Here is a 234,213-nt window from a genome sequence, read left to right as displayed (position 1 = left end):
TGGCTGCCGACAGGATGTGGCACCATTCACTGCCACTCTCTGGGCTCAGTTCTCCAGCCAGTTCCTGACCCATATCAGGGTGAATCTGTCCAAGCCATGAGCTGCCAGCTTTGCCAGGAGCTTCTTGTATCATCTGCTCCCAGCAGATTATGAATTTCCTCTAAAAAAATAGGAAAAAAAGGCAGTCACACCACTCTCTCCTTAAGCTAAAGCACTGAACCAAGCACCGCATTTTATGTGGCAATGAAACCCTGTCCTCCCACCCTGCCCATGGTCATGTGCCTCCGTGTGACAGGCAGCACAGCATTCTCCTCACCATCCCTTTCCCCAAGGCACCAAACAGAACTTGCTAAGGATCAGAGGCATTCCCCCAACTGTGCTAAGCGCTCTGCTAACAGCCCAGCGCTGCTCATGCCTGGTGTCATCCCCCAGGAATGCAGTGACTCCCAGAACAGACCAGCGAAGGCTCGATAGGGAGGTTTTTTCCTTAGTTACAGGGAATTTTCTGGTCTGGAAGCTGGTATAGCCAGATTCCTTCAAAATAATGTTGAAATTTTAAACAAATTTTAAAAAATCGTGTCTCCATTAAGAAAATAATTTTAACTGAAGACAAAAGACTTCATAATATATATCTTTAAATGTCATAGAGGGCTTTCTCTCTTGCTTGATGAGGTCTGACACTAGGGAGCTCCATAGCTTCTAGGAGGTGGTGGAGGCACCATCCCTGGAGGGGATGAGGCACTTAGTGCCATGGTCTAGTTGACTGGCTAGGGCTGGGTGCTAGGTTGGACTGGATGAGCTTGGAGGTCTCTTCCAACCTGCTTGATTCTATGATTCTACAGCAACGAGGCTGATCTAAAGTAACTGGAAACCTGTGAAAGTCATGAGTGGGTGAGCTAAAGACAGCCTTAAGGGCCTGAGAATTGTTTCTCTCTTCTAAATGCTTTTACCCCTCCATCAGGAGCAGGGTAGTGGGACGTGCAAGCGCTTGTACTGTTGCTGCTGTCCCTGCCACCGTGTTAGTCTTGCTCCTGCCTCTCGGATCCTCTTCACTGCGTTCATTAAATTAGTCCTTAACCGGACTAAGAGGAGGGAAGAAATGCAGGTGGTGCTGACCTTGCTTAGGAGACTGCTTGCTCCGGTTCCTAACCATTCGTTTTCACCTTGTGCTAGTTTGAAGCAAGCTGGAATGTTTTGGTAAAAGAACTAGATAACAGGCAGTGAAATGAAAAACAATTGTGTCTACTTCTCTCACAGTCACGCTGAGAACTCTGGGAAGAAGAAAGACTTTTTCTCCATTTTGTCTCACTCTTGCTTTTGCCTTGGACCTGGTCACATCTCATTAACCCTGCTCCTACTAACCTTGCTCCCTAACCTCTTGGCTGCACCTCTTTTCTTCCTGAGAACTGGGGTAAGGTTAAGAGGGCCGGGGGGAGGTGTTGGGGTGGTTTAAAAGCCCCTCCTGGGGACTTAGGTTTCTGGGAGGGGAGTTGTGCTTTTGTATTGTTTATCCTTTGTATATTTCTGTATATAATTGTATATAACTGTATATATTGTAAATAGCTGCTTGTAAATTCTGCTAGCTGTAAATAAATTGCTTCATCTATATTCCCAGGGTCCGTCTGAGTTAGCTGGGGCAAATTCAAAAGTGTGGGAGGGGCGGGGTAACCCCCAAACCATCACATTTTTTATTGGCTTTCCCAACGTGGGGCTAGATATTTCAGTGAGTGGAAATTAGCTCTGGGAATTAAGATGAAGCTAATCAAGCAGCTATTGTACTTGGTGGGGATTGCTGTGTGGCCTGTTTTCTGGTTTTTTGTGTACAACTGGATCAAAGATCAAATTGGTTATTTCTTGCTTCATGTAGTTTTTAAGAAGGCTAAAGTTAAGCTTTCAAACATGTTCTGGAGCTGGGGTGATTTTATTCTTGGTTATGCTGGTTTTAGTGTCACTGAGAATATTACTAGTGATATTACAAGAGTTTTTGTCAATAATGTTACAATCAATCGAGAGTCTGCTTTATCTACTGCTCTCATGAGGGTCATCCAGCCCCAAACTGAAATGCCAAATCCCTGCAAGGATTTCTACTCGAAACAGAGCATGGCAGGGATGCTGGGCATTATACTGGCTCTTGTAGTTTTAAATTTCATATTAATTTTGGCATTATTGGTAAAAAATTCAAAACCAGCTTCTGTAAGAGCTAGGAAAAATTCTGTGTCTCAGAAATAAAAAATGTGATGGTTTGGGGGTTACCCCGCCCCTCCCACACTTTTGAATTTGCCCCAGCTAACTCAGACGGACCCTGGGAATATAGATGAAGCAATTTATTTACAGCTAGCAGAATTTACAAGCAGCTATTTACAATATATACAGTTATATACAATTATATACAGAAATATACAAAGGATAAACAATACAAAAGCACAACTCCCCTCCCAGAAACCTAAGTCCCCAGGAGGGGCTTTTAAACCACCCCAACACCTCCCCCCGGCCCTCTTAACCTTACCCCAGTTCTCAGGAAGAAAAGAGGTGCAGCCAAGAGGTTAGGGAGCAAGGTTAGTAGGAGCAGGGTTAATGAGATGTGACCAGGTCCAAGGCAAAAGCAAGAGTGAGACAAAATGGAGAAAAAGTCTTTCTTCTTCCCAGAGTTCTCAGCGTGACTGTGAGAGAAGTAGACACAATTGTTTTTCATTTCACTGCCTGTTATCTAGTTCTTTTACCAAAACATTCCAGCTTGCTTCAAACTAGCACACACCTGTGGAGCCCAGGGCCTCCCACTGGGCCTGTGAGGAGCAGCCTGGCTGCGTCTGCCCCGTTATTGGTATCTGACGGCAGAGCTGCCTGAGCACCACCCTGTTGGCTATGGGGCTGTAAAACCTCTTAAAAAAGAATATATTTTGCTTTCACGGCATCTGTTCCAGGTGTTAGTTTTACTGATACATTACTGGGAGACAAAAATTGTGTGTATTGTTGTAGTTTAGTTCATGAAGATAACACTCTGTAGCTATCCAGTTAATGGGTTCGTTTTATGCCGCGTGAGATTCCAAACATGACCTGTTACACCCTGGGGCTGCCTCTTGTCCTGCTCTTGTAGACTCTGGTGAGGAGAACTGATAAATTATCAGGCACAACCAACCAGTATGTCCGTGTGCACATCCTTAGCAACAGACACAGAGGCAGAAACACTCTTTAACACTGTAACTTCACAGTTTCTGGTGGTGGGAAAACAAAAACAAATGTTTTTTGGTTTCACAGGCTCACAGAACGTTAGGGGCTGGAAGGCATCACGAAATTCCAAGCCCCCTGCCAGAGCAGCATCACCCGTGCCAGATCACACATGCCAAACTTCTTCACAGAGAGTGATTGGCATTGGAATGTGCTGCCCAGGGAGGTGGTGGAGTCACCGTCCCTAGAAGCGTTTGAAAAGAAGACTGGATGGGGCACTTAGCGCCATGTTTTGGCTGATTAGATGGTGTTAGGTAAGAGGTTGGACTCGATGATCGAGGTGGTCTTTTCCAGCCTGGTTAATTCTGTGATCATCTGCGGGAACCTCCTGGACTGTGGCTGGCTGAGGAAGCCTTCCAGCAAATATCTGGGTAGATAAAACCCCTCCGTGAGACGCAGGGTCTGCGAGTGTGAGGCTGCCGGCAGCTGCCCTCATCAACTTCCTGATCAGGTGGCCTGGAACAAACGCCCACAGCTGAACCACCCATGCTGGCCTGCCCCTTAATTGGCGCTCGACTTGCACCCCCTTACCCACCCCTGGAGAGAACCTGACACCTTCTGGGTGCTTGTTTGCTTTTGTCTTGCTTGTTTAGAACTTCTCGTGTGGTTCTGCCCGAGCAGCAGGCTCCTCAGGAGACACTACTGAAATGAGAAACAAACATTCTGTTCACCCATAACTGAAGTGTCCAGTGAAATAAAATGCAGCATTCAGCTCACTGCTGCGCCCAAACATAGAATCACAGAATCAACCAGGCTGGAAGAGACCTCCAAGATCATCCAGTCCAACCTAGCACCCAGCCCTAGCCAGTCAACTAGACCATGGCACTAAGTGCCTCATCCAGGCTTTTCTTGAAGACCCCCAGGGACGGTGACACCACCACCTCCCTGGGCAGCCCATTCCAATGGGAAATCACTCTCTCTGTGAAGAACTTCTTCCTAACATCCAGCCTATACCTACCCTGGCACAACTTGAGACTGTGTCCCCTTGTTCTATTGCTGGTAGCCTGGGAGAAGAGGCCACCCCCCACCTGGCTACAATGCCCCTTCAGGTAGTTGTAGACAGTAATAAGATCACCCCTGAGCCTCCTCTTCTCCAGGCTAAACAGGCCCAGCTCCCTCAGCCTCTCCTCATAGGATTTATGCTCCAGGCCCCTCACCGCTCCTGGACTCTTGCTATCCCTTTCTGGAAGACCTTAAGGAACTTTATGGCTTTCTGAAAGCCATAAGCCTCAACCCATGACACCAACTTAAGCAATAATTTATTACATTGACCTCCAAGAGGCTACTGTACTTTCCCATACAAACACCTTCCAGTTTCCAGTTCTGCATCTGGAAAACTATACCCGAACCTATTGATCTTTTTCAGACTCTGGCACAGTCCACAGTGGTTTTGCCTTTTTTTTTTTTGGTAATACATTTTAAAACCTCTTTACCTTGGAGATGTGTTAAAAGCTGATGTTTCTTTTCTGCAAGAAGTTTTTTTTTTTTTAAAGAGATTTTAATTGAAGAATCATAGAATGGTTTGGGTTGGAAAAGACCTTAAAGGTTATCTAGTTTCAACCCCCCTGCCATGGGCAGAGACACCTCCTACTAGACCAGGTTGCTCAAGGTGCCATCCAGCCTGGCTTCGAACACTTACAGGGTTGAGGCCTCCACAGTTTCTCTGGGCAACCTGCTCCAGTGCCTCACTGCTCCCATCATTGCAACCTTTTCCCAACATCTAATCTAAATCTAGGTTCTAGTTCAAAGCTATTTCCCCTTGTCTTGCCCCTGTGTGCCTTGTTAAAATCTTACTGCAGTCTTCAGCAGCGCCTCTGTCCTGGGGGCAGCTCAAGTAGAAACGCCAAGCTGAAAATCTGTAAGTTAGAAAAGTGGGTTTAAAATTTTTTAAAACTATTTTTAAAAATTATTTTTTCATTTGCTTTGATCTGTTTTCTTTGATCAAGTCATGAGACCTGGACCTTTAATGCAGATACCAGAAAGAGAAAGTGCGTCTGTGTAGGCTGCCTGAACCGCAGGCACTCTGCCAGCACCATCCCTGGTGGAGGGAGGTTGGTGAAAGATTAGACAAGGTCATCTCATTGCACAGGAATTTCTTACCATCTACCTCAAAGTAGCTGCTGGTAAAGAAGCTGACAAGTGGCTGTTGTGCAGGACTTAAAAGATAGCAACATCGTGCTACGGGCTGTTCTCATCAGATTTCTGCTGCTCTTAGGAGTCTATGATCCTGTCTACCCTAGGTATCCTCACTGATGGTGCTCTCTGCAGGTATTCAACACCTTTCAGTCCAGGCAGGATGCTAGGGCAGTAGGATTGCAGAAAGTCCTAAGAACCCTTGTAAGGGTTTGACCTTTCTGGCTTTCCCTCAAGGGAAATAGTGTTTTTCAGGAACTGCACCATGGCCTGTTGGGCCATGATGTTCAGTTGACACCACTGGCTTCCAATGGCCTAGAGAGCTAAGGCCCAGTTTAAGGAACTGCAAAATGGCAGCACCTCACAACTAAACCCCCCCTTGCTTGTGCATCTGTTACTGTACCGAATTACTCAAGCTATGAACAAGGTTGCCAACTTTGTCCCAGTATCTAATGGGAAGGATTTGCAAAGAGATGAATGGAATCTTTTCTTGATCCTTTGTACTGAGATGGGTATTAATGATTTATATACTCCTTTTGTGACTGTAGAAAATGTTAGACCTTGAAGCAGGAAAAGAGGATATAGTTGCTTTCCTGTGGTTATTAGAGTTTGTATTCTTTTGAGTTTGTGAATATGTTCAAAAGGAAATAGAATAAAATATCTCTAAGGAAGCAAAGATCTTCCTGTTGGGAAGGAGTCAGGAAGGATGATAAATTACTTGCCAAATGAGCCATTTCTTCACTTAAAGAGACTTCAAAGCTTAAAAAATTACTTTATGTACTGTGGAGCTCGGATATGAAATTGCATGCACTCTTAACAGGCAAAGCTGATCTGTCCTGGCTGGGAAATGAGACACAGAAAGATGTCAGGGAAAGAAGTGCGTTTGAGTTGGATGCTGCAATCGCATCTTCCCGGAGCGGCTGTAACAAATACCCTTTGTTACACTGACAGAAGCGAGATGCAAGTGTTTAGGATTGCTCGGTGCTTCCAGTGTTGGTTGTCAAATAGTTTACAGGCTGAGTAAATATTTATAGGATAAATAAAGGAAAAGTAAACTACAATTTTAGTTTGACAGCCACTCATTTTCTTGAAACATGCCTGGAAATGATGTGACTAAAAATAGGACCATCACACAGCGCTTGTTGAAGGGAGAGCTTTGACACAGTGCTACCTGTTACAGCTCCAGCCCCGCTGCCGCTCCCTCTTTAGCTCTCACCTTCTTTATTTAGAGAAACTGTTACAGAGACTGCTGGTGGTTCCTGGTCCTTCGGGGGAGCTGAACAGATGTATTTTTCCTACTGCTTTCAGCTTGTACTGTTACAGGAAGTTAATTGCACATTAGTGCTATGCAAATTTCAGAGTAAGAACTAAGACAAGCGGCATGAAAGGATATTACATTCTCTTGAGTGTGTGATGACATGGTAAGGTCATCCTAAATGCTGTGTATGTCGTAACTTAATGCTCTAGGTGCTTAAGCAACTGAAAACTAAATGCTGTGACACCTAAGACTGTGTTTGATCCGAGTGCTAGTTCCTTCTGAAGGCTTTTGGCAGCCTTGCAGCCTTGGCTTAGGTGAGTGGTCAGCCTGTGACATGGTCACAAAGCAAAAATCCAGCATTTCACGTTGAATTTCCCACTAAGTACCACGGGTACCATGTTGTGGAATAAACCCCAGCTAAAAGCCACACAACACTCATCCTATTACAGCTAACACCCCTCATGATGCCTATGGGAGCCTCTGTATCCTTAGGTAGTACAAAATCTTATCAACCTACAGCCATGATCTTTACACACTTGTGGGCCAGGTGACCCTTTAGGTCATCACACCACATTACAACTGAAATCACCCAACCCCAGCTCTTAAATGCAGGATGCAAAACAGCCATAAAAGAAGAAGAAACAACACGCACAGAATTCTCTAATATCAAAATATAGCAATTTATTCAAGACACTGAATATGATCTGTTGATTCTCTCCTTAAAACAAATGAGCTACAATACACAAGGTGAATCTGAAGAAAGTGTGGGTTGAGGAGAAACAAAATAAGGGTTGATGTTGTTTCAACAGAACCTTGGAAATGCTGAAATGAGAACCAAGTCTGGCTGCAAGTCTGACACAGACAATAAAAACTGCAGAAGCCAGAATTCAGAATTTCAGTGAGTGGCTGAAAGAATATTTCTGCAATAGACAAAGAACCACATCTTTTGAAAAGGCAAAAGGAAAAAAAAAGGAGGAAAAATTGAAAAGGGGAAAAGAAAAAGAAACCCAAAAACAAAGCAGACCCTTAGACAAAGTGCACTTCACTTGGCTCTAAAATTACCTATTTTTTATTTTATTTTTTTTCTTTTTCTTCTTTTTTTTTTTTTTAAACAAATTAAAAGGAAATTTCTAAGATGTAGCATGGGGTTAATGTGTGTATAACCCTGTAAATCAGGCCTTTTAGTGCCCCATAAGGGACCCAGTGTTTCCTACATAAAAGATTCAGTATCCTTCTAACCCAGAGAGTCGAGTGGTTTTTCAGCAACTACTTACCCCCCCCTACACACACTTCCAGGCAGCCAGCAATGAGAGAAATCCAGTAAGTCTCTCAACGGTTTCACAATCCTGCTTGGTCACTTAGGCTTTTCAATTTCTCTCCTATTACAGAGCATTGTAATGAAAACAAGAAAAAAAATATTGTATGAAAAAATGAAGTCCACCAGCCCATTGCTTCACACTGTTCTGTTGCAGGGGAGCTGCAGAAAGGCAGCACTACCCAGGGAATGCCACTGCAACACAGTGGGAAAGTGAGAGCTCCCAGGAGGGCAGCTCTGTGGGTCTAGGCTAGACATGTAGTTCATGTCGAACTACAGCCTGGGAATCTCTCTTCCCACTGCCCACTTTCTAAAGAAACCAGCTCCTTAGGCTAGGATTAATCTTCATGACTACATCTTCTGCCTTCCTTAATAGCTGCCCTTATTATAGCTGAAGACTGTCTACTACAGTATCTCTAACGATTGTCCAAGTCATTAAGAGTCTTGGGAAAGGGAGTAAAGGTGGATTTTCTTAGCTACTCACGTGCACTGCTTTCAAATCTGATGGTCTGTATAGAAGCCTCTCTGACCAGCAACCTCTTTCACACATAAGCTTTGGGAACTAACTGATTTTCAAATTTTGTTTCTTTTGGCTTCCTACCTCCATGTAGATGGGCAGAGGAAGGATGGTGTTCTGACAATCCAAAAAGAGGGGAAAAGGAAAAACAAACAGGCATCACGGACACTGTTGAGCTACCTATAGCTGCTATCCTGGAAATAACCACAAAACACAGGCTAAGTAGCCAGCCAGGCACATGGCATTGCTGAACCTGGCCTGAGCAACCTGAGCTCTTCAAATCCTGAGATCTGGCCTGTTCAGGGATCACTCAAGGGACAGAGGAAAGGCCCGGGTCCCATTAAGGCTGCCCTCCAGTGCCTGCAGCCAGGGAGCTTCCCTGTGTTATTCTCAGGAACTCCACCCAAAAGCAGCCTGAGAAGTTAACTGTGTACATGCAATGACTGGAATCAAATCATCGACCCAACTGTGCTCTATAAAACCACACTAAAGGTCTGAGCTTTGCATTCAAATTCAAGTCTCTTTTTGAACAAGTACTCTTTTTTTAAGTAGTGACTTTAAACTAGTAGGTACACGTGGTTATTATGGAACAGTTCGAAACTACCATGTGCTATCTGCAGTCCATGCACTTGGAGCAGAACACTAACTCAAATACATAAAAGCAGTTGACACCAAAAATAATCCCCTATATTGGTGTAAATTCCAAACAAGCCTAACTGTCAGTAATAACCCAAAGCCACGTAACTGTTTTTACCTTAGGACTGGGTAGCTCTTTTAGCAGTTATTCATTTTCATCCTTCTCAAATGTTCAGCTTCAAGAAAGCAGCTGAAGCAGGCAGTAGTGAGTTGTGCTGGAAGGATTAAGATACTGTACAGGAGGGCAAGCATAAAAAGAGGAAAATACAGGAGAAAAAAAATGATGCACAGATTCCACAATGCCATGATGATGCCATAATGCTTGGCAGACCTTACATTGCCACTTGAGTGCTAGGGCTCTGTTTTTAGTTTTGGCCAGATCAAATCACCATTTTAGCAGCTGTGCTGAGATCAAAGGGATGAGCTTGTGTTGCAGAAATAGCAGCTTTGGGTGGGAAGGTACACGATGTTGAGGGAATTCCCTTGTCACTGCCTTTTCTCTCTCTTAGAAAGAGCAGTCTAGCTGAGCCTCTGGGCTAGAAAAGACTCAGCCAGTTCTAAGGATTTGTCTAAGTAACAGCTGCCACTATCCCAACGTTGCTTTACAGTTTACAGCACTTCCAGTAAACTCTGCCTATGCATCCTTTGCATCCTTCCTTTGCTCTTAGAATAATAGAATCTTCAGTAGGTATCCTGGCAGATGTCTAGTTTGTACTAAGGAAATCTCCTCTGGAAGCACTCATTCCACACACCATACAGTTGTATAGTGGTATATATATATATATGCTGAGTTATAATTTATACATCCCTTACCAAGTCCCCACCTAACAGAGAGTTCTACATTATCTTTTGAGCACTGCACTGAGGATATCCATAAGGCTAAACCAGTCTGGGCTGACAGTGAGCCACCAGCTGCAGACTTAGATCTTTCTTTGCAGCAGGCAGCACACACAGAGCTGAGGGTGACAGCAGCATGACATACTTGCCAGACGCAGTGGAAAAGCCTCCTTACAGGAGTGTGCTGTGCTTGACAAGAGTCCACTCTTCAACAGTGACATGTGCAGTCAATATATCTTGGTTCAGCTGCTCTTAATAAGTCAGTAGTGAAATCCCACTGACTTAATGGAATAGAAACAGCTGAGTGGAGTGAATAGCAGAGGACAGAGCACTGCTCAGTGAGGCTGTGGGCAGCCAAACCCATGTTCTGCATGAAATCTGAAGTATTTCTAGAGGAAAGAAGATACAGCAATGTTTTCCCCTGGTTATTGAGGATAAACAAAAATAAGGACTTAAGAAAATTAATGCTATACGTATATATAGTCTCAATCTTACAAACCCCTTTTAATAAGTGTACCTCATCAAACAGTCACAAAAATGAAAGGGCACTACAAATGGCTGGCTGCTGGAAGAGGACTCTTAGTAAGTGACTGGCATTTATTTATCAAATGGCATTTTTTCTTACAGCACTTTCTGAGAGAGAAGAGAAAAAAGGATACTGCACCTTTCATGTTCCTTGCACTCTGTGTCATACTTTTTGCTTGAATTACACAACTGATCTACATTTGGTGGCCATTTTAGGCTTTTAAAACTGTTTAACATAAAAAATATTTTTTTCCAAAAATACACTGGGTTCTTTCTGTTAAAAGTCATCTTTCTCCTGTAAAAATCTTCCCCAGCACTGCACTCTTATATAAAGCACTTATTACATAATTTGCTGAAAGTGCCCTTGAGACGCTAAGATCTGAAGCATGGAGGATTTTTTTTTCTTTTAAACGGAGAGAAAGAAAAGAAAAGGAAGAGAGAGGAGAGAGGAGAAGCAGTCTGTCAAAAATTTTCATGTCATGTCCACCTGGCTGCATCTACTATGGGCATAGAGGGGAAAAAAAAAGGTAAGAAGGAAGGAGAAAAGAACAGGAAGGAGAAGTTGGGAGTGGAAGGGAGAAATAAAAGGAAAATAGAAGTTTCATCCTAAGCCTGGGATCCTCCAGACTGTAATATTCCAGCTGATAGAAAAAACACTGAACAAAAAAAGTAGTCTAGAAAATAGAAAGTGTTGTGATTACAAAGTTGAGCATTTCATCAGTACAAACTGGTCTTTGAACGTCCTTTGGGAGAGCAACTGTAGTGTCCAAATTGGAAGGAAAAAATACAACACCACATGGAGGAGGATTTTTTTTTTCCCTTTTGGTTTATCACAGCATTTTTCTTTCTTTCCTTTTTTTTTTTAATTCTTTTTTTTTTGGCACAGCTTTTTTTCCCCAGCCATCAGAGCAAGTTCTCAGATGCAAACCAAACAGTGCAATGCCTAGCTGGTGGCTTCATGCTTCCAAGACTGAATGTTTCAGGTGGAAACCATTCCCTCCCCCTCTGAAGTGACTGTGTTTTTACTCCTTGATGAAGGTTATGAACAAAATACTAGACACCTGTGGCCAGGGAGAGTTGGTTTCGTGGTACACTCTAACTTTGTTCAAGTTTGTACAGTTCTGGAGCTGTTAAGAATAGTTTTGAAGAGTGCTTCTCCCCACACATTCACTGCTGGTCCATTTGAATTTTCTTCTAAAACACTTCACTTTTACTTCCGCAGATCTAGGACACAAACCTGGTGAGAAAAGACTCAGCATTAAGAAACATTTCTGAAGGCAATGTTGAAATCCTGCCTGCACATAGGTTTGTCCACAGGCTGATTAGCCACCTGTATGCGACCCTCCCCAGTTTCTAATCAGCCAGTCCTAAGTACCTCCTTATGTGTGCATAAATAAGGGAGCAAACCCAGGTGAAAACCATAAGGGAGCAAACCCAGGTGAAAAGCAGACACTTAATATTTTGCTGGGCTTTCACTGGATTACAAGCAAATGCTTTGGTGGCACATCCAAGATAAGATTGTGGACTCTATTTAGTTGTCTGCATACAGTGTCCACTTCCATTCCTGAAACATATCCAAAGTAGTTGAAGGCTTGGCAGGCATGACATGGGACCTACAGCAGACATATGCCCATCTGGAGCAGCTGTTGGAAGCCAAGCACAGCACCATCTCAAACGGCACAACTAAGCTCAAACGACTGAACCATGCCATAGGTGTCCTCTTTGTTAAAACCAGTTGAAAAATACTGCTCTGAAGAAGTTATGCAGCCAGCCACGTAGAAGAGCTACTTTAAAGTCTGTAGAGTGTGTTATAACATCTCTGTCCTTCACAGTCCTGCTACAACCAATTTTTTTTAACAGCTATATCAACAGCAAAAATAGTAATGAATAATCAGTATGTCTATGGCAATGTTTCTTCTCTACCACATGATGACATTTTTGGGCATCATGCTGAAAAGTTCGTCCCTTATGTACACTACACAAGGGTAAACTTCTGTGGGCTAAAACTCAGCCCCGGGACAACTGTTTGTTAAGAGAGCTGACTGCTGTGATCTGACCTTCATTAAAAACCTACAGATGATATAAATGATGACAGAAAGAACACTACTGATGTACTTACCGAATATGTATTAAAAAAGCCATTCCCATTCTCAACAGCATACACCGAGTCCACAAGTGCTCTTTGTTTCCAACAGGAACACCACCTCCTAGCATTCTAAACCTTTCAAAGCAGGACTGTTTTTAATTAACTACACAGAGCTACTTCTTTATGTCTTGAGGTGCCCACACCTTCAGCTCTGTCCGCAGGAGGCGATATGGCATGGCTTTTGTTGACACTCTCCAGAAGAGCCATCTCCACTCAACATTTACAATGTGTAAAGCTCCTTACCGATCCGTCTGATGCGCTTGCTCCCACTTTGTCTCCTCTAGCATTCCAGCAGACTTCAAAGATGCCCCCGGTGCCTCGGTAGCTATGTACTAGAGTTCCACTCTGCAAAGCAAAAGAGCACACAAATATCTGATACAGAAGCTCCCCTTCTTTTTCTCTGTCATGTGGCACCACATTACAGAGAGTGGTGGCAAGGGGTAGCTATTCCCATCACTCATCTATGGGCATCTCCATAGCGTGGTGAAGTCAGGAAACTGGTCTTTGATAATGAAGAGAAATAGGCTCCTCCAGAGAGCAAATTAGAGTAGAAGTCTTAAGCATCTGTTCTTGTCAGCTCAGAGGCCTGAAGAATGGTCTTCTCTAAAGTTTGTTGTTAATTCAGGCTGTGAGGCATCAGTATCCAGAATGAAATCCATAGAACTATGGTGTCCCTTTCCTCCAACCTGTACACCCTTTATTGTAAAATATAAACCAGATGCAGCAAACTCAAAAGTGAACTCAGTTTGCCATTAAATAAGAATATCTCTTATTTCTTAGAATTAATCCACATCTTTTACTTCAACAAAATGATGTCACAACACACCTAGTTTCATGGTTTAGCATAGGAAGGAGCCTGAACAGAAAGGTTCTATGTTCTGGACAGTCCCCTTACTCCACATGAGTGACTCAACTGTTGTGCTGAGCCAATACAATTAGGTTCACCTTGACTAGCAGGTGCATCTATTTCCCATTTAACCTTTAGCTATTAATATGCCATCTACACCAGATGTATCTCACATGAAGCAAAACAGTACCTGAGTATTCCATATATGGACACATTTGTCAAAGGACCCACTGGCTAGATACTTTCCATCAGGACTAAAAGCTACACTGTAGACAGGCTCTTGATGTTTTGTTAACGTGTGGATGCAGACTCCTCGGTCGACGTCCCACAGCCGAACAGTGGAATCAAATGAAGCACTGCAAGAAGTAGTCAAACAAGCACACCTTAATCGGGCTGTTAATAAATTTGTAGCCTGACACTGTAAATGCTTTAAGAGAATGCCACAAGTTGTTTTTTTTTGTCTTGGTTACGCAAGAAATAATGTATCAAACAGAAAAGCCAGTGTGCACTACAGCCTTTATGGGTTTTGCAACAAGACTCAGATCTACAGAACCAAATCCTGTATTAGGCCCCTTTGAGTTTATCTAGGTTTGCTGTATATAGGGTAAGAACACCAGGCCCAGCTCCCTCCTTTTGAGATTCTACTATCCATTATTCAGGAAGGTCAAATATATATAATCACTAACAGAAGAAGAAGTTCCAGAGAGATCTTAATCCTAATGGTTTGCATAATCTAATGAACTAGCATTCTGTAGTTTCCTGTGACTGTGTCCTTTTCACTTTGTTTCAGTGCTGATTTTTGCTACACTCCATCTGAATTCCAAATGGTGGGCTTAGAGAAAAGCAAAGGAAATAACTGGCATTAAAAATAGTATTAAAAGAACAGCTCAAAGTGAAGTTTTTCCCTGTCAACTTCCAGGGTAAGGAGTAAAATAAATAAAATTGCTTTCACACAAGTCCTCTCCAAACTGAATACTTACAAACTGATTTGATAATCCCATGGTGCTACCATAAATTGCCATTCTACAAGTGAACATATATCCTGACTTCAAAGAAGAATTTGAACAGATTTTTGAGTGGAGTTTTAAAGATTATCCAAGCTTTTCACTGTTAGCCAACAGGGCCATAAAAATTGTCAATATCTGCCCTGATGAGTTGCATGAACCTTGTTAGAACTGGCTGAACAGGCTGCCATCTGCCTCATTAAGTACTTTCATTCACAGCATCTGGACGCTGGATGTGAAGGTGAAATGCCAAATTTAAAATCCATTTTTTTGAGGCAGCTGAAGAGTTAAATATCACATAACTCTATTTTTCTTCCTTTTTCAAGTACCCTTTGTTTCCATACCCCTGATTTATGAACACAGGTGTACCTTTCACTGAGATTGTCTAAAGAAAGACTGATGGCAATATGACAGCAGTTACATGTCAGAAAAATGATCCTTCTGCTTGGCAGGCAACAGAAAGAGGTTTATTTTTTACCTTGCTAACATGATGTTGGAGTTCGGATTGCTGGTGCCTGGTCCTGTAGGACTCCATTTGATAGTATATATCTCTTTGCTGTGAGCCTGAAGATCATGTACACAGGTATCTTGCTTCATACTCCAAATCTAAGTCAGAATAATTATGAAAGGGAAAGATGTCAAGGTTACCGATCTGTTCTCTTTAGAGAGTGATTTACCATTGGAATGGGCTGCCCAGGGAGGTGGTGGAGTTGCCATCCCTGGAGGTGTTCAAGAAAAGCCTGGATGAGACATTTAGTGCCATGGTTTAGTTGACTGGATAGGGCTCGGTGCTAGGTTGGACTGGATCATCTTGGAGGTCTCTCCCAACCTGCTTGATTCTATGATTCTCAGCTGTATTAATTCAGTTCTATGCTATTCTTAACCATTTCTTTAAGATCTTGACACACATGCATACACATTAACATGCTTTGTTAACACAGCAATCTGGCACACATGTTGGAATAAGCCTGCTAGGGAAAAGAGCTACACCTTTTCTAGTATTTATTTTGAAAGCTAAGAAAAACTAAATGGTTGCTGTACTGCCCACAGCCTGTAACTCTACTTTGATATAGAAGCTTAGTTACAGATGTACTCTATTTATATAAGTTTAACATGAGTTTCAGTTACATGTTGCAGCAGGAGTTGTTTTAGAGAATGAAAATAAAGTTTCAATAACTGCTTAAAACCGTGTGATTTTCTCTTATGTCAACAGAATGTTCCTTTTCCTCCTCAACATAATTTGTCTTCCTCATGTTTTTAACAGTGCAGACAGTGTAAGATGATTGGTTAGCCATGCAGTGTTACACGGACGAGTACTTCTGTGTGAGATGAAGAATATGCCTCACAGAGATGACAGGTAATTTATCTTTTCTTCAGTTAACAGAAAGTAATATTAAATTAATTCATGGCAGGGAAAACACCTTAGATTTAGTCTGTCAGTTTCAGGGAGAGATATAAAAAATGTCCTTATGATTTAACTCACTTGTTACAAAACTGCACTGTGAGGGAAGTGATGCATTCTTCTGCTGACTTTTCCTCAACATACCTGAGTCTGCTTTTGGAAATGTTACACAGGGCTTAGCCATGTTCTACAACTAATGGGCAACATGACCCAGGAGGGTGTAGGAAAGAATCAAGAACTCAAAACAAAAGGAAAGAGAAGGAACCAGAGAGGAGTGATTTCCAAAGGAAAAGGAAGAAAAGTCTCAATTGCCTGAAAAGGATTTGCAGTCTCCATCACTGCAGGTTTTCAAAACCAAACAAGACCAGGGATAGCAAATGATTAACTCCTGTGCCAAAGGCAGTGGTCAGAAATTTGAACTGGCACCCACATCAGTGAGCCAGAGTGCTTTTAAAACTCAGCTCAAAACTGGACACAAAAATAATGTGCTAGCACTCGGTCAGCATGTTTTTGCACAGCAATAATCATTACTACAACACTGCTTTGCGGCAGCATAACAGACAGCATTTCAGTCTCTTCTAGCCTTGTTTTCTGTAGATTTCCAGTTCTGTGGAAATACCTCACAAAAATGTGCAGTAATACACCTAGAATCCAGAATGTAAGAATGACAGTGAGTACTGGCAAAGACAGAGTAGGAACTGAGCAGAAATCAGGCTACCTGTGTAGAGGAAACATTCATAATGCTGAAGTTCACTTAGACTCTCATCTGAGAGTGCTGCTGCTCTCTGTTTCAGTTCTTACATGTAGGCTGTATGCATGCTATAAATGTTTCTTACTTCATCTGTGGCAATTAGCAGTGGAAAGAGGTATAAGCTTTAATGAACACAGCTATACCATGTGTGAATAGCATTACTAATACAATTCTATCCAAAAAAGCAATTATTTCCTGGGATGCTCAAGGAACCAACATAAACCAACAGTCCTGCAGGAAGACTTTGTTGTTACAACATACAGCTATTCCTACACAGACATCCAGTGTGGCTGAGAAAGGACAAGAGTGAGATGGAGTGGGGGGCTGGAAAAGCTCTAGAGTGAGAAGTATTTTGCTGAGCTCAGACTCCTCCTCTATTACTGATATTGTGCTGGTACAGCACAATGGCCCAGGTGCCCTGATAAAGCAGCCTATGCTGCCTGTGAGCCAGAATCCAGATTCATCCCACCTAACTTCAGGTACCTGACAGAGGAATCAGCACAGCTGCCTTAAGCTTCCTATGCAGTGAGTGAATAAAGACAGGCATCTTCAGAGAGCAAGTCAGATTCTTGGCAGGCTCTGGATATATATATATATATATCCTATCCCACTACTTAGCCCAAGACTGTTAAAAAATCAAACAGCTCCAGTGAAATTATTTTCAGAAGAAAGATCCCAAAAGGAAAGAAAATTCTTTACTTTCATACTCTTTTAAAAGAGTAAGCAACAGACTGCTTCTTAGCACAGCGATTGTGTTTCTGCTGGCAGGCAAGCTGGTGCATATATGTATGTGCATATTTAAACTGCGACTATCCTGGGATGGTAACATGTTAGTAACAATCCTTTGGATAGGATATCAGCAGTGTGCCCAGGTGGCCAAGAGAGCCAGTGGCATCCTGGCCTGCATCAGGAGTGGTGTGGTCAGCAGGAGCAGGGAGGTCATTCTGCCCCTGTACTCTGCATTGGTTAGACCACACCTTGAGTACTGTGTTCAGTTCTGGGCCCCCCACTTTAGGAGGGACATTGAGATGCTTGAGCGTGTCCAGAGAAGGGCAACGAGGCTGGGGAGAGGCCTCGAGCACAGCCCTACGAGGAGAGGCTGAGGGAGCTGGGATTGGTTAGCCTGGAGAAGAGGAGGCTCAGGGGAGACCTTATTGCTGTCTACAACTACCTGAGGGGTGGTTGTGGCCAGGAGGAGGTTGCTCTCTTCTCTCAGGTGGCCAGCACCAGAACAAGAGGGGACAGCCTCAGGCTGCGCCAGGGGAAATTTAGACTCGAGGTGAGGAGAAAGCTCTTCACTGAGAGAGTCATTGGACACTGGAATGGGCTGCCCGGGGAGGTGGTGGAGTCGCCATCCCTGGAGCTGTTCAAGGCAAGGTTGGACGTGGCACTTGGTGCCATGGTCTGGCCTTGAGCTCTGTGGTAAAGGGTTGGACTTGATGATCTGTGAGGTCTCTTCCAACCTTGATGATACTGTGATACTGTGATCTCAGTTTTCTCAGTGGCTGCCTCTCTGTGTTCAGTCTTTTAGATTTGCTTTAAGAAATAGTCCATAAAATGAAACTCTTGTTCATGCAACATTTCAAGTGAAACAGTGTCACCGTTCTGCAGAAGATTTAAAAATACACATACTAGTTGTCTTTACTTTTTGAACAGTAGGAATGGAAATGAGATTACCTTTAATGTCATATCATCGGAGCAAGATGCAAGTAGCATGCCAGAGGGGTCCCATTTGATTGCATTAACCTCATTCTGGAATTAAGAAAGAATTTAATTACATATTCCGGTTAGCTGCACTGCATCGAGCTCCCAGCAGAGGGCAGTCGAGGCTTATGCGTGCAACGAATTGAGCCACAAATTGGAGCCCTAGGTGCTTTACGGGTGAATAAAAGCAGGGCTGCTTCTGTAATATGCTATTTAAGTGCCATTTAGGAATGGCAACCATTTTCTGTTTGCGAACAATACACATAATCAGTCTTCTGATACACAGTCTTCTGGTTCTGGCACAAAGTCTCTCACAGCCTTTCTTCATATGCTAGGATTTAAATAAACCCTCTAATCAGCATTAGCTCCTTTTTAAAATTAAGACATTTCTTTAGTTAATTGAGACATTTCTTTGGTTAATATTCTTGGAGATAGAAATTTTCAGCAGAAAATACTGATGGATTATAAAGTTCTGTGAAGATTACATTTCTTAGCATTGCATCTATGCAGTGATACTAGTCTCCCTAGTCTTCCTAAAGAGAATGTAAATGAAATCCAGGATGGAATATTGATGAGTTTACAATACTTGCTCGATCAGTCTTTCTAGCACTGTGCAAATAATTAAGCCCAGTGTATCCCGTTTGGAATCAATACAATGTCTGGGTTGGTTTTTCTTTTTTGAGTGCCATATATATGGAGAAAATAAAAACCTATTTCCTTAAAAGGGAAAGGTGATTTTTTAAAACCATCAAATGGCTCAGAGTCTCAGTGAAAAGAAACCTGGAACAGTATTTAGATTTTGCTTTACACATTTTACATGTTTCAGTCACAATTAGTGGGAACTCTACAGGTATTTGAAGCAAAATAAATGCATCATGTGCAAAATAATGCATTTCACAGACTGATGAAAAAACACAGGGTCTCTTCCAATATGGTTGATTCTATGATTCTATGAAGTCTGGAGGTAGCAATGTATAACCTGTCATGAAATACCAGTTTAGCTACAGGCTAGGTGCAAGTCCCCAAATGCATGATTTGTCTTCACTGGTAAGACAGCAAGTTCTGTAAGCTAATATAGATATTACATGTCAGTACACAACAGAAATGCCACAAAAACTAGCCTCTGATGGTCATTAAATATCACCAGGAAAATAAATACATCTTAAATAGATCCTATTATTGATAGGATCTATATCCTATTTATAGGTTAGACTGGGTGATCTTGGAGGTCTCTTCCAACCTGCTTGATTCTATGATTCTATTAGATTAAATTGATTCTAATACTAAAAAAATGGCTGAAGGTAAATTGTTCTTATTTGTACTTCTCATTTACTAAAGGAAATTAAACCACTGGAAAACGAAATCTGATTTCTCAATGTATGCCTAGTCTGCAGCTCATGCTATACACACAGTCTCGTTGTTTAAGCTGCAGGTTTTGCCTCCTTTGGTGGTTTAGAACAATCTGTCCCTTTTCACAGGCAGTGAGAATCAATCCCAAGGAACAGGGTCTTAGGGAAGCCACGGGATGTAACACAACCTGCAAACATCATGTACCATCTTCGTAACATGCTGCTGCGTCTTCATCCCTCATACTTTGGCTTTTGTAAACTTACTGTATGTCCTTGAAAGGTTTTAACAGGACGATCAGAGCCAAGTCTGCATACGTGAATGCACATGTCAGTGCTGCAGGAGGCGAAAGTATTGTTGCTCTGCCAGTCTACATCCAGAGCAGGAGCTGTGAAGTACAAACAGTAGAAGGAACATTAGGGAACATAGCGAAAAAACAGCTATCCCAAATAATTTCGGTGCTGTTGCCTATCTGGATTAAACAGATTAAAAGCTTGATCATAGAATCATAGAATCAACCAGGTTGGAAGAGACCTCCAAGATCAGCCAGTCCAACCTAGCACCCAGCCCTAGCCAGTCAACCAGACCATGGCACTAAGTGCCTCAGCCAGGCTTTGCTTGAACACCTCCAGGGACGGTGCCTCCACCACCTCCCTGGGCAGCCCATTCCAATGCCAATCACTCTCTCTGGCAACAACTTCCTCCTAACATCCACCCTGTAACTCCCCCAGCACAACTTGAGACTGTGTCCCCTTGTTCTGTTGCTGGTTGCCTGGGAGAAGAGACCAACCCCCACCTGGCTACAGCCTCCCTTCAGGCAGCTGTAGACAGCAATGGGATCTCCCCCTGAGCCTCCTCTTCTCCAGGCTGCACAACCCCAGCTCCCTCAGCCTCTCCTCATAGCGTTTGTGTTCCAGGCCCCTCACCAGCTTTGTCGCCCTCCTGTGGACACCTTCCTGTATCTCAACATCTCTCTAGAATTGAGGAGCCCAGAACTGGACACAGCACTCAAGGTGTGGCCTGACCAGTGCTGAGTACAGGGGAAGAATAACCTCCTTGTTGTTAGCCTGTCACTTAGTACCAGTTACAGGGATAACAGGGACTGTCTGAAGGGCACAAATTATTTTTTTCTCTTGTGGTGGATAATCTGCATGCTTTGCATGACATCAATTTATATAATCTTTTGGGTTAAGTTACAAAAGAGGGCAGCAGAACAATCCAATTCCACCCTCCCTGCCCCCAGCTGCACACATCTCTTGTCTGACATTAATTCCTCTGAAACAAAGGTTCAGTGAAGAACCTGGAAGAAAACTAATCCATTATAAATGTGGATCATTTCATCTAGGTTAGAAAAAAAATGTTCCTGTGAATGCCAGATGCAACACATGGGAGGAACAAAATGCAGGTGGTCATCTTCCTTTGCACTAGCTTTCTGCAACCATCAATACAAACCTATTATACTGTGCAGGTGTTTATTAGTAACATCTACATTGATCTTAATTTGGTTGGAGATAGACTTAAGATAGGTACATTGAACATGCTGACCTGAAATGAGAGGAAGAGTTTCTGCAGAGGGTTTGGCATTAACTCGGAGTGAACTGATGAAGCTTTGCACAAAGATAGCGCATGAACATGTAACTAGTGCCTGTGCACTGCAAAAAGTATGGCAAAAGGCAGAAAAAAAAATTCCCCTTTTACAGCATGTCAGCACAGACTAAAAGTGTGCAAAGGAGTAGGAGTGAACTCCTACCACAGCTTGCTTCTGTTTCTGCAACTCCTGCTTGTTTTTTTTTTGCTCAGGAAAGAGTTTAGCTGCCCTCCAGAGGGTGACATAAGACTTGCTAAAATATAGAAATCTTCTTTATCAGCACACTCCTGTAAGGAGGAAGTGTGCCAGAAGGAAACTAGCACACAGGAAGCAAAGCTGAATCTCCTTCTGACAATAACACAAGCAGGCTTACCATTAAAATTAAAACAAGAAATGCCTTATGCAAATATGTTTTGTAATAAAGAGGTGAAAGGATATCTCTTCTGCCAAGCCTGTCACAATTTTTATGAACTGCAAAATGAGATCATGTCACCTTCTGAATCATCAGGAAGCTCTTTAAATGAGCGTGGAGGGCTGAACTTGTTTCATATACAAGTATTTTCTAGAACTCTGGTGAAAAAGCTCAACAATTCTGTGTGACAAGTGTGGAATTTCGAGACTGAAGAAATGTGAAGGAAATTAGTATGAGGAAGGCACGTTACTTCTGAGTTTTCCCATGAACATGAATGGGAAGCAGTAAATGATTTTGTTTCTTTAACAGCCTGCTATGTCTTTCATACTGCAAGCTTTGTATTATTGTTTCAGGGCAAACAAAAATCTGTCTTTGTTAATAGCAGTAAGCCTTTGGGCCTAATATCTAGCATGATACACATGAGCTGAAATGCAATCTCAGAGCTATTGGCACCTAAAGCAATGAATTTGCATTGCAGCCTAATTTAAAATATAGAGTGTGGACAATTAATACTGATTCATTTATTTGTGTGTTTAATCATATGTTTTCTCAATAAGTAGCTACAGTGGTCTGGAAAAAAAAAGCAAATGTGTTTTTAGATGCAGGTAATTGAATTGCTGAAGTGTCTCCAAAACCAGTAGCCAATTGTATACAACCAATCAGAATCTTATCTAATAACAGCAATAAATCCTTAAGAAATGCACCTAAAAAAAAAAGTGTCAAAATAATTAACAGTTTAAGCTTTTTCTGAAAAAAAGCATCAGTGATTCACAGTTAGAAGCTCAGAAGAGAATAGAGTTTAGTGTCTGCAAGGAGGGATTCAGAGCACTTAGATGTCTGAAACTGGGTCATATCAATTCCTCTTACACTACCACTTAATCAATGGGTTTCCACGTGCATAAACATCAGCTCACATCTATTAGCAATGTGAAAATTGGATTATTTCACTCCATTTTAAAGAAATAAGCTTTGTGAATCCTTATTTTGATCAAATTCCATATGATGACTCATAGTTTTGCAAACAATGAAACCCTTCAAGTTACTTATCCATATACGTATTTTGACCACAAATCCTTAAAGTTACACAGAAACATCAATGATATAGAGGCCTTCAAGATCCAGACAAAAGAGTCTTCCTTATCTATTTAAAGATGCCCATATGGGTGTAAACAAAGTAAGCTGTTGTAAAGTAGCAGAATAAAAGATGCATTCCCAAGTTAACTATCTCCAGACTTCAAAGAAGTATGCAAAGAAGTACACCACACAAGTGTTGTGTTTAAGGAACTGTACTCTGTCCAGATGAGACTTTTAGGTGTTAAATTGACATCCTTCATCCTTGTGTAGACAAAGTTTTCCAATTACAGATGTGGAAAGTAGTTTGCTGTGTTTGTTTGCTCTGGTGAATAAATGATGCAAAGAGGACAAGGTAAGGTGTCTTTGTAGCTTTAGGCTTGTGAGAACAAAGACTCCAGCTGATTTTAAGAGGCATAAGCTTTTACCCTATCAACAATATCCTTAATAACTATCTGCTTTACCTCTCGATGAAAACTAATTTGAAATAATGGAAAAAAATATCCAATTAGCCTGCTCACATCTCCACTTCAGTTGTGTCTTATGGTTCAAAGAGCACAGGTAATAAGAATTAAAACAAAAAAAATCTATTAATGTAGGTGGGTATTGACGTACTGCATTGGAAGATGTAGTTAAACTTTCAAGTTGCTAAAAACTGAAGGGTTTATCCTTGATGCACACCACTGCTAAAATCCTACATGTCAGTGCACATGACTCTGCAATTTCTAGATCAATAGTTAAGGATCAGAAGGTTTAAGAGTTTCATAACTACATCACTATACAGTGCAAAGTTTGCCTTTGTGGAACAGTTATGACAGACAGATAAAAGCCACAGTGAGAAAATCTGTCAGCAGACACTGACTCCACCAAGCTGACAGTTGCATTAATAAGTGAGAAGATGAGTGACAAAAATGCAGAGTATGGATCTGCTGTGCATACTTTATAGCTTCTATTGACTAATCATTTCAATTGCTACTGCAGATTAGTAACATCTGTGAAAATGTGAGAACAAGAGCAACTGAAAATTGAGTTTGAGAGAAGCATGTACAGATCAGTGGTTTAAAACTAGTAGTAAAAATGTCTTTTTAAGCACCACTAAGAACCTTGTGGAAGCCTGCTGTATTTAAAAATAGGATTTTTGTGGTGAACAAAAGGAAGATGAACATTTCTAGCATCAGAATCTGGAATGTTTTGGTGGTTTTAAACTCGCTTTGACTATGCCTCTTAAAAATTCTTCACTACAACAAGTTATCCAGTTTGAATCACGAATTCACTCATCGCCTCACAACTCTGGTCTCAGGTGGGTTTAAGATTACATCAATGACTGCCTGTTACTTAGTATTTGTGACATCTCCTGTCTTCTGGAAGCAGATTAAATTTACAAATGATGATCCAAGTATGAGGTTTTGAAACTAAAGGCTGGCAATTGTCTTCTGATAATTAGAGGAAGCAAATACTGAAGAACTTTCACTTCAAGTGAAAATTAAAAGCTAAGAAATTCCTGAGCACCTCCATGCTTGCAATGGAAAGTGCAAGGTGCATGAGTGATCCACCTGGTTCTCTCTTAAGTCAGCTTCACTGCAACAGGAGGAAAAAAGGAGTGGAATAGATCCCAGATACCTCCATAAATCACCACTTGGTATTATTCAAACATACAGGTAACTACAGAATCAGTCAGCATGGTAGAAATGGCTCTAGTATAAATCCTCTCTGATAATCAGTCTGACTTTCAAAGCTAATTCTCACAGAGCTCTATCTTTCTGAAAAGCAGGATAAACCCACAAGTCATGATACTCAGGATAGATACAGCACAAAAATCTTGGCTCATACTTCTGTCAGACAGGCTTTCAAAAAAGTAAAAATTACACTGACAAAATAAAGAACATTTAATTTTACTAACAAGAGTTATGCAGAAATTACCTGAATGGAAAGGAAATTGCTGTTTAGCTTCTCCTGTGTGAGCATCCCAAATTATTGTTGTCTGCATCCAAAGAAAGGGGGGGGGGGGGAAAGATTAGTGACTGTTCAGCTCAGAAAAACCAAACAAAGAGCATCCTCACTGAGAAGCAATTCTGAAAGATGGGCTGATAAAATTATTGAGTGCAGAGAGCCTTGTGTGCTGAAATGAAAAAACAGAAATCACTTTGAAATATGACAGAATAATAATGTAAGTGTGGGTAAAGAAGTATCACACCCACGGAGGAAGTAGTACAATGCTAAGAATGGGCATGTTCTCTCTGAATAATGATAGAAGACAGCACCACACATCTTTAATAAACATGTTTTACAGCTGTTTCAGTTATCCTCTTGAAAGAAGACTTCTTCCCCTTTTTGAAGATGGAAGTTGAATTCTATTCCAAAACTATGCTATACTACATTTCTAACAATTAAGTCACCAAGTGAAATATTTATCTAGCAGCAGAGTTCATATTGCTTTTTGCCACTGTGGTGGGACAGACTGAACTGTAATTTGCTTACCACAGGTTTAATCCATACTCACAGCACACATAAGCAACTCCCCTGTGGAGCTCAATACCACCTTCTGAGTGAACTGTCAATTTCTTGGGAGCATATGCTTCCAGAAAATAAATTAAGGATGCCTCATCTTGCTGATACTGGATCATGTAAAGAAGCACTGCTGTTACTTGGAACAGAAGTTTGCCAGAATAATGGGACTACCATTGGGAGACAAGTGTAGATGAATACAAGTTAGTAGGAAGAAGAATAAAACTAACTTTCCATTTTCACAAGTATGTGAAAATACTGGGATTCATCTAGCCTACAAATCAGACATACAAGTCTGAGCTAGTTTCCCCAGGCTCTCTCTGTCAGTTGCTGGAGCAGCACTGTCAGTGTGTCTCGCTGTAATGCAGGACATACAACCCACCACCGGCAAGCACTGTTTTTCTCTCTGGATTTTATAAAGGCAGGCAAAGATGACAGGTACATCTAGTTTTTAGACACTGGAAGTCACACAAGATGTATTGTGTATTTGCAGTTGCAGTTTTAATGGATTTGTGTTCCATCATCATCAGACATCTGTTCAATCTCCAACAAGCACTCAGCTACAAATACTATCTTTTGCTTGATTCTGATTTCAGAACTATCATTTTTTGTGCATAACTGTACAGGAACTCATGCATATTTTACTCAAATAATAAGTGTTTCAGTAACTAGACAAGCTAAAAGGTGCAGTGTCTTTAAGATCACTTCCTACCTGCAAACAGTTGATAAAACTACAATCAGAAGTACTCAAAGCCATTCTTTCCTTAACTGAGACACTTTTAAGATGCAATTTTATGTAGGGAGCAAATGGGGTTTGTTTTTCACATAAAATTAGTACAGATTCAAGCAGCCTCAAAAAAGCAATCAATGTGCACTAAAACATATTAAAAAAAAAGTAATCTCTCCAAGATGCTTGAAAGAGAAGAAAATTATCTTAAGGAACAGAGCAGCACAAGCTCACTGAATCAACACATTGGTATGTTAGAATGATGCATTTTAAAAACTCACTTTATCAACACCAGCACTTAAAATATAATTCCCCTTTTTGTTCCACTTCAGGGCAAATATTGGACCTTTATGTTGACCTAAGGTGCTTGCAAGGTTACCTGGAATAAAGAGAAGGTTAATATTACAATTTGCTTACAAATCAGCCAAATAGCAGTTCACAAATTAGCCAAGTAACACTTCATTGCTGTTTGATGCTTAAGAATGATAAACATCATTTGACTTACCATCTTCTGTCCATATTCTTGCAAAACCATCATATGAGCCTGTAGCCAATAGTGTTCCATCACTCTATTTGGATACATAGAAAAGACAGAAATGACATTTGTTTCAGCCAAGTTTTCCCCTTTCATTTCATAAAGTTTGTGCATCTATGGGAAATCTGACTCCACACATTGACACAGATCATACTATGCTTTAAACTTAAGGTTATTACTGCAGATAGCAAAGAGGAGTCGGGAGTCAGTTTAAGAGAGTGACCTAGTCTCCCTCTGCAACTAACAGCATCTCCCACCTCTGGAGTGTAATTCATAATCCCATTTCGTTAGGGTTTGTTCAGACCAGCATGAGGGCACACGTCTGTATTTCTGCCAACTTAGAAGAAATCTGATTACTAGTATAGATGGTTGAATCTAAGGGTGACAAAATATTATCCTTGGCACCAAAAGACATGATCTGAATAATTCAGTTTTCCCCAGCTAGCTTTCTTCACAGGAAACAAGAAATTAACGTTCTTGGGGTTTATCTGTATTTGATTTGTTAATCTACCTCTGCTTTTTGTACTATTGAACTTCTTCTGTTGTGTCAAACATAAAACACATAAGTGAAGCTTAGGCAGTGGCCTTATCTTTTACTTTTGTGAAGCATCTAATTCACCTAAAGGACAGAAACATTGCAGTAAAGATTAACTGAATCCTGGTCTCTGGCTAACAACTGAAACTGCACGTAACTGCTTAGAATCCTTTCTAGTACTTAATTTCTAATCTGTTTTCCTATGAAAACAAGACAAATGTATCATTCTGTCTGTACTGATATCAGTAAAACAGACAGAGCACAAGTGATCTCAAAACTAATTAAGGTTCCTCCAAAGTCTTTTAAGTACTTTTAAAATGCTTGGTGGCAGAAAGGATACATAAAGCAGTTTCAAAGCTGCCCAAAGACACTGCCCAGGCACTAGGGATTCTTAATAACACCCATTCTCTCTGCTCACTTCAGTCTTCTCTCTGTAGGACCATAATACCTGAGATAGGTTTTGCTGGATTAAAGTCAAAAAGTGATGAGGCAAGACAGTTTCACCCAGAAAGTGAAAGGTAAAGACAGAATGACTACACATGCTCCTACCAGGATAAGGACAATAATGTGTATATGTTTTGCTATGCACAGCAGAATTCAAATGTGACAGGGATAGTCCAACCTCAGAAAAAGCATCTCTGGTACTCATAACTCCTTAAATGCTAAAATAAACACACAAATGCATTATTAATCAGGCATCATTACTACCCAGATTGCTTGTTTAATCTTCATCTGTTAAGCCATCTAAGTTTATTTTTACCCATGCTTCTAAAAGAGATACAAATACATCATTATTAAGCTTGAAGATGGCCACAGTCCTGGAAAATTATAGCATATAAGGGAAAGGTCAGCCTATTATTAGTATTTGAAACAAGAGGTCAGTAGGTTAGGACAGAGCTGGTCACCTCAGATACAAAAGATACAGAGCAGCAGCTGTAATTGCCTCTGAATTAAATTTAGTCGACTAAAAACCATGCACACAGTCTTAGAAGTTGGCTTACATTCCAGTCCAATGAAGTCACATCCTTATTGCTGGGGACATCGTGTCCTCCTTCTCTTATACAGTGCCTCAAAACTAGCTGAGTGGAACCGCTGTTGCTGTTTTCATTGAGATTCCATATTCTGGCTGTTGAGTCTCCGGATCTATAAAAGCAATTGTACAGAGATGAAAACTCCCCTTGGTGTTGATCCAGCAAACAAAGTAAAAACCTCTAATCCTGTTTTCATTGAGACAACATCACAGCCTTGAAGAAGTGACTTTTCTTTCCAGTGCTTCCTGCACTCCATATACTTTTGAAACAATGCTAAGATACTTAAATCATACATATCGGCCAGATCCACATCACCATTTGCTGTGTTCAGAAAAGTTTTACCTAATATGCGGTGGTTTGCCATCTACATTTTGCACTTCATACCTAAGGTTGGTATCACCAGAACTGGGATAGCCTCAGGGAAGCCTACATCACAAACATAACACTGTGGAGAACACGATAAAAACAGAAACACAAAATCTGTCCACGTGCCTCCTGCAAAAAGTGTGTGTGGTCCCATTATCTCCCAACACAGCCACAGCATCTGAAGGGTCACTGCCTGCAGGGGCGTGGAGTACCACATTCGGGACAGCCGAAGGCAGTGTGAAAAACTGGGTGGGGTGCGGCTCCCTGGTCCTGCCCAGGTTCCTCTGACAGCTACTTAAGGCTGCTGTTAGTTTGGTGATGTCCCTTTCATAAGATACTTAGAACCATACAGCGTCTTACAGAAGCTGTTTGCAAAATGGCATCTTGGCATTAAATCAAACCACAAAACCTAAATAATATGACAGTAGGAAGGTAATTTAAAAACATTCTTAAAATTAGTCTTAGTTTTCAAGATTCACATCTACAGGGTCTGTTCCTGTCTGTAGCTTAACTCACGTTGTCTAAAGAAGTTGGACAATAACTATTGACATAATAGAGCAGGACAGGGACAGCATCAGGATTTGAATCTGTTTTATAGATTGAATATTTTCTAGGGAGATGTTTCTACTGCAGGCTGAAACTCTGGTTTAGACTAGAGAAAGTTGTGAGGAGGGAGTGAAGACTTTATTATAGTCTACTTGTGAACACCATATTTATTTTCACTTTGCATAAATCTTTTTCCCAATGAAAAACATCTCTGAGGTCACAAATCGATTTGCAAGGAGCTAGAAGATATTACACTTTATGGGGATTTGTCTCTCGCTCCTCCCTTTTGTTTTGTTTTCTTCCCCAAACAATCAATACCAGCAGCAAGCAAAACAATCACAGGAGCCTGGATTACTTGTTTTGTCCAGAGGGTAATTTCAATTTACATGCAGTAAGTAGAATCTGGGAGCAGAACTGAGATCTCTCTTTTATTTCCAAGAATTCATACAGTCTAGATAAACTTTCATTGTTGATATACCTGAAGAGTTAGCTTAGCTTGTCCTTTTTTTTGAAGTATTAACTAAAACTTCCTTTTCTACATACTAATAAGGGAAAAAAGTCTTTGAAGACTGAAAACCTGAGATCTACTTTTGTTTTACTGAAAAGGAACACCAACAGAAGAGAATATTAAATTTTGAACTACTGGTAAAACATTTCAAGTATTCATACTAAAAGTACCAGGCAAATCTCAAACCCTTGACACATCTTTAAGTGAGCACAGAATCACAGAATCACTTCACTTGGAAAAGACCCTTAGGATCATGTCCCATCATTATGTCTGTGTATTGTTTTATTAATAATTTAACCAAATTTTATATAAACAACAATTCAACTGTAAAAGCAAAAATGCCTCTGCCTGTATTGCTGGCTCTGAGCTCTGCTGTATCATGGCATGTCTAGAGAATGTGCCCCCATCTCTTCCGAACCCTTTGTGTCAAGCTGCGACGTGACGGCTGGCCAGGGCTTTGCCAGCCTAACCACAAGCTACTGCTGTGCAGTTGTTCTTTAATTTCTGGCACTTATCCTTTATGTATTGATTAAGAAATAATTTGATTCAAGACATTTTTTTGCCACTATAGAGAGCTCTGACTGTAATATAACTCCTTATTTCTTCAGAGGCCTGGAAAACTGAATAGTTTTGCACTTGTTGGCTAGAAAAGTAATGAAGTTAATCATGAGATGAACAACATTTTTAGTTGTGATAATTGACAATAATGTGAACAAAAGTCTTTCACAGGCTTGGGTTATTGGTTACCATGCTAAGTGGGAAATTCCTTTACTGTTGGCTTCTCTGCTGTAAAAGACTCCAGGACAGTTCTGCCTTCATTGTAATAATCCAGTTTGTTATTGGACACTGTGAATAAGGTACTCAGTCACTTGGCTATCAAACACTATCTCCTATTTGCTAGTTCTAAAAAGGTTATGTTTTGTTTTTCAACACTTTTATTTAGTCAGCTTTCTGGCAATGCTTGGGCAATCTTATTTTCCAGTGTTTTAATTTTGTTTTTCCATTTTCTTCTTCCTAAGGCTACACAAGTTATTATATGCCACTGCAGAGAGGGAGGCTTTAAAAGCCTACCAGTGTGCAGCAAGAGTGCTTGTTTGTCTTCCCTCTTGTTGCTGGGAGGAAAAAAAAATGTATTCTCTGCTCTGGAAAGTATTCTGATTTCTGTTGAATGATTCAGTGAACCCTGACTTATTAGAGGACAAGCACAATTCAGAAAGATATTTAATCTCCTTAGCCCACTGAAGCATTTCTATCTGCATGATAAAGCAGCTCATTCCAATACTCAAGTCATGAACACTTGAGTAATAGGTAGAAGTTCTGCACTGTGGTAGAGCACTGCCAAGTTTTAGGAAGGCTAGTTCTGAAAGCATTTTATTTCATGCTCTCCAGCATCAGTATCATCATGAATCAAGGTGGACAAACGTTCACAGAATTTTCTTTGTGACACAAAATGTCCATTCCCTAACTGTCAGCACAGAGGTTAAAACAGTTGCAGCTGTGTAAAAAAAACCCTTTGTAAGACAGTTATTGAACCTTTGAGTTTCTAATCTTAAACTCCAACTCTCACAGTCACTGATATTTTGATATTCAATATTGTTAATATGTACTTAACACTTCTAGCTCAAACAGGTGAATTAAAAAAATTCTACTCAGGACAAGTGATAGTGGGTTTAAACTGGCAGAGGGGAGATCCAAACTAGATGTTAGGAAAGGGCTCTTTGCAGTGAGGGTGGTGAGACACTGGAACAGGTTGCCCAGGGAAGTTGTGGATGCTCTCTCCCTGGAGGGGTTCAAGGCCTGATTGGATGAGGCCTTGAGTGACCTGTTCTAGTGTCCCTGCCTATGGTGGGGGTGTTGGAACTGGATGATCTTTGAGGTCATGTCCAACCTAAACCAATCTATGAAAAAGAGCTTATTGAAAGTATAAAGGGAAGGTAAATCCTCCTCATACTTTACACACCTAACTTCTCCTCAATAAAGCAGGTCTCTTAAAGTAACTGCTTATGCTTCCTGGGCAGTCAGTAAAGGGAAGCGCCTCAGAGGCATCCAGCGAAAGGTCTCTCTCTCCTTCATTCTACACCACCACTCCCTGCAATGGCAGACTTCACCTCAGAGCTGGCTGCTTTGCACTAGTGGACTTGAAGCAATGAGGAAATTAGCTCAAAGCCACCTGCTAATGAAGCAGCACTCACATTTAGCAGAATGAATGCCTGGCACTAAGAGGGTGGTGCATGAAATCACCTCCCTCAATCTGGGAATTCCAAAAGATTATTCAGAAAGGTAATTCATTGTAGATCCTAAACCACTGATATAATGAATGCAGCAACTCGATTATATAAAGCCCAGAGATGACAACAGGAGGTGGCCTAGGAACACCCTTTCTTGCTTCTGAGAGACACAGCCATGCCTGAAAGATCCTGGACACCAGCTCTCATGGCAAATTACTTCTCTGACTAAGGTGAGGGAAGGTGCATGGAAACAAAGTTCCCCTGTGTGAAAGAAGCTGATGTAGATGAGCAGGGATAAGCTGCTAGGTTTTGGGAATGAAGCTTAGGTCCCTGTGCTTCACAGCTATGAGAATTACTTGAGTGGCTTGGCTGGATGTAACAGAACAGAGCACACTCCTGGAAGCAGCAGTTTAACGTGCTGATGGAAACGCCCTAAATTTAACTGGAATAGTTTCTGGAATCAAGGGCTCTAGCAGCCATAACATTCATAGTCCATTCACTGCCACACTGGGGAATTCAAACATGTTCAGGAACACTCTGGGTCACCAGAGCACGATAACTTATGCTAGTGAAATGACAGGTTACTCCTTAGCCAGACTTCGGCCTCTTTTAATTAACACTCTTGCTTGGGGTCCTGGTGTTCTCTCGGAGTAACTCCTGGGCATGGCACGGTGGTAACATGGTCCAGAGACGATTCCCAATGTGCAGTTTATTTGGCAGCTGGGACAGTTTGCTAGCACAGGCATCAGTCATTCTGTGCCAGCTGGCCTCAGTGCCTAGGAATATTCCCTGGCACGGTTAGCTGAGCCAATGGACATAGCTGTAATGAGTTTTAGGTACATAACTATCTGTAATAATTTACACATGCCATAAAATTAAAAGTTAGACACTGAAAAATATCTCATGGAAGAAATCAGTCTTTGAAAAGGAAGGCAACAAGCTTTTGAGAGCAAACATTGGAATTGTGGCTAGCAATGACCAAAATCTGAGAATTATCCAGGCACCACTGAAAAAAGACAAAACCAAACCAACCAACCCTCCCAAAAAAACCCCAACCCTGTCCAAAACAGATGTTTTGAAACATTATTTGGCTTCCAAAAGGATAATTAATCCTCTCACATGGCTGTATGTATGTACTTCACTGTACTACTATGTTTCTGTTCATAAATGTCAGCGTTCCTCTCACAGGCATCTGGTGACAGTCATGCTTTTGATAGCCTCTACTGACATCCTCCACTTTAAGGGTTATGGGTGTGGTGCAAGAGGAAGAGCAGCTGCAGAATATATTTTTTCTGGCTATTTGATCAGAGAAATTCCTGTCTCCACTGTTGTTTTAAACAGCCCTTTGCAAAGTCCAGAATATATATTCCTGTGCTTGCCTTCACACCCTAAAGAATTATAGCAACTGCGTAGATGGGACATCAAATACCAGAACTCCTTTCTATTACTGGGACACCTCTGGAAACCTCTAGTTTGGGGTAATCCATTCTACAAGTTCCTTTATACAGCTTGCTTCATGCTTCAGATCAGGTTGTGAACCTGCATTACTCTTGCAGTGCTTAAGATTACATCAGGTTGCTGTCTGAACTGGTGCTCATTGTTAAAGAAATTTGCTGCTTGTGTAACAAAGACTGAAGAAAATATTTTGCCACCAATTAAGATTCAGTTGTGCCAGGCAGTTTATAAGCAGAACAGTTAAGTTTTTAAAAGTATTTTTGAAGGAGACAACAGATACAATTCGGCAGATGGGAAACCAGAAGACAGCTAAGTACTGGGCAGCATAATGTGGCTGTTACAGAATCTAACAATTTGGTGTTCCCGCATCAGCCTCACTGCAGTTTTCTTTCCTGAAGGATTACTTTGTAAAGGACAAACAGGACTGCAGTATACTGTAGATCTCAGGGAATTTCTCCCCCTTGTTTAATTGGTGCTGTCACGCAGAGTTTACTTGTAGGTGACAGCTTGCTCTATTATTATACCACACATCTCAAAAGCTTCTTTGTGCAGGGGCATGTGTCATTCAGCTGTCTTCCTTCAGTTTCAGTCTTCTGTGCATTCTATGCCCTTTCTGTCATGGAAGCTTCACCAGACATCACCTGAAGACTAACTGCATCACATCCTTTGTTTTATATGAGCTGGCTAAAATCTGATGAAGGGGCACATGGTCCTAAATGATTTTCATTTTTTGTTGCCTAAGACATAGCACATGACAGTACTTTATAACCATGCATGTTATTTATGTTTCCAACATCAGTAGCAAAGCTCAAGGAGAAACTGTTTCACTGAAGGTAAAGCTTAATTCAGGGGAATAGCAAGAGGGTACTCCTGTTTCAGACATCTGACTAATGGTTCTGATTAGCACCCTCCAGGTCTACCTGAAGCTGTGTAAGATATCGCTGTTCAAGGGATCCACCAGTGCTTAGCACCCTGCAGCAAAGTTAAACACTTGCTGTTTCCTAAGTCACTGCAGGACATCTTAGAGTTCACTAAACGCTCTGCCATTCAAACCATACACACTAGGAATGTGAACCACAGATCCTAGGGATGCATCTCAGTATGGCAAACAATGGGAGAGAGGTGAGTCGGATACTGGGAAGTAGTTGCCAATGCTAGAGCAAACGGTTGAAGTCTGAGCACCAATACCTAGGAATCTTATCTCCCTGTGTAATGAGTTGAGAGATGTAGGTACCTGCAGAGGGACAGAGCACTTGAGTAGATGCCTAATTTCAGCTGTGCAGATATTCTCCAGAATAAAGCAGCGTCTTCACTTCATCTCAGGCGCCACCAGGTGTCCCTAAAGAATAATTCTGTATGGTATCCTTTCCCATCACCAATTCTCCTTTAGATAGTAATGTGGGTGTGCTAACTGATCACCTACTGACTGTTAGCCATAAAATTAGAACAAATACCACCATGGATAAATCTACTATTAAAAATTACATTGTTTAAGATGACAGATCTAAAGGAAATCTATTGTATAAATAAATACACTCCCTTCAGCTGGGTGATCTTAAATATGAGAGCTAATGATCTCAAGACAGCCAAGAAAAATCTAATTATTTGTCCCCACTAAGAGAAAGCTCTTCCAGATTTTATAGATTACATTTTCATCTTTAATAAGAAAACCCCATGGCAACCATTTAATGAGGTTAACACAATTCTTAGGCTTTGAGGTTGCTTTGCTGTTAGGACATAATTTAACATCTGTGGGTAGTCAAAGCATTTGGCTACGCATTGAAAAGTCAGACAAGTGGTACAGGAGTTTGCTTGTTCAGGATAATTTGATACTGATTTACAAATCTTTACATTTTCTGTATACACATTCTTGGCCTTTCCTTGATTGACTTATTTTTCCTTGAAAATGTTCTCTCAGATGTGGGCCTGGGTGATTAAGAAATATCACATGCTAGAGTTCTACATTTGTCAATTTTCATTTCTATATATGTATTGAATAAATCTCTCTTCATAGCTCACTCAACTGTATGCTGGGAAGAGAACAATCTGTGTGAAATAACCATTTTGCATTTGCCTATTTTAAGTGGTGACTGCCCTTCATGATCAGGACTTCCCTTCTTAGTAATCATTTGCTAATGATATCTAATACTGCAAAGCTACACTGCCTGAGACACTAGAAAATTGAGTGGGTAGAGCAGTATGATTGGCAGAAAATACATGCATGGCGCAGGAGCTACTACTGCTTTTGTCTGTATCATGGCATCACTCAGGGTCACTATCACACATGAGACCTGCTAAGCCTATAGAAAAAAAAAAAAGAGGTGAGAACCACAGATTTTCATCCAAAACCCCTACGTAGAACTTTCACAAATGATACCATTACCTCACTTTAGCATTAATAAGTTAATATACATAACACTGAGATGCTGTAAATACTATCAGGCCTGGACATTTCAGAAATGAAGCATATCCAGGAATAAAATCTGTCTAAAATTCCTCCTTGTTATGGGAAATTACTCTCTGAAAACATGTCTTCACCCTCTCAGAGATCTTGTGCTGTGCATCCAACCTGCTGACTGTTTTTCCTATTTATTCTTTCCTCTTTGCAATCTAATTCCTTGTTTTCATGTACAAAATCAACAGAGATTAGAAGACTACTCTGATGATTTTGCAAAAATTAATAAATGAAGTAAGGACTCTCCTCTTCCTTGTAAGAAATGTGTTCTGACACTGCTAAGCAACTTCATTTGATGAAGAAACATTTATCTCCTCCAACATATGTCAGATTTCCTCCATGCTCTCAGGCAGACTTCTTAAATTTAGCTTTCATTTTAAGTTTTAACTTTAAGCATGAACAGCCTCTAGCAGTGCCTCTACAGACCCTCATGGTATAGTTAAATCAGCATTTTTGTTTGGATCAAAAGTCAGTTTGCTGATTTTCCCACTTACCATGGTTTAGTTGCCATTGCTGAGCACTCTTGCAGACCACTGGAAACCAGACACCTTTCCAATGGCACTAAACCAAAACATGCCCTCAAGCCATTCCTTAATGTTCACACAAATCCACCCTGAAACTCACCTATCCCACACAAACAGTGGAGACAGAAGGTACTCACACAGTAGTTTTGCTCTACAGATCAGCTCCTGTTTGTACACCATAATAATGCAGATACAGCCAAAGAGATCTCTGGTTTAGAGTCTCCACATTTCTGAAGGGAAAACGTGGATGCCACAGACTTTCTAGAGATCCCACTGTGAACCACTAAGAGCAGCAGATGACATAAACTTCGAATGCTCTTGAGAATTATCCACAGTAATTTAAAAAACCTTCAAAAAATTACATGTATTCAGAGCTGCAGATTGCACATTTCAAATGTGCAAATGCTTTGTATTCTGTGTTACATTATACTTAACTGCTACAGAGGTGAAATACTGCTGAAAAAGCAGTTGGGGACTTGAAAACAGTGAGGAGAGAATACTCATTTATCTTTAGTATACACTTGCAAGTTCTTGCATCTCTAAACACACTCTAATTGTAGCAGATGGTTTCAGTCATGGTCTTACCCAGAAGCTAGCAGGTCACTGACAGGGTTCCAGGCACAGATGAACACCTCTGATTCATGGCCTCGAAGGACTGTTGCTTTGTTAGGAGGAATTTCAACATCCCCATCAATTTCCATTGGCTTTGAGTGATTATCTGTAAGAATATATATCAGAATAAGTAGTTGGCAAGATTCTAATTAGGTCTGCTTCAAAAACAAGCTACCCATGGCCTGTAGCTTACACCCACATATACATTGTAAAGAATAATTTCTATTGTGTTAATGACCATATCACTCTGGTTTTTTTCCCCCATGATGATTCAAATTTATGATATGTAGAGCTTTCCAAAACATTCTGTATAAATGCAAGTAGCTTAAAACAAAAACCCCAGCATTACTTTCAGGAGATATATATATATATATATATATATATATATATATATATTTATAGATAATCATAGAACCAACCAGGTCGGAAGAGACCTCCAAGATCAGCCAGTCCAACCTATCACCCAGCCCTGTCCAATCAACTATGCCACGGCACTAAGTGCCTCATCCAGGCTTTTTTTGAGCACTTCTACACTTCCAGGGATGGTGACTCCACCACCTCCCTGGGCAGCCCATTCCAATGCAAATCACTCTCTCTGGGAGGAACAGGAACATTCTCCTAACACCCACCTTATAACTCCCCCAGCACAACTTGAGACTGTGTCCCCTTGTTCTGCTGCTGGTTGTCTGGAAGAAGAGACCAACCCCCACCTGGCTACAGCCTCCCTTCAGGTAGTTGTAGACAGCAATGAGGTCACCCCTGAGCCTCCTTTTCTCCAGGCTGCACACCCCCAGCTCCCTCAGCCTCTCCTCATACGGTTTGTGTTCCAGGCCCCTCACCAGCCTTGTTGCCCTTCTCTGGACACCTTCCAGCACCTCAACATCTCTCTTGAACTGAGGAGCTCAGAACTGGACACAGGACTCAGGGTGTAGCCTGACCAGTGCTGAGCACAGGGGCAGAATAACCTCCCTTGTCCTACTGGCCACACTGTTCCTGATGCAGGCCAGGATGCCATTGGCTCTCTTGGCCACCTGGGCACACTGCTGGCTCATCTTCAGCCTATTATCTACCAGTACCCCCAGGTCCCTTTCTTCCTGGCTGCTCTCCAGCCACTCTGTCCCCAGCCTGTAGCACTGCTTGGGGTTGTTGTAGCCAAAGCTTGCTTCATTGAAAATAACACGTAGGTTTATTAAAATAGCAGATTGCCACATTTGAGAAAAGCAAGATACAGCACATACATTTTCTTCCCCTGTGCCTGGAAGTAATGTGTGCTCATTACAGATAATGAATATACTGAAGAAGCACTTAATTCCCTGAGTATGGCAGGGAAACAGTGAGCCATCACCATCTTGAAGACTGTGTACTATATACAAAGGCACCAACTGACACAAAGATACACTTAATTTGCACATTGTAATTCTGGAGTTCTTTAGACTGCAATCTAAGTAAATTTGTTTTTATAAAGGTATTTTATTTCCCTAAGGAAAAAAAGTGCATTTAAAAATATTAATTTCTCTTAGTGGCAGCAATTCAAATTTGCAACATGAATAATGTTTACACTCCAGATTTTCATTGCTTCAATATACATCTTTGTCCTTCAGCTAAAACTACACTTTCTGTCAGCAATGAGAATAAGACAGCAACCAAGGACAGGTAACACACTGAAGCCACAGACAGCAGATGCTACACACTGAAGCATGGCTCATTTCACAGAAAGCACATCTAAAGTGGAGGGCTGGCAGGCTGGAGGAAAGAAAGCCTGGTGTGATCTGATTGATGCCTTGGCTAGCTGATCTGCTCTGATCAGAACACAAGCTCTCTTTCTGGGTTAAGTCTTTTATTCAGCCACTCCTTAATCACACAGAACCACAGCATTAGCCAGGTTGGAAGAGACCTCTAGGATCATCACATAAGGTGATCTGTAGGTTCACAAGTGCAATGATTATGCTCCTTCACTGCCACATGCTTATGGCACTTAAAATCAGCCATCTGTCTTGATACTTAGGCTCTGTGACCAGCAAAACAGACTGTGGCATTGCACAACTGACATCAGACTTCTACCCTTGCTCATGCTTTCAAATATGCAGCTTTGCTCTAATTTGTGCTGAGTCACACAAGTAGCACTTCTCATTGCCTATTCGGTTAGGTACCCTATGAACTGTGCCTGTGCCACAGATGGAAAGGAATGGAATCCACATGCAATTCAATGAGTTGGCATAGCACTGAGTATCAAAATTAGAAAACAGAAAACTAACAAGTTTCACAGCTCACATTTCTAATTGCTTATATCTCTTTTAAAAACTACATTTATTATTACCTATGGACTTATTGAAAAAGACTAAAGTTATTACAAATACCTAGTTGAAAAGCAATACCTATGCTGAGTCTCTATTTTATGTATTTTCCTTGATAATTCTCTCTGTGTATAACCACTAAACTTAATATTGCCAAGACATATCAGTACTTAAGATTTAGTCTGACACTGGCAGCTGGGGACTTTGATATGATATTCTGAGCAATCAGGACAATGAAGTGCAAAGCACTATTAAAAACCCATCAGAAGATAAAAGTCTAGAACACACTTTTCTCAGCACAGCACTATCATAGAATCATAGAATCAAGCAGGTTGGAAGAGACCTCCAAGATCACCCAGGCCAACCTAGCACCCAGCCCTAGCCAGTCAACTAGACCATGGCACTAAGTGCCTCATCCAGGCTTTGCTTGAACACCTCCAGGGATGGTGACTCCACCACCTCCCTGGGCAGCCCATTCCAATGCACATCACTCTCTCTGCCAACAACTTCCTCCTAACATCCAGCCTAGACTTTCCCTGGCACAACTTGAGACTGTGTCCCTTTGTTCTGTTGCTGGTTGCCTGGCAGAAGAGACTGACCCCCACCCAGCTACAGTGTCCCTTCAGGTAGTTATAGACAGCAATGAGCTCTGCCCTGAGCCTCCTCTGCTGCAGGCTGCACCCCCCCAGCTCCCTCAGCCTCTCCTCATAGGGTTTGTGTTCCAGGCCCCTCACCAGCTTTGTTGCCCTTCTCTGGACATGTTCCAGCACCTCAACATCTCTCTTGAATTGAGGGGCCCAGAACTGGACACAGCACTCAAGGTGTGGCCTGACCAGTGTTGAGTACAGGGGAAGAATAGCCTCCCTTGTCCTACTGGCCACACTGTTCCTGATGCAGGCCAGGATGAAGAGCAAGGCCATCTGAAACTCAGAAGTCTTTTTTGTTTGTACATGGCCAGATGCAGGAACCTGGATGCACACTATAAATGTTATCCAACGGCTGTGAGAAAAAACACAGTCACGCTGTGAAAAAGAAACCCTGATCAGCTGATACTTGCATCAGTACATGCAAGACTGACTGGCCCCTGGGGGCAATCAAATACTTGCAGGATTATTTCCTACTGTCTTCCAGTAATGATTTTGACACTACAGCTTTGGTGGTTCAGAAAAGAGAGGGCAGGATGAGGAGTCTTTCAGAAATTGTTCACATTATATGCACTTTCTTCCTACATTCATCATCAGTCAGGAATGTTCATATTTAGACCGCTACTGACAAGTACAAAACTTCAAATGCCTCACTGAACAAACAGTTCATGCTTCTGCAGCACTGCTTCAGGTGCTTCACAGATTCAAACAGACACTAGCAATATAAAATGAGTATGATTAGAAGAACAAAAAAATGCAGAAACCACTGAGCATAAGATGGCATCCTTGTGAAAATGCTGAGCTCCTTACACAGCATGAGCTCTTGTAAGCCCCAGCCTCATCTGGAAATTTGTCTTTCCTATGGCTGCAGCTGTAATGTGTGCATGGGGAATGAGAACAAATATCTAAGCTGCAGTAATCATCAAGAACAGGCTGCTTTCTTTTTTTTTAAGTAAGTATCTTCAGAGCATAAAACTCTCTGTTAAGATCTCATTTGCACAAAGAATACCTCTGAGAGGCTCACTGAAACAGAGTGCAGTTCTGTCAAATGCAACAGGCTCCCATAGGTGAAAAGGAATTTGGTCAAGCACTGGATCAGGCTGCCCAAGGAAATGGTATCTCATTCCTTGACATGTATCCTACCTCTGAAATTTTACTGGACAGCACAGTGTCATGTCCTTGCATCTGGCCCCAGACAGCACTAGCGGATGACATTAAGTCACACAGGACTTGTCCACCTCACATTCCAAGTGAAGTTCACAACTGTTTGCAAAAATCCATCTATTAGAAATAGCTGTGAGAATTAGCAATCCACAGTCTAAAAACAGGTTAGTATTTTCAGACTTTTCATTAGGTTTTTTTTAACAACTGCTCTCTCCCATGAAAACTGTCATTTAAATCATTGCAGTTTTACTGGGGAGAAACTATCCTGTCTAATTGGAATTCTCTGAAGAAAAAATCTGGTTTGAAAGCATTTTTCTCACTAACTCAGATCAAAGAGGAAATAGAGACTGATAAAGATATTTATATCACAAAAGAAATAAAATGTGTTACAGGACTACAGTCCTGACCTGTTACTTGCCTAAGCCCAAGAGCTGTTGGGGCTTCCTACAAAACCTGCCACGCACGTTCCTCTAGAATTACCCCAGAAGGCAATCAGGCACTAAGGTCTCATTTCAGAATCACAGAATTAATCAGGCTGGAAAAGACCTCTAAGATCACTGAGTCCAACCTATCACCTAACCCTTCTAATTGGAAGTTAACCAGTGCTCTAACACGGCTTGTGCACAGAAAGCAGGGCCATTAATCTTCTCTGCCCAACAACGTTAACTCCGTTGTAAAAATGTAGTCAGATTCCTCGTTTTGTATGTCTGTCCTCAGACGTCTAAGATACAAGCACAGTCTCCTGCTGTCACCAAGAAACAGAGATGAATTCAGAGCTCTTGACAACTGACTGTTCCCACAGCTAAAGGAAATATTGGGAAGGTAGGACCTTGAATTAAATACCTGCAGTGGACTGTATGGCTAAGCATGTGCTACTGGAACAAAGAGGTGAGGAACTCTTTCCTCTGTGCCTTCCAGACAGGCTGACTACATTCAGACTGTCTGCCCTTGGCACATACAACTCCTTAGCCATACTGTATGAGAATTGATAGCTGCTGTAGGACAAACTGACAAGGACCATGCCAAGGTCATGGAACATCAAAGCTAGCACTCAGTGATGTGCTCTGGCCATACTTCATTTACACAGATACAGCTTGTAGGTTCCAGCCTCTCAACCCATCTCTCTCCTAGGTTGGTCAAAATGACCAACTGTGGCTACAGCTTGTCCCAACTTTGATCAAATATCTAAAAGCCCCTGTAAAGCTGATAATACTACCGAAGTCTGGGTAGCTGACTCCAAGCAGAGAAAGACAGTGTCTTTAACTTGCAACTCTAGAGATATCTTCAGTTTTTGGAGAGGACGCCAGTAAGACACAGCGCTCTGAAGTGAAACACGACTTTCACTCAGCAGCCTTTCTAGAAATAACCTTGCCCTGCTGAAACGATTCCTCTGAGTTCTGCAGCCGTGCAGACAGCAACTAAGTACACGAGCGTAACTGAAACTCAAACTGCCCAGCACTGGCAAGCAGACGCACGGATCGGCTTACTTATTGCATGTGCCCCATTCTCCTCTCCGTTCACAGTGGCTTCTCCGTTCTTTGGTGTGTTCTGCTGGGAAACAGCAGTCGTCGTTGCTCCCGCCGTTGCTGCCGTTGCTGCCGCTGCTGCCGCTGCGCTGGCTTGCTGCTGAGCTAGTTTCTCTCTGAAAGCTTGCTGCCGGGTCTGAACAACATCAGGCATCACCGCATCGATCAGAGACAGGGACTCTATTGGCCTGCCGTCAAACACTGTACCATCCTGTGGGGAAACGAGAAGAAGAGAAACTGCAAATTTAGGATCTTCACCTTTGAAGTTGGCAAAGAGGTAGTAATATAAAGAAGCAAAACTGGGTTGTGTGAAGATACTGTGCTTGGATTTAACTGACAGTGCTGTGTTACTATGGCTCTCTCACAGGCTCATGATGGTTCCACTTCAAAATCTGTTCCACTTCAAAATCAGTTCCCCTTAGAAATCTGCATGGTAAATAAGTCATTTACCAGAATTGTACAGAAAATGCAGGCATGTAGACTCTTCAGAGAGTAAAAGAATACATGTTGTGTAAAAACAACTAAAAAAGTCTTATGACAGGAAGGTTCTCTGCCGTTTTGTGTTTGGAAAAAAGAGTCATGGCTGAAGCCATGACAAGAGCAAACAGACTTTGGCTGAATTGTTTGTCTTCCTGCACTTGCAAGGGCGTAGGAATGGAAGGAGCTGATGAATCATAGAATCAACCAGGTTGGAAGAGACCTCCAAGATCATCCAGTCCAACCTAGCACTCAGCCCTAGCCAATCAACTAGACCATGGCACTAAGTGCCTCATCCAGGCTTTTCTTGAAGACCCCCAGGGATGGTGCCTCCACCACCTCCCTGGGCAGCCCATTCCAATGGCAAATCACTCTCTCTGTGAAGAACTTCTTCCTAATATCCAGCCTATACCTACCCTGGCACAACTTGAGACTGTGTCCCCTTGTTCTATTGCTGGTTGCCTGGCAGAAGAGGCCACCCCCCACCTGGCTACAACCTCCCTTCAGATCACCCCTGAGCCTCCTCTTCTGCAGGCTGCACACCCCCAGCTCCCTCAACCTCTCCTCATAGGATTTGTGCTCCAGGCCCCTCACCAGCTTTGTTGCCCTTCTCTGGACATGTTCCAGCACCTCAACATCTTTCTTGAATTGAGGGGCCCAGTAATGAGCCTCAGCCAAAATGAGATGTATGCACACACATACTCAGTGGTTTCATGCGTGGTGCTGGTCAGCCCAGCACCATCAATTGGAGCTGACTGCACAGGATTATTTTATTGGCATTTTTCTTTTATTCCACTAGTTTTATTCACAACAGTTACGACTTTCAGTTTGTTTTCTGAAAATCAGGCTGCAGGTTTAATAACCTATTAAGTTTAAGAGCTGTTTTTTAAGACTTAATACAGACTCAGGTCCTCAGCTGCCCTATCTATTTAGCTTTGTCTCGCTTTCAGCTTTCTATCGTCTTAAACATAGGAAAAAGGCTTCAGCAGCCTCCATAAAGTGCCATATTACTCAACTTTTGCAATCTCCCTTTAATTCATTGAAACAACCAAGAGCTAGCAGCGAAAGATTGGTGTCTGAGGAACAGCAGATAAGATTAGGATATGGACAGATGAAGAGAGAAACAATATAAGTTTCAATAGATAACACTAACTAATGAAGAAAAATAATAATTTGGCTGGCTAGTATGCTTGTGCTGGACTAGTCCTTGAATTCTCCCTCACAACAGCAATATTAAGATAATACATATTTGTTTCCTCATGGGGAGGGAAAAAGGAGGAGAAAATCATTAGAGAAGAAAAAGATAAGCTCTCTTTCTCAGCAGCATTTGTTATGTAAATATTTCTGCCGACATTTATTTGAATCCTGGCTCAAATCCTTCATACATGGTGGAAAAAAATGTTTGCCAATGGATTTTGGCATCTTACATTTTAACTGTAACATTGCTTACTGGACTATTTCCATGACTGCTCTTTAACAGGTCACAAACAATACTTAAATTTTATATAAGTTAGTTTATGGACTGACTGGTTACTCACCACTCTAGTAGTATACACACAGAGAAATAAGACACAAAGAAGCATATACGGAGACCTTGTTGGTGTTCAGATGTAGCAAAAATGGCTTTTGCTTTGCTGTAAGACACTTAACATTCTGCCTCTGAACAGAATCAAATCATAACGAGAACACCACAAATCCTAATTGTGAAAATAAACATGTTTTCAGATTATTCCCTCATCTGAGGCCAATTCTGAAGCTGAGTGCACAGGAACAGACCCCTACAGCCACCATACAACCTGAACTAATAGGTACTCTTCATGGCTCAAAGTCTGAGAACTTCAGGCACAGGGCAAAATGTTAAGTAGCAGCAAACTGGGACAGACTCCTAACACTGGTTTGCTATTACAACTGCATCAAAGAGTAGCTTGGCATGAATGTCAAATGCTGTTGCCCCATTTAAAAAAACAACACAGACACAACTCTTAAATATACTATTGAGTCATAAAAAGGAAAGCAAACATAATGTTAGTGATCAAAACAAACGAGTATCCAAACTACACACTGCAAGGAACATCACCTTTTCTCTATTTAATATTCCTTTGTTCTCATCCATGCTGTTCAGATGCCACATTCAGCAGCAGCAATAGCTTTTTGTGTATGAATATTTATTACAAATTGCAGTCACTTACAAATATCTGTGGTAAATATTTTGTAATGCAGTGCTTGCTTATCTGTCATGCTTCACTCCCTCTCAAACCATCATGCCTTTAAGGCTGGCAGGGCAAAAATGCTGCCTTTTCCCACATGCCCTCTTTGTTTTGCCTGGCAGTTCAAGGGCAACAGAGGCACTCTGTGGCTGCTTGTGGAATTCCCAAAGAAAACCAGTGCCCCAGACAGGGTTAGAATTTACACACAACCAGTCTGCCATCTACATGAGAGGGCAATGCCTGGTTGTATGATCTGAGCAAAAGTCAGGAAAGCAGACAGTAAAATCTCTCCAGTGACCCCTGTGGATTTTTGATCAGGCTTCTCCTGGTTTGCAGGCAGTGCTGCTGGCTAGCAGGTGACACAGAGTGAAGTTTTAACCTACACTGCAGGATTTTCCTGCCCAATTCTGCTGTGACCTTGAAAATGTAAGACTGCAAACATCACTGCTTTTGCTTGTTTGCTGCAAGAATCTGTGCAGCTTGGATTAGCTGACTAGGAGAGTGCAAACACAACAAAATCTATGCAAAAAGGCCTCAATGCCCCAGCTAAAATCTGAAATTCTTTTCTGCCTCAGAGCTCTACAGCTCTTTACTGCGGGTGGAGCAAACTATGAGGACTAAAATGAAAATAGTCCAGCAGAAATTGCAGAGTGGTGGCTTGTGTCTCTGGGTTGTTGGGACATGTGGCTTGGCAAGCTCCTGGTGAGCTGGTGATCAGTGTGAGGGGTGCTGGGGGTACTTACTTCGTTGATGCTGATCTCAGCCTCCACATACTGGAGCCCTTTCTGGAGGATGGAGATGAGTGCAGCAGGTGGCACTAGTGTTCCATTGATGTTGGACTGGCTGATGTGGCTCTCAATACCGAAGGTGAAGGCCGAGTGCGAGAAACCTGAGAGCAGGAAAAGGAAGCCATGACATGAAATCTAAATGCACCAACCAGCTACACCTTCATGGTCTAAAAATAATTCAGCTCCAAGATCAGAGAGACATGCTGCCATGTAAGCAGAAGGAGGCGGGCAGGCTGCAAGGAGCCAGGGAGGTTAATCAGAGCCATCCTGACCACCCTGCCGCCACCCATCCCCCTCTCCTACATACTGAACATACAGGGAATGCTGTCTAGAAATGGAAATGCATGCAGAGAGAAATAACCAGAACTGCACTCACTGAAAACAAAAAGAAACACATGAAAAATAGGACCCGAGCCCAGCTGAACAATGGTGCCTCAAATCCTCATTTCCCTTGCGGTACTTCAGTGCTGGCATTCGCTGAAACTAAACACTTAGATCCCTATCTGTGTGCAAGTCGTATAAAATCAAGGCGTGGATGCAGCTGACACAAGGGAGCCATTCTCTTATACTAGGGAAGAGATTTCAGATCCTCTGCTCCTTTATTGCTGAGTACAATATGACAAGCAGAGCATTGCCATTAAAATGTGAAACAACAGAGAGGCCTCTCCTGTAAACCTATTTTCTGAAAGTGAAGAGTAATATCAAAAGCAATTAACTGGGATCTGCCAAGCAGCAGACAGCAAGCCAGCCCACCTTTTAACCAGAAGTATTTCTGTTCCCTCTTTCATTTGTGTCACTGTCTGAGAAATGAGGGGCAATGAAGGTGACAGCACTGAAAATGAAAGAATTTCGATGGACAAATTCTACAGATGCCTTCAATGCTGGCTGAAGCTGCTCAAAACTGTTGCTGGGTATGAAGTCAAGTGCTGCAGAAGGACTGTAGGTAAGGGCAGATGCAGGAGGGGGAAGGGCGAGCAGGATGTAGATCTAACTGTAGGAACTCATTTATCATCACACAGTCTCCAGAGCATTAATCTACCATTAAAAGCCTTGGGGAAACCACCATGCATGGTCTGAAACAGGAAGAGCCCCTGCAGTCTCTACCAACTAGACAAGACAAAAAGAACAAAAAAGGAAAAGAAAAAGAAAGCATTTCTCAAATGAAAATACTTCTGTTAAATATAGCTGTGCCTCTTCCCCTTGTCAACAGCAGCTTCATTTATAGTTATGTCCGTTGAGGGATTTCCCCTGGATCACTGCAATGTCCAATTGTGTGTGGGCTGGAGGATGGAATTTTAGGCTCATTCCACAGTAATGCTTTCTCTCTCATTTTGTTTTCAAGACCCTTTTTGCAGCTAGCTCAATTATATGATCATAGATAGATAGCAAAAACAAACTGAGAAAGAGATCATCTCACATTTGAAACAGAGGTATATATTCCTCTGTGATACTCTCCCCCACCCCCATTTTTATTTTGCCCCTGCTTCTCTCCTTTTCCTGGTAACAGCCTCCATCCTCTCCATTCCTGATCCTATCTTCCCTTCCTGGGGCTCCTTCGGTTTTGGGGGATACTTGGGGCACCTTTTGGGAAGTGGTAAGTCAAACTATGAGCAGAATTATGTAGAATTACAAGACATAAAAATAAAGCATGGGGGAAAAAAATCCAAACACCTGAAAACTAGAGTATCATTTATCTAATCCCTGATTCAATTCTTATCCTGTATTGCTCTTCATGTCCTAGGCTGGTTTAAGAGCTGCTGTACCCAAGCCAGACTGTAAAATCTGCAGCACGGTGCTTTTCCTTTTAGGTTTGTAGGACAACTAAGCACATTACTGGGCACCACGATGAGGAAGAAATCAAGCACTGAGCATACACCGCCTGCATCTGAGATCCAGGGCTTGACTGAACACTGAAATCTCTGTGTATATAGAAATACATGGTATGCAATTAACCAGAATTAAAGATTTAGACCCACTTAATTTGTATTTATGTGTATTTGAATTAATCAAGAACAACAGTAACAATTCCTTCTTACAAAAGGAATGGACTTTAAAATGCATGCCAGATAAATCATCCAATTTACTTAAGAATGGAGAAGAATGGGAAAATTAAGCTGTTGTCCAGCACCTCAGAAGTTGACTGCTAAAAAAACAGTAGCTAGCTTGTGAGTCAGCAGCTCAGAAAACTGTAACATGGTCTCTGATTCAATGAAAAGGAGGATGGCATAAAAATGGCAACCAACAAGCATCGACAGAAAAGGAAGAAAAGTGGAAAATCACTATTACCTTGTGTATGCTTAATTTTAACCATGACTTCGTGCCTCTCATTACCGTGTTTGGTACCTGGCAGATGTTTCAGTTGGCTGCTGGCATGTATCATGCCCCATCTTTGCCAGAAGGCAGATTAACAGCGCCACACAGCTAACCTCTTTGTCCGGTGCTGAGTTGCTACATCCGCAAAGAGCAACACATCTCACCTCACTGCACATGTGAGAAGTGACTTCTCAGCACTAAATCCAGTTGCGTTACTGCAATGAATCTTGTTATTTTACTGTTTCTCTTGGTGCTAAGAAACTATTACCAGAGCACCTGCTAGACAAGGAAACACAAAACTTCTGGCTATGCTACTACCCAAGTGCAATCTCATACACCTCCAGCAGTTGTGACTAAAATCTGTTTTGCTAAGATCCAAATACTGAAATTCAAAGGTGTGAAACTGCTCAAATGGGTGCTCCTGGGCACCTCACCCCTCTCACAAAAATCCTCCCATAAAAGTGTAATTGAAAGAAAACCAAGCACAACAGAAACAAGTCAAGCAGCCCATGAACTGATAGCTAATTACTGCCTGATTTCCTGCGCTACCACAGCATTTCTCTAAGGCTTACATGAAGGCAGACAGGTTTTAGAAGTCACACACACAGTTAACAAAATCCCAAATGAAGCTGAACACATGTCAAGTTTCTGACAGTGCTGAAGAAGCACTTAAGCTCTGCTTTTATAGTTATCAGATGTCAGTGGTTCTCTTTGGGGCTCTCTGTGTCAGTGCACTGAATTACACAGCAATGTTGCAACTCTAAGTTCAGTGTTAGGAAAAGGTGACTTCTCCTAAAGGAAGGCAAGACTTTTTAAACGTTGGCTTGTGTTACGAATGTTAACTTGGCCCTCCTCCAAAATTCATCTAACCACACTGGACAACACAAAGCCAAGACACAAGCACACCTCCTCCAGCGTGCAGGCTGACAGGGCAGCTGAATGAGAGCAGAGATAGGAGGTGCTCTGCTAGAAAGTATCTAAAGAAAGGACGTAGCAGAGACTGACATAAAATGACAACAAATCCAAGCTCAAAATGCTGTAGTAGCAATGAAATGAACAGAAGTTGCTAATCTATGTCCACATGTATTATTTTTCATAAGTTCTGTCATTTTCCTGGCTGTGATAATCACTCCATAAACCAGCAATTTTTATTCAAATAGCATCAGTAAAAATATCTTAATGTAGTAAATTCTTCAAGGACACATGCAATAAGACCATGAGCTTTTAAGGCTGGACATGAACACACAGGGCCAAAGGGGGAGAGACCATGGCCATACACTGAACTGGTTTTGTACCAGTGAACTGGACAGTCACCTGTGCCACGACATGGCCAGTACCCTGACCAGCATCTTTCAATAGGCTTGAGAGAATGGCTTCCAGTTTTGGGGTTTTTTAACCTCAAAAAAAAGATGGAAAGTACAAAGCATTTAACTGTACATAATCTGTAAAAACATTATCCTACATGACAAAAAAAAATCAAGATGAACAGTGCAGATCTTGGTAAGGTCACCTTAAAGGGATGTGACCTATCAACTGTGGAATAGTTGGTCCAGAAATAGTTTACAGAACATAGAGGAAATAATAAATGCAGAAAAAAAGAGTTAAATGACACACCCCCCACACTCCCCCCTCCAAATTGTTATGTGTTTTTCACTTGAAAACTGAGTGAAATTCCACCCTGAGATATTCTTGCATTTCTTTGCACTGACAGTGGTAACAGGTCCTGGTTCTGTGCTATATCTTTTCCCACACTGAGGTGTCTGTATATACTCTCGAGTGGTATACACAGCCATTTGGGAATTCTTGCCCCAGGCAGTGCCAGAAATGCATATGGAGGGCTGCGTTTTGCAAAATTTCATGGATGGATTTCGCTGTAACTGCAAAAACTGAGATGATCAGGATTTTTTTTTCCCCCTTGGCTGCTCCTTTTTCAGTTAAAAATGGCTTCCACTTAAAAAAAATTGCCATTGATCATAAAATGACTAGGTTTTATTTAACAAACTTAATGCTGCTCTTCGTGTGTGTTTGAGCTGCAGAGGCTATGTAGTTTTAATTGTTTACAATTTGCCTGGCTCACACAGAAATGTCTGTCAAATGTAGGCCTAGGAAAGGGCACTGGGCAGTCATGTAGCCCGAGGAATGCCTTCCTCTCTCCAGAAATGTGTCTCACCTCTTCCAGGAGTGAAGGACTCTTCCTTTTAGGCATGCAGCTGGGCTGCTGCCAAGTATTCCCTGGACTAGCTCATCTGGCAATCACAGATCCAGCTGACATTCACTAAGTGCTCCCTTCATTTTCCCATCCCTTTAGCACTGTAAAAAGCACTCTTGTTTAAACTGCAATCTTAAACTGTAACAGCTACAAAACCTCCTGCTGCACTTGTACAGGTAGGGGAATGACATAGAGGGATTTTGTGGAGGTATTAACTTCTAAAGTGTTTCACTCTTCGCTCCTTACTCAGCTGTTACCTCAAGGACACCACAGTTAGCAACAGCCACACGATCTGTTGCATACTACTAAAGATTCCTGTTGTGAACTAACTGGACACAGTTTTCTCTGGTAAGTCCAACTACTACACTATTTAATTTATATATATCTATATCTATATCTTTTAAACCCCAGATGTATCTGAGTTATTTGCAAATTACTCAGTTCAATTACTCATACTCTAGGATTCTTTACTGAAACACCTTTTACTGTAGAAAAAAACCCAGAGAATACAGAATTATGGACATGACATTGCCTTTCTCGCATCATCTCAGGCATCCTCTATCCCCACACTAAGTACAAGTATCAACCTGCCCCTATAAACCCTTGTACAACTAATGCCCAGTGTGTCCCTCTGGCTTGCAAAGTAGAGAGACTTCATATGGAGGTCTGTGCTATTGCCTTCAATTATTTTTCCTGCTTTAACTCAAGCAGTCCAGACTGAGATTTTTAAATCCAGAGATCGTAGGTTCTGTTTCCAGAAATCACAAAATTAGTGATTTTATTATCTCAGTAGAAAGAGGGGGGGAAAAAAAGTAATAAACGAGGAGACAAATTATGTGATAAGCCCTTCTTTTTCAGTAACAATGTAACTATCTCCAAGTGGAAATAATCAGCACTTTTCTTTTATTGATTTCTCTGCTATTGTCTTGTCTTTCTTTTTGGAAACTCCTAATAGCAGCTCTTCCAATCCTTGTCTCTGAAATAACATGCTGGTTTCTCCTCAAGCATTTGGCAGGTATGGATAAAACAATGGCCAAGGTTTTAGAACTGATTAAAACTTCTGGCTCAGTAGAACCAACCTGCAACTGCTATAACGAGATCCACTGGCAATCTTGAGTTTTCTGGCTGCATGAGTGCCTGTTTTCTTAAGGTAGCCTCGTACCTGGCACTATTGCTGAGCCTTTCACTGATGCAAAATTCATGCATGAGTGGAAGGCACGTAAGAGCTGATTGCATCTGTACAGGCTCCAGGGGAAAAAATGGTTTGAGAGAGGAAAGTAAAGTCATCTTTATGACCATAGATAGGTATATAGGCAAAAGTCCCGGGAGATTTAGACACATGAAGCAGAAACATTCCATAGTGCAATGAATCAAAAGAAAATCATATACAGGAGGAAAAGATGTCCATGCACAGTTCCATCATCTGCTTTACCATGTTCCCAAACCCAAGTAACTCCAAAGCTGCCTGCACAACTGCTTGCCAAAGAAATCACATGCAACCAGTGGAAAAACAGCTTTCCATATTTGGTGTCTGGGTCGTGGGAGTGCCACCTAAGCAAGAAGGCAAGAAGGAAAGAGTAGTGCAACCGGGTGTTCTGAAGTAAATTAAGAGCTCCACCACAACAGCTTAGAACAGCTCCACTAAAGGGTGAAAAGTGACCATTAACAAAATAATTTCCTCCAAATGGTACTGATGTACAAACAGCACAGTAAACACTAAGTTAAGAGCTCTGTAGGTCTAGATGTACCACCGTAGAGAAGCAAAGGACATGGTTCACTAAGGGTATATTTGAATGCAATTTTCCTGCACAACCAGAATCAAACAGCTCAATTAGAGCAACTCTATTTTCTTAATCCTGGGCCTAACACTCACTAAAATAGTTTCTGAAGTAAATTATGTAATTTCTTGCCCTTTGCTCAAGAGAACACAGTGATTTTCTTCACTGTACTTGATAGCAGCTGCCATTTTACAGTGTAGTATTTCTCCTTCTACATGACACACTGAGTGAGAACTGAGAATGTAACATGGATCCCTACCCTTGCTTCTCCTTAGTTTCCTGTCTAAATGTAATAATGTATGCATGGTCATAAAATCCTAATGTAACAATGCAGAGGCTTCACAAAAAGGACACCAAAATACTTCCAGTTGCAGTTAGTGAGTGTCTGGTGTCTCAAGCCACTGATAAGATTCTACAAAGAGTTAAAACCAAAACAGAAGTAGGTAAAAGTCCTAAACCACATCTTGTTTGTTATTCACAACAGACTGAGATTCTTCTTCTAACTGAGCTTTTTCATTCTCAGTAATACATCCTAGAGTGCCTCTCTGTTTTTGGCAGTGCCTGCTTATTTCTGAAGATTTACCTTTGCAATTACATAAAGGGCTTAGTAAGGACACACATTAGCAATGTAAAACAGAGAACTGCAGATGAAATATATTTTTAGAAGAATCAGCTGAACAATAGAGCTTGTACATTTGTTTCAAGATTAGAATTGCTGAATGATTAAAATGATTTCCAGAACGCTGGGAAATGTGTCCTGTGTTACAGGCTCTTTCACAGGCCCTGAGAAATATGAAGAAAGTATCCCTAGCTGTGGCTAGTGCCTGTTGCCAGAATTATATTGTGCCTCATTACCCAAAGTTTTGTAGAAGTGATTATTCACTAAAATTAAACGTTACACCCTTTTTTCTTGGATACCTGACCTGCCGACCTTCTGCCAAGAATTCAGAGTAAATGAATTGTTTTATTATGAGCCAAATAATGTCTTTGGCTTTTCCCTTTTTCATGCTGGAAAATATGTTGGAAAACAACTTGAAAATGATCTTTTGATGAGTGGCACTTGGCACTTGCTGTTTAAGCCTTTCTGAGGGATGCACATTAACAGAAAGAGAAATATGACACGGAAAGAAAACAACGTGAGCAATGGAAAGAGAAACTTAAACTCTCTTGAAAACAAGGCCTGAAATAATCCCCTTTTTCACTCACTCTGTGTAAATTAGACTGACAATTGTGAATAAATGTCAAGGCAGATCAAGGAGTTTAATGCAAGTGTGTGCAAGATTTGAAATAACATACGAAGGCCACAGCAAGAGAAAAGCATAATCTTTTCCTTCTACATTAATGGGATATACTTATCTTTGAGCCCTGTCTGTGGAACCAAACATCCAAAGAGACATGCATCATTTACAGAAGAGACAATTTATTTCTGTGAGCTATGTTCTTCTGTCAGTTCTAATATACACCTCTAAGCGGTGGCAAGTAGAGCACCACCGCTGACAGTCATTGGGCATTCAGAAACTTCAGCATTAGGACTGTTTCTGCTGATGGTGACTACAAAAGGAGTCCTAATACAGCCCTGCTGGTTGGGTGTGAGGAGGGGTGATTTGTAACTCCCCACTTTAGGAAAAATACAGAAAGTAGGGGAGAGATTAAAAAAACAGAGCAGTAGTTTATTAAAACCCCTTACATATCCCTTTGACAATACACCATTTTTTACTACATGCATATTATGTTGCATTGTGTGTGTGTTATACATATTATGCTGCATTACATGCAATCCATCTAAGTACAGATGGTTTCTCATTAGATAGGAATGTTCATCCTGGAGTGACTACTAGGAAATGCTTTTACTTAAACCAAAAGATTTTGTTGGGTTAAGTGTTCTTAACCAAGAGTCACTAATACATACCCTGGTTCCTAGGACAACAAAATGGCTTTATCTTTATCTCAAATAGTTCCTGAAAAGTCACAAAAGTTGGTTCTATATCCAGTTTCCAATGTATCAGAGATTTGGATCATAGAATCATAGAATCAACCAGGTTGGAAGAGATCTACAAGATCATCCAGTCCAACCTAGCACCCAGCCCTAGTCAGGCAACTAGACCATGGCACTAAGTGTCTCATCCAGGCTTTGCTTGAACACCTCCAGGGACGGTGACTCCACCACCTCCCTGGGCAGCCCATTCCAATGCCAATCACTCTCTCTGGCAACAACTTCCTCCTAACATTCAGCCTAGACTTCCCCTGGCACAACTTGAGACTGTGTCCCCTTGTTCTATTGCTGGTTGCCTGGCAGAAGAGACTAACTCCCACCTGGCTCCAACCTCCCTTCAGGTAGTTGTAGACAGCAATGAGGTCACTCCTGAGCCTCCTCTTCTCCAGGCTGCACAACCCCAGCTCCCTCAGCCTCTCCTCATAGGGTTTGTGCTCCAGGCCCCTCACCAGCCTTGTCGCCCTTCTCTGGACACATTCCAGCACCTCAACATCTCTCTTGATTTGAGCTTAAGCAATTTATTTTGATTGAGTAGGCTGGTCCTAAAGAGGATAACAGATCATATAAACAGGGTTGCATGCCCACAAATCAGATCTCTGCTAAACCATGAGAACCAAAAAAGGGAGTGTGTATTGCTCCAAAGCCTCACCATAGTACAGCTGAAAAGATGGAAGAATCCTTACCTTCAGTCTTAACCCTGCTCCTGAATAATAAACATCTCATTCATTTAGAAATATGAACTCGTCTACAAATCATACACAGTACTTTGAAATAACAACCCAAACAATTAAGTATTGTTCCAGCACAGTTGTAGTAGTCTTTCCTCAGAGTTTCAACGCATTTTACAACTATAACCTTTTAACATGTGCTGTCAGGTACTGTACATAATACTTCCCTTTCAAACAAGAAAATTAAAGCATAAGAACACTAAGGTTAGGTTTAGACACCCAGTTTAAAAATATTTCCTTAAACAAAGGTATTATTTACTCAGTAACACCTGTTTAGCACCCAGTTACAGTACCTGAGTGAAGAGAAACTAAGCAAACAAACAATTGTCTTGGTACCAGGGCAGCTGAGTTTCGTCTCTACTCTATACTGCAGGCAGAATACATGAGAACCAAGTGACAGTGATGAGACCTATGTAGACACAAATAATGCAGACAAAGATTGTGGCTGAAATGACACTATAGAGTGTTTTATCTTTGGCTGGCAGGGTGCCATTTCAAGGATGTATTTTTCCTTTGGTTAACAGAAGTATCTATTCTGTTATCAGAGCACAACTACGTAAAGAGCTTCAAGAGCATTCCAGTAACTATCACATTCAACATCACCTTTATGTAAGTTCTTTAAAAGATCTTTGAAGCTCTCCAGCATTGAGCAAGAGGCTGGACTAGTTGAATGAGAAGCTCACTGGAGTGGATCCTTGTCCTCTTCTCCACCCTAGTGAGACACATTTGGAGTAGTGTCCAGTTTTGGGCACAGACATATTCTGGATATAGTCCAACAAAAAGACCACAAAAATTATTAACAGACTGCAGCATCTGGTATACAAATGTGAGGCTGAGAGTGTTGAGACTGCTCAGTTTGGAGAATGGGAAGATCACAGGGGACTGTACCCATGCGTATAAACACCTGAGGAGGGTGCAAAGAGGATAGAGCCAGGCTATACTCAGTGGTGTCCAGCAACAGAGCAAGAGGCAAGGGGCACAGACTGAAACACACATGACTATTCCACTGAAACAAAATAAACCACTTTTTTACCATGAGGGTGCTTGAGTATTAGCTGCCTAGGGAGGCTGTGGACTATGCATCTTTCAAAACGCAGATGGACACAGCTGTTGTGGTAGGTCAAAAATGGGCTCATCCATGCCCTGGATTGCCCCAGCATGTTCTTCTGCTCTCCCCTCCTTCTGCTGTGGGGAGAAGCAACCATGGGAAAGAGGACAAAGGGCCTGGAGTCACTGAGTCTAAGGACCTTGGCTTGTCCAGACATGTTCCTCTGCTTCCCCCTCCTTCTGTGCTGGGGGAAGCAATCACAGGAAAGGAAAATGAAAGCCCTGGCTCCACCTAATATGGTCAAGTTTGGCAAAGTGCCATTCTGAGTGGCTAATCTATGTCCAAAGGCCCATTAGTCTCAGGCTGGTATTGATAAGGAGGGATGAGGAGGTAGCATGGTGTGCTAATACAAGCACAGACTGGTGAATAAGGCACAATTTCAAAAGAAAGGAGTACTGACTTACTATTGCCTAAGACCTTACCCAAGCCAAGTGCAATATTTCAATTTTGCATAATCTTTCTTTGTTAAAAAAAAGAATGAGTCAAATTCAAGATATCTTAAAATGTTGTTGCTTTCTTTAAAATAAAAATGCAAATGGCCAATGGAAAAATTGTAATTTATCACAGTGCCAACTGCTAGGATCTATTTGGACAACACAAAGGTGAAATTCCAGAAGATTCAAAATATCCCTGTTTTGGATTTTCTCAGAATTCCCAAAGGCAGAATGAGAGTAAGATGTCCTGGATGTGGTTAACAGGAAAGCCCAAAGTTTGCCTTACTCTATAAAGGATTTTGTGCTGTGACTCGCAGAAACATTTTGTGCTCTGCGTGTCCTTGAGCCTAAGTTTAAAACCTGAGAGAAAAAATTATCTTTTGGAAAACCAAGAAAAATCTGTCAACTGTCAACCAAACAGACCAACCAAACCAAACACTGTTATGATCCTGAATCTACAGAAGGAAAACAGCTACGTTATTAGCTGCCTTCATTTTTATGGCTGGGAAGAAAACAAATGACAATTCTAAAACATAATGGTAAATTGTTCCAAGTTAGCAGCTAAAAATTCCATTGACATCTTTTCAGCACAAGCATTCAGCTAGTGCTTTTATTATCTTGGACATTGTACAGACTGTACACTAAGGAACAGCTTATCAAGTCATGTCATAAAACATGGAAAAAGCAAACTGAACAGTAAAAGTATGAGCAAGAATGGAAACTGTTACACAACCTTAACTCTAGCAAGTCATTGCCAGATATCCACTACAATAAATGCCCTACTAGGGAGCAGTATAAGCTGCTGACAGCTGGGGGCCTGATGTTCAGATAAGGATTCCATACTGCAACATGCATGTAAGTGCTAGAAAAGGAACACAATTACATCGATCAATGCATCAGAAATACCAAATCTGAAAAAGCTTTAACGACTGAATTGACATGTTGGGCTGGGTAGGGAAGGTAATTTCTCGTAGCATGTGGACCTATGATAGGTTTTGTCATCTACAACAGATGGCAGCACATTTAAATTAAAAGGTATGTGAGAGATTTGATTTTCCCTGGTTTCGTTATCCCCTTCTCACCTCCTTTCAGTTTCCCTTGGAGTCCTTATTACTCTCAGTGCACTGTACTGCTCTGGCCTTTATTCCAAAAACCAAATAATTATCTGTTTCTCCTTTGGGCAGGCAAAGAGGAAGGAAAAAACTCTATATTCTGAATTCTATGCAGCTGTTTTAGAAACACAGTTCTTCACTATGAAGAAAGCCAAGAGAAGGACTATGTCAGCCGTGAAGGTGGCTGCTAGCACAAACATGCTTCTCAGGAGTCTGAGGAGGTGCAGATTTTAATCAACATAATTTGACGCCAGAACTGTGGCTCGTTTGGTATAGCTTGTTTGGTATAGCTTGTTCACTCTTCTCAGTGAACCTGATTTGCTGCTGTAATCACAGACAGATTTTGTGCACTCCTACTTCCACATTTAGAATTTAGAGATAACCTAGGTCTGATTTCAAAAGCCAAGGCAAGCATTTTCACCAAGACACCTGAAAATCAGCAAAACCTGACTTTTAAACATTAGACTCCCGAGATAATGCTTGGAAGGACTCACCACTTTTAGGAATTGTGCCACTTTAAATTGTACACCAAAAAGCTCATATTCAAAAAGAAGCAAACTGAATATTTCAGGACTTGACTTTTGGATAGGAAACAAAAAGCTTAAACTGAAATTAGACGCTCAATTTCTTCACACCTCAAAAAGGGGAGCATTCATAGTCTTGCAGTGGAAGTGACCACACGTAGCCACTTTAGTAGTGGAACTCCTCTGCCATCATCCCAAGGAGCCTAAATGGAAATTATGCCTGACTGCTTTGCTTTTCTAGGCATAGATAAACCCTGAGACAGTCACTTACATGAAGAGGCAATTATTTGCTTATTTATTTTCATACAGCTGGGCAATTACATACAGCCTTAGCCTGTCCAAGACTTCTCCTGTACTCAAGGGATTGTACTGCACTGCTTCTGGACCAGGCATCATCTCAATCAGCAGCAATTCAAAGCATCCTCTCTGTCTGTAATTTTTTCTACTTAAACCACACAATCAGTCAATATAACTCACTCATTCCATCTGCAAATGTACTTGAGAATCACTTTATATTTCCTTCCAGGTAACTGATAAAGCTATTGAGCATTATGCCAAGAACAGATACCTGTGCCTTCCCACTAGGAGCAACCTTAGAGGTTAACATTCCCCATCTCTAATTGCTTTTCAAGATAGTTCTGTTAGCCTATTTTTAATACATTTGATAACCCTGATTTTACATACTGTTTTTGAATTTTGGTTTTAAAACCACAGTGTCAACAAGACTAAGTACATGTTGTAAAGTAGTCTAAGTGTGTTATTATCAGCATGGATATCTCATTGTTGTCTACAACTACCTGAAGGGAGGTTGTAGCCAGGTGGGGGGTGGCCTCTTCTCCCAGGCAACCAGCAATAGAACAAGGGGACACAGTCTCAAGTTGTGCTAGGGGAAGTCTAGGCTGGATGTTAGGAGGAAGTTCCTGGTAGAGGGAGTGATTGGCATTGGAATGGGCTGCCCAGGGTGGTGGTGGAGTCACTGTCACTGGGGGTGTTCAAGCAAAGCCTGGATGAGGCACTTTTTGCCATGGTCTAGTTGACTGGCTAGGGCTGAGTGCTAGGTTGGCCTGGATGATCCTGGAGGTCTCTTCCAACCTGGTTGATTCTATGATTCTCTGTCAACTTCATTTGTGATCTTGGAAAAAGCAGTATCAAGTTTGTTCAACAAGATCTATCCATAAAAACATGCTGGCTGGCATCAGGGATTATGTCATCTCTTCATTTTTTTTTTTGTTGGAGGTAGTTAGTTGCAACCTTCCAATGATTTTGCTTGACCTACAGTTACCTGGATCATTTTGTTTAACCTTTAAAAGTTTTGGCACAATGTTTGCTGTTTCCAGTTCACTGAAACCCCTCTTGGTATGCCAAGATTGATGAAAAAACAACAATAATGGTTTAGAGAGTTCAGCTCTGTTAATACTCTCCTGTGCAAGCTTCCTAATCTTTTCTAGGGAATTAAGGAGGAAATATAATTCTTGAATTTAAACTGCAACTTCAGTTTTAGAAGAACTGAACTGGACTAGAATGACCTGCCAGCATTTTCATAAGGAAGCGTAAAGGACTCCTCAGTATCTTTGCTAATGTTTTAAACAATCTCAAATGCCTCTGCACATTGTGGCCACAAAATAACTTGAAATGTTACAGGGACAGTTTGCTTTTCATATAGTTGTTCCACCATATGCATTTCTTTCTGTTATTTACCTCTTTCTCTTACCATTTGCCTACATTTTACAGGAAATCCTGGAAATTTTACATGATAAGATTAAAGGACAGGTGTCTGGAAAAAAAAACCCAGTAAACTTTGGCACAGTCCTGTAAGCAACTTCTGCGGTCGTGTTTGACATAATTTTTAGAAGCTCTGGGTCCAGCTAATGTTAATAAATAATTAGCATCAATAACTTCAATTTTGGCAAACTCCAAAGTGGTTGAACTTAAATTATATTTAAACATTAGTCCTCTAAATTTGGCGTGCATTAGTTCCGCAGTTATTGATTACACATCTTTCATCTGCTCTCACATCCTCTGGCATTCACACTAGCAAGTGGGAAGGCAAGAAGCTGTCTAACAGCTTATTCTGTCTTATTATCCTACTTTATCTGAAAATACAGATACAAAATCTTCTTTGAAAAAAAACAATGATGGTATGAGAGAAGATTCAAATCAAATGTAAGAAACTTCTTAGATTAGTGGATTCATCACCGGTTGTAGCACTTGTCTATTGGGAAATGGCTGCAAAATAGGGGACACGAGCCCCTAGAAGCTTGTCCAATCAAGCCCTTGATGTGAGGTCTAAGTAGCAGTAAGCCACAGCAGTGTATGTGAGGGAGCTCAAAAGGAATTTGTCCTTGAGCCTTCTGATAAACAGCTTCTGTGGGACTGTGTCCAGATTAGGAGGGAAATAGGAGGAACATGCAAATGACAATCTTTAGATGTACTGCATTGCATGCTGGGTTCATGCTCACTTTGCTCACCCTAACCAATAAGTCTGTGCTCTGTAACTTGAAGCCTGATGCTCTCAATAAACCTTGGACTGCCTGGCAAGCTAGCTCCTATTGAGTTGTCTCTTGGCTTTCTCTTTCCCATCTGCACTTGTCGAACGGAATTACTAGTGAACTATCAAGTACTAAACCAATACTTACCATCTAGATTTCAATATGCTCAGTTGGAAGCATATTTGAATGTATCCTCAAATATTTAACTTCAAATTCTGCTCTTCTTAAATTGGTAAAATACAACAGAACACTGGGAATACAGTGTTTCATGAATATTTTCAGTAGGTGTGAATTAAGTAAGACAAATATTGTGTGCTTTGCGTAAGAAGGTACCTTGCAATCAGTATGAACACTTGTATGTGAAGCCCTCCCTAAAATGGCAAGTGATTGCTTGCTTATGGGAGACAGGCTGCCTGGAAGAACATTGTCCTGATATTTGGATGATACCATCACTCTTGACTGAATTTCTAAAGCCTACTTCTGAATCACCACACAACACTAATCCACCTACTTATCAATCACGAGGGATAAAAAAGACTGTCTCTTACTTTCACATCAGGGAAGATTACTGTATCAATACAATCTTATATAGAATTACTGACAGTACCAATAGGACAATGTAAACCAAATTCAGGATTCTTTAGGCTTTGGTTATGTGTACTTGTGCACTGCTTCCATGTCCAAAAGCCCTTTCTGGTGTGGTACTCAATAGATTATTTAAAAGACAAAAGTTTTGTCAGAATGAAATTTTAGTTTTTCGTTAGTTCCTGTCTTTGTTCCATTTCACTGCCTGCCAGAACTAGACAATTTTTAATAAGCTTTGTTATCAGAGAGAAGAATACAATGTGAGAAAAGAGCCACATGGGACACAGTTGGACTCTCAAAGAACTGTTTTAAAAGACTGAATTCTGAAAAAGTATTACAGAACTCCTCAGTTTCAGGAGATTCCTTGGAATGAAATAGTCTGGCATGTAGAAGGAACAAATCAAAAGATCTTGTCTAATAAATGCCAGTTATAACAACCAACAGCAGCAGGCTAGACCACTGCAGTTCACCTGCTGGGATTCTGGTCCCCTGTCTGAGACACCTCAGGTCTGGAGAAGCCAGCTTTAGGGTAAGCTCAAGTGTTCTGGCAGGACATGTATTTTCACAGAATTTTGTGTTTGTTTGTTTCAGCATATTTTTATAGTCCATCCTGCTGTAGACAACCCAGAACATAGGCTCAGTACCAAGTAAACTGGGATCCTGGCTATAAATGCTTTGTCAGAGGTACCATCTTTGTCATCACTGGCTAAGATGGTACCTCCTCTACCATCTCTGCATGAACAGAACTTTTTCTATTAGTAAAGAGAACCTATTCTTGCAGTCAAAGTGATGAACTAAGGTTAAAAGATCAAAAAAGACCCCAAAACAAAGTTTCTGTTCCAGTTTTTTTTTTTGACTAAAAGATGAAGCTTTCATCCTAAACCAAAAAGCCTTCTATAGACTTTATTTTCCGATACAAAAACAGATAGAGGTGAAAGTGACAAAGACCTGCATTGACACTCGCACAGCCCAGTTTACACACGTAATTACTCTCATTACAGTCTTACACTCATATTCCCATTCACAGACAATATAAAACCAGTTTGGACAATCCCTCTTTACTTAAGTATCTGACAGAACTATTTCAAGTAGTTAAGCAAAAAGCTACAAAATCCATGTGCTTTCTGCCTGTGTTGCTAAAAATTACTTTGGCTGAGATGATATAACTCTGCAAAAAGATTTAACACAAATTTAATTCCTTGTTTGGCCTCAGTGCAGTGTTTACTGTATACCTGGGTATGTTTGCACTTATGTTATGTTTGAGACCATGATTTCCAAGAAATGTGGCTTTGTGCAAGAGCTACCTCGTCTGCTCATAGAATAGAATAGAATAATAGAATCAACCAGGTTGGAAGAGCCCTCCAAGATCATCCAGTCCAACCTAGCACCCAGCCCTAACCAATCAACTAGACCATGGCACTAAGTGCCTCAGCCAGTCTTTTCTTGCAGACTGAATCATCAATCTGAAACACCTGATGCAACAGTCCTAAAGCAACACTGTGCAAAAAGCCAATTTTCCCATTTCAGCTATGACCTGAAGTTGGGAGTGAAGACAGGAAATGTACCTGATTCCTGGAGATAGCGATACACCAAGAAATTCACTTCGTCACTGGTTATGCTCATCTTAGCCCAACCTCAATATGATGAGGTTTACGAGAAGTGTGATCCACGCTCTGTTCAAAGAGAAAAGAAAAGAATAGGTTTTGGATTATCCTGATTTATTATTAAATTTGTTATCAAAGCAGAGGTGGAAATTGTTAAGGTATATAAAGACTTCACATAGTTATTAGAACTGTTATGTCTTGACAAGGGGCACACATTAAAAGGAAGCAAGTACTCAAGTTGTTCTGTACCCTGTATTAAAGACCAGTACTTAACATACATGAAGGAATCGGAGGGGGGAAGCATTTTAAGTCTTGAGAGCTTTTGCAAATGTCAACTCCTTTACTTCTGTGGGTTTGCTACAGGCTCCTCAGATACTCCTTTCTACTGTGTGAGCATTTTGTTTTCAGAATTGCTGTCAATCACAGTCATGTATAACACACCAAACAAACCTTCTTGCACTCTGAAATGTGTCACTGTTTTCTGACCAGTACTTCACCCACTGAAAAGACAGATTCTTCCCTTAACAAACCATGTTATGCAGTGAACTTAAATTTCTCATAAAACAGAAATAAATTTGTATTTAAGATGAGATTACAAATATTATTACGGTGTGGGTGGGGGCAAAGAGAGAGACAGAAATAAGGAGAGGAACATCACATACCTTGTGTCAACAAGGAATGCAAATATCATGGTATTATATAAAGTTATAATGTCTCTGCTGATTAATGCTGAACAAGAACTAAACTTCCATTATTCACTTAAGTAATCACAACCTGTAGGATGGCAGTTTTGCCTTACTATTTTGGGCATATACCTTGGTAATGAAAACGGTGTTTTTTAGATGATAAATTGGGTTTGAATATTTTCCATTAAATCACGATGATTCATTTCTCTGCGTGAATTGGACCGAAGTAGTTTGGTTTTAAAAGCCTAAGTATTTCTCAGACATAAACTTTGAATCTTAGTCAGACATACCATACCTGTAAGTAATCACATAAAGGTCTGGACACAGAAGCACACTCGACGCTCTCCTGTACTACAAACGAAAGACCGTAGGCGTGTGCCATTTGTTTCAATTTCCCTTATGTCTCTTCTTGGCAAGTGGAAAGGTCTTTGTTCATAGAAAAACTCTTCAGTAATTCCTGTTGCCTAAAGCAGCACCTGCTACTGCAGGCGATGCTGATTGCCTACAAGTTTCCCCTGCTGATGATTTAAACCAGCAGGTCACTCATGACTGTAACAGATGTCTTTGCATATTTATGTAAATGGAGGTCTTTCAAACCCTGGTAAGCCTTTTATTCTCCTGGGCTGCTATATTTCATCAATGGCTTGGATGCTGGTTTTCCGTAAGAAACCAGAGCCTGCTAATTTGGGAAACATCTTCCTCCAGTATTTTAGTCTTTATTATTACAGTTTGTACTTCACAGGGAACAAGAAGAAACAAGATACTGACAGTCGTGCAGTCTTGGTGAGGAAAATTTCATCTGCTTTGGAAAGGATGATCACTTTCTGCCAAGATTCTGGCTGAGGACAACATCAGCTGTATCCAGCATCCAGCCCTGCCACACATGCCACGTATTGCCCTGGGAAGCCATTCAGTCTCTTTTCTCCTCAATCCCTCATCTGAAAAATGGACTCAGACTTCTCTCCCACAGGATCAGGGGAACGGTAGCACTGGTAGGTGTCAGATCTTTAGTTAGCAGCGTTGGCAACTGCAGGCAATGAAAGCACCACTTTCAATATAACTTTAGACTAATTTCTTCCAGGGAAACAGACTTAGTTCTGAATAATTAATGAATCCCTGTGCTCCTTTTTGTATAACCACCACCATTCAATGAATAACAAGACAGATATTCATGGCAACAGTGAAGACCATTTTCATCCCTGAGTACTTAAAATGTATCTGTATTGCTGCTATGGCCAAGGTAACAACAAATCAAGAAACCCTAATAGCCAGCACCTAACATACCACTTCTAAAAACATTTTTAAAAGAGCAGTTTCAGAATTTGGTGGCAGGAAAGTTGGTAAAGATGAGACCTCTTGCAAAAACTGAGTTTCAGCAGTGACGTATTTTGTGGCAAAATGAACTTCAGTAAGAAAAAAAAAGATCAAGTAACCACGAATGGTGTTTCTGGATGCATCCTGCTAATTTAAGACACTAGCATGGTATTTCTCACATACAGAGGGTTCCTTTGGGAAAAGGAAGGGAAAGGAGGAGTGTTGCTTTTTGCTTGCTTTTTCTAAAGACTACTTTAAAAACAATAATTGAAACCAGATAAATGAGAAACTAGAGAAAACCATTTTGCCTGACTGAAAAATAAGTAGTCTGACAGCCCCAGAAAATACTCTACAGAAGCTACCTTTGTAGCAGAACCCCAAGCACACCAAGGAGTTGGATTTGCAATGCATTTTCCCTGAAGTCAGTCAACAGAAATTACTTTGACATATGTGTCGGATCATATCTTTATACATGTTGTTACTGTGCCATAAATAACCAGATGAGCCCCACTCGTACATTTAAGATTTCTTCCCGCCCACAGATGCCAGTGCAGCAATTAGGTACACAACTGTAAAGCTTTTACCCATCCAAAGCAACACACTGATCTTGGCTTAAACCCAGAGAAATCTATTCAATAGAAATTTGGCTGAGCGATGAAAGACTGTGCTCAATTTCATTAATGCTGTTTTTGATTTCCTCCTTCTCTGCAGATAAATAACCCAAATAAAAGAGGCTACAATAAACACGGTGGGGAGGAGAGGAACATACTTATCTTCTGTCTATCTCCAATTCCAAACAAAAAAAAAATAGCCTCCCCCTCAGTATGGCTTATTTAAAAGTAGAAAGGAAAACTTTGTAGAAAAATCACAGAAAGCTTTAGTTATTGTTGTGATAATTTCTGCTAATTGATGGTCTCCTTTTGTGACTGGGGACAAGTATTACTTATATTGATAGCTTTTAAAAATAAATACATTATCAACAACACCAACCTGCCTTTGTAGATGTTTCACATTTAAACCAGCAATAACATCTTAATTCTTCACAACGTCAGGAGGATCTACCAAAAAAGCTTCAGATGAGTCTGAAATGTCTTTACTTTTTCCTGCACCCAATTACATGTAACAGGAAGTTCCATTTACTTCCATCTCATCTTAAAAAAAATTGTGTTCTGACTCTGCAGGTATTTGATAACATCCAAATATGTCATCTCAGCCCATCGTGGCTTCCCAAAGCATAATGGATTCCAAGCATTGTCAAGATCACATAAAATTAAATTTAACACTTATTTTAAACAAACATTCAACTCTCAGTTCTGCTTGGACAGGTTTGCCAAAACATTTCCTATACAGAGGTGAAAAGATGGATTATGAGCTCAGCCATGCTAACACTGTGCTTCTAGAGCTGCTTGGTTTTTGCTGAACCAAGTCATCCATCTGGAGTTGGGCAGAATCCAGCAAAGCTCACTACCCTGTGCTCCGGGCATCAGTGCATCTCACTGGACCAAATTAAACCCTCTTGGAGCACAGGGAATCTTCATAATAGACCATGCAAGTGGCTTCGGTGAAGGCAGTCTTGTGTATAGCTATAGTCCAGCACAGTGGTAGCCAGGTCAACTAAGAATAGTTTATTTATATCCCATCCTCTTACTCAAGGATTGCACTTCCTTTATCCCATGTGTTTTTGTAGAATCAAGCAGGTTGGAAGAGACCTCCAAGATCATCCAGTCCAACCTAGCACCCAGCCCTAGCCAGTCAACTAGACCATGGCACTAAGTGCCTCAGCCAGGCTTTGCTTCAACACCTCCAGGGACGGTGACTCCACCACCTCCCTGGGCAGCCCATTCCAATGCCAATCACTCTCTCTGCCAACAGCTTCCTCCTAACATCCAGCCTAGACTTCCCCCAGCACAACTTGAGACTGCGTCTCCTTGTTCTATTGCTGGTTGCGTGCGAGAAGAGACCAACCCCCACCTGGCTACAGCCTCCCTTCAGGTAGTTGTAGACAGCAATGAGGTCACCCCTGAGCCTCCTCTTCTCCAGGCTGAGTAATGAATGCTAATGTATGTGCTCAAAATCAGGTGCCAATGGAAGAGGAGGTAGAAGGAATCACAACTGTAATTGTGTGGCAGTGAACAATGAATCTGCGAGGCTGTCTTGAAGAAGTCACTTGAATGAATCAAGCACTGTGTCAGTAAATCTGACAAAAATGGGGTTTTCATTTAAATGAAAAAAAAAAAGAACTTTGTTCAGGTACAAAGTCCTGTACTTTTAGAAATCTGTGGTGAACTATCAAAATAGTTCTCCTGTATTGTAGAAAATGTTAATGAAATAATACTTCATCCTGTGAAATATGAAAATAATTTAAAAAACTCAACTTAATACAAAAATATTTATGAAAATAACTTGATCAGTTAAAGACTTTGGGGTCATCATTGCAGAAAACTTTATTTCTGCACGAGTGCTGCTTTTCTTTGAATGATATATTTAACTTCAAACTGAAAAGCCATCTGTAACCAAAACCATATATATTTATTTTAAATGAGTAATTTCTGAGTGCTATTCAAACATTTTTCAATTAATCACCAATTGCCAGCACAAAATAACTAATTGCCAACAAGAGACAAGCCTTTCATCACTAAATTCACAGCAAACCCTACTTCATCTGCTCTTTCATGCTTAGAATCTCATTGTTTGATCAGGTTACTTTTTGGTTCTCAGCTGGTTTACTTAATTACATCAGCCTCCAGCATTCCAGTTCTAAAAGTTCAGCTGGATCTTTTCCAGCTCCCTTTGGTGCAAAGTGTTGGGTTTTCCTGTATTGATCTTTCTTTTTGGCACTTTGCTAAGGGAATAAAAAAGCAAACAAAACCAACTGCTCTTCTTAATTAGTGCTATTGTGCCATACCTTTTTATAGCTTAGTTCTAAGAAGATGTAACTTCATTTTTTTTTCTCTGTAAAAAAACATTAAAAGAATTGTTTGCTCTAGAATATTACATGAAAAGCTCCAGGAAGCCAAAGGTAAGTTTGAAGGGAGAGTAAAGGTTGACAGTAGTTCTGTATTTTGCAAATTAAATGAAAACAGGGGAAGGAATTATTGAGACTTGAGAAATCAGAACAGATGATTTGATTTAGCCTGGGAATGAAGATAGCTCATCTCAGTCTTGAAACAACTGGACAGAGCTGGGAATGTAGCCACTAAACAGAACCAGGATTTTCTTCCTGACATGAGCACAAATGGCTGTCAGGACAAACTGGGGGACAATGGTATATACCCACTCATTTAAAACCAATTAGGCTAAAATACATGATCTTCTGATTGTGCAGTTACAGGTTTCTGTGAGCATGCATTTAATGCACGTAATGCAACAAGAAAGGTGCTTTAAATCTTAGAAACAGCTCTCCACAAAACAGTTAAGGAAGATTGCAACAATAAAAAGGTGATGCAACTGCTCTATCAAGATGTGCTTTTAAAAAACTTTGGCAGGAGGACCAGTGTGTTAACACTATTTAACACAGCAATAGAACAAGGGGGGACAGTCTCAAGTTGTGCCAGGGTAGGTATAGGCTGGATATTGGGAAGAAGTTCTTCACAGAGAGAGTGATTTCCCATTGGAATGGGCTGCCCAGGGAGGTGGTGGAGGCACCGTCCCTGGAGGTCTTCAAGAAAAGCCTGGCTGAGGCACTTGGTGCCATGGTCTAGTTGATTGGATAGGGCTGGGTGCTAGGTTGGACTGGCTGATCTTGGAGGTCTCTTCCAACCTGGTTGATTCTATGATTCTATGATTTCACTTCGTATACGTGGATTCTTACTAAAACCTCAACAAACCCAAAAGCAGCAAACACTAAGTTTTACAGTTTTAATCTGTGCTTCACATTTGCAGGCCATCGAGGTGAATGGAATATGATGAGATTCTACTAGAACTAGTTATACCTGTTTCATTTTCTTTATTTCATAGCAGATGTGAGTGAAACAACACAGCTCAACCTTTAGAAATAAACATCCCAAAATATTCAGAATAAAGCTCTCCATAATTTCTCTGACACCTAACACTAAAGATCCACTAAAACTTCATCTAGAGCTGGGCTACAAAAATGGACATAGACACTTGACTGTGATGAAATAGGCCATGGTTCATCCAGTATATAAAACATTTGCCTCTGAAGTGGTGCTATGTGGCTGGGACAGAAGAGAAGCTTCCAGAAACCTCTGGATGTCCCTGAGCCACCCATTGCATGGGCAGCGGGGGTTAGCGTCCGTGATACCAATGTAAATGAGGCAATGACAGAGCAAGGAACACAAGACTGATGATCTTGGAAGAGCAAGAGAGAGAGCCTGAAGGCCTTGCTCCAAAGAGAAAGTACCTGAACAAGGCCTTTTTATCAAATTTTACTTTTATCCTGCAGCTTTGCTGTTTAAAATGGTGCAACTCTGGTAGTGGGGGGTGGGGGTGGGAAATGCTGAGTTTTTCCAACACATCAGAGCATTTCACTAGGTTGCATAATCTAGTTATGTTTTGCTTGTGCACCTTACTGTTGAAGAGTAAGATAAGGATAAAACATCCATGTATGGCATTTACCATGTTCCTTATGTAAACCACTTCCTATACCACCCTAAGGGTAAATACTTGTTTAAAAACCAGATCACTATCATCTTTCTGGTTGCAGCTGCAGGTATCTGTGTCAGCAACAGATATAGTAGGTATCTCTGCCACACAACATGGTATGGACAGGCATGGCAGGTGCATGGCTGTGCAAGATCTGTGAGGTGATGCCACTGATGGAAGCATAAAGCTGTTTGAGATCTCTGAACAGCCATAATCTCATATTTCAATTCTTTGTCCTGGAGGTGCAGGGCACGGGAAATGCTATGCAGGCAAGAGGCAGCAGTACAGTCAGAGCAGCAATGCTATGCAGAAGGACCTGTTTGTCCACATACCTGTAAGGTTGTGGTTGTTACTTCTTTCCCACAAGCCCCAAGTATTTAGTGAAACTTGTCTTTCAATTTCATGTACATATGAATTTCATGTATTTTAGGATGGCTTGATGCTGGTGCAGTTAGTGAATGACCAAACATGAAAGTCATCCTGTCTCAAGACAACACCTAAAAGTTACCTGACAAAACCAACACGTGAATTTGGCAAAGCTCTATGTACAAGATGATATAGAAGAACATCATCCTTCCTTGAGCTAAAAACTACATTGTTTTAGCCTTGCAGGTTGGCCCTACACAGGGCCCTAGAAGTAGAGGACAGGAGAAACACCAGCACTGTCCACTACACCTGGGAAAAGGATGGGCACATCCCTGACCCCTCCTAAGTAGGGGCTGCATGGCTGTCCAGGGAGTGAAAGCCACGTTAAACATTTGCAGAGGTCCAGAGGGCAGCCAGGAGCTGCAGCAGCCTGGTTAGTTGCTATCTGGATGGCCTCAGGCAAAGGCAATGTGCAGCAACATCACTAAGGGGGTGCGTTTTTATTAGTTCCTGCTAATAAGCTAAGCAGATGTTGCTGGGAACAGTTTGATGTTATTTTTCTGTCATCTATAACTTCATTTTAATTTTTTCCCTCAGAACAAGCAAATGCAGTAGATCTTACCACATATTTCAACCCTAACTTGCTTTCCCTGCAGTACTGTTAAAAGTGTAGATGAGCATTTTATTTATTTATTAATTATTATCATGATTGCACAAAGGAAAAACATCTTTCCCATTTGCCTATAATTCCAAAACAGCTTAAAGGATTATGTTCTGAATTGAGGAAAAAAAATACTTCTCAGACTCAAAATAGGGAATGTTTCCCTCCCTAGAAGAAGTATTTTGCAAATTTTAGACTCTATAAAACCAAAGAATTGTAATGGAAACTATTTAAAACTTTTATTATGGCAGATCTTGTTATAAACTATTAATAAAGATATTAACTAAAGCTATAAATACTTAAATGTTTTCTCTCACTGATTTTAAGAGAATGTTACTGGTAAATGCCGTAAGGACAAGGATTATATAGGACAGCACCAAGGGAACAATAGAAAAAGAAATACACAAATTCAGTATATTTCCCTGCTGTCTCCACCTCCAACATTTGATTCTTTGTGGAAATCTGTTGACTTTCCTTTCCTTTTAAAAGTTTTTAAGGCACCAGCTTCACTAGCTTTACTCCTGGTTTATATTTGGTCTGAGAACAGTCACTAAATGCCTCCATTTCTATGGAAAGAGAATACTATTTCCCTTGTTAGAAGGTGAAAAGAGAAAAGATAGACATAACTTGCCTTCAAAGGATGCTTGCAGAAGTGTCTGAGCAACCATCAGAGTAGAAGTTTATTTCGAAGTCACTTTTCTGCATTCACATTGCTAAACATTTTATAGAGAAGCTTTCTGTAAAAACCAACACAAAGAATCAAGGCTGAGAAATCTCCATCGTATGGAAATCACCTCAAGTGCCACCTTTAGACACTGTTCTTTCTTTCTTTAAGCTTTTTGTCTGTATGCTCTATATCTAGACTGCAGGGCTGGAGCACCTCTCCTGTGAGGGCAGGCTGAGAGAGTTGGGGTTGTTCAGTCTGGAGAGAAGACTCCAAGAAGTGGCCTTATTGTGACCTTCCAACATCTGAAAGGGGTCTAAAGGGGGTCTAGAAGAAAGCTGGTGAGGGACTTGTTAGGGTGTCAGGTAATAACAGGATTAGAGAGAATGGATCCAAGCTAGAGGAGGGGAGATTTGGATTAGACCTTAGAAGTTCTTCAACATAAGGATGGAGAGACACTGGAACAGGTTGCCCAGGGAGCTGGTGGAAGCCCCATCCATGGAAGTTTTTAAGGCCAGGCTGGATGGGGCTCTGAGCAACCTGATCTACTGTGAGGTGTCCCTGCCCATGGCAGGGGCATTGGAACTAGATGATCCTTGATGTCCCTTCCAACCATGACACTTCTGTGATTCTGTAAACAGTAGAGAAAAATTCATGCACAGATCCCAGTTGTACAACACTATCTCACATAGTATGTGACTTTTCATCCATCCTTCTTCCTTTGCATGCTTGAATTGGGCATCAGGGCTGGGGCAATCTCTCTGACATTTTAAGTCTTCCTGGCTTTCTGTCTTACTGGTAAGAGTAGTGCAATGCTTTGTGATTATCTTCAGAGGGTGAGTGATAGTCTCATTAAACTGTTTTCACAAAAACATCACCTGTATATGAGGTACCAAATGTAGGAAGGTTTCTACAACTACCTGAAGGGGGGTTGTAGCCAGGTGGGGCTGGTCTCTTCTCCCAGACAACCACCAACAGAACAAGGGGACACAGTCTTGAGTTGGAGTTGTGCTGGAGGAAGTATAGGCTGGATGTTAGGAGGAAGTTCTTCACAGAGAGAGTGATTGGCATTGGAGCGGACTGCCCAGGGAGGTGGTGGAGTCACCATCCCTGGAGCTGTTCAAGAAAAGCCTGGATGAGGCACTTAGTGGCTAGGGCTGGGTGCTAGGTTGGCCTGGATGATCTTGGAGGTCTCTTCCAACCTGGCTGATTCTATGATTCTATGTGGTCTAACTAGCACCACACAGAGAGAGGCTATCCCGTCCCTTGATCGACCACCTATGCTCCCTCTCATATAGCCCAGACTGTTCCTTCTAGGTCACACAGAAAGAAAACACACTAGTGCTACAAAACCTCCATAAAGCTTTAGAATGAACATGAGTTATTTGCATTAATTGAAAGGAAGCATTTTTTTCCACACTGGAACAGTCTCCCTGTGCTCTCATTATATCTGGAAAAGGAATTTTTATTTGGAAAAAGACATGCAGGAAGATAGATAGATAGATAGATAGATAGATAGATAGATAGGGTAATGCTCCACACTGTCATGCCTACTCAATCTTTGAAGGATGCTGTAACCAAGCGAGTATTTCAATCACCCAGCTCCTGGAACGTAACTCTCAAAGGCTAGATACAAAATTCCCTCTACATGGAATAGGGAAAAGTTATGCACTTGTTTCAAAGATTTATGTGTTTTCCTGCAGCTGTGGATTAGACACATGTCTCAGACTAGGATTCATTGCTTTGAATTTCCCCTCCAAATCTAGGTTCCAAATTGTATCTTGGGCTGTAGAGAACCGACTCAGTATTTTCATTTGAAAAAAAGAATAATAGGAGAAAGGTGGCAGGGGAAGTGCTGTAAGAGATCTAAGAGACCGAAGATAAAAGTATTCACTGGAGAATTAGCAGGCTCAAACTTGCGTTTTCAAGCTTCTAGGAGAGCACACTTCACACCTGTTTGCAGGTGGTTGAAACAAAAACTCTGTAGAGCAAAGAATGTGTGACTCACAAGCCAGGACCGGGGAAAGGAGAGATCTGTAACCCCTCTTAATGATCTCTTGCTTATTGCAGGTATCTTGCAGCAGAATCTTAAGCCATATACATTTCATTTTTTTTTCATCATCAATGAAATAAAGGTATTCAATATGAGCATCTGTGTATTGTCCAAAGATAAATTTTCATGCACTTTTTCACTCTTTGCCACTATTTTTACCACATGTTTTACATTTCCTTATTGAGGACTTGTGTCTCTTATTTCTAGAGAAACGAGAGTCCTTGCAGCATAATGCAAGGAGCAGACATCAACAGCTATATTTAACTATGACACATTATAAGCTCATGTTATCAGTTATAATTTGACTGTAGTTTGACTGTTTGGACTGTAAAGCTTCATGGTCAGTGTTTGCCTCAGGCAATTTTTTTTTTCCTGGAAGGCATAAGCAAAAATAATTCAGTAATTTGAGAGTGAAGGTGGGGAATAACCATTTTTGCTGATATTTATACAGCTGTTTCAATGAGAATCTCTAGCACTTCCCACACTTGGGAGCAGGGACTTGACATCTGGCAGAGAGGCTGCCCTCACGGCAAAGTGCCTTTTCTGCTGCAGTGAAAATCCACACAAATCTGACTGAAATAAAGCCACCTGAAAATACTACTTGTAGAATCATAGAACCCACCAGGTTGGAAGAGACCTCCAAGATCAGCCAGGCCAACCTAGCACCCAGCCCTAGCCAATCAACTAGACCATGGCACTAAGTGCCTCAGCCAGGCCTTTCTTGAACACCTCCAGGGATGGTGACTCCACCACCTCCCTGGGCAGCCCATTCCAATGCCAATCACTCTCTCTGCCAACAACTTCCTCCTCACATCCAGCCTAGACTTCCCCCAGCACAACTCGAGACTGTGTTTCCTTGTTCTGTTGCTGGTTGCCTGGCAGAAGAGACCAACCCCCACCTGGCTACAACCTCCCTTCAGGTAGTTGTAGACAGCAATGAGGTCCCCCCTGAGCCTCCTCTTCTGCAGGCTGCACACCCACAGCTCCCTCAGCCTCTCCTCACAGGCTTTCTGTTCCAGGCCCCTCACCAGCTTCGTTACCCTTCTCTGGACACCTTCCAGCACCTCAGCATCTACTCTGCACAGGTTTACTCGAGGCCTGTAATTGAGTTATCAAAATATTTTCCTTGCATTAACTTTACAGAATCACAGAAATATCCAGTTTGGCAAAGCCCCTCAGGATCACCAAGTCCAACCTAGAACCCTACTCTACAAGATTTATCTTAAATTATATCCCTAAGCACCACATCCAAACCACCCTTAAACACATCCAAGGTTGGTGACTCAGCTATCTCCCTGGATAGCTCATTTCAGTCTCTGACCATTCCCTCTGTGAAAAACTTTTTCCTCATGTCCAATGAAAACCTGCCCAGTCTCAGCTTGAGGCCATTGCCCCTTGTTCTGTCTCCAATTACCTGTGAGAAGAGACCAGCAGCAGCACCTCCACAACGTCCCTTCAGCTAGCTGTCGCCAGCAATGAGGTCTGCCCTCAGCCTCCTCTCTTTCAGACTAACCAGGCCCCAGCTCCCTCAGTCGCTCCTCATAGGGTTTGTGTTCCAGGCCCCTCACCAGCCTCATCACCCTCATCTGGACCTGCTCCCGCACCCCCACATCTCTCTGGGATCAGGCCTGCAAATCCATCTTTGCTTTCTATTCAGAGAATAGGAGCTCAGAGTCTTTTCCAGAGGGAAAGCAGACAATGCTGATGGTAGCAGGAAAGGTAAGGGATGGGACATGGGCTGGGAAAAGCAAAGGGTATCATGGCTACAGGCTGATGGGCCATCCTGTTGGTATCCTGAGGTGTCTCATCTCTCCAGAGGGCAGAGTATACTCTTTCTTCCCAACAGGTATTTCAGAGGAAAATGAGGATAGTGAAAATACAACACTGGTTTTGAAATTTCTCTGCTGTCTTTCATGCTAATTTTTATCAGTTGTCTATTCCTGCACCTTCAAAGATTCCCCCACAAAAAGCATTTCACTGTAAGACTTAGCCAGCTTGGGGAGCTTTAAAATAGGTGAAAAAAAAACCCTATGACCTTTTTTTTTTCTTCAAAAGAAAGTAGATTTGTTTTTCACTCTCTCATTTAGTTTTTCTGAGTTAAGAACAGGCTTAATCAGCACCTACCAAATACAATGATGTGGATGCCTCTTGTTCTAATTAAATACATTGCAACAGTACACATAAAGAGAGGAAAATGTTTGACCATTTCTACATTTCATATTAATACATCAGCATTCCCTGACATGGTAATAGCATTTTCTTATGTTTAAAAACCAGGGGGAAAGTGCTATGAAAGATGTTTTGTAAATAAATTTTACCTTTTAACTGCTGATTCTTTAAATCCAGACCTATGTGTAAGCCTCCTATGGTTATATAACATTGAAAGACTCTGAAAGACATGTAGTCACCCAGATGCAATGTGTACCTATCTATATTAAATGAAAAGAATGTGGTTTGCTTGATGTGAGCTAGCCAGTAGGAGGATTAAGGCATATCCCTTCTTTTTTTTTTAACTTCAAACTCTCAGCTTCTTTATTTTAAGACCTGATCATACAATCAGTCAGAGTTGGAAGGGACACAAGAATCATCTAGTTCCTGCAGGGACACCCTACCCTAAAGCAGCCTGGCCAGAGCCCCATCCAGCCTGGCCTTAAACACCTCCAGGGATGGGGCCTCAACCACCTCCCTGGGCAACCCATTCCAGGCTCTCACCACTCTCATGCTGAACAGCTTCCTCCTCACGTCCAGCCTGAACCTACCCATCTCCAGCTTTGCTCCATTCCCTCTAGTGCTGCCAGTCCCTGATAGCCTGAAAAGTCTTTCCCCAGCTGCTTTGTAGGCCCCATACAGAACTCACACAGAACTGATGTAAACCATACAGACCTGATACCCACGCAGAATTCAGCGTACACCTAGAATCAAGAAATTTAAGACTTGTTTCTTTTTGGTGGGTGGAGTGTATATGTTAATAATTAGGCACATCTCACTGACAAAAAAAACCCCAACAGTTATTATTAGTAATAAAAATGTAATCCTTTTGGATTACAATATAAAAAGTGGGAAAACAGAACACAACACCATGTTTTCATACAATCAATAATGAATCAATAGACTAAGAAAAGCATCATTTTATGCACACACAAATGCCAATTTCACATAAGAAGATGGATATCCTACCTCAGGGGTTAACAGTGTCACCATTAACAACTTTTCATTGCTCTGTATTTTCAAAGTGCTCCTTCTCTGGAGACATTCAAAACCTGCCTGGATGCATTCCTGTGCAGACTAGCCTAGATGATCCTGCTTTGGCAGGGGGGTTGGAATCAATAATCTTTGAAGGTCTCTTCCAACCTCTAATGTTCTTTGAATCTATGTAAGACATCTCAGATGTTTCTGTGTAGGTTTTGGTGTTACACAGAGCTCAGGCTCTCATTATGTGTCAGCAACAGATTAACCATTATGCTTCTAAGTTACCACATCCACTGTTTTCCAAAATGAGGGACCACAGTGCATCTGTGATGAAAATAAATGCAAAGCATGCTTTGCAGATTACATTTCTCTAATCTCTTTGACCATTTCAACTGTTAACAACAAGCACAAAATCATTTATGTTTCTCAAAAAGCAAAATTAAGCTCAATCTTTCTCCACCTCAAGTTATACCATAACCTGCCAATAATGTTACTATGTAAAAATGGCTCTAAGGAGACTTTGAGTAATCCTTCTGACATAATGTATTAAAAAAAGATGAGAAACAATCACCCACATGTGTCAGTCCTTCACTTAACCCCCCAGGTCCTGCTTTAAGCCAGCTTTCAGCTCCTATTTATTCTGTCTGCCACTACAGCAGCAGCAACCAGAAGAGCTACATCCATCCTCACCAGTGAACTTCCACAAACCACCTCTAAATTAGCGCAAGAAGGTGGCTGACATGGTCTGGGTGAAGGTTCAAGTGCTAGATCACCTCCAGATGACTGATCTCTCTCAGCTAAGCTGCATATTTTTGACTATAAAAATCAAGGAGACATGGAGGAAAGAGAAGCCTAGGGACAAGAAATCAAATCTATTTATACCACCATGGAGGCAGAAGTAAACAAACAAATAAATCACCGACTTAAAAACTATTGTAATGAATCAAGCAGCCCTGCGAATGCACACACAGTGTTATTGCTTCATCACTTAACATGGTCCAGTTCCTTCTATTATTGTTTTTTAAACATTCTGTAAAAGATAGAGTCACTAAGATGCAATGGATATCTTTCAATATTAAATGAAACCCTCAAATTATTTTACTTCACATGAGTTAACTGGCAAGAGAATAACAGCATGTCTCAACACACCAACTCTTATAATCACTTTCTAAATAAACACTTCATTGCAGGACCATTATTTTTAAATAAGGGCAATTGCTTTATCTAAAGTGAAATGCAAAACTTCTACTTAATTTTTTTTTTCAGAAGTATGCTTTTTGCATACTTGGACACCTTTATTTCCATTTTGTGTTCACAAGAAGTCATTTAAAACCAAGTTGCTACAACGCCTGTGAGATGAAGCTGAAGGGGTAAGCCGTTCACACTTGAGGTCTACAATTACTAACCCACAGGACATTAAACCCTGAGAAACACAAATAACCACAGAGCCTTCGCTGCTCATCAGTTGCCTTACAATGGGTGATTGTTAAAATTCATGTCACAAAAGCTACTAAGCCGTACAGCCTCTCTTGCCACCAGCTGCTGAAGCAGTCACCTTTTCTTCTGCAAAGGCGAATCCACTCCCTTCACTTCTCTCTGAAACCAGCCAGTTGAACCAGAGAACAGGCATCGTGATTTCACAAGGTCTAAGCAGAGTTTGAACTGTGGGGGGGTTAAATTCAGGGTACTGGTGGCAAATTGCATGGTGAGAGAGTAGATGGGCAGGTGTGCTTACATGGAAGAGAAGCTTTAATGAGAGGTTAAAACAGCAAAAAGAGGAGTCTGTCAAGTTGTCGGAAGCAGCCTGGTGAGAGCTGTGATAGGTGAGAGTGCTAGATGAAGTGAGGCTTCATTCTGAGATCAAAGAAATGGTTTCTTCTTTAATTCCTGCTGTTTAATTTCACCCTCTAATGGCATTTAGGAAATGCCATTTATTTTGATTACAGGTAAGGCTATAAACCAGGAAAGTTACACAACTGCTTCTGCCTCAAGTCTGTACTCCAAAGATTTCACAACTCCTGAAACACCCACACCACAATCCCTGACTGAAACCACTCAGCCGTGCTCAGAAACACCTGGAAAAAACTCCAACCTTAATTTCCCTCTCCACCAGATCTCACACTTGAAAAAAAAGACTTGTTTTCAGCAAGTGAAATAAATGGGTTCCATAGTAGCAGCATTGGTGCCTCTGTTACTCTACTTCTAATGTAATGTGACATTCTCATGATTTCAAGAGTTCACACAGTATCACAGTATCATCAGGGTTGGAAGAGACCTCATAGATCATCAAGTCCAACCCTTTACCACAGAGCTCAAGGCTAGACCATGGCACCAAGTGCCACGTCCAACCTTGCCTTGAACAGCTCCAGGGATGGCGACTCCACCACCTCCCCGGGCAGCCCATTCCAGTGCCCAATGACTCTCTCAGTGAAGAACTTTCTCCTCACCTCCAGCCTAAATTTCCCCTGGCGCAGCCTGAGGCTGTGTCCTCTCGTTCTGTATCTTTTTTAGGTATACAAGCAGGATACTCATGCCACTTTCAGGAGTAAGAGAGAAACTACACATAGAAGAATGGAAAATTATATTGTCAGTAAATATTCCCAAGACAAGATCTGAAATACTATTACTATTAGATGTAAATCACTATTCTGAAGACTGTCTTTAGATACAAGATCAAACTATCTGCATGAAAGAAGAACACAGTCTTACACACTGAATACTCTTGCACTTTTAGAAAAATAGGGAAAGAGGTGAGAACCAAGTGTATAACCTCTATGTTCTTCCATGTGTGAATGAAGTGTAACATTTCCCTCATACAATTATAATATTAAAACAAACACAGAGGAGACCAAAGAATAAACAGTATCACAGTATCATCAGGGTTGGAAGAGACCTCACAGATCATCAAGTCCAACCCTTTACCACAGAGCTCAAGGCTAGACCATGGCACCAAGTGCCACGTCCAACCTTGCCTTGAACAAACCACTAACCTTGTGTTAAGAACTCAAACTTCCTCTAAAGTCTAAACTCCCCAGCTGTTCTTATTTCCTGTACATCAGCTTTAATTTTGGCTGACTCTAGAGTAAGCTAACTGGATGACCAGCTTAGGTGGCAATGGTAGGAAACAATTTATGGATTAAATTTGTTACTGCAGGCACTGGGGATACTATGGCATGACCCTGTTGCATCTCTAATCTCAATTCAAGTTCACTGCGTGAAAGATTTGCTTCAGTTTTAACTTAATTAACATTGCACACCAAACTCTCTTACCTGCACAGACCAGTTTTCTGGTATATAATATATACAAGACTGAATGAGCCATCAGAGAGCTCACAAAATATTCAATAGCATCCAAGTCCTTAAGGCAAATACTTTTTCTTCAGTACAAAATTGCAGTTTTGTAGTCACAAATGCATGACAATAATTAGCTGATGAGTATTAAACAAACCAGATTAGAGAGCTGGTTTACAACTGTTCTTAACAGCATCTCTTAGGCTTTCTGGTAGCATCAAAAACAGCACTAGAGAATTTCATCAGGTTTATCTAGCATATCCATTAACAATAAGAACTGGGACATGGACTTGTCACAGGTTAGAGTGTACTGGTTAAGGACTTCAACAGAAGTCACTTAGGTATGGCACCTCACTAAAATTGTGCTCAAAGGCTGCTGTTGTGTCACCTGTGACACAGAAATACTTGTCAGAAAAGCAGTCATTAATAGAATGGGTTTGATTGCTTATGGCTATTTCTATTGGTTTATAATCATTCTTCCTGGTCTTTTTTTTTTCTTTGTAGTAGTCTGGCCAATGCCTGTCCTGTATACCTGTAGGTCGATTTAAAAAGTCAGTCATAGCTTAGTAACAATCTTCATATGACATTGTAATGTAAACCATTTGCAAGACAGCTGAATGAAGCTGACTGGTATGTCGCAGAACGTAGTAACTTGCATGACCAATTTGGCATCATTTCATTTAACAACTTTAAAACCCCAACTTTTACAACTTCAAAAACTTTAAACAAAAATCTTCAGACGTGACTTAAGCTCTACTATTGCTCTTACTAAGTTTCAGAAGTACCAAATCTGAAATCTCAAAATATTAAGAAGAATCTTAATATTTGCACTGCCTGCAGTGACCCACTTCAGCTCACACATACTCCTTCAGGACATTCTGAAACTGTGTGGTCCAAAGTCTCTTTGTGGATTTTATTCCACGAGATATTAGGCCATTCCCAAGGATGAAAAGGAGCCTGGTTATTTCCCAACAAGCTTGACATTGTTTTGCTGTTTCCTGAATGAGCATATCAGTCTTTGGTCACCACACAAATCATCTAGTCAGGACAGGCTATTTTTATAGCTCCCAGATGGTCTTTATGTACTCTCATGCATGACATGAGCTTAGCAGAATATGATCACTCTGGTGACCTTGGTACATGTGAAACTATTCTCTTCAAGCAACGAAAGGAAGGTAGGAGCTGTTTTGTGACACGGGTACAGCTATTCATAGTTATGTCATGCTCTCTAACTAGCACCGCATCATTTTATTTTCACAATGTACTTTGGCATTTGTCACTGGCAAGGGTTCAATTTGTGTAAAAAAATGAAATGTCTCCAGTTCCAGTTCATTCTAGTTATCTGCTGCTTCCAAAGGGAAATGCGACAAGCCATTTGCATTCAGGAGTTGACTGGTACTTTTGACCCCAGCTCCTTGTTTTGACAGTGAACACTCAGTAATATTACCCATTTCCAAAATTACTTTGGAGATAGCACTGGTATTTCGTGTTGCTGAACGAGCTCTTCTAAAGAATTCCCTTGAAACTGTCTTCACACAGGCTTGGAAGCAGTAAGAAAAAAAAAATATCCAGATTCAAATATTTTGACCTCACCATTATTAAGACTACATGGTTGCAACATAACAACCAACCACCTCTAGGAAACCCAATGGAAACCATGCCACAAACTATATTGCTTTCTGAGGACAACCAGTTATTCACAGACATTGCTGCTTAACAAAGTGGGTATTTTACCACCTGCCAGCAATTCACATAAATGGACACAAATGCTGTCAGTCCATGCAATAATAAAACAACTACTTTGGTGTGGTCAAGATGCTCATGGTCTCAGAAGGCTCCTTTCACGCTGGTGAGATTCTAAAGAGCAAAGTGGTTTGGGAGACCACAAAGGTGGAGTCTGTTGCACAAAAGCAGAGAGGACTGCTTATCTGCCAAGACTAGCAGTTATGAGGGAAGAATCTGAAAAGTGTCCCTTTGTGCTTCAACTGCCCTTTTGGACTCATTACTGTGTAGCTCCAGGCCCTAACTGAGACCAAACCATGCATCAGCAAAGGATATTGACATATGACAGAAAAGGCTTGCGGACTTGGACTCATAATTAAGACAGTAAATAACAACTTTTGTATGACAGCTATTCCAGGCACTTGCTAGACTGGTTTCAATATTTTGCTCTGCTTTTGGTCATGACATCAACTTACAGCAACTTAAAGAGAAGTTGTTGACCATGATGATGAATGGCATGTTGTTTCAAATTGGTTTATATACAGGAGATGAGAAACATTTTATGGAGCTGCAAATACAACAAAAAAGTGACAGTAGCCATAAAGCCACAGGACACATAACCGAAAAGATGCAACATGCCCTTTTGCTATCACTTGCAGTGAATTCATCATTTTAGTACAGCATTACAGCAAAATTTGCCAAGCAACTTTGCTTTCTCTCACTGTTAAGGACTCCAGGGAAAACTCTGCTCTGAGTGTCTGAAGTTAAAATTACACCTTCCAGTACTGAACTCCTTGGTCTATACTTTGACAGAGAATTGACATTTTCCTTCCTTGTGTTCAAAACTTTCTACAGTTTTAAAAGCAAGTCTGGTACTCAACAGAGTCACATATTAACCTCTTTGACCTCAAAACTAAGGAAAAGAAATGCCTCTGAACAAAATAAAAGAAGAAATGTCACTCTTGGAGAGCTAAACTGTGCCTGTAAACATGGCAAAAGATTATTGCAGGAACTATAGATACATTTTGGCTTGTTTGCCTTAGCTACAGAAACCACAGCTAAAAGTGCAATGGATTCCTTAGATGTGTGCTGTAGTTGCACCCTCACTTGCAGCCTAGAAGGAGATGTGTTTTTTGCTCCAGAGTTTTACTCCTTCTCCTGATCAAGATCTCACCTGCTTTTGTCTTCAGCGCGGGCAAGGAAGGACCCCAGTGTGCAGGTTTCCCCTCAGCTCAGAAACTATGAGAGCTGGCTGTGCCAGAGCTGTACCTGCTGTGCAGTCAGGGTAAGGTGCTGGGACAAACATTTAGTCCACACTAGCAGGGGATCAGCATCCTGGGCACCAGCACCACTCCCCTCTTCTCCCCTTCCCTTCTATATCTGTAGCTAAAAGGGGATGTTTTGTCAGCTTTAGCCAGTCAGAGGCTAGGCAAATGTCAAAATCGAGGTATCACCTGGGAGCAGTGAAGACTCCTGCCATGGCCTTCTCCACAATGGGGAAGCAATGCAGGTGTAATTCCTATCTTACAATTGAAGTACAAAGTCTTATCACATATTAAGAGGTCTATGCACACAATGGATTATTTTTCTTTGCTTAACTGAAGTGGAACACCTCATTTTAGAAAGAACTTAGCTAGCTTACAATCTCTCTTTAGCTACCAGTGTAAATAGTGTAGTTTGAGTTGGACAGCAAATGGAGTCCATGGCAAATCCAGCGATTAATTACAAATTGCTAAAGTCTGTTTGTATTAGCTTAAAAACATGTGTGAAAAACACACACATTAGTTTTCATAGCCTACAAAATCCCCTAGCCTTAAAGTCTCAGTACTATCCCAAAATTCAGTAACTGTCACCTGCACCCATGAAGGAAAACAGTATTATCTAGAGATAAAATCCTTTGCTATGAAGTCTTATGTTTTGTCTTGTATAATCCTGAAGCCATTTCTGAGCCAAAGAGAAACGCCTGTGGTATTGAAAATTACTCTATTCATTTGGAACAAGATGTTTGTGAATAAACCCATCATTTGAACATTGAAATTAAAATATTTCAAGCTTGCTCCATACTGCCCTAATAAAGTATGCTTTATAATTCAACAGAATAAGAGAAACAAAGCAGTTTAAGCTCAAGACTGATCCCTGGAGCTTATATTTGATTTCCAAGTCCAGCTCTGTAACCTTTGGAAGTAAAACTTCATACTTTTACTTGCAGCCCACTGTAAAGTTCAGTCAGGATTCACCCACCTCACCAGTGTTTTGTGGTAATTAGCTGCACCAAACTTAGAGAAAAACCATAAGGAAAACCAAGACAATAATGCAGATTTGTCATCCTCACCTGAAAAATTCTTTTCAAGATATGTCATTGCTATGATTAAAAAAACCCCACCAACTCTGACTTCGAATTCAAGGTTGATTGCATTTCATCACACTCCCAACCTTCCAACTTCCTCTTAAATTATTAATTGGCAGATATCCAGAAAAAGCAGGGAGGGAAAATTATTTTGTGTATGCACTTAAGAAAACCAAAAACTCCCTTTACAATTGCCTATATCCATACTGTCTATGTTTATTTTCCAGCCAAACAAAAGCAGAAGCACTTCTTAGTGGAGGAGAATGAAGAGCTAGAAGTATAATGTACTTCTCAGCAACTGAAGAAACACACATCCTTGCCTTTGTGCCTCCCTTGTTTTCGTCTCTAGCAGCAGCTGTCTTTTAACCACTGCACAATGTGGCAAGTCCCTCTGACAGGAGACACAAAAGTAAAGCCTCTTTCCCAAACTTGCAGTTAAAGCTCAAAACTAAACCCACTGGAGTTACTGAAGTAAAAGATGAGACTTTATGACTCCCACATGGAGCAGAGTCATAACTGTGATCCTGTGGTACTTACACAACCTCACTGCTTGCAGGTCTTACGAAGGAACAGTTTATGAGGAAGAAGAGCAGGAATGCAAGGGTTGGTTGGCATGTAAGTACAGGAAAGGACAGACTTCTCCACTGTCTCAACTTGCACTTTCTTATGTCACCTTCCACAATTATTTTTGTCTTTTATAGTTTCTTTGTTACACTTCAAGAATTTCCCTATTTCCCCTCAGGGTTTGAGGCATTCAGAACATAGGTTATCTTTACGCTATCAGTCACTTTTACTGCTACCATTAAAAGAGTGAATGGTTAAATCTGGAAATACTTGTAGCATGAAAAATACAAAAGAATTCAAACTCAATTGTGCCAGGTTATGTAGGCAGTAGAAGCACTGGAGTTAAAAGTAGCACCCAGAATCAATTAATTATTTAGTTTGGAAAAGATGTTTAAGATCACTGAGCCCAACTGTACAACAATTGCATTCATGTGCTCTGAAACTTTTTCCTCACTCAAGCCCCTATTAACATCTGATGACCAGAAGTGGAAAGCCTGGGGTGTTCAAGCTGCCAGCAGCTGGTGACCCCAGAAGGCTGCAGACCACTTACAGAGTGGGACAGCTGTGCTGCAGGGATCTCAGCTGTGGTTGGGCCAATTTAATAGAGCACCATGGCCCCCGCTGGCGTGGCTCTGCAATTCTTGCTGTGTGGCCTGCAATGTCATTTAAACAAATGGCACCAGGGAGCTGCTTTTCATGATATTGCTCCCACAGTTAATGGGAATTAAATTGACTCTGGGAAACCAAAAGTCAACCTGTAGAATATTTTTATCTTGCACATCACTACGAGTAAGATGCCTCAAAGTGCAATTAGCTCAGATCTTTAGAAGCAATAACTCAATATTCTTTTTCGCAGTGTTGCTGCCATAGGCAGCTATGAACAACTATATTTGACCAAACCTTACTTCATCATAAGACTGTTGCACAGGGAAGGTGAGTTACAACTCACTGTCTTTCATCAGTATGGCCTCTGCTAATAGTAAAAAAGGCAGTACACATCACTTGTTAGCATGTGCAATGGCATTAGCTCTCAGTATTTGGCAAACATAGTCATACATGAAAGACATCCAAGCTACAAGCTGTGCTATTATTTTCCAGAATCTGTAAGTAAGAAGACATATTTTAGCCTTTAACATAAACAAAACACCCCTTAAACATAGGGGGAGCACCAGATTATTTCAATAGGTTCAACAGTCAGTTTAAACATTTCAAGAGATGGTGCACCATTTAGCACACCACACAGAGACTTCTTTTTCTTCTCTCTCCCAAATCTTTACGTATTTGGAAACATTTCAGCTGTTCTACCACTTCCAAGAGGTAAATAATTGCAGCTATTTTTAAAACTCCTTTAGAAAAAAGATGAACTTTGCCATCCCTTCCCCAAGCCCTGGGGTTCTGCAAAATCCAGTCATACCTGTACTATGTACAGTAAGTAACTACATCTTATTTTTAAATCTTGACCACATCCTCTATCTCCCTTTCAGCTTGGTGTCCCTAATTTAAGTAGTGGCTTACAAATTAGGTGAAAAAACATTAAAGATGCCTGCAAAACCAATCAGGAATCAAGTCACATTGGATAGCTTGCCTTCAACAGACTAATTTCCTTAGTTGTCAGATTAAAGGTATTACAAATGGCACAGAAGTAAAGAGCAGAATTCAAACCTGATGTTTACAGACAATCAAACACCACTGTTGAGCAAACCAAAATTAGGAAGCATAGCTTTTATAAAACGTGTAGCAACTATAAGGTTCCACTACTGCACTGAAAGAAGTACTACTTATATGCGACTGCACATCATTCACAAGGAAATCACTGTTGTTTTCAACAGTTAAACTGAAAGTACTAGTTAAAAAAAGTCACTGTGCTTTTAAAGGAATGACCAAGTAACTTTTTTATATATTGCCTATGAAAGAGGTAATTTCTAAGGGCAGAATGCTAATTTTTGTGTGCTTTATCAGTTAAATTTCCCATTGGAATGGGCTGCCCAGGGAGGTGGTGGAGTCGCTGTCCCTGGAGCTGTTCAAGGCAGGATTGGACGTGGCACTTGGTGCCATGGTCTAGCCTTGAGCTCTGTGGTAAAGGGTTGGACTTGATGATCTATGAGGTCTCTTCCAGCCTTGGTGATACTGTGATGGTCTGGTTGACTGGATAGGGCTGGGGGATATGTTGGACTGGATGATCTTTGAGGTCTCTTCCAACCTGGTTGATTCTATGATTCTAAAAACTCTACATGCCAATGAAAAGCTATTCTGCATTGTTCAAAACAAAACTGACTGGCTATGTTAATAGAACTATTCAGATCAGAAGGTATAGTAGTACAATAAATCATCAATGGTTTCAGAGTTTTCATTACCAGTTTTAAGATCAGATGATACAACACAGGAAAATGTGATTGCAGATGCATGAATTTATCTCTTCTGTAAGTTTGGTTCTAATTTAAAGCAGCTGAAATGAGTTTTGTTAATAAAAGGTGACAGAACCAGATCAAATGGTTCAAGTGATTTGATTAGCTCCATGCTAGCCAACATGGGTAGATTTAATTTAGAATGGAGCGATCACGTCCGACTGTGGTAAACAGCTCAGCACCTGGCTTCCAAGGCAACATCTTCAGAGAAGAGAGACTGAGATCTGCTGTCTTTGTGAAGCTTTAGCTAAATCCTGCCTTCTGAGCACCTGGTACTTGTTCAGGACAAAAAGAACTACAATAAAGAGAAGGATGCATGTTTCTAGAACATCGAGAAAACACTTGATTAATAAAATCTTCTATGTGAACTCCCTCTAAATCTACTGAAAAGTACAAGTAAAATGATATAAAAAAGCTCTGGGGCTTATCAACTAGAACATTTTGGGACAAAGATGCAGCAAAATCCATATACCTAGAAGATTTCATCACCATACCAACTCCAGTAGTATTGAACATGCTGCAGTACCAAAAAAAAAATATTTTCTCCACCCCTGTAAAAAAAAGAACCAAACAAGGCCCCTTCTACTTCAGACTCTCTTTCAAAGGAATATGCTTTTCTTTCACTGCATTGCAACAATCAATTTAAATCAAAACAGGTGCAATCTCATTTCTCTCCAATATATTTCTGTCAAATTTTCAGGAACACGAAACATAATCTAATGGTGCAGACCATTACTTAGCAATGAATTCTTAACATTCACTCTCCTGTGAAATTCCCAACCAAAACGATCTGAAGAGTCAAAAGAAGAACATGTGCATAGAGGCTAGATCAAAAAAAGAATTCCAGCAAACTTATAATACTCTTTACTCACAGGAGTATATGCAAAATGTGAGCAGACACTGACTACAGGATGGGCTACCATAGTAAGAGGAACTCCGAGAGGCATGGCCGCATGAAAGCTTTGGGGAACAACTGAAATAAGCACCACAAGAAAAAGATCTTGCAGAGTCTTAAAACACTGATGTTGATGGAAAAGTTAAGACAAATGAAAGATGGTTACTTTAAATAAAAGAAAAAGAAAGCCCCCTTTTTTTTTGAGCACAGCAGCAGTGTCTACAGCCACCCTTTTGCCAACCAGATGCCCACAGATGCAACTGGTTTTAAACCTTTTCAGGGGCTTACCCTTAGGCAGAAAATTTACAAAGATCTATAAGCATCCAGAAAGAAATATGCATACAAAAAAGGGGGAAAACAGTTTCTCTGATTTACTACCATATAGAGATTCATCAGTTCAGATTCTTTTAAGCAGAATCATCCCACTATCATTACTAGTTTGACATAAAGCTAGAGTTATTTAAAAGAAGGAAATGAACAAAAATATCAGAATGATATTATATAATCTTGAAAGGTTTGAAGGAGGTTTTTTTGGGAAAACATGGCTGGAAAGACTTCCTGTCATATCAGACACCAAGTTTAGCCTTAGTCATATTTTATCACAGCTGAACTTTTGGCTCAAAACCTAAAGAATGTGGGGGGGGAAAAAAAAGGCGAAGCTGACAGCGTAAAATGAGGTTAATGTGCCGAGCCCTAAAGTAATGCAATCTTAAAACATGGGATTAATTTACATATGAGGTCAAATTTTGAAGCAAATTATCTAGCCTGAAATGTTTGAAGATGTTTAATATCTGTACTCGTGGAATGGAATCACAGAGGGAACAAGGAGACATTGTTTCATTTAAGGCCAAATTAGAATGTTGATTCAAAGAAGTGCACTACAATCTTCTTTTGTGGCAGTAAAAGAATTATTGCTTCTGCATGGTGATGCTCAAATTTTAATACAGAGGAAAAGATTAATATCAATGTCAAAATGTATTTGTGTCAAATCTGGTTTTGGAACAAAGTTCATAACTTGAAAGCTCAAAGGACAAACAAGCATATTTTCTGCATTTTATTTCTCTACAGAGAAAGTCTAATATTAAGCAAGTGCTTAACATTGAAGTTATTAACAATAAGGCAAGATGATTAACATGTTTTATGTCTAGCTTTTAGATGTTCAATTTATGCATAAAATCCAGCAGCTACACTTGAATTATGCCAAGATGTCACAGAATCATAGAATCAACCAGGTTGGAAGAGACCTCCAAGATCATCCAGTCCAACCTAGCACCCAGCCCTATCCAGTCAACCAGACCATGGCACTAAATGCCTCAGCCAGGCTTCTCTTGATTTCTCCAAACAAGCTGGTTTGCTATCAGTGTTGAGGCAAAAGAGGTAGAAACATCAGCAGCATCTTTAAGCTAAAATACCAAATGCAGCATTTGACTGCTCAGGATGCATTTTCATACCATTCTGAAACAACTCCTCACTACACCTTGATCAGCAACAGTATTTCTGAACTAGCAGCCCAGAGTTATCATTAAGTAGTATGCTAGGAATGCTTCTAAGACAGACTGCTGGTTTTCTGATCTTGTCAGCTACACTTTATCTGACATATTCTGAATACATATTTCTAGATAAACAAGCCTGAATGCAAGTTTGCCTTATGGCCTGATACAAGAGGAAGTATTGGTTGGTAAAGGCAAAAGCACACTAAGAAGCTATAACCAAATTGTACAATATACACTTTCACACAATATACATTTTTCATAGCTGCCTTTCTAGGAAAAAGATATTAAATGTGTGACATACTACATATGTATATAATTTAAAGATCATAGACAATTAACATATAGTAAAAATAGTTCAACACAGTACAAGTATTAATTAACTCGCAGGCCATTGGAATGGGCTGCCCAGGGAGGTGGTGGAGTCACCATCCCTGGAGGTGTTCAAGCAAAGCCTGGATGAGGCACTTAGTGCCATGGTCTAGCTGACTGGCTAGGGCTGGGGGATAGGTTGGCCTGGATGATCTTGGAGTTCTCTTCCAACCTGCTTGATTCTATGATTCCATGGCCTATGCAAGCTCCATGTGGGAATAAGATATGTGATGCAGCTAACTTATTAAGAAGGCTCTCTAACAGTAACCCAAAGGGAATTTTCAATTGTGGATTTTTTTTCTTCTAACATCTTTCTTGAAGCTAACCTCAGGTTTTCTGTGGCACTTCATACTTCAAGGAGGAGAAAAGACATCTAGCTAGAGTCTTGGCCTCTCTGTAATCAGTAAGAGCTGTGCCAGTGGCCTCAGATCAGCTATTACTAATAAGGACAAGTACAGACCACTACACCACAAACCATTCAAAATACTGTATTCATTGTCTTTTAATGAAGAATTCTTTGGGTCAGACTGGCACCTTTTCTGTGTTGTGAAGAATCAAAAATACTTTACATCTGCATACAAAAAAAAACCCCAATTCTATAAACTAGAGCAAAAATTATTAAGATGAATCATTATTTTCAGAGATCTTGATTATAGGTGGAAACTGAGCAGGGACAGGAGAGAAATGATTTTTACATTTCCTTGATCAGAGATATACAATCATGTTATAGAAGATGGCTCCTATGATTGATTATTCTGTTTATTAGGACTGGAAGCAGGTTAGATAAAAGGGAAATTAAACTGTGCATGCATCAGTTGAACTGAGCTTATTTAAATAGATTTCAGTTGATGATAAACACAACTCATGTTTCAGAGATTTGGGATGCTTGTTAATTTATGCTGTTGCTCACAGACTAACAAACAAAAAGAGTTAGCTATCTTGGACATAACAAATATTACAAACCCACTTTGTTTTGTTACAATGGATACAGAATTACAGAATGTTAGGGGTTGGAAGGGACCTTGAAATATCATCCAGTCCAACACCCCTGCCAGAGGCAGGATCATCTAAGAATAGTCACACAGGAACATGTTCAGCTGAGTGTTGAATGTCTCCAGGGAAGAAGACTCCGGGGAGCCTGTACCTGCCCAACTCTCCAGCTTTTCTAGGTCCCACTGAATGGCAAAAGAACCTTTAAGTGTGCCAGCCACTCCAGCCAGCTTTGTACCATCAGCAATCCTACTGGCAGGGTACTCTGTTCCCTTTTCCAGGTCGCTGATGAATACATTGAATAGCCATGGTCCCACTTCTGACCCTGAAGGACTCCACTATATACAGGCCTCCAACTAGACTCTGTGCCATTGATCACAACTTTGACTGCTTTCCTTTAACCAGTTCACAATTCACCTCACTACTTGACCATCCAGACCACACTGCCTCAGTTTAGCTGCAAGGATGCTGTGGGAGACAGTGTCAAATGCTTTACTGACATCAACATAAACCACATCCACTGCTCTACCATCATCTGCCCACCTGGTTATGTCCTCACAACAGCTATCATTTTGGTTAAACAGGACTTCCCTTTGGTAAAATCATACTGACTCCTCTCAAAGACCTTATCCTTGATATGTCTATATAAGTTGTTCCATCATCTTTCCTTTGTTTGGAAAAGTGTCTTTCCTGTTCCAAATATTTTTTTAATGAGTAGTAACAGCCATACTAACCATTTATTAGATGATACAGCATGGTAACAACCCTGAAAAGCCAACTCACATGTGAAGATATGAATGCAACATGGATTACTTACTTTGCCCAAGTGAAAATAAAGACTATTTTAAGACATACCACACAAGTTTTTGCACTGATGTAAAATTGGCTGCACTGCAGCTGTTTGTCTCTGCTGCTTAAATGGAATTTATTGTCCCTCATAGCCAGGCAAGAGCAAAGACTGTCTGATCTCTTCTTGCAGTCTTTAAAGCAAGAACATCCTGGTACATTTTAATAGACTTCAGCAAGAGCTGACTGGAAATGGACTTTGCACTGAAATAGTCGGGGACACTCAAGCATGCTGCTTTTTATGTTCAAAACCCCTCTGGGACACCATCCTCTGCAACCTGCTCTAGATGAACCTACTCTTGTAGGGGCATTGGACTAGATGATCTCCAGAGGTGCAGTCCAATTCCCATCATTGTGTGACTGGGGTGCAGGCTCTGCAATAGCTTAAATCACCAAAGCTTTTCCTGTGCTGATCATTTACTCTACAACTATGACATTCATGAGAGAATGTACTCCACATTTATGGGACAACGTACTCCATTACAAAGCCAAGTGTGAACTTGTGACCACAGTACCTAAGTAAAAATGTAATTCCATTTTGATTCCTTACACCTGAAATCTCACCAGCTCAAACTGAAGAACTAAATCCTAACTCTTACCACTATAAATAAATAAACAAGTAGGCACAGGTATACTCTAAGGCACTTCAAACTCCTGCACTTGAAAGTCAACTCTTTGATGATAGTTTCTTTCATTTTCCCTGTATAAAACACAATGTTCTTAGGTAAACAAAAGATGCACATTTCATAAAGCCCAATCATCTTAATGCTCATCTATATGTAATGAAACATTCAGCTCAATCACACCAATGACAACAGACACCTTTTCAGTGTATCAGCTGATATGTTTGAAATAGCTTCCATTGACATAGTATCCACTTAGCTCTTAAGTATAAATCAACTTTTTCATGCAATAAATGACAATCTAGTATGGGGTGACCTGTTTCTGCCTAGGTATCACGTTCATACTGCTGCTGTTCATAACTGAATTCTCCCAGCTCTTCATGTTTCCACATCTAGTTTTGGCTTTATCTCTGTTTCACCTTGCTTTTTACAGTGCAAGGTTTTCCAGTCAAGATAGTAGAGTTCCCTAAGAACTCATAAACACATCAGACATTATCTTGTTAGAGCCAGCCTCTTGTCATTGTTATCCCCATCTTATCAGTAATAAACAATCATAACAGTTAGAATGCATTGAACAAAATTATGTTTTAATCATAGATGGTCATCTTATTTTTATTAGTCTTGATAGTGATTTTGGCCATAATTTTCAAAAGCCATTTCTAGCTGGGGAAACAATTTTGGTGCCTACCTAGTAAAAAGTACTAAAGTGGTCTGACACTCAGCATGTAAAAATCGTTGCCCTACCTCAGGCAACTAAATAATAAAACATGAGACTGAAGAAATTTCTGTCATTCATTCCCAGACACAAGGAAAGATCCACTATAAAACATCAGTAACTTCTGAAAACCCTAATGGTTTTCTCTGCTTTTGTATTTCTTCTGACTGCCTCCAGTATGTGATGGTATAGAACTGCCTGCACAGATATGTACCACTGCTCCTAAAAACACTCAAAAATCTGACAAGGAATGTCTACATCTAACATTTAATTCCAAGAAGTTACATGAAATTTTCATAGAACTTCTTTCTTTGAAGTCTGACATTTTTCTATCTGTATTGGCTCTGTCTTCACCCTAGACTGGTTAGAGACATTCTCTTGTGGAAAGGAAAAGTCTTGGTGTTACTGTGAGATGGAAAAGTGCTGAAGCATGTACTACAGTCCCCTGTTAAAAAAACTATGGCTACTGTATGGCTGGATATCTGTCTGATAGCTTTCTGACTGACAGAAAGTAAAGAGATTAATTATTGGCTCTGCATCTGCTGAAAAGCTGTGAGATTTTGGAACAGCAACTCACATCCATGGTGAGAAGGAGTCCTATTTAGAGAATAAGCTTCATGTCATTAACATGTGGATATTACCTCTGGCTAAGGACAAAAAAAAGCTTCTCAAGTAAACTGGAAGGTGTTACCCAAACAGATGCAATACAAACTCAGCCCTACATATGAGTGGAGAGAAAAATCAGAGGCCAAGGAAACAGGTAAGCGAGGCCATTAAGACTCGTTTAAGGAGATGTTTTGCATAGTTGCTATCACTTTAAACTGCTGGGCAGACTGCCACTGTTAAAACATTAAAATCAGTACTTGTAACTTCTCAGGGAAAGAAAGCCAGCACCATTATCTCTCAGAATTACTGATAAGCTGGTGGAACGAATCTTGAGTTCGTATAGATAATACGCTAGAAGATCCCAGGAGGATATACAGCTGCTAATAGGAGACAAAGTAAACCAGCAAACTATCAGAGAACTGGATGATCTGCTTCTTACATAAGCATTTGTAAAACACAAGATGAGCTACAAAGGATGTCCATCTGAGAGACGGCTACATATGCCACGTGGTCGGTACTAACGCAGCAGGCACTCCCAGTTCTTACTGCTAGAATGTGCTTTCAAATATCACCTGTGCAGCCAATATGTTAAACTCAGTTAATCACAAGCATGCAGGTTCACAGGCTAAGTAAACTAGAAGAGAATTCTGCATTTTGGAGAAAGTACAAGAGATGAAAATGTGGGAGGACTCTCTCTACCCCACTGCCATCAGAGATCAAAGGTCCTGGATTAAATAGTCCAAAAAAGGTAACCTGTGGAAAACACTGGTCAGGCCACACCTTGAGTGCTGTGTCCAGTTCTGGGCCCCTCAATTCAAGAGAGATGTTGAGGTGCTGGAATGTGACCAGAGAAGGGCGACAAAGCTGGTGAAAGGCCTGGAACACAAACCCTATGAGGAGAGGCTGAGGGAGCTGGGGGTGTGCAGCCTGGAGAAGAGGAGGCTCAGAGGGGACCTCATTGCTGTCTACAACTACCTGAAGGGAGGCTGTAGCCAGGTGGGGGGTGGCCTCTTCTCCCAGGCAACCAGCAATAGAACAAGGGGACACAGTCTCAAGTTGTGCTGGGGGTAGGCTGGATGTTAGGAGGAAGTTGTTGGCAGAGAGAGTGATTGGCATTGGAATGGGCTGCCCAGGGAGGTGGTGGAGTCACTGTGCCTGGAGGTGTTCAAGAAAAGCCTGGATGAGGCACTTAGTGCCATGGTCTGGTTGACTGGCTAGGGCTGGGTGCTGGTTGGCCTGGATGACCTTGGAGGTCTCTTCCAACCTGCTTGATTCTATGATTCTATGAAAAAACCCAGCTAATCACACAGATTCTGTTTGAAAGACAAATTACAAATAAAATCCAAAACAAACCCAAACCTTGGCTTGTAATTAATTGAAAGAGGAAATCTTTGGTTAAAGAAAACAGACAAGAAAGCAAAAGGCCTCCAACTCTTGATTCATGTCTTAGAAGAACACCAACATGCTATGCAAAAACCACAACAAACCAACCAATATTTTCTTCTCTGTAAGTTGAAAAAAAAAAATTTTACATTTAAAGAGGCCATTAGTAACTAAACTGAATATTAAAAGATAACTCTAAATTAGCACACCAAGATAATTTGTGCCTTAGAGTCCTAAGTGTTTGTGAGAGTATCATTTCAATGATGCTAATTTTCAATACATTTGAGAGCATGAGAGAAATGCAGTACAACTGCATAGTGGCATTTTCTGCCACTATTTGAAGATAGAAAGTGGTATGATCCCAGTAATTATAGAGCTCTAATCCATTATTAATCTCAAGCAAAACAAGAAAACACACAAACAAAAATGATAAGGAATCCATTCATTGGGAAGAATAAAATTGGTGGCAGTCAACACCATTTAATAGAAACCTGGTTTGTAAAAGAGAAAGTTTGACTTAATCTTCTAATAATATTACAAACTGTGGTCAAGAGAAGTTATTCTGTAAATGAAACACGTAGACCTTTGAACAGCATTGATCTTACAGCCACACAATGTTTAGGTTAAAAAAACATAATCAGTAGCACCACATTAAGATTAATATATAGATATAAAATAGTAGTTGTTAACAGGAAATAATCATCCAAGAAGAGTGCTCTGTGTTGCTCCAGAAAAATCATCCAGTAGCAGCAGAACATTATCTAAGAGTGTCATCAATGACATAGTAGTAAATATTTTTGATGGCAGTTATAGCATAAAAAATATCAGGCTGGTTATTCAAAGTAGAAGAGTGGTTACTCAGAGCAGTGAGAATTGCTTTGTAAGATGGGGATAGTGCACCACACTCCAGTGCATAGAAACCAAGGATGTCCACAATAAATACCATCTTCATAGCACAGAGACAATTCATTACAAATGCCAGTGAAATCTTATGACAGAAAGCAGCAGTAACTCCCCCATACCCACATAAGTGCATAAGATAAGAGATAACACTTTTGTTCACAGTATTAGTGATACTGGAACAGTGAATACAGCTTTATATCCCTGCACTGTTTTCCCAAAGTGGCAAAGATATTGGTTTCTCATGGTATTTGCTCTGTAATTCAACAAAGGGGCATCATTCTGTTACCTCCTCAAGATGTTAACCGCAATGCCCCATGTGCCGTTACTATTACAGCAAGGAATTTAGGACTTTGTGTGACAAGAGCACAGCAGCAATTTGAAAAAGCTGCAGAGAAACAATGAATGTTAGACAAACACACAAACATCCTCTGGTGTACTGCAGGAGGGTGAGAGCTCAGGTACAGTGGTAAGACAGATCTTACCACTGATGTGTTTGGGGGTTATTTCCTACCATAGGATTTACTTAACACCAAAGCTGTTTAAAAAACTGTACAGTACTTCTTTGCTTTGCTACACTGTGATTCTATAATTCAATGTGGAGCTTAAAAAACAATCCTGAATAAATGTAGACTTTCAGCAGAAATTCTCTATTTGAGCCTTAAGTAACAGCACTGTTATGCACAGGAACCATCTGCATGTGTGGCTTCATCAGGGAAGAACCAGAAGTGCATATGGACAGGAAACCACATACCCAAGGTAAGCTCATCTGACAATTACTTCTGGCTTACCTGGTCGTGAGACCCTTGAGCTGCTGAATGCTGCTCCTCGCAGGCTGCTGTCAAGAGTCTGGGGGTTTGAGTTACCATGGAGATCACCGCATCTGACAGTTGAGAGGGCTGGAATGAGAGACAGAGGTACCTGTCAAGCTGGTTTCCGTCACCTCATCAAAACAGAAGCATTTGACTCCCTTTACTTTTGGCACTCACCAAGGTAATACCCCCCCAACTTAGAAGCTTTGGCAGAACCATAAAGGGGAAAACCTAGCATCCATCACAGAAAGAATCAGAGGTAAGGGCAAGTCCCACCCACTCACATCACTCAAGTGCTTTTCAAAGCCATGCAGTGTTTCAGGAATCTGGAAGAATGCCAATGTACCCTGAGCTTGGCTCAACAATTTTCAGCTTCTTTGGTCAACTATAACGTCAGCAAGCAATTAATCCAGAACCACTGCTGAGCACAGAACTGAAACGTCAGCATGCTGCCTCAGAACTGCAGGAGGGGACACAGAAACGTTCTCTGAGAAAGCTTCCAGTGGGAATTGATTTGAGTGTCACTTCTGTGCAATAAGTAGCACACAGGCCAAAGAAACTACCCTCCTCTGTGTTTTGGGGAGAAAGTCTAAAGGAAAGCATTTAGGAAAATGAACCATGAAACACAGCCTGGTATTCTGCACTAATAAACCTATTTCCAGACTTTTCCACACCTGCCACAAAAACTGATGAGTAATGCCTTATTTTGTATTTCCTCCACATTCAGCTGCCACATATATTAACTAGTTTTCTATTTCTGCATTTCAAGTCTTAAGACTTATGGCTCAGGTGTTGTCTGTACAATATAGTAATTAAATTCTATAAAGTAAAATGAGATATTCACTGGGGGCTTTTAAAGTTAATGATACTGTTCCACGCAAGTGTCTAATAGCTTCTAAGACTATACATTAAGGATCATTTTATGATACAATCAACTTAATAAATATTTAAACACATCAGCAGGACAAGCTTTCATAAATCCAGTTCAAATTCTCAGTCTCCAGTACTAATGCTCTCATTTACATCATTGAGAGACATGTAGTTTGTTACAATGAGGATGGTAAAATGCTGGAAGAGGTTGCCTAGGGATGTGGTTGAGGCCCTGTCCCTGGAGACATTCAGGATCAGACCTGATGTGGCCCTGGGCAGACTGATCTTGTTGGAGGTGTCTCTGCTCACTGCAGCAGAGGTTGGTCAAGATAACCTTTCAGGGTCACTTCCAACCCAATACAGTCTGTGAATGTCCACTATCTAACCAAACACAACTACTCACATAAGAAGGAGTTGTACCTATTCAATTCAGAGGTGAATGAACACACAAGAGTCAAGAAATTGAAGTATTAAAAAGTATTAACAATACATCAGGTATAAGCCAATAGTTTTTCTGAGTTTGTCCACTGAATGTGTATGAACCTCCACTTACCTGGCTACCTCTCTAATTATCTGAGGTCATTCTGAGATGACTGTTGTCACCTCTCTCCATTTGATTTCCAATTTTTCTCCCACCTCAATTTTCTGGGGTGTTGTGTTTATGCAAAACATAATCTACTCAAGAAGCATAACTGTGTAAATAGAAAAGCTGAAATCCAAACAGCGATTAGAGGATTTTTCTCTTAATTACAACTTCTCTGTGTCTCATGGGAAAATTGTTAAGAGTATTATATTAAAACAATCTCTATTCAATACTCTGCCATGATGCTACACAATGCTAACACATACTGTGGCTGCTCTGATGACAAATACTAGGGAAAGAACTGGCTCATCTGTGTAGAAAGCTTCTTCAAGATTAAAGGACACTGTAGAAAGAGATAGTCATACTGTAGAGCATACTTCACTGTGAAGTATTTTCAGAGTTCAAGCTTGTGCAGTTTGTTTTAAAAAATTACAGATCACTTATTACACAACCTAAGTAATTTTTCATGGAGAGAAAATGTAGGAGAAGAAATAATGACTGGTAGTCCCAGAACAATCAAAAAAGACTTCAGGGCCTTGGGATGAGTGGTATGAGATTCAGGGACACATATCATCTGATATCACAGTATCACCAAGGTTGGAAGAGACCTCACAGATCATCAAGTCCAACCCTTTACCACAGAGCTCAAGGCTAGACCATGGCACCAAGTGCCACATCCAATCCTGCCTTGAACAGCTCCAGGGATGGCGACTCCACCACCTCCCCGGGCAGCCCATTCCAGTGTCCAATGACTCTCTCAGGGAAGAACTTTCTCCTCACCTCATGCCTAAATTTCCCCTGGTGCAGCCTGAGGCTGTGTCCTCTTGTTCTGGTGCTGGCCACCTGAGAGAAGAGAGCAACCTCCTCCTGGCCACAACCACCCCTCAGGTAGTTGTAGACAGCAATAGGGTCACCCCTGAGCCTCCTCTTCTCCAGGCTAACCAATCCCAGCTCCCTCAGCCTCTCCTCGTAGGGCTGTGCTCAAGGCCTCTCACCAGCCTCGTTGCCCTTCTCTGGACATGCTCAAGCATCTCAATATCCTTCTTAAATTGAGTGGCCCAGAACTGGACACAGTACTCAAGGTGTGGTCTAACCAGTGCAGAGTACAGGGGCAGAATGACCTCCCTGCTCCTGCTGGCCACACCATTCTTGATGCAGGCCAGGATGCCACTGGCTTTCTTGGCCACCTGGGCACACTGCTGGCTCATGTTCAGGTGGGTATCGATCAGCACCCCCAGATCCCTTTCTGTGACTTCAGGAAACTGAAAATGAGGACCAGATTGACAGTTTGAAACTATTAGCTCTGCAGGTGGCTAGGAGTAAGAGTACCTGAACTTAAAGTAATCAGTCATATCACTTAGGAATATGCTTGTAAATCCTACTAAATTCCCTTGAATAGAGATTTAAAAATGCTTTTCCAATCTGATTTATCTCTGAATACCATTTCTATCATTTATATACCACAGTTTTGACTAAGTAATTTTATTTCTTTTTACTAAACAACACAGATGAGGAGAAACCTAAGCTGTGATGTTACAATTCACATTTATCTTAATGTTGTTCCACAATAAAACCCCATTAATTGGATTGTTAATTTATTATCCCTTTCCTTTCTGGCTTTTAAAGGCACAGGAGAGTTTAAATGATAAACAAGCTATCATCAACAAGCAGAGAACTACAAAAGCATTCTCTGTCACATTTTACTCCATGGGAAAGAAACGCAGGATATCAAGTACACAACATGAATGTTTTGCTCTGTTTCAAGTTGATAAACAGTTTTAATATTTTCAAACAAGCCCTGGGGGATTATACTTGGAGTAAATCATGACTATATGGAAGATTCCAACAGGACATCAATATTTATGCCACCCTCACGCAGAAGTAACCTAAAACATATTTTTAAAAGCAATTCCTATACAGTAGATGAATTAGTGAAGAGAACATTCCAACACTTGCAAAAGTTCCATTGATGTGCTCTGATTTTAGTGTTTTTAATGGATTTAACATTTTAAGCATAATCAGGGGTTTAACTACAGCTGTGACTATCCCTGAGGCACAGCCAGCAATTAGTGTGTACAAGGATCATAGAATCATAGAATCAAGCAGGTTGGAAGAGACCTCCAAGATCATCCAGTCCAACATAGCACCCAGCCTTAGCCAGTCATCTAGACCATGGCACTAAGTGCCTCAGCCAGTCTGCTCTTGAACACTTCCAGCAACAGCAACTCCACCACCTCCCTGGGCAGCCCATTCCAATGCCAATCACTCTCTCTGCCAACAACTTCCTCCTAACATCCAGCCTAGACTTCCCCCCAGCACAACTTGAGACTGTGTCCCCTTGTTCTATTGCTGGTTGCCTGGGAGAAGAGACCAACCCCACCTGGCTACAGCCTCCCTTCAGGTAGTTGCAGACAGCAATGAGGTCTGCCCTGAGCCTGCTCTTCTCCAGGCTAAACAACCCCAGCTCCCTCAGCCTCTCCTCATAGGGTTTGTGTTCCAGGCCCCTCACCAGTGTTGTCGCCCTTCTCTGGACACCTTCCAGCACCTCAACATCTCTCTTGAATTGAGGGGCCCAGAACTGGACACAGCACTCAAGGTGTGGCCTGACCAGTGCTGAGTACAGGGGAAGAATCACCTCCCTCATGGATAACACTGCAGTCACGTGGAGCCAAAACTCAGGACCACCATTTCCAAGAGGACACAATGCAACATGCTGGGTTTCTCTATCATATTTCCACAGAGCACCTATACACTGGAACTGCAATTTCTGTTCAGAAAAACCCATACAGTGCTTGCATATATCTGTATTTTCCCTAAGGTCTTACAGAATAAATAAATTGTACTTAACGCCTTGCTATGATAAAAAAAGTCCCCTCTAGACATTCATCTTTCCCCCCACAGTCACCTCCTCCAAGAAGTTAGGAGAGGGTTTTTTTTTTTTTTAATTTTAGATGTACCATAAATGAAAGCTCAGGTTTGACAAAGGAGACAAAAGTCTTGAGTCAGTTAGAAATTGAAGAGTCAACTCTGAAATAAATATTCATCATAGTACTACTGCAAAAAGTTTTCTCAGGGCAAACCCTGAGCAGCCAAATAAATGAAAAAAACTGTCTTTCCTTAAAAACTTTACATCTTTAGACTTAAGAACCTTTCCCAAGAACGTGGCAGTCCTTCAGGCGCAGCTCACGTAGTCTGGGCAGTCATTGCAACCAGCAACAGAACAAGGGGACACAGTCTCAAGTTGTGCCAGGGGAGGTCTAGGCTGGATGTTAGGAGGAAGTTGTTGGCAGAGAGAGTGATTGGCATTGGAATGGGCTGCCCAGGGAGGTGGTGGAGGCACCATCCCTTGAGGTCTTCAAGAAAAGGCTGGCTCAGGCACTCGGTGCCATGGTCTAGTTGACTGGCTAGGGCTGGGTGCTAGGTTGGACTGGATGATCTTGGAGGTCTCTTCCAACCTGGTTGATTCTATGATTCTATGATCAACCACGTGGCTTTCGCTATATATATATATGTATATATATGTATATTTTGGGGACCACAGATACCGAGACGTCCAATTAGTGAGTATTTCAACTCTCTTGATTCAAGTTGCTAGGGCATTTTACTAACTTTACCAGTGGCACTTTATGCCACAAGACTCTCTGACCAGGACATTTCTAACTCCCTACCAAGTTGCTTCATTTGGCTGTAAATAGACATTCTGCAAAACAGTTTCACCAACCACATACAAAGAATTTGTGTGGGATAGCTGTAGATAAGTTTGGGGGAAATCCTCTTTGTATATATTAATAAATTATTTAATAACCTTCAAATGGGCCTTATCTCTCACCCCAAATGCAGACTCAAACCCCTCTGTAACATACCTTTACGAACTCTGAAAGTCAGTGGGAATAGTGAATTAAAAAAATTCAGAAGCATATTAATTTGGCTGTATTCTGCTACCCTTCTTAAAAAGGCTCCTCCAGAGGCAAACGAACTCTCCAGCATGCCAAACAGCAACTCAACACAACCAGCCTTAAAACCTGACTGGAGGCTGCAGGCACAGCATCGACTCAAAATCATTTCCCACAGTCAACGCTTTAACTGCACAGATGCTTTGAATGTTTCAGCTTTGTCCTGCTTCAGCTGTGTCTTTCAGCATAGTGAATATTCTCTATCAGCCCTAACAGTTCTGGAGACAGGAGACACACGATCTAGCTGCCATTATTTGATAGGCCAGGACTTTCAGCAGTGATAATGGATTTATGGGAAGCTTAGCTCTTGGTAACCATGGCAAGGAACCACCACTGAAAATGCTTTGTACTCTAAGAGGGTGTTTTTTTAAGCACATGGATTCACGGGTGCTGTGCCCTACATGCACATCAGAAAGATAAACATGGATCAAATAGCACGACATTGATTTTAGCAACCTTCAGGCAAATCAAATGCTACTTTTCCTAAGTTATGAGTCCAGATCTAAACCAATACTTCTCTCTTGACAGTAGCACATGAGATTTCTGCTGAACATTACAAAAACATAAAACAAAAAGCACAGCGTGTCTCGGACTGTTGTGATGGAAACATAAAGGGAAGGGCTTAATTGTGAAATCCATGATACTGAAGGTCAGTGAGAAAGAATTATCCCCCTCAGCAGCATTGAACTGTGAAACATCCTGTCTGTCTGTTTAGCTCTACCTCAGGCAAAAGCATACAAGAAGGAACAGAAAAGAAGACATGCAGTCTCCTCTGTGTTGCCCTTACTTTTAAAACAGTTAATAGTGATGGTAAGTGCAGGCTTAAAAAGAAACCCACTCAGTTTAATTCATGTAACTTTTGCCCTGAGTAGATCTGTCATTCTGACCTAAGAAATTAACTTCCAAGACTTTGGTCCCCAGCTGTGCAAATACCACATTGCTTTCAGCATGCACACCTTGGAGGTATCCAACTGCAGGGGATTACGTGGAAGTATCTGTTGTTTTTCACATCGAGAGAACGCAAAGTGTGTGCAGCTTTCTCTAGATGGGTCAATAAAGTGAACTGCAGTCCACAGCAAAGACAGAGCTAGCACAATTGTCTTAAGGTAAAATACATGTAGCCAAAACCATCAGCTTCATTTTGGATTAGCTGTAGCTTCCGAGAAATTTTGTAGGTAGGACAGGATGGGCACTGTAGTAATGCAATCTTGATGTGGCAAAGGCATAAATAAACATTGTGAGGTCAGGCTTTAGGAGAAACAACTACAATCAACTTACTAGGAATAGAGGTGGCAGGCACTTTGGACATGCCACAGGGAATGCAGGGAAAGGCTTGTCCCCAGAGAACATTTCGCAACTTCATCTTGAGTGGAACTACAGCTACACATGGCCATAACCAGATGTGTACATATGGCAATTAATGCATTTAAATCCTACTCTCCCCCTACATTACAGCAGCTATTATGAAACACACTAGGGAAGAAGCTGCTGAATCAGGAAATGGATCAGAAGATAACTAAAATGCCTTTCTAGTTATTGATTCCTGCTCTGTGTTTCATGTCAGCTTCCTAGAATTCATCCAACACAAGCATGAAAGGGTAATGAGTTTCTGAACACACTCTAATAGTGCACACTGCATCAAAGCTTTCAGTAATTGCCTAGATGCTGCTTCCCAGCAGTACTAAACAACTTAAATATAATTAGCTGGAAGCCCTATGGGCTACATTTCCCCACTGGAACACCTCTTACACTAATCCATTTATCAGGTTGACAGATGACTGAATCATTGCTATAAGGACCCGTTCTACTACTACTATTTCTCAAACCAACACGTTGGTTCATTCCTAATCAGGTCCATTTTTGCAAACAAAAACCCCTTGCATTATTTTGAGTGAGGAGAGAAGCAGGTATGTAACATTCACCTCTTAACCAGTACTGAACAATGCTATTTGTTTGATTAGCCCTCTAAGTATAGGACAAGTGTAGAGTCTTGCATCTGGGAAAGAACAACCCCATGGGTCAGTATAGGTTAGAGATGGACCTGTTGGAGAGCAGATCTGGGAAAAAGGACCTGGGATTTGCTGGTGGCCAACAGGCTGACCATGAGCCAGCAATGTGCCCTTGTGGTCAACAAGGCCAATGGCACGTTGGAGTGTATTAGGCTAGTAGGTCAAGAGAGGTTCTCCTCCTCTACTCTGCCCTGATGAGGCTCCACCTGGAATATTGCATCCAGTTCTGGGCTCCTCAGTTCAAGAAGGGAACTGCTGGAAAGAGTCCAGCACAGAGCCACAAAGATGATTAAGGGAGTGGAACATCTGCCTTATGAGGAAAGGCTGAGGGAGCTGTGTCTGTTTGGCTTGGAGGAGACTGAGAGGTGACCTCATTGTTATTTACAAATATGTGAAGGGTGAGTGTCAGGAGGACACAGACAGGCCCTTCTCAGTGATGCCCAGTGATAGGACAAGGGGCAAAAGGTAGAAGCTGGAGCACAGGAGGCTTCATGTAAACATAAGGGAAAACTTTTTCACTATGAGGGTGACAAAGCACTGGGAACAGGCTCCCCAGAGAGGTTGGGGAGTCTCCTTCTCTGGAGATATTCAAAATCCACCTGGATGCATTCCTGTGTGACCTACTCTCGATGATCCTGCCTCTGGCAGGGGTGTTGGACTAGGTGGTCTTTGAGGTCACTTCCAAGCTCTAACATTCTGTGTGATCTGTGTGTGATTCTATCTATAAAAAGCTGGAGCTATCAGAGAGAAAATGGAACCAAAATATATGCATATTATGGGACTGTAAGATGCCAAAATAATAAACAACCAACCACTGGAAGGAAACTTTTTGAAGTTTTCCAGCCATTCAAAAGTTTCTGAAGTTTAGATAAGAGGATGGTTTTCAGGGTAACCTCCCTGAAGATGACCTGACTACAGCTGTCAAGTTAAAATTTCTCTGTAGTATTTAACTCTTGTACATCCTGTTGAACAATAGGTGACAAATTAAATGTTAAAGCTGTTAGAATTGTATGTAAATAGGAATTGAACATCATGCTGCCATAGAACTTAGCATTTTATAAGCTGCTAGAGAATTATCATAAAAGTATGGGGAAAAGTATTTTATTGGGAAGAGTTTTCTAATGCTGCAGTGAATATTTTTTAATGCTATATCCCCTGCAGTTTTTATTTCCAGACAGGTCCCCAGAAGCAGACCTCTGCAGAGGTCTGGGGACTGCAGACAAGTTCTTCCCAAATGTGCCACACAGCTGAAATGGAGTAACTGTGAAAACACTGAATTTTAATGTACTTTTTTAAACAACAACAACACTTCCTTTCTAACAAGTGGGATAGGAAATATAAACCTGGTAATGAACAGTAAGAAGATCAAGAAAAGAGGAGGTTTAAAAGGCACTCTTCTTCAAGACCCATTATACTGCAGCCAATAATCCTAATTCTGGCTTGTAATCACTAAGAACCAGAAAGTGGTAGCATTGTATCATGTGGTTGTTTCCTCTGGATTTTGTCATTACAGACACAGAAAATTGGGATGTTGCAAAATAACAAAACAGAAAGAAATTACTCATTGTACTACTTCTACATAAGCTTAATCAATTTGATTGTTGTAAAGCTGACATTAATTCTCTGAAAAGTAGTACTACAAATTAAAGCTAACCCATGGCCTCGTCTTTCTGGCTACAAAAAAGGGCATCAGTATGAATGCAGTTCCAAACAGCAATTACAAAAGCTACATTTAAATATTTAAAATGAAAGAGGTAACAAAAGTGTACTCAGAGGTCATAAACTGATTTAGCTTGGAAGTCAAGCAGCAGCAAGATGAGGTACAGCCAGCACTTCCTCGGATCAAGACCAATCATTCATCTCAGAAGACAGCCAAGGAATTAGCAGCTACTTGGACATTAACAGGCCTGATTTTTGAAAATGCAGTCACAGGTGTTCACAGTGCTTAGTAGAGTATTTAGGAGGTTATTAAGTACTGAGCTGTTGGAGATTTTTTCATGTGAAGCCAGGAGCAGAAATCCCAGTGTCGCATACACTCTCCACTCACTCCGTCCCTCCAGCCTGAAACCAGAAAACTCATCCCAATGACACTGACACTTGCACATCAGCCAGACAGCTTTGCTGTCATTCAAAGCCACTCTCTTCCTTCCCATCCTCATCTCCTCTGTTTAGCGTTATTTGCTGCTTCTACAAAAGAGCAGACAGTATCCTGAGCAAGGGCTGCCCTGACCCATATGAACCTCAACACTTGTCAGTCACACTTTCAGATGAAACACAGAGCTTCACACTCCTGTTTCCACAGGCGCTTTTGAAAGGCAGTGGTACTGAGCAGAGCAAACACCAGAACTAATCAAAAGGACATTCTGTAGCAAAAAAGGCAGAAAAGTCTGCTCCAGCTTTTACCTATTTTTAATAAAATAGATCCCAGGCACGAATTTCCTAAGTAAGAAACTCTCTTTGCCAGACAGGGAATGTAATATTACTTTCATTTGGTTTACAAAAAAAAGCTTGCTACTCTGTCACAGAAGCTGAATTTCCTGGATATTATTGCTCATTTCAGACAATTCTTTAATTCTTGAGGCAAATAATAGCTCTGTGAAGCACTTCCAAAATTATTACATAAATAGATTCCTGATTCCTCTATTTTATGCCAGGGGCAAATATACAGATACGGATAGTGAAACAGTTGCACTAAATTCTTGGGGCTTTTTTAATAGAAGGAGAAAAAAAAAGAGTTTGAGGAAGAGAGAAATCACTGAAGGATAAAACTTAAAGCTGGAGTCATACTCCACTAACTATCACACTTTGCATGGTAGGTAGCATAGACCTAGAAGGAAATGGCAACTTTAAGCAGCTAGATACTGAAAAAACGGTGATGGTTTTAAGTGTGCAAATAAAGGACAGTTCTAAAAACCATGGCAGAAGTGATCTACACTGCACTGATCTGATCAAACTCATGGCTGATACTTGCTGTCATCACGATATGCCTTGTAAGAGTAAAGGTCTATCTATACATCTGAGATCAAATTCACCTCTTTTGATTTAGTATATATGAGAATTCTGCCTAGCACACAAGAGAAAAACTTGTTTGTATAACAAGATTGGCATAAATTCCTTTAATCAATTTTGGTAACATTAGATTTCAAAATATGTGATGTTCCATGCTTAAATGTAATTCTAAGACAGCAAGTAGCAAAAGCTAACCATCTTTGGTTTGTTATTTCAGTTTTTTTTCATGCATTTTAAGAGGCAATTCAGATTTCTAGTAACTCTCTAGTCTGTACTTCACTGAAGGAACACACTGAAAGAGTAGCCAAGAACTTACTTAACATTAGCATACAGTTACCTAAATGGTTTAGTCATACATGGTATAGATCCTTTATCTTGTGGTATATTCCAACATAGTGAAGTTCATCATATCATATCATATCATAGTATCATCAGGGTTGGAAGAGACCTCACAGATCATCAAGTCCAACCCATGAATGTTCCAAGGCCGTTGTGAAAAATCTTAATGGAGTGTCAAAACTTAACTTAAAAAAACCTCAAACCAAATGAAAACCATACCAAAGCTTGAAAATTCAACTAATTAAACTTGCTGAGAAGAGAGAAGGGCTTTTGAAATGCAGAAAATTGATGTTAAGTTGCATTCCTTTACCCTGAAAATTTCTCCTCCTTGCTACTCCACATGAAAGCCCAAAGGTCCTGATTCTGCTGTTTCAAATGACTTCCTTAAAAGCTTGCAAAGAATAAAGGGTCTAAGAGTGGAAAAAGGAAAATGTTTCCACTAATTCCTACACCAAGAAGTCTCTCACAGTATTTAACACTTACTTGGGTAGGAATTTTACTTACCAAATTCTCCTGGCTCTGTTCAGTAAAGAGAAGGTCTGTTTTTTCAAATACTGAATTAAGAAATCCAGAACATGTGAAAGTCATAGAGATCAAAATAATAATCTGAATTACTATGCAGAATCTTCTAAATCTGTACATAAATACCCCCCCCCCCCCACATATATACACACACACACAGAGGTATGTATGTCCTAAGAGCGTAGTGCAACTTGATGTATTTTACAGCAATGAATTTTATGCAGCCAGCATATGATGCTGCTTTTAGTTAGCATTAGAAGGGGATTTTTCCCCAGAGTTTCAGAAGTGCAATTACCATAGACTTCAAAACAAAATGAAACGGCCTTGCAGTTCTGGAAATCACGTCAGTCTTTCATCTTGGAAACTAAACTCTCCCTCTGCAAATTGATAAAACTATGAAAAGTCAGAGCTGCTTTTAGTGTGCTGTTAAATGAGCCAGAACTTCTTTATTTCATGACAGAACACGTCAGGGATGTTCATGCCACTTAACTTTGATTCCAATTTACGTATATGTATAAGGAAGCTGGGTTGTACAAATATTCAGTCTTCATTATAATGAGTGGTTTTCTTTCATTACAATAGCAGGAAAAGAAGAACCTAATAACAAAGATTTGCTGAAGTCAGAGAAGAATTATAACAATAACAGCAGCAACAAAAAATTGAGATGACGGCTTTGGTGTCTCAGTGTACACATTTTGTTTCTTTTACACCTCAGTGCTTTAGTGAGAGATGATGCAAGGTGTTGGCAGCAATTTTTGCCTTAGCCTTTCAAGTTATTTAGGAAAATTCTGAGGCATACACTAAAAGAAGCTCTGCTTAGAAATTCTCGAGGAGAGGTATTAAACAATTCGATTTCATTATGGTAGCAGTAAGTCTAGCCACACAGTATCACAGTATCACCAAGGTTGGAAGAGACCTCATAGATCATCAAGTCCAACTCTTTACCACAGAGCTCAAGGCTAGACCATGGCACCAAGTGCCACGTCCAATCCTGCCTTGAACAGCTCCAGGGACGGCGACTCCACCACCTCCCCGGGCAGCCCATTCCAGTGTCCAATGACTCTCTCAGGGAAGAACTTTCTCCTCACCTCCAGCCTAAATTTCCCCTGGCGTAGCTTAAGGCTCTTGTTCTGGTGCTGGCCACCTGAGAGAAGAGAGCAACCTCCTCCTGGCCACAACCACCCCTCAGGTAGTTGTAGACAGCAATAAGGTCTCCCCTGAGCCTCCTCTTCTCCAGGCTAACCAATCCCAGCTCCCTCAGCCTCTCTTCGTAGGGCTGTGCTCAAGGCCTCTCCCCAGCCTCGTTGCCCTTCTCTGGACACGCTCAAGCATCTCAATGCCCCTCCTAAACTGGGGGGCCCAGAACTGGACACAGTACTCAAGGTGTGGTCCAACACTATGCACCTATTCTATGCACCACAGTGTGCAGTTTCAAGCTGCAGTCACACTTCTTGAGTGCAGCTTCACTGGTGCAGCCTTATTCTCTTGCCTCTTGTAATCACCATTTTCTTACATTCCTGTTGAACATAGCAGTGGAGAAACTGCTTATGGTAAAATTATTCTGATAAAGAGTTTAAGGTTAGAGTTAAAAAGTGTTTAAACTAACCTGAAGTGAACACATCAGGTTAAGGAGTGACTTCAAGACCAGCTAAATCTCATGGGAGCAATACTGAACAGTTGTGAATAGTGGGCACCAGAAACCAATTCAGCAGCTGCCAGAATAAAGTGTGGGAGACACAGAATTGTCCTCATCCTTTACTTTTGTTCTTTTATTTTCCCAGTATCTAAAAATTCTTACTCTTGATTCAGGCTGTGAAGTTTCCTCAAAACAAGTACCTTTCCAGCAGTACCCTTGTTCAGACTTTTTAAGCACACTGATGCAGCAGATAACAAAACCCACCCAAACCAAACACACCCTGCCCTCCCAAAAATCACATCAGCAAACCAGAAGTGAGTTTAAATACAGTGATCTTGGCGTCCTCAATTCACCTTGCTGTTGCACCTCCAGTTGCTGCAGCACAGATGGGATGCAACATCTCCCACTGTTTGGGGACTGCCCCTAAAGGTGAGCCATATGTTTTGCAATACCTAGAAACAGCAGGATGAGATAAGGAAATCTCTGCTGCCTTAAGGCAGAGCTGCTTTGATTTCAGGGCTTTGTGTCCCGACGTTATTTTTTTTCCCTGAGAGCTTTTGCAATTTAATTTATCTGGGTTAAGCCTACAGAAAAACAAACAAACAAACAAAAGAAAAACACCTCCCCCCAAAAGCCAAACATCTTTGAGTATGTGTGTTTGTCTGCAATGACCAGGAAATCTCCTGTGTTATCTGTGTAACATTTTACCTTCCACCAGACAAATATATTTTTAAGCAGTCTGGAATCGAAACAACATTCTCAGCATTCAAGACTTTTTGTCATCACTGCCCATTTGTTGCCCTCTAGGTTTCTCTCAGCTGACAAATTTCCTATTTAAGGAATTATCAGATTCATCTGCTTAGACAGGGCTGCGAAATAAAATGAAAAGCTGGATTATTCTAGAGAACTCATATTTTTTCTTTCAGGGCAGAAAATGTAGCACATGTGAGCTGAACATTAACAGCAAATGGAACCAATCACTCAGACTTCATGATTCTACCTCACTGTACTCTGCAAAACTAATTTTGACTAAGACACCACAACATTTATTTTATATTTATCCTTTATGTCCTTAAATATATTTTCTGCTACTTATTATATTAACCTGTTTTGGAGCCCTAAATATTATGCTCATAGGCAATGCTTTGGGCTTTTCTAACTGTAGCTCTAGGAAGAATGCTGTTTGTGCATACTGCTGCTGCTGCTACACAATTTCTCACAAAGAATTACCAATCACTTTGCCACTTCCCTACTGAGAGTGTAAGAAAAAACAAACAGACAAACAAAATAACCCCAACCACATAAAAATGAATAAATTACCACAGCTGTTTTACACAGCAAGATAGATCAGAATTTATGTTCTCCACAGAGAGAGTGATTGGCATTGGAATGGGCTGCCTAGGGAGGTGGTGGAGTCACCATCTCTGGAGGTGTTCAAGAAAAGCCTGGATGAAGCATTTGGTGCCATGGTCTAGTTGACTAGATAGGGCTGGGTGCTAGGTTGGATCTTGGAGGTCTCTTCCAACCTGGTTGATTCTATGACTCTATGTGAGTGATGGAGAAGCCTGCATGTCAGAAGCTGTACTGCAAAACCATGCCTGTGTTTCTGGCTAGAGTACCAAAATATATGGAGGTGTACACCATAGTTCTTAATAGTCTAATACACTAAAACTCTACCTAGGCCTTTAACATCGAAGTGTGAGAACTCCACTTTCTCCTGATAGGTACAATGAAAACTGCAGGAAGGTCTGAGAAATGTTTCAACATAATTTTCCTTACTGAACAGCTAAAGCAGGTTTCATTTGCTTGCCATAGATGAGTGAAGTAACAAAACTGCTATCAAATTCAGGGTAGGGTTTCACACCCTGAATGCATACACACAGACACGTGTGCAATAGGTGAACCTTAAGATGAATGTAAGAGAAAGTGGAAGTGATCTCCAGTAATTAACATAACAGCAAACCTGTTACTGAGCCAGAACTGCTTCATGGAGACTACTGCTTTCCAACATCGATACTAAAATCCCTATTTTCTCTCATCCAAGCAAAAGTTTGTTTCAAGGTGTTATATTATTATTACACAGGGGCTAATTGATTTCTTTCAGAGCCTTCTTTGACAGTGTAAAAATTCATTATGTACTCTGTTATTATTCTGTTCAACTTCCCATATTTTTTTGAATGGTATGTTTACATTTTTCTGTGGGTGCTAATGGTTGCAGTATGGACAAAGTATGGATAGTCACCGTTCCCTATACAACCAATGCATCTTCTTAAATACACTGCAATTCCCAACGTGACTCTAATAGAGAAATCCTCTTCACTTATTCTCAAAACAGGGTAAGTGCAGTTACACTGTTTTGCAAAAGGCAGGCAGGACAGGCTCATGAAGAAACACTGCAAATGGAACAAAGTAATGCACTATATCGGCCATATAGTAAGGATGAAAATTAGTCCATGAACTCATTTTGGTTCAAGCCCTACCTACTCATAATTTACAAGATAAAAACTCATTCAAGATTTGATGCTGTGAAATGTAGACTACCAAAGTGCATAATGAGTTTGTAAATTTGACATGCTTCAGCTCACCCCTAAATGTAAAGATTTTCTACTGTATTTCAAGGGTCTTCATACTGCCTTATTTATTTAGACTCGTGTTCTACTGGTCTAGGCTTGGGCACTGAGGTACTGAGTACTACATTTTGCCATCATGAGCCAAAGTATTAAAAACTTATTAAAGAAATTAAAAATTTTAATAACACTGCATCCATGATCAATAGGAAACACCAGAGGTATAGACTATTCAACAGTTTGATGTTATTGAATACAGCAAGATATACTAGCTATACTAGATATCATAGAACCATAAAATCAACCAGCTTGGAAGAGACCTCCAAGATCATCCAGTCCAGCCTAGCACCCAGCCCTAGCCAGTCAACTAGACCATGGCACTAAGTGCCTCATCCAGGCTGTTCTTGAACACCTCCAGGGACGGTGCCTCCACCACCTCCCTGGGCAGCCCATTCCAATGGGAAATCACTCTCTCTGCCAACAACTTCCTCCTAACATCCAGCCTAGACCTCCCCTGGCACAATTTGAGACTGTGTCTCCTTGTTCTATTGCTGGTTGCGTGGGAGAAGAGACCAACCCCCACCTGGCTACATCCTCCCTTCCAAAATGGTAGTTCATTCTAAAACATGAAGTCAGGCACCAAAGAACAAAAAGATACACTGTAACATAATAATAAGTAATTAAAGAAAAAGGAAGAAGAGCAATGCATAAAGATATCTATCACTAAGTAAATACTATTACAAGGTTCTGGCAACATAAACTATGACTGATTATCTGTGTGATTGTTCCGTGCATTGCAATGTACACACTGGAAGAACAAAGTTCGTTACAAAGAAGTGAAATGATCTTGTTATTTCTCCTTTGGTTTCTCTTGAGCTGCTGAGCTATTCAAAATTATGTAACTGCAGGGTGTTTTCAGATGGAAAAATCACCTTGGTTCCAAAAGAGACACTGGCGTGACTTCTCAGAAATACCACATTCAAAATAAATCATCCCAAAAATTGCATTGTATTGACTCTGTAATTCTAAAAGTGCACTCCAGACTGTCATTACCATTAAAGGTGATGAACGTGTTTGAATTCAGGGTGATTTTTTTGGGTACAGGCACTTTACTTCCTCCCTGGGAAAAGGCGGCTCGAACGCTAGCATCAGATGGTAACACAGACCCACCACAGGGACAGTGAAGAGGCATTTCATTATCAGTCTGCTGACAGATACAAACATTCTGCAAAACTCTTTGAAGCAGAGGCATGCCATTCATTTCATTTTTTATTCCTTTCTGTGAAAGATAAGTGACTCAACACTGGAAAGGGCTTTAGAAGGCGAATATTTTGTCCCTGTCTAAATGCTTTTTTTGCTTCGTGATCTGCTTGCCTGTTACGGGACTAAACTTATTCCAAAGAGTAAATTAAGCAATAAGTCACGACAAGTAGCACATTTCCGTGCAATTTACTTACCACCTGAGGCATGCTACAGTGGTTCAAGGCCAAGGGTTGAGTAACTTTAACCAGGCAATAAATGCACAGCACTGGGAGACTCATTTCTACCATGATATGGAGTTTATACATATAAAAATGTGCTTCTGTGTGTTTAGTGACTTATTATATAAATGATGTTGTTGAGATTTGGTTTTTTTAACCAGTGTTAGCAAAATATTATCCAGTACAAAATAAACCTAGAGGTTTATATACATTGTGAAATGAAACAACTACCCCCAGGCCTGTACATTCAGTGACAGCTTAAAAAACATCCATGCAGGTATGTATAAACATCAGGGGGATGGGCAACACAGGACAGGACAGACAGCAGTCATTCTAGAGATCATAGAATCATAGAATCAACCAGGTTGGAAGAGATCTCCAAGATCATCCAGGTCAACCTAGCACGCAGCCCTAGCCAGGCAACCAGACCATGGCACTAAGTGCCTCAGCCAGGCTTTGCTTGAAGACCGCCAGGGACGGTGCCTCCACCACCTCCCTGGGCAGCCCATTCCAATGGGATCTGGAATTGTTCTGTACTATCCTGATCACATACCACTTAATTAAGGTTTACTTCTGAAAGCAACAAAGAATTAACTGATTTTTTTCCTAACAGCACTACCTCATCTCATTCCAGAGACACCATGCACAGAAAGACATGCAGCTGTGCTGCTGGAACACTGTTTGCTTCATTGCTCCAGCTTTAACGAGTAAAACAATGACATTATTTAGGTTCATGATCTATTCACCAGTCACAGTAAAGTTCACCTCTTAAATAAACAGTGAGACAAGCTGGCTTTAATTTGTACTCAGCCTAACAACAATTGATTTTCCCCATAAGCTCCCTCTCTTTCTGGTCTGCTTTGCAGCTACATGGTCTGATCTGGTTTAACCCTGATGCAGGGAACTGTCTTCCACCCCTATGCCTAAAAACTCTCAAAAATTAACATGACAGAGAACTTTAAAAATGTGAAGATCTACTCATGAGGTAGAAAGATTGACCAGTAAACTGGAAAGTGCAGCACTGTTTGTTCTGTTGTCTTCACTCTGCTCTGACAAGTCTTAATCTACAAACAGTCATATTTTAAAAGATTAAGAATAATAACTTCCAAAACCAGTAACTGGTTATGAGATTCTCTTTTCTCGTCTCATTCACCAACTCCACCCCAAACAAGGGGAAAAATGTCCATCTCTGGATGAGGCTCTGGCCAGCCTGATCTAGGGTAGGGTGTCCTTGCCCATGGCAGGGGGGTTGGAACTAGATGATCCTTGTGGTCCCTTCCTACCCTGACTGATTCTATGATTCTATGACACTGAATATGAACATGCACCAACTCTGTGAAAGAAACCCCAAGCCCTTTAAAAATTAGCAGACCATTGTTTCCTATGAGGTGCTGGAGCATGTCCAGAGAAGGGCAACAAAGCTGGTGAGGGGCCTGGAACACAAACCCTATGAGGAGAGGCTGAGGGAGCTGGGGGTGTTTAGCCTGGATGAGGCACTTAGTGCCATGGGTCTAGTTAACTGGATAGGGCTCATCCAGGCTTTTCTTGAACACCTCCAGGCACGGTGACTCCACCACCTCCCTGGGCAGCCCATTCCAATGCCAATCACTCTCTCTGCCAACAACTTCCTCCTAACATCCAGCCTAGACTTTCCCCAGCACAACTTGAGACTGTGTCCCCTTGTTCTGTTGCTGGTTGCCTGGGAGAAGATTGTGCAACTTACTTATGAAGCTGTGCTACATACATAACTGTGGAATAATTTGTCTTAAAGCACATTTATTGTTTTTACACTTCATGTGACCCCTTTATATGCAGGGCCATAACTTCCTAAAAATGTAATTTAAACTTCATTTAAAATGTCAAAACAATTCCATCTTTTAAATGCAGTAAATAATGTTTTACCAGTTAATAAGAGTTTATGCACACTTTGCATGACTTTCAGTAAAACAGTGATGCATTTTGAGACAATACATACAAGAGGAACTGTCTATGATTTGCAAAATTAACTGAGTATTTCTGATGCCTACGTCTGCCAAGACACAAAACCCAGCAGATCTCATCTGCTTCTTGGTTTACTAATGAAATTACTAATTGGGAAAAAGTAGGGGCTTTCCTGCCTAGTAATCTCCCACCAGTTTCTCATGTTTAAGCCATTTGCTAAATTGGTAAGCAGAACTGAAGAAAAGCCTTTCACCTGCTGGAAAGGCTACAGCTGCCAAACACAGGTTTACTACCTTGGCCAAGTCCAGGTGCAGAGCTAGAGTCTCTTCACAGTTGAGCTGATACCTTCCTCTAAAATTCTGAGACTAAACATTGCCTGAATATTATTTTCATTAGATCAACAAACCCAAGAAATTCAGGACTTCACAGGTCCCCATTTTCTGTAGGACTTAATCAGACTTACAGGTCATAATTTTGCATTTCATATTAAATCACAAAGAAAATCTATCCCTGGCTAGGCTATTCTATTCTAGTCTAGTTTATTTCTATTCTAATTCTATTTGGTGTGTCAGGCAATAACTGCTAGACTTGTAGAATGTTGATCATAGAATCATAGAATCAAGCAGGTTGGAAGAGACCTCCAAGATCAGCCAGTCCAACCTAGCACCCAGCCCTAGCCAGGCAACTAGACCATGGCACTAAGTGCCTCATCCAGGCTTTACTTGAATGCCTCCAGGGACGGTGACTCCACCACCTCCCTGGGCAGCCCATTCCAATGGCAAATTACTCTCTCTGTGAAGATTTTCCTCCTAACATCCAGCCTAGACTTCCCCCAGCACAACTTGAGACTGTGTCCCCTTGTTCTGTTGCTGGTTGCCTGGGAGTAGAGACCAACCCCACCTGGCTACAGCCTCCCTTCAGGTAGTTGATCAAAAAGCTTGTCTTAAAAAATGGGAGTGGCACCTACAATTATCACAAAAACATCAGAGAAATCTAAGCAAGACATTAAAAACAAAGATACAGAAGCAAATGCACAGCTCAGTTCTCAAAATAGTTCACATTTCCAAACCAGCCTCTCCTTCTGTAGGGTCTCAGCCAAGTGTCATTGTATTCCTAATCTCAACTGAAGCCAGAAATAAACAGAAATGATGTTTAAGGAAGATAAGAATTTCATTTTCAAATTTTGATTTGCTTTCAAACCTTTATAGCACATCTCATTTAAACTACATTCTGAAAGGTTGGACTGATGATCCTTGAGTTCCCTTCCAACCTGGTATTCCATGAATCTAAATGTGAAGTAATTTTACAAAGTGATAATTGACAGAAATATTAATTCTTGTTTAATGCTGCATTTCCCTTAAATGTCTTTATGTAACCCAACTGACCATAATGACTGACAACTTAACTCAGTGTACAAAGTCTCTTCCAACCTGGTTCATTCTATGATTCCCTCTTCCATCAAAATGCTTTAGCAGAGGGGTTTGACTAGATGAGCTCTAGAGGTCCTTTCGAACCCTGACTATTCTGTGATGCTGTGAAAATGGACTGTCACACAGACCAATCCCTTAAATGGTTATATTTGCCTCTCCTTCAGACAATTTTCTTCTGACACTTCCCTCTCTTCTGTGTTTAGAGGCTCTGAGTGGATGCGAAACTGCATGAGGCCAACCTTCCTTTAATTAGTGCAGACTGCTATGCCACAAAGCAACAAATGCACACCACCAGAGTGCTCCCCCTGTTTGCCTCCAGTTCCCACTAGACCTCAGCTGCCTTAATCCCCCATATGCCACTCACCTTCTTATTTTGCTGTGTGCCAGTTCTGCACACTAAAAGGCAATCTGTACATGTATGCCATTTTTTTATCATGTCTCCAACCTATCAGCTGTCAAACTCTACTTGACATTTACAACAGTGTCTGCAGAGTAATCTGTATCCCAGTTTTTTTCCCGTTGTGAACTACTCTCACTCTTACTTTACAAATTCACTTTGATTTTATATTCCTCATATGAACCATACCCTTTTTTCCTTGCAAATATCTATATTATAGCAGAACATGAAATTTGCAGTAAATAGTACATTCTTTATGAAGAGCATGAATTGCATAATGTGTATTGAAGGAGTCCCCTTCAGTTTGGCAGGCAGAACACATTTTCTTCTCTCTGTTTATGCACTCAATCATCACTTTGGACTTTGGGAAAAAAAAGCTAAATTGAGTTTTCAGTGAAGCTTTGCTACAGCCCTCTGCTATAAAGTAAAAGCTATATCAAACAACCAACAGTCAGCTTAAATCCCAAGTGTTTACATGTTTTGCATTTAAGGTTGGATGATAACTTTGCTCTTTTCTTTTACTGCAGCTTTCAACAACAATGAGCAGTCTCGAGAGACGAAGATAGTTTCATAGGCTGAAAATCATCTGGAAAAAGTCATCTGCCCTTTAAAAAAAGTTATAAATGTCTGGACAAACTTTTCCCAGATCTTTCTTCTTCAGCTGTTTAATGAACATATGGGTATTTATAATGTGAGCTACATTTGTAGTATCTCAAACCTTAGTTATAAGCATGCCTAGGGTTACTCAGCTCCTCCCAGAACTTACACTGACCTCACTCAATACCTTTCCAGTATTGTTTGGTTTGGGATCTCTTTGTTAGTGAAGCCATGTTCTTACTTTATAGTCTTCTCTCTGACTTCAAACTTATCTTAATTTTCTTCTCTTAGCAAGTACTCTTTAGCAGTTTAACTTCACAAAGATCATAACATCAGGTACAAATTACAACAATTAAAAGCCTCGGCCAGCAGGCATAGCTGTTTTAAAACGCATATAAAATGAATGCCAGCTCAGCTGCATGTTAAACTAAGTATTTAAGGGACAACAAGGAGTCTATAACTTTGGTTAGTGAAACGTAGTAGAATATGCTGATGTCTTTTTGACAGGTACAACAAAGATGTGTCTGGGCAAGGTTCCCTCAAAGTCAGGAGGGGAGCCTTTCTGGAGTGTGATACACTCAATGTCCCAGGAGAAAGGCTGTGTGGTGGCAGCACCTAAGCCTGGGTCAAGAACAGCTTAGGGATAGACAGACACATCACTTATCTGATGTCTGTGTAACCCCAGAAATTAGGCAAGATGATCCCACCCAAAGGGCTACCTATTAACATGCAATGGAGATACAGCTCAGAGATTAGAAATAGTCTTCTGCTTTTCTTTCTCATATATGCATGTAAGCACACACGTGTGCTTTTTACTTTTTCCCCACACAAGAAACATCATCCTGAAAATCCAAACAAATCAATTTATTTTACTCACTGTTAGTTAAGGGAACCTCTCATGTAAATATATTGGTTTGCTTAAAATTCCTTCCTGTTTAATGAAGATTTTATTGAGGGAGACGATACACTGAACTGTCCAACCTTAGACCAACACTGAGGGTCAACTCTAAACCATGTCCTTAAGCATCAGGCTGTTGCTGTGGGGGGAATGGCCTCAAGCTGAGCCTGGGGAGGTTTGGATTGGACATTAGGAAAAAGTTTTTCACTGAGAGAGTGGTCAGGGACTGGAATGAGCTGCCCAGGGAGGTGGTGGAGTCACCCATCCTGGATGTGTTTAAGGGTGGTTTGGATGTGGTGCTTAGGGCTATGGTTTAAGGTGAATCTTGTAGAGTAGGATTCTGGGTTGGACTTGGTGCTCCTGAGGGGCTTTGCCAACCTGCATGTTGCTGTGATTCTGTGAATTAATAGTAAAACAACAGGTTTTTTCCCTTTGCAATCAAAATAATCTGCAGATGTAAAACGTATCAGAGGATGGCAGTTTTTTAACTCCCAATTCTAGCATTTCCTCAAGTACTGTTTTTCCTACTTCTGAAATTCCATCCTACTGTTAAAAAAATCACACCACACAAGCAAATAAAAAACTCACCAAAAAAACCAACAAAACAACAACCCAAAATTCCACCAAAACACTGACTGAAACATGAATGTTGCCTATAACCATGACTTAATTGAAAAGGAAACTGCTCATTTCTTAGACTCCTTCTCACAGTATACACGATTACACTTTGTTTTAAATGTTCCTATTTACAGATAATTTTATTTTATGCTTCATCTGGGGGATTCCACAGAACTCTGTCCTTGACTTCCTTATTCTCTGCTCACAAGGGAATCTCATTCAAAAGTGATTTTAATTATCTCTTTAATTATCAATAGATAGTCTCTGCTCCAGACTTGTCTCTTCTCCGCTAAAGACCAGAAACCTCATTTATTTCGGATGTAATCAGGACTTTTGGCTGTCAACTCCAGAATAATTTTGAAGACTCAATACTCTTTCCTCTTCTGCAGAACTTCTTGCTACACTACTACTTCTGTTAAGTACTGTTAACATAACAGGCATCTTGCTTTGCACGTTAGTGCAATTGTCAACTTAGTATATTTTTCAAACAGGAATCCTGATGTTTCTTTTCATGCTGACTCATCTATTGGGAAAATGCTTTCAATAAACATCCATCAAGCTACTTCACTAAGGTACTTCAAATTGTTCTTCAGCACTTCCAAAAAGGTGAACATTTTCTGTTTCTGTTGCTTTAGTAGGAAAATTACTATGGACTATGGCCAATGAGAACAAAAAACTCAAATAGCTTCTTAAAATCAAACAAGTTTATGACACTGTATTCCTTCAGATATGCCTTCAAAAAGGAACGGGAAGAATGGCTAGAGTTAAGGGACTCCAGTGACTTGTTACCAAACGTCCATGAGTGTTACTCCAGATTCACATCCGGGAAATTCATTCCAGACATGAAAGTCAGAGTTTCCCTGCTATGGCTGACCAAAGCAATCAAGATTTTCCACGTTAAGATTTTTGCTGCCACACCTGTTGTAGTGCCATTAACATTACAGAGGCAGACAGAAAAAAGTTTGACTCTACACTTGGAATTTAGTTAATGATCTGGTTGAAGTCTGAGCCAGCAGATAATTTAATTTACATTCCCATAAGCATTTTTGCATAAGTAAAAAAGCAGCACATAGAATTAAGCACATTAAAATACAAATCTGATCCAGGGAACGTTAAATGAACAAATTAATCTAGAGCACAGCATTTCAGCTTTGTAAAATGTTCGCCCTTTGGTACAGTATTCTTGCTTGCTTTGTGTTCTTATTGTATCTGATTTCACTACACATTGTTAAAAAAATAGGGGGAAAGATGTGATTATAGCAGAGTGTGTTCTGATGATGCTCTATGGGACAATGAAACCCTTTGAAAGCCTGGTCTCCAAACCACCTCCCACATCCCTTTCAGATGCTGAACCCAGGTGACATCACTCCTGGTTATTTCATGCTTACCACACAAACCTGCTGACACCAAGGAAGGAAATTCCAAGGTGTGCTTCAAGAAGTTTCCCAAACAAAGAGCTCTTCTGACAGATGTTTTATGTTTTAACTTATTTCCCTAAGAAAAGTTACACAGTCTTGAAAGCTTTCCAATTTCTGCAACCAAGACCCTTGGGTGGAATTTCGGCAAACTTATTCATGCCTTTGTGAGGAAGGCTTTTGATCACAGCCATCAGAAATCTCAGAGCAAAGACAATAGCCTGCTAACTTACTATTCTCTGCTGTTCCACAGTAGCGAACAAAATCAAGATTAGCTAGCTCCTCCTTGAAAAAAACCCAACAACAAAACGTGCAATGGGTCACAGTCACAGGTTTTTTTAAATGTAAACCTCTCTAATGCTTTTATCAGGTTACAAGGAGAATGCCAAAACAAGCTTTTAGTATGTATCACCCCTCTGGAAACTCATGCCACACTCTCAGATTTACAGCTTTTCTAACAGAAACTCAAGAAAAAGGCACAGGAGCAAGACTGGAATGACACATAAGACTAGTAGAACAAAATAAATATGAAAACCCCCAAGAAATCACACTTGATTAAGCAAGTCTTCCTAATGTGGTTACTTTTCTCTTTCATCCCAGAAGTTATTTTTTCCATCCCCTATTTGTACAGTTCTCCAAATTCAGGCAGAACTGATTAAGCACTATAACGGTGTATTGTTTCTTTTACTCCTCCTTCTCCATCCAGGCTGATTTATTTGTAATGAAAGTATATTAGAAAACTAGTTTACATCCTCCTAAAATAAAATGGCTAAGATGAAGAAATAAATATTTTCAGAAGATTGACAGTACATTTAATAAGTATTGTGGGCATTATTAAGTACAGGAGCATACAACAAAAGTAACATCACAGGATGAGCAATTGCTCTAAGTTACCAGATGACATGGGGAGATTTTGTTTTACAGGGGCTCACTTACAGCAGATCACAGAGCAAGAGGCACTGGGATGAAAACTGTTCCTCCAATTTCCTCCATACCTGCACACACACCTGAAGGGATCATCGTTCTGGGCTCATTTAGAACTCACACATATGAAGACCAAATACTTCAATGTGGGAAGCTCTGTTTTAATTTAAATTATCTTTAGAGAAGATTGTTCCCAGCATGGATTTAAACACTTCTCTTACTAGAACTAAGCTGTCTCTTGTTTTCAATTGAAACAAACACTTTATTCTATAAATTTACTTAAAAGGATTTTTCTTTCTCCTAGGAAAGTGTGTGCCATATTTTCAGTTCAACACTTTGGTGGACTAACTGCAACAGCTTTTAACATAGCAAAACATAAAAGCTTTTGGTGTCATGGTCTAGTTGACTGCGTAGGGCTGGGTGCTAGGTTGGACTGGATGATCTTGGAGGTCTCTTCCAACCTGGTTGATTCTATGATTCCACTGTATTTTGTTATATGATATACGAGATAAAATGACAAAATAAAACAGTAATTTATACTCTACATTGCAAACTAATGGTTTCTTAACAACAGTAAACAAAATGAAGTGAAAGTTTTAATGTTAACCTGTGCAATCACTGTGGCCACATTAGAGAAGAGAAACACCAAGAGCTAAAGACATTCCTTTTTATCCTGCTCTGCCCTAGTGACATTCATGTTAAAATTCCTTTATTCTGGAAAGATGAGATCATTTAGTACCTCCTCTACTAAGAATACACTAAAAAAGAATAAGAAAAAAAAAAAAAAAGACTACCTAATTTCCCCCCCAAAACTGAGGCAAAGTGTTTTATTAGAGCACAAAGACGCTCTCCATACAAAACCTCCCAGGCTCAGTGGGGTTGGTACCTTGTCCTGCTAATTCACCTCTGGCCACTCACATTTTCTGCAGCTGACTTGTCTAGTAACAGTGTCTGAAACAATCTAATTTAATCCTGGTCCTAACACACTACCCCAGAAGCACTGGTCAACACTTCACAGTAATGTTGGGCCACACTGTTTGATCTAGTTGGATACGCATATGCAGGCAGAGCTTCCCCAGCTCCACTGCAAAAAAACCCCCAAGAACTACAAAAAGTCAAACACTGTAACAAACTACTAATCAGTCTTATCCTTTGATGAAACAAAAATTAATCAAATAATAAATAACCTTGTCTTTTCTTTTGCTTTAAATCCCTCCCCATTCTTCACCAACTCCCACTTCCCTTGAAAACCAGATGGCCCCAGCAATATGCCCTGAAGGTCAACAGATGCACCATGTCTTTGGATGAAGGTATATAATACCTTTAATAATATTTCCAGATGATAAAACTGAGAAATACACAGTGGGGAAAAAAAGGACAAAAACATCTACACCAAGGAAACAAACCAAGCAGAGATGCTCTGCTAAAATATCCAAGACCCTGATGAAAATAAAAGCCAAGTAGTGAATTCTTATTAATACTGTGAATAATAAATAACAAGTGAAAAGAGGACTGAGAAAATAACAGCAGAACCAACCAACCAAAAAAACTCCAAAACTGTAAGAAATTACTGAAAGAAAGGATACCAGGACTGGTAACAGATATGGCCACTTATTTGTCCTGGCTGTCAAGAGTTATGAATTTTGAGACTTCCATGTTTTAATAAAACTTACCCAGGATGATTCTGAATTGAGGTTCTGCAAACATCTTATAACTTACTACTCCTAAGGAGAGATGTATCTACGCAGATATTCTAAGCTCATGGCACACAAAGAGTAGGGCAAATTAACTCAGCACTCTTTTCTCAGCATGAAATAACTTTTTAGCCTACAGACACTTGGTCATGTGTCCTTTAGCTTAAAACTCTACGCTCCAGAAAAAAAAATCCAATTCAATTTTATTTCCTGATAGGTTCAAATGTATAAAGTAACAAAACCTCTCCCAAATGTATGCATCAATAAAGCACCCTGAGAAGCTACATACAAGTGGCCTCTTCTAAGTTAAGAGTAGATTTATGCTGCCTTTTGAAATAAAACTTTTTGTACTTGTACACAAACAATAAAGCCTATCCCTGTCTGAAACCACAACCATATGAATCAGATACCTGCTGCTAACAGCACAATGATAATGCAGATATGCTGCTGGGCTCAAAAGGTGTTAATAACCTTTAGCCTCAGACTGGTACCAGCAGCTCAAACTAGCTTTTGTCAAAAGAAATTATGAAAGTAGACTAATAAAACAGGCAAGGAGAAATAATATCTTCACTTTAGCTTAACTTACCATGGCCAGATCTTCCAAAAAGGATCTGACCTTCAGATCTGAGGACAAATCTCCATTAGAAAGCTTCTTTTGGCTTAACACAGATATCATGCACATCAGCAGAAAGTATTTCTTTACCATCAAGGACTCATCATCTTCCCAAACAACACTATCTATAATGACAGAAGCACCCAGTTTGGCAAAATAGGACCTCGTTGGCCTCTGATCCCCCCTCATCAGGGCCCTTTCCCTTTTTTCCTGTCCACTCATCAGCTGTACACAAATCAGAAAGGGCAGTTACTATTTTGATGGACAGCAAACTGAACTATAAAACAAGGAAGCAACACAGCACTGGGGAATGCAGTCATCTCAAAAGCTAGACTGGAAAATGTAACACAGGCATACAGGAAGATGAGCAAGCGAGAAGCCCATAACAACAACAGCAACAACAGTAGATAAGAGTTCAAACCTGGAAGTAATCTCTATTTCTGGGATCTCAATCTATAACCTCTATCTCAAATAAAAGAAACCCCATTTGTGACCTCATGTCGCTCTGTGCACTCATAAGCATCACAATGGAACTGGCAATATTAGTGAGAAAATCTGTTTGTGAAAGAATACTATTTAAGACAAGTTTTGTTGTGTATTGGAGCTGTCAACATCTCTGTGACTTTTGGTCCTTTGAGCACACTTTAGACTCCCTCGTTTAAACACTCCAGAAGTGGTGCCACATGAAAGAGAGAACAGTGAAATTTCCTTCCTCTTGAGGGGCTTCAGCATTGTGCTGAGATGCACATTTTTTCAACAAATCCTTGCAATTTGAATGCCTCTGTTTTGTATTCCTGTAGGCATGCAAAGGCATCCTGAATTTCAGTATTACTGAAGATATAGTAATACTATACTCTTGAAGAGGGCACAAAAGTCCTCTTTCCTCCCTCTATGGAAGCCAGAACACACACAGTACACCATCACTTCAAAACCCAACTAACATAGAAGCCAGAGAGGGTATATATCAGAAAGGGAGATTCAGTACAACCTAAAGCAGTACTATAAACTTATTATATTCTGTATCAGGAAATACTAGAATAAAGTGCTAAGAAATTAAAGCTTTTAATCTGAATAAATAATTTCCATAATCCTCCTATAAAGACTGTGGAATCTGTGAAGAGACTTCACTAGGTTTTTTGGTGTGAATAAGGAGCAGCATCATTATGACAGTGGAGCAACATTACAATCTGGGAAAAGGCTGTTACTGATGAAATTGAAAAATAAAGCAGCACGCATGTCAGCCCAGTAAAACAAGCAGCTGATATCTAGCTCTGATTGTGGGCAAAAGGAGGAGTAACATGAAAACAAAAGACTGTGAAAGCTACTCCATTTTTACAAAAATGAAAAATTGTAAACATCTTATAGTAGATCAGGTTCAGGGCCTGATATCAGCAGTCTAGCATTCACATGGTGCAAAAAAAAAATGCCAATAAACATCTCTCCAAAGCAGCTCTACATGATTAGCCCATTGAAAGATTTGGAACACATTAGATGGGCCTAATGCTCAAACTACTTTGTTGCATTATTTTTAAAATGATAAACAAAACCTCCTAGCCTCATCTGGTTTATTTCTTCTTCTCTTCAGAAGTATAAGCCAGTGAATATCAGTATAAAGAAACTCAGAAGCATCCAATCCAGTAAGCAGTTTTCAGAACATAACAGGAGACAGAAAGCCTTGTTCAATAATAATAATAATAATAATAATAATAATAATAATAATAATAATATAATATCACTATTTGTAGTAAGCCACTGCCTAGGAATCCTAACATGAGCCTTATCTTCAAGATGGTACTATCATCCAGAAAAATGCAGATGAAAAAAGAGCCATGATAATCTTTGTCCCAAAAAGTTGTAATATAAGAATAAAAAAAAACAGCTACAAGATGGATGTATTCTGCTAGAAGTGTGATGAAAGAATGAACATATTCCAACCACACTGCAAAGGAGACACTTACACTAACTTAAGTACTGCAAGATGTGCAACATTACACATTTAATTTTTGTAGTAAAGCATAACTGTTCCAGGTAAAGCATTGCCCTAAAGAAGATGCACTGTTCAGCTAACCATGCTAATTTGGGCTTCTGAACAAAAAAACACGCTGTGCAGTGCTGTTACAGTCAATATGGAAACATCGTTCAGCATTTTCAATGCAATAACTTGTTCTTTGTTTTAAAGTGGATGCCTCTTAGTCACTTGATCAGACTGTCACACTCTGCCCAAACTCACGTTGCCACAGACCTTGTGGGACCTGCCCAAAACAAGGGACATAACGAAAGCAGGCAGAAAGCTTGCTCCAAAAAGCGCTGCAGTGAAGCCTTGCTCAGAGGGAAGAAGCAGCTTGGCCAGATTCCAGGCTGGCACAGCAGTATGAAACAGGTATTCTTTCCAAAAGGCTTTTCAAAACAAACCCTGCAGTTTTCTTTCCAGTTCCATTTTCAGACTCCTCTGCTGCAGTTGTTCAAAAACAAATGACAGTGACAAGAACAGATGTGAAGCAAATAGTATCCCTTCTCCTCCTTTGATTCACACACAATCTGAATGTGTAGTTCTTTTTAAAAGCTTTTTTTTTTGCTCTCCCCATCCCCCCCCCAAAAAAAGCTATCTGCACAGCTCTAGAAAACACAAAGAAAACACAGTGAGGACTTGGTTCACAAGAACACATCTTCTGTCTGATACTGATCCAGCTGCAGTGATCTTTCCCATGCCTTGCAGTGACACTGAAGCAGCACAGCTGGCCGTTGGAGGAGGGAATCAGCTGCATGGGCACTCCTGTTTTTCCAGCCAACGTGCAGCACTGCATACACAGTGTTCTACCACAGGTTTCCCAGTGCTATGTTTAACTGAGAAAATGGGGGGCAAAACATCTCCCTTTCTCTCTCTCTCTGCAGCTTTTTGTTACAGAATGAAAGGTGTACAGTACATTCTTCCTTCAAATGACTTGCACTGGATAGGTTGTGATTATGCTCAACAGCAGCACTGGTCCTGCAGAAAAGACTCACTGCACTACTGTGTTAAAGAAATGCCAGGGAAGGAAGCAGAAAGCCTATTCAGCCTTCACAAACCAATGGACATCATTGCTGCTATAGCAATAACTACAAGTAGTAACCTGAAAAGAACACTTTTGAAATGCTGCTTGGAAGCTGACAGGGAAGCCCACTGGTAAAGGTAATGCTGCCTGGCCCTGTTTGCAGTTTTTGGTTGTTGTTTGCTTGGTTTGCCCACCTGCCACCTTTTTTTCCCCTCTGCCTTATTGTTATAAACGGATGCAGGTGATTATGAGCCTGGCTGCTAAAAGCTCTGGTAGTTTTAGAGCAGAGAGGGTCTTCCTGCACAATCCACCAGTAGAACAGGTTGTAGGAGCCCAGGGCCACAGTGTTTCCACTGGAATTCACAGGCTCACTTAGATTTGCTTGAGGAGTCAATGAGGAATTAAGCCCAGCAAATAACAGGTAATTGTCCTATCTTGAACCACCACCAGCTTAATCTACCAGCGTTTCAGAGAGTCATTTATGTTAAATGTCCAAAGAAGCTAATCACTCTTTTAAAATCACCTCCCTTGATATTCTAAATAAGTCACTTCCTTGCTCTCCTAGAGTTTGGAATTCTTTATGCAATTTCTTTTTCAACAGGACACTGAGAGAATTAGTTCACTGAAGCATCAAGATCATTTGGAATGAGGAATGGAAAGAAACAAACTCTTGCAAAAAAAATGGCTTTATTATCCCACTTAATAATAGGGTAATGCACTTGAACAGCAGAGGATTTTCTAGTGGGTTAGGGGGAATTGTTTTGTGCAAAACATTTCTGCATTCATATTAAAACCTTCTTGGCCTCTAGATACTCCAATGTCATGGTTATATGCATTTCTGTTTCATGCCACATAATATCTGCTTATAATGCAATGTTATGGCACTCAAAAGGTAAGGAAGAAAGTAATTTTTAGATGCACTAAATACTTTAGAAAGCAACACTTCATCAGTAAAATCACTGAAAAAAACAAGTGATTACATTAGCAGCACTTTAGAAGACAAATTTCAAACCTAAAACCTCGCCTTGTACGTATGTACTTGATATATGCATGCAAAGAGACAGGCATATGGGCACACTTTTGCTCTGGAAGAGCTCCAAAGGTGCACTGATAAGGGCTTGGAATAGCTCCCTCCTGCCCCTCCTCAGACGGAGCCGTTCTCGAAGCACATCAGCCAGAATGACACTGCCGAAAGGCAAACCTGCAAGGACTAAGTCAGGCAGCGAGCTGCAAAGACGAAGCATCCTTCCTGGAGTATTTATTAATGCTAAACGGCACCGGAAAGTGCCGGGAGAGTTCTCATGCTCAGATCCTCATTTTCTCTTGCATGGCCATCCCCAGGACAGCTCTGGGAAACAAGACAGCCATTTTCTCATAAGCTGTTACACAGCAAAGCAGATCGAAGCGCTTGATAAGCTCCTGCTCCCTTCTGTGCCTGCAGCGACCAGAGGGGGAAAACAACCCATCACCCACAGACAGGCACAACCACCGCCTTTTCTCCACCTGCCTGGTACGAGCCGGGGCCCAGCACCAGCACAAATGGGGCTGGGGGAGGGCAGGGGCATGGGGAGGCCTGGAAGGAAACACATCAGCATGCATGGCAAATGCCTGCCCTGCCCCAGCTGCCCATTACACACTTCATCCCCGCAACACCTCAGGGAACCACAAAGTACCACTTGGCCCTCGCCTTCTGCGCTTTCCAAACAGGAGCTGCCTCTTCTAGAAAACCTTTGCTTGGCTTTTGCACCTTTGAGTCTAAGGCACAGCCTTGTGCCTGGTGCGAAAAATGCCTCCAAACCTTCGTGTCAGCATGGAAAGAAAGGGATTTCAACGTGAAATGAGCAAAACCACAATGTTAGAAATCTCTATCACATCTACATTGATGCTCTCAAATCATTTGTTAGGGGACCAGCCTGTCAGAAGCACTGTGCAACCCACCTATTCTCACCGTGCAAATAAGGATGCTCAAAATCACTAACTGCTTCAGAACGTAAAGGCCATGTCCCCAGGTTGACAGCAAAGAAGCCAGGACAACCATGCTTACTTGATGATCCCTGGGGTCTTTTCCAGCCATGTGATTCTGTGATTTACTTCTGGCTTTCTATAACAATCCTCTTTCTTGTTGTTTTTTTTTGCATCAGTGTTTTAAAATATGGCAGCAAGAAACCCTAGGCACAAGGAGATGCCTTTTCAGTCCCATGCAAAGTGTGTTCACACGTAGCTACGCTCAGAGCTGCTGGGGGGGAAGTTCCTGACCCACTACAAACTTCCACACTTGCACTTTCAGACATGCTTCATATGGGCATCACTAAACCAAGAGGGCATCCAAGCATTATTCTGGAGTTGTCTATGCTTAGCCTGTGTCTGGGGCTGAATTGTAGCAGTTACTCTATCACCTCTTGAAACACTCCCCCCCTCCTCAGCAGAAGAGGGGAATCAAGAAAAGGAGAGAATCTCTGGAGGCTTTTAAAACCTGCTTGGTGGTGCTCCTGTTCGGCATGTCCTTCCCCTACTTTGGCAGGGGGGTTGGACTTGATGGTCTCTGTAGATCCCTTCCTACCCCCAGTATTTGTGATTCTGTGAGAAGAGACCTACAGGTTGAAATATAAATGGACTTAATGAATACTCAAATGACTACTAATGCCAATCCAAGAACATATAGCAATACTCAGCCCAGCAAAGTGAAACAGTCACAATACTCTGGAAGGCAGTCCTCAAGTACAGGGTGAAGAAGAGCAGAATGAGGAGGAGAAGCCCTAAGAGAAGGCTCCCCTGTACTCCCAAAGTCCCTCCTTTACATAGAGTGTGATGCCCAAGGTATGTGATACACCTGTAGCTAGCTGGAATCACCTGTCCTGGCTGACTCAGAACTGCTAAAGGCCTGCAGTCCCTGGCTGGCCTGAGATTCTGTCCCAGCAAAACCAGGATACTGATGCTGCAACCTCTGTTAACTTCTTCCCTATGTTAATACATTACTTGATACTATGCTTTGCAATGCAGCTACTGCAAAGGACGGTGGTACATCAGAGGTGATGCTCACTAACTTTGCAGAACCTCAGTAAGACAGAAGGTACAAATAAAGACAAGCAGAACACCTGTAATTCAAACGTGATACCCTCATCAGCCACCTGGACTACTGGAATTAGCTACATTCCACACTATTAGCTGGTGAAAAACACTTTTGTTGTGTGATCACTGATTTTTACTGTCTTACCTTAATACTGAGAATACCTGCACCAGAGAGTTTTAAAGTATCTTTTATTCTGGATGCAGAATAGCCTAAGTTTAAGAGCAGAAAATTCACTTACTCCACTAAAATTCCAAGTGTGTACATCTCCATCAAATCAATCTGTGCAAGAAATGTTGTTGGGGTTTTTTTGGCTGTGGGACTATTATATCACAGGTGGTAACATCTAAAAATATATCACAGAAGACATATGTAAAACCAGAATACTCATTTTCTTGCTCAAAACAATAAGTGAGAAATGAACCCATGCTGATCTAACTTGTACCTCTTAGCAATGGAGGTTTTCTCAGCAGACCTGCAACCCCCATGCTGAAACTTATCTTCCAAAAGGCAAGTGCACATCTCCTCACACCTGTTTCATACCATCAAACCAGATAAAATAGCTTGATCTCTTCCAGGAAAGGAGTTCTGTGGTGGAGCAAGGAGTGAGACAAGCACCATATGGCCATAAGTGAGGGAATACAAAAGCAAGGGCTGAACCACCCTTCTCGGCAGCAACAAGAGTTATGTTGGCTCAGCTGTGTTGTCTAATCAAGTATCGTAAATCAATTAAGACTGAAGCCAATTTGTACACATGAATCTTTGTATTTATAAATGAACCTAAATAGTAATATTCCATACTGTTTAACTCCTGTAGTACATAGACAGAAACCAAGTACTGGCTGAGCTCAGTAGCCATGAAAACACACAGTTTTATCAGGTAAGGTTTTGTCTAGCGGTACAAAAAATGAACAGTGAATGAGTGAGCCCCTTCCCATCCTATAAAACAATGCAGGTCCCCAATGCAGGAGTGTCAGTTAAGAGCCAAAATGCTCTCTCTGTTGTTTAGAACTGTCACCAGGTCTGTGCTCCAGCCTGATGGGCTATTACTCTAACAACATCATCATCATGAGGGCCATCCATCAATAAAACTGCCAGTGTTTATAAATAATTCTTACCTATCTTCCCATAATAATACATTTCTCATGGGTTTTGAACAGAAAACTGCTTCTCTGCCTGGAAAGCATTTCCTCAGGTTCTTATTTAGGTGGTGATGCTCAAACAGAAGCGGGATGGCTATAGCACTCCACACGTGCCTATCTCTCCTCTATGCAGAAACAGCTCTAGCCACTCATCATTCTGTACCATAGAATGGTAATTTATAGAGTGTTCTAGGCAGTCGGGATGGTTTAGTTTTAAAAAGGCAAAGTAAAGCATTTCAGCAGTGACTCAGCATTGTGTATTAATAGCCAGCTTAAGCTTACTTAAGACCCTGCTGTTGCCATGTGTTGGGAACAGGGGCTGGATCAGACTGTTGATCAGACTGGAAGCTCACCTCACAAACAAAACCATTTTTCAGGACTGCAGGATGGCACAATGAGAGAGCTGAGAGCACCGGAGTGGGCAATGCTCAAGGAGAAGTGGGGGGAGGGCAAGACAGGCCCTTGAGGAGCCACTGCATTTGAAACAGCTCAGGTCACTTGTGAAGAAATGGAATTCCTTGGCCTGCAAGGGGAAGCAGAGGCCAAGAGGGTGCTGAAGTTGTGAAGAGTGTGGACCCACAGAAGACTTTATGTCCACCATGCAAAGTGACTGGAACAGAGAACAGGAGAACAGTGTTCATAAGAATTTTTATACTCATCCTGCACACACAGAATCAGCTCATGGTATATGCTTTTGGTCAAACTGGAAAGCAGAGGTCGATGAGAAATAGCAAAAAATCACCATAATCTTATTAGCTGCATAACTAAGACTAAATGGAGAGATCAATAAGGGAAACTATTGAGGGATTTTTTTTCAGCACAGTATGCCAAAGGGAGAATGGGAAATCTGGGGGAAATCTAATAGGATAAAGTAACAGATGGTAGGTAGACACCATGGGGATATAGAATTTGTTTAAGGATGATAGCCGCTAAACAGTATGATTAAGAGTATATGCAACATCACAGTGTACTGAGTTGAACTGGGATGCAAGCAGTAAGGCAATAAAACCTTAGCAATTTAGGTTAGACTTACTTTAATAGATACCTACAAGGCAAATGAGAAGAATATTTGTATTAAGGCTTTACATAACATGAGTATCTGGGCTATGTAAGGGATTGGCTCTTTGACCTTGCCTTGAGAAATGTGGCAAAAAATTTGTCTACAAATATGACACAGGATACTACAGAGGACAAGCAATTCAATTAATCAGCAGAGACATAACAATAAATAATGGACCCAGAGTACAGAAACTTGGGTTATGTTCCCAGAAACACCAGAGAGCAGAACTAGCTACTAGTGGAGCTGTGCAAACTAGCTTCATCTGGGCAACCTGAAGCCTACCTGACAGTACATCATTCTATCAGGCCTGTAAGGACTCTGGAGAAAAAAAACAACAACCTAGGTCAATCCCCACTTTTTTCAAGCACAAACACATCTGTAGCTTCTAGCAATATAACTCATTCATTTCTTCCAGTTGGTTCACATGCAGGAGTATAGATTGCAGCCTATGAGGAGAGGTTGAGGGAGCTGGGCCTGTTTAGCCTGGAGAAGAGGAGGCTCAGGGGTGATCTTATTACTGTCTACAACTACCTGAAGGGGCATTGTAGCCAGGTGGGGGGTGGCCTCTTCTCCCAGGTAACCAGCAATAGAACAAGGGGACACAGTCTCAAGTTGTGCCAGGGTAGGTATAGGCTGGATGTTAGGAGGAAGTTCTTCACAGAGAGTGATTGGCATTGGAATGGGCTGCCCAGGGAGGTGGTGGAGGCACCGTCCCTGGAGGTCTTCAAGCAAAGCCTGGCTGAGGCACTTAGTGCCATGGTCTGGTTGACTGGCTAGGGCTGGGTGCTAGGTTGGACTGGCTGATCTTGGAGGTCTCTTCCAACCTGGTTGATTCTATGATTCTATAAACTTAAAATGCAAGTAGGTCAACTCGAGGTGGCCTTTCGTGTTCAGGCAACACTTTCCCTTTTCTCTTGTGAACAATCAAGTTTGCTATACCAGTCTCATGAAACTGTGGTGGTCCTGTGGATACCAAATATTTGCCAACAATTAAATAAGAGCTATAAACAATACAGTCCAGCTGCAGGACTGCTTATGTCTCCATAAAATAAACAAACATTATACATATAAACTCCAGATATATTCAGATAGATGGATACATACATAGAACAGAGAGAGTGTTAAATGGAGTAGATGTAAACAAATTAGATAGAAAGATGTAAACCAATGCTGCACTATTATAAGACAGTTATTTATGTAGATTTATTTTAAAATATGTCTGATTGCAGCCATAGCACTGATGAAGAGCACAGTAATGCACTAAACATCATTAAATACTTAAACTAAAATTCTTCCTTGATCGTCCCTTCAGTCACTCTGACATTACTTTGCCACCCAGGACAAGAATAACCACAGGACCTCAAGGTCAGAAAATTCTTACTCTGTTGTGAGACCAAACTAAATAATGTCCAAAAGCAGAGAGCTCTCTCATGCACAGTCCTGCTTTCACCTCTCCCACCTCTGACTGGCACTAACTTAAATTAGGATACCGGTAGCTTTAGCACTTCAGCTGATATCAATTACCATTACATCATGTGAAACGCTCCCTGAAGTAATCAAGAACCAAGCTGCTTATGGAAATACTGTGAAAACTGCATCAGAAATGAAATAGAAGCCACTGTAGAGTCATAACCAGCCCTCCTGTAAAAAAAAACCTAAAAAATTAAATGGGCAGCTGCTTTTTGCATCAGCAGAACTACAACCTGTGAATGGTTTTAAGGTGCACGGAGAGGTCACTGTCTTTTATAGGTTGGGTTACTGCAAAGCCTGTGGATAAGAACTATAGCAAGGCAGCAAGTGGGTACTGGGCTGCCTTAAAACAGTTGAGAAGAAAGAGAGTAAGAGAATGATGCTGACTCTGATGCAGCTTCAGAACAAGCATCATCTTCCAATTTATTCCCAGCTAGCCCATGAAAACTTTGCAGTGTTTTTACAACCATAAAATCCAATAAACCAACCCCCAAGACACAGATTTTATTTTATCCTAATCCAGGAAAATGGTGAGAGGTAATGAGTTTGAGCCCAATTAAATATGATGCAAGGAACCAACAAGAAATGTGTGCATAGTAAGCCTAAATTGCAATGGTCATCTTCCATTGCTGTGCTTGTCTCTGTTCTTGGTATCCCACTTGAATGGCTTTTGATCAGGAGCAAAGTATTTTGAGGGTGTTTAAACCAATACTTGTTATACAGGGCCAGCTTGCTCAACTGAGGAGCCAGCTAAAGTCATTTAGGGCCCAACTTAAGCATTCTGAAAGAGCAGGCATACATAGGCTTCCTGGAACCCTTCCATCCTACAATTTCCTACCACTATTACACTGCTGATTCAAATCTAATTTTAACAAGCAAACAAGCATTCTGCTGTCAGCAACCATTGTTCCAAGGCAGAAGGAAAACACTTTAAACACATTTTGTGCCTTCCAACATCTGCATTTTTGATATTACTTTTGTTCCTGGAGAGGAGCACAAAAAAAGAAAGTAAGAGAAGCACTTCCCAAGACACCGAGCTCAGATAACAGCGCTATCATTTATCATTTCCTAAACAAGCCTAATTTTTTTCAAACAATACATGGGTAGCAGAAGGGGATTATTATTTTAAAACTCTGAGAGTCTAAAAAATATGCTACAGTAACAAAGCATGTTTCAAAACCTCTTTCCCTTAAAAGCACATAAAAATTATTGGGCTTGTTTCAAAAATAAGAAAACGTTTTCCTACGCAGCCAGGTATAACTAACCTCATGCATCTTTCTACAGCCACATTTGTGTGCAAATGAAACTCCTTCACCAATTTAGAAGGTATCTAAAGATTTCCTTTATTGTATATTATCTTACAAGAGGGCACCACTCTCCATCTTTCTAAGTGTTGGTATTAGAGATGAGATAAGATAATCTGAATATCTTTACCCTGTTTTCAGATGCCGTTCAAGAGCAAACTGTAATGAAGAACAGAGTTTGCTAACTGCACAGCAAAATAATCCCATGTAATGTGCATTGGTAGTGAAAAGTTGCAAGGGATAAGATATTCACTCAGCATTAATTACTTCTGAATGTTATTGTAGAAAAAGGACATAAGCATGGTTCCAATAACCAAGGACAGGATAACAACAAGCACAGAAAAGTCTTTCTGACAAGGAAGAAACAGTCCAATGTGTTCTGAGTAACAGCACAATCAAGGTAGCTAAGTGGCACACCCTTCTGTTTGTATCATATGATTGTAACAACTTAACATGGGAGAAAGCCATCTGCAGATCTCCAAAACAAATGCTATACTGTGGTGCTGAAATATGTACAGTGGTTCCATTTAAACACTGGAATGGGAAATGTTGCATAGCATTTAACGCTCTTAACAGGTACAGAAAACACTGCCTTGTTTGTACAGCCCGTGTAAAACACACTGCTATACTGCTGACTGAATGGCAGCAGTCAAAACAGTGCAGATCAAATGTTGCAGTCCTTTTAGACAGACATTATGGAACCTGTGCAAGGTATTTAATTTGATCTTTTTGTTCATGTCAGTGGCATTTGCATTCATTCACATTCAGCAATTACTCATCTAACTGAAGATTCTTTTCACTCATTTCTCCTTTTGTTCTTCACTCCCCATTTGTTCTTCTACAAAATTAATGCCATAAATAAAATGTTGCATTTAGACCAGCTGTGGTACTGTTAGCTAACTTCACTGAAGATAAAGGTCAAGAAAAAGAATACTGAAAACCAAAATAACCTTTTTCCCCCCAAAAAAATTCTCTATATTAAATATCAGTGCCAAGCATTCAAGTAAACTTTGAACATCGGTCAGATCTTAATGGGCTCCTTAGTGGTCTGTATGCCACCAGTACTGGGCAGAAGGCATAAAGGTAACTTTTGGAGCAGGGCAAATTACTGAGTTCTTTCTTCAGTTTCTGGCACAGTAACTATTGTTGCAACTGTCATCCAGAAGCATATGGCCATCATCTCAATGAAATGATCAGTATTGAAAGTATCTATAGTTTTCATACCTAACTGGAGACTTTATAAGCACGAAGACAAAAAGAGATCAGGACACTATCTAAGTGGGTTTCCTCAATAACGCATGTTTTGAAACTCAGTGCAATTCTTGCATTACATGTAACTTTGAAACACTGAAAAGTACCTGCATTCAGAAAAATCACGTGAACAGGATGTAAAGATTTCAGCTAACAGACAATTCCTCATCTTGATTTCAACCATTTCCCTGCTTTAAAATAGATACAAATATCGGAGGAATAACAAAATCTGTCTCATGTTCAAATCCTTCTACTTTTACCTTATTTCCAGTGTATCTTTTTTATTTCTGTAACTTCCAAACAAAAAGGCCTTCTCATACCATAGGTCATCACACACTTACTATCAGACAATGACCAGCTCACAATTTCAGTCTCTATTTGCAAAACTAACTGGACTTTAGCAGTTTCCCATCAGAAAGATAAGCTCCTCCAGAACTCCCAGACTCTTTCCTCAATACATCCAAACACTCCTGAGCTTCAGGTATGAGTACTGCTATTCCACACTGCATTTCAACTGCATCTTCATACTTGTTAAATATCATATGGATAGTAAATACTTTTTATTTGCTAGTCTTGCAATCCTGCATCAACACATCGTATCACTGAATGGCAGACTTACATGAAAGCTGTAGTGTGGCTGCAGTGCACCTCAAAATACACAAATGACAGCTTCTGAAGGAGATCTAGGTATTATGGGCTTGCAAAGATCAAAACAGGAAGACATCACTTTGCTGTTCCTCATCACTATCTTTACAACTGAGTATTGCAACATGAAATAATGAACTGAAGAACACAAAAATTAAACTAACATCTAAAATGGTCTGGAGATCTGGAATAGGGTAACAAGAAAAATGCTGGTATTTAGTTCGGAATGAGAATGTTCAGGAACAGTTCAACACAGTTTTCTCCAGTGACTACAACTGAAGCCAATAATTGCTTACAAATTCAGCCAGTGTATTAGGGACAGGACACAAGCTAGGCTTCTGCAAGAGAAGGCAAATACTTAAACATTTGCTATTATCATATAGTATTAGCAGAGACACAGCCCTGCACATCTGGCTTCAAAGCACAGGAGATACTGCATCCACTGCTTTCCTCACAGCAGATGTGCACACAGTTTTGGACTGATGCTTAACATTGATGAAATAGATGAGAAGCTGCAGAGACAAGAAGGACTTGGGATTTGATGCAATGAAATTAGAAATACAAATGTAAAGTAATAAAGAACTATTACTTGGGGAAAAGCAAGATATAACAAGATATAACAACAACAGAAATTACTTATAAGGAAGGTAAGGAAGAGAAAAGCTACACTGAGCCATATAGGCAAGCAAGCTACATAGAAGAATTTAAAAAAATGCAAAACATCAGAAATGATAACAGAAAAAAAATATGATCTCTATAAATCTATGAGCATCTGTAGTCCTGAATCTCCTCGTTAAATGAAGGAGAGTCTCTAAAAAGGAAGAACTTGAAGAATAGACTTGTGAGTAAAGACTGCGAGAGAAATTTGTACAGGTAAAAAGCAGCAAGTGGGTCAAAGAGAAAGTGGGGTAGTAGTTTACAAATATCTGTAGGCAGAATCTGCAGAGCAGAAAAAATGAGGAGATCTTCTCAGATATTGAAACTCAAGGAGTAAACAGAAAGATGTTTGGTGTCAAGTGGAAAACACTGAGTGACTATCAGAAAGGGTTTTTGGAGGGGAACTGTTGGCACGTGAAAAAACTGCCAGAAGGAATATTGCAAAGCTGCTGATGGACAAAGCAACAGAAAATGCACTGATGGGAGCAGTCCTGTATCAGCAAGGAGGAATGTCTCAGATAATGTGAAAGATCACTTTCCAGTCTGCGTATCTGTACATGCATATACTGTAACTAGGATATATCACCTGAATATTTGTACTTCCTTTTTGAAGTAATGGTAATGTGCTTTATTACTGATTTCAACAGGCTATAACAGGAGGAAGCACATATTCAATTATTTTATTACATGCTTTGAATATAAATGGCAAGCATCTGCACTCTAGCTCACTCCTTCCGTCCTCTTCCTCTCACAAAAAAAAAGCTCTGCCACATTTTAGAATGCAGTGTGGCCCTCCCCAGCCCAGCCACTTTCTTGGCTGGTTTGCTGGGATCTATATATCCAATCTAATTATTTGGATTCCCATTTCCAACCCTATCAGTGGTGCAGTGGTGCAAGAAATCAAAATGCCAGTCTCCTGAATGTGTTAGAACCTAAAAGCTAACAGCTAGTCATTTGCAGAGGCATCAGTGTGTGGCCTAAAACCCTTGTCACCATGCAATTTATGTTCAGTGTTCTGGATGTAACTTGAGAGGGATTTCCCTGCGTACCAATACTGAGCATTTCATGTAACATTTCAGGTATGCTATAGGTTGCTGTACCACCTTGTTCGGTCATGGTCTAACAAAACCCCCAAACACTTCAGTTTTAGATTTTGTCTCTTTCTAAAGACCTCCTTAAGTCCTTCTTTGCTATTTTTCATTTTCTTAAAAGGAAAAAAAAATAGGCTCATAGAAACTTACCATCCCTTAAGTGATCAGAAGAGAGATTCTGAAACACTCCTGCCAAACACCTACTGTCCTCTCCAGTCAAGGGGATCTTATGTTGCTCACCAGCTGAATTCCCTTGGGGGTCTTTTCCCTGACTATACACTTTCCCTCTCTTGAATTACAGTCTTACTTAAGATTACTGTTGCCTCTGCACCACCAAAAACATTCCCATTCATTTCCACAGCTTTTACAAATATGATAACTTGATTTGTGTTTAAGTGTCACCACTTTTACTTTTATTATGAATATCATATGTTTGGAAAGCAGTCTGACCTTCCTTATGATGATGAATGCCACAGAAAACAATTTGCTGTATCTTTAAAGAAATGGCCAATTCAATTACATTACGCCAGAAGCTTTCAAATCCCTCTCTGCCAAACGTCTTTGCTATATCCTGCCACAGACAGCCCATTTGTATTCCAGCACAGTAGGCCACTTGTTTTATTGAAGCATACAGTTCTAGCTAGGTACTATCAACAGAGCTCTATTTCAGTTCTCCAGCTCTATGTACTTTCCCACTCCCTCTAGCCTCTGTTATTAGGATTTTCAATTTTACTGACCAAATGTGTATGCATTAGTAATTATAGGCATGAAATCCAGGAGTTATCGACCACCACAACAAAATACATTAGTGACCAATTACAGGAGTTCTTGGCAGCAATGGTTATCATTTTAGTGGATTTAATCATTGCACTTAAAGCGAGGCTCGAGATTCCCTTTGAGATTACACCACTAATTGCTTCTGTTTTGCCACTTACTGCATCAGCTGGTTTGCAGAAAGGATCACTGAAGATTGTTTTCTAAGTATCAAGGAGCAGCACAGAGATGAAGCACCCTGTAATGCGTTGGTGTGTGCACCCCTACCAAAACCACAGCACCAGTTCACAATGCTACTGTCTGATACATATCCCCCTTGCCATCCTCTCTCTCTTATTCTTACTTGAGCAGACAACAGCAATACAGCTGCACAGCTGTTCACTTGAGTTGGGAAACATTCTAGCATTTATTTATATAGTGTGAATATTGCACTTAAAAAATATGGTTTTCTCCCCTCTCTTATGTCTTTGCAGTAAGGATACTCCTTGCCACTCTAATGACAGAATGTTTGCATGGTCTTAAAGACTTTTAACTAAAAACACCCCACAACCTAGGCCAAGTATATGATTCATTACATGCACAATACCACCAAAATAGGCTTCCACTCTCCAGGAATCCCTGAAAACACACACACACCCTCCAAAGGAATTTGTAATATAACATATTGTTCTTTAAAAGCCCATGTCTACATCCAGATTCCCACCAGTGATGAATTATCTGGTTTATAGCCTCATAAAGTGTGTCTATGTATTTTAATGCTGAAGCCAACCACAGGACTTTTCTACTTTTCAAATCTAGTGATATATAACTTTCAAAACACCAATGAAAGGCTGTGACACTTGGCTTCAGGCATAACAAAGAGATAGGATTTCATCAACATTTTAGGTCTGATCGAAACATCAAAACGTCTTTCAAAGTCAGAAAGCATGGGGAAGGGTTGCAAGTACAGTTCTGTTAGCTATCTGAGAAAAAGCTGCTTTAGTAAGTAAAATACTTCCATACATTTATTTGGATCCTTTTTATTATTCTCCTGGAGCTTTCTACTGCTCAAACACCTCTTTCCAAACAAGAAAGAAGCCCTCTCAAAAATATAAACCCACAAAAATACTCAACCAGAAACTTCTCAAAAGACTGAAAAACCTTTGGAATTGTCTCATTAAACACAGTTTCTTTTTTAGAATTTCAGCAGATGCTAAGTTGCTACAACTATAATTAGAAACTTAATTGATCTCTGTGAGAGTTACTGAAGAGTTTTAAATCCCTGAGCAGCAAAACGTATGGTACCTTTAACAACTGTCAGAACCCATATATTATGGTTTATAAAAACAGTAACAGTCTCCCTGAAATGAACTGCTAAAATAACTTGAAGAGCTTCATCCTAGAGTATCAACACGTTGTAGAAAGAGTACCAGTAAATATGGTAGTGACTAATCATAGAATCAAACAGGTTGGAAGAGACCTCCAAGATTATCCAGTCCAACCTATCCAACTCCTTCCTTCAAGGCTACAGAGAAAGAGGAGAAAGTCATAGAATGGTTTAGGCTGTAAGGGACTTCAAGGATCATCCAGTTCCAACCCCTGCCATAGGCAAGGACACCTCCCACTAAAACAGGTTGCTCAAGGCCTCAAATTAGTCAGAAAGTCAAAACAGCCTTCTGAAGGAGAAAGCCAAATTAAGCTCATGCCCTCAATACCAAAATGCAAGCCAAATTTAGTCCCAGCTGCAATTTCTTCTCAGCAATTCCCAACTGCAGTACCTCATTTGCCAAGACTATGGGAAAACCACACTGTAGAAAATCAAGAGAGGTTGGGATGGTGCTCATCAGACCTCAAATGCGCTGCTCAAAGCTTAAACATAGAATAGACTCGTAGAATCAAGCAGGTTGGAAGAGACCTCCAAGCTCATTCAGACCAACCTAGCACCCTTGAAAAATGAATGTGGTGCAGTACACAGAGGGCTGCATCACAGACACATTTTATCTTGCTTCAAACCCAGATGCAGATTTGCACAAACCCAGTGATCTTCCCAGAATATCAGAAAGAAGAACTGCTACATGCAGGATGCTTTCAAAACCAAAGCCTGTTCATTTCTATGCTTAACTGAGAAAATCTTGCCCCAGGGCACTCAATCTCAAGTCTGAATGAGAAAATCTGTAGGTGATGCAGTAACTGCAATAACTGTTAAGAAATAAACCATATAAAGCACTTAGAGATCAATCTTATATTCATAAAGGAATAGGCACAATTTAATTGCATTATCCCCATGTCTTAGTTCAACAGGTCTTGATTCTGCCTTCCTCAAAAAACAATTAAGGATGATTTTCAAGTAAAAAGTAACATAACACTGACATGGTACCTTTGTCAAAGCCCAGCAGAATGACCACCTTTCATTTCTCTCAGTTCATGTACACAAGCACAACATTTAAACTACAGTTCCAAAAAAAGACTGCAGTTGCACCTGGTGTTTCCAATGCTGCCTTCCAAATGAGGAAATGGGAACAAGACAGGAGAACAAAACACTCCTGAAATGAACAGCTGAGCTTATGTAGCACCCAAAACACAAAAGGTCAGGAAATACCTGTCTTTCATCACTGTCAAAAGCAATAGACTAAAATCTGTAGAGGACTGATAACACAGGAAATAAATGAAAACATTTGCTGCATGTTACTATAGAAGTTAAAAGAAACAAGGCAAAAAACCTCTCTCAAAGGTCCCTGCTGGATTTAAAACAGAGCTGTTGAGTCAATTTTTATTTCAAAACATGCCATTATCATTTAAGAATGCTGAACTTTTCTCCTTTAATATACCTTATACCTGTTAGCAGTTCCACAGTCATAATTGCTAGAATCATGCACAACAAGTGCAAGAATGACATGGAACAGTATTTGCAGGAACCAGAACTTCAGCAACAGCTACAAACACAGTCTCAGGCATTATTTCTATCATACAAATCAAAGGATGGTAACAGTAATACTCCCACAACACCTTTCTGAATGAAGTCTTATGTGTGTACCAATATGTTGGGCAGACCCCTCTCATCGGGAGGTGTGCTGCCTACCTGGAGCACAGGTTAGGGATGTTGCTAGGAAAATTCCCAGCCTGGTGTGCTCTACAGACTACTAACAGTATTGATCTTTCCTGTAGGAGGAGAAGAAATAATTACTTAGTCTCAGAACAACTGAAAGACTTCAGGGCCTTGGGATAAGTGACACAAGACTCACAGGCACAAATCATCTTCTCTTCTATTATTCCAAACGATGGCAGAGACATTGGACATGATAGACATCAATTTTTAAGTTGAAGCATTCAGTACAAAAAATATGATTAAACCACAGCACAGATTGGGAATAACAGACCTGATTACATCAACAGTTTAATGCACTGATTTAGACTAAATTGAGAAACTCTCAGCTGATAAGCATAGTTCGTAAAATTTAACACAGATACCAGTAACATTTACTGAAGCCTTCTGAAACTAAGCATAATTCTTTAGCATGATAAATTCCAGCTGGAAGAAAAGCTCCACCTCTGGAAATTATTTCAGAAAACTCTATTAACTTGCTCATTATTAAAAATATGTTACTGGCAGAAAGAAGTTTCCTGCTATGCTATACTTACCAATACACATGCATTTCATACATGAATATGTGAATAAATAAATATGCTAAATAGTAGAACAAAGCATATTTCTGACACACGAGTTTATTCTAACCAGTGTAACACCTGGATTGCCAGAAAAGGAAGCTAGGTGGATTACTAGAAACATAACCTTCCCAGCTTTTTAGAAACATGCCTAGACTAGGCACTGTCAGACACCTAGGAATGTCTGCCACATGCCCTGTCAAGGCTGTCCCTGTCCTTGTTTAATGGAAGCTGATCCAACTGTTTTAATAGAAGCAATCCAACACAAACAATAGCTTCTGTCTCCAACAATATGAAATGAGCATTCATGTTTTCCAAAACAACCATATTAGCCCACCAAGAGATTGTCTTCTCAGCCTTCATCCTCTGACCTCATACTGAACCCAGGCTCCTCTTAGGACCTCAGTCCTGCTGAATCATTACGATTTACAAACCAGCGAGATCAAGTTTAAGAAACAGAGACATCATTCAAACTCAGAAATCAGTCACAAGGTAACCAACTGAAAAGGCAAAACATCAAAGTATCAAGAAGTCCTGCACGTAATCTATGCTTAATTTAATGGAGGCTTTTAAGTGGAGCAATAAAACACAACCTAAAATGTGAAGTACTGAAGGCTCTATACGACATTTCCTTTACCTAGCCCTAGTACTTCTAGTCTCTAATTCCAAAATCAAGGTATTTCCTGAAGCTGCAGATTGCAATTAGGGATGGAGATGCTGAAAAACATTTAACAGTTTTAACAACTTGTAAAGCTGATTTCCAGCTAAACAATTCACTTACTCAGGCAAAAGAACAGTCAGGCTCCCCAGTTTCCCTTGGATTTTCCCTTCAGGATAGTTTTATCCTTAGGTACCTGTGTACACACAAAGAAAGACAAAAATCAGTTTAGATACCTCCTTGTAAGTTCATCTCTTATTATTAGTACAACTCTTAAGGCCCCAAATTGTCAATAATTTAAAACTTCAGATCTACAGCTTTTCTAACAGGATTGTTTCCCATCAATTTGCTTAAATAGAAGCAAATTCGAAGTTTTTTACCCCTGCAGAAAGGGTTATATTTGATTCTACCTATGTATTTGTTAGATGCAGCACAACCTTAAATGAAAAGAGTTTTCTGTGAGAAACCTCACATGAATTCAAACTACAAGAAGGTGGGATTACATGATTTAGGTATATTTAATCACTTGTTTTTAGGAGCACAGACAGCAACACAGTCAAGGCTTTGTTAGCCACGGCTTTAAGCTACTTTAAAAATGTTAACATGTGACCAAGGAAATCCTACAAATTCAATTTCCACTTCAAAAATTGAAAGGAGGTTTGTGTACAGGTGCACTGTCAGTTAGCAGGAGCTGAAAAAAAATATCCTTCTTTCTCCTGGCACTAGTATGAATTCATAGAATCAACTAGGTTGGAAGAGACCTCCAAGATCATCCAGGCCAACCTAGCACCCAGCCCTATGCAGTCAACTAAACCATGGCACTAAGTGCCTCAGCCAGGCTTTTCTTGAACACCTCCAGGGATGGTGACTCCACCACCTCCCTGGGCAGCCCATTCCACTGGCAAATGACTCTCTCTGGGAAGAACTATACTGTTCAACCATATGGAATCAGTGTTTTGCAGATATACAGAGCTGCAATTAAATAAGCATGACTTTGCTGACACAAAAGTCAAAATGTCCAGAATTAGACTATCTAATTTAGAGCAGTCCATCTATCAATAACAGATCAATGATGCCATGATCTATCAATAACAAAGCAAAAAAGCAATGTATTTGATATGGCATAACTACTAAAACTAATCTCTTTAAACAGTACTTTTGACCGTAATCAGAACATAACCAGATAAGATGGAATTAGTTCCCCTAAAACACAGTTAAAACTGTGAACCTTATCTATCATGCAAGTAAATATGTAATGGGGCAAGTAAACAAGGGAGAATTTTGCAAAGATTTTAGCAGAAGTCAGGACAAATGACAAATCTGACTGCAACTATGCTTCTTAGTTTTCAAGAGTTCTTTGCACACTATGCAACCAGATTCTCCCAGGATAAATATATGGAAAGCATAGCACTTTAGAAACCAAACAACAAAACAAAATCAACAAGCTTTATGTAAGCATCAACATCCTCAACAACCCTAAGTTCTTAAAATATGTAAGGCATCTAGTGAAGTTGAAACTAATTAAATTTTAAGGATTTGGAGTTAACTTGGCCTCCTTGATCACATCTAGTCTGACTGGCTTTTCATTAGGTCATGACATACATTTTTTTTCCACAAGATCCTGACCTCATTCAGTGAGTGTTAAGAAACAGTACTGAAAAACATCAACTGAATCACAGCACAGCCCTTCATCTACTCTGGGTTATTCTGTGCCATTTCAGAACAGCACTCTGAGGACAGAAATGCTGTTTCTCACAGAACTCCTCTGATGCTGTCAAAATAACAGATTGCATTACAGTTCTCTGTAAGGTATATTGTATGATCCTCATAGTCTGTGAACTTAAAGAATGAAACTTTTGAATTAGGATTATGAACTTTAGTTTTCAACTAGAGATTCCCAAAACTCTTTTTTTTTTAGCACCTAGCTTTATGTAATACTTTAATTTTATGGGAGATTTGTATTCATAGATTCATAGAGCATCATGTTGGAAGGGACCTCAAGGATCATCTAGTCCAATCTGTCAGGGTGAGAATAGAATTTAAATGAGATGGCCCAGCACCCTTCCAGTTGGGCCTTTGAACTGTCTCATGTAGGCAAATCCACCACCTCCCTTAGGAGTTTATTCCAATGTCTAATAGCCTGAATGGTGAGAAAAAATTGCTGGCATCATTTGCCCTAACTAGGCAACAAATACTACCTTTCTTGTAGCTCACTACCCTATTCATTATCTAGATTGAAGTTTCTACAACAAAAGAAAGCAAGTTTTCAAAGACCAGCCTCCTTTGCTGCACAGTCTTCATGTGCTTCTGGTCCAGTTGAAAAAAAAACAACAACAATAATTTAGTATTATATCACAAGGTGTATGTCCAAAGAAGCTCAGTTAACATATTCCAGACAACCTTCATTCTTCATGTTCTCAGCTTTGCAGTGCTTATTCTAACATTATCCAAGACAGTTTTCTGAAGCTCTTTTGAGGGAAGTTACCATTGAAAAGGAGAACTTCTACCTTGTTCAAAAGAGACATCTGTAGTCTTCCTCACAACCTCACCAACTATCCATCAAACCCAAGCTGATTCTATGTATAGTTCTAATGTTATAATAGTTTTAATGTTTGGATTGTTAATAATAGGGGGTTTACACACAGAATATTAATTACATCAGTGTAGACAGAAATCAGAGGGATATAATAAATTCAAATTTGATGAGAATTTCACTGAGAACATTCTCCACTTTAAGATATTCAAAATTAGATATTTGGATTACCTCAAGACTTCAAAAGCTGCCAGTTACAAATCAGGGCGAAAAGAAGAGGTAACACAAACCTTAACATAGATTAGTATGTTAGGTGACTTCAGCTTCTTGATATCAATTTAAACTAACAACTAGCCATAAGATTGTTCCTAACACAGATTTAGATGTCAGTAGTTACAACTCACATACTGGAAACCTAAACCTGTCAGCTTTCCAACTAATCACCCCTCTATCTCATTTCCTTCTTTTCTCATATTTTATGTATTCTCCCATCTCACATAACTCCTCCTCTTCCATTCATCTCCCTGTGTTTGCTTCTTCCTCTTCCTCACAATTTCCTCACTAGAATACAATCCAGGTTTCAAATTATGAAGAAGGCCTCTCTGCACAGCTTAATAAGAGCTTTGGTAGCACAACCCACAAGTGCTGCAAATGCTGCAGCAGTTTTCCCTTAGATTCAACACAGTTCAAGACCAGTATATATCAGAAGGGTGAATGTAAAGCAGAATACAAAACTAGTGTAAGTAAAAACTTAAGATTAATCTTTCAGATTATGTTTGCACTTAGTTTCCTACAATTTATAACCTTGTATGTCCATTGCCCAAAAGACTACAGTTGTGGAAAAATAAACATCTACAACAGTCACAATGGATTTAAATCCAGACCTGTTGTCAGTTGCTGCCCTGAGCTTGTTCTTAGTATTATTCCCTCTTCTTTCAGCTCCCTCTAACATAAACACATACAGCATCATATTTACATGGCACAATTCACATGCCATTTTGACTCATATCTTGATAAACTTCCTTGTGGTTAAGCCACAGAATCACAGAATGTAGGCTGAAAGGGACCTCAGGGACCAACTGGTCCAATCTTTCTAGGTGATAGTGTAGTTTAAATGAGATGTCCCAGCACCCTGTCAACCTCAGTCTTAAAATGTCCAATGTAGGGGAATCCCCTGCTTCTTTTTGGAGATGATTCCAATGTCAACTGTACTCATTGTTAAAATTTTCTCCTGCAGTCCAATCAGGATGTCCCCAGGTGCAACTTGCACCCATTGCCCCTTCTAATTTTCATATGATTCCTTGTAAAAGAATCTCCATCCAATATATTAACATGTACTGGTACATGGTAATAAGCTCTCCCCTAAGCCTTCTCAAGGCTGAACAAACACAGTTCTCTCAGCCTTTCTTTCATATGCCAGGTCTTCAGTCCTTTGATCATTCTCATGGCCCTTCTCAGGATGCTTTCCAGCCTGCGCCCATCTTTTTTGTACAGTATGGACCAAAACCACACACAGTGCTCCAGGTATGGTCAGACAAACACTGACTAAAGTCAGACAATGACCTCTTTACCTCTGCTGGGATGCCCATGTTGATGCAACCCAGCATCCTGTTGGTTCCTGCAGCACACTGTTCACTTATGCTCAGCTTGTTTTTCACCAAGATCTCCACGTCCCTTTTCCCAAGGCTGCTCTCCTGCCAGTTGGATTCCACTCTGAGATGCACTCCTGGATTATGCACTCCCAGGTTTAAGACCCTACATGTGTCCTTGCTGAACTTCATAAGGTTCTTGATAGTCTACTCATTGAGCCTAGCCAGGTCTTCCTGGCAAATGGCTCTCCCATCTGGAGCGCTGAGCTCCCCACTTATTTTGGTGTTGTCTGTAAACTTCATAGGGTGCTCTTGATCCCAACATCAGATCATTTATGAAGATATTAAACAGTGTTGGACCCAATATCAGCTGCTGGAGGACACCACTTGTGACAGGCTGCCTAGTTAAAAAAAACTATTTGGTATCACCCTCTGGGTATGGCCTGTCATCCAGTTCCCCACCCACCACACAGACCACCTGTCTTGGCCATAACATGTCAGTTTCTCTAGGGTAGGTTGTATTGTGTCTCTTTCACATTTGCACTATTTCTAAGTAGGGTCCAAGGTGATATAGTTCATCTTTCCTTTTCCTTCTGAGCCACCATACTTCCTCTTCTACAACATTAGTCTGCCACATCACTCATTTTCTTTAACAGAGCAGCAGCTCTAAGCTTCTCTTCCCATCCCTTCAGGGTGACATCATCAGTGTCAGTTCTTCAGTCTACCTCTGTGCTCTGCTGCTGTCCAACACTGTACTCCTTCCAAACAACTAACAGGGTCTGTTCCTGGATCCTCCCATGTGCCATGTGCTAAAACATCTGGGAGGCTGACCAGCACAAGTGTCTGTGAGAAAGCAGAAGAGAGTGCCCTCGGGAGGGGAAGGGAGGCAGCCTTTCCTTAGGGTGGAATATTCACATAGAACCTGGGAGTTTGAGCTCCAGGATCTTCATAAAGTGTAATAACATTCATGCAGCTGATCTTCTTGGTTTAAAAATCTCAACCTCTGCTGAAAAGATGTAGATTCCCCTAAGAAAGCAGCAATTCCTCCTATGCTGCTACTGTATTACTAAGTAGCCATTTAATAATGGCATACTTAATGAGCATAAATGAATGATTCAGTGCTAGAAGGTGTCTGCTGAAGAAGAGTTTCTATTATATCTTGATTCTTCCAATATTGAAACCAAGAGGAAAAAGTAATTATCTGATTTATACAAAATAAAAACAGTAGACTTCTTACAGATAAATAACAAATAATGAATAATATTTAAGTACACTACAAGGCAGCCTTTCAACATTATTTTTGTGTGTTCAATATATAAAAATGAAGTGTAATGCAGTATCCCCAGTGAACACAGCATTTCCAAATGAATCATTCATCTATTGAGCCACAGCGTATTAAGTACATTTTAATGCTGAAAGATGTATCTAATTATCTTTACTAGATCTCAAATGCAACAGTGAAATAAAGATGTTCAAAATACTTGGATTGTACAGATAAGCCCTCAATATTGAAAGGTACATGTAGGAATAATGTAGGATGGCAATTATTCTTATTTCTTCTCAAGAGGTCTCAAACAGTTACACAAATATATTCAATGTACTGTTTTTTCTTCAATTTCAAATACTGCCTGCTGATGCTGAAGCAGAACAAGATTCAGTTACTTACACTCCCATCACCAGTACAGCCCAACCCTACAAATCCCCCACTGTCATATTGCAGTAGAATCATAGAATCAACCAGGTTGGAAGAGACCTCCAAGATCATCCAGTCCAACCTAGCACCCAGCCTTGTCCAGTCACCTATCCCATGGAGGAAGCAAGACTGTTGATATGACTCATGTCTTTGGAACTAGGCTTCAAAACCTAAATAGCCCAAAGGCTGCAAACTCAAACCAGAAGCCAATTATCACTGGTGATTCTATACAGTTCTCAAAAGTTGGCATTCTCTGTGTCTCTTATTCACCCATACTTTCACATTTGTTCATTAGTTAGGAGAAGAGTAACATAAACAGCTATAACTATTACTTGTAGCTTGATGCTGAATTAAAAAAGGGAAAGAAAAAAAGAACTAAACATGCACACATATGCACAAAACCACACAAATAAACCCAACCAACCAAACCACCAAACCCAAGGGAAGTCCACAAACAGACAAACAGAGCAAAAGGTCTTAAAAGAAATTTCAGTGTTTACCTCTACTCACTTTAAGAAACCCTTCTCTTCTGTTAATTTCCTCTTCCTGCTCACATGCCCTGGCATCCCTGGTACCAAAGTGCTTCCATTCTAGTTTCCATCACGAGTGACAGGAAAGTGGCACTTGGTTCACCCATACCTACCTCCTTACTAGTAAGGCCAAGAGGATCATTTACAAAGGGAGTTCATCTCCCCTCACAAATTACCCGCATGAAGCCAAGAATTGTCCCATCTGCACTTCATTGCATCAATGCCTCCCCCAGAGCCCTCAAGACCAAAGGAAAATAAGGAACGTTACCATCTAATGGTTTCCTGGCATGGAAAACTTATCAGCATAATGGTGACAGAGTCATACTTTGTACTATTTTATCTCTTCCATGAAGGGGTCTGGGGTGTTTTTTTTTAATTAATAGATTTTTGCCTTAACCTTCATCCACAAGAAGCCTCACTCAGCCCAGAATGTTTTCCTTCTAGAATCAGAAGATTTAAGCATGATCACTACAGCTATTACAGTCTGGCTAGCGCTAGTTAACCTGCTCACTTAGACAAGCTCCAGAACTTCCCAGCAAACTAGTGATCTGGGTTTATACTTTGTACAGTCTAAAGCCAATACACTTAACAATTCTTTGATCCTTGAGCTTCACACTTCAGAGAGCTTTGGGAGAGAGAAGTGCTGGAGGCCTGGTACTCTCAGAAAACATTAATTATAGGACTACTCATCATGAAGGGCACTGCTAGGAGTTCGTTTCAGAACATTTGAAAGTATTAGAGATAATCAGATGGTTTCAATACAAACAGTGCAGCTGCTATCAAACAGTTGTCCATGAAAGACAAGGTCTCTGCATTTCATTTTCCCTAGACTGACAATACATAAGGTATTGAGCAGCAAAGGAATTTATCACAGTATAAGCTCCATCCAGGAAAATTTACTCCTTAGTATGGCTTTTGAGTTTGATCAGTGTTGGGCCCAGTCCTGTTCAACATCTTTATTGATGATCTGGACGAGGGGATTGAGCCCAGCATCAGTAAGTTTGCAGATGACACCAAGCCAGGAGCAGGTGTTGATCTGATGGAAGGTAGGAGAGCCCTGCAGAGGGACCTGGACAGGCTGGATAGGTAGGCAGAGGCTAAAGGGATGACACTGCCTCTTTGCCCAGGCAACCAGCAACAGAACAAGGGGACACAGTCTCAAGTTGTGCCAGGGCAAGTCTAGGCTGGATGTTAGGAGGAAGTTCTTGCCACAGAGAGTGATTGGCATTGGAATGGGCTGCCCAGGGAGGTGGTGGAGTCACCGTGCCTGGAGGTGTTAAAGAAAAGCCTGGATGAGGCACTTAGTGCCATGGTCTGGTTGACTGGCTAGGGCTGGGTGATAGGTTGGACTGGATGATCTTGGAGGTCTCTTCCAACCTGGTTGATTCTATGATTCTATCTCAAAGTAAATTATAAGTAACATCCATTTTTTAAACTGTCTCCTATAAATATTGTAGTTAAAATGTTCAAAAGATTGGTTATTAAATTTAATCAGTGAAATTAAAGCACATCCTTCTGAACTCAACACGGTTTTTTTAAACAGAATTACTCCTAAATGGGAGTTACAGTCATCTTATGGGAAAAATCAGAAGTGACATTCAGCTGGCCCCAATTATAAAATCAATGAGCTATTCAAAATCATTTGCCTCCTTTTCAAATAGTAAGTATAAAACCATACAAGTTACTGGTAGGAGGAGGAATAGTACCTTCCCTTATCTTAAGAGTTTTCCACTGCCTAATGTATTTGTAAATATTGAGGTTTACATTACAGCAGCTCCCTGTTTGGGTCAGTTTTTAATTATGACAGTAACTACCTAAAACATGGAGTCCTCTTCATTCAGCTGAATGTCTGGTGGCACAATACAGCCTGAGCCTAGAAAAGTTCAGTAAATTAGACTTCACATTTTAACCTGACCATCCAAGGAAAATCTTAGGAGAAACTGCCTCTTTAAATTCAGTCCAGAACAAAATCTAGAAAGCTGTAGCCCACCCTCTAGCAGATACTTTTTCACTTACTAATTTAAGAACAACACTTCTTGCTGCACTTACCAGGAAGCTGCTATGCCATGAATGTGTTATAAACACTACCCCTCTCTCAGGCTGTACGGCTTTCTGCAAAGCAAAACAACCTAATGGAAGTGCTGCTCTTTATCACCCTCTACTTCCTGCTCCTATTCTGGTTATTTAATTCAACACCAAAGTTAAGATTCTATGGAAGAGTTTCACATTGCATTTTCCCACTGTGTATCCCCTTTCAAACAGAGATCTTTGATGATGCGCTGGTTTCCCTGGAAGCTCACTTCCTCACCAAAACACTGCAAATGCAGAGGCAGAAGGATAACCAAACTGCACCACCTCACTTACTGAGAGCAGTCCTTGAGGTACAGGAAGCAAATAGAGATGTTTCTCAGACCACATGATGGGAAAACTACTCCGCATCAATCAGTAAAGACTGAACAGGAGGAAGAGTGCAACACCTTGCATGAATCACCAACACAGCACTTCAGTACGTGCCTTAGCATATTTCAAAGGCATAGGAAGTGCAACTGCAGATGAATGAATACTCAGTTTTGAAGTTTCCATAGTCTATCTGCTCCATGTGCCCTTAACACTGCAAATGCTTCTCAAAACAGCTATAGAAAAGGCTGTAACTATAGAATACCATAGAAGAAGAGATGGAGCTTGTATTTGATTGAGCTGGAGTTAATTCTCTTCTGAGCATCTTTCTAGTGCTGTGTTTTGCAATGCTGCAGCTGGGGGTTGATAACACAGCAGTGTTTTTGCTGCTGCTGAATAGAGCACCCAGGCTGTTCTCCTGCCCAAGAGTATGCTGAGCGGTGGGCAAGATCTTGGGAGGGGACACAGCCGAACCAGCTGACCAAAACTGTCCAAAGGGGTATCCCATGCAGTATGATGTCAGCTCAGATACAAGACTTAAGTGAAAGAAGGAAGTGTGGAGTGTATTCACAGATGGCATCCATCCTTCAGAGAAACCATTATGTTCAGAGCCCTGCTTCCTGAGGCCAACCACTGTCTGCTGATGGGAAGTAGAGAATAACACCTCTCTTTGCTTTTGCTTCCATGTGTGGTCTATTGCTTGTGCTTATTAGTATTATTATTAAATGGCTTCTACCTTATAAGTGGCTTTTGTTATATTTCCCCCTCTCCCCTGTCCATCTAAGAAGAGGAATGATATAGCAGCTTTGGTGGGTCCCCAGTCAGGGCCAAACCAGAGCTTGAAGACATTGTCTATCCCCTATGTCATTGCAAATAGCTATGTAATTTTTTTTAACAACTGCCAAGTAACAAATTATCCTAAACAATCACAAGAGGTAGATCATGTCTCACACAAGGCAGCAGCATAAAAAATAGCTATTGTATAATTTGATTCCCAAAGAGAAGCCATTCCTTCCCAATCCCAGGTCTTGCAGGTGGTTCCATGGTATATGGTAGAAGATGGGGAGTAGAACAAGGGACAAGTACGGTAAGTTGTTATCAAGGGGTTTGGGAGAAGAGTTGAAAAAGCGTACCTCTTACGCACAAGCAACCACTGGAAATGCAGAAGCATGCTGTCAGTACCAAATAAGTACAACGAAAACACTTCCATCTCCCTGCAGACCACTTGGAGACCTCAATACTCCAAATCCAAAGACTCATCTCCTAACTTAACTTTCTATAGTCATTTCAGAACAGAATCTCCTGTGCTGCCTTCTGAATTCAGACTCAGTTTTTTTTCTGGTTCTTTGCCTCGCTGTCCAGTTTGGAGGAAAGAATGACAACAGTTGTGATAATTTGTCTAAATTAATTCAGGATGAACATATAATATGAAAATTTGGTTATACTTTAGCTGAAACAGCTCTTCATTGTTGATGCTTACCCATGAATTTATTTATGAAGAAAATTTTATCCCTTCTCAATCTTCTTTTGACTAAGCTAAATGACAGAAGCTTTCTAATGTGCTCTTTGAAAGATAAATGGTCTGTAACTCTGATCAGCCTAGCAGTCTGTCTTTGCACCTGTTTCAGTTTAAGTCCATCTTTTATCCCCTTCAAGGCAAGAGCATTGGACACAATATTATTCCAAACGAGGTCTTAGAGCCTTTGTGAAATGTTATCAGCATTTCTCCCTTTCTCACCAAAATATTATGTCTAATGCATCATTAGAAGCACATTAGCCTTTTCCATAGCTGCATCATACTGATGGCTTAGAGCCATCTTAGTGGCACTATCACAGTACTTTACCTAGTACAAACAGCTACAACTATTAAATCATCTACACAACATCCTATGATGTTAACAGATGTTCTCATTTTAAATATTTGCATATTGAGATAAAGACTAGCATGACATGTCTGAGAGCAGACCCTGGGGGCTTGCAGAGCTGAATTAGCAACTGAGACTGACTCTTAATCTGAAATCCACACCTCTAAACACTAGCAGCGAACAGATGAACAACTCTGTGCACAGTAACAAGGGTATTTACGCTACTCCACACCAAATGCCTGTGCCTCCACTCAAAAGCCATCTCTAAAGGGATTGTTATAGATGACCACTTCTGTCCTCCACCAAGTAATTACATAAGCCTGCTGAGATGCCAAACCCCTACCCACCTTGACATACTGGTGGCCTCTACGGCTTGCTTTCATCTTCATGTTCTCAGCTGGCACTCAAAGTGCCTTTTCGTGGTGACACTATCCAAACAAGCCTCTAGGTGTTAGGCCACCTCCTCCCATACATAGTTACTCTTAGCTGTCAGAGCAAAAGCTACTCAGTTATAGTCACTTCTAGCAAAGCTGGCTTTACACTGATATGCTCTTCTGAAAAATCTTTTCCAGGATTCTGAATGTATAATTTGAATATTCTTCTTGTTCTAAAATCCAGACCATACTGAAAATGACAGCTCACATTAAAAAAAAACACAAAAACGACCCTTAAAAGGCAGGAGCTGACATACAAGAGAAAGGAGCTGACTTACTACCACTGAGCAAACAGCATCGCCATTCCTACACAAGGCAGCGTATTGCAGCTACTCACATCACACTGCTTGTTTCACAATCACAATCAAATATTCCTAACACTACTACAAAAATTCTACCTTTGTGAAAAGTTTGCCCAGAACATGAACATTACAAGAACTAGACAGAACATTAATTACTTTCTCTTAAAGATCAGGATCTCTTAATTACCTCAGAAATGTTACACGTTTTGCAGCTGCATTCCAAAAAGTATCTTTTCTTTCAAGTAATTAGCAGGGCCAACACTGTTCTCTCACCTAAGACGTTTTCTGTAAATAAAGCAAGCATTCTAGTCAAGCAGTGTACTATTCTTCTCAGAAAACAAATACCCTAGCTATACTTGAACTTGGTTTCTCTTTTTTGCACATCATCATGTTTACCTTAACCAATTCTCATTTAGATACATAGTATGTGCTGTCCTCCACAGATGAGTGTATTACTGATAAGGCAAAAAGCTTACAAATACATGGGATGCCTTCTGTTACTACCTTGTGGTGTAAAAGGCAATGCTAGTAACACTGCTGCACTACAATGCAAGAGCGCAGCTGTGCAAAGCCCCAAGCATTACCTCGTAGAAACTGCAGACTAATATAACTCATTACATCACCTCGACAGATGGAATATATATACCCTCTTAGATATTCTGCTTTCAGAGCACTTTCATGCATCTTTGAAGGACAGTATGGACCTAGAATGTTACCTACCACTGGTCTGCTGAGCTGAGTCAGTCACAAGAAGCAGTATTTTTCTCCACAATTAGCTAACTGCTTAGTAGTGAGGAGAAAAAAAATAACTCCAAGTTGGCTTAAACACATCTTTGATTTTATAACTGAAGTGACAAAAACCCCATCATATAGCTAGTTATGCCAAGTCTGATGATGACTCATCTCACCTGAAGCTGCAGCAACACTCAGCATTTTACATGCTGGAGTGCAACTTGCCCCATGCTATACCAATGGGTTTGTGTCCTGTACCACATTAGCTAGGTGTGAATGGATCAGTTTGGCTTTCTTGGTTTTGAAAATGGAAAAGGTCATGCTTCACTAACACTGCAGATAAAATCAGGCACAGTTCTGGTTAGGCTCTTGGTCTACAATACATGGAATACAGAATACACATGCATTTGAGTAAGTGCACGCTTACTCTGACAAGAAGTATTCTGACAAACAAGACAATTATCTCCTGATGTCTTCAGTTGGGATTTACATAAATAATATTTATAAATTAGAATGTAAGCATCCATAAATTTGGTAAAATAGAAGTGTGTTTTTTATTTCTAACACGGAATCTCAATGCAGAAAACCAGCATGATTTCAAGAGGCTTAAAAAAATTACTTTAATACAAATGCCTGTGCCTGTTGCAAAGTCTTAGCATCAAAATTTACTCCCATTCCTAGGTGGAAAATACGTATGGCAAAACACACGAGCAAATAAGGCATACAGTTTATATGTATACACATGGATACTGCAATCTTTGTAAATATACTTGGTAAAAAAAGCCTGCAGCTTGCAAGCAAAAACAAGCAGGCAATATTTCAAGCTGACAGTGTGGTACAGTATTATCAGGAAGGACAAGAACTGCAGTGATTTACAGTAAATGACTAATACAAGCCAAGGATGACACAAAGTTAAGAGGCTACATTAAAGAATTTTGCATTGCTGCTTTACGGTGCTTGATCTTTCAATTACTGAATTATCTGTATCTGAGCACTGTTTGGTTTTGATGTTTCCATGAAAGAAACAGGGTTCTTACACATACCACACTTGAACAGATTCAATTACCCAACAGAAGCAGCTAGAAATGGAAGTCCCAGTTGTTGCTTCTTGCTGACCTCCCAACTTCACCTGTTAATCTTCAGAATTTTATATATGAAAACTATCAGAATTATCACAGTATCATCAGGGTTGGAAGAGACCTCATAGATCATCAAGTCCAACCCTTTACCACAGAGCTCAAGGCTAGACCATGGCACCAAGTGCCACGTCCAATCCTGCCTTGAACAGCTCCAGGGACGGCGACTCCACCACCTCCCCGGGCAAGCACACAAAAGAGCCAAACTCCAAATTCAGGGAATCTAAAGCTTCTAAATGTATGTTTATCTACAGCATACTCTTTTCTAATGGACAGCAAGAAGTACCTTTTGATTACTGTGTTTTGTGACTGTGGGGTGCATGTATTTGTATCATGTGAGAAAAAGTATAGGTATGACACAGGATAAGGACTTGACATATGCAAATGTCAAGTGGAATAACCAGCAAACCAGAAACAATATGGCATTGCCAAGGGTCATTAAAAGCAAGCAAGAAGCTACAAGAGGAGCACCCAAAATTTTCACAAGTGGTATTTTACCAGGTTCACTAGGGGCATCACTTCAGTGATACTTTTGGCTTGAGTTTCCTAACTTTGATCAATTTACAGTGACTTTAGATTTGTTCAAAGGATCAAAAGCAGAAAACACAAGACCAGAATTACTTCCTTCAGTTTATTGACTTGCATTTTCATCAAAGCAGCAGCATAGGCAATTAAGATTTCCTAAAACTACTCATGCCACACACACCCATTGAAGCTCTCCATGTGGAGTAAGCAGATGGCCACCCAGACACTGAGCAGCAGATTGACTATAAACCAGGCTTCCCATCTTTTTTAGGAGATTCATGACATCCCAGCATAAAGAAAATAAAGTGCAGTACTACCCATTATACTAAGATCATAGCTGGCACTTGGTAAGGTTGCCCACATTCCAAGTTGAAAGCCAAACCACACTGAACCAATACAACACACATCTAGCCCCTTAGGCACAGCTGAGTATAGGGCAATATACTGAATGTATAGAGAAGCTTCCACAGAATGAAATACCTGATATTTAACAGGCAAAGTTGGATGCTGACAAGAAGTTACAGCTTTGTGAAAAAAACAAAACAACTAAACAGTAGAAATATTTGCATTTCTCAGAAACTTAGTAATTGCTAACATGAATTGGTTGGACAAAAATACCTGCTGATAGAGTTTCAGCCAAATGGTGCAGTATTTTTTGTTAGTGAATTAGAGTCAGAGTATTGAGCCAGGCTAATCTCACCAAACCCATAAAAGAGCACTGTGGAAGAACAAACATTTTAAAAATACAATTTTGTATTACTCATGCAGGACCTACTGATAAAGGTTTTTTAATTACCTTTTTTTAATATGAAAAAAAAGGTCATTTCATAGTAATTTTAATCTATGTATATTTAAGAGTCCTGTGGTGCCTGTCAGAATGAACAGACCAGTCAAGACTTCAAAAAAAATTAGTCTAGACATGAGAAGAGGCATACCCTCCATAGTAAGACTTCTGAAAGGCTTTGAAAACACTTTGGAGAATTGTTATTGTTTCTGGTAAGGAACACAGGAGTGCTTACTCCTGCAGTAATTCTTTTTATGAAGATAAAATATATTTTAAAGCATAATTGTCAGACATGCTCACACTTCTGAGAGTCAATAATTACACTGATGGATTTCTTACTACAGGCCAGTGTGTCGTGACTCACCTCAGCAACCTTCTTATCAGTAAAAATGCTTATCTAAGCAAGTTTCACATATGCTTTAGTGCTTGCAGGATTAGGCTTTTGTTTTGCAATTGCTTGACATAAGGGTCAAACATCTATTAAAAAAAAATGGCCAGAAAAGGTTATGTTATCTAGTTAGAGCAACAGAAAAAAGGATGCAAGATACTAATTATTTATTTCATGACCTCTATGCCTTCCTGATGACCACCTATGCTAAAAACAGTCTATATCACAACTACCCTAAACATCAATGTATCAATAAAATCCATGCCTTCTGAAACAGATCGGACGCAGTATACAATTAACACTGAAATATGTCTCACAGGTATTAAGTTTACTGAAAACATTGGCAAATAACTGAAGACACATACAGAAGAGCTTTAAAAAGGACAGATTTCCAAATTCCCTGAAATATCACCTAGAGCAGTCACTACTGGCTGCCTTAAATACTGCTCTGAGACAACTCCAACCAATCTCAGACACTAAATCAGTGCTAGAATACTAACACAGTAGGCAAAAATTAGCTTAACAAAAAAAAGTCTGTACATTGCTTCCAGGTAAATCCTGGTGAGATCAGAAAGAGTTGAAAAAGAAAAAACAGAGAAGTAAAAAAGAAAGCAGAAAGACTCCACTGCAGGATATCCACACTCAATGCAACACAGAACACTGAAATTATTTAAGGTAAACTTAGTGAATTAAAGCAATTACCAGCGATATGATGGAGGTGGGTTGCTATGTGTTCCATTAAAATTACTTTCTTTACACCTCCTGAATATTTTTAATGTCTTGTTTTACCACAGTTTTTCAACTCTGGGCTTCCATCTTTTAAGTTTCCTATTCTCAAAGACAATGAAAAAAGAGAAAGCAAGCAAAATCCTTAGAGACAGATTCAGCTATTTTATCCTTTGCAGGAAGTATTTTTGCATGTTGCCAAAACATCCTTTATCAAAATATCTGCAGTCCTACAGTCATGTTGACCCTTACTAGTTTGAAGAATGAGCAAATGAGTTGACCTGTGTGCAACACAGAAGTACAAACCCCAGCTATGGCTGCAAAAAGCAAACCAAAGAAATTCCCTTATTGAAGTGATGGCATTGCCATGTGACATTATAGTTGCAGATATAACCAGATTCAGAATAATAAGGGGACCTTTCTCACCTCATGTATGGTGCTTAGGATCCTACTGGGCAAGCAGAATTCCCCACGAGCTTTAGTATCAACTCTGCTTAGTACGCATTTTCACCACTGCTGCATCACATCTGCGTCAGCTAAATCCCTCTCCAGAGCTGCTACAGAACGGCACTGACATGATGCTCCACCTTTTCTTTCTGTGTCTCCCATTTACAAAGGGCACTCTTGCAAAGTGACACAGCCTCTCCAGTGACCTACTCTGACAGCAGGTGGTTGAACCGTGCAAGATGTTGTTTGCCTTTCATTACTTATTAGCTCTTCAGATCAACATTAGGTATGGCTAAGGAAAGTATTTGGACAGAAAATGTAGATTCAGTCAGTGACCAGGAATTAAGAATCAACATTTTACTATGAAAGCAACCTCAAAGAGAAAGGAGGGAGATTTTGGACTTCATATGTGAAATGAGTACTGCTTTGTTTATGTCAATACCACTGTTTACCAAAAAAACTGCATGTGTTTACATGGGATCAGTTTAATCCCAAACAAAGCAAATATGAGGCACTTGTAAAACTCATTAATAGGAGAGGCTGTAGTATGATTCTAAACTTTAAGAAAGCAATAGCAATTCTGACCAAAAAAGCTACCCTGATGAAAGCTTTTTGGATCAGGCCAAGTTGAGAGCATATCCTTGTGTCAAAGCAACATAAATATTGCATGTGCATTCCTATATTTAGCCATCCAATGCACTACAGATTAAAAGAGGCAGCTAGATACTGCCTGTAAGAGAGTAATTTTCTTGACCTTAACATAAAAATAAACCAAAACAAGCCCTGGTGAATAAGGGAAGGAGATAAATTTTCCTCTTCCAGTCCTTTAATCATTTGTTTTCTCTTTTCCTAGTTCAAGCCTTGACCAAAAAAAGGCAGTATAATATTATCCCATTATTTTGAGTGCAGGTTCTCAATTGTTTTGGCAATCAATCATATGCCAAGGATTATGGGAATCTTGGAAACTGAAACATACACACAAGGTTTTTCCACCCACCTTCTTTAATTAGCAACTCTTTATGTGTTAACAGCACTCAATTTCAGAATGGGAAGAGCCTGTAATAGATACACAATACACTGAAGTGAAGCAGGGACACCAAAATTGGTAGCTCTCCGTGGCAGAAATTAGAAAATGACTTGATCCTCCCATGGAGCTGAAATAACAGATAGTGGACTGATTACTAAGGCAAACAGGCAGCTAAAACTCTTCTATCTGCAGTGTGACCTGGCTGAAGTCAGGAAAGGCTGACTTGGATCAAAACTGCCAAGGCAGTCTTCTTCTACCCCTGTCCTTCCTCAGCAGTGAGAAAGGGAGTATGTGGCAGCTGGGGCAGAGATTCCCCCAAGCCACCCATCTTCCACTATGCTGTATTATACAAGAAATATATCCTAGGAGTATAAATTAGAGTTACAACTACTAAAGAAACACACAAGAAGAGTCTGCTGCCCAGAGTCCTTACTCACTAGACAGTACATCTGCTGCTCCAGCTAGGTATGTCTCAGCAGCAGTAAAGTGCCTGATGTCAATCAATCACATTTGCTTTAAAGGTAGGACTAGTAACAAAAAAAAACTTGACCAAATGAAACAATTATGCCTATTGTGAATTACTATTAATTGGAAAACATGCATTCAAACTGCTGAAATTTACATTAAAAAAAGAAAAAAAGATAATGTCCATTTTCACTACATGACCCTGGGAAGTTCTGATCTAATTGTAAAAAATGCTGCTGTCAAATCTGTTTTCAGCAACTGCTAGAAGCTCACTTGTGCAAAGAGGGCAATGTGTCTTAAGTGGAGCAAAAATAATTCTTTATTTGCTTCTTTGTACTTCTCCAATGTTCTCTTTTCTAGTGCTGCCCCAGCATGGGGACATTTTGTTCATTCTGGGCTGATGGCACTGCTCCTACACACCACAAGTAATTCCCCTCTGGGCTGACAAGCCACAGCAGCAACCACAGGCCACTGAATGGCAACTGCTGTGCCAAAGTGGGTCCTACTACACAATCTCTCCATCGTTCCACAGGCAGAGGTTGGGTTAAGTGTTTCCATACCTCAAGTCCACACAACATCCACACTGGGGGGCAACTGCATTAACAAAAGCTCCAGCACTTCCACCAGTGTTTTCTTGATGTGGACATCAAGGTGAAAGAGCTGGTGCCTGTTTAGTTCCCATCCCAATTAGGTCAGGAGGTAACTGGTACATGAATTTGACTGCCACCTCACAGCTTGGAAATACTCCCGAGGCCATTATCTTACTGCAGGAGTTTCTTTTCTTTATAGTCCATGCCTGTGTGCTCTGTTTACTCATATTTTCACTTGTTTCTTCCCTAAATACACTTTTTTTTTTTTGCATGTGGTTTCTTACCTATCTCTTCTACTTCATCACCCTAGTATCCTGCTCCTTGCCAACCAGAGCAACTATACCTGCCCAGTGTTTTTAGCTTTCATCAAACGCGTACATTTCAAGCCTACACCACTGAAGTACATTTGATTTGCTTAAGAAATGGTTCTTTTTGGTCACTGAATTCAATCTTACCTCTCAGAGGCAACTACTTCTCTAAACCAATGAGTTGCATCTTTACCAATGAAAAGAAAAAGGCCAAAATAGATGGGAGTGGGATATTAAAAACAAGCAAGCAAGCAAACAACCCAACAAATAACCAAAACTTTTGTTTTCAGGGTTTAAATCTAGAGATGACTGAAAACACATTATGTCCAAAGGCATCTGATACTAGGTCAGTAAGCTTTCTGCACTGCCTCCATTTCAGTGTCTCATTAATATTAACATATGAACAAGAGCTTTGCTGGAGAAAATATTGAGAAATGTCAAGAAACTTCTCCTAGCAGAGACAGTCAAAAGAATTCTTTATTAATGAAGCCTGCTCAAATGAGTAAAACTGTAAAGTATTCAGAAACCAGGACAGAAGGAGCAAACACTCTAAACAATTCCCAGTTAGAAACATTACAAATATTTCTTAAATGGAAATAGACCTATACCATAAACTCTTGGAAGGAAGTATTACAGGCAAAACTCTAATCCAGTTATCAGCAGTGAAAAGCCACACAGAAGCCATGCCTTTTCAGAGCATCAGAGAGAAAAGTTAACTTTATAGCCCATCAAATAACAAAATTTGTGTATCAGACACACAGCTTAAACCAGAAAGTAAATGGAAGTTTCATAGACATGGTTTTGAATTTGCCTGGAAAAGTATCTCTCCCTTGCTTTTTTGCAAATGTTTGTTTTGAGAGGTGATAAATATTTAAACCTCATCAATGAAAAGCCATTATTTAACTGACAGCTATGAAATCACACTCTGAATGTAAAGTCTTTGAGACAAAATAATTCTGACCCAGCATGGTAAATGCTTAGTTACCAGTGAACACATAAGAGTAACAGAACACTTCACACTCAGCAAAGTTTGGAACAGCATCACTCTGCTTCAGTAAAAGCCTAGAAGTAAAGACAAGACATATTTAACAAGCTACACAGGATTTATTACTTTTGACATGTTACTCTAATTTGCAAGATATAATCAGTTTTCCAAAGAACAACGTTAAAATGTAATAAAGGATCCAGACCTGATTTCCTTAGCAACTACTTCTATTTAATCACAAAACTATGATAAATTCATTTTACCAAAAATTAAAAGATGGACTAGACTGATAGGAAAGAAGCCAATGAAGTACAGGCATCAGAAACTGAAGTATGAGTTGGCATACAAATCCTGCGGCTGGCAGAGACAAATCTGTCCGATGAATTCAGAAAACACAGAAGTGACACTAAAACTGGCAGAAGCCAGTGCCACTGCACAACAGGAAGGCTGAAGGAAAGATTTCACACTGGCCTCCACTTGGAGAATCCCCTAGTCTTAGTGATCCATGTCACTTCATCATTTTTAAAACAGTGTATTTCAGAAAAGAGTAGGTTCCTATAAATCTGAACGTTGAGAATGGGCATTTGCATTGCCTGATGGTGCTTTCTGAAGAGTAACAATATTCCACTATTCATGCAAAATATCACAAAGCTCAAGTTTAAAGGAGACCTTGCATAGCATACAATAGCAAGTACAATACTTGCTGTGAACACAAACTTTCTATTTCTAGCAAAGGATGTCAGCAGTTTTCACGTAGCTCAAAATAAGGTACTCCTGCCTTAAAAGTGGCAATGGATTTTCTGTGTCAGAAGTGCCAAGCATATCAGGTATAACACACAAATTAATTGTTAAGGAAATGATTTGTGAACCTGTTGCAATTTCTTTCTTTCTTCTTGGGAGAACAACAAGGTCAGAGTCTTAAGACAGTTGCTGCTTCTAGTGGCAGTAAAACCATTGAAATGAACCATCCTCCAGCCACTGCTTTTCCTACTGAACCTTTGCAGACAGTAATGCATATCAGCGAGTTCTCACTCTCCCTCACACATGAAGTAAAACTAACTGTTCCTCTATGAGTCAGACAGCAACAAGTCAAAAAAGGAAGTTAAAAACATATTAGACAAATTCAAAAAAAGCTCTTTCTTGTAGTATGCTTAACCATTACAAAGAATAGAACACAGTGACTACCATGGTACCTTCCTGACTTTGTCATTTAATAACTCCCTGTAATACCTGAGGATGGGGAAGTAAAAGATTAAACATCAAAACCAGTTTCTATCAGTACAGTTTGACGATGAAGGGAGATTAAAGGAAGGGAATTTAAGAAAGGCTCAGCAAAAAGGACAATGCACACAAAAAGGAGTGAAAAACTAGATGCTTACGTTGATACATCTGATACGATTACAAACGAAAACAATACACTCGGTATTTTCAACCTCAGTCTAAACATCACAGTTTTGTCACAAGCAATGAGGTATTACCAGCTTGGCATTTCAGCATACCAGAGGGACTAACTCAGACAGCACTATGTGATCTGTGCCATTTGCCAGAGCCAAACAGTTTCTTTATCCTTCAGGTGGAGCACACATATACAAATTTCTTTGCATGCAGCTGGCTGCAGTATGATCAGGTGCTATAAAGCAGCACTGAACCTAAGTAGTATTTACCAAGTATTTCAAAGGCCAAAAAATGTGCAAGAGCATTAGTGGACACAGCAAAACACAGAGGTCACATAGAGTTAATGTCCTTCTCCCCAGCTACTTTAACTTACTATTTGAAGCAACAGCCTTCTAACTATTGTTAATATTTAATTCAACCTCAAGGAAAAAAACCAAACCAAACCACACACCAAAAAAGAAACCATTGAAAACACAAATCCCCACGTGCCAGGTTTTTTATGTGGTGAAATTCCTCCCAGTACCAGAGATAATCTTTAATTCAGTTCAACATACTGTTTTCATTACAATAAGCTGCAAATTACTGCCTGCATAATCATGACAGGTAAGGATTATGTTAAACCATACTCTCTGCTGATGGCCTAGCTTTTCTTTAAGTGATGTCAAGACTTCAACTAAATAAATTAACCTGTCCAGTATACTACTGATGTTTTATATCAAAAGAGGGTTATGCTGTAAATAAAGCATGATAGAAACATAAGAGCAGTGACTTGGCAAAGATTTGAGACTGCGATGAAACAGATCATGCTGAGTGCAATCACAGGGCACCTACAGCATGGCCAAGAGATCAGACTCAGCCAGCACAGATTTAGGAGGGGCAGGTCCTGCTTGACCAGCTTGATCTCTTTTTATGACCAGGTGAACCGCCTGGTGGATGCGGGAAAGGCTGTGGATGTAGTCTACCTGAACTTCATCAAGGCCTCTGACACTGTCTGCCATAGCAAACTCCTACCCAAGTTGGCAGCCCTTGGCTTGGACAGGGGCATTCTGTGCTGGATTAAGAACTGGCTGGATGGTTGGGCTCAGAGAGTGGTGGTGAATGGTGCCATATCCAGTTGGTGGCTGGTCACTAGTGGTGTGCCCCAGGGATCAGTGCTGGGCCCAGTCCTGTTTACCATCTTCCTTGATGATCTGGATGAGGGGACTGAGTCCATCATCAGCAAGTTTGCAGATGACAGTTGGGAGCATGTGTCAATCTGTTAGAGGGCAGAACGGCTATGCAGAGGAACCTGGACAGGCTGGATAGATGGATGCAGTCCAACACCATGAATTTTAACAATGCCAAGTGCCAGGTTCTGCATTTTGGCCACAACAACCCCAAGCAGTGTTACAGGCTGGGGACAGAGTGGTTGGAGAGCAGCCAAGCAGAAGGGGACCTGGGGGTACTGGTCAACAGGTGACTGAACATGAGCCAGCAGTGTGCCCATGTGGCCAAGAAGGTCACTGGCATCCTGGCCTGTATCAGGAATAGTGTGGCCAGTAGGACAAGGGAAGTCATTCTGTCTCTGTACTCAGCAATGGCTAGGCCACATCTTGAGTACTGTGTCCAGTTCTGGGCTACCCAGTTTAAGAAAGATGTTGAGGTACTTGAACATGTCCAGAGAAGGGCAACAAAGCTGGTGAGGGGGTTGGAGCACAGCCCTACGAGAAGTGGCTGAGGGAGCTGGGGTTGTACAGCCTGCAGAAGAGAAGGCTCAGGGGGGACCTCATTGCTGTCTACAGCTACCTGAAGGGAGGCTGTAGCCAGGTGGGGGTTGGTCTTTTCTCCCAGGGACCCAGTGACAGAACAACAGGACACAGCCTCGAACTGTACCAGGGCAGGTTTAGGCTGGACACTAGGAAGAAATTCTTCATGGAAAGAGAGACCATTGGAATGGGCTGACTGGGGAGGTGGTTCTGTCATGATCCCTGGAGGCATTTAAAAGGAGGCTGGATGAGGCACTTAGTGCCATGGTTTAGTTAATTGGAAGGGTTAGGTGATAGTTTGGACTCTATGATCCTAGAGGTCTTTTCCAACCTGGTTAATTCTGTGAGACTGATGCAAATATTTCTGGTATGAAAAACAGAATGACTCTGTAGGTATGAAAATTACTTCTGTAAAGATTAAACAGGGCACGCTGACACCTTAACACTCAGGCAAATAAATGCATTTGAGGAAAACTCAGAAAATGGGTTAGAACTTGTGAGGCTACTACTTTAAGAAAGCAGGAAAGGAACACAGAAGAAAAAAGAATTCTTACACAGTGTGGTCTAGGATGCTTTTATATTCACTGGTTTATATATGTGTGTGTGCATACACATACTTGTGTCTGCACATAAATTTATGTGTCTGTTTGTGTGCACGTACCAAAACAACCACTGGCTAATGTTTTCAAATAGCTTGCAGGAAAAATAAAGTACCTTCCATTCTCTCAGAAATATAGTTTAAAGGACAAGAAATAAAAGCTGCTCAAAAGTGTTATATAGAAGTATGAACATGTGTCTTCCCAATCTTACAATACACTAAAAAGGCAGGAGGGAGAAACAAAGTTTAAGCAGTCACAGAACATTCAGCAAAAGTACAGAACTTCCCAACGAGACAAGATTCAGGCTGTCAGAGTATACCAAACACTCACACTAGACTTTACTTAGATGTTAGAAAAATAAATAATAGTTCTGAAGCAGAATTATTAGTGAAAGGGATTAGACATACAGCCCATTTTTTTGCCTTGGGAGCTCAGAGGAAGACGGATAGCACCTTTTCGTTGTTCCCTCTCCTGGCTTTCTGCAGAAGGAAAGGATCCAGAGGGAGCCAAGGAGTTACCAGCAAGATAATCCAAAGAGCTGCAGGCAGACACCTATGCTAACACCCCACAATTCCCAGGAAAACTCCACAGTGTAGGATTGAGATCGAGGATGAAGATCAGAAAACGAACACTGCCTAAGCTAAAATGACTCACTTGGGTTACAACACTGAGAAATACATTGGAGAGCAAATTTCCAGTCAGCATCCCAAACCACTACAAATTCCCTAACAAATGCCCTAAAATACAAACTGTTCCAAGTAGCTTAAGGGTATTTCAGCTAACTGATCACCTCAAACACAAATGAATATACAGAGCACAGAGAAAAGTTGCAGCTATGGGGCTAATGATAGAAGAGATTTTCACTCTGCATCTAATTTATTTAACTGGAGATTGCCACCACTAAGACAGCTTCAGCTGCTCTCCTGGTTGTTCAGCTCCTTCACATTTGCCTCACAGATCCATGATCCCATGGCTGCAGTGCAAGGGAGTGGGGAGGAAGGAGAATCACAGAACTTCAGATGTTGGAAGGGACCTCCAGAAATCACTGAGTCCAGCCTCCTTGCCAAGGCAGGATCCCCTAGGGTAGTTCACTCAGGAAAACATCCAGGCGGGTTTTGAAAGTCTCTAGAGAAGGAGACTCCACAACCTCTCTGGGCAGCCTGTTCCAGTGCTCTGTCACCCTCACTGTAAAGAAGTTTCTCCTCATGCTGAGATGAAACCTTCTATGTTCCAATTTGTAGCCATTGCTCCTTGTCCTATTGCTGCCGACCATTGAAAAGAGATTGGCCCCATCCACTTGACACCCACCCCTCAGACATTTGTACACATTGATAAGATCTCCTCTCAGTCTTCTCCTAACTAAACAGCCCCAGGTTTCTCAGTCTCTCTTCACGGGGGAGATGCTCAAGTGCCCCAGTCATCCTCATGGCTCTCTGCTGGAGTCTTTCCAGCAGGTCCCTGTCCCTCTTGAACTGGGGAGCCCAAAACCAGGCACAGTATTCCAAGTGTGGTCTCACCAGGGCAAAGTAGAGGGGGCGAAGAAGCTCCCTGGACCTGCTGGACACACTTTTCCTGATGCACCCCAGGAGGGCATTGGCTCTCTTGGCCACAAGGACAACTGCAGATCAATCAGTTCAAGAGAAAGCTACTTCCCTCCCACACACTCCGAGTAACTTTCTGTTGTAACAACTGTTCTAACTAGACTCTCCATCATGCCTGTGACTGTCCAGCCTGGAAGTGTTACAGTCATTGAGAAGATAACTACAAGGATGCCCCTTCCAGATACCAGCCTACAGAGACAGTAAGCATTGTAAAATCACAAACTGAGAATGCACCACCTCCCAACCCTCTCCTATAATCAAGACAAACTGCTAAGGACTGTAGAGTTAGCTGGGAAGCAGCAACTGCAGAAGGGACTTCAGCTATTCCCCCTTCTGACTTAGAAGGCTTGGCAACTCCCTCAGTCCCAACCAAAGGAGGGAGATATATTTGTGCACAACTTCCCAGCCTCAGAGTCACGTTTCTAAGACTTTAGTAGCTCCTCAAAGCCTAGAAGCCTCAAGTGATGCACAAAAAAGGGTAGAATTGCAGGAAGAAAAAAGCAGTGATCACCATCTGTGTTTCCTCCATTCACTACCCCAGTCCTAGGTTAGTTGGGGTTAAGTCTCCTTCTCTCCTTAAACACACAGGAGGAGAAGACCCACAGTGGCATGGAAAATAGGATTAGATTGGATTACAGCTATCCAATACTCAACTCCAATAAAGCAATCTTGATTACCTAAACTCCACCACTTACTCTGAGGGATGTCTTCCTCTTCAGCTTATAAATTCTGCCTAAGCTTGCACCAACGGGGCTGGGGAGGCTAATGCACCTTCTGTCCAAGACCACAGTAAGCATTCTGTGGTTCAGTAATTCCCATTGCCTGGTCCTAGGTGGCTTCTTCTGCAGTAGGTCACCTTTTAATGGATCACTCTTGGAAGATATTTAAGGTTTCTCAGCAACAGCAAAATCAGCCTTGTCACCTACATGAGGTATACTGAGTATATTTGTGAGAGGCAAGCAACTACGTTTTTAGGTGATATAAGACTTACAAGGGAAGTGAACTGACCACATTATCTCAATGGAAGGAAATACTCTAACCTTCTATCTGGAATAAACCAAGTACAAGTAACTATATTACACTCTGAACTCTATTTCTGGAAAAAAAGAAAGGGTGGAGCTACTTTTAAAAGCCACTTGTGCACCTTTGAACATTGATTTGATATTCCTCAACAACACAATTACATAAAAAATAATTAATTAGTTACATTAGGTGTAGATCAATTAATTGGTTAAGTCTGGCCAAGCAGTTTCTGCTACAGGAGATCTCCTCTGAGATTTATTTATTATGGGTCAATGAAAGCATTACTTTCAAATTCCTCTAAAACATCTATTATTAGTGGCTTGCATCAGAAGCCTTGGATTCACTTCAAAGCACAGAATTCAACTAGGATTTTTTTTCCTGGGAAGATGATGGGGTGTTTTTTTCCTGAATAAAAAGTTTGTAACTATGGAAGTGACAGACATTAAATTTTAGAATAGCAAGTGAAAAATACTATACTGTTTCCATATATTCCTCCAAATCTGCAAATCCTTTCTGTTAACAGCATGAGGAAAATGTCACAGAACGAGTAGAGAGATCTGGAACAAAACTGCATTATCAGCTGAGAGTCACTGCCTGATCTCACAGACACTTCCTATTGAAGGTGAGCATTCAAAGAAACAAACCCTTTGTAGTCTTAACAATAGTTCAGAGCATTATACATTATAATATTTGGGAAGTGTCTTCAGTCCTGTGTTTCCTGAGTGGTTGGGTTGGGCTTTTTTTGGTCCTATTTTCACTGAGATATCTTGTTGCTAAATTATCCACTAAAATAAAGACAAAGGTTAGTGAAGTTAAACACTGGACATAACTGGCACGTAACTAGAGCTTAGCATCAGTAAATGGTCTCCCAAGGATGTGGGAAAATAGGTTATGTGAATCTTCCTGCTTCTGCACCCCCAATAAAATGTGAACCCTATTTCTTTAGAGGTGAGGGAGGTGTGTTGCCTCCAGTTTTAGTGGAGCTGGGAAGTTGAATATTGCCTTCCTAGTCAAACACAGCACCAGATCCATTAGAGACTGCGGCAATTTTTTAGCTTTAGAAAGGTGAAGCTAGTGAAAGTTTCCAGAGCCCCATTCTTCACAGCAGCAATATTTCTTTCTTTCTTCTTTTTTAAGAGATTGTTATCGGTCATCTCATTGTGGTAACATGCGATACAACTTCATACACTCACTTCTGGAGAGCTTTAAATAGGATTTACAAAACACTGCAGAATGTTTCTATCAAGAACTGTAACTTCCAAGGTCACCAACACGGTTCTTGCTGTTCCCAACACAGGGGTGCAAGTTGCCTGATGGGGTCACCTCATAGCCTCTGTGAAAGTTACAGCACATGTACCAGGCAACACACCTCTCCACACACAGCATTCTCAGGTAGTACAAAAGCATGCATTACAAATCTACAGGGCTAGGGCCATGGACTACCAGCAGAGTGCCCACGAGCAGGATTGATTAACTTCATCTTGTTGATTTTACTTGGGGGAAAAAGAATTAATACCTGTAGTACATTTTGGTTTTGTTTTTCAAACACATATTTGCATAACTGTTAAGACTAGAGAACAGCACTAACAGTTACAAAACTCATACAACCATTTTTAAGTCATTTAATTGTGAACAGTATCTTGACACAGATTAAGATATTTTAACTGCTGCACTATCACTGCTGCAAAAATCCCTTCCAACACCACACAGGTTTTTGTTGTTACCATATAGGCACTGAGTATTTCCTTTTGAGTTTCACACAGGTGGTCTCTCACATTTATTTGTCTTACATAATGAAGTACCAATTGGGAGAAGCTGAAGAACCTCAAAATTTTGGTAAGGTCAGGCTGGACTAGAAACAAGAGATTTGTTTTATTAAACAACCTTAACTGTGGTCCAATGGATAATACACACAAGGTTTTATAAATTTTGGCAGCTTGTATGAATTTAAATCTATTTGGCTAAAACAGGCAACAAAGGCTGTTTAGCCTGGAGAAGAGGAGGCTCAGGGGTGATCTTATTACTGTCTATAACTACCTGAAAGGGCATTGTAGCCAGGTGGGGGGTGGCCTCTTCTCCCAGGCAACCAGCAGTAGAACAAGGGGACACAGTCTCAAGTTGTGCCACGGTAGGTATAGGCTGGATGTTAGGAAGAAGTTCTTCACAGAGAGAGTGATTTCCCATTGGAATGGGCTGCCCAGGGAGGTGGTGGAGGCACCGTCCCTGGGGGTCTTCAAGAAAAGCCTGGATGAGGCACTTAGTGCCATGGTCTAGTTGACTGGCTAGGGCTGGGTGCTAGGTTGGACTGGATGAGCTTGGAGGTCTCTTCCAACCTGGCTGATTCTATGATTCTATGAAAGATCTAAATGTGTAGAAGTTTTAGGTACCATTTCTATAGAGTGCCAATTTCAGAAAATGTGTGTAAGATATCCAATAATAATTCTGACTCTCCTTCTGAAAGGCTTTTCTTTTTAAAACAAACAAACAACACCCATTCACAAAGGATAACTGGGCTTTCAAATATGAAAGCATAAACATTTTTAGTCATTTTTTCCATTAAGTCATATCTGTTTCCATCTCTGTTTGTCTAGAGCTGAAAATCCCACTGAAACAGTGAATCACATTTATCTTAATCAAAAAAAGCAACTGATCGATCATTCTAAAGGTAGAAGGAACAGATTGTAACACTATAATGTTATTTAAATGTATCAGATGTCACAGTATCACAGTATCATCAGGGTTGGAAGAGACCTCATAGTTCATCAAGTCCAACCCTTTTCCACAGAGCTCAAGGCTAGACCATGGCACCAAGTGCCACGTCCAATCCTGCCTTGAACAGCTCCAGGGACGGCGACTCCACCACCTCCCTGGGCAGCCCATTCCAGTGTCCAATGACTCTCTCAGTGAAGAACTTTCTCCTCACCTCCAGCCTAAATCTCCCCTGGTGTAGCTTGAGGCTGTGTCCTCTTGTTCTGGTGCTGGCCACCTGAGAGAAGAGAGCAACCTCCTCCTGGCCACAACCTCCCCTCAGGTAGTTGCAGACAGCAATAAGGTCTCCCCTGAGCCTCCTCTTCTCCAGGCTAACCAATCCCAGCTCCCTCAGCCTCTCCTCGTAGGGCTGTGCTCAAGGCCTCTCCCCAGCCTCATCACCCTTCTCTGGACATGCTCAAGCATCTCAATGTCCCTCCTAAAGTGGGGGGCCCAGAACTGAACAGAGTACTCAAGGTGTGGTCTAACCAGTGCAGAGTACAGGGGCAGAACACCTCAGGTTTGTTAAAAGACTAAAAGACAAGATTACCATTAAGCACGTGCACACAAGTTTTTCTGCCAATCCTATTTAAAATAATCAGAAATATTTTACTTAAAAACGAGCCTCTCTTTTGTATGAATACAGTTCTGTTTTCTCCTAACCATCTTTGCATTTTCACTCTCCTGAGCATCTATAGTACACACAGCATTACAGGGCTGTCATTTTAAAGAGTGCAGTAACCTCTCTTCCTGCTGCAGCTGTGCTCTCTGGTTGCATAGCAGTGCAGCAGAGCTCTGTGTTACTTCCCAAATACCTTGTTAGGTATCTGTATTGCCAACCTTACACTTGCTTATAGCTCAGATCAGCAGCTAACTGTACCCAGTCGTATCTCTTGCTTCTCAAACTCTTTCTGTTCCTCCTGCTATGACAAAGTTTGCTTAAGCTCATTTTTTTTGTTTAGATCAAGGACAGATGAAGTAAGGCCAGCTTTTCTATCTTTCTAGATTTGGAAGATGTTAGGTGAGGCATAACACTGGTCCAGGGCTGTCTACCTACTCTCCTATACCTGTGATCAGGCTGTGGGAGATAAGGATCAGATGGGGCAGAAATTTAGAAACTTACTTATCGTAAGAGGAGTAGGAACTCCATTTTCCCAAGCAGCTTAGACCTGCTATTTTCCCTCCAGCTGGTGAACAAATGGGATATAATAACCACATCAGAGAGGCACCTTCACCCTTCTTGCTCCACCTGTAGGGATGAACTCAAATCCAAGGAAGCCTGAAGCCTCTTGTAATATGGCAATAGAGCTGGGTTCTGCAAAGAAGCAGTACTGGATAATTCTCCAAGAGGCTAAAACTTATGCCCTATGCAGTACATTTAGAGTGCTCAGCAATTTACTCAAGTTATTCCTGCATTCATACATTGAAAACAACTTGATAGAAGCATACTTCTTTTCTGGTGTGGTAGTACATCTTCATTAAAAAACCCATTTGTGAAAAGACTACAAAAAGACATCAAAAAGATCTCTCAGATAGCAGTGTATGACCACACAGAGTAGCTGTTTTACAGGTAAATGGAAAGACTGGAAAGATCAAGTTCTTCATGAGCACTTTGACCTATTCTGATAGTGGCACTTCTCTTCAGCACTCAAAGGATGCTGTAGTGTCCGAAGTGCAGTCGTTTAGCTCAGCCTTTGCTACTGTGCAAGGATGACTCCATAGGAATGTTATTCTTAAATTTGAGATTAAAGATTGAGAGTATGGGAAGCTTTGGGTTCCGTAGCAGCCAGGCTCTGAGGGGCCTGTGTTATGTAACACTTAATGACATATAAATATCATAATAACAAATGTAGAAATTAGTTCTTTATGTCATAACTACTGAAATTTTGCACCCTGTTATGATCACAGAATTTTATATTAGGTCAGATGACTTTCCAGGGAAGTAGGTACGTCTCAAGGTAAGTATGAAACTTTATTCTGAGCTAAGAAGACAGACAAAGCTTCACGATGCTTTGCCACACTATGTTATTTTTTAAGTTCTCCTGCTGTATCAGCTCTCGATGCTTTAACAGGACCAGCTGCTAGAAGGAGCTGACAAATTTGTGCACAACTAGCAAGGACAAATGGGCAAAAGCCACTTCCAGAATTAATGTGGTTCACTGTTCAATCCACTGGGCATGCATGAGACCAGGCAAAATTACAAGTCAGCCTACATCAGTAACAGTCACAGGTGTACAAAACCCAAGCATCTTCTACAAAGCAATCTGTTTCCCTCTACAATGCATTCTGAGACGTGGAACACATGGAAATCACAGGACAGCTCTATTTCCTTCTGAACACTTATCTACAGGACTCAAACACACCAGTAGGCTCCATGATATCTCAGTTCATAATGGACGCAGATGTGTTTTAAGAATGAGTATAAAGATAGATGGTCTTTGGTATCTTTTGCTGCCAGGAATATGTTGTTTATTATGATTATTTCTGGCATAAATGCAAAACAGTTATTCAATGCCTGTAAAATGAAAAAATATTCTTCTGGTAAGGTTGTTTTATGGTTAAAAATGTTGACAGAAGAACATTTCTGTCAATATATAAGAAAATGGTTTTTGCAACATATGCTATGAAGAGGTATGATGAAAATGAAGTTGATCTACATACATTACAAAACATATTGTATTTGTAGTAATTTACTTTAAATTAATATGTGCTTACTATTGTAGAAATGGTTCTGGTAAAGTAATCAATGTGGTAATTAAAACTGACAACTTGAAATGAAAATGAAGCATTTTAGTAGCTCATTTTTAGTGCTGAATTTTAAAATACCAGCTTTACATTTTAATCCAGAATAATAAAAGGAAAAAAAAGAACAAACCTAAATGTTAGCATTTCCTGTGGTCACTGTCTAAATTTTGTTTCAACAAACACTTGGATTTTAAAATAAAGGTTTGGGGGGGGGTTCCATTGTAGTTCCTGGTTCCATCCCTGTCCCTCCAAAAAAATTAAGGATAGTAAGGAAGTCATTGGATAGCATAATGAATCATGATTTAATCTCAAAGCACCTTGGAATTTAGGATTGAGATCACCAAGAAAACAACATCAGCTATGAGGACATCCAGTTGACAGAGGCAAAATTAGGGTAACACCTAAATTCTGACCCAGAAAAAAGAAAAAGGAAAAATGGAAGAGAAAGTACACCAAGAGAAAAGATGACAACAAATAAATATGATGCAGTATCATTGGGTCCTGCCATTTTTTTCATAGACTGTTCTAAATCACTTTAGAGTTGAGAAGATACGTGGCGCTCCCTTCCCCAGGGCACACATCTCACAGAAGGATGCAGATTGAAAGAGACAGGTTAGTGCTGAACAGAAGTAGAATAGAAGCATAACTGTCAACATTAAAACTTTCACATCACATGCAGATATATTTTGTTTCAAAATATATATAAGCACTAAATTAACTACTTGCATCCAAAACTCTGGCTGTAATCTGAGAACATAATAAAGAGGGAGGGGGTGGGGGACTTTTTTCCCCTCTCTTCCCTTCAAATTATGACACAGGCTCTATGGAAACTCGCTGGTAGCACACCAGTTAAAAAAGTTGGTTTTTGATTATAGTGCTCTGGTGTAAAAGAGCACTTGTGAGGGGGAAGCTGTATTAATTCAGACACATTACAAACCTGAATAGGGCATTTTAGAACAGTCATGTGCAACCACAGTCATAAATGTATTTAAGTGTTCCACCTCTATTACCTGAACTAGTAATGAACACCAACTGTTGTGAGAAGCACACAACACACATTTTGAGCAAAATGCAGTCAAGTCCTAAAAATCTTTAACATGTCCAGAAAATTTTCCTTGTGGATCACATTACTGTACAACAACATTACTGCACTGTTTCATCCTGGGTTTGTTTTCTAAGGAACAATGGCTAGGAAAAAAAAGAAAGAGAGCCTTGCTTCACCTAGAATGAGTTAGAAAAGGTTCTGAGAAGTGGCATAATTCTAACATAGCAGCTCAGTTAGTTCAGGTTTAATCAACCACAACTTCTGTGTCAGGCTGCAGGGCTGATCCCACAAACTTCAGCACTGATCATGTGCTGAACACTTTATAAATACATGTTCTATTTGAAAGACTTATTACTATTCATAACTTTCTTGGAACTTTTTTGCTTAGTTGGTAAGAGCTCAGAAGAGGCTGAAGGCAGAACTCGGTATTATTAGTTTGTTAATATCATAGAGAATTTGGGAGGTGGTGGAATCACCATCCCTGGAGGTGTTCAAGAAAAGACTGGATGAGGCACTTAGCACCATGGTCTAGTTGAGTGGCTAGGGCTGGGTGCTAGGTTGGACTGGATGATCTTGGAGGTCTTTTCCAACCTGGTTGATTCTATGGTTTACAGATTTCACAACACTACATTTCCAAGAGTTCACACATACACACACAGCACTGGGATTAACAGGCTTAACTTCTTGTCATGCATCTGCTGGGACAGTGGAAGGCTTGAGGGTTTTGACATTAAAAGACTAACCTAATTAAAGTTGAGTCACTCTTCCCAGGTATAGAGTAGCCAAGCTTTGAAGCACCACACCCCATCATATCATGAGGGTGGAAGCAGACTGGATCCTTGGAACATCTGCTGACAAGTTTATACCTGAAAAATAATTCATTTGACATAGGATAGCAAGTACTCAGATATCCTTGAGAACATTCAAATTGAGAAAGATTAGTCAAACTCTAGATAAATACATCTACGTACTAACATGAAAATTAGTAACATATGAACTTTCAGATCTTATTTCCATGCTTTGTTCCTTTGGTACCAGCCTTTTTTTTTTGTGTGTGTCTTTTTGGGATTCATCTGTATTTTTCCTGCTTTATGTAACCATAGGCACTTCGCTTGGAAACACTCTACTGTGTACTGTGTTAATAATTTAGTTATTATTTGCCTCCTGCTACTTATACAGGAAAATACAAGGTGTAGTGAACATTTATGTAAAATCTACAATAATAATTTAAGGTCTGCATTATTTCTTCTTTAAAATATATTTTAATGGTAAGAAACAGCAATAAAACTTTTCTCCAACATCAGCATATGGCATTTCTTAATGCAGAAAAAGTATTTCTATTTCCACAGAAACAACACACACACACACACACCAGGTGATATATACTGATTCCATTATAAAGAAGAGAAAGCATTTTTAAAAGTTAAGAGCAGAACTACTTCTTCCTTCAGCATATTTCCAGTGTTTGACTGCATCAAACATTCCTTGGCTTTGCAGCCTTTCTCTATAATCTACTCTAGTCTATACCAGTCTCACCTGTTTGATTTTTCTGAGTAACCTATTTATGGATATGTGTATGTGTCATTGGATTTTTAAATACTTCAATACATTTTTCATTATAGGTGCTACTGTTCATGTTATCAAACTCCCTAGCTTTCACATTCATTGTAGCTTTCACTGAATTTCAGTTTGAGGATCACAGGTACTAAAAGAATTCCTGACGACCACAGCTTATATAACAAATACAATTTCTCTCAAAAATATAACTTCATTATCCAGAATTTGGAGTGTCCATAAAACTATTTCACTGGACAACACAACTAGAAAATACCTCTACCCTGAGATTTTTGTAAATGTACTCCTTTAAAAAATCCAGAGACAGAAATAAAGCTTGTGACTCTATCCCAGTTTCTGCCTCTATAAAATCAGATAATTATATTTAACTACATTGCTGAATATTCTTAAGCTCTTATTATATATAAAATTTGTGAAGCTTTCAAATCTGTCAAGACATGATAGAACTGGAATCAGAATAGAGAGACTCCATTATTCTCCCAGTTAGAATTAAACACCAGAAGTTCAGAAATTTATACATTACGAAGGCTCAAAGAGACTACCTTTTAGCTTTTTGTTAAGCTCACCACTGTAGACCTCAAAGAACCTTTCTACTTAAGGTTTGTTTTCACCCTTTAATCATTCTTCCAAGTCTTCTTTGAACCTTCATCTTTACTTATGGACAACAGAACTACAGAAAGCAATCCAACCACAGCCCTCTCAGTGCCAGTGTATCATCTTCCTTCCCATTCCCAAAATGTGTGTCTTATATGCCCAACGATCATAACTGCCCTTTGGTTACATGTTTTATACAGGACAGTCTACTGCTCTAAAAAGAAGTCATGTTTTTGTCTCCTGGTGCACAATGTTACATTTCCTGTATTTAAACAGCCCTGTTTTGCCCAGCTCAACATCTATTTTGCTGCATTCAGTATTATTTTCTCAATCTTTGAATCACCTGTTAAGTTTGTAAGTAATTGTTTTAACAAGAGCACAGATTTAAAAAGGAACTGGAAAAAGGACTGGAAACTCACTGGTGTCCACAGATACTCAAAGATCTCAAATTCAACTGCACTATCTGCCTTTAGGTTTGATTCAGCTACTGTGTTTCTTCATGAAAATGTCAACTAGCATTAAGAGCGTGACTTTACAGAAGTCTAAACATGTATTCTCTCACTACTTCTTTGTCGATTGCCCAAGGAATACGCACCTCAAAAACATGGTAAGGGTAGTAGTGTAACCAGACCTGGTTTTAACAAAGTGACACTGACAAGTATTAGCAATATCCTGTGAGTCTTCTCTGTCCATTATTAACCAGGTCTTATAAAAGTTATTCTATGCTTTCACCCAAATTGGTATCTGGGCCTATAACTACTTTGGTTACCTGATCTACAATGGTGGCACTCATAAAGGTTTCTACTGTCTTTCTCGTATGCCAAGACCTCCATATACCAATACTGAGAGTCCAACGTTAACTTCTCTGTCAGATCTTTTTGGATTAAAGTATATTCAGATTTTAAATCAGTCACACTTCAAAAATGGACTTCCATCTATGTACACACTGTCCCGGGACATATGCCTCTGGGAGGAACAACATTTTTATTTCCCATCATTCTATATTTTAAACAAAACATATCCTTCCTACACCAACCATCAATCTGCTCTCAAGAGGAAAATACAACCAACAGTATGTTCTTTTCCTTCTCATGCAAACATTTTAAGTCTACATAAGCAAAGGTAGCGCAGCAGAAAGTACTACTATTGCATAAAAGAACTGCAACAGTGCAATGGTACCCTTCCCACTACAGGTTTGGTTTATTCCTTTTATACACGTGTGGTTGCAACAGAGGCTAACAAAAGTCTTAACTGGACAAACAAAAGAAAGAGATGTTTCAATTTGTTTGTAGAACTATAAAAAACTGTGCTGTTTCTAGCGGGGAATAAGTGTGCCAGCCAAAATTCAGATAGAAGACTTTGTTTAAAATATGCATAAGGAAAATGTAAGAGAGGAATAGGCTGTTGCTTTTCCACCATAAATAACCAGGCAGAAAATTCATATACACTCCTCTGTGATGTTCAGCTTATTTGAGAAATAAAGGTTCAAATAGATAGCTTTGGTATCCAAAGTATCCAATCTTTTTGTGCTGACAAACACACACTTTGGATACGAGGAACCAAAAAAAATTCAGAACAATTATGCATTGATCAAGCTGTGAAGCAGATGCTGAACCAATTATCTACTGGATCTTTGAAATGTGTACATCAGACCACTCTGCTTCTGAGCATTCTCTTAGATATTTATTTTGCAGATAAACAGTGGTTTTGTTTATTAGTAAGTGGGTTTAGTTGCTGCGGATGGGGCTAGAGAGTGAGGGAAAACAGAGGAGAAGGAGGGAGACTTCATGCCTATAAAAGAGCAGTTGAAGATCAGACTAAAGCTCATTTAAAGACTTCCAGTAAGAAACTGTGACCAAGGCTTAAAACACACTAAAGAAACAGCTTCATCTTGAACTTCGGGAGCAGCTGTTCTCTCATTCCCCTTCCCCCAACACAGGAAACAGACCTAGAAACAAAAATAAGACAGGAATGCTCCTGTGCAAGCTAATGCTGTTGGCTTCTTAAACACCCACTACTCTTGTGCCAAAAAAAATGAGACCTGGGAGGATTTAACACTTCAAAGGATAGTGGGAGACTGCTTTAAACAGAGTTTTCTACCAGAGACAGATATTCTTTCATTTTGTAAACAAGCTGGAAAAATGTTATCATGACTGCATGTCAAGACAGATTTCATTTATGTTCCTGCACTACTTACACACAAATACACTATTGCATATTGCACTTTTACCTATTTTAGACCACAATTAATGCTGTAATAACATTATCTCCCATCAGAAGAGAAGGAAAAAAAATGTAGCAGCTGAATGTTCTGATACTTTCCAAAACATTCTATTACAATATGCAGTTTGAAAGTGTAACACTATAGAGAAATTGTTTGACAAAGAAGTTCTCTCCTTATTAAGCAATGCTACATAATTACATGTTCAAGGAGAATGTGAATAACATCCTGCCAAAGGAATGTACAGCCACATATGCTACTCACAGTATTCCCAGCTACAAATTAGAGTTATGCTTTCACTTGTGTTATTAAGAACTTGGCCTTTGTTCAGTGTATTTCATTTTCTGAATAAAGGTAAAGAGAAGGAAATAAAAGTCAGTGGTAGCCTAAGCTCTCAAACAGAAAAAAGAACCCAACTTCATCTAATTTTGATGATTACAAATCATCTCCACAGCTTGCTCTGCTTCATTCACCAAAACCAACTCATGTTTTCAACACTTAATTTTAATATTTTGCAGGCTAATGGAAACTTTACATAATGCATTCTCCCTCATAGAGCTAAAATGTCAACATAGATGAAATTGAGATCTTGATATGGAGGGAAAGCAAATGTTATCTTTTCAAAATCTTCAGCCTAACAAGCATGAAGTGGAGGATGGGATGAGCACTGATATGAAGAAAAAAAGGAGGGGAAATAATCTTACTTATTTTAGAAGAGTGTCTGTATCTCTTTCTGAGCGCAGCACCCTCAGCCATACCTCTCTCAACAGTGTTTAACGTTTGATTAAAATAGTTTCTTGATCCCTCCTCATTCTGCTAGTGTCCTCCCTGTGGTAGGACATGAAAAAAAGGTTGAAAAACAACAGTTGATGCAATTGTTAACAGTTATATTTCACTCTCACTTAAAATCTAGTATTTTCAGATCAGTCTTCAATCACAACGAATTCCAACTCCAGTGGTTTGCTTTTCTCTTTTTCATTTGTTTGATCTTTCCTTTGTGCTTTGAAAGTTCAGGGCCATGCAGCACTTGTGCCTTCAGCACCTGTTAATAATTCCTCAGAGAAATGGATGGAGCAAAAGCAGGTGAAGGAAAGCTTTCAAGTTTTAACCATTCCATCCATGGATCATATCCCATTCAACCACGCAGTGTGGTCACTTAAAGCACCATTTCTTCACTGCTATAATTAGCAAGCAAGAATTTGCTATGGACATAGCATTTCAAAACAGGTGCAATGTAATGCAATTTTTTTGTTTGTTTTAAAGAATTTAATTCTCACTAAAAGTAACTAAATCTGAGCAGGATAAGAAAACAAAAGCAAGTACACCCTGCATGCATCAGTCCAAAAAAGATCATGATCACAGACAGTGACCTCAATCCTGAAGAACCAATTTTTCTCTTGAGCTCTCTTTCCAGGTACCAATATAACCTCTTGTCCACCCAGAATAAAAGCTTGGCAATGTTTTGCAGGAAGAGCTGCATGCTTTCAGAATGCACTGCTCATTATATCTAGTATATTGTCATTTCAAAACCCCCTTTTTCACCATTCTAGGTAAAGTCATATCTTTATGTCAACTACCTTTTCTGTGATCACTGCTAAAAATAAGCACCTCATTACTAGAGAAGTATTTTATAATCCAATATAACATGGTTCAAACCATGTACTAGCTGGCGTACAGCATGAGGACAGGAAAAGGGACTGAGCTTTCAAAGAGTCTGACTGAATTAAAAAACAAACCAAAACCAACCAACCACAGCAGCACCTCTAGCAGAGCAGCTCCACATCTACACAGGTGGTACTAGGCTATTACAGTGGGTTTTACACCATCATCATTACAGGATCATAAAGCTTCCTAAGCCTGCAAACCAGTATGGAGAAGAGACTGTAACAAACACTTTGTTTGACTTGACTGCCGAGAGTGGGTGAACCAAAATGCCTGGACTGTCACGGTCACACGCTGACTACCAAGTCTCAGTATAAAGGAACACCTGGGTATTCATTTTCTTCTATGTTTCGTGTAGTTATAGTGTATATGTTCAGCCTGACTTATGACATACTATGCTTAGTCTAGCAAAAAAAAATTCACAGGAGTACCACAGATAAAGAATGCTATGGAATGGAACTACTTCAGTTTGAAGACACCTACAATGATCATCTAGTCCAACGGCCTGACCACTTCAATATGCTGACCAAGAGTTAGAACATTTTATTAAGGATGCTGTCCAAATGCCTCTTAACTACTGATAAATCACCTCTCTAGGAATCCTGTTCCAGTGTTTGACCACCTTCTATCACAAATAAGTGCTTCCTGATATTCGGTCTAAACCTCCCCTGAAACAGCTTTGAACCATTCCCACATATCCTTATCACTGGGTTCCTGGAAGAAGTGATCAACACCTCCCCCCTCCAACCCCTAACATTCTGTGATTCTCAAATTGTGTAGCTCAGAATGGCACACAATACTCTAGATAAGGCCGTATGAACACCAAATGCAGTGGGATAATCACCTCACTTGACCAGCTGGCTACACTGTGTTTGATGCACCATAGGATATGGTTTGTCCTCCTAGGAGCAATCTGGATGGGAATCATAACACAATTGATTTAAAGAAAAAGGTACACACTGATGAAGTTAGGAATTTTGTTGTATATAAGCTATATTTTGAAATGCCAGCTGGACTGCAATTGGGAGGAAAAAAAACCACCACAAACAAGAAAATCCACACTCCTACTGTGGGTTGGGGTGAATATGAAGTCTGAAAACCAAAAAGCCTTTATGTATTGTACATCACACAGCAGTATCTTAAAGGAATTTATACATACTTTTTTATATAGTTCTGTGATGAAGAATCCTCATGAAAAATGTTACAGAAATTAACTACATAAGAAGTCTTAATTATCATTACAATTTTTCTGGTTGCTTGGTAAGCAATAAATTTACCTTGTGATTCTTCAGCACAACAATGCAGATATTTAGGACTCTGTTACATTTCTGTAATAATATACTACCTGACAAATACCATACACAATTAGATTTCAAATCATCATATTCTAAACAGGAGTCTTTAAATTTGCAACTTATAAAACTGCTTCATACCTCTAGCACGTGGTATATGCCCATTTTATCTACCTAAAAATATCTCATGTGTAAAAATCTAATCTCTGGAAACTTAACTAGATGGGCTTAAAATAGTCCACTGGTGGATTTATAACATTATCTGCAATTACATGCTTTAAAAAGAGTAAATTCATACCCCTTCTGCAAATAGGCACTTCCAACAAACTCTGGATTAAGTTCATACCAGACTGCAGCCCACATAATGAATAAATGTGTTGCTCTATAAACAGCAGAACTCAAAGGACCTGCTTTTATACACTTTGATATCCAATGTCTACTAAAGAGCCTCACAAACTTACCTATAAGCCAGACAACTATGCCACAGACTGCCTGGTCAGTAAGTACAGGTGCATTCAACTGCTTAAGGTAGTTGAAGCCCCACAGAATGAACCAAGAGTTGTACTCCCATCTTCAGAGTGAGCAGCATGACTTTGGTCTCCATCTCCTCAACTGTTGATTCTCAAAAGATCCTTAAGAATCTCCTATCTCTAAGCACATCAACACTCTGTTCAGTGAGGCTGATGTTATTAACAGAGTCAAGTATTCCTTTATGAGAGGGATGGACAGAGACAATTCCAGACTGGACATTAGGAAAAGGTTCTTCACAGAGAGGATGGAACATGATTCCCAGGGAGGTGGTCAGAGCACCATGCCTGCCAGAATTCAAGGAGTATCCAAATGACATTTCTAGTTGTATGGTTCAATTTTAGGTAGTCCTGCAAGGAGCAGGGAGTTGGACTCGATTCATATGAGTCTCTTCCAACTTGAGACATTCTGTGATTCTATGACTGTAAACCACACAAATACTGTTTTTTAGGAAAACAGAGATAATCAAAGGTCAGATAAGCAGAACACCTACCCCTATCATTTCACACCACCACAGCAAGTCTGGCCACTTCACAAATGAAAAGCACAGCGCTTTATATGTGCTTCCTCACTGATGAGTAAGAAATGTTCATTGTCTTCTACACTTCAACTACACCTATTCAGCTGCTACTGGTTAACTAGGTACTGGTTGTGCAGAACTAGTAAATTCAAATGGATGGGCAAGAAACAAGTTTCAGAAAAGACCATAGTAGTATTGCACTCAACAGATCTACTTTTAATAGACAAATAGATTTTTCATTTTAAAGGCAGTAAGTAATACTGGGATTTTAATCCATGATTAAGATGAATGCACAGATGTATCAGTTATTTGAACTGAATACCATATTGTGCTAGTGGACCTAGTACGCCTGTTCCTCACTCTGTTGTAATTTTGAAGTTATAAAAACACACAGTAAATGAAACTCTGGATGATGAGATTTAGCCATCTTGAAATTTCCTTTTATGTTCTGCCAACTTCAATTCTGATTTGGACTAGAATGGTAACTGGTAAACAATAACCTGGCATGGACTCATTAGCAGAAAAACAAACAATATATTTTTAGAAGTACAATAAACCAGATAAACTTTCATCTCAGACCAGAGGAGTTCTAGCCCAATGCACTGTCTTTACTCTTTTGTTTCTTAGTGCACAAATGACAGAAAAATATCCTATTGCACATTGGGCGTTTAGCTATAAGACCTTTCATTTTGTTATTCTTATTTCTTCCCTGTCCCCTTTCCCCTGTTTTAGGAGATATCAATAATGTGAAATCTGCACCATTTTAAACAAGTGGGAAAGAATAATTTCAGAGAGTAAATCAGTGATATTTCTTTTCTTTGCTTCTGTGAATTTGAAATTAATTTTGTGTTACTCTTACTGTTTTAAAATTTTCCTTACTATTGAGTAAAACATCCAACAAACTGGATGGGAAAAACAGTGACCTTGAGAAACTGCAATGAAACTGACTGTGACAAGTGTCTCAAATATGCAAGATAAAAAGGAAAGGAAAAAAAAAAAAAGATAATTGCATAAGTTTTCTTTTACATAGTAAACTCAGCTATCATCTGTCAAAACATTTTACTTGCTGTGCAAAGTTGAGACCGAAGGTGTAGTTTTAAATATAAACATGTATTAAAAGATGAGCAAATAAAAGAAAGTATGGTTTAAAGCTTATGTTCCTTTTAGCTTCTAATTAATAGTATCTTTGCTATTTTAGGAGCCTCTTGAGTATTTGGAGGGCTAAACATCCATAAAGCCAAGGTACATAAATTAAACTATTAAAGTCATCTCAGTCAGTAAAAACTAACCACACAAAACAACAGCCACAGCTGATGGACAGCTCTTGCCAGTGAGCAGGAGAGCAGGGGGTATCTTGTGCAGTTGGCTGCTCTCTCCTTCTCAAAGCATGACACCTCCAACCCCACTGTCCCACAGGGCACACTCCAGCCCTCTTCATCAACCAACGGGAAGCGATTTGCCAGCAATAATTCAGCAGCCAAACATCCGAGTCACAAGAATTTGGCCTTGCTGCCTTATATCGCTGCCACTAACCTCCTCCCTGGCTTCCGTAACATCTTCTGACAGAGGTGTTTCGCCACAGTAAACACCTGCGGTAAAGTTTTCAGGGAGAGGCTTAGGGGCTGCATCAAGTATGTTACACCGTACCAGAAGATGCTTTATCTAAATCAGAGGATATCTGTGTGCACCAACATGCATAAGCAACAAGGAGCCAGCCATGACATTGAGAAACGGCCTGCAACATCCAGCAGCTTGTGAATGTGTCAGGGCAGGTCTGCTGAACCTCAGTATGGGGGACACATGAAAGACAAGAGTGCTACATGCTGATTTCATAGCAGTTTGGGAGAATATGGTAAACAATGTATCTCAATGTGAAAAAGGTCTACCTTGTTTCTCAAAACGGGGAGGTAAATGAAGTCTAATGCCTGCCTTAAAAAAATTCTGTACTGAATGTAAGAGGGGGAAAAATAACAGTTATTTATAAATCATTCAAACTCCATCCGCACACTGCATGGGAACTACGTGAATTCCCTTTTCCCTACATTATAAACTAGGCTGTGTATTCACAGCTATTTCCTTCATCCGATCAATGTTTCATCTACACCTGACTTGTCATTTTATCCTTTGAATCTCACTGTAATTTATTTCATTCCTTTGGTGACAGGCCTCCACCTCAGACCCGGTGCATTAACTTCTCTAAGAGCTATTACAGGAGGAATTAACTGTGACTTACACAACGTTTGGAATATATTTTTTGTTCTTTTTTTTGTTGTTGTTGCAGATCAAGACTGAATTTGCTAGTGGATATAAAATTCAGACAGGAAAGAAAGACTTGAAAGGAAATTTCAAAGCACAATTATACACCAATATGTTTCATGAGCAATCAACATAGTTGCTAACTTTGTCCTTAGCAAATGCCACGTCATTTACACAGAAGCCTCAAAGACTTGTTCTTCCTTAAGGGCATTGCAGGCAGCAATCCAACATCCCTTCACCCTGTCTTTGTTGAGAGAGAAATGAAGGTACATGAACAAAGACAAAGCATGAACTACAAAGATGAACCAGAAGGCCCAGCAATTAGTTGTTCACTGCCCATTGAAAGCTTTTAAGTACTGGATTTTAAAACTTTTCTGTTCCAGACAGGAAATTCCTAGAGTTTATAAACTTGCAATTAAGGCCAAGTCCTAAACATACACACACACACTCCGCATGGGAGTACTGCTGTTTATCTCCCTAGAACTGTTTTTTATACAATTAAAGCACAGGCATAAATAATAAATACTCATGGCCGTATGCTATTTGAAGGAAGTGTCTGATACATTTCACAAAAGTATTCTTTAAGTATAGAAATATATTTGGAAGGGAAGTCTCTTATTATTTTCTACTGAAGTTAACACCTCAAGATACAATTTATGAAGCAAAATGAAGCAAACGGCACTTTGGTTTTGATGTTTAAGAAATAGAAGCTCTTGAGGAGAAATGGCCTTATTCTACATTAAGCTAAGTTCAAGCAGGAAAGAGACATACTTGGAATCAGCAAAAAGATCAGCTCTTGGCTCTAAAAACTGCTCATTTTTAGATCAATGTTAACCTGTACAGTACTGGCTACCATATGACACCTAAAATGGTCAGCAAACTCTTACAGGAACAACTAGAACAAAGGCATACATGCCTGTGGTAAGGAAGCATGATAGGGAACATAAAATTTTGGCCTAATTTTCTTCTTGTATCATCAAGCATAATCAACTTCTTCACACAAATATTCTTTTTGTCATCAGCATTTTCATTAAAAAGCTTGCAATTATAATGACAAAATTACAGTTTTAGAAAATAAGAGAACTGTATTTACTGGAAAGCTAAGTATATCTTTCCAACAGCCAAACAACTACAGACGATCTAAAGACGTGTTGCTCAAAAAAAGTGAGGCAATTCTTTGATTCAGAAGACTTGAAAACTCTTCTCCCAGAACATACAGGTAAGTGTACACCAGAAGAACCATGAATAGTAATTGCTCTTATGCGAATGTTCTTCATGAAAAGTTCACTTTACCTCCCACACATATCAAATTGACAATTCAGAGTCAACTCAAAATACAAGCCCCTATATCCCTAAGACAACTCTCAGTGCTCAGTTACCACGTCTGCAATCTGCTTAACTTTGTTTTGGCCTGCATCAGGAACAGTGTGGCCAGTAGGACAAGGGAGGTTATTCTTCCCCTGTACTCAGCACTGGTCAGGCCACACCTTGAGTACTGTGTCCAGTTCTGGGCCCCTCAATTCAAGAAAGATGTTGAGGTGCTGGAACATGTCCAGAGAAGGGCAACAAAGCTGGTGAGGGGCCTGGAACACAAATCCTATGAGGAGAGGTTGAGGGAACTGGGCCTGTTTAGCCTGGAGAAGAGGAGGCTCAGGGGTGATCTTATTACTGTCTACAACTACCTGAAGGGGCATTGTAGCCAGGTGGGGGGTGGCCTCTTCTCCCAGGCAACCAGCAATAGAACAAGGGGACACAGTCTCAAGTTGTGCCAGGGTAGGTATAGGCTGGATATTAGGAAGAAGTTCTTCACAGAGAGAGTGATTTCCCATTGGAATGGGCTGCCCAGGGGGGTGGTGGAGGCACCGTCCCTGGGGGTGTTCAAGAAAAGACTGGATGAGGCATTTTAGTGCCATGGTCTGGTTGACTGGTTAGGGCTGGGTGATAGGTTGGACTCGATGATCTTGGAGGTCTCTTCCAACCTGGTTGATTCTATGATTCTATTCTATGATTCTATGAAGGGCAGGATTTTCTGCTTTAGTTTTCCTCTATTTATTTGTTGTGGGTTTTTTTAAGATTCATTAACATGTCAATTTGCAGCAATTTATGGACACCTTCAGAACCAATTTCTGCTTTCAGAAAGATCATTTCTCAATTACAGGCTCGAAACCAGTGCTATGTAAATGCTGACCTTCCAAGAGATCACAGACTCTTCCAACTACTGTCTTGCTACCAGCCTCAACCAGCCTCACCACTTACAAAAACACCGGAGAAGATCAAACCGTGAGGAAAGCTGGCATGTGTGGCTCCCTCTCCAACAAATCCACACCATTTCAGCATTGTTGTTTGCTTCTCTCTTTTGCTCTCTCCTCACTTCCCAGAGGAACATAAAAATCTAGTAAGTGAAGCAAGATCCGCAGGACCAAAACACAATTCATTTCTCACCAGCATGACGTGGCATCACTATTCACAGGAAACAGACTAGCCTAAAATAGGCTTTGAAACTATCGAGTTCAAAACCTGTGAAACCAATCATGAGAGAAACCTTCTTAAAAAAACAATTGCAAGAGGCCAACAAAAACCTGTCAATGGGGTGAGGTGTTCCTCCTGCAAGGACCAAACTATACCCCTTTTCTTTAGCTTTAACTAGGAAGGGTCTCTTCAAACAGTATCTTGCTGATAAACTAGAAATTGTCTTTATGTTTCACATATTCTGGAAGGTGGCATTCCTCCCTAATTTTAACAGAGACCCATATGAAAATACAAAGTGAGATGGTGGCATGACTATGTAATGACTATGCAGGCGTTACTTACTGATCAGCTGCAGCTGAAGAAATATACTACTAAAACAGCCTCCTTTTATCACAAGCAGCCTGTTCCTTTGACAGAGCCCTACTCTTCACTGCAATAGCCAGATTCATAACACGAGTTCTAAGAAATTTTGTGGAATAAAGTACCAATTAACAATTCTAAACAAAGTAATTAAGTAGTATGTAGACTCTTGAACAATTAGCCCCAGACTGTATTGCCAAGTCAACAATGCAAACCTGCTATAGAGCGGTTGGCTGTCAAAGACTGTTGTTACTAGCTAAGAAGATGATGAACAAAATCTCTGTGTCTAAAATTTGCTTTCAGTTTCTGTGGCTCAAAACTTATTTGTTATATTAAACAGCCAAAATTATGCTTCATTGCAGGCCAATTAAATAGAAAGAAACGAGATGGAAGTCTAAGCTACTGTTTTACAGCTCCTGAATTCCTCTGTGGACAGGAATAGTTAATCACATTTTGTCCTGCACTTCAAATTTCTTGTAATAAATATAGCATCTTCCACTAAATTCTCCTCAACCAGCTTGCCAAGATTTCTAAACTACAGAGGAGGAGAAAAAAAAGGAAAGAAAAACAAAATCAAAACACCTCAGCAACAGAATCAACCTCCAGGCCTGCTGAATTTGGATATAGTTCTTACATAGTAAAGTTCATCATTTGAGAATACTAATTTATAGACACTCAGACACATAATTAATGGGTATATTTGATTCATTTTTAGAAGCATTTGGGTCAGCTTTTTTTGCATGAAGTCACTACACCTCATATTCTTGTTTCTTTAGATGTTTTGTTTGCTTAAAACTGAAAGAAGTTCCCAGTTCCTACCATTTCAGCCACAAAATATGTTTTCATGCCTTTTTTTAAGGTAGGAAACATTTGTAATAAATATTAATCTGAATCATGGTAACAGTACATCTTCCTGCTACCTCAAACACTAAATAATTACTAAACACATATTGGAAACAAACTTGTTACAAATTCACAGCAAAGGCCCCCTAACTTCAACAGAAAACAATACACCAACACCTCGAGAGTCACTTTTGTTTTAAATGTCAGGAGTCGCTTCTGAAGATCAGGACCAAATTTAGCCCTCTCAATAAACTTATCAAGTGAAAAAAAAAAGAAAAAGAAGAAAGAAACCTATATAGAGAGTGGCAGTAGCCACTTGGTAGGACTTTTTCCCCTCTAAAATACTACTTTATTTACCTTAGGAGAGAAACAGGAATGTGATCTTCTGTTGCCAGAATGTTATGATGCATGATGTTATGATGGATAATTACCTATCCAGACATTAAGCAGACACTAATTTCTCTAATTTCCACTGGAGCTGTACCTACTCAAAGCTTCTGAAAACCAAGCCACTTGTTTAGATAGCTATATTTAAAAATGCTGGCTTCTTAAAACATCCAGCTAGTACACAGCCTAGAGACACAAATTATTAATGTAATCAGTGTGAGCCATAGCTGGCATACAAACAGTCTTGAGTGCTTGTCATAAATGCACAGAAATAATGAGATGCAGGTAACCTTTGTGTTTACTTCTATTTAGGCTAAACTCAGTCTGATGATCTCCCCTCCCAGCAACCTCTAGCTTTACATCCAGGTCACTACACGATGAGAGCAGTACTGCGTTCCTAAGAAGGTAGCCAAGGGAGAGATCTTGCCATGAGTCTATCCAAGTTGCTGGTGGTCTAGATGAAGTAGCCTACATCTTTTCTGAAAGAGGTTTAATGACTCTAATGCAAATTAGATGACACAGCCATGCAAGAAAGTTTTAAGCAATTAACTGTCTTTGGAAAAAAAAAGGTACAGTCTGAATTACCTTTTGCAATGCATGTGGCTAGAATGGTTTTAAGACTGAAGAAACAGCTGTTATCTCAGTGGGACTATCTTACTTTATGTGTCATAATTATACGGTAGTATTTCCGGAGTGCAACAAATTTTGTTTAGAAAGCAGTCAGTAGGAAGCTGAGACACATCAAGTCCCATCAACAAGGCAAGTTGCTGGAGTGACAAAGTGGCACTAGCATTCCACTTGGGAAAACTAAAATAATGGCACACACAATATATAGCTTTAAGAAAGTAAGCTTCGAGGAAGGAAATCACACATACACAAACACTGATAATAAATAATAACAAATAGAATGTCTGTTCATTATATTACGCAAAACCTGGGAGAAATCATTCTTCATCTGCCTGCCCAGTCTGTGTTTTAGTGCAAACTGTAGGAAATAATTTCCAATATTCAAAAAAACCTCCAAAAACAAACAAAAGTAGACATATTGGTGGATAGCTTTGTGGGTTTTTTTTACTTCATCAGAACTCTGAAACCTAAGTGTTGGAAGACAGGATAATCAAATGAAAAACTACAAAGGAGTTTTTCATTCACACAAATTCACCACAAAATAAATGAAAAAAACTGCATGTACATGCATTACATGCAAATCAGAAAGAGGGACTGTCAGTTCCTTGAGCCAAAGGTTATCATGCTGAAAACAGAAATTCTAGGTAGTAAATTTTGACTGTGTGACTTTCCCTTTGAAATAAATGAGCAAAAAGGAAGGAGTAAAATTTTGTCCATTTATAGTCAAGTCTTGAAGAAAGCATGGCAATAAACACAATTTTCAGTATTTCTAAAAATGCTATATTTTAATTACAAAGCACTGCTAATCTTTACTATTATGCACACACACAAAAAGGTAAAATACAGTTTGTTACGTTTCCACTTAAGAGATGAACACATTACTATTTATTTTCACTGGCACCCCAATATCCTGGATCTGCAAGACCGATACAAGAAAATATTTTAGGCCTCAAAGAGAGCAGATCTACGATTGCCTGGAATGTGTAAACAGCCAGAGCCTGTTTTACTTCCCACTCTCACCATATACACCTCTCCTCTACCTAACCCCTCCTAACATTAGCAAGGAATGTGGCTCTCAAGCCATGAACAGAAATTATACAAACATCAACTACCAAAATCCCGGACATTAAGATGCAAGAATTTGAATTTACTGAAATGTGATGGTACCTTATAAATGGCTGGAGTCTAAAACAAAAACAGTACTGCATAAGACCACAAAATAAAAATGAACACAAATCAGTTGAGCAGGCTTGCTATGTGGCAGATATGATAAACACAAACGAAGGGAATTCAAATGATCCTTCCAATTACTCTTTGGGCAACTAAAGATCAACCAGATCCCTGTTCTATCAGAGAATACTGATCACAGTCTTACAGAAAAGAAGGGATATTTTAATTAAAATCTACACAATGTAACAAAAGTGGTGCTAAAATTTAATGTTGGAATAGTTTACCTTCTGAGAACACAAAGACTATGACTTGCATAATGATATATACATCCACAAAGTAATAAGTCACAAAAACAGGTATCTTTACATCCGTAACAAGTCTACATAATAATTAGATCAATGGATTTTATTATCTCTAAATTAATGAACCTATAAAGATACCTTGTACACTGAATCTAAAAAAGATCTTTATGCCCCCTAGTAGCTTTCAAGCCACAGTTTGAAACTACAGAATCAGAGAACTGATATTACAGCTGTTATTTACCTAGTAGCTTTAGTATTCAAAAATCAAATCAAACGATGTACAAAAAAACCCGAACCACAGAAAGAGCAATTAAAGCATCTGAGCAAATAGCTGTGTATGCTGAGAAGCTGGGAAAACCTGAGAAAAAGGGAAAGCCTGGGGGGAAAAAGGCAACAAAAACACATAGTATACAGTCAAACAGGCAGTTTTGTAACTGTCTACAAATAAAAGGTCACACAGCTCTCCTTTTCCTTTAATTTTCCTGCTTTTATGAATACATTTGGCTACCATTCAAAAGAACACGTCCATAGACTAATGAGGGTAAAATGCTGGCTCAAAGGAGACACAAGCAAATGGTCTGTCAGTAGAATATTTACAAACAGTTGAAATCAATAATAAATTCAACCTAACCAAACGCAATTCATACAAACAGAAACTAGAAGACTGAGGCAAATGGCAAATGATGTTTCAGGCCACAGGGCATGCTTTCTCACATGTGTTAGCATGTTAAACAGCCTGGTAAGACGTTCACTCCACTTGAGACACCAGAGAAATAACCATATGTGTTTCCAAAGACAAAAATAACAATTAAGACAATGCTAACACCATAAATAATTACATATTTATGTAAAACAACTATTTGTAGAATATTTGACTCATCAAACAAAAAAGAAGTTTGAGTCAGAAAATTTAAGGTTAAAAAAATAAACTTAATACTCCTGTGTAATTTTCCTTATCTGTTGACAGAGAAAGCACCCCAGAGAAAAACAGTAAATTGAAATTAAACACGCAGACCACACGAGTACACAGGCATACTGATTCTGTGGGTTTGGTTTTGCATTTTGGAGCAGTGAAACCTAATGCTTATTTCTATGGCAAACGCCTAACGTGAAAGGTGAAGTACTGCACTACGAACTACCACACTTCTGCCTTACAGCTGAGCCTCCCCGTATCAATGAAGCCAGCTGTAGGACTCATACTTCCCGGAGACTTTGCTTAACTGTTATTAACCAGTCAGGTGCAGTAGTCTTGGTGTTGAGGTCTGAACAAAGTAGTAAGAGCTGACTGCTGTGATCCATCACATAAAAAATTAAGAGAAAGTAGAACTCTAGCCTCTCCTCAATGTAAAACATGCAAAGAATACCTAATGCTGTGTGGGAAGGGTGGCACATGGTCTTGACACCGAAGTAACCCTTAAGCAAAAGACTAGCATCAGATGTAGGACCTGACATGTTGGGCCTCATATAATAGGGTAACAGTCAGCAGAACAGTTTTGAGACTAAACATGATCTAGACAGGCAACGACAAGAGCATCCTGACGCTACTTGTCAGATGCATCATTGGTTGCATCATTGGTGGTGCTTGAGTTTCTTAAGCCTTATGATGTAGGCTGGCCTGAAAAACCAATGGCACTTGACTGAAGAGTCACAGGTTCCAACCATCTATCTAAGCTTTTCACTTATCAATGCATTTGTTTCCAACTTCGAATTGCTAAGCCCTACACTTCATTCTGCAAAATATGAAGCTTAGGTAAATTTCAACACAGCCAGCGTATTTCCTGCACATTTTAAAGAAACAGGGCTCTAAATCTTGTAGTGTCTGTCAGGTACAGAAACTTCAAAGAACATTGAGAGGAATCAGATAAGAATGGTATTCAAAATAGATCATGGAAGCTACACTGATGCAAAATGTCACAGAATCACAGAACTTCAGATGTTGGAAGGGACCTCCAGAAATCATTGAGTCCAGCCTCCTTGCCAAGGCAGGATCCCCTAGGGTAGTTCACTCAGGAAAACATCCAGGCGGGTTTTGAAAGTCTCTAGAGAAGGAGACTCCACAACCTCTCTGGGCAGCCTGTTCCAATGCTCTGTCACCCTCACTGTAAAGAAGTTTCTCCTCATGCTGAGATGAAACCTTCTATGTTCCAGTTTGTAGCCATTGCTCCTTGTCTTATTGCTGACCATCGAAAAGAGATTGGCTCCATCCACCTGACACCCACCCCTCAGATATTCGTACATACTGATAAGATCTCCTCTCAGTCTTCTCCAGACTAAACAGCCCTAGGTTTTACAGCTTCTCTTTGTAGGGGAGATGCTTAAGTCCCCCAGTCATCTTTGTGGCTCTCTGCTGGAGTCCTTCCAGCAAGTCCCTGTCTATCCTGAATTGGGGAGCTCAAAACTAGACGCAGTATTCCAAGTGTGGTCTCACCAGGGCAAAGTAGAGGGGGCGAAGAAGCTCCCTAGACCTGCTGGCCACACTCTTCCTGATGCACCCCATGATCTTACTACTGATGAGGGCCATAGAAAGGAAGAGAGATGCCACAATTTGTTTCACTACCAGAACACTGACTGTCAGGACTAAAGCTAAAAATCACACACATCATCAGTCATTTTAAAAAAAGCTCAGAAACGTATACCTAATTAGCCAGGATCTGTGTTGCCATTATGTAAGGCCTGATCCTAGAATTCTCCTGCATGTGCCAAATACATGTTTGCATTATCAGGCCATAACTAGAATGGGATTTATTGAATGTTCAGAACATAAATGTATAATCAACTCTGCCCTTGACACCATTACTCATGCATCATGGAGCTGACAAATTAAAATCAAGAAACAGAAAATATCCACTGAAACGAAACCTTGTAAGCTCCTAGAAACTCCAATAGTTTTCATCAGGGGGATGTTTTTTGGGTTTGTTTTCTTTAATGCTTAAAGGTGATTACAAAAAGGTTGGAAAAATTGAACAGAGGCTTGATCAAAGACAATCTAAGAGTCTAAACCTTTTTCTTCCCCCACAATTTTATTTTGGCACTTTGCTATCCTAATTTACCATTTGACTGAAAACAGAGTTGTACTTCAGTAAGTAGACTTTCATATTTGCACTTTTTAATAAACTAGTAACAAACTGACTGTGTGTTTTGATCTTTGAAACTTCCAAATCACTCATTAATAAAATCACTGTTGCTCTGTAGGACAGTAGCCAGATAAATAATTTGCATTCCACTGTAAGTATCCATCTGTGGACAGCAGTGCCCTATTAATTGCCTTATAAAGACCTAAAGGAACTGATTTTTTTTCTTTTTATATTGAATTTTACTTTTAAAAAGAGAGGAAAATGTTATGCTTCAAAGTAGTCTCGGGGCAACATGAAGAAAAGAGAAAACAACTATAAACAAGTTTTCAGAGCAATTATCTGGACACTTTAGTATTAGATTTTCAGAGCAATTATCTGGACACTTTAGTATTAGATTTTCAGAGCAATTATCTGGACACTTTAGTATTATATAGAGGTCACTATACATTTTTAGTATGACAAAATGGAATTCCTTTCTTTCACACTGGACTGCATGTACACAAACACCTGCTATGCACAGCACACCTTATCTGCAAAGCCACCATTCACCAAGAATCCCTCCATGTTTTAAGGTTTGTTTTTTTTTAAACCCAAAATATATGCTGCTAGTAATGTAATAAATACCACAAAGAATATACTGCTTACTCTAAGAAAAACTGAAAAAATAACATCTAGCAATAAGCACATATGCATACAAACACAACAAAAATAGAAACAAAAACACATAAAAAGCCATTGCTGTAACCACAGAAAAGTACTAACATATTAGAAAATAACTACTATACTACCATCACAACACTGAAGAAATGAGCAGGATTAAGTGTTTAGAAAGCATGTTATTTTAGCCAAGAAAAAAATACAGTTCAGAAAATTCCTAAAGCATTTTTGTTGTCTATTCGACAGACATAACCTGCATAGTATAGTTTTTGAGGTAACCTTTCCCACTCTTCCTCCTTGTAAACTGCTTAAGCTACATCCTATTTTTACCTAACCTCTACCTAGCATTACCAGATTAGGTAATAAAGACATGATGGTGGTCTCACAAAAGCTTATTTCATTCAGTGATTTCAGCAGTGAGAGGCAGCATTATGTTAATGTTATAGTGAACTTAAGCTATATATAATAAATAGGGTCTTTCTTTCAACTGTAATGTTGCACTCAGGACCATCCTTTCAGCTTGTCTGATTTTTTTTTCCAAGCACATAAAATCCTGTGAGAATGAAACTGGATGATTTTTTACTATAGATTCATGCACCACTTTGTAGCTAACTGGCTAATACAAATTAATCGATTATGTAAGATAGTTATTGAAACAAGCAGAAGTATCACAGATGTGCAGGTTTGGATTTCTTAATATTAAAACAGATGCCTACAATACAAACAAGCATTGTTACTGACTTATAATATCATCCAAAAAAACCCACCAACACAACTTTCTCAAAAAACAAACACCACACCAGAGTAATAGTCAAAACACAAATAAAGAAGCCTTGAATACCTTTCACAGAATGACACAAGGTACCTTGTGAACAACATGCAATGTTACAAAAATGTACCTGCTTCTGCTCTTTACTTTCATTTTTGAGAACTGGGATAAGGAGGAAGTCTTCCTCACTAGAATAATTGGAATTGGGCCTGCCTTTTATCGGTGCCTTCCATATCACATTATTTCATTTTAAAAGTCAACAAATTTTGAAGTAAACTATATTAACACTACATAAATCTACAGAAGCCCTTGTATTTAAAAAGCATGAAAGTCAGTTAAAACAATTAAAAACATGCAGGCAGTCAAACTACAACAGAAGAGTGCCAAATGCTTAGACTTGGTAACATTATGAATATCTTCCTGTGCTTCCATCAATTCTATAATCAAATTCCTAGCAGTCTAATTTATGTGTGCATAATGGGCACGAGGAGTTAATTTTGTTTTGTGAGAGCAAAAAGCACCAGATAGATATCCTTGGAAACTAATCCCCATAGTATGAACAGGCGCTGTCTGTGCTTGGAGTCTCTGTCCCACCCTGTCAGCAAAGCTCAACCCCATCTGCAAAGGGGGAATTTTTCCTCAGTCTCTCTTTTGACGTCAGGGTTTAAACTTGACTTCAAAGCACAATCAATAACTGAACATAATATTTTTCTTTTAATTAAATTAAGAGATTGTAATTTTGAAGTTTGAATGCATCCTGCAGTCACATGTAGTACCCCAGCTGTTACCTCCTGCTCTCGCCATGCTCAGTCACATGTACAAGAACAGTACCCACTCCGAAGTTTGCTACATTTCAGCATGCACGTAATTAAATGGTGCTACAGGTCTTCTCCCAGATCCTGACACTTTGCCTGGCCTAGTCCTGCCTTTATTTTGTTGGCTCTGCAGCACCTCAGGTGCTGCTGACCAGAGCCTAAAACCAGAGCACACCCTAGTTCAGGGTTTGAGAGCATCACACTCTAGCACTGTTCTACCTTGGAGTGACTCCTTTTTCTCTCCAGTTACTTTTCAGACTACCTTAACACTACGTGCACACACATATATGTAGGTACATGTGCACATATGTAACGATTAGTGCAGTTCATTTTAAACCATTACTATTTGTGAAACTAATTACTGATTAACAAACCCATCTGAGACTATGTGCTAACAGGAGTCTTTACATCAGTAGGTCTCTGGACACACACATATCCTCTGCCAGTCTAAGCCCTCTGGCATAGACAACAACCAACTTGTAGCTGCTGAATGACACTGAAAGCCATCATGTGGTTATAACAATTCTTAATTTTATGTAAACAACATATATGGAGTCACCAAAAATCTGTATTTTCACTTAACTTTATAAAAACCCCATTATGCAATAACTGTACAGCATGAAGGTCAATTCTTTCAGAAGCGTGCCCTGTCAATGATTTTGCTGTAGGCCACTGGATTGTGTTCAAATCGTCACAAACTCATTAGTGGACACTTTTAAACATGAAATGTAACGACAGTGGTACACATGTTAATTGTAACAACACAGGTGTCCTTTCAGCAATGCTATTATGATGTGATCGTTCAGAAACAAAAATCGTAAATAGCTGGCTTAGCTCTTGAACTGAAAAGAGCATTCTGCAGAGCTTCTGCTCAGTGGTCAGGATTAATGAAGAGCTGATACTGGTATACAGCAAAATACAGCAGAAGCCAAAGTTGTACATCCGGTGCAGTTTACTGCCTTCAAAAAGGAGCACAACAAATGTATTACTTGGCAGAATGACAAAGGGAATCTATCCACCAAAAGAAAATCCTCTTTGTTTTTTTCAAGATAACGTCAAAGGATATTTTTCCAAGTATTCTTGATGTCTAAGGGGAAAACATTACTTCTCTGCTTTATCAACAACTTACTGTAGGTATGGGAAAGTTGTGTTTCAATAAGAAAAAGGCAATAAAATCACATTTGAAGTTACCACATCTTTCAACCTAACAAAACTATGATTTTATGTAACAAAATGTGTTCTACATCCAGTACATAGCAGGAAGAGGTTAAACTGCATCTACAAATGAGGAGCTTAAATGAAATTTAGGTCAGTAAACGCAATCATGTTTTGAATGGCAGTGGAGTAATGTATAGAGCAACCGTTACATATTAATGGAGATCCTTCTGTTTAAAAAGCTTGCAGTGGCAAAGAGTCAATAAAACTCTGCACTCAGCAAGACTAAAGTATTTAGATGAGTGTGTGCATATATATATACACAAAATTATTACACACTATTAGTTCTCATCTATTCATAAACAGGCAACAAGTTGTGTCATCTAAGCGTCAAGAGGCACTATTTAGTCCACAATGTTTACAGTATACTGCATTAATTCTCATAGCAAATGAGTAAGACTCCACAATGAAGCCAAACCAAGCTTATGCAATGCACTTAGCTAAAATATTAAAATAATTGCTTTCTACAGTATTATTTTCATGATGTTGTACTGCATGGATAGTAGAGGGTTCTTGATATAAAATTCTGTTGCAACCTCACTGTAAATTGTGAATCCTTACATTCACCCCAATTTAAATAGGGCAAGTAAATGTCTATTGATTGTCCATACTACAAATAGAGACGGTGGAGAAATGGGGTTAAATCCTGTAATGCCTCGTTTACTACATGAAGTCATCAAGACTCTGAAAACAATAGTCAAAACATCGGATATACCTAACTCCAAGGCCCTTTTCCTAGTGCAGTCATACTAGTAGCTCAGAGTAAAGAAACTTGGACAGAGGATTGAAGAAGCGACATACAGACTGCATAAACAACCATAGACTCTCCTCTCCCCAAACAACAAATGAAGACACCAAATATCTGCTACTGAAGTCCAGTATTTTTCAGGCATCATGGTATCACACTAAATACAAACACTGGCAAAGAAAAGCACAGCAAGACGTCTGTGCCCCTTAACCTTCAAAAATATTCATGTATTCAGTTAAATTTCTTTGCAGTTAAGCTTGCAGGAGCAATTTTTTGTTTCAATGGAATTACTAAACCTTCGTAACTATAAATGTACACACCTCTAAGACCTTTATGCAAGAAGAAGACTGATAAAAATTATGACCTTTTCATATGAAACTGAACATCCTTCTTAGATTCCCCCTTGCTTTTACACAGTCTTAACTTAAGATGTGGAGTGCTTCATGTGTTTGCAAAACAAAGTAGTGTCAGTTCTTCTTAAATGGAATTCCATTATACTAATAACCAGATTGACATAACTGGGGGAAAAAAAAAAGCCTTTAAAATATTCTCTTGCCTACCAAAGAAAAATACCCCAAATCCATTTGGCAGCTTTGGACATCTGTTTTGGTATCGTTACAATGATAGATTTTGTATTGACAGGAAGGCTGCTATTCCTATGCAGAGCCACAGCTTCAGTGTTTTTGTTTAATTTCAAACAACTTGTCCAAGTAGGCCATTTCACAGAAACCTATAAATGGCACCCAGGGGGTCTGGGTTCTCACTGTAAAGAGGTCAGCTATTTCCTCCTAACTAAAAATAGGCAAGAGGAGGGAGGGGTAGATGGAATGGAGTTGAATTTAGCAGCTGAAAAAAAGAGTTTACAAAATTACTTCCATCTTGCCTCATAATGAATATTTGAAAAAAAGAATCTGCTCTCAAGATTTACAAAACCTCGATCGTTTTATAGGCAGGATGGGGTACATAAGCTAATACTAGGTATTAAAAGAGCAATAGTAAAGAGGATACAGGGTACAGATCACAGGTCACAAAGGTGAAGGGATGCCAACACTCTCCTTTGCACAGAGCAGCCCGATTTACCAGCAGCAATGCCACCAGGTGCTAACTCTCCTGTCTCCTACCAGCTGAGGTCACACTTTTGTCCCACAGATAAGGCACTACAATCAGCTGCTGTTTTCCTGAGTCAGTTTTTTCCACCATTTACCCTCCTGACTTTTTATTCCTCTTGCTTAATCACATTACAGTCTTTTCCGTGCAAGAATCCTCAGCTACAATGTTCCCAAAACAGCCCCGATTTGAATGGAGGCCCTTGGCACTGCTAAAATATAAATAACATAGCTCGATACCAACTACAGTGTGAGTCTGAGCACTGGACTCCTAACAGTACCAACAGAATACAACAAAAATTAATGACATGAAAGCAGACATGCACTCACTATCTTCAGTAACTGCCAGTCTAAAACCTTTGGATGAAGTTTCCAGTCTCATCTCCACAATGAACCAAATTCAGCACACAGCTAAGTCCCAGGTGTATCATGCTGCTGACTTAGATACTGAGAAACAACACCCCGTCTGTACTGAAAGGTGTTCTCTATTTCTTCCAAGCTCTGAGCTGTAGGCCTTTAACAACTGCCACTGCTAGAGGTATCTCCATTCAGGGAGCTCAGCCAGCAGGCCCAGCACATTAGATCAACCAAGTGGACAATAGTCTGTATGGCTCCATCACCACGGAAATGGGAAAAGTTCATCTATAAAACAGAAGCAGGACCAAAAGTGGGCAAATTGGTGGTGCAGATCCCTGATGATTCCAAGTGCAGACATACCCCTGTTCCCTATTAAGGACTTGAGTAATTTTTGCTTTTCCAGTACTTTTAACCGCGTAGGATACTCAGCATCCACTCTAAAGAACGGGGAGCATAATCCACTATAGTGGCACAGGAGAGGGCATTTAAGTTATCTTATTTAAAAGCTGAGAAAGGGCAGAGGATGTATTCTGACAGCAATCTATTTGCAGAGGGGTTGTTTTTTTCATTCTGTGAGACTTGGACAGTTGAGTAGTTTCCAGTGTTTACATGTATGTGTAGTATCTGAAACACACCTTTTCATCTTAGGGGAAGGAAAAACAATCTGAGTTGTTGCTTAGCTCACTGAAGGTATCGAGACAGTTACAGCAGCTAATTTTAGTATTACTGCATGTAGCCCAAGAAAGGTTTAACGTATTTTTAATGTGATAGCATCCTCCCTCTCTCGTTTTCCTGTTTCCTCCCACCTGCTCTACAAACCTGCTGTGGAAAAGCTTCCCTTTTTTTACTATCACTGTAGTTGAGATGTCACAATTATTATCATTTTTTTTAATAAAACCAACACAACAACAAAAAAACACCAAACCAACACCTAAACACACTAGGACAATCCTACTCTTTTGCCAACAACATCTGCTATCACAGAATGAACAGATTTACTTCAGAACCTGCCCAGTGTCTCTGTATATGACAATACTCACAGTAGGACAGGAAGAGGCCTAAATCCAGCATGTGCAGCCACATGGTAAGCACATTATATTATGTTAAACCTCGTATATGTCACACAAGCCATCTCAGTTAAAGTATCACTAATAAATGGGCTAAGGAAGAAAGATTAGACATGATATTTGTCATGAGTAAAGATCTTGTATTTATTACCTACAATCAGATTTCCCTCTGGCAGAATATATTTGTTTTCATACTATCAGCCTAAAATACCAGTCTTGAAATTTTAATTCTGCACTTCATTTTATTTAACTCATCACTTGAGAATCACTCTTTTCAATGGAGTATTTCAGTTTTTTGCAACATTTTCTTCTGTCATGAGTCAATGAGCTCTATCAAACAGACTCCTTCCCCTCCCCCACCAACATACACACATCTACACTTAGAAGATCTGTGCGTCAAGAAAGGAAAAACGCCGTACAAATCCTCGTGGAGATCAGCAAGAGACATGCTAAGACAACATAAAGGAAAGTCTTTATTCAGTCTAAACACTCACCTTAATAAATTAATGTTTAAGCCTAACTTTTAGGGTGTGGCTTTGTGTGCTTTCCCCCCTTTTTGTACTGTGCAGGATGTCTACTCGAGAACCCAACAACATATAATTAAATAGGTCAAGGGTCATTCGCTTTACATCACACCACACCAATATTTAGCCGCGCACCGCACCGAACCGAAACATCAGACCAACCGCTGACATTACACCAGCACCACAAAATGGGGAACAGGCTCTGCGAGATGACAGCAGTGCAGGCAAAGGTGTCCACCAGCTTCCCGCCCCGAGGGTGCCCGGCACCCAGCGCCCCTCCGCCTGCCCCTTCCATCCAGAAACCGACCGCAGTGACGCCTGGCACGCCGGCCTGAAGCAAACTGGTGTGCAACAAGTCTGCAACCCTGCTCCCCCCAACTCCAGCACCCAGGCTCCCCAAGGGGCTTCCCAGCAGCACCGCCGCCCCTCCGCCAGTCTGCAGCGCCCGAACGGGGCTGGCAACAGCATACATCACTGAGAGAGGTGGGCGGGATAGGGAGGGATGGGGGGCGAGGGTGGGGGGATTAACTTGTTTACCTACTTGGAAGTAAACTTCGATGTACGGCAGCGACCGGCCCCTCCGCCCGCTGCTGATTCAAGCCCTGGCGATGAATGGGATCCCCTCCCCCACCCCGGGCTCTGCAAACTCCACACTTGAGCGTGAATACCTCGCATTTCCACCCCCAGTCCCCGTCCCCCTCCCCGAGCATTTATCTTTAAAAACAAACAAATAAATAAACCCATTGAAATACTATTTCAGAAGTAGGAAGCTGCTTCAGAAACTGCCCCTCGCTCTAGCCACGGAGTCGGTCAGCTCAGGGGCACATGGAAGCACACCCACCACTGAAGCAACAGCCCCACACACAGCACCTCGGCCTAGCGTTCCCCTCCAAAGCCCCCAAACACATCTCGAAACGCTTAGGTTCAAAAAACTTCCTCGTAACAGGCAGTGGCTAAGCGACGCCCCCCATGCTCCGGGCGGATCTCCCCGCCTGAGCCAGGGCAAGCTGCTGAGGGGACGTGGGGGCGACGGGCTCAGGCTTGGCTGGGCTCGAGGGGTGCCCAGGGGAAGACCGTTTGTCACCTCGGCGCGTATGGGGATGGGGGGGAGGGGGCGAAAAAAAAAGGTGCCCGGGATGAATAATCCGCCTCGGAAACTCACCTCGCGCAGCGGGCGTTAAAGGCACAGCTCCCGCTCCCGCGGGCGGCGAGGGAAAGCCTCAACTTCGGCGGGCGGCGCTGGCGGAGACTTTCCCTCACTTGCAGCGCATGGTGCAACTCCTCTTCCCCCGGGGTCCCGGCCAGCCTGCGAGGAGACTGTAAATCCCCCCTCGCCGCCGCCGCCGCCGCCGCCGCACACGCCTCCTCCTCCCCCTTCGCGCGCACAGGCGGCACAAGGAAGTCCCGGAGAGTGGGAAGGGGAAAACGGAAAGTTTTGGGGCGGAATGGCGGTCAGGAGGTGCCGCCGCTCGCAGCGGCTCCGCCGGCGGGGGGCGGTTGGCGGGGCCGGGTGCGGGCGCACGGCGGCGGCGGCGCTGAGGGGAGCCGGCCGCGCCCGAGGCCCGCCGCTGCCGCCACCTCCGCCGGGGCGGGCGGGCGGGCAACCAGGAGTGGAGCGGGTGGGGGACACCGAGGGGTGAGCAGCGGGATGAAGATAGCCGGGGTGGGGGGCGAACCTGTCGGGCCCTGCCCTCCCCCACCTGGCACCCCGTGTACACACAGGGACAAGCAACTTCGGACACTGCGGGTGTTCCCAACGTCGTCAACGCCCGCCGGGGCGCCCTCAGGTAACTCCCGCCACTCGTTCCCAGGCGTTATTCTCCGTGCGGTTGTGCTTCACACGCCCTCCCCCCTCCTTAAAGAAACCCAGTGACAAGCCAAACACACACACGCCACCCCACCACGCTCACGGAGGACACCCTCCACCCGCCCCCGCCGCGGAGCGCGGCCTTAACCTGGTGCGAGCCCGGCAGCCAGGCGCGGAGCCGCCCCTCGCGGCCGGGGACACGCAGGCCCACAGCTGCCCTCCCCCACACACGTACAGCGCCCGCAGGCTCCCCGGCCCCGCGCACACGCTCCCGCCGGCCCGGCTGCCGGCGGCTATCACCCTTATTAGCATTACTATTTATTAAGTTTCCGGCCGGTGGAGGTGCACTCTGAGGTGCACCAAGCGCGGCTCTGTAGAGGCCGCCCGTCAGAGAGGCGCAATGTGAAGGCCCTCACAGATAAACAGGCACGCATCATGGTTACTGTTATTATTATTGTAATTATTACTATCGTCACCACGTTTTGTTTTGCACACCGAAGGGGGCAGGGTACGGAAGTCCGCGGGCCCATCCTCCACTCCCCGGGGTGCTCCCCTGCCCGGCGCCGGAAGGCACAGCTGGGGCACAACAGCGGATGCTCACCCCGCCACCGCTCCCGGCTCCTCTCCCCGGGCCGCCGGTGATGCAAAGACAGGGTTGCGGGCAGCACCCCGGAGCGCGGGGGGAGGCGGGCTGACACGGCCTCCATAACTGTGAATCAGCAGAAACCGGCTCTACTGCTCATTGCTGGGAATGCAACACCCTCGAGGCAGAAACGCTGCTGCTCTTTAGCCTCCAGCATCCCCGTCCCCGTGCGTGTCCCGTCCTTCTTCCCCTCCCCCCGCCCCCAAGACAGGCGGCGGGCAGCCCCACGACGAGCGGATGATGCAACGCGGCCCGGTTCCATGTGCTTCCCCTCCCCCGCTCCGGCGGCGGCGGGCGCCAGGCTCAGGTTTTTTTCCGCCTGGCGGGTCACCCGGCGGCTGATTGATTCTCCTTTCGCCCTGCTCGGTCATTCGGGGTTGGAAAGTAAATAACCAGCTGACATCATTACCGCGCCGCGCAGCCTGCCGCCGCCGAGCCGCAGCGCTGTTACCGCTCACATGCGAGTAGCAGCGCACCACGAATATTCGCCGTGCCGGGGTCCGGCCCGCACCCCACTGCCGCACCCCAGCACGGAGAAGCTTGGTGCTGCCCGCCCCGGGGCTCCGCTCATACCTCCGCAACGCCGGGACGCGGTCAGCCCAGTCGGAGGGCGCCTCCGCACTTTTGTTTTGCTGTGGCGGCGCAGCGACCCCCACCTACCCCTCCCCCAGCCTCATGGCTAATGTCGTGCGAACGAATAATAAGATTATCTGAATGTTGCCTGGGTGTGTGCCTCGGTGGGCTCCTTCTGGTGACAGCGAGATTCCGCGGACCCAAAAACCATTATTATTATTATTATGGGTGTATGTTTATTTGTTTTTTTTTTTTCCCCCAAATGAAAATCTTCTTTTTCGGTCTTGTTTTGACACTAAAGGGAATCTCACGCTCCTTATAGATGTTAGCTGAAAGTGCTGTCACCAAGAGCTCTTAGAAAAAATATGATGTCATCCGAGGCAGCAGAGCGAAGCTCACTGCTACATGCATCCATGTACGTGCTGAAATGCGAGCTCTAAAAACACCAGGGAATGTTATTGCAGGCCAGTGTGATTCACTGCCACATTGTCAGTCCAGAGACTGCAGCCCGAGGCCATCAGCGTTTAGACAAGACAAATAAGCAAGTGTGCCCCTTTCTGAATAAGCTCTCTTTTGTCTTAGTATTTTTTTCGAAAGCAAAACCTACCTTGGGTTTTAATTACACAACAATGTAAAGAAACAAAAGCCCCTCCAGATTTCTAGTGACGTAGCACTATTTTTTTTTTTAGGTTTTGTGCTTTTCATTTGTTTGTTTGGTTTGGTTTGGTTTGAAGTCCTATGAGGTTACAAGTGAGGTAAACTCACCAGATAAAGGTCCCAAGTCAAGGTTTGTGATGTTTTCTGGCCTTGGGCAACCATCAAGGAGACTGGGATTGTTTCCACTCCCTCTCCATTCTGCAGAGAACCCTCACCTCCTCCATTGTACTTGGTCCTTGTACTCAGCCTGTCTAAGCTAGCTGAGCACCACTACTAGATTTGGGCATGGGAGATGCCCCAAGCATCAGGCCTGGGGTCAGGGTCTGTGCCAGCACAGCCTTCCAAACCACATGTTTGATTTTCATTGCTGAGTTGCGGCCCATGCCATCCTGTACCACTTGGGTGCTCTGGCCCTGAAACCTACCATTGTGTTTGAACCTCCAGCTCAGCAAGCACCAGGCCCCAGCTGGGCACCTGGACAGCTTGCCCTAGGTTGGCCAGAGCCTGGTGATGTGCTCTTCTGCTGAGCAGGCATAGAGACAGAGCTATACAAGAAACGACCATGCGGTGGGCAGCCAGAGGTGTGAGGATGGCAACAACCTCATACAGATACAGTGACCTGTTTTTAACTAGACACAACTGCTGCTCCCTACCGGTGTAACCTAAGTCCTGCAGGAAGCAGGACAAGCAGAAGAGGACAAATCTAATGAGCTACAACAGTGTACTTCTTCCTTTCTGATTTTGTGCCTGTGGCTCCTCCAGATTGCCTCTATACAGCTGTGTCTGAGCAGTGGCGACAACAGGCATGGTCTTGGCTATGCTGGGAAGCCAGGCAGGCTGCAGCTAGCCCCTAGGGGGACAAGGTTAAATACTGATGTAATGCTTGCCGAGAACTTAAAATAAAGGTTATCGAGGAAGACACATTTTTAAAGCTATGCTTAGCTAAGGGGAGCAGCACAGAACCCATGAGAAATACTTCGGGTTTTTTTCCCCAATTAAAATGGAAACCAAGCAAAACCCAAACAAAACCAACTGTAAACTGATGGTAAAAGACAGAAGATTGGGTCGCTTCTCTGGCCATTAATTTTGCTCTTTATTAATTGAAGACCCCAGAAGAACTGCAGTATAAGAGAAACCTCCAGGTTTTTAAGAGTCTTTATTATTTTTGGTTTCATAACTCCTATGTAGAAATGGTGATCAGCAGCAAATGAAGGAAGCCAGAGCTGTGGTTTTTTACCCTCATTAAAATGGAAACGCAAACCTGAAACAATTAAAATTGAGAGCTAGCAGGGTTGGCCTATTGTGAAGATAATGGGATCATAAGGCAAAATATTTTGCATTTTAAAAGGTGAAAGTCTTTGTTATTTTTCTGGTGCTTCACCACGATGCATTGTGTTGGTAACTGTTTCTAACTATGTTTTCCTCTTATACCATGTTTTTCTGTTCTCTATACAGGTTAAAACAAGTTCTCCTGAATAAGAGAAACATTCAAAAGTAAGTGGTTCTACTTTCATGTAGCTGTAGTTAAATAATTCTCACACAAAAAAAAAAAGTCTGAAATAGAGATTTATTATTTAATTCTGTTACAAACTGTAAAATGCTAATCTGCTAATCAGGTTTTTAGGAGAACCAACATAAAAACATTTGCTATGGTAGGGAAAACTGAACTGGTGCTTTAACTGGAATAGGTACATTGAGACTATTTGGATGGAGGTGCTGTTTGTGATTCTTGTGTTGCACTATACAGATATCCTAGAAACTGAAAAGTAACTTGTTTGGTGCTAGTTCTGCCAACACTGCCATATGTTAAACATAAATTCCTTGCTTTCCCTTTATGAGCTGTCCTACCAGCAAAATCATGGTGGGAAAGTGAAGACTTTTAGCATATTATTGTTGTTGTTGTTGAGCACATCTGCAGCAGCAAGCTTCAATTTCTATTTTGTGAGCACCTTTCCAGTATTTGACATTTTTCAGATAAATGTTCTCAGAGAGTCACTCATGTGAACAACTTCTATGCTGCATCAGAAACCAGTTCCTCATTTAGCCACTTGTTAATACCAAGAGTTTCAGTTTTAATAGGACATTCTGACTGACTAAGATATTTTCAGTAATTGAGACCATCACTAGTATTTTTTTTCTTCACATGCTATTCATTGATATCTTTGGGCTAGGCTGAAAGCTTTTGCTTAATTCACAAACACTTGTACAAGCAGACCTCTTGAGTAAAACATAATTACAAAAAATCAAAAAGCAAAGTGGGAGGCCTTGTTTCAAAGTTTTTGTATGGCAAACCTGTCAAAAGTGTTTTGATTTTGAAAAGCATGCAAGGTCTGATCCTTCTACCCTTTTTCTCTCCCTACTTAGCTTCATGTGGCCTGTAATACTCCTAGTGATATTTTTTCATCTGTCTTTTTGAGATGTGAAGATCTAGATTCCTTGGTCTCAATCAGGAATTAGTCTAATCTAATCTAATAGTTTCTGATAAGAGTTTTTTATGCTATTATGTTGTGCAGACATTGCAAAACCTGGTTACAATGTTCATAGGTTCTTCCTTCTTATACCTTCAATGCATATCTTCTGCTGCTCAGGGACACTGCCTATTAGGTAAACCTTAATGCTGAATGTATTTTCATTTCTTTATATAAGATGGTAAGAATGTATTCTATGATTCTTCCAAAGTGCAGTTGTAAAAAGTCTAAGTTAGGACAACACTCTTATCTACTGTACAAAAGAAATAGATTGTTTGGTTTGTGGAACGTGTAATTGTTTTTACTTCAGGCAAAATAAATCAGAAACTTTGATGTATATAATCCACACTCTTCTGATCTGTTTAGTGGGCTGACACAAAGGGCTGAGATAGCTATATGGGTCCCTTAGGATCCTCAGATGGAAGAGATCTTTTTTTTATGTTTCTCTAATTTACTCTTTGAGACAGTTTGGCCTCCTGCCAGTCTAGGGTAGGAGAGGGAGGTCTTGTCTTCCCTCATCCATGCAGTGTTGTACAGCCCCAGCTGTGCTGAATTAATGCCTAGGATAGCTTATGATTTCAAGCCTTTTTTCCTCCCATGAAAGATGTTAGAACAGAAAGTAGTTCTACTAGAAGCTGGCTGCAGAGAGTGAAACACCTAGAGAATTAACAGGATCAGATCTCCTGTGGAGAAGCCAGATTTAAACAGAGGTTGTGCTCTGGATGTAAGAGATGTTAGCCGTGTATCATCTCCCTTATGTGCTCAGGTATTCCAGATGTATGTGAATCCTGAGCATTGTGATGGTTCTTTCAGATGTCTCCACTTGTTCTTCGAGGATCCTTCCACCCTCTGAGGCCAGCAGCAGGAGCAGCCCTGCTTCTCAAGCAGCCATACTTCTCAGTGTTCTTTGTTAATACAGAGTAGAGAAATGTTCTTGTTAATACAGATTATAGAAAGCCTCAAGGAGAGCCCAGTCACTCTCATGAGGAGTGCCCATGCTGAAAAGCAATCAAACGAGTTACATAGAATAAGTAGCTTGGTGCAGGTGGGTAGGATGAACCAATGATTGTAAGGACAAAACATCTGCATTGCACCAACATCACCCTCTAGATGCCTCTCAGGGCTGGGGGTGTCTAACTGGTCTGGCAGGCTGACTGACAGTAGATGACTGGAGCACCTTGGACATGCTCCCGAGGTACACCAGTTGGGTTAGTTTCACCCAAAGGGAAACCAGTTCTCATGGTCAGAAACCACTCTCCACATATCAAAGTACTGCAGAGAGAACGAGTTAGGAGATTAGTTTCAGAAGTGCAACTCCTGATTTAGACCAAGAGTGTTGTAGATGCAGTCTGCAGTAATTCCATGTTTCTATTGACAGTGCATTGTATAATACTTCACACTTTTAAAGGTTCTCCTTAATTCAGTGGGATTACTCAGGATTTAAAACATGATTCACTGTTGTAAAATGCAAGACATATGGATCACTTCCCTTGTGGAATGCAAATTTTTTGGTTCAAGAATTCAGAAGTGGCTTCTTTTTTTTTTACATAGTCTCTATGGCTACTGAAGTGCGCAGGGTAGACTGTATCATACTAGGTGTGAGCTGCCTTTTTTGGGAACAACAGCTAGAGGGGTGAAGGATTCTGAAAGAGATTCATATACATGATGCTAACTGGCAGAAAACTAACCTGGCCAGGAACACCTTGTGTGGTGCCACAGCCAAAATTGCTGCTGTGATTACTGGTTGTACAGAAAGGAAGGAGAACAAAGCTTAAACTATGTCACTGCTTGGCACTGGTAGTGTAGCTGCTACTAAAGTAGTCCTGTTCAGTTATCTGCGCTTCAAGAAGGATGATGAGAAATTGAAAGAACCACAGGGTACTGATAATGACAAAAGGATTAGAAAATGGCTTATTTTTAAAGATAACAATCTGTTTAACACCAGTGATAATGATGAAATAACTCAACCCTCTGGAAGAACCAATATTTAAGAAAAAAGCTATCAGAAGACTTCAGTCCATCACACACACGTAGGGAGATCTGCACCTTGAAATGACAGACAAAACTGCAGGTTTTTAAGGACAGATAAAATTAACCAGCAAAGCAGATGGTGTGGATATTTTCTAACTGGAATCTTAAATTAAGCACAGCTAGTGAATCTCAAAAGGCACACATAAGTCCTGTGGCCCATGTGATGACATTATATACTTGGAGCAAACTATTACAGTAGTGTTTTCTGGCCATAAAATCTTGAAACACAGACCTTTGAAAAGCAGTATTTTTGAGAACCCTAAGTGTGGTTGGCTAACCACTTAGCTGTCTACTTAATACAATTTTCCATTAAAACTAATGATGATAGGTATCCTGACAACAGAGGAGTTTTATTTGCCTTCTGATTTGCAGATGTGTTGTTTCTAGAGGCATGTACAAAGTGACTTTCTATTTTTAATAGAAATCTCTTTGTATAAAACAAGCATTTTCCCTGAAGTTTGGGGATTTTTCTTCATATTCAAAAAGTTTGCTTTAGGATGTTATGCAAGAAAGAAAAGAAACGAAGAAAAGACTCTTGGCTCAAGCAGAAAACCAAACTATTACAAGGGTAATGAATCAGATGTGCTTTTCAGTCTTTATTTCCATGTGGCTGTATTTGACCTCACACAGTTTACAGCCTTTATTCACAGCGTCTGGTGCTCTACATGGACATGAATAGAAATGGATGAGAAGAAACTTAGCTCATTTTTAAATTGTTATATTTAAAATACACTCCAAGTAATTGCTTAAAATGCAGTATAATGTTATTAAAAATGCACTGAAAAAGAATATTTAACAATTCAAATTATGCTTCCTAGTTCCACACTTTGGCCAGCCATATTTAAAACCTGGATATTTAAATTAAGACATTTAGGTACTGTATCTATTTTTAGCCTCTGTCCCGTTCCCCTTGAAATCAACAGTGGTTTTGCCACTACTTCAATGGGAGTGTAACAAAGCCCTTACTACTGGAGGAACAGTAGTACAATAGTACTGGAGGAACAGTGGATACAATAGAAACAAATGCACCGCTAATAAATTGTCATGGGAAATACATGTCCTGACTCACCCAGGCATAGAATCAGCCAAGTTGGAAGAGACCTCCAAGATCATCCAGGCCAACCTAGCACCCAGCCCTATCCCATCAGTTAGACCATGGCACTAAGTGCCTCATCCAGGCTTTGCTTCAAGACCTCCAGGGATGGTGACTCCACCACCTCCCTGGGCAGCCCGTTCCAATGCCAATCACTCTCTCTGGCAACAACTTCCTCCTAACATCCAGCTTATACCTGCCCTGGCACAGCTTGAGACTGTGTCCCCTTGTTCTATTGGTGGTTGCCTGGGAGAAGAGACCAACACTCACCTGGCTACAGCCTCTCTTCAGGTAGTTGTGGACAGCAATGAGGTGACCTCTGAGCCTCCTCTTCTCCAGGCTAAACAAGCCCAGCTCCCTCAGCCTCTCCTCATAGGGTTTGTGTTCCAGGCTCCTCACCAGCTTTGCCACCCTTCTCTGGATGGTGATATACATTCCAGTATCTCAACATCTTTCCTGAATTGAGGGGCCCAGAACTGGACACAGTACTCAAGGTGTGGCCTGACCAGTGTTGAGTACAGGGGAAGAATAACCTCCCTTGTTCTACTGGCCACACAAACAAGCAGCAACCAGAACAGGAAGCCTCTCATGTTATAATCTCAACTTCAAACTCCATAATACTTTGCTCCAGCCAGCACTTTTCATTTTGAAGCTGGCATGAGGCAGGATAGTTTTGAATAACAACATGTTTTTAACTCAACCTATGGCAACCTCCTAGACCAAGTTGGTCAAGGCTCCATCCAGCCTGGCTTTGAACACCTCCATTTTAGTGGCACATCCTATCTACTTGCATGTGGAACATGCAAAGAAATTGAGCTGGTGTGCAGTGAAGTGGGTAGCACAGGAGTGGTGATCAGTAAGCCAGTGGGCAGAGATGTGCCTAGGAAGACCTAGGCAGCTTAGAGAAATGGATCAACAGAAGCAACATGAAGTTCAACAGAGGTAAGAGCAAAGATCTGCCTCCCTCAGTGCTAGAGTAAGCCCTTGCAGCAGAGACCCAAAGGAACAAAAAAAAGTTGATGGCAGACAGATGCCTGCCTGGTAGGGGTGCCCATGGGGCTGAAGTCCAACTGCTTGAGAAGAGGACAGAGGCATGCTGTTAGTTGAGCCTGGAGAAGGCTCTTTGCAAATGCCTGGTGGGAGAGGAAGCAAAACCCAACATCCCAGCTTTGCATTTGACCCGGTGCTGGGCAGAGGCTGGAACAGATGACCCTCTGTCCACACAAATTTATTAGTGATTCCAGTTTGGCAGACTGACTTTGCTGGAACATGGGGAGTAGGGTGAGAGCAGCACCTCTGTTACAACATGATGTGCTCAGGAGCCTCAATTCTGAAACTCTTATGCAATGGAAAAGTGTTTGTTTTACTTTGCCCTAAGAGTCTGCTGAAAGGCAAAACCATCCTACACATTGCACAGGGGAAGGCAGGAGTTCGACACTTCCAACAACAATAAAAAAGGAGAATGTTTGTTTAGAAATCTGAGTGGGATTTTAATGGCAGAATATTCAACTGGGTTTGAAAATGATGGTCAGATTATAAATAGAGCTAAGAGGCATAGCATACAAATATACAATTGTATTTGCATTATAAATTTTACATAAACAGAGGGGAAAAAAAGCCTTGAAGTTTTTCAGACATGAACTCCAGCCACTCTGTTAACTTGAAACCTGTTCTTTCCCTTGTTATTTTACATTCCTGTGCCTGTGAAACTGGGGCTGGGCCCAGCCACCTCTCTCCCACTGTTGGCTGCTCCCTCTTCAGCATTTACAGCCCTGAAACTGCTAATTTCCTCTGCGTAAGAGAGATCTAGAATAGGTTCAATGCTTTGCTGCCTTCCGTGCTAAAACCTAGTGTGGGATGATTAACAGGTGGGATGCCACAGTGGTATTTAGGTCCAGCATGGCTGCAGCTGCATGGAGAAACATATTATTTGGCTAAACTTTTCAAGTGTCCCTTTTCAAGCCTGTACTCACCTGTGTGCAAACTGCAACAGCTTGGGACTTTTTTTTTTCACTGAGTTTTAGATGTTTCCTGCTAAAGAATGTTTATCAGCTATGCTATAAGCTTTGCTGCCTACTTATCCTTTCCTATCAATGCCTCGAGATTTGCATATTTATTCCCTAAATGGTGCTAGCATGTCCCTATGAAAAATAAAGTACCATGTCATATTGTTCCTGAAATCACTTGAGTTACCTGGATTGTGTTATAGCGGTCAGAGTCAGTAGTGCTGCCATAGGTGTCTAGGAAGCCAAGAGCCTGCCTGAAGTTGGGCAGCTCTAGGGCAAGCCCTCAGGATACCCTGGTGTTGAGGAAAAAGGGCTTCAGCTGTGGCCGGCACCTAGGACTGGGCTTCTCACTTCTGGCTGGAATATTTGACTGCTGATACCAGTGGACATTACTGCTTCTACTTCAGTAAGAACTGGTTTGAGTCTGCACAGGCTTTGATGACAATGTGATTCAGCTTACAGACATTCTTTCTCCCTTCTGGGAGATCTGTTACTCCAACAGGTTGAGAAGCAAATGGTCTGGACTGTAAATTTAATCATCAGCCCTAAGTACGAACATTGTGACTTGAAATTTCTGCCTTGCACAGGAGAGAAATGTGTTATGCAGTGTGTCACCATAAAACACAACATCTTTTCCCTGAGTTTTGCATCCATTCAGCCACCATAAAGGGTACAGTTATAGAGTTGTTAGCTCCTTGCCCGTTCTATCACTATTGTCACCCTTTCCTGGCTTAACTTACACACAGTGGGGGGCATTCAGTTTTCCTAAGCACTCAAAACATATGGATTCAAGATGTGGGCTAGTCTTGCAGAGGGAGATTGCATTTTTTTCCTTTCCTTGAAACTGTAAAAAAAAAGCAATTGTCACAATTGAACCTACTGTGCTGAATTAAAGAAAATGGGGGGGGGGGGGAGGTTGTAAAATGGGGGCCTGTGCATGGGTGGCAAAACTGGGAGCTAGATAAATGTGCAGAGTGAGAACATGCTTATTAAATAGGCAACAGAGATTCAGAGGAAACTATTTCAGCTTACATTCAAGTATATTATGAGATTGTTTATGGGGCCCAAAAGTACTTCCCAAGCATTAAAATATGCAGTATGAGGCAGAGAGGTGGTAGAATCTATATAAAGGTGAACAGACACGTAAAACCAGAATGACTTGTTAGAATTTACATTGCTGCTGCCTCGTGGCCATGGCAACTATTTCACTCACCTTTTAGAAATTCATTCAGCTTTTCTTTTCCCTGTGAGGTGGATTAAAAGTGCTTTTTAAAGGACAGGGAGCAATGTCAATGATAAATCAAGATGCTCTTACAATATTCTTGCAGAGCAATGAAGGACACGTGAGAACCCTATAGAAAAAGGTACTGTTACTGGCAGTAGATAATGAAAGGAGGAGGGGAAGGCTGGGTTTATGTTATTCTTCTTCTCTCTAATTCTAAAGATCAGATGATGTATGCATCTCTGGATCTACACATTTGTGTCATGGTAGAAATGAAACTCTTATCACCCTTTCCTAGGCAACTCCTCGCTGTCTCTAGATTTCTAGGCAAAGAGACAATTATGACAGCAGAAAAATCTATGCAAAGAAATCCTCAATAATGAGAGGGAAGGTGAGTTTTATCCACACTATTTGGTTTTAAGTCACGTACTGAAGAACACTCAGGAGAAAATTTATCTCTCTGTCTTCCTTCAGGGCAGAAAAAGTTCAAAGCAAACATGTGAGTTCTCCAGTGACTCCTAGAGCAAAGTTATGAGAGAATTAGCTTAAAGGTGAAGAAAAAAACCAAGAAGAAAATCCCTTCCTCTTACACATTTTATCATGCATTTAACCTTCTTCATAAATTATGGAGAAACTTGCCAATTAATAGTTTGTAACATTCTTATCTAGAATTTCTGAACAAATAAAAAATGGGCTGGGCATTCATCCATCTTTTTATTCCTTTTTCCCACATTAGGGAGTGCTGTACATTTCCATAAGCCATAACAAATGGTGCATTTGCTGTGGGATTGGCTCTCAGCTGGGACACAGACTGTGGTATGTCTTTACTACCAAAAAGGTGTCTGTTTTAAAGCAGAGGAATCAGTACACATTACTACTCTGCTCTGAAATCCCAGGAGGGTCAAGTAGAGTTTTTATTACATTGTACTTCAGCACTGAACTTTATAACAAGAAGTGATTTTACCCAAGTATTTTAAGATAAAACCAAGGAAGGTTTGTTTCCTTGAGGATTTTAAGGGGCCAGGAAGAGAATTAAAACCAACCAAAAACCCAAACCAAAAGGGCCCTTCCATGGGGGTGCAGTCCTTCAGGAATAAATTGCTCCAGTGTGGGTTTCCCACAGGGTCACAAGTACTGCAGCAAACCTGCTCCAGTGTGAGTGCCTCTCTCTCTCCATGGGCTCACAGGTCATGCCAGAAGCTTACTCCAGTATGGGCTCTCCAGAGGGTCACAGCCTCCTTTGGTGCCAGATAGCATTGGCTTTATTTGACATAGGGGAAACTTCTAGCAGCTTCTCACAGAGGCCAACCCTCTAGCCCTCCCCACTACCAACACCTTGCCACACAAACCTAAACCAAACATATAAAAAGAGCCTGGCCTTTTAAATGGGCTCCCTAGAGAGTGACTCCATCAGATGAAAGATCATTCTAGACACTGTCAGCACATCTGTGCTAATAATTTGACAGATGACAGAGAAATTGGCAGGGTAGTAAATAAGGAACAAGTTAGCTGTGCAAGCTGAATGGATAATTAGGTTGTCACCATGAGTGCAATATATTTTAATAAAACTAAATAGAAAAGAATACACACTGAGGAATATTGCAAGTCCTTGTTTGAGGATGGGAGACTGTTTGGGGAAGCATACAGAGACATAGTTAGTAATCTGTGGTGATTGCATTGAGATGAATGCTCAGAGGAACTTCCTGGGCAAGAAAGCCAATGTCCCACAGGCATCTGCAGGTATCTTGGATATCCAAAAGAGAGCACTGAGCAGAGAAGTGGCTGTGCCCACCTGTGTAATGCTGAGTGTAAAATGTTGTGTCCAAGTGGAATAGCTGCATATCAGGGGCAAATCAGAACATCTCAAAACAAGAGAGAAGGGCAATACAGTGAAGTTAAAACTACTAGGCAAGTCTCATTATATGTGGAGAATGAAGCTTAGAAGTTGAGAAGAGAGGTCACTGTTGATAGGCTTTTAAACACTGAACAGCTCTTTGGTGGTGTAAGCTTTTTGACCTTTCCATAAAGGCACAATATAATCTAATCACTGGGAAGGGGAGTTTGAGAAATGGAACTTTAGCATAAGATATAATTAAGATTATTAACTCTTGATATAATTTTTCTTCTGGATGCTTCATTCTGACATCATGGGCTCGTGCCTCAAGAAGTTATGAGAAATCTATGTTTGGCCACAACTTTGACTTTAATTTATGGAAGAAATTCTTCATGTTCTGATTAAACAAAGACAAAGAACCCAACAAAAGCAGCAAAAGACTACCTCTATATTAATTAAAAGCAGTGGTCCTCATCTACTTGTTCTTATTATGTTCATGATCATGCTAAGCAGTTAGTGCAAAGGATAACAATTTTGCAAGAATCAAAGCATTTTAAATAATGAAAATAAAACCTGAAAGGAAACATAAGCAAAACCTAAAATATATTCCATTACAAATCAATTACTGGCCCAAACTGAAATGCTCATTAAATGGACAGAAATATCTGAATGCATTTAATTGTTTGGATGTATTTTGGCTTTCTTTGTGCTACAGGGTATTTCACACCTCAGATATGTCCATCAGCTGTTTACTTCAGAGTGCCAGGCTTATTGTGGCCACTGTTGTTTTTGTTGTTTGTTTTTAATCAGCCTATAAAATCTGTTTGTCTTTTGCATCTTAAGGAAATGGAAAAGGTTTCATAAACACCATATGCACTACCACTGTCCCTAGAAATACACTAAGGAAAGATAAACTTTTGCAGCTAAGTTTTGTGGAGATGCATGAGAATTTCTTCAGAAGGCATGACCTAGCTGTGTAGGCCATTTTGCCATCACAAAAAATGTTGTACTGATGTGGCAGATACTAGCTAATGTGTTGTTAACATGTATGTCATTGTATTTAACTTATTCATTAGCACAGAATCACAGAATCAACCAGGTTGGAAGAGGCCTCCAAGATCATCCAGTCCAACCTATCCTGCATGCGTCTAAATAAAAGGTATGAAGCCAATGTGCTATTTCACTCACTGTTAGAAGCCAGGTTGCTGCAGGCAGTAACAGCAGTAATAACATAGAGACTAGGCTGCACTGGCAATGCTGGCAGGTGGGTTACTTCCTCCTTCATCACCCAGCTTCCTTATGCCCCTATGGTATCTGCTCCTGATGGGAGCTGTAAGAAGCTAAAATTCCTGAGTTTGAAATTAACACCTCCATTGAGCACATTCAATGAGAGCTGAGCACATTTGGTGACTCTTCCTCTGGACTAATATTATTTTCCATTTCTTTGGATATTAACCTGAGTTATGGGATGCAAATAGCTTGACTTGGCACCATGCTATCTCAAAAGACACTATTTCACATAAAAGTACTTGTGTGTGTGCTGTTGTTGTGGTTTGATTGTCTGTATTCTTGTGAACCATAAAATATGAAGTTTTACACAGTACAATGCATGCAAATCTGCCCACAAAAGTTGTAAATCCTTAGATTAATGTACCTTGGTATGGAGAGTTTAAAAGAATCTAAATAGCTCTCTGTGTGTGAGAGTGTACACACATGCTCATGTGATTGTAGGGGATTTGTGAGCTAACGCCAAGAGAGCCAGTGGCATCCTGGCCTGCATCAGGAATGGTGTGGTCAGCAGGAGCAGGGAGGTCATTCTGCCCCTGTACTCTGCACTGGTCAGACCACACCTCGAGTACTGCGTTCAGTTCTGGGCCCCCCAGTTTAGGAAGGACACTGAGATGCTTGAGCGTGTCCAGAGAAGGGCGACGAGGCTGGTGAGAGGCCTCGAGCACAAGCCCTACGAGGAGAGGCTGAGGGAGCTGGGATTGGTTAGCCTGGAGAAGAGGAGGCTCAGGGGTGACCTTATTGCTGTCTACAACTACCTGAAGGGTGGTTGTGGCCAGGAGGAGGTTGCTCTCTTCTCTCAGGTGGCCAGCTCCAGAACAAGAGGACACAGCCTCAAGCTGCGCCAGGGGAAATTTCGGCTCGAGGTGAGGAGAAAGTTCTTCACTGAGAGAGTCATTAGGCACTGGAATGGGCTGCCTGGGGAGGTGGTGGAGTCGTCGTCCCTGGGGCAGTTCAAGGCAAGGTTGGATGTGGCACTTGGTGCCATGGTCTAGCCTTGGGCACTGTGGTAAAGGGTTGGACTTGATGATCTGTGAGGTCTCTTCCAACCTTGGTGATACTGTGATAATGTGATACTGTGATTTCTGATATAGAGGAATGTATTGAGCAAGCTGCAATCAGACAAATCTCTGCTTTAAAGACGACTGTAAGATAAGGCATGTAATAAACCAAACAACTATCTTGCTCTCTGGTACTAGTAGGGCAGAAACACAAAATTCTAATGACGAATTGCTCCAGCAAACACATTGTTAGAAAAATGCAGTGTCAGAGAGCTAGAGCCAGAAGAATTCAGAATTAAAACAAAGAGGCATAGTTTGTGTAGTGAGGTTATTTAACCACTGAAACTGCTTAATAATACTTGGATTCTCAGCACTTGAAATGTCTAATCAGGATGTACAGTCTTCTTTACAATATATCCCAGTGTAGTTCAAGATCACAAGCCTCTGGTAAGAATCTGAGCGGGGGGGCAGGGTCTGATCTTCCTATGGGATCACCTTTTGGCTGTAAAAATGTTCAAGATAGTTCTTTGAAACACCACTGAATAACACTGACAAAGGTATGGGCCATGGCCACTGACTGAGCACAGCAATCAGTTATTTCCCTCGTCCAGCTTGGTGGAAACTCATCTCATGTCCTGTTCACGGTGCTGCCTTGCTGTACTCACAGAAAAGGGCTGTTCTCATGCAATGGTGTGAAGAAGCAACCCAAACTTCACCTGTTCCAATTCACTTTTTTTTTTCTCCTTTTGAGAGGAAATGCTGCATTATCTTCATCAAACATAGGCATCCAGAAGGATGCAGCTTGCTGACTCTGAGTGGGAGGGAGGACATGATGACCTCCAGAATTCTCTTCCAACCAATGTTTCTATGCATCTATGGACTTGCTCGCCCAGTATTACATGAAACATATACATTCTCAGACCAATCACTTAGTCTGAGTACAGTCACTGGAGCATTTTTCTGTTGCTTGTAACTTCCACGAGTATAAACTAATCTTACTTAAATACTGTTTTACATGACATTCTCAAGTACAATAATTGAGACTTTGGTGACAAAGGTTGGCAGTTTCTGCCACCCTTACGTGGTGCTTCCTCATAGAGTCTTGGGAAACTTCAGACACACCTGAAATTCATGGTGGATGTAAATTTGTATTAACTCTGGAAATTCACAGTATCACAGCATCACAGTATCACCAAGTTTGGAAGAGACCTCATAGATCATCAAGTCCAACCCTTTACCACAGAGCTCAAGGCTAAACCAGAAACAAACAGAAAAACCCAATGTATCTAAATGTGGACATTACAACACAGTTTACTGCCAAGTGCCACATTTGACACCATGCTTAATTTTTTCTTATTGAAGTGATTTTAAATGCTTTTTGACCCTAACTTTTCCTGCCTTGAGATGAGGTTATGAAAATACTTTAAATGAAATGTTACAGTCCAACCGTAGCTTAGTACTTTCAGCATCTGTATTTCCATTTTTGCTTTGTGTATCCTTATACTCACAGAGCAAGAGAACAACAAAGCAATGTGTCCATTTTTTGATGCTTTGATGGGCAGGTCTTCCAAGAAGCACAATCAAATTTGTGTTTCGGGGTGGTTTTTTGTATTTTCCTTATTGAAGAGTATTAGTTTTAGAATGTATTAAGTAGGGAATAAAAGGCAAAGCAGGACACATTCTTGCATGAGGAAGCACACAGGATATTAAGCTAACCCCACGCTAAAATAAGGATGGTGAGTCACACGTAAGACATACCAACAGTAGGCCTTTTATGCAACTGTCACTTTTTTCCTTTTATTATTTTTTGTAATAGATGTGTATATTTAAAACTCTTGCTCTTTTAATATCCATGAGAGAACTGAAGGTGCCTGGGAAAATAAATCATGTGAGAATTTCAGTACTGGCTGCTGCAGAGCCCAGAAGGAGGTTTGGATAATGCTTTGGAAAAGTGAAGTGTTTTGGAAAATATTACAGTGTTGTGGAAGAAGCATTCATTTATTAAACATAAGGGCTGCAAAAATGAAATGATGTGTGGTCTGGCAAATGTTTTCTTTTTAGAGTTATGCAGCCTACTCATCCAAAAATATGCTAGAAGGACCCAGAGCTTGTTGAGGACCAGCAGCTGTACCTGCCTGCTGAGCACAACAGCCAGAGCAAGTTAATGAAGAGCTGCCCTTAGTACTTCTCTGCTGCAGATTATGGCTGGGTTTTTTCTTTTGTTGATGTATTTGGGTTTTTTTTTTCCCCTACAACTGGGACAATAATGATAAAGAAACCATTTCCAGAGAATTACTGTGTGTCTTCCAGGCTTTATTTTAGAAGCAGTTACCAGTATTTACTGCTCAGCAGAAAACCCTGAAATTATCTTCTTAAATTACATGCAGACACAACATCAACGTTTTGTGTTACTGCCCTGCTTCAGGATAAAAATCTGTGCTCCAAAGTATGCACATATGCTGCTGTTGTACACAACTTCAGCCATGTATCACTGGGGCTAGAGCAAAAGGTCCTTTAAAGTATAACCAGGAACTAAGACCACTGTGAACACTCATCCCCTAAACTGCACATGTGAAATACAAGCCCAGAGGAACAGTGTGCAAAGCAGTGGTACCAGAGAGTCAGCATGCAGTTACTTTGTAGAGCTGGGAGCTGATACACCAGTGCAGAAGAGCAGGAGATGTTTCCAATTCCTGTAGCTTTTAATGAATCAACAGTGTCTCCTGCACCCTTTCCAAAAGCTATTCTTACTTAAATTGTAATTGCTGTGAATGTGCATTCATTTGTTAAGTTGCAATATTTTGTGTAGCTTTCAGTTTAAAACTGGGAGAACCTCCCACTAAATTTCCATTCAGACAAAAGATACAGTCCTTGTTTTGAACAAACCTGCTAAAAATAGTTTTACATTACTTCAGAAGCCTTTGTGCAGGTTTGTGTAGGTCTTCACAGTGGTCATACTATATCAAAGCCAGTTGATGTACTGGCCCAACTGAATTTTGAACAGGTCACTAAACAAATAGGAACAAGTGACAAAGTGAAAGGAATGCTGCATTTTCAGAGCCAGAGTTCCCTGGAGTATCTCACCAGCACAGAAAGCAGTCTGTTCCTATTTTCTTGACCTCTCCAGCACAAACAGCTGTGATAGGAGTTTTAGATGAGAATCTGATAAAAACTAAACCAGAGCAGAAGGGGATTCTGTGCTGGAAGATCTGCTTTTCAGATAATTGACATAAATGGCTGGTGTGTCTGAAGACAGCAGGTGCCAAGTGAGCTAGATAGATATTATTCCCTAAATAAAATGCATGTCAAGAAATAAAAGCAGACTATCAGCTTCTAGTGTATTAAAAAACCAGTGACATATATTTTGTCATCCAAATTTACTAAGACATTATTAGATCCATGAGGAAAACAGTAAAAACTATCCAAAATTTTTGGACAAGAACCAGCTTGTCTGCTCTTGCAAAAGCCAGTTGTTTCAAAGCTGCGACTGTAAATGCAGCACCTCTGACTTCAGTTAAGTCACTTAGCAGTTGGCTAGCAAATCTTCAATCTTTGTTCCAGAAGTGAAAACTTTGTAACAGAAACACAAGAATTTTTGGGATGGTTGTTGTCATCTGCTGCTGCCACCAGCTTAGGCCTGGCATTGCAAAAAGCCTGGATGAGGCACTTAGTGCCGTGGTCTAGTTGACTGGGTAAGGCTGGGTGCTAGGTTGGCCTGGATGATCTTGGAGGTCTCTTCCAACCTGGGTGATTCTATGATTCTATGAAATTAGCACAACAATCATTTATGGTGCACTGGAAAAGGGTATTCCTCAGTAGTAAGAAAAGAAAGAATTCAGCGAGTCCCTTCTAGACTTATTTGCCCTCTGCACCACTGAATAACTGATGAAGATATTTGAACCAAACTATCTCCAGTTGAATCTTCAAATGTCAAGAAAAAAATGGCAATTTTTTCTTTAAACTAAAGCACAGCTTCTTTTTCATTGAGCAATGATCCAACATCAATGGGATTCTAGAGTGTGCATTTGTCCTCATTACAAACTGCAACATCCTGGGGCCTTGTAGGCAGTTCCAGCTACACATTTTAGCTGTGGTACTTCATAAGATCACAGGATGTTAGGGGTTGGAAGGGACCTCTGGAGATCATTGAGTCCAAGGCCCCTGCCAGAGCAGGACCATAGAACAGGTTGCACAGGAACACATCCAGATGGATCTTGGAAGTCTCCAGAGAAGCAAACTCCACAACCTCTATGGGGAGCCTATTCCAGTGCTCCATGACCCTTACAGTAAAGAAGTTCTTCCTCACGGTGAGGTGGAACTACCTGTGCTGTAGCTTACATCTACCACCCTTTGTCCTATCACAGAGCACAAGTGAGAAGAGGCTGTCCCTTCCTTCCTGACACCCAGCCCTCATCTTTATAAACATTTATTAAATCTCCATTATGGTGTTACACACCCAAGTACAGTTGAAAATGAAGAGGAATGGCCACAGTCATGCTGTAACCCACCTTATGTACAAAACTGTGAACACCACTTAGTACAATCACAGATGTCTATATTGAAATGGTATCCTTCTATACATTTTGATGCTTCTGACAGCCTGGATGCACCCTGACATGTGGTACTGCTTCTCAGGTCTGCCCTGCCTTCTTCAGCATTATGCATGTTCATTTATATAAGAGCCTGGGACCATCCTGGCACAGATCTAAGGCTTGAGTGTATGAGATGATAACTTTAATTTGCTCTTTAGTTCAGAGACACTCAAAGCTAAGCATAACAAAACATTCAAGATGATGCAATAAGCAGTGTCACAATCATCAACCATTATAACAACGGACTTCAAGACACAGAGAAGCATCTTTTCAACACCAAACTACTACAATTCAGGCAAGGAAAAAGAGTGACTATGCCACATTTCCCTAAAACTCCAGTTGCAGTGGAGTTATGGCCAGTCAATTAATTGACACACACTGTGAGAATCTGAGTATATTTGCAGGCTCCTCTTTATGAAGAACTGTTTTTAAAGAAAAATGTTTATTTGTGTGCATTAAAAAACACATTATTGTGGCAAATTGTGAGTGTCTTTCATCTGTCTGTTTCTCAGATAGTTACAATGCTGCATACAGGGTAAGGTCTAGTTCTCCTCCCTTAGGATTCACTTGCTACCTGCACTACTTTCTTGTTGCAAACCTACATGTTTTACAGATAGTAATTAGCAGGGTTTCATAATAATAATTTCTTTGTATCCATTTCAAGCCTTTCTTTGAATTTTCTGTAAGGTGAAACTGTAAACATCTTTTCATTTTATATTGTTTTAGATCTAATAAATACATGGAGCAATAAGGCTAAAAACATGGAGCAATAAGCCTACTGTTATAAAATTAATGTAAAGAGATCCTCCTGTAGATAGCAATGAAGAAATTAACATAAAACTCTCATGAGAAGAACTGTTTTACTGTATAAAACATCCATTTTGCAGCACCTACAATTGTAATAGCACTTCAGAGTACAAGCCCAAAGAGTGGATTGTTTCATTTCAGAGATACTGCAATTTAGAGTTTGCTTCCAGAAGAAAAGGCTTTTGAGGTTACATGGTTTTTTGAGGTGACATGTTACTCACTCATGCCAGGGGGTTGGGTGGGATGCTGGAGTTCAGTAGTCTGTCAGATTGGTGCAGATAAGCTCTGTTGGAAAAATGGAATTTTAGGTTTGCAATGCTGTGGCACAGCAGTAGTCACATAGGGCACCTGAATAACATTTTGAGAGATGAATAATAATGGAGAAGCAGAAATGAAGGGTGATTTTTGTTACTGTGGTGATGACAGACCTGCTATCCATCAGAAAATTTTCCAGCTCTTTAGGAGAGGTGTAGGATGGCAACATAGCAAGCACCTCCTTTGGTGGAAATGCACCTCGAAAATCCCTTCAGTGTCTACATCCTCAGTCGTTTGTTGCCACTGTCTCCATAAAGCATAACCACCTGATAACAGGCAGCTGTTACATGTGCATGGCTAAACTGTAAGAGACTACAGGGCAACCTAGGACTGCTCAGTCAGAATGTCTGTTGATGAGAAACAGGAGTCTTTTGCCTGCATGAGGTCATCAGGATTTGACCTAGTAATTTACTGAAAGAATTAAGTGGCTGAGATCAGAATCCACTCCTAGTTACTCAGCAGTAAACTCAGAGTAACTTTATTCATCGTCATCACTGGAGCTTCTCTGGATTTACACCAACTTCACAAAGAGCTTATAAGAGTCTATTGAGAATTTAAACTTCAGGCCTCAATGTGCAAGAGTGAGAATTGGCTGAGTTATGCAGAGCTTGGCACAGACAATTGTGTCCAAAGATAACAGTGAAGAGGAGCTTTTGGCCACCATTCTTACTGTGCTTCTTGTACTATTAAATTATGTTCCTGTTCCAAATGTACTTATGTAAAAATGAAAGACTTGCAACTACAAATAGAGTATAAATTACTTACTGTTCCTGAGCTTATTCTCAGGATAATATCCAGTGGCCCAAAGTTATCAATTCTGCATGTTCTGCAGATGGGTCAGATGATCCACTAGGCTCTTTAAATGCCAATTTGTTCACTCCGAGAATATATTTTAGCAAAGATATCCAGGATAGACTTTAATATATTATTAGGATATTCTGTGTTGGTGTGCTAAATATTTCTTTAAGAGTCAGAGGGCACACTACCTCTGCTTCTCATGCTTGAAGAAAAACTTTCCCTAAGTTTTTGAAAATCAAGCTCTCCAAAGAGAAGAGAAGCAATGAACAGCCTATTTGGAATCACCTGTATGCTTCAGCTCAGCGCCAGCTGAGGATGGGAGGAATTCCAAATCGAGTCCATTATGGCTGGATGTTCACATGCTTGAGTAGCATGTGAGATGTAAGCCAAGGAGGGATCATCTAGTGGGGTAGCCTCGTGAAATAAGATAGCTCTGTCTCTGCAACATGTGCCTGATTTCTGTACGTCTGTTTTTCCCTCCTGTTATCGCTCATACATAGAGGCAGCTGTAAGCTGTCAAACTAGGAACCTGAACAGAGCAGAGTTTGTTTAGACAATGCTATTTGTGCCTTAGAAATAATTACCCTGCACCAACAATGTGATTTATCTGGCTTCTTTGTAAGGTTATGACTATCAGAATACTACTGCAATCACACACTGAATTTACACGGGTGTTTAGGTATGCATTTTTGATAGGCAAGGCATCACCGTCTCTGGAGGTCTTCAAGAGAGGACTGGATGAGGCACTTAGTGCCATGGTCTAGTTGACTGGATGGGGCTGGGTGCTAGGTTGGACTGGATGATCTTGGAGGTCTGTTCCAGCCTGGTTGATTCTATGATTCAAGGTTATACAGTAAAATGAAGCTAGGTGCAGCACCTCTTTAGATTTCTTTGGGGATTTCACTATGCAAGTATGTACTTTAGGCAACAACACAACGCCTTTCTCTGACCTGTTCTTAACCACTAAGGCAAAGTATGTTTTCCTTGAGGAACTTGAAGTCTGTATTAATGGACATGCTTGTAGAGGTAGAAAACAGTTGAGATTTTTTCCTACAAAGTCACTACAATTAAAGGTGCAGTGTTGAGGGCAGGTGAGAAACTCACAAAAGCATCTTCTTTTCTTGCCCCAGTGTATCTCAGCAGTTGATGCTGTTTCCCTAACCAGCTCTGCATCAATTTCCAGCTTGCATGATATGGTGATGAAAGCTTGCCTTTATTTTTAATAAATATTTTCTTTGTGAAAAATGACTCTTGGCTCAAGTTCCAGTCCTTTGCATTCTGAAGCAGTGATTAAGCAATTAAATTAAAGCCTGTAAATAGCAAATGTTTCCATTATAAAACCACTAGCGGCTCCACCTCTTTACAAAGTAGTGTGATAAAAATGCTTCCAAAATTATTTGAAATAGGATCTCTAACAAGTATCTAATCTTCATCTTTAAGTTAGTTGGAAGAACAGAGGTTATGTAAAATCCACGTATTCTTTCCAAACCAGAAAGCACTCCAGTTTTCCAGCTACCTAAATTACCTTTGCAAGTTTTATTTACTATTACTGTACTTAAGGCAGCACTCATGGTCCAATACTTAAGTGCCATCAACTTTGGTTTTGATCACTTGAGTGAGATACATCTTAATTTTGCTTGTTTCATCCCATCTACTTTGTGGTCTTTGCCATCTCTTTCATTATATTCCAGATGTAAACAGATTCTAGCTGAATAGTTTCTGTCTTTTGGTTCTGCTTTTTTAAAAGAGCAGTGTTTTTGGCTTTGACATCAACATGAGCATAATTACCATGTGGTCTCCATTTGCTTACAGGTTGAAGACCCCCACCCTAGATCAAAAACAATTTCAGTTGACTGGAACAGCATTTCCCAGCAAATGGAAATGATGTGTATCTGGCAGCTCTTCAGTGTTAAATGAGTCATCAAAACACACTGAGTGTAAGCTTCTTCACCCTTCCTTCCTCCAGCTCTTTAATGCAATGACAGCTAAGCATGGAATAAAGCTTTATCTTCAGCCTGTACACAAAATGCATAGGGGTACAAAGATAAACCCCTGATTGCAAGGCAGTCATAAAATGAAAAAGCCATAATTAGAGTAATATTGGGCTGAAATTAAAATTGCACCAAACTATTTGTCAGGAATTCAAAATATGGAGAGCAAATTCAGACTTCTCCTTTTTTTTAAACCTCTCTCTTCACCCCTTTGCCTTCTCCCAGTGTGGAAGAGCTGAAAGTTATTAAGAATGAATCACTGGCCTAGGTGCCTTACTCCCAGAGCAAGCACATGACTACTTACATAAAGGTGCCATCCCCCTAGATGACTCTCACTTGCTACTGAAGGACTGGAGGTGTGTCAGCTAGTGGTAAAAGAGGTGATCATAGAGCTGTACTCAGCAAACAAAGCATCGTCTTGCACAGTGTCTCTAGGTCCCTTCTTTGGATGAGTTCATTATCAACTGGTGATGGACCAGTTCTGTAACTCTTCACATTATAGTAATTCAGGCAGAGAGGTGTGCAGTGATTATGGTCTGCTCCTGGTGAGGAAGAAGAACCAATGATCCTGGCTGATCCCTAGCTCGGTCAGCTACACTTAGACCTTTGACCTGTCTGACATGCCTATTGACTTCAGTCCTTTTTAAAGAGGTCTGTGATGCTGACTCTGCTTTGCATCAGGAGTTCCTGTGTTGCCTTATTCAGTTCACGAGTACATGGACCTGCAGCACTGTCTGAAAGGAAGGTTTGTGGAGTCTTTGGCACGTGATGATTTTTTCTGTTATTTGCTTTTTTGTTTTGCCAACATTATACCACTTAGAAAAAGCAGAAAAAGGCACTGCTGTATAGTTTGGTCACTGTTTTAGAGCATGTTGGCAGTTGTGGGAAACCCATCAGTAAGAGACAGATTTTGTTATGTCACAGACAGATACACAGATACATAGTTCAGTATTACCCAACATCCACAAACAGTACACACCCAAGAACCTGTAGTAATGGACAGAGTACAAGAAAGCTGAGACTACTGCTACCTCATCTTTGACTTAAATTGTCTTCTGCAGACCAAGGTGCTCTTTCCTGGCACTGGATCTGAGGGGAAGAGAAGATGTATAGCTGCATTAGTGTGGTGCCAGCTTCAAGATGATGCACTTGCACTCTGCCTCTCAGCTAGATCTTCAGATGGTGTCATTGGCCCAGTGCCACTGAAGCCAATAGAGTGGTGCCAGCAAGCAGAGCATGGGATTTGGCCTTGCATTTTTAATGTGTACAATTGGTTTAGACTAGGAGATGGAAACTGATGATCATCTGACTTGAGAAGCTGAGCATCTTAAAAGATGCAAGAGTGCAGAAAGTGAATTTGTACTTTTTTTTTAAAGAAAGGATTGGCTTATTTTATGATACCCTTTTGTCTTCACTCTTTCCCAGCATGTAAACTTCTTTTCCTTTAGCTGGCAAATCTAGGTTTGCAGGAATTTTGATTTTCCCCTTTTAATTTAAATCCCTGTACTTTGTTTTGAAAGTATTTATGTATTTATGAAATGTGTATCTCTTTACAAGGCATAGTTTTGCCTCAGAGTACACTGGTGGTTAATGTTTTCTCCTGTTATGGTTCACACTTGATGTCAGAGCTCTAAAAGCTGGTACTGTTAATTCACATTTGAGGAAGGAACAAGGGGAGCTTTCTGCAGCCTGTGCACCTGGAATGTCACAGTGAGAATGGTGACTTCTGCAGCCTGCTTCTGCCAGGTGGCAGTCCCTTGCTACATCACAAACCCAAGAGGAAAAAAATGGTAAAATGTTAAAGGTTTTGTTACATTATATTTTAAGGTACTGACCTTGTTTTATGATGACTGCATGTTTCATTTTTACATTTAAAAGCCATATTTTAAGGTACTGACCTTGTTTTATGATGTCTGTATGTTTCATTTTTACATTTAAAAGCCATACCAGTTTGAATTGCTTAGCCATCCATTAACACATACCAACATAATTGTCATCTCCTGTAGGGTTTTGCAGCAATGCTAAGCTACACTAATGTAAAGTTTCTGTAGAATTTGTGTTATCATGATGAAAAATGAAGGCTACTTTAAACAGACAAAATGAAAGGTTCCCTTAATGGGTTCAGATGAAACACAAAAATATTAAACATGCATTTCTAGGTTTTGCCAAAGCTAAATACAGTAGCTACTTCTTTCCTCTAAATAATACCTAACATTCATTTTCTTTTGCAAGGACTTTATAATATTACATAGCTATCACTTAGTACTCAGAGCAGATTAGGTAAAAGGAATCACAGAATCACAGAATGTGAGAGGCTGGAAGGGACCTCAGAAGATCATCCAGTCCAACCCCCTGCCAGAGCAGGATCACCTATACCAGACCACATAGAATCATAGAATCAACCAGGTTGGAAGAGACCTCCAAGCTCATCCAGTCCAACCTATCACCCAGCAGCATCCAGGCAAGTTCTGAGTATCTCCAGAGAGGGAGACTCCACAACCCCCCTGGGCAGTCTGTTCCACTGTTCTATCACACTCACAGTGAAGAAAATCCTCCTCATATGCAAAGACCAGTTGCCCTTGCCTACCCTCAAGAAGTAGTGTGACAGAAAACTCCAAGGCTACACTATTTTCAAATGTGGTTTAATTTATTCAAGTTTTATCTTCTCTTACTGAAATATTGTGTGCTTGAGGTGCTGGTTTCACACTTCAATAATGGAAATAGCATCTGGCTCATGTTCTCTTGAACTGGTACTGAAAAGATCTTTCATTAAAAAAAAAAAAGGGAAAAAAAAAGAGAAAACCAGAAAAACCTGCTCTGCTCTGTGGTTTTAGACAGCATGGCTGAGATCTAACAGATAGAGAGATGTAAAAACAGTCCTGGAAGCTCTGGACTTTTACTTCAATTCCGAGAAGACTGATGACTACTGAAAAATTAGAATATAAAGTATTTGAGTAAAAATAATTTTGGTTGTATCAACTGGACCCCCACAGCTTTTTGGAACCCAAATCAGAAAAACTTCTCCTGAATTCCCAGGATTAACACTTTGTGTTGTGTTTAAAGAGTTGTGTCAGTGACTTTTATGTCTTTGTGATATAAATGTTGGGTTTAAATATTCTAAACCTCCTTTCAGGTAATAGCACTCTCCAACAATTCAAGTGGAAGTGAAATTTGCTTATAACTCTTGAGTTTTATTTCCTCCAAATCATCAGATGAATACCATCTTTTCATGGGTTGAGTTCAATCTGCTGTCATGCCAGCTTCAAAATTACAGTGCTGGCTGGAACAAAGTATTGCCCATAGGGCAATATGACAGGGCTGCTCTGAGAGGTGGTGGAAGCCCCACCCTTGAAAGATTTAAGGGCAGGCTGGATGGGACTGGGCAGCTTGATCTAGTGGAAAGTGTCCCTGCCCATAGCAGGCGTCTTGGAACTAGATGAACCTTGAGGTCCCTTCCAACCCTGACAATTCTGTGGTTCTATGATTATAGAATTATGAGGCTTGAAGCTCAGATTGCAACACAAGAGGCTTCTCGTTCTGGTTTCTGCTTTTGGTTTCCAGATTTGTGCTGCTGGTCTTTTCTGCTGGGTAGGCTGTGGGTTGGGGGTAGGGGAGTTCATTGGCTTCTGCTGCTTCTGCATTTGGCTGTGCTTTTCTGCCAATAGGCTATGGTAATTGTGCATCTTACAATTTCTTTATTTCAACCCAGAGGGATTTTTGTGTTACTTTTCCTCCAGTCTGTGCGTAAACAGGGGCAGCTTGTGAGAGCAGGCTGTGACAACTCTGGACACACCTTTCCCTGTATGCTTTCTGTATGTCAGTACTTGGTGTTGCTTAGATCTCCTACCAAGGCTTGATTCTGTTTGCCTTTGAAAGATGGATTAAGCCTTTCCTCGTTGTCTTCTACTTGACAGAAACACAGATGTGTTAACTTAATCACCTTGTTTTCCCTTCTAGACACAGAGCCTACCTGCTCTTCTGGGACTCCCCTGTTTTTCAGAGGCTTTAATTCACACCTGGGTTGAAATCATCCCTGGAGGGTAATCATGTGGCAGCAGCAGATCAAGTACCATGTGCTTTGGCTGTACCTATTCATGAGCATCTTCATTTCCAACAGGCCAGTGAGTATGGAATAACTAGACTTCTGTAAATGCAGTATCTTCATTAGGATGGGAAACCTCTTATTAGGGACATCTGTCTTCTTGCCCTTTTACACAGCAGGGACAATGTAAAGAGTGTGAAATTCCATATACAGCTGGTTAACACATTTTAAAGCAGTCTAAGCAATACACAGTTTGTACCATGGAAATTTCCAAAATTCCCTTCACAAGCAAGTTCTTTTTTCCCTCCTCCTTTCCATCTACTTCCATCTCAGTGAAAGTGTCAGTCAACATTTATCTGCTAAGTTTTCTATCTTCAGTATGGTTGGATCAAGTCTGATCAGATGTGATGTTCAGATCCTCTCTGGATTGATGCATTTTTATCTCTTCTGTGTTCTTTGTCCCACTGCATGCATGTATAGTGTATATAAAAAATATCCAATTAAATTTCTGATTTTTTTAACCTTCCCTTTTGACTGTGCACTGCCTGCTTTACCATGTTAAATTTCTTCCTGATTACCTCCTAACTTCTGCAGTTCTTTTCCCCCTATTGCTCACTTATCTGTGACATGCTTCACACTCCACAGTTCAACATGTTCTCCTTTGTCTTAAGAATTAATAAAACTCCATGAATTGACTAGTCAACCTCTTCAGTTACGAGTTAGGTAGTCCTTTAATTCAGTGTAGCGATTTACATGGGAAAACATCATAGCCCCACTGTGACAAAGGTCTTTTGCCATATGGTCCATCTCAGCACCACTCTTTGGCTGCTGCTAGGTTGCTTAAATTTCTTTTCTCTTTGTCAGTTCAGATTTCACTACAATTTGTTGAGTATGTTTTCATGAAATTCCAGTTGCCTGACCTCTAATTATCAGCACTTTGATTTTATATGCCCTGGACCCTTTCGTTAATCCCTTACTTCTACCCCTTTTTCTCTTTTACATGTGTTTGTCTCTTAAACATCCTTATTTCATGCACTGTCCCTGAAGAGGTTTTGCCTCAAGCAAAGAGCTTGAGCCATGCTCACAAAAATCATAAGTATGCTCATGACCTTGCTGATGTTATTTTTACTTCACTGTCCTTTCAGTGAAAATCCTATTGGTTATGCAATGTCTCTCTCTCTATTTTGTATACCCTTTCTGGAAAGTGTCTACAGAGTACTCAGCATACCTCCAGGCACTGTGTAATTTACAGATCAGTATAAATGAGAACAAGCTAAAAAAGTAACACTATGCTGCCTTCTATTCCTACTTAGTGCTTATATCATCTTGTTTTTCTTGTCAGCAGTAGCCTATTTAGCTTTGCTAATCCTTCCTCTCTATTATGTGTAGCAGAGGCTTTCTCACTGTGAGGCTGGTTTTCTAATAGTAGTCACAAATCATCTTGGGGACAAGCATTTCTTCCTCCGTGTGCTGCTCTTGCAATTTGCACTACTGCTTTCCAAGCCCTACACAAATTCAGTGCACACATGCATGTTTCACCTATATTTGTGTATCTATATGTAAAGGCAGATGTGTGTGTACATACACAAACATGCACATAATAAGGATGGAAGGTGCAAACCAGAAAGGTTGGAAGCCAGACCTGTCAGGCACCTGACAGGAAAAGATAAAGCCATCTACTCTGCTTCAGTCCACAGCATGCAAGGCATCTATCCAGCAAAACAAAGTACCTAGTGGGTAAAAGGAGGGAACCATAACACAAAACCAGCAGGTGAGGCAATGTTCACCAGCCATTTCTCACTACATTCTTATCCAGCAATGCAAAATGTCAGGCAACAAAATCAGATTATGAAACAATAAACGTAATTTACCCCTACTAATACAATCCTTGCCCTACTAAAAGTCTATGGAGCTTTAGCTTCAACTGCTGAACATACCAAATCATGTTTTTTTGTCCTAGTAATCACACTTACAATGGTAACATAATTTAATAATGAAAAGATAATGATTTATTCTGGGTCTGAAAATCACTTTGGAACCT

General features: G+C 40.7%; 1 protein-coding gene and 1 long non-coding RNA gene across 10 annotated transcripts; one reads left to right on the top strand and one right to left on the bottom strand.

Annotated features, from left to right (window-relative positions):
- Positions 1–7,272: 7,272 nt before the first annotated feature.
- TBL1X (transducin beta like 1 X-linked) lies at positions 7,273–205,957 on the bottom strand. Of its 8 annotated transcripts, XM_064143036.1 has the most exons (19): positions 204,168–204,479; positions 180,962–181,085; positions 176,611–176,733; positions 143,634–143,706; positions 96,201–96,308; positions 62,684–62,791; positions 45,801–45,946; positions 42,335–42,584; positions 36,719–36,851; positions 28,022–28,163; positions 26,456–26,519; positions 26,232–26,329; positions 24,639–24,699; positions 19,914–20,035; positions 18,274–18,348; positions 14,922–15,049; positions 13,630–13,795; positions 12,836–12,937; positions 7,273–11,683 (listed from the first exon to the last, which is right to left on the bottom strand). In XM_064143036.1, the coding sequence occupies exons 6-19, from the start codon at positions 62,739–62,741 to the stop codon at positions 11,657–11,659; spliced, it is 1,572 nt and encodes a 523-aa protein (XP_063999106.1). In that variant the 5' UTR covers positions 62,742–62,791; positions 96,201–96,308; positions 143,634–143,706; positions 176,611–176,733; positions 180,962–181,085; positions 204,168–204,479; the 3' UTR covers positions 7,273–11,656. The 8 variants fall into 8 exon arrangements, with proteins under 8 accessions (XP_063999106.1, XP_063999105.1, XP_063999107.1 ...); XM_064143035.1 differs by lacking the exons at positions 176,611–176,733; positions 180,962–181,085 and adding an exon at positions 204,961–205,957 and having other exon boundaries at positions 204,168–204,311; XM_064143037.1 differs by lacking the exon at positions 176,611–176,733.
- Positions 204,644–216,262, top strand: LOC135175222 (uncharacterized). 2 transcript variants are annotated; one of them, XR_010302296.1, is made up of 3 exons: positions 204,644–204,792; positions 208,141–208,179; positions 216,242–216,262. It is a non-coding gene; the product is annotated as an uncharacterized LOC135175222 (long non-coding RNA). The 2 variants fall into 2 exon arrangements; XR_010302295.1 differs by lacking the exon at positions 216,242–216,262 and adding an exon at positions 215,804–215,839.
- Positions 216,263–234,213: the final 17,951 nt, after the last annotated feature.

This window comes from Pogoniulus pusillus, chromosome 5 (assembly GCF_015220805.1).
Source record: "Pogoniulus pusillus isolate bPogPus1 chromosome 5, bPogPus1.pri, whole genome shotgun sequence".
NCBI classification, from domain to species: domain Eukaryota; kingdom Metazoa; phylum Chordata; class Aves; order Piciformes; family Lybiidae; genus Pogoniulus; species Pogoniulus pusillus.
Note: the sequence above shows the minus strand (reverse complement) of the source record. Positions and strands in the feature narration are given on the sequence as shown.

Bases quoted from the DNA above. Each gene is read 5' to 3' on its own strand.
- TBL1X (XM_064143035.1), bottom strand. From the start codon at position 62,741: ATGAGCATAACCAGTGACGAAGTGAATTTCTTGGTGTATCGCTATCTC. The intron at 45,947-62,683 runs GTACATTTCCTG...TCCTGCTCTCAG, and splicing joins TCGCTATCTCCAGGAATCAG to GTTTCTCGCACTCGGCCTTC. The intron at 36,852-42,334 runs GTAAGCCGATCC...ATATTCTTACAG, and splicing joins GAATGGGGCACATGCAATAA to ATAATCACTCAAAGCCAATG.